The 288,358-nt window shown below is 42.2% G+C and overlaps 2 protein-coding genes across 9 annotated transcripts in view; both read right to left on the bottom strand.

The window, feature by feature from the left end:
- Positions 1-48,444, bottom strand: part of RGS6 (regulator of G protein signaling 6) — a 277,140-nt gene extending 228,696 nt beyond the window's left edge. Inside the window, exons 1-3 of one of the 3 annotated variants that reach the window (XM_075614224.1) lie at positions 48,175-48,436; positions 33,524-33,648; positions 20,800-20,902 (exon numbers count right to left, since the gene is read on the bottom strand). In XM_075614224.1, the coding sequence (XP_075470339.1) occupies positions 20,800-20,883 (84 nt within the window). In that variant the 5' untranslated portion in view covers positions 20,884-20,902; positions 33,524-33,648; positions 48,175-48,436. Of the gene's footprint in view, positions 1-20,799; positions 20,903-33,523; positions 33,649-48,174 lie in introns of all 3 variants that reach the window. The other 2 variants (XM_075614222.1, XM_075614223.1) reach the window with 2 other exon arrangements.
- A 37,975-nt stretch (positions 48,445-86,419) lies between these two features.
- On the bottom strand, positions 86,420-274,645 carry SIPA1L1 (signal induced proliferation associated 1 like 1). Of its 6 annotated transcripts, none has more exons than XM_075614215.1 (22): positions 274,468-274,645; positions 212,946-213,038; positions 159,205-161,014; positions 154,304-154,434; positions 147,010-147,198; positions 137,654-137,828; positions 132,603-132,706; positions 121,672-121,829; positions 116,105-116,681; positions 114,930-115,204; positions 112,983-113,261; positions 112,055-112,207; positions 107,371-107,495; positions 103,202-103,320; positions 101,387-101,832; positions 100,427-100,666; positions 99,769-99,928; positions 96,540-96,765; positions 91,348-91,494; positions 89,996-90,110; positions 89,200-89,281; positions 86,420-88,775 (listed from the first exon to the last, which is right to left on the bottom strand). In XM_075614215.1, the coding sequence occupies exons 3-22, from the start codon at positions 160,691-160,693 to the stop codon at positions 88,632-88,634; spliced, it is 5,334 nt and encodes a 1,777-aa protein (XP_075470330.1). In that variant the 5' UTR covers positions 160,694-161,014; positions 212,946-213,038; positions 274,468-274,645; the 3' UTR covers positions 86,420-88,631. The 6 variants fall into 6 exon arrangements, with proteins under 6 accessions (XP_075470330.1, XP_075470331.1, XP_075470332.1 ...); XM_075614216.1 differs by lacking the exon at positions 274,468-274,645 and adding an exon at positions 270,007-270,340; XM_075614217.1 differs by lacking the exon at positions 274,468-274,645 and adding an exon at positions 269,095-269,270.
- Positions 274,646-288,358: the final 13,713 nt, after the last annotated feature.

Genomic DNA, 288,358 nt, shown 5'->3' with positions numbered 1-288,358 from the left:
AAGCTGTCAGAAAAGCTTGTGTTAAAACAAACCTTAAGTGTAACTAGGTGTCAGGATGAACCAGTGCCATAGCATCTAATAGTCATTAATGGGCATTTGTATTGTTACAAGTTTACATGAATGACAAACTGATTTTAGCCCCACTGCCAAGGTGATTCTGCAATGCACTGCGAGTCCTTCCAGCAGCGAAGAGATATTACGACAGGCATGGAAATAATGCATGTAGCTCACAAATGGATTTGTAGTATTATTTTTGCTGAATTAACTGCAGTAAAACGTGCTCCTGTATTAAACAAAGAGCATTATGTAACGCCATGAATCCCCACTTCTTTAAGCAGCACAAAGGTTAAAATGGACGCTGTGATCAGATGCGTCTGATTCCTGAAGTGAAAGCTAAGCTTAGCATCTGCTCTCAGCCCAGGAGGTAACAAAAGCTTCTTCCTGTAAAATAAGCATATTAGGCTGACGGATAAAAGCACAATAGAGCAAATGGAACGGACATTAACAGCTTAGCAATTTTAGCCCTGTTATAAACTCCTTATGTGTCTGGAGTCTGGACATACTGTACAAACATATTGCATGCTCTTCTGCTTATATTTGGGCAAATGATGGTGATACATTGGCAACTGTAATAACCTAGTCACTGTCACTTACAGAAAGCACGTGAGTGTTTCGCTTACAACAAACATTTTATGGCAGCTCCTTCTGTGAAAAGTGACTTGCTTTACTGTAACGCAATGCTGGACAGGACTGAACACTTTAAACGGACCCTTCGATCCAAGAGTACTTCTACATAGAGAGAGAAGTCAAAATTGGCTTCATTAATTGTACATTTTGACACCTACTGCTGTAGTTCCACTTACTGTGACACAATGGCATAGCCATGGTACTGCTTTCCTACATCTGAACCATAGTAACAAGAACCCTGGTACCGCTCTTCTGCATGTCAAAATCCCAAATCTTCTGTGTATGCAGTGGCTCATTGGCTCATTGGTTCATGCTGCGTGACATTCAGATTTCTGGAACAGGTTGTATTCTGCATATAAATAAGCTTGTAAGCGACATCCTGCACTGTGCAAAGAAACAAAGCACATTTTCTGTTTTGCACTATGACTATGTAATGTCAATTTGCAATGCAAATCCTACAGAGATTTTGGGGCACGTCTTTATTCCCTCCCACTAGTGATTGCATCTATCTTGGTGCTTGGCTTATGCAGCTGACCTACAGTAGTTAAAACGTTACCCACCGCTTGAGAGCTATGTGAATATGACCTGACCTTGGAGCCTGCGAGGAAGCTGCCCTTCCCTCCCCCAACCCACATATAAATAAATAAACACACAACAAGGGTCTGGAGGTACAATGGCCACGGCTTTATTTACACAAAAACCCTGGTAAGTGCCAACCCTGCCAGCATGATCTCCCCCCGGGTAAAGGCCGATGGCACACCAACCAAGGCCCGCACAGCCACCAAGCCGGGGCGTCCGATGGCCCAGCCGTTAAGCGATACTGGGCCCAGGGAATCACGCACAAATGAGCCCTGCCGAATCGCTAACCCCAGCCAACACAACGACTTAGGGGTTATCTGTACCATAGAATCCCCGCTGGCAAGGTTAACGCACACCTACCCCCCCCCCAACAGCCGGCATGACGAAGGCAACACGTCATGGAATGCCCACCTCAAAGATGGCAGACATAGTTACATAGTAGATGAGGCTGAAAAGACAGACGTCCATCATGTTCAACCTATGCTACATTTAGACAGATACTTTATCTGTATCCTCACCTACGGTATTTTGATCCAGAGGAAGGCAAACAAAAAACCCAGTGATATAAGCTACAATGATATCTCATAAGGGGAAATAAATTCCTTCCTGACTCAGAGAATTGGCAAATCAGATTACTCCCTGGGTCCACATCCTTCCCATGTTTACTTATTTGTGAAACGGAAGAAAATACAACAATGTACAATATATTATACCATTGTCATGGTATTGCACAAACAAAAGGGACGGGCGGGCGGGAACTACTTTTCAGGGAGCAGACGGCCTTCCTTCCCCTGCGCTCCTTTGAATCCCCTTAGGTCCGCCCCGCCCCCCTCCTCCCCCCCCCCCTGTGACACTGGGGAGGGGGAGGGGAAACAGCATGCAATCCAGCCAAGCTGGAGGGGAGAGGGGAAGCAGCACATGGACTGGCACCAAAGGTGAGGAGAAGGGGAGGGGAGGTAAGAGAGGGCAGCCTAGCCCCTGCGGTCAGGTGCCCCTATTGCTGAGAGGCTGCAGGCTGCTATTTTGGCACAAGCTGCTTCGGGAAATAAGATTTGCATTATAAAAGACAGACAGTGATATGTCTCTAGATGATAGGCAGGAAATCAATATTTTACTTTTGTGCACCTTATAGTTTTAATTTTCTATTAATTATGAACTTTACAAAACATATCTGTACAACTACAAGAGGAGAGTTTTGAAAGCAGACTTTTTTTTCTTTTCTCGGCTAATTTCTCTTCTCTCTTTGAGTGGTTTGTATGCAATAAGTTTGTATCTGAGGGGGTATGTATTTAAGGTCACAAAATGCTCTTTTGCAGCCGGGAGACTTTGATCCATAATCCCCCATGGGCCCAGGTCCATAAATTGGTGCTACAGTTTAACATGCCTCAGTACCCTATTGTTGATCTAGGCCATAGTGGGATGAATCAAAGAGTGGGGGCCACATTTAGTAAGCGGTGCTATTCTATAAGACCTTCCAGCATCAGAAGACTCCTTATGGCGCATTCACTTCAATGGTCCGTCTTATGGAATGCTACTGCTTAGTAACAATGTGCCTATGACTGTTATGGAATACTACTGCTTAGTAACAATGTGCCGATGTCTGTGATGGAATACTACTGCTTAGTAACAATGTGCCGATGTCTGTGATGGAATACTACTGCTTAGTAACAATGTGCCGATGTCTGTTATGGAATACTACTGCTTAGTAACAATGTGCCGATGTCTGTGATGGAATACTACTGCTTAGTACCAATGTGCCGATGTCTGTTATGGAATACTACTGCTTAGTAACACTGTGCCTATGTCTGATATGGAATACTACTGCTTAGTAACAATGTGCCGATGTCTGTGATGGAATACTACTGCTTAGTAACAATGTGCCAATGTCTGTGATGGAATACTACTGCTTAGTAACAATGTGCCAATGTCTGTGATGGAATACTGCTGCTTAGTAACAATGTGCCGATGTCTGTGATGGAATACTGCTGCTTAGTACCAATGTGCCAATGTCTGTGATGGAATACTACTGCTTAGTACCAATGTGCCGATGTCTGTGATGGAATACTACTGCTTAGTAACAATGTGCCGATGTCTGTTATGGAATACTGCTGCTTAGTAACAATGTGCCGATGTCTGTGATGGAATACTGCTGCTTAGTAACAATGTGCCGATGTCTGTGATGGAATACTGCTGCTTAGTAACAATGTGCCGATGTCTGTGATGGAATACTACTGCTTAGTAACAATGTGCCGATGTCTGTTATGGTTTTCTTTTATCTTTGTGTCCATTAATATCCAAGATCTGAGTTGTGTCATCAGGGATCTCATGAACCAGATCCTCACCCTACACAGAATACAGTGAATAACGGCCTATAGGGTATGTACAAGCTCAGACACGCCACCGAGCCCTAGAGAAAATGCCTGGTGGGTCGCAACATCAGGAGGGCCAGCCAAGCGTTCCAAAATGAATCTCCCATGGCAATCTATCTGTGGGTGACTGTGGGAGTCGGTGGTCGTTTATCTATGCATAAATATATATATGTGTGTGTGTATTAATTAATGTATATCTGTAGGAGTGCATGAATGTATGCACGAGTGAATGCCTACATGAGCATGTGAATGTATGAATGAGTGCATGTTGTAGCCTGTTGTACTTTATAGTCCTATAGTGGATCCTTACAATAGGTTCCTTCTGTGGGCCTCTGATAACCCAACACAACACACCATTTCTATAAAGGTGTTCTGGATCACCATCTCCAACATATTTTTCCAGGACATTAATCTCTAGTGTAGGTTCATTACACTTCCCCCCACTTCCCTCCCGCCATTATGGATATTTTTGTTGTAATATGTCTGTTTGTTTGTGTGTTTTCTTTTCTATTTCTGTGTTGTTCTTTTAACTAATTCAATGCTGGAAAAACAAGAATTGTAGGTATGTCCTGAATAAACATAGTTAATGGCTATAGCTAAAGTAATTGTCATATCAATAAAATAGTTTTCCCTAATGTTGGGCCAATCCAAACATTATAAATGGATAATATTCGACATCAGCTTTCAATCAAATTGGTGCATTCTCCTTTTTTTCCTTTCAGAAGCTGCCGTAAAGACAAGAACTGCAAGAAATGAGCCATAGGCCATGTGGCTTTTTGAATACTCAGAAGTAACACTGAGACATTTTGGAATTAAAAGTTGAAGCTTCTCAGGCCCATATTTTGTTACAGATGTAGCAGTCATTTCTGCACATTTTAACGCAGAATAGCAAAACATTGATCGCACGATATTTAATGAAAGATGTAACAACGCTCCTTTACAAAAAACTTAATGCGCGTAAAAATTCGATTATTTGCAAATGCATTAATGGGTGCAATAATCGTTACTACATCTATAATTTACAATGTTTCTTTAGTTTCTGAATTTCCATTTTTAATGGGGAAAAAATCGAATTTAGTTCTTTTTTTTAAAAACGTTTTTATGATCCTGGAGTGGAATCAAAGCCTTCGCAGAACTTGGAGAGGCCACGTCTGCCACGCTCAGAACTCTTCCAATACATACAAGTCAAACACTTCCTCTTGACCACTCACATTCCCCTGCTACATCCACATATTTCAAATTACTATATAGAACGAGATATCTAGAAAGAGAACAGATCTCTAAAATATATCAGATGCTTCTTTCAGGATGTGGTCAAAATTGCACAATCTCACATATCTGGTGGACATGCCCTTTAATTTTTGGCACAATACGATGCGTAACGATTGCCCAAGACCCTTGGTTCGCTCTGCTCAGTAGACCACCACCCCGGCTAGCTGGGAAAGCGATCAGATTCACATCCCAAATCCTCCTAGCATGCAGATGCAGCATAGCAGCCCTATGGAATAAACAATCAGAGCCCGATATTAGAGTAATTAAATGCAGGACATAGCACAATCATGCCATGGAAAAGACCGTAGCCTTCCTAAAGGGTAAAACAATTCAATGTTCAATGACATGGAAGCTTTGGTTAGACCTGATATGTGGGAAGAGCCTGACCTTGATGTGAACTCTTGTTGCCGGAAGTGGAAAACCCACCCTAACTTCCCTACCCTCCCCCCTCCACCTGGTGTTGTGTTCCCCCCCACCCCTCATATCGTCTGTATGCAAACGTACAGCACCTGAAGGTATATGGTATTGTTTCTATATGTCCCCGATCCTCTCTTTTCTGTACCCCATAAAACAGTTGGGAAAAAAGTTTAAGTTTAAGATGGTTAACAAAAAAAAAAAGTAGTAATTCTGTATTCCCAAATGTCATACTACTACTAATAATAATAGCATGTTCTTGTATAGCGCTGCTAGTTTTATGTAGCGCTTTACAGAGACATTTTGCAGGCATAGATCCCTGCCCCGTGGAGCTTACAATCTATGTTTTTGGTGCCTGAGGCACAGGGAGATAAGGTGACTTGCCCAAGGTCACAAGGTGTCGACACCAGGAATTGAACCAGGCTCCCCTGCTTCAAACTCAGTGCCAGTCAGTGTCTTTATTCACTGAGCCACTCCATACTGATATCATGTTCTCTTTTTTCTTTTCTGTACCCCATCAAAATCTGAAACAGTTGAAAAAAATGTTTTAATGAATTATCAGTAAGAAAAGTGGTATGTACAGCATATTCTATTGTATTCCGTTTCTCACAGTATACTTTTTGACCTAATTTGCAAAGCTGTTAAATTATGAAACAACTGGTAAAATGGTAAATAATACATGATACGTGGCTGAGAGTTTTCCCTATATTGCAAATTCAAAATATGTTTTTTAAGTGAGACTTTAAAGGGGTAATTCATTAAACTGTCATTGACCTTGAAAAGATGATCTAAAATATCACAGAGTAATTTCCAATGCGCCGCAATACTGGATGTATTGGTTGCTTTACAAGAAACAAATGCACTGTCGCCTGTTTAAGGGATGGAAAATCAAAGTGTCACACTTCGTGTGCTTGTTTTCATACACAGTACTCCCAAAAACGATTATGTCTGCAGTGTGGAGGTTTCTGCAGGTTGTATGGGTAATGAACATTTAGAACAAAGGATATGCAGCCTGAGTACTTTGCATGAATACAGTAAAAAAAAACATTTCGAATGATTCTATACTAAGGATGGGATTTAGGCAGGCAATGTATTTTTATCCCACTCATTGCTGTGAATAGATTTCTACCAACATGCTCTCTTTTTATCCCAGCCCCTCGACATTTATATTCTCCTCTGCTCTCCTCTGTCTGTGTTGTTAAAACACTGCCATCTGTGCAAGGGCATATCTAGAGCCCATTACAAGCAACCAGTGGGAAAGAGATCTAAATCCCTGCTTTGCTAACTATTCCTGGCTCTGCCTTCTTTGATTTTTCGCAGCCGAGACCAACATATGCCCTTGGTAAAATACAGATAACTATTGCAGATACTGTTCTTTTGTTCCTGCTTTTTCATTTTGTAACTTATTACAAATATCTTTGGCTTTTTGCATTGCAAGCTGTGCTAAGTTAACTTTGCTGAATACAGGCATACCCCGCATTAACGTACGCAATGGGACCGGAGCATGTATGTAAAGCGAAAATGTACTTAAAGTGAAGCACTACCTTTTCCCCACTTATTGATGCATGTACTGTACTGCAATCGTCATATACGGGCATAACTGATGTAAATAACGCATTTGTAACAGGCTCTATAGTCTCCCCGCTTGCGCACAGCTTCGGTACAGGTAGGGAGCTGGTATTGCTGTTCAGGACGTGCTGACAGGCGCATGCGTGAGCTGCCGTTTGCCTATTGGGCGATATGTCCTTACTCGCGAGTGTACTTAAAGTGAGTGTCCATAAACCGGTGTATGCCTGTAGTGGACAACCAGTTTATGACTATACCAGACCCTTTGTCAGTCCCTCACCTGACGCCAAATATTATATTCAAAGTCTTAAGCAGCCTACAAATAAGTCCATTTAAAGTGACTGGCCATAAGATCAACAAAAAGCCTTAACCCCCCCTGAAGAAGTCACTTGTGATGAAACGCATTGGGACGGAAGGTGTCGAGGTGACGTCACCACGTTGAGGAGTTACGGGAGGGGGTCTGGCCTTTTCTGCAAGCTGATCGCGAGTACCCAGCTGTTTTGTACACGCCGCATGATGCAGGACTAGGGGGAGCCACTTCGTACAGCTACAATTTCACCTCGCAAGGTGTAGGAGTTGACTGTCGACATGATCCGGTCCCCAAGTGCCCAGCTGCACAGTTCTGGACTCCCATTCCCGAGATTTTCTCTGACATGCTCATGGATTTGGTTTTCCAGGTTTTGATATCCTGACCAGGGAATAACTAGCATTAAACGCTCCCACTCCTGATTATATTTGTCCGTTTACAGACTCCAAGTTGGTCTCTGATGTCCAGCCCCACCCCAACCCAAGTTAGCACTGGTCAATATTCCTGACAGAGGGGGAACAGAGGATGAGGAGTTGTCAGAGACAGGGCTTGTTGACACTGATGAGTCTGAGTTACCCGTAGATTTAACCACTCTACCTCTAAAAAGGAGGGTTTTTAAAGTCTAGAAATTCCCTCAACTAATTTTGGAAGGGAACTGGCCAATGATCCCCAGTATGGGGTCCAGGTAGAAGGGACAACCAAGAACTCCTACCCCTATTGTCTTGTTTAAAAAAAATTGTTGTACCATGTGAGCCAAGAGGAGTGCCAAGAAATGGAAAAATTGTTAGTTCTCAGTTCATTAGTAAGGAAGGTGCTAGACTTAGCACACTCACTATTTAGACAATTGTTTTGTGTTTTTATAGGTTTTTATTCTTAGTAATAAATAGCACCAGTTTTTTTCCAGTCATTCTGTCATGTGAGTGTGTGGCTGTAAGTTGTTGTGGTCCTTTTTAGTTTGATTGTTTATACCAGTGTTGCACTATGATTGACACTAAGGACTGGTCTAATACTTGACCTGTGATCACCTTAGGTGTTGTATGATAAATCTAGGCGCCAGTCATATTGTGTTTTCTATGTGTTTATGTTGACCTGTATTGGTCATAGTTTCTAGGCAGCCTAGACCTTTAATATAGAGGTTTGTTTTTGTAATCACTTTAGTAATAATAATTGTTACTATATTGTTTTAAGCATTAGCGCTGTAAGCACGTATTTTCTTTATTTTTACACTGTCAACAGAGATTTTAATCTTGTACTATAAAAACGGACAAAGGCCATTTCTTTAACTGTAGGTCCAGACATATACCGCCTAAATTTGACATCCCTGGCATTCCAAAATAGGAATTTGTTATTCCTGAAGTGTAATTAGCACAATTTATTTCCATTCCCCCTGCGGTCACAGAACTTCACATTCATTAGATGTTAATTAAACTGTATTGATCAAATTAAATGCCCTTGCAATAGCGTATGCTCATATTTTTATGTATTTGGGATACATTTTAATGGACCAACAAATGTGTCCTTCACGTAATACAACCTGTTATATTATTATGTACAGAGTCTGCCTTACATAGAACCAATAAATACAATGTATTATGGTTCAAACAGCTTACAATCTAAGTATAAAGTAAACTGATTTGCCCAAACTCAGCTGACACTCCGTTTAGATTCAGGTTTTGCAGCTTTACAGCACAGCAATTTAAATAATCCTATTGGCACAAAACAACATAAGATATCAAACGGCAGCAAATCAGAGATTTTCTTTAGCCTTGAAGCCGAGGCTGGAATCTAACAAGAGGCTGTGTATTAAAGACCAACACACCTCCACCACTACTGAATCTAGTTTTTGTCACGTACAACTGTAGTTCACTCATTTGGGTCATCGACTCCCTTTACAACAGAGTGCTATGGAGTAATAAGGTAATTTCCCTGCAGCAGAAATTATAAAGAGCATTAAAAAAATAGATCATCCATAGAACAGAACACAGGAAGCGTTGATTATAATTATAGCCGCCTGAAAATAAAATAGGAATGCAAAGATTGCAAGACTGAGCTGAATATCTTGGAAAAATGGGAAAGATAAAACTTGCATGTTGATGTTGGTATGCACGCAAGAAACAATAGTAAATAGTAAAATATACGGTATCACACTCGAAAGCTAGAAAAAAGTCAGTAAATTAACAGGTTCAGTGGAACCTCCTCTTTTTTCGATAATCATTGACATGAATGGCACACCTGTGAGCACGCGACTTGCATATGTGACAAGAGTTAATACACACAGCTACCTAGCTCACCCCCGCAGGGTCCCTCAAATGAGTAATAATTTCCATCAATCCGTCACAAATATACCTTAAAATGCTGCCACCACCAAGGATACAGAAAAATATTATCGCTAGGGGTCCTTGGTCACCGTTCAGTAATTATATTTTAGATTTAATATACAAAAGTAGTACAGCGTTTATGTTACAGAAACATAAAGTACAATATATGCTGTTTAATCCAAATAATGGGATAAACAAACAGAAATCCTGTATGTTACTACATAACAATATCTGATTCCTTCCAATGACAGAACAACTGAAACAATGGTTAACTAATTTTAATGTTACGTTAAGGTTGGAAGGGCTTTTGCAAAATCGAACCAATGTCACCAAAATCAAAGTTATGCATGACAGAGAGAAAATAATTGATATGATCTCCAAATTATATAAGATACAAATTTATGCAAAGTCATCCTGTTTTGAAAGCCTTTTTGGATGTAGTCCAACAGCCACTAGTGTGTTAAATTTGATGATACATCCAATCATAGCTTTATTAGTCAGTACAATAGTAATGTTTGCTATTCAATTATATTTGTATTGTCATTTTGAAGTCGTTTGTCTGAAACACTAGAAGTCTCATCGCTGAGGCCTACAAAATCTTCTATTGAATCTCCGATAGCGACAATGCACTGAGAGGGGATTTGTAGGTAGATTTTTGGGGTTCAAAGGTCAGCTTCACTGAAGAAGCCATTTAAAGGGTTAATTTTCCATGCTCTATGAAAATGCTGCAAGGATTCCATAGAATTTTTTTTCACAATAAGTTTGAACACAAAGTGTCTGGTTATGAGATTAGAAAGACTAAATGTAACACATTTTGCACATACTGTATACCAGAGACTTTGAGGCTGAATATTCAATTTTATTTGTAATTTGAGGTTATTACCTTGTATTATATTGTAAATGTTATTACCTTGTATTACATTGTACTGTATATGTTTTTGTGGTACTGTTTAAGAATGAATACCTTTAGGAGTTTACTCTACATATTATTGCACATCCAAACAAATGTTCCCACCTAGTAAGGGTCATTACCCCTTCTTCTCTCACTGCGTCCCCTTTATTTGTCTCGTCCCTGTCCCCTTTCCCACCTGAAAATTAGCACCACAAGACCACCCTCTTATTTTTCTTGATATCACAAATCTAATACATTTGATCACATGCATGTGTGTCATGTGATATGTTGGTAAGACAACAGGACAGCTGAGGAGGCAAATACTCCAACATATGAACGCTATAAAAAAAAACAAATGGAGACATGCGTGGCCAGAAAGGTAAATCACATGCACAATGCTGATAGCAACTACCTACAAGGTATAGGCATTTGTCATATGAAAGGCACGATGCGAGTAGCCGACACTGACAGGCAGCTGCTTAGAATGGATTTACACATTAAGCGCCTGCAGTCCAAATGGCCAAAATTAGGGGTTTACTTTCACTCCCTTCATTGATTAAGAAATGTCAAATTACAATCTTGGCGTATTAATATCCGATTCCTTCAGGTATTATTTCTGCTTATCTATATGACTGTGGATATATATATATATATATATATCTATAGTCCCGTCGATGGCGACGGTGACACGACGGGTGACCAGCGAAAGTTATATTTTGCCGGGCGGCTATGGCGCGGGTTTCCGGCCATTTGATTGGTTCAAGGGCCGTCATTAAGCGCCTGCAGTCCAAATGGCCAAAATTAGGGGTTTATTTTCACTCCCTTCATTGATTAAGAAATGTCAAATTACAATCTTGGCGTATTGCTGACTAATTATTTCTGCTTATCTATATGACTGTGGATATATATATATATATATATATATATATATATATATATATATATATTGTGACAGAAACCAGGGGATGGTAATAAATTCCGTATATAGGGCTCCCAGGATACTAGACAGTTTCTATCCTGTTTGGCCTGGGAGTGCAGCCTTATAATACATACACTCCATCCCACAGTTTGGCAAGCGCTGGAACTGAGGGATGAGAGATCCAGACCAGAGTTTGTCTGCTGCCTGATTTCTGTCACCTGTCATGCTAATTAGGAATCAGGTATGAAAGACTGATTTCCTGTTTGCTCTGGTCTCCCCACAAGAGCCAGGAAGCTGGAAGGCTGCTGAACTACAGAGGGGAGAAGCCTCTTCCCCAAACAGGTTCAATCTTTCTGTTCATTTGTGTAAGACTGCAAAAGTACCGTGTTTTGATGTTGGAAGTGGAAAAGCCACGTCCAACCCTGAGTCAGGGATATCTAAGTTAAGTTATCGCTCAGGTGAGCAGCTTTTGTTTTGATCTGTTTTCTGTTGTATGCACTGTGGCAGTCTCAGTGCCTGGGACTGAATAAACCAGGCATAGCCTGTTTAAAGGAACAGTACGTGACGCCTCATCATTTAACCTACCCTAAAAGACCATGTTCTAAACAGTCCCGGACAAACGACGGAGTCCCGGAGTAAGCCGTTTGTCACATATGGTGGAGAATGCGGGCAGAGCACTAGGGGGTCTGCGGGTTGAAGAACTTTGAAAGAAAAAAAAAAAAAAAAGTTTTTTTCATCCTCTGCAAACAAGATGGAAGACGTGGTGGGTGCGCTGGTATGCAATGTCGCTGCCCAGAAAGACGCGAATGAAACCCAGCAACAGCTGTTAATAGCCCAGCAAGAAACTAATGCAAACCAGCAGCAGACGAATGCAGCCCAGCAACAGCTGCTAATAGCCCAGCAAGAGATTAATGCAAACCAGCAACAGGCGAATGCAAACCAGCAACAGGCGAATGCAAACCAGCAACAGACGAATGAAGCCCTGCAAAACGCGATTGCAAACCAGCAAGAGACAAACCGCTTGCTGAGAGAGGAGCAACAGCGGATCGCTCAGGGCTTACAGCAGGAACTCGAGATCCTGAGGGGGACTATCAGTAACCTTCCACTGGCAGCGGCAGCCCCAGTTCCGAAAATGACCAGGGCAAGCCACTACCTTCAGAAGATGGGACCCTCGGATGATGTGGAAGCCTATCTTCTCACGTTTGAACGCACGGCACAGAGAGAGGGATGGCCAGAAGCTGAGTGGGCTGGTCTAATCACACCCTTCCTAAGCGGCGAACCCCAGAAGGCTTACTTTGATCTAGAGCCAGCCGAAGCTAACGTCTATGCAAAATTGAAGTTCGAGATCCTCGCCCGCCTCGGCGTAACCACGGCTGTTCGCGCCCAAAGGTTTCACGCATGGTCCTTCACGATGGATAAAGCCACCCGAAGCCAGATGTATGACCTCATCCACCTCGCCCGGAAGTGGCTACAACCCGAGATCAACTCAGCCAGCCACATCGTGGAACGGTTGGTCATGGACCAGTTCTTGAGGAAACTTCCCTCTGCCTTACGCAGTTGGGTCAGTCGGAGTGACCCCCACAATGCGGATGAGCTTGTGGCCCTCGTAGAAAGGTACAATGCAGCAGAAGAGCACCCGCAACCCACAGTCGTGGAGCAACCCCACTACCCGAGGTTCCAGGACTCTTCCAGAGACGGTAAAGGGGTACCGGGGTTAAGGGGCGCTGAAGAGCGGCGACCACCTTCACGCTGCACCAGCAACAGTGGTTCGCACACTAAGGGCAATAGCCAACATGGGGAGCCGGGAAAAGGCTCTAAGTGGGACACAGACTATGTACCTAAATGTGTAAATTGTCATGAGAGGGGCCACACAGCAAAAATCTGCCCACTAAATGATGAGCCCATGCAATGCAACAGCGTGGAACCTTATTCGCTGTTGCCCCAATGTATGGGCCCTAGCCCAGAGGACCCCTTGAATAACCATCTGTGGGCATTTGTAAAGGTTAATGGTAAGAGGGTTCGGGCACTTCTTGACTCTGGGAGCATGGTCACACTAGTGTCCGAATACCTCTTGCCCATTAAGAAGAAACAGGGAAACAGTTCACAAAGAGTGGCAATTTGTTGTATACATGGGGATAATCATGAATATTCCACTGTTGATGTTTTTTTTGAAACAGAGTTTGGTTCTTTAGATTTCAAGGTGGGTATTGTACCCAAACTGGCACATGATGTGTTAATAGGGACCGACTTTCCCCATTTTCTAAAAATGTGGTCCCCCGCTCAGAATAGCGCCCAGAGTTCAATAGCGGACCATAACGAAGTATTAGAAGAAACAAATCCTTTCCCTTTTTCAGAAATGGAGGTTGACGAGGGCCCAAATAAGAAGGGGGAAAAGGAGGAGTGCTGTAAAATTCCCTTCCCCACCACTACTTTGGTAGGGAATACCCCAAATCAAGATGTTGAGCAGACACTTACCACCCCAGAACCGGATAAGACCCTCGCTGACCTAGAGGTCAGTCCTGGGAGTTTTAAGAAGGCCCAGTGGGAAGACCCCACATTAGCGGTAGCAAGGGGAAATATACGGGACCAGAATAGTACTCCTGGCCAACCAGATAGGTCACTTGCTTACCCCTACTTCGAGGTAGAGAACGACCTAGTATATCGGGTTGATAAAAGGAAATCAGTTACAACTAAACAATTGTTGGTACCACGGACATTCCGTAACGTAGTATTACACCTCGCACATAGTCATCCATTGGGGGGACACCTAGGGGTGGAAAAGACAAAAGAAAAGGTTCTCCGAAGCTTCTATTGGCCTGGGGTTCTGGCAGAAATTACGAATTATTGTTCCTCATGCCCAGAATGTCAGATCACCGCCCCGTTCAAGGCGTACCGCAGCCCATTGGTACCCCTTCCCATAATAGAGGTACCATTTGACCGGATTGCTATGGATCTAGTAGGACCCCTAATAAAGTCTGCTAGGGGACATCAGCATATATTGGTAATATTAGATTATGCCACCCGATATCCGGAGGCAGTTCCCCTACGTAGCACCTCAGCTAAAAACATAGCAAAAGAGTTAGTAGTTCTGTTTTCCCGGGTCGGGATTCCTAAAGAGATTCTATCTGACCAGGGAACACCATTTATGTCCCAAGTAACAAAAGAGCTATGTAAACTCCTAAAAATCAAGCATCTCAGAACCTCAGTCTATCATCCACAAACAGATGGTTTAGTGGAAAGGTTCAATAAAACCTTAAAGAGCATGTTACGGCGGGCGGTTGATAAAGATGGGAAAAACTGGGATTGTTTGTTACCGTACCTGTTATTTGCCATTAGGGAAGTTCCCCAATCATCCACAGGCTTCTCCCCGTTTGAACTATTGTATGGCCGACACCCAAGGGGCTTACTGGATATAGCCAAAGAGACTTGGGAACACGAGGTTACCCCTTACAGAAGTGTAATAGAGCATGTTGCCCAGATGCAGGACCGCATTGCTGCAGTCCTACCCATAGTGAGGGAACACATGGAGAAAGCTCAAGAAGCACAGAGGAATACGTATAATAAGGGTGCTAGGGTCAGAATTTTTTTTCCAGGTGATAGGGTACTAGTTCTGGTTCCCACCGTGGAGAGTAAATTCCTTGCTAAATGGCATGGGCCATATGAGGTCTTGGAAAGAGTGGGAGAAGTAAATTATAAGGTAAGACAGCCAGGTAGGAGGAAACCTGAGCAAATTTACCATATAAACCTACTCAAGCCCTGGAAAGATGGAGAAGTCTTGTTAACCCTAGTACCCCCAGGTCCGTCAGAGAATCAAGAAACTGACCCAGAGGTTAGCATAGCTGAAACCCTGTCTGTTCATCAGAAACGAGAGGTTCAGAATTTAGTGAGAAGAAACAAAGAAATCTTCTCTATACGGCCAGGTAGAACTAGCGTAATTGAACATGACCTAGTCTCTGAACCAGGGGTCCGAGTTAACCTTAAACCGTACCGAATCCCAGAGGCCAAAAGAAAGGCTATAAGTTTAGAGGTTAAAAAAATGCTAAAACTAGGTGTAATTGAGGAATCCCAAAGTGGGTGGAACAGCCCTATAGTCTTAGTCCCAAAGCCAGATGGTACAACAAGGTTTTGTAATGACTACCGGAAACTAAACGCGGTGTCAAAATTTGATACTTATCCTATGCCCAGGGTAGATGAACTTGTAGAGAGACTGGGCAAAGCCCGATATCTCACAACCCTAGACCTAACAAAAGGGTACTGGCAGGTTCCCCTCACAGAAAGGGCAAAAGAAAAGACAGCCTTCTCAACCCCAGACGGCCTCTTTCAGTATAAGGTGTTGCCTTTTGGCTTACATGGAGCTCCCGCCACATTCCAAAGAATGATGGATAAAATTTTAAAACCACATGCTCGGTATGCTGCCGCCTACCTGGATGATGTGGTAATCCATAGTGAAGATTGGCAATCCTACCTTCCAAAGGTCCAAGCTGTGCTTGACGCAGTCCGGTCTGCTGGACTAACTGCTAACCCCGCTAAATGCACTATTGGTCTGGAGGAGGCCAAGTATCTGGGATATTCTATTGGCAGAGGTTTACTCAAACCCCAAACACTCAAAGTGGAGGCGATACAAAATTGGCCAAGACCAGTTACAAAAAAACAAGTAAGGACTTTTTTGGGGTTAATTGGGTACTATAGAAGGTTTATTCCCAATTTTGCAACTAAGGCAACCCCACTAACTGACCTCACAAAAGCAAGAGGACCGCTAATGGTAAAGTGGTCCCCCGAAACCGAACAGGCCTTTAGAAGCCTGAAAGAAGCTCTCTGTGCCCAACCAGTGTTGGTCACATCTGACTTCTCCAAAGAGTTCGTAGTCCAAACCGACGCATCTGAGGTTGGGCTGGGGGCGGTACTCTCCCAGGAGTCTCAAGGTGAGGAGCACCCCATCCTTTATTTAAGTAGGAAACTAAATCCCCAGGAGAAAAATTACTCCATAGTAGAGAAAGAGTGTCTCACAATAAAGTGGGCTGTAGAGACGCTCAAATACTACCTGTTGGGGAGAAAATTCCGGTTGGTCACAGATCATGCACCCCTTACCTGGATGTGTCAAAACAGGGAAAAGAATGCTAGAGTGACCAGGTGGTTCCTAAGCCTACAACCCTTTAAATTTTCTGTGGAACACAGGTCAGGGCACAAACATGGCAATGCTGACGGGTTGTCAAGGATGCACTCCCTAATATCCATGGTCGCTCATCCCTCGAGGTCTGAGCTGGGGGGGAGGATATGTGACAGAAACCAGGGGATGGTAATAAATTCCGTATATAGGGCTCCCAGGATACTAGACAGTTTCTATCCTGTTTGGCCTGGGAGTGCAGCCTTATAATACATACACTCCATCCCACAGTTTGGCAAGCGCTGGAACTGAGGGATGAGAGATCCAGACCAGAGTTTGTCTGCTGCCTGATTTCTGTCACCTGTCATGCTAATTAGGAATCAGGTATGAAAGACTGATTTCCTGTTTGCTCTGGTCTCCCCACAAGAGCCAGGAGGCTGGAAGGCTGCTGAACTACAGAGGGGAGAAGCCTCTTCCCCAAACAGGTTCAATCTTTCTGTTCATTTGTGTAAGACTGCAAAAGTACCGTGTTTTGATGTTGGAAGTGGAAAAGCCACGTCCAACCCTGAGTCAGGGATATCTAAGTTAAGTTATCGCTCAGGTGAGCAGCTTTTGTTTTGATCTGTTTTCTGTTGTATGCACTGTGGCAGTCTCAGTGCCTGGGACTGAATAAACCAGGCATAGCCTGTTTAAAGGAACAGTACGTGACGCCTCATCATTTAACCTACCCTAAAAGACCGTGTTCTAAACAGTCCCGGACAAACGACGGAGTCCCGGAGTAAGCCGTTTGTCACAATATATATATATATATATATATATATATATATATATATATGTGTGTTTGACAAACCTATACATTTGCTCGCCCCGGGCGAGTGGATTTAACCCCCGGGCGAGTAAATATTGGCCCAAGCAGCACACGTTTGATACTAGGTGGCGAGTAGATTTTTTTGTGTGGCGAGTAGATTTTTTGGTGATTTGTCAACCACTATATATATATATATATATATATATATATATATATATATATATATATATATATATATATATATATATATATATATATATATATATATATATATATATAACTTTGCTTGGGCCAATATTTACTCGCCCGGGGGTTAAATGTATAGGTTTGTTGTTAATGTATATTTTGGTAGGGGTCCTAAGTTTATATGTTTAAGAATATATGCTCCATTTTTGTCAGCTCAGGTACAATGTATATAACTGTAGGGAAAAGTATAGGAACTCTGTTTTAACACAGAGAGCAAAAGTCACTTCTAATACAGTTGCTCCTTGCTGAGATCAAGCCCCATATATCCTGTTTGACCAGAATCCTGATATATTCAAACTGTCTTGTCAGCAATGTACGATAGCCACGGCAACTGGGGGTTAGCTGACAGAAAATAGCTTTGTTAAGGATAACTATAGCAACGACAGCTCGGCTGGGGGGTAACTGAAAGGAATATGGCATTGTTAAGGACAACTGGCTTCTGTTACGTGTACATGGCAACTTGGCAACCTGAATGAATTGTAACTATGTGACAACAACCCGAAAGGGCTATAAGAACTGATGCATGTGCCCATTAAAGCAGACCAGTGAGTGAGAACGATACCTTGTGTCCGAATTATTCACTTGTCTCCAGGCGCCTGTCCAGCTATCCTGTCCAGCACATTGAACCTGAAAGGGACCTCCTGGGAGGCAGTCTAGTCCACAGGGTAGACCTGCTACCGTAGGCGGAAAGCAGACCATATTTTCATTTGTCGAACACATATATATATATATATATTACATATATATATCCACAGTCATATAGATAAGCAGAAATAATTAGTCAGCAATACGCCAAGATTGTAATTTGACATTTCTTAATCAATGAAGGGAGTGAAAATAAACCCCTAATTTTGCCCATTTGGACTGCAGGCGCTTAATGACGGCCCTTGAACCAATCAAATGGCCGGAAACCCGCGCCATAACCGCCCGGCAAAATATAACTTTCGCTGGTCACCCGTCGTGTCACCGTCGCCATCGACGGGACTATAGATATATATACATATCCACAGTCATATAGATAAGCAGAAATAATACCTGAAGGAATCGGATATTAATACGCCAAGATTGTAATTTGACATTTCTTAATCAATGAAGGGAGTGAAAGTAAACCCCTAATTTTGGCCATTTGGACTGCAGGCGCTTAATGTGTAAATCCATTCTAAGCAGCTGCCTGTCAGTGTCGGCTACTCGCATCGTGCCTTTCATATGACAAATGCCTATACCTTGTAGGTAGTTGCTATCAGCATTGTGCATGTGATTTACCTTTCTGGCCACGCATGTCTCCATTTGTTTTTTTTTTATAGTGTTCATATGTTGGAGTATTTGCCTCCTCAGCAGTCCTGTTGTCTTACCAACATATCACATGACACACATGCATGTGATCAAATGTATTAGATTTGTGATATCAAAAATATATATATCTATAGTGCCGTCGATGTCGACGGTGACACAACGGGTGACCAGCGAAAGTTATATTTTGCCGGGCGGCTATGGCGCGGGTTTCCGGCCATTTGATTGGTTCAAGGGCCGCCACGAGGCGACAGCCCTTGAAAAATCAAATTTTGCTGGCTACCAGTTTTCGCGACGGTGACGTTGCATTGTCGCCGTCACGCTTACTATAAGCGCACGCGTGGCGGCAATGCATTTGTTTTCGGGCAACCTTGCGTCGCCGGCACTAGAAGCGCGGCCTTAGTTCTCTTTTTAGGACACACTGTGTGTATAAATATTTCGGCCAGCATTAAATAAATAATTTCATGGTGAGACCCAGCATAGAAAATGAACAACTTGAAAGTTGGATAGGCTGTATGAACTCATATTCTCATGCATTATACTCACTCTTTATTTGTTGTCATAGTGTGCCCTTAACTTTCAGTAAAGGAATCATTAAAGAAACTGCATCCCTTTTGCCACATAATAATCCTATGTGGCTCTGTTCAGTTGTGATCTAGAAAGCGGGTTACCATGGCAACACAAGGCTACTGTATATAGGACGCCTCTTGGGGAATGCGTGCGATATTCCACTGACGAAGCTCCGTAGTTGGAGTGAAACGTAGTCGGACACTGCGTAATGACGTAGTAAGCAGGCGACTCTATACAGGGTCTATAGTGGAATCGGTGGAAACGGCAGTTACTAGTGCAGGTTTCAGTAAAATTACTTAAAATGGAAATTTGATTAGACAAATTAGGACCTCCAATAGAGGTGACAGAAATGTGTCTCTGTGACAGCGTTTTGAATAAACGTTTGACCACAAATCACACTAGAATGCTTCAGCCGTTCAAGATTGCATGCCTTTTTGCATCCTTTAATAAATGGACTACTTCATAAATTTATGTGTGCTCATAGCAACAAGTTTATTCAATTCTCAGCATCCCAAAACAGCAATATTCTGACCAAGCACTACCTGCAAATTTTGAGCATGCGGTTATTCTATGAGCTGAGCTATTACATCCATTTAATTACTGAATGGTAAGTTTTAAATATTGTAGTGGAAAGAACTTCCTTCTTTTTCACTCCTTGTTTTGTTCATTAAACCATAAGTTCTTAGTACTGCCCCTACACATCAGTCACGTTAGAGTTCATTGTTCATTCACAAAGGGGTCAATTATGTTTAGGATAAGTAGGTTGATCGATTTCACCTTTATTTGTGCACTCTGGTCTTGATGGACACAGATGGCACACAATTCCCATCTTAAATAGTTTTTGTATTCTTCTATAAGTTCAACAGCCAAAACAGCTGATGTTTCTATTCCATCTGGGCCCTTCATTAGAGAATCCGAGGGTCTCCAGGACTAAGGCAACTATAGCCATACTCACCTCTTGTTCCTAGTTAAAGACTTATTTCCGGTTTATTTGTCTTTACTTTTCTTTGTCCCATTCACTGCCACAAACTCTGAAACGGTCACCCCTTCAGTCTTTACCAAGGTTCCACAGTTCCCATCTCCAAACCCAGAAAGCAACATCTTAGCATGGAAACAGTGACTGAAATCTCATTCTCTCACCAACACCACTGAACTTATCAATGAATGTACACAACTTCCTGAATTCACATGTATCCCACCACAGTACTAAGAATGTAAGTTCTTCGGTGCAGCTATTGCCACTGTATAATTTCACTTCATATGAAATGGTGTTTGTGCTACCTGTAAACGCAAAGGCAAAAGAAAGAAGAAAAAAAAGCTAAAAGATCACGAAAGTCATTCCCACAAACAGGACACCAATAAAAAAGTTAGAAAGACGTTGTTATTCTCACCATATTAATAGGCTAAATGATCATCTATTAGCTTTAAAGTACAAGAATTACAATGAGAAGGTCTTACTTTTCTGTAGACAATCATGTTCGGAGTGTTGTCCTCAGGGTCAGGAGCTCCCACAACACTTGGATCAGAGGATGCTTGGGCCATGATTGGGTTGTCACCGAAACTGGAATGGCAAACAGAGGACGGTAAATGGAACAAACTATGAAAAAGAAAAGTTTACTGTAATTTACAAAGATGTGTGAAGGACAAAGGAGGCATATTCTCAAACTTTCCATACCAAGGTCATTGTGAGCTGTGCTATATCTACTAGAACAATACAGTTACACTGCCCTCAGTTGAAGAGCTTGCTATCTGGTTATTATGTAGGATTAGAGCTAATTGAGCACAGAAATAAGTGACTGTTCAAAAACGGTCATACACATGCTATAAACATTGTGCACATTATATGAAATATAATCCATTTACTGTAGATTGTCGCCAACACTCAAGGGGAAAAGACTCATACTAGAGTCAATGGTATTTGTCTTAGAAGAAAATATTTTAATATCACATACATATAATACTTATCAGATACAGGTGAAGGATAATGATAGAGGTTTGTAACAAATCGTTGCACGTGCATATCTAAAAGCGTAAGTCACAAAGATACTTATCCACCAGAACCAAAGATCACTTGATGAGACAGAGGATGTGCGCAAAACACAGGGGGAATCAACTTGCGTCACTAATGAAGCCGAAAAGGGCCACTGGTCTGAAGGTTTACGTAACATCGTTTAGAACAGCTACGTGCACTATTGCCAATATTCTTTGCAAGCTGCTATGAATATAAAAAAATAAAACCTGTCTGCGCAATTGTGCATGTTCCATAAAACACGATTGTTGCATTTCTAATGTTGCGCTGCAAGTTGCACAGGGGGTGGTCTCCATATGCATAGATTCAACGCTTCATTGTACAATGAGCCAGAGAGAAAATCAGGGAACAGAAAACCTGCATTTTAATCATTCAAAGCAAATACTGTACCTAAATCTACTTGAACTTTTGTGGACGGTCAACCTTATATTTGTATATAATGTACATATATATGGGAGAGAGGGGGATTTTTTTTATTATTATTACTTTCTCTGAGATTTGTAAGCTGTGTCATCAATTTCAGTGTAGTAAGAAATGTAGAAACTATCCCATTAACATTTAGCAAAAAGACATGCTGTATGGTGCCACATAGAAGCATGCCTGACCACGCATGCGTTTGTACAACTGGGAAGCAGTCAGGTACATCATTCAGACTGGAGTGTGATGGACTATTTTGCATTAGGGAGTGTCCACGTTGAAGTTCCCATCTGGAAATAACTTGAAAAGGGAATGGAAAACCCCACTAGTGTCCTTAGGTATATGTCACTCTTTGATTTGAATAGAGAGCCTAATGTTCAAATTACATTTTCCAATTCCACCTACTCACAAAAACAAAAATAAAACACAAATTACATTTTCCCTGCAATGATACATAAATAAGGGGAATATAAGGCAATATGTGTGTAAAAATGCTACACAAAAAGAATACCTTAAAGATACCTACGGACAAGAAAGTATTTGCTTTTGAGGACCATACGCTGGTACTTTAACCCCTTAACTGAAACACAGTTGACTGGGAATGGCCACTCATATTGTACCCTGAGAAGTATGCAAGTGGTCCAGTGAGGTCAAGTTACTGCTTAAAGCCACCGGGATGATGCTGATCTTAAAAGGCAATCTCCCATTTCACAGGTCAATGTCACAATCACAAGGCTATTGTAGGAAAGAGCAGTGTGACATTCAGCTTTCTTAATATAATTATAGTTAAGGATACTGCATTGATTTTATTTTTATTTTTAGCCATTTATGTCTGTTATTTTTGGCAAGGCTATGAGTAATTCCATGTCATTATATTTTCACAAGGTTACTCTTTTATTCTTAAAGCTAATACTGTGTGGAGTGGTTTCCCAAACCATTTAAACATAGTTAATGCACTGAACATTACTGCATTAGGGCGGAAATTGAAAACCCACCATTTTTATGTCAGCAAAAAATGAATTAATGGAGAATTTGTATGCAAAGCCAAATGACATGTGGCTGAGAGGAGATTGCTTTGATATTGGTCAAAGAAAATTGCAGTTACAAGGACACATTATCACAAACAAACTTTCACATGCCCATACACAGTAGTATTAGGATCTTATACCAAATGCAATTTATCAAGATAAAACAACAACCTGTTTGTGGAATGGGAAACCTGTAATTTCTGTAGTAAATGATGTTTTCAGATATAAGCTTACAAAGCCTTAGATCCTATTCTTATGCCCCCAAAGTATCTTAAGCACCGCCATAGTTAAGCAATAACAGTATCTCTAATATAATGTATATCTATATATATAAAAATATGTATGTACGCGCACAAACACAATATATATATATATATATCAAAAGGATAGGTGCACCATAAAAAAACATATGCAAACAAAGTTTATTTTATTGGCCCAATGTTTCAGCTCCCCTCTGGAGCATATATACATATATATATTTATAAAGAGGTCACAGGACAGAGTCCTAAGGTACCCCCACAGAGAGATCAAGAGAGGAGGAGTATGTGTTGGCAAATGAGACACTGAAAGTACGATGGGAGAGGTAAAATGAATAATCCAAAAGATTGGAGTGGTGCTACTGCCAAAATACTAAACTACTATGTAAAAAGTTTAAAAAATTAAAAAAGCAGGCACACTAAATAGTAACAAAAATATATACGTCTGTGTAATATGTAATATAACACACACACACGCGGTGGCTCATGTAATGGTTGCCATAGATAAGAACAATATCAACACTTAATTACATACTACGTGAAATCTAAAGCTGCATTAAATTATGTTTTTTTATCTAGACAAATCCAAAGTAAAATCCCATATTTAGTAAGCAGTGCTCTGCCATAACACAGGGGTGCACAAACTGGGGGGCGTAATACTGGGGGAGAGCAGGCAGGGGGGCGCAGCACAGAAAGTTTGCGCACCCCTGTCATAATACACCTTTTGTCCCATCCCCTTAAATGAGCCATAAGATGCCTGTTGGCACCGGAGTCTTAGAGCAGAGCACTGCTTACTAAATGTGGACCAATATATTTTCAGAGATGCATGGATGTGTTTTCTAAGGCCGCGCTTATAGTGCCGGTGACGGCGATGCGACTGATGACATCGCCGTCGCCACTGGCGAAAGTTGTAATTCAATTTGCAGCGACGTTGCGAGCGACAGGGTCATTGATTGGTTTACAGACAGTCACATGTGGCGACAGTCTGTAAAAAATCAAATTTAACCCGCTTCCAAATTTTTGGTTGCTCCGTCGCCCTTACTATAAGCGCTGGCGACGGAGTAAATTGTTTTGGAGCGACGTCGCGTTGCCGGCACTATAAGCGCAGCCTAAGGCCGCGTGCGCACGATTGCCTGATTACTGGTAGTTACAGAGGTAGCACTTTTGTGGGATATGGTGGGATATACAGTATTGTGATATTCTGCACCAACACTGCTAGTGAAAACTATGGAAACGCTGTGGTTCCGAGTTATAAGGCGATACGTTGTGTTTCGGGTGGAACAATGAAGGCTGATACATCTGCAAAGGTAAATAATGTTCAGTCTTTTTTTCTTTTCTTTTTTTTTTAGCGATTTTATAAAGTTGACACTTGGGAACTATATTACACCACATTGTCTTCAACCCTTCAAAGTTTATTATTATCGGAGTAAAGAGGTGGCACAGGGGGGTGGGGAGTACAAAGCTTTGACTATATAATCAAGAAATACAATAAAACTGTGGACCTACTGTATAATCATGTTTATCTGTTGCAATAGAAGCAACAAAGTATCAAGCTCAACCATCAACCATTAGCAGGTTTGCCATCAGGCCGACACATGCACTTAAGATTCAATTAGAAAAAAGTTATTTTCTCCACTTTTGTTCTCTACTGGTATGGGTAGTGGGTACAAAAAGAAATAGCAGTAAGGAGTGTGAGGTGAAGCCTTTTTTAATGTGTGGGAGACTCGTCAGTTTATTAATAGCTAGCAGAAACTTTCTTTTTTTTTACTTTTTAAGAGATTCTCTTTAATTATCCATTGTTGGGCTTTCTTCTTGTAGAAACTTTGAAGTAGACTTTCAATTTCAGGTCAGTCGTGATCAAAGCCCTTCTGAAATCAAAGATATGTGGAAGCCTATCTGGGATGGGTTTTTATAACAGTTCGCTGTCTCAGAGAGAAAAGGATTATCTGGTTGGCAGCTCCTCAAGTAGTCTTGAAAACTGTCCAGGAGCACTGGAATTGGCACACGAAGAACGATGAGAATAAGAATTGAGCTGACTCTATTAACGCTGTCACTGAAAACATATTCAGTCCTAAAATAGGCCCCTGTGGGCAGTCACTCTCAGGATCTTATTGCCGGGATAAACTAAACACAATAAAAACTAACACTTCTCTAAATTTGTATAAAGATAATCATTTTAAAATTCATTGTGTTAGAGTCTGACAATGTCTTTGTTTTCAGTGGGCTCTCTGACTGGGGAGTGACTGTGGATTTTTGTTTTTGCTCCGCCCCAGTGATTTAGGGGAAACTCACTCCTTGGATAGGGGGTAGTTAGGAAGGGCTGCAACAGAAGCACTGTCATGATAAACTTTTAAAAAGATTTAGAAATGCTTCCACATGTCTAATTTTAAAAGGCACCAATTACCTAGTTTACCCTATACATATACCATTTCCATCAGTTCAAATTGGTAATACAGGCAAATGTAATGCCATATAGAGTGCCACTGGGCTGTGGCACATGAATATAGCAAACGACACGGGGTGCCCAGTGCTACATCCAAATGACAAAACATACATGGTAATAATTACAAGATTTAGTACTGAAGCATCATTTCTTGTAATTATTACCATGTATGTTTTGTCATTTGGATGTAGCACTGGGCACCCCCTGTCGTTAGCTATATTCATGTGCCACAGCCCTCTGGCACTCTATGTGACATTACATATAGTCAAGATTAGGTGGGTGTGGGCATTTGAGCTTGCTGGTTTTGTGTGTGTTAATTAATTTCTGACTGGTATCAGTTGTATGGAGGTTGTGGCACCTCCCCCAGAGCTCACGTCACCTCCCCCTTTTAATGGTGGATCTTCTCATCTTGCTGCAGGTAATGAATCTATTATGGTTCTTCCCCCTCACACAGAGGCATAGGGAACAATTGCAGTGTAGTGTAGGACTTGCACTTAGTATGGTTTACCTTGACGATTTGGTGTGCAAGCTTATGATGTTTTGGCCAAAATTTCTAACTAAAAAAACATATTTTATTATTATTAGTATTAGCATTGTTATTAGTACTGAAGCATCATTTCTTGTAATTATTACCATGTATGTTTTGTCATTTGGATGTAGCACTGGGCACCCCCTGTCGTTTGCTAATACAGGCAAATGTAAGACAGTCCTGCAATAGAACAGAAAAATGGAGCACGGCAATTGCACGGTACGCAGAAATGAATACACTCCTACATCACAAGTACATCACATTTTTTTTTTCTACCTCCATTTATTAAGTAATATAACCCATATCACAGGCGAACACAAGCTGGGCACCATCAGAGCAAAGAGGACACGAGGCCATATTTCCTTAGCAATCTCCTGCCATGACACCATCTTATTGACTCAATGGTCTGTTGGCGTCTTCCAGCACTATACAGTGTCGTGGCAAAAGACTGCATGGCACATATGGGGCTATGAAGATTTGGAACATTATCCAAATGAGTCCTTTGCGTCTCTGCATCAATTTTTTACTTATTATTCTTCATCTTAATTCCTCAACTCAAATGTGCATTTGCCTGCAATACGGACTCTTCATGCACAGTGACATGCAGCGCTCACAACTGAAAAGAAAAAATTAGATCAATCCCATTAGTATAATAGATTTGGCAATTATTAGCTTTATTTCCAAACCCTGCCTTATTTTTTTTTTTTTTTATTATTATTTTTTTTTAGAAATGTCTGCTTTGATAAATCCCAGATAATACTGTACACAGGATTCCAGATTCTTACATTTACAGACAGATATACTGAAGCAGTTTGTCATTGATCTACTTCTCTGGTTGTTACACTGGCTGTCACTTAGTGTCCTGGCTGCTAAACTGGGTCAAAACTGGGGCAAACACGTCTGCATACGATTTACCAAAGGAAAAGGTTCCTTTGCTTTCAACTGAATTCCTTTTTGTATTTTATTTTTTCTTAAATGGTGCAGTTTTTTTTTCAGATGGAAGACTTTGAAAAAAAAAAGACCCTAGTGTGTTTTCTTATCCCAAAAAGCCCTAATGCTGTATAAAAGGCAGGTAAATGTCGCCTTCCACACGTCTATTATCAGCTGTGGTGGGAGACGACTGTTTATCAAGGAGCTCAGCCATGGAAAAGTAATGAGCCAATTCTGGTCTCTGCCCTGAAAGAGCCTCTATATACAAGTGCACACATGGCGTATCTTCTCATTCCTTTTGGTGAGTTCCAAGAAAGTGATTACATGCGGGTCCATTTATGTTCCTATCAGAATCTGGGCTGCTGCCAGCAGATAATTTGCTGTAATTGTTACATGAATCATGTTCTGTGTATGCAGATGCTAAATGTGTTAGGACTTTGTAGAGCCCCCTCACTGCCAGTGGCACAACACATTGTTTTAAAATCTGTTGCAGGCTCTTCTGGCAAAGGGGATAATATAATTTATCATTTAATGCCCCTCACCCGTCGGCACATGTGTGTGTCAATGTATATCTGTGACACACACACACACACACTTCTTCCATGGGTTACAACTGACCTTGTAGCCCTCTACCAGCTCAGGGATACATTGTGGAAAAGCTACAAAGTAACTGGCACTACCAAGGATCTCAATCACTGCAGATGCCTGCGGAACATGTGCACAAGGCAAACAAGGTATGCAAAAGCACAATATTACTCTGACAATCTCCACCAAAATACATCCAACCCAGCTAACTTCTGGAAGGTTATCAACAATATATTCCAGCCTCCTAACCATCAACAACCAAGTAATATTACTAAGGGGGATATTACTCTGACAAACCCCACTGACATTGCAAATGCATTCAATGATTACTTTGTGGGGTGTGCCACTAACTTATTAGAGAAACGCAGCCCAAACCACAAACTTGAATCTCATCTTGGGAGTGCCCACATAGCCCCACCCCATCCCAACACTGCCCACAATTTTCAATTTGGCCCAGTATCTGAAGAGGAGATTACACAAGCGCTCCTCAAACTAAAACTAAGCAGCCTGACTTACTACAATCTGACCTGACTTACTACAATCCAGGTTCCTACGACTTGGTGCCCCAGCCATTGCCAAACCAATTGCTTCCATAGTCAACTCTATCCTGTCTGCAGACCATATCCCTAAGACCTGGAAAACTGCCAGAGTTGTCCCAATCTTCAAAAGTGGGGACAAAAACACTGTCTCAAACTACAGACTAATCTCACTTCTCCCAAGTCTATCCAAAGTCATGGAAAAATGTGTCCACTACCAATTAAGCGATTACTATACCAAGACAATTTTCCCTAGCCAATTCCAATCTGGCTTTCGTCCCAAACACTCCACCGTAACTACCCTGCTAAAAGTTTGCAATGAAATCCAGTGTGGAATGGAACGGGGACAACTCACGGGTGCAGTATTCCTAGATTTTGCAAAGGCTTTTGATACAGTTGATCATGCTATCCTGCTTAAACTCCAGAGCTCTGGAATAAGGAAACATGCTTTAAACTGGTTGCAGTCCTACCTATCAGGAAGATCCCAACATGTGTCCATCTCAGGCTCTAACTCCAACCCCCTGGATATCACCTGTGGTGTCCCGCAAGGCTCTGTTCTGGGGCCCCTACTCTTCTCAGTGTTCATTAATGATCTTCCCACAGCTTGTAAGGAAGCCTCAATACACATGTATGCAGATGACACAATCCTATATGCACACAGCCATAGCCTCTCTGACCTTGAACACATACTTCAGTCTGACTTTTTGAGACTTGAACACTGGATTTCCCAAAACAAACTGTTTTTAAACACTGACAAGACTGTAACAATGGTATTTGGGACCAAGACTACATTTTTAAAGCTTCCAGCGACTGAGCTCCACATTAGAACCAACGCTAACACCACGCTAACCCCTGTTACTAGTTTTAAATACCTGGGCTAATGGTTTGACTCCCACTTAACATTCGGGATGCACATTGATACCCTGACAACCAAGACCTATGCCAAACTAGGGGTACTTTACAGGAACAAATCCTCCCTAAGTCTCCCGGTCAGAAAGCGTATTGCACAGCTGATGCTAATGCCAATTATTGACTATGGAGACATAGTATATGGCACGGCACCTCAAACCCACCTTAGCAAACTTGACACTCTCTACAATTCAATTTGTGGTTTTGTTCTCCAATGCAACTACAACACACATCACTGCGAAATGCTCAAAGAACTAGATTGGTCATCACTAGAGTCTAGGCGCAAAGTTCACCTTTCCTGTCTTGCCTTTAAATTCTTTATGGGCAAGCTACCCAGCTACCTGAACAAGCTTCTCACCCCTACCACTTGCAGCACTTATCACCTGAGATCAGACTCCAAAAGACTGTTCATGGTCCCAAGGCTCAACAAACTATCCGGCCGTTGCTCCTTCTCTTACCGTGCACCCCAAAACTGGAACAACCTACCAGAGACTCTCACATCCACCACCAGTTCTTTCAAATCTTTAGGTTCTTTCAAATCTAAGGCTGTCTCACTTTTAATCTGGTCTGTAACTGTTACCTACGCCCATAATATATATTATCTCTAACTGTGCATGCAATGTCTTGTATATAATGAATACCCTGTTCATTTATGTAACTGTATTTGTAACCTTGTATTATTTGTCTTAACTCTATGCCCAGGACATACTTGAAAACGAGAGGTAACTCTCAATGTATTACTTCCTGGTAAAAATATTTTATAAATAAATAATAATAATAAACACACTGACTGACTGATCACACAGACAGACACACACACAGTCTGAATTGAGAGCAGGGGTGGGCATAGTACTAGAGCTCTGTGTCTCTCGTCCACCCCCAGCCCTCGTGCGTCTCTACCAGCAACTATACAATCTCTGTGGACTGGTCACAACTGTGGGCCGGTCACAGCTCGCCCGATGCGGCTTTATGGTGTTGGTGAGCGCTGTTACCGGTCTCGGGGTGACTGGTCAGTCAGCATTGCACAGTGGTACCAGGGGTTACATTCTAGGTGCCCAGATGACCAGGGACCTGGGATTTTTCCATCCCTGCTTTAGCCTGTGTACTGTACCTGCTTCAGCGTACTGTACCTGCTTCAGCGTACTGAACCTGCTTCAGCAACTGCAGAGCATTGCAACAAAATGTAAACCATTGTGCAAACGCCAAGCGAATCATTCGGAAAGGGGGCTCCTAAAACTCAAATTACTTCCCAAATCCTTACTATATCATCCTCTTACAGTATGCAAAGGTAACAGCAATAGTAACAGGTCATATACACTGTACTGATACACATCATATACACTGTACTGATACACATCATATACACTGTACTGATACACATCATATACACTGTACTGATACACATCATATACACTGTACTGATACACATCATATACACTGTACATTGGATTCTTAGGCAAAGAGTGGGGAAAAAACTCTTTGATGCGGCAATGTGACTGCCACAAAAACCTTCACCAAAAGGATGCTGAAAGCCCCAAAAATATAATAATCTCATTATTTGGTATCATGCTGCTCCACCTCTAAAACGACGTGTTGTGACTGCAGAACCGCAGCAATTTATCCTCTGCAAGTAAAAATACTATTTCTGTTATAAGGATTATAATTATTTCAACGAAACTAACTAATCTTTTTATACAATCAGTCACTTAGACTGCAAGCTCTCTGGGACAGGAACTCCTATCCCCCAAATGTTTACTTTTAGCTCTTATGCACATATACAAATAAGAGATGTCTGTCTGTCATATATATATATATATATATAATTTTTTTATAATACTAAGGGCATTTTGATGTTTTGCCAGTTTTAATTGCACTGAGTTGCAGATTGCACATGCTTCATTTGTTTAACCCTTCAGGCACCGTCACATATTTCACTATGTTTAATCCACAGGACAATAAGAAATATTATAGTGTAGCACCTGTGAAATGGAGTTTCCCTTAACGGAGTTAGCAGGCTCTAATCATTTGTTTTGACCAAAAGATGCAACCAAATTACTCTTTTTGTTATGAGATCAAAATTTAGAATTTCACTAATAAATTGCAAGCCAATTTGGGAGACGCACAGGATTTGTGTATTTTTTTCCATTATGCACTTATTTGTATTATTTTTCATAGTATTAGGTCTTGTATAACATTTATGTACAGCACCGTGTACATGCTTGGTGTCATAAATACTATATACCCATATTTCCTCCATTCTAAAGACGCACCTACTTTCCCATTTTCACGTCTGACATTGGGATGTGTCTCAGGACTCGGATATAGTGGCCGCTCGCGATGGAGCACATGGTGTCATGCGCGCCTGTCGGCCGAGCGGACTGTGGCCTGTGATCCACAGCGACACGGAAGTGTGGCCGAGGCTAGGCGTCACGTGAGCGGCTTGCCCTCATTGGCTGAACCGCCCATGTGACCTGGCTGTCACATGACAAAAACAACATTTGTTGTCTCGCAAAAGAATCTGCCGCATCATCGCGCTCTATAGCCTAGTAAAAAAAAATATTCTGTATTGGTTTTTTCCCCCCCAGAATTTTCTATTAAAATCAAGGGTGCTTAGAATCGAGGAAATACGGTATATTATTACAGTACAGTATACAATGTAATACCGTTTCTGAATTATTCAGTGCCTTAAAGAATATTAGCCATTAACAATTTTTTTTCAGGGAGCCCCTAATAACCTCCTGGAGAACTCCAGGGTTCAATGGAACACGCGTTGAAAACCACTGCTGTATGTATGTATGTATGTATGTATGTATGTATGTATGTATGTATGTATGTCTTTAATTATGTAGCCCCATCCAGGTACATAGCGCTTTACAATACACGCAACACAATATTATAACATAATGGGAAAAAGCACTTCATATAAAATATTAGGAAAAGGTGTCCTTGGCCTGAAGAGCTTACAATCTAAGTGATAAGTGGGCAGAACTTACAGAGACTGTGTTCTGGTAAGTGCGTCTGCAAGGGGTCCAGGTCAGTGCATCTGAGATGTATAAAATCAGCCATTGAGCTACCCATATGCTTCGTTACAGAGGTGCTTTTTAAGAAAGGTCCTAAACGGTGGGAAAAGAGGGTGCCAGTCGTATACCGTATACCGTATACTGGTGTGGGCCAGTCCGTGAGAAAGGTTTTAGGCGGGAGAGGGCTTTAGATACAAAGGGGGTAGACTGTAGACATCCTTGAGCAGAACGCAAGAGTCGAGAAGGTGTATAGCGAGAAATTGGGGCTGACATCTAAGAAGGGACAGAAGAGTGTATAGCCTTTAAAAAAAAAAAAAAAAGGAGAAATCTGTAAGTAATATGGGATTTAAAAAGGAAAGAGTAAAGTGATTCTAGCACTGTTTAGGATAGATTATATGGGAGACCGGTGAGAGGCAGGAAGTCCGGACAATAGAAGGTTACAATAGTCGAGATGGGAAAGAATGAGGGCAGTGTTAAAGTTTTAACAGTAAAGCGATAGAGGAAAGGGCGTATCTTTGTAACATTGCAGAGGAAAAAATTACAGGTCTTAGCTACATTGTGAAAGTGAGGGAGGAGTCAAATGTGACACCTAGGCAGCATGCTCCTGATACTGGGTGTATGATCGTGCTACCAACAGTGATGTAGAAGGGGCCAGGCTTGGGAGGAAGTATGAGGAGCTCCATCTTTGACATGTTAAGTTTGAGTCGGTGGAGGGCCATCAAGGATGATATAGCAGAAAGCCATTCAAAGACTTTGGCCTGTATAGCAGGTGTAAGGTCAAGGGTTGAAAGGTAAATTTGTGTGTCATCAGTAGAATTATATTTGAACCCTAGACATGTGATAATGTCACCTAGAGAGAGTGAGTAAAGAGAAAAGAGAAGCAGTCCCAGGACAGACCACTGGGATACCCCCACAGAGATATTGATAGAGGAGGATGTGTTAGCAAAAGAGGCACTGAAAGTATGATGGGAGGGGTAAGAGGAAATCCAGGATAGAGCTCTGTTACGGATACCAAGGGTATTGAGAATATCGAGAGGAGTGTGGTCTACAGTATTAAAGGCTGCAGAGCGTTCGAGTAGTATGACAAGAATGTAATGGCCTTTGTCTTTGGCAGCATGGAGGTCACTAGTTATTTTAGTGAGGGCTGTTTCAGTGGAGTGAGCAGTGTGGAAGCCAGATTGTAGAGGGTCTAGGAAAGAGTAGGTGTTGAGAAAATGGAGCAAGCGAGATAATACAAGACGTTCAAGGAGTTTAGAGGCAATAAGCAGGAGGGACACAGGGTGAAAGACAGGTAGGGTCAAGCTTGCTGTTTTTGAGTAAAGGTATAACTGTAGCATGCTTGAAGGAGGTGGGAAAAGTAGCAGAGTAGAGGGAGGAATTGAAAATGTGTGTGAGTGTAGGGATTAGAGTTGAAGCGAAAGTTGAGCAGATGGGAGGGAATGGGGTCAAGGGGCAAGTGGTATAGGGGGAAGAGGAGAGCAGCAGTGACATATCCTCACCTATTAGAGGGAAAAGAGCCTAGGAAGGCAGGAGGAGCGTTAGGAACAGGTGTAGAATGTGAGGATACAGAGGAGATGCCTTGCCGAATGAAATCCAGCTTTGTCTTGAAATAGTCAGCAAAGTCCTGAGGTGAAATGGAAGAAGAATAACAGGTAACAGATGGTGGTCTGAGTAAAGAGTGAATGACAGAAGTGCCGGCGTGTGTTACACGTACACAGTTTGAAAACCAACGAAAAGTAGGTTTGTTTAGCCTGAGAGAGGGCAGAGTTGACACAGGTTAGGATACCTTTGTAGAAGGAAATCAGGGAGAGTGTGAGAATTTCTCCAGAGGCGCTCAGAGGAGCGAGTGCATAACCACTCCCCATACTCCTTTTAAACGCAGTGCAAATACTCTACCTTGATACATTATCATTGCAGAATGCACTTTTGTATTAAAGCTTTTGCTTTTTATCTTTACTGGCTGTCTGTGTTGGCCACGGGATAAGAAAACACTTCCACATTCAGAGGCACTGGAAATGGGATTTGAGATTAATTTCCAAAGAACAAAAAGTTTCAAGAAACGTTGCTTTTAGCAACATTTCATTTGGAAAAGTCAGTAATTCGAATGTTAAATTCTTTACAAAAGTTTATTTTTTGGGGGGTCTACCACATTGGATTACCCCTTTGAATAATAGTTACGACACTGATTTCTCCCAATATAACAAATCCACTGCAGCCGTAGTAGACACTTTTAAATAAAGTCTACAAGATTTTTTCCCTCTCTTAATTCTATTTCCTAAAGGATGTCTGAGTGGCGATTAGCCTGCCACTTTGTGTTTTAAAACACCGGCCTTCGGACATTCAACATCAATGTGCACTTTGTATGCTTTATTACTTAAGTATGGCAGTTTCATTAATCATGGGCAATTACAATAGTGTGTGCACAGCAATTTAACATCTGCCTGCACAGAAATGCAATGCTATTCATAGTCACACAGTGCAGACACACTTTTCTTCTGCTTAGGAAGCACATTATCGAAAACACAACCCAACATATCGGAGACTGCTGCAATCCTGCTTCCCCGAGTGCTTTTATAGTGAACGTACACAGCCATGTAACAGTCTCTACTATTTTAATATCTATTTTATATATAGTTAAAAGTTATGTATGAAAGACAAAGGTTTGAATTTCACAATAAGACTCACGGGGACACACAATATACGGTGCTTATGGATATCAAACACACAAAAAAGTATGTTGCTCACACTATATGTAAGTGGTTGAACCAGTCCCCAAATAACACTGACTAATTAAGTATAAAAAATAAACCCAAACAGTCAGTAATGAAATAATTAGGGTAGACTGCTGGTGCTGGGGGATAAGTACATTTATAAAACACACAAAAGAGACAAAGACAATCCCCTTAGATAGCACTCTATAATATACCACCAAAATAATAACATAGAATACAGCAAAAAGACCTGGATGCTCTGTCAAAGCAGAAAATGAACAAGATTTAATTAATAGAGCAGCAAGAAACACTAACTTAAAAACATGAACGTACTAATGGCAGCTGAAAATACATAGGTAGTGACTCTCTCAAGATAGATGCTAATAAATGAACCAATAACTAAATTGTGTCTAAAAAATGTTGCAGATAAATTATCAGTCTATGTGGAATTTACACCCATGTGTGTCTGGATTTTCCTCCAGTACTGACACTCTGCAACTATGCAAAACCATGTTTCTGTTTGCTTGTGAACTATGACCATAGCTACTCCATGCATCTTGCTGTTCTGACTACTCATTATTTTTGGTATTTGCTGATCAGGGTATGAGTTTGGGTATTACTTTTTTTACTTTTTTCTCCCCTGTATACAGTATATAAAAAAAAAAATTTCCCTTGGTTTAAGTTATTTTTTTGATTATATACACTTGTGTGTATATAGGATTATTGATGTCTTACTTTTCCTTGTGCCTTTAGTTACACATTATATTTTGTAGCGAGGTTTTTTTCTCCAAGGGGTTTTTTTCTTTGTTCCATCTAGCTTTTTTGTGTTAATTTATATTATTTATCTGCAACATTTTTTAGACACAATTTAGTTATTGGTTCATTTATTAGCATCTATCTTGAGAGAGTCACTACCTATGTATTTTCAGCTGCCATTAGTATGTTCATGTTTTTAAGTTAGTATTTCTTGCTGCTCTATTAATAAAATCTTGTTCATTTTCTGCTTTGACAGAGCATCCGGGTCTTTTTGCTGTATTCTATATTATTATTTTGGTGGTATATTATAGAGTGCTATCTAAGGGGATTGTCTTTGTCTCTTTTGTGTGTTTTATATATATATATTCATAGAGTTCAACCCATGTTAAATTTAGACAACATATACTCATCCTATATTTGTATTTACAGTATATTGATCCAGGGGAAGGCAAATTGAAAAGAAAGAAAAAAACACAGTGAAACTGTAGGAAAATAGTATACGTGATGGAGATAAATGAATACCAAGCACAGATTGGACCCAGGTATGGAACAGTCTGGTGCCATTTTCAGAGCAGTTTAATAAGAAATATAATGTGCTGAGAAGGCAAACTCCCCCATCTCCCTCAGAAAGATAACGTTCCCAAAGATGCAAATGAGATAACTTATTCAAAGTTCTAGAAGCAAGGACTGATATGTTGAAAGCAAAGAAACATAAAGATGGGTGGGATGATGTGAATGATCTATGTTTGATTGACAGAGACATAATAGATGTATATATTGGCTTGTTATTAAATGCATACACCTGGACTAACCAGACTTGTATACTCCAAGCTGGGCAAATCTGACTGAACAGCTGTACTCACTTACAATCCAATAAAGTAAGATCATTGATTGAGTATAACCAGTCTGAATCTTTATTCAGAAACAAACTACTAAGATTGGATAATGTTTCTGTTGGAACAAAGACAATGAGGTCTTACAAGGGGAAAGATACATTCCTTCCTGACTCCAGTAATGGCAATCAGATTTCACCCATGATGAACATCCTTCCTATGTTGACTTATTTTGACTTATTTGGTATTTACCTTTATACTTTTCCTTTCTAAAAAGATGTCTAACCTTTTCTTAGAGATAGTTTATCTGATATGCGGCTTCGGAGGGAATGGCATCATTAGCTTATAGCTCCCAGGGGCCCGCAGTCGCATAACCTGATAAACACTGACTATAACCCACCGAAACACCAATCTAGGCATCAGAAGGTCCCTAGAGTTGAGAGAGATGCCTCCCAAACATCAAAAAAAAAAAAATGAATCGGGTGCCCAAGAGGTAGCCTGATTTTTTTTCTAAGAAGTGAGTGACCCACTTCTGACAGGGTAATAATCGTCTCATTCCGCTCGCATGTCCTTAGACTCCGAGCAGGACCAAGAGGAGAACAAATGGTTCACTGAGAAAGATCTGGAGGTACTTTTAAAAAAATATAACAATTACCTTCCAACAAGGATTGCAGAACCCCATCCAGGACTTAAATGCCTTTGGTGAAAGGACACACAGACAATACGATGGATGAATCCTTGCAGTAGCATGTGGCCACCGATGACAAGATCCTAAAGCTATATGAGGAAATGTCTTCCCTAAAAAACACTATTGAAGATTTTGAGACTTGTGAGAGGAGGCAAAATCTCTGTATCAGGAATATCCCTGAAAATTTCTCCAACAAGGAATTACACCCCTATTTGGAAAGGCTGTTCCTCTCTCTGGTCCCAGATGTAATGGGAGAAATGCTCTGCTTGGACAGAGCACATAGGGTCTGAGTCCAAAGCTTAAGGACCTGACCAGGGTAAGGACTTGGCCACTAAAATTCTCCTCGAAGGAGCATGTAATTGGAGCCTGCAGAAACAGAGTTGACCTGATGTTTGAAGAGGCCCAAATTCAGATATTTAATGATCTAGAAACCTCAATGATTAATAAACTGTGGGAAGTGAAACCAGTGATGACAATCCTGAAGGAGAGAGGTATTAAATACCGCTGGTGTTTTCCCTTTAAACTGACCATGGTAAGAGAGGGAAAAGCACATTCGCTCTGCTCATTAAGGGAGGGTCTGGCTCTAAGCCCGCGGAGTATCCTGCTCTAGATCCTGTGCCTATGTCCTATTGCGGAGGAAAAAGCGACAGGTTTTAGATACGTTTTGAATGTGAGGGGAGAATGTGAGAGAGGAGTCGAGTGTGACCCCTAGGCAGCGTGCTTGGGCTACTGGGTGAATGATAGTACTTCCAACAGTAATGTGGAAGGAGGTAGTAGGGCCAGGTTTGGGAGGAAGTATAAGGAGCTCTGTTTTTGCCATGTTAAGTTTAAGTCGGCGGAGGGCCATCCAGGATGATATAGCCCAGACACATTCAGAAACGTTGGTCTGTACAGCAGGTGTAAGGTCAGGGGTTGAAAAGTAAATTTGTGTGTCGTCAGCATAGAGGTGATATTTGAACCCAAGAGATGTGATTAGGTCACCTAGAGAAAGTGTGTACAGAGAAAAGAGAAGAGGTCCCAGAACAGAGCCCTGGGGTACTCCCACAGAGATATCAATAGAGGAGGAGGAGGAAGTGTTAGCAAAAGAGACACTGAAAGCACGATGGGAGAGGTAGGAGGAGATCCAGGATAGATGGATCTTTTGTGTATTTATGGGAATCCTAATTACTATAGATCTATGAATTATATATACTGTTCAACAGTTATGAACATGAATTCTATGTATATTCATATACTAGATCAGGGGGGCGCAAACTTTTTTCCCTGCGCCCCCCTGCCGGCTGTCCCCTCACTCCCGCGCCCCCCACCCAACCCCAACTTACCCGCGCTCCGGCGTAATGACGTCATGTTGCCATAGCAACGTGACGTCACATGACCTCGCAGCGTCATTTTGACGCCGCGTTGCCATGGCGACACAGGGAGGAAGCCGCCGGAGCCACGGTAAGTTAGGTTTACAGAGGCCCTGCAGCTCCCCCGGCACTTAATTTAAGTGCCTTCGGGAAGCGCGCGGGGCCTCTGTAAACCCCGCGCCCCCCGTCGGCAGTGTCGCGCCCCACAGTTTGCGCACCGCTGTACTAGATAATGTACAGTATGAACTAATGTAGTTATGGATATTTCAAATATCGACTAGAGTCAATGTGGAGTCATCTATTTAGATTAATAGTTTTCGTACATGCACTTTTTATAAATTATATTACATAATTATGTGGATTTATTATTTTATGATTTATGAAATATATTTATTGTAGATCTTTAGTTATAATGATTAATTGATTATGTTTTGTGTTTTACTATTAGGAGGTTTACTTGTTGTGTTTGTTTCTGTTTAGCAATATTATATATGTTTTATATAAAGTTTTGTCTACAGGCAGTCCTCGTTTTACAACGCTTCGCTTTACAACGAATGGCTTATCCAACGCTATGCAATGCATACCTATGTTCATTTTTACAACACCAAAACGGCTTATCCAACACTTTGCAACGTTGTTTATGTGTATTTAATATATATATTATATAATATTATATTATACTATATATTATAATATATATATATATATATACATATATATATACCATATGTATGGTATACAGGATAGTTTGATAATCTAGGCAAATGCAAACACTCTAAATGATTTCAACTAAACAAAAACCAGACCCAATCTGTTAGAGATACACAAATCCTGTAACACAATATACATGAGGAAATGTATATACAGGCAGTCCTCGGTTATCCGACACAATGCGTTACTCAAAATGGCGTTGGATAGCGAAACGTCTTACAGCGAAACACGTTTTCCCATAGGAACACTGTTTAAGTGAAAGGTTCCGTTCCTGAAGGCATTTTTAACACTAAAATACACCAAATATTTTATGCAGGCAATAAGATATGCAGCACACACATAAATTATATAGTATATATACGGTATTATAATTATATATATATATATAATTATAATACCGTATATATACTATATAATTTATGTGTGTGCTGCATATCTTATTGCCTGCATAAAATATTTGGTGTATTTTAGTGTTAAAAATGCCTTCAGGAACGGAACCTTTCACTTAAACAGTGTTCCTATGGGAAAACGTGTTTCGCTGTAAGACGTTTCGCTATCCAACGCCATTTTGAGTAACGCATTGTGTCGGATAACCGAGGACTGCCTGTATATACATTTCCTCATGTATATTGTGTTACAGGATTTGTGTATCTCTAACAGATTGGGTCTGGTTTTTGTTTAGTTGAAATCATTTAGAGTGTTTGCATTTGCCTAGATTATCAAACTATCCTGTGCTGGCTGCTTTGCACTATACATCTGACATCACGCGTCCTCACGTTGTTAGGTGCGTCTGATGTCATGACAATAGCAGGAGACACCCGGATTACGGGAAGGTATTTAAGAGATTGATTATTGACTGACACATACTCATTGATTAAGTGCCAGTGGATGACCTCCAAACACAACTATATGCTGCAGTGGGAAGCAGACCTCCAAACTGAAATACCATCGGAAGCTTGGAAATACACCTGGGATAGAGCTTCTAGAACCTCAATATGCACAACAAATAGAACATAGATCAAATGATTTTCAGGTGGTACAGGAATCCAGATAGACTGAGCACCTGTTACGCGGGGTCCTCTGATCTATGGCCTGTAACATGGTGCGATCTCTACCACATATTCTCTGGTCTTGTCTGATTATTGTAAACTGGGCAGAAGCCCCCGCTACAGCATGAAATTCTATATGTTATCAGCGGTGCACTGCTAGGTAAGTGGATATCAGAACAATAGCAAGAAAAAGAAACCTAGTGTGGGCACTCTGCTGATAATGTAAAGATGGGTTAATTAAAATAATCTTTAATGTCAACCAAGAAACGAAAATAATGGGTGTTAAAAGAACAACTCTAATGCAGCTCAGATCCTGGTACGAGTGCTACAAATGGACTCTGGATCAAATGCTGGAAGTGTATGGTGACCTAAGTATATCGGTCACTCATTATTATATGAGACAATTAAATGAATGAGATCAGTTAGTACTGATCAGGTGTTACCAAGGTAGGTGAACACAACTATTAAAACATACGGGTTTGTCAAGAGACCGTTACCTCAGACACATACAGGAGCTACTAAACACTTAGGATATGAGTGATATCCACAGTGTCCAGTGGTGTACCAGAGTCTCAAGGTGATATAATGATAGGTAATTATAGACCCATAGAGTTAGAGACAGTGGGACAATTTGAAAGACATGTACAATCACAGACATGTTTCAACCTTAATATGTATCAGCAGTGTGAGGTTGGTTTATACTTGCTTTGCAATTTTTCTAGGCTGGGTAGGTTTACCATATACATTTTAGGTTATGGTGGGTGAAAAAGGAAACACAAAACCTCCACCATTAGCATATAGCCAATAAAGAATATCACTTGTGAGCACATTCATATGTCTTAGACAGGTCTGCAACCCTGCCTTTCAACCATGATCACCAAGCATACAGTGCTCCCACTACAGCAAGAGATTCTGGGAAATTACATGCAAATTATATATATATATATATATATATATATATATATATATATATATATATATTATTTGCTACCACCACAGTCTCCATGGGTAATGCATTCCACATTTTAACTGCCCTTACTGTAAAGAACCCTTTCCATTTGTTGCAGGCCAAATCTGCTTTTCTCCGTCATTTGTACTGTCCTTGGAATCAATAGTTGCTGCTGCTAGAATCACTCTACTCTGCCCTAAATCTGTCTCCGCGTCTCCCCTGCTGAAATCCCTCTCCTGGCTTCCGATCAAATCCCGTATCTCACACTCAATTCTCCTCTTCACTTTTAAAGCTATACACTCTTCTGCCCCTCCTTACATCTAATTTCTCGCTATGCACCATCCCAACTCCTGCGTTCTGCTCAAGGATATCTTCTCTCTACCCCTATTGTATCTAAAGCCCTCTCCCGCCTTAAACCCTCACTGACTGCCCCACACCTCTGGAATGTCCTTCCCCTCAATATCCAACTAGCATCCTCTCTATCCACTTTAAGATCCACCTTAAAACACACCTGCTTAACGAAGCATACGAGTAGCTCCGTGGCTGATACTTTACACCTCATACATAAACCTTGGCCCCTTGCAGACACACTTACCAGAACGCCCTCCTACTGTCTCTGTACGTTTTTCCTAGCTACCAATTCGATTGTAAGCTTTTTGGAGCAGGGACTCCTCTTCTTAAATGTTACTTTTATGTCTGAAGCACTTCTCCCCTTTGTGTGATTTGTATTATTTGTTATTTATATGATTGTCATGTGTATTACTGCTGTGAAGCAGTATGTACATTAATGGCGCTATAAAACTAGACATACATACAATAGTTATCTTGAAAGTTCCTTGTATTGACTGTGAATGTATTTGTAAGATGCTTCTTTTCTAATGCAAAGAAATCTAATTTAGCAAGCCTTCCTCATAAGTTGACCTTCCATCCCATTTATTAAGTTGGTTTGTCTTCCATGTACTTCTTTTAGTTTTATAAAGTCTTTTTTATTTAGTGCACAAAACTGTACTACATATTCAAAGTGTTGTCTTACTAAGGATTTATTCAGTGGCAAAATTATGCTTTCTTCTCTTCCAACCATACCCTATTTTATGCAAGATATCTTATTTGCCTTTGCAGCTACTGTCTGACATTGAGCACGATTGCTAAGCGTGCTGTCTACAAGCACTCTTAAATCCTTCTCCATCAACAATTTAAATAATGTATTTCCCTTTAGTTTTTAAGAAGTCTATATATTCTTCCTTCTCAAATGTATAACCTAATGTTTATCTGTATTAAACCTCATCTGCCAAGCCCCTGCCCAAGTTTCCAGTTTTTCCAAGTCCTTCCGTGGAGAAATAACTTCCTGCTCCGATTTTACTACATTCATTAGCAAAGATGGAGACTTTGCTCTCTATGCCAACCTCAAGGTCATTAATAAACAAGTTAAAAAGCAGGGGTCCCAGCACCGATCTTTGGGGTACTTCAGTCACAACTTTAGCCCAACCTGAAAAGGTTCCATTTTCGACAACCCTCTGTTGTCTATCCTTAAACTAGGTTTCAATCCAGATGCATATATTTTTACGCAGACCAATTTCATTTATTTAGTACACTAACCTCGTGTGGCACCGCATCAAAAAGCCTTTACAAAATCTCAGTGGACCACATCCACTGCATTGTTCTTGTCTAAATTCCTACTTAAAGCCTCAAATAAGCTAATAAAGTTAGTTTGGTATGACTCATCCCTCATAAATTCATGCTGACTAAATAAATATATATATATATATGTAAAAATAAATATATATACAAACACACACACATTATATATATATATATATATATTATATATATATATATATATATATACATATATATATATACATATATATATATATAATCAAAAAATAAATAGATGATACCGTTCTGTGGCTAACGAAATACTTTTATTTGTGCGAGCTTTCGAGTATATATATATATATATATAGTTTTCGACAAACCTATACATTTGCTCGCCCCGGGCGAGTGGATTTAACCCCCGGGCGAGTAAATATTGGCCCAAGCAGCACACGTTTGGTACTAGGTGGCGAGTAGATTTTTTTTGTGTGGCGAGTAGATTTTTTGGTGATTTGTCAACCACTATATATATATATATATATATATATATATATATATATATATATATATATATATATATATATATATATATATATATATATATAAGCAAGATACATACAGCGCAACTACAAACAATAATCAAAAACAGTAATTAATACAAAAACTGTACCTGGCCAATTCAAAATAAAACGAGAGGTATTAACCCTTAGTATACTGACTGACCCTGATAGATCTGCTGCCACTCAGGTCCACGGCTCCACAATTGCCGATAGTAAATGTACGAAGACGTTCCTGATCCCAGAGTGGACATTGATCAAACTCGCTGTAAGTGCATATCTCACCAATACTATGATTCTGACTATTGGACATACTACCCTATGGTGGTTCTTTTTTTCTTTCTTTACCTGGTTTATATATATATATATATATATATATATATATATATATATATATATATATATAGAGGTATCAGTACCGTGTTAGCCGAGCTTCAATAATCAAAAAATAAATAGATGATACCGTTCTGTGGCTAACGAAATGCTTTTATTTGTGCGAGCTTTCGAGATACACTGATCTCTTCTTCCGGCGATGTTACAATGAATGAAGCAAGCAAAAGCTATACTATAAACAGTGTCTATTGGAATGTTATCTGTGCTGGTCCTTCCCCCGGTGTGGATGTGTTTTATGGCTGGAGGTGTCAAAAGGTTCCTGAAAGCAAGTGATGAAAGAGTGTGTATGTGTATCAGTGTGAATAAAAATGAATCGAGAACCCACAGTGTATACAGTGCTTTACAAAAGGGGTGTGTGGAGTGGGAGTTAATATAAATGGTGTGGGTGGGTGTGGAAATGTGAGAGATAGTGCATAACTAAAAGTGTGTGTGGATACTATGTCGTCCCTATTGGTGTATAGGGATGGAAAAACAAGGAGTATTGGTATGTGTAAGAGACAACTGTGTGTGCATACATATAGCACAGTATGTACAGACATGGTCTTAAGCGCTCATGGGAAGAGAGTTTACTTGTGTCAGTAATGACTCATAAAATTTCGATCTCTGTTTAGGCCACAGTTAAGTGTCCCGAACAGTTGCATAAATTTGTATTCATGCAACTGTCTCTCTTTCGGTGTTTTAAGATTACCTTTGAGTATGGCAACCCTCAGATCGTTCATCTTATGGCCAGAGTCAGAGAAATGTTCGCCGACAGGACTGTCTCTTGTTCCGCGTGTGATGCTGTGGCAATGCAGGTTCATTCTCTTGTTTAGCCCCTGCCCCGTCTCACCTATGTAGTAGCACCCCCTGGGCATTTCATGCACATGATGAGGTACACGACATTGCTGGAGGAACAGGTGAACCTTCCTCTGATTTTGTATTCCCGATTCCTGTGTGGTATTTGTATTGTGTCCGCTGTGTAGAGCATTGCGCAGGTTTTGCATCTTGGGTCCTGGCATGGTTTCGTCCCGCATTCAGTTGTACTGCTGAATACTTTACTCCTCACCATAATATTCTTGAGATTATGAGGTTCAGCAGTACAACTGAATGCGGGACGAAACCATGCCGGGACCCAAGATGCAAAACCTGCGCAATTTCCACAACCACGCACACCATTTATATTAACTCCCACTCCACAGACCCCTTTTGTAAAGCACTGTATACACTGTGGGCTCTCCATTCATTTATATTCACACAGATATACACACACACACTCTTACATCACTTACTTTCAGGAACAATTTAACACCTCTAGCCATAAATCTCATCCACACCGGGGGAAGGACAAGCACAGATAACATTCCAAGAGACACTGTTTATAGTATAGCTTTTGCTTGCTTCATTCATTGTAACATCGCCGGAAGAAGAGATCAGTGTATCTCGAAAGCTCGCACAAATAAAAGCATTTCGTTAGCCACAGAACGGTATCATCTATTTATTTTTTGATTATATATATACACATATATATATACACACACACACATATATATATTTACAAGCCAGAGCCTAGCCCATTCTAGACCATCTTTTCATACGCTTCCCAGTAAAGTCTCAAATTTAATTTCAGTTCAGTGCCTGAATTTGATAAAGAATGCTGATTAATTTTATGGCTTGATTTTTCCTACACCACTGAGCTTTGCTCACATTTTACAGAGCAGCAAATGGAGCAACTGCCCAAGGCCTCACAAACATAGGGAGACTGCATTTAGCTCAGTGCACTGATAAACCATCATGTATTTCCAATCTCAGATGGATGGTGGCACAGAAATATAATGATATCTTCTCCTTGACAGATAATGTGACAAAGAGCAGAAGCGTGGTGCAAAGAACAACAGATACCCTAGGTCCCTGTGAAACTGCATAACACTGAAGAATTCATACCTCTTTTTTGTTCCCCAAATAAAGCAATACATGACTAGAATGAACATTGTTTTATTTGTTTACATTAATTAGGCGCTGGGATACTGATAACTGTAATGTGGACAAAATCGCAAAATTCCAGGCTGGAGATAAGAGACTGGCCTAAAATATTCTGGATCAGCACCTACAGCAGTGACTGTGAAATAGATACAACCTTCTTGGTAAATTAAGGTAGATTTTGTTCATACATTATGTATTTTTAACACAAATCTGTAGCACAGACACAATTAATGGAGGCCAAGGAGAATGGGAGAGTAGTATCTTTCAAATTGGGCCTTTTTACACCGCTTCCTTTATTCTAATATAATATTAACGAATATTACACCTCATATTCATTTAGTATATATCTTATTGTCTGTTTGCATTGTTAATATGTAGATCGTATACTATATATTTTTTCTCTGATATTGTATTTTGCATTAAACCTATTATGTTGCTATTACTTTATTAAATCTGGGAATATACCTTTTTTTTGCAACTTGCTTAATATAAACAAAATGAATATTCATGTAAATGTTGCTAAAATAAAACACTGGAAATGTAAAGCTTAACTTAATAAGAGTGTCTGAAATCAAAAGCTATTGTCCCTTATTTTCTAAGCTAATCTACTTTGTAGTGTCTGTACTTCTGATTCCTGTCTTTAGTTAGGATGTATTAAGTCACTATTACCTTTATCCAGTGTAATTACTTGTATTCCTCCTACACTGACACCATCTCTGCAGTTCTACCATGAAATACTGCATACACAAACAGCACTAAATGTAAAATATATCAAAGCAATACTAGTAATTGGTATAGGATTTCCCTGATCTTTGTGTTTCCTGTTATTGCAAAGTATTTGGGATAGGAAATACATTCCCCAATATTTATTTGGACATTTTCTGCTGTCTTTTTTTTTTTTTTTTTTACAGTATACTATATTCCCTTCCGTGGTATTTTGTGTGTATGCCTATACTGATAAATGCTGGAGTATGAAATAATAAATCAATAGTAAAGGCAATTTCAAATATGAGGAGTCTGGCATATAGCAATCACAGCTAATGTTTTAAATCTGATACATCATTTATACAGCCGCCTGGTTTGTTTTGCTTATGGTATGTAGAGCCCCACGTTATGATTGACATAGGATAATAGCATTGAAATATCATCAAGATATTTTTGAAATTCCAGACGCAGGGAAAATATATATTTCCAGAGATGCTGTGTGTGCTGGAAAACACCCACTATTAAATCCATATTACAAAACAATTTAAATGCTAAAAACTGAGTTTGAGGTCTTGTTTTATCAAGCAATTCAGACACAATGAGACTACAAAAGAATAGAGAAACACAGACACACATGCATGAAATGACTCCAGGAAATTCACACATACTTTTGCATTGTTAATGGGATCTGAAAATGACAGATGTGAATGGGAAAGACATTCATTGCAAAGCTAAAAAAAAATATCTAAATCTCAACAAAACAATTTCCATAAGAGGCTAAATAAAGCCCAATTTTAATACAATTCAACCTAAAAAAAAATATCACTTCAGCAAAATCACACACACATTCATACAGGCAAAAATACCAGATTTTATACAATGCCAATATGAAATCACACCAACACAAATGTTAGAAAAAATGTAAACATTTCAACACAAACAACACCCAACACAAACTCCAATCTCTAAATAAACTAACTTGAAACACCCCCCCCCCCTCAGATCCCATACCAATCTAAACACAACACAACTGAAATAATATAACAATCTAAGAACATCAACCCAACATCTCACAGCAGTTCAAACACAAGCCAACACAGTCCCAAAGCAATTCAAACAATCATCAACGCAACTCAACACAAATACCATGGCAAATCAAAAGATCCTCAACACAATTCCCATACGAGCGAATATAAAAGAAAAACAACACAACATACCCAAAACCATACACACCAAGAAGAATCAACCAAAACCAATAATATTTTCATAAACACAAATAGACAAACAACCCAACTCCATTAAAATTCAGAAAAAGCCTTAAATCCAAACACACTGTAAAGGTCCAGAATATGTACACCCATCAACACAATCCAGCACCAAGCCCTGCACAGCCTCACATCCCAACATCACACACACATTCCAACACAACCAGCCATTCTCCTCTTGGTATTGGTGTTAGAGGTGTGTGTTGATGTTGGGGTTTTCTTTTGGGAGGGAGATACAGACAACCCAAAGGAGGGGGGGGGGGGGGTATGCAAGATCAATGATTAAAACAAACATGCATTTACCAAGACACAAATGCAACAGAAATAGCTGGATCCCAGCGAGCAGCCCTGAGTGTGAGATCCCCGTGTAACCCCGGAGAGCAGCTGGATCCCAGGGTGTGAAATCCCCGTGTAACCCAGGGGAGCCGCTGGATCCCAGGGTGTGAGATCCCCGTGTAACCCAGGAGAGCAGCTGGATCCCAGGGTGTGAAATCCCCGTGTAACCCATGGGAGCAGTTGGATCCCAGGGTGTTGGATCCCAGGGTTTGAGATCCCCGTGTAACCCAGGGGAGCCGCTGGATCCCAGGGTGTGAGATCCCCGTGTAACCCAGGAGAGGACCAGCTGGGATTACCTTAGCAACCAGAGGATCCGCTTCTCCTCCTCCTCCTTCTCCCGTCACAGGCTGCGGGGAGCCCGGGGCATGGTCCCACTGACACCTGCGGGGGCTGCACTCACTCCCAGGCAGGAGGTGGGGAGACAGCCGGAGGGTCCCCCGGAGACTGGTCCATCCCCTGCGTGCAATGAGGCGGCCGAGGATGGATGGGAATAAACAGGACAAGCTGCTTCTTCCCCCCTCTCCCTCCTCTTTCTCCCTCCCTCTCCTGTCTCTCTGTCTGTCTCTCTATCTCCCTCCTTCTCCCTTCTCTCCTCTCCCTCCCTGCGCTGGGATGATGCAGCAGCAGCAGGAGCGCCCTCTGCCGGAACTCAGAGGTGGCTGGGAGCTCGTGCCCGCACAGGGGGAGCGCGTGCCCTGTGCGCGCATTGGACGCGGGAGCGGCAGGTGCAGCAGCATGGTCACGTGACGTGCTGGGGGTGTAATGATAGAGCCCTGCAATGTAATGATAGCCGTATAATAATACCCGGGTTACACGCAGTATAATAGTACCCGGGTTACAAGCTGTATAATAATACCCGGGTTACACGCAGTATAATAGTACCCGGGTTACACGCATTATAATAATACTCGGGTTACACGCATTATAATAATACTCGGGTTACACGCAGTATAATAATACCCGGGTTACACGCAGTATAATAATACTCGGGCTACATGCAGAATAATAATACTCAGGCTACACGCAGTATAATAATACCCGGGTTACGCGCAGTATATATTCCATGGCATCTGCTGGCTCCCTGGCATCTTGTCATGGTTGTGTTGCCGCCTGTTTTCTATGGCACAGAGATTAGGTGTTACCCCCATGGCACAGAGATTAGGTGTTAGTCCCATGGCACAGAGATTAGGTGTTACCCCATGGCACAGAGATTAGGTGTTAGTCCCATGGCACAGAGATTAGGTGTTACCCCATGGCACAGAGATTAGGTGTTAGTCCCATGGCACAGAGATTAGGTGTTACCCCATGGCACAGAGATTAGGTGTTACCCCATGGCACAGAGATTAGGTGTTAGTCCCATGGCACAGAGATTAGGTGTTAGCCCCATGGCACAGAGATTAGGTGTTACCCCATGGCACAGAGATTAGGTGTTACCCCATGGCAAAGAGATTAGGCGTTACCCCATGGCACAGAGATTAGGTGTTAGCCCCATGGCACAGAGATTAGGTGTTACACCCATGGCACATAGATTAGGTGTTACCCCCATGGCACAGAGATTAGGTGTTACCCCCATGGCACAGAGATTAGGTGTTAGTCCCATGGCACAGAGATTAGGTGTTACCCCATGGCACAGTGATTAGGTATTAGTCCCATGGCACAGAGATTAGGTATTAGTCCCATGGCACAGAGATTAGGTGTTAGTCCCATGGCACAGAGATTAGGTGTTACCCCATGGCACATAGATTAGGTGTTACCCCATGGCACAGAGATTAGGTGTTACCACATGGCACAGAGATTAGGTGTTAGTCCCATGGCACAGAGATTAGGTGTTACCCCATGGCACAGAGATTAGGTATTAGTCCCATGGCACAGAGATTAGGTGTTAGTCCCATGGCACAGAGATTAGATGTTAGTCCCATGGCACAGAGATTAGATGTTAGTCCCATGGCACCAGGGCCGCCAACAGGGGGGGACAAAGGATTCCTTTGGCAGCACCAAAGGGTTAAGAGATATCTACTTGCCTTTCCCCAAAGTGTTAGGAAATAGGAAGTGTCCGGGAGGTTAAAATGAAGCTCCCCCTGACCCTAGTGAAGTGTAACCCTTTGAGTGCCGAAGGGGCAGCGGCACAATAGGGACTCAGCCCCTCTGGCTCCTGCGATCATGTGACCGCCTCCGTCATTGCAGACCGCGTCCTGCTCTCCTCTAGATCTCCCTTAAGTCAGCTCAGGGTGCTATAAGTCCTGATGTAGTAGCTACGTTGTGGTGCACTGAAAGCGTTAAAGGATATCGGAGTATCCTCAGAAGCTAGAGATTAAGAAAATCTTGCTTTTTTTAACACTGAAAAAAAAACATATTATTGTCCGGGGTGGTTGCTGTTTTAATCTTTAATCCAATGTGATTCTATTAAAATATTACTCTGTGCCACTGAAGTTGGTACATTTTGGAGTGAAAAATGTCTGATGTCATACAAGCTTTTTTTTTAATCTTTAATACCTGACCTTGTTGGTGGCCCTTGGGGACTGGAGTTGGCTACTCCTTGGTTATTTATTATATGTTGAATGTAGGCTGTAACTTCTCAAAATCCAGGGGGAGCATGTAGGGAGAAAGACAACAAAACACAACAGACTAAGTGTAGACAATAATATTGTGTATTCACATTATTGAAAAATAGATATAAATAAATCTCTACTCCAAGGTTAATCCAATGTATTGATAAAGGGATAATGGCACTTATAGTGCTATAGTAATTCTAATTAGCCAACTGGCTTAAAAAGATGCCTTTGGTATCAGCAAAAAGAAGCCAATACTGTCATGGAAAAATGGGGAATAAATTAACTCAGCGGTGTCTCAATATTAGTGAAAAAACCTCAATATTAATGCAAACAATTTCAACTGGGATATATTAGTATCATTAGTACATTAGGAATGTAGGCTGTAATGCAGCATTAATTCAAAGAGAGGGGGCTGTGCACAGTAAATTACTTTTTCTTTTTACTAATAAAGCATATAAAGGACGTATCCACTAAAAAAAAAATGTGGGTCAAACATTCTACATAACATGTACTCCTAGCAAGGTTACGATACAATTGGTCTCAATACCCATTTTGTAAGTTGCTCTTTTAGTCATACAGGTGCAAAATGTTTGTTATAGTGAGCAGGTGCTGATCTCTCACCTGTGCTTTCTCTATGTAAGTGCTTGGGTGGGAGCCAGAGACTATTGCCGCTCTTTGAAATGCTTGTTCATTTGCAGAAGTTTTGTTAATAGTATTTGGTCCTCATAAACCTGAGATGTGAAAAGTCACGTGAAAATCTTACACGCATTTTAATACTAATTTTCTTGTTGTAAAAACAGTATCTTTAAACAGATACCTTAAGTGTTAATTTCCTTGCTACAGCAGTTTATTTGCTGCAGTTATGTAAAGTAACTACAGGCATACCACGCATTAAAGTACGCAATGGGACCGGAGCATGTATGTAAAGCGAAAATGTACTTAAAGTGAAGCACTACCTTTTCCCACTTATCGATGCATGTACTGTACGGCAATCGTTATATACGTGCATAACTGATGTAAATAAAGCATGTGTAACAGGCTCTATAGTCTCTCCACTTGCGCACAGCTTCGGTACAGGTAGGGAGCTGGTATTGCTGTTCAGGACGTGATGACAGGCGCATGCGTGAGCTGCCGTTTGCCTATTGGGCGATATGTACTTACTCGCGAGTGTACTTAAAGTGAGTGTCCTTAAAGCGGGCTATGCCTGTAGTGTATAAAAAACTAAGGCCTAAATTCATTTGAATGGGGGTAAAGGCGGGTTAAAATCTTAGCACCCTTTTGTGGATCTGGGCTAAATTGCATAATTCTTCCTACTTTTGAAATGCACCGATTATGAATCCGGAGCTTTACAATACAAGTAAACAAACCATTTAAAATACAATGACGGTATGTAAGGATAAGATAGAGTAATAAACAAAATGGGAAAAACGTTTCTGTTATGAAAACCCTACAATCTTGTAGATTTATTACCATTAGGTCCCAAACTAAAATTGCTACTCTTGTGTTATTTCCATTCCATTTGACTTTAACATAAACATTGTTTCATTGCTTCATGTTTAAGATAAACACTATCGAAGCACAAGATGAGATACAAAGTTGATGTAAGTGATGAGACTAAGAAGTACTACTTTTTGTTTTCTTTTTTTATTTTTATATGTAAAGCATGTGTCGATGTATAATTTTACATTCTTACCTAAGCTGGCAATAGTTTGATGCTCCTTTTATAAATCTGTCCAAATCCTGATCGTGTGCCTAACATAATGGCTGCTTCAGTCAGTGTAACTCAGCAGCTACAATATATCCTTCTATTACTAAGGTAACATTATCTATTGTTAGGCTGTGTCCATGGTCGGCGAGACCGCACAGAGGAGTGCGTGCGCAGCACGATCACAGTGCCTTAAGGCAATGATCGCAGCCATAGACCACACGTGCGCCAGCGCGATGGGGCGCACGGTGCACGAAGAATCAGAAAAATTTGATTCTGCGGCGCAAGGGCCGGTCACGTGAGCGGTTCGACTAATGAGGGCGAACCAGCTCCATGACGTCATGGCGACGCTCCCCGACACGCCTCCCCGTCGTGTCTACCCAGGCCACAAATTGCTGCAGCTAAAATGCGGGTGACATCACACGCACGCGCACAGACGGGGGCGCGCGCTCACCATGGACCCAGCCTTACAGTTTGCAGCTCAAACTGCTGGGAACATTTGCAAAAAATTATCCCAAACAGGAAAGTGTTACAAAGATCTTGCACTGCTGGGGAGGTGGGTTAAAACCTGCTCTAGAAATCAAAGGATGCTTTAAACGCATTAAAATAACATACAACATTATCACTGATTGTGATTAGCGTATTATAACTTACCAGTATGTGAGTACAACTTTTGGAGGTTACTTCTGAGTCTCCACTTGCAAGAGTCCATATGTTATTACCAAATGGTGTTTCCCTTCTTTGTCCTCTCTTTCCTTATGTATGATGCTGTCCCCCACTCCCTTTTTTCCTTGGAAAGACAATATTTAGGTCAAGCACAAGATAATTAGATTGTAAGCTCCTCGGAGCAGGGACTCCTCTTCCTTAATGTTACTCTTATGTCTGAAGCACTTATTCCCATGACCTGTTATTTATATTATTTGTTCTTTATATGATTACAACATGTATTACTACTGTGAAGCGCTATGTACATTAATGGCGCTATATAAATAAAGACATACAATACTATAAATGTAAACTACATTGATGAATGAAAGTAATTGCCTGCCATTGTTTTATTTGATAGTTTAACTCCTTTTTTGTCTGCAGTAGCCGCCACTTGAATGACCACTAGAGTTCAGAGGTTCCTAACTCCAGTCCTCATGTTGCACTAACAGTCAGGTTTTAAGTAGACCCCTGCTTGAGAACAGGGGGTTCAGTTAAAGTGATTGAACCACCTGTGCTAATGAGAGGATAGCATTAAAAGTTGCACTGTTAGTGGTCCTTGAGGACTGGCATTGGCAAGCTCTGGGACTGGACCATACACACGCTGAGCATTATTGTAGTAACAAACTTTCAACGTAATATTGCCTTATGATGACACCTCATCTGTGCTTTATTTTCCTATTAAAGATATTGCGAAGCGCTGTGTACATTAATGGCGCTATATAAATAAAGACATTCATTCATATTGCAGTCCACATTTAACAAAGGGGGTCCCAGAAGTTATATTGCTGTTAAATATAACAAAGTAAATTAAATCACATTGAGGATAATTTTGTTCTTATTAGTGTATGTGGCAGCGGGTCAACTGGGTGAGGGATGTACAAACCCAGAGCATCTTTACTTTTTTATTCACAATCCCAGGGTACCACTTCTTCTTTATTTATTTCTTCACTTGACTTTAAGGAATTGTCATGTCATAAAACAAAGGGTGCAGAAAGTAAAAAGGCAAACAAATTATAATGACAGTACAATATATTTATTGACATCTTGAGTAAGCCATAGTAAACCATATGCCGAAGTTGGACAAAAATCTGTGTATAAATATTTATTGATTAATACAAAACGGTCCACATCACTCCAAAAATAGCTCTAACGCATTAGAGCTACTTTTGGAGTGATGTGGGCCTTTTTGTATTAATCAATAAATAATTTTACACTCATTTTTGTCTAGCTACTTTATACCGGACAGCAGTGCGCGCCTTAAACTTTTTCTTCTCTGCACTTACTTACGGGCTTGGAGCACGCCACCACCAGGACAGGTTTTCTTTAATCTGCAGAAGGAGACGGAACTCCGGAGCCGTGGGTTATTCTTTTTATCCAAATGTGTGCCGGGTGTGACAGCAGGGAATTTGTGGGTTTTGGGGCTGGGAGGAGTGGCTCCATGCTACTCATGTTGTGTGTTTCTCGTGGCTGATTCTCTCCCTCCCCCGCCTTCCCCACTACCTGTATTACCAGTCCACGGATTTACAAACGGCTTACATACAGTGTTATCATTTATATATTGGATTGCTGCAACCTCCTGGATTGATATATTATATTCATGTTCATGGACTGTTATATTAAAACTGTTTTTCAAGTGACACCAAATTAATAAAGGCCCATCTCCAAGTGGCCCATTATAAGTGGCAGGACTACTGAACAACTGAAGTTTAAAAGGAAGGAACTCTTGCCCTAACGGATCATGTCCTTCTTCTCTCCAAGTTAAAACCATCTCTAAATCCTCACATTGAAGCCTTTGCTGTGTGTATTATAGTATATGCAAGTGACCCAATGCTAGGTAAAAACCATATTTGAATGCTGTTTTCTTTCTACCCCTAATCAAATTAAGCGTTGACACCTAGGCAGGGAACACCCTGTGCAGAAAACCATCTGTTTGAATGTGCCTTAGATGTGCTAATTAAGCAGACAGAACCAAACTGTCAGGTGACTTTTTAGGCCCATATAAACCCAGTCAGCTAGTCTGCCTGCAGCCCATGTCCAACTGGCCTATTATAAGTGGCAGGACTACTGAACAACTAAAGTTTAAAAGGAAGGACAAAAGAAGCGAAGAAGTGGACACCCCCAACTGGCCCTGATTCCTGCATTTGTACTACGCTGGAAAGGAGGATATCATCAATACCAGACTGCATCATTACTGCTGTGATGCTACCTTTACCATTTATATTTGCTGTGACTTCACTTCTCAAATTATGCACTTCTTTTTACCAGCCTCAGTATGTCTCTAACTCTATTCATATATCTCCATCTCTCCTTCCTTCACCACTTCTCTGTTCACATGAACTTTCTTACCTGCGTCCTCTGACACCACACAGCTATATACCCTGCACTAAAAAACACCCCTACAAATCATCCTCACACATCCTCTTTCTATCCATACTTCTCCTCCTAGCTTCTGGGGATATATCTCTCCCAATCCTGGTCCCTGCCTTATTCCTACATGCGCTCATCCTCGCCTGCCAATTGCAACCTCCTCTACTTCTGGTGTCAACTCCTCCAACCTCATACCCATCCCCTGCCACCCTCCCTCCTCTCTCCCTTTCTCCTGTGCCATTTTGGAATGCTCGCTCCCTTTCTAACAAGTGCCTCTCTGTACATGACTTTTTTCTCTCTCACTCTCTGCTCTTATTTGCTATAACTGAGACCTGGCTCACTCAGTCTGACTGCTCTGGAAGCTGCCCTCTCTTATGGTGGCCTTTCTTTCTCTCACACTCCGCGCCCTGATGGTAGGGGTGGAGGTGTGGGGCTCCTGCTCTCCTCTCTCTGCCGTTACTGAACCCTTCCTATTCCTCCATCTCTTGCTTTTCCCTCCTTTGAGGCTCACACTGTCCAGATCCTCTCTCCTCTCCCTGTGGTGGTCATCTATCGCCCACCTACCTCTACTCATCCCCCTTCTGCCTTTCTCTCTCACTTTGAATCCTGGCTCTCTTTCTTTCTCTCCTCAGACTCCCCTGTTCTTCTCCTTGGGGACTTCAATTGCCACATTGATGACCCCTCTCTCTCTTGGGTTTCCGCTTTCTCTAACCTCTTCTTTTGGCCTTCAACAGTGGACTGCAGCCAGCACCCACAAGGATTGCCACTACTTAGACCTGGTTTTCACTAAAAACTTCTCTCCGATTTCTCCATTTCCCCCTTTCCTCTCTCTGACCATCACCTCATCTCATTCTCTCTATCTCGCTTCTCCCCTTCTCCACCTCCATCTACCCCCCGGTTCTGCAGAAACCTGCGCTCTATTCACTTACCTGACTTTGAGTCCACTTTACACTCCTCCCTCTCCTCTCTCAGCTCTGCTACAGACCCTGACAACCTGGTCAGGAACTACAACTCTGCCTTATCCTCTTCTCTTCATCTACATGCCCCGCTTTCTCTCTGCCGCCCTCCTAACCCTAGACCCTGGCTAAATTCCCACACACCCATCCTGCGTTCCTCTGGAGGAAATCTCATACTCTCGCAGACTTCCTTCACTACAAATTTATGCTATCCTGTTTCAACCTGCCCTCTCGGAAGCTAAACAAGCCTACTTTTCTTCACTAATCAACATGCACAAGTCTAACCCACGCCGACTGTTCTCTATCTTTGATAGTCTACTGAAACCACCCTCAGCTGCCTCTCCTTCCTCCATCTCCGCTCATGACTTTGTTGACTATTTTAAGGAAAAATGTGGAATCCATACGTCAGAACATCCCCTCTGTTTCTTCCTCCCATCCTACACCTCTTCCTAACTCTCCTCCTGCCTTCCTTGACTCTTTTTCCACTGTCTCAGAGGAGGACGTGTCGCTGTTGATCGCCTCTTCTCCCTCTACCACTTGCTCTCTTGACCCCATTCCCTCCCATCTCCTAAAACCTCTTGGTCCTACTATAATCCCTACGCTCACACACATTTTTAACTCCTCCCTCCCATGACAAATAATACATGGTTACAAATACAGTTACATAAATGAACAGGGTATACATTATATACAATACATTGCATGCACAGTTCGAGAAGATGTATATTATAGGCTTATGTAACAGTTACAGACCAGATTAAAATGTGAGACAGCTTTAGTTTTGAAAGAACTTAAACTGGTGGTGGATGTGAGAGTCTCCGGTAGGTTGTTCCAGTTTTGGGGTGCACGGTAAGAGAAGGAGGAGCGGCCGGACACTTTGTTGAGCCTTGGGACCATAAACAGTCTTTTGGAGTCAGATCTCAGATGATAAGTGCTGCATGTGGTAGGGGTGAGGAGCTTGTTCAGATAGGTGGGTAGCTTGCCCAGAAAGTATTTGAAGGCAAGACAGGAAAGGTGAACTTTGCGCCTAGACTCGAGTGATGACCAATCTAGTTCTTTGAGCATTTCGCAGTGATGTGTGTTGTAGTAGCATTGGAGAACGAAACGATAAATTGAATTGTAGAGGGTGTCAAGTTTGCCAAGGTGGGTTTGGGGTGCCGAGCCATTTACTATGTCTCCATAGTCGATAATTGGCATTAGCATCTGCTGTTCAATACGCTTTCTGACCAGCAGGTTTAGGGAGGATTTGTTCTTGTAAAGTACACCTAGTTTGGCATAGCTTTTGGATGTCAGGGTATCAATGTGCATTCCGAATGTTAAGTGGGAGGCAAACCATATGCCCAGTTATTTAAAACTAGTAGCAGGAGTTAGGGTGGTGTTAGCGTTGGTTCTGCTCTGGAGCTCAGTCACTGGAAACTTTAAAAATGTAGTCTTGGTCCCAAATACCATTGTTACAGGCTTGTCAGTGTTTAAAAACAGTTTGTTTTGGGAAATCCAGTTTTCGAGTCTCAAAAAGTCAGACTGAAGTATGTGTTGAAGGTCAGAGAGGCTATGGCTGTGTGCATATAGGATTGTGTCATCTGCATACATGTGTATTGAGGCTTCCTTATAAGCTCTGGGAAGATCATTGATGAACACTGAGAAGAGTATGGGCCCCAGAACAGAGCCTTGCGGGACACCACAGGTGATATCCAGGGGGTTGGATTTAGAGCCTGAGATGGACACATGTTGGGATCTACCTGATAGGTAGGACTGAAACCAGTTTAAAGCATGCTTCCCTATTCCAGAGCTCTGGAGTTTGTTAAGCAGGATAACATGATCAACAGTATCAAAAGCCTTTGCAAAATCTAGGAATATTGCACCAGTGAGTTGACCTCGTTCCATTCCACACTGGATTTCATTGCAAACTTTTAGCAGGGTAGTTACGGTAGAGTGTTTGGGTCGAAAGCCAGATTGGAATTGGCTAGGGAAATTTGTCTTGTTATAGTAATCGCTTAATTGGGAGTGGACACATTTTTCCATGACTTTGGATAGAATTGGGAGAAGTGAGATTGGTCTGTAGTTTGAGACAGTGTTTTTGTCCCCACTTTTGAAGATTGGGACAACTCTGGCAGTTTTCCAGGTCTTAGGGATATGGCCAGCAGACAGGATAGAGTTGACTATGGAAGCAATTGGTTTGGCAATTGCGGCGGCACCAAGTCTTAGTAACCTAGATTGTAGTAGGTCAGGTCCACATTGGCTGCTTAGTTTTAATTTGAAGAGCACTTGTGTAATCTCCTCTTCGGATACTGGGCCAAATTGAAAATTGTGGGCAGTGTTGGAGGGGGTGGGGCTATATGGGTACTCCCAGGATGAGATTCAGGTTTGTGGTTTGGGTTGCGTTTCGCTAATAAGTTAGTAGCACACCCCACAAAGTAGACATTTAATAGACATTGCTTTGGTTCAAAGTATTTTAAATTGTTTTTATTATGTGTCATTTTTAAATCAATTATAGTTTATTATTTTAAGTTGTCGTTATGTATTTGTGTGTGTATTATTTCGTAAGTGTCATGTATTTATATAATTTTTCTAAATTATTGTTAGCATTTAGTTATATTGATTTGTTAATTAGTATGTGAGCAGTTGATTGGATGGTCTGATAGCCTGAAATAAGACATGGTTCCCTATTGGTTAATATAGGAACCAGGGGAGGTATATTAGTGCCTCTCTGAGTGTCTATGGCCAAGCCCTGATGAAGTGTCATGTGACACGAAACATGTTGGTGATGTCATAACGCAGCGACGCACGTCCGTGACGACGGTCAGTTTGTGTAGCTGGTGGAGCCGTACCTGCCACGAGGAGCACAAAGGGGAATTCTAGTGCCTAAGGTCTGTTTTTTCTGTAACATCCTTCATTCCTAGCACTTCTCCTTCCCTGTCACTATCTAGGGTTGTGCATTTGGGTGTTTACATCCATTAACCCTGTGTGGCTAGGGCGCATGCATAATTTATTTGTGTCAATTTTGACAAGGTTATTATTATATTACTGTATTATGTGTATTTTTTGTATGATGAATGATTTTTCATGATAAAAATATATGTATTAATTTTGGTTTCTTCTGGTTTCATTTTCATGCGCTCCTATTTTTGTTTTTTGCACCCCACAAAGTAATCATTGAGTGCATTGTATCATGTCTTGTAGCCCGATAAATAAATGCAGAGTCAGACGCAAATGCACTGATTTTATCACTGCTTTGTGAATCGGCCCCATAGCCTCTACTCCACCTTCAGCTAATTACAGCTGGGACGTTGATGGAACACACGTTATGTATAAATGTTAATCAGATGTGTACTGTATATTTACCGTACAGTTTTTACTCACGGTAGGCCTGATAATATTTGTAGGCAACATATGAAAAAAGTGTGGTTCACTCAGTGCTGATGTATAAAATCACCTTTATTAGTGCATCATTGCAGTACTTCTTACAAATATTTATATTGTTTTATGGGGGGACATTTTTGACCACCTCTGAAAATAATAATGAGGAATACTATAATGTTACACAGAATCTATATCATTTCAATTTATAACATTGTCAATTCTGCAAAAAAAACATATTCCCCCAAAAATGGTATTTTACTTACAATAGCTTTCATAGTTCTAAAAGCGGAACAGACCATCCCCCAAATTGGCAAGGCTATTTGTATTTGTCCATTGTGTACTGTAGCACCCCAGGCAACACGAGCCACACTAGCTTTTACTTATGTTTTGCACATATACAGTGGAGCCTCAGTTTTGTAGAGTTTGACATTGGCGACTGCACCGTGGCATTTAGGAGAGGAGAAAAAACATCAATTGAGTGTTTGCATTATATTTTTTTTTTGTTTCAATTTTTTTTTTATTGTTTTAGAGAGACATAACAAATATATAGTCTTGGAATACATGTGATGTTTTAACAGTGTCACTTGTCCATACAACAAAAGGCATTAACAGTTCGTCATCATTACTGAAATAAAATAGTTGCTATAACACTGTTTTTGAATAAGTGTGGTCTGTCTTCCTATTTCCGGTTGTGTTAGGGAAGCAGCCGCTTCCGTAGGCGTCTCTCATGAGCTTAACAAAGGAAAGAGAAGAACTAATACAGGAGCCTTGGTAGGATATTCATTTTGATCGTGGCTATTCTTCCTAACCAAGATATCTGGTATTCGTTCCAGCTCTGAAGGTCCTTTTTTAGCCTCTCAAATAAGGATGGATAGTTATGACAGGATTAGGCGGGACTTCCTAGACCAAACACTACTTAAATATGGATTTCAGGGCCCATATCTAGAAGGGGTCAGAGCCCTATACAGATCTCCCACGGCTATAGTGAAACTCCCAGGAGGAGACTCAAACCCTATAAGCATAAAGAATGGTACTCGACGGGGATGTCCCTTGTCTCCGCTTCTGTTTGCTCTCTCTATCGAACCCTTGGCAGCAACAATTAGAGACGAAAAAAACATAAACGGAATTGTAATAGGAGAGACAAACTACAAAATATCCCTATTTGCCGACGACATTATCCTAACTCTCGCCAACCCCTTGATTTCACTCCCGAACTTACATTCACAACTAGATAAATTTAGCAAAATATCGGGATATAAAATCAACATGGATAAGTCGGAAGCATTGAACCTAACCCTATCGGATTCTGAAGTTAAATTACTACAAGCAAATTTTAAATATAGGTTTTTGCATTATATTTAATGGTTAAAGTCCCTGCACATATACAAGGTGCAATTTCATGGGCTAGGGACAAGTCTTCGGACTTTCACTATAGAATATAACGGCATCATCAAAATTGATTGACTAGTTGGCAAGGTTAGTGCATTTGGGAACAACCCACAAGCAATACATATAAATTAGATTTGAAATAGGAGGAGACCATGTAACATCTTCCATATTATTGACTTGGTTTCATAGATTTAGAACATTTTAGGATAATACTGAGCAATGCAGCAAAACACCCGGCAGAATCTAAAATCCAAGTACTCCTGCTTTGTAACAGAAGATCTTAGCTAATTGAAGAAACGATGCTGCATTGATTCCAAAGTTGCTGTGATCATTGATAAGTTATAAAGCAGTTCTTAGAAAATGTCACAATGTTTGCCATTCGTAAGAAACCACAAATGTATCTGACATCGATATTTCATTGAAATAGACAGTTCACATTCGACATAAAACACAATGGCAATTAAAACATTCACAGTGCATGTCTTTGGGCATGGAGCGTTGCATATTAAGAGGACATGCAGGTTTCTATCCCACTTTTAAGAGGTCCCAGAGGGAATCTGATTAAATCCAATTAATCCAGGCATCCCATTACTTGGATGAGATGTCAGCAACTCTGCAATTACAACACACACAAAAGCCAATGTGACAGGAGATGAATAACACAGTTAATTTGTAGGTCAGTGTCTTTTCTTGCTAAGCTTTGGCTTATATATTTGGTTTGAATTTTTGGATGGGTTAACAAGTGTGGACGTTCTGTCTCCCTCGCATTTACTGCACAGACCTGTATGCAGGAATATACACTTGTTAACAGCATCTGCAGCAGACATAGAACCCACCGTTGTTTTTATTTTTAGATGTAATGCTTTTATAAGGACTACAATGTTGGATTTGTTTTATTTGAGTTGAGCGCACTTGTTTTGTATTTATGTATCGCTTGTTCCTTTCGCACTAGCACTGTTTGTTCGTTTATTGACAAGTACCACCGTTTTAGTTATTCTTTGCTATTACTAGATATGTTACGGCCATCTTTGATCCTGGCAAACTTCTTCCTGAACTTGGTAATTGGCTGCACCTGTTCCAGGGCTTTAAATAGCAGTCAGAGACTCCCAGCCCCTGCCTGAGCATGGTATGCTCTCCCATGTGTTCCTGGCCCCTTGAATTCTTGTTCCTGTGCATTCCCTGTTCCTGTCGATTCCCTGTTCCTAGGCATTCCCTGTTCCTGTATATTAGCCCTGTTTCTGTGGATTCCCTGTTGCTGACCCCAGCCTGTGACATCGACCACCGCTCCTGTGCTGCCTGCCTTGACCCCAGCTGGTTATCCTGACTTTGCATCTTTGCCGCCTGCCTTGACCTCTGCCTGCATCCCGACTATGACTACTCTCTCCCCCCGCAATTGCAGTTTGGATTTTGACTATATTATTACTGATGTTGTGTTACTGTTTATAGTTCGGAACTCTAGACACCTAGGTTTCCCTCCCCCTACCCCCACAATACACAAACACACAAGGGATACCCCGGGAGTCAGACGCGGAAGTTGGGGCAGCTGCCTGGCCCAGGTCAGTTCTCCCAGCTCCCCCCCACTGTTGGCGGCCCTGCCCCTTGTTCAGGTTCTTTAAACAAGAAGGAATCATGGAGTTTGGTGCTTTAATATATTCGCATAAATAGAAAGCATGGAGGAGTCTCGTTCGTTATCAGAATTACCCAGAAAAATCGCTCAACCAACTAAGAACGGCCATGCACAACCATGGCCAGAATCAAGAAAGAGCTATGAATCTGTCAATCCTTACCATATCTGGGTCGGTGACTAGTTATGCGACCCCCAGCTGTTTTAATCACTATAGACAGCATTACTGCAGTTGCTGTCATTTATCTTTAGTTCACTTTTAAGGGTTCTAAATGATGTGTATTGTTCCATTTACACTTTTGTAAGATAACGGCATTATATCATTCCAAGTGCCTGTTACCAACTAGTTTAGAGGTTAATGTGATCTCCACACAATTAACACCAAGGTTGTAACTTGTAACCACCCATTAAGTGGTACAACAGTGATCCATTACACGCAGGCCTGCACAACTCCAGTCCTCGAGGGCCGCAAACAGGCCAGGTTTTCAGGATATCCCAACTTCAGCACAGCTGGCTCAATTAGTGGCTCAGTCATACTGAGCTACTGATTGAGCCAGCTGTGCTTAAGTAGGGATATCCTGAAAACCTGGCCTGTTTGCGGCCCTCGAGGACTGGAGTTGTGCAGGATTACAGCAACTGCCTTAACTAGCTTTTAACGTCATCAAACTGACTTTATTTTAGATTTTTGTAATAAAAGATTTGTTTTACCGTTTCTCTGTGATAATCATCAATTTCACTATATCAAAGCAACGAGACATCATTACTTTGTCCATGATCATTTGTATTAGTATGAATTTTATCAGGATGTGCTCTAACTAAAGAGGCATTGCTTTTCTCCCAGCTTCCCCCCTTTTGTTATGTTATGGAGGATACTGATTTTGGTTCTGTACATACAGGAGAGGCATATACTGGTATGAAGTGTTTAGCTGTACTGCGCACAGACTGCACTGTATCTGTATCATAGGATGAGCAAGCAATGTTGCATGTATCTGTATTCTGCACCAGGGCAGTGGCTGTTCTGTATGCAGTCACGGAGAAAAAGAGAAACTTTCCTGGGTGTTGTGTCCTGTAAATCGCTGTATGTAAATGTGATACTATGGAGAGAGCAGGCACTGCAGTGTATAAAAAATACATTTCTTACATCATTGTTTGTCATAGCAGGGGATAAAAAAGCTGATGAATTGACTAGCCCTTTTTCTTCTTCCGGCAAGAGTGTGCCATCTCTCCGTTTAATTGTCATGTTACCATGTGCAGTGCAGGGGGCTGGTCGTACCCTGTGCATGGGTACAGGTAGATCAGTGCGGGGGCTGGTCGTACACTGTGCATTGGTACAGGTAGATCAGTGCGGGGGCTGGTCGTACACTGTGCATGGGTACAGGTAGATCAGTGCGGGGGTTGGTCGTACACTGTGCATGGGTACAGGTAGATCAGTGCAGGGGGTGGTCGTACACTGTGCATGGGTACAGGTAGATCAGTGCGGGGCCTGGTTGTACACTATACATGAGTACAGGTACAGTGCAGGGGCTGGTCGTACACTGTGCATGGGTACAGGTAGATCAGTGCAGGGGCTGGTTGCACACTGTGCATGGGTACAGGTAGATCAGTGCAGGGGCTGGTTGCACATTGTGCATGGGTACAGGTAGATTAGTGCAGGGGATGTTTGTACACTGTGCATGGGTACAGGTAGATCAGTGCGGGGGGCTGGTCGTACACTGTGCATGGGTACAGGTAGATCAGTGCGGGAGCTGGTCGTACACTGTGCATGGGTACAGGTAGATCAGTCCGGGGGCTGGTCGTACACTGTGCATGGGTACAGGTAGATCAGTGCTGGGGCTGGTCATACACTGTACATGGGTACAGGTAGATCAGGGCGGGAGCTGGTCATACACTGTGCATGGGTACAGGTAGATCAGGGCGGGAGCTGGTCATACACTGTGCATGGGTACAGGTAGGTCAGTACAGGGGGCTGGTCGTACACTGTGCATGGGTACAGGTAGATCAGTGCGGGGGCTGGTCATACACTGTGCATGGGTACAGGTAGGTCAGTACAGGGGGCTGGTCGTACACTGTGCATGGGTACAGGTAGATCAGTGCGGGGGCTGGTCGTACACTGTGCATGGGTACAGGTAGATCAGTGCGGGGGCTGGTCGTACACTGTGCATGGGTACAGGTAGATCAGTGCGGGGGCTGGTCGTACACTGTGCATGGGTACAGGTAGATCAGTGCAGGGGGCTGGTCGTACACTGTGCATGGGTACAGGTAGATCAGTGCAGGGGGCTGGTCGTACACTGTGCATGGGTACAGGTAGATCAGTGCGGGGGCTGGTCGTACACTGTGCATGGGTACAGGTAGATCAGTCCGGGGGCTGGTCGTACACTGTGCATGGGTACAGGTAGATCAGTGCGGGGGCTGGTCGTACACTGTGCATGGGTACAGGTAGATCAGGGCGGGGCCGGCTGTACACAGTGCAAGGATAAAGATAGGTAGGTAGAGTTTATCGCACACGCAATTCATGACTACATTTTACAGCACGGCAACGTGTATCATATGCAGTTCAGCTTTTGGGGCTGAATTATATGAGAGGAACATGTAATCTATTCTATAAGTATAGCTTTGATTCCTATTATCTGCAGATTAACATATCTGCATTACTGCCCGCTCAGTCTGCATTAAACAATGGATTGTGTATGTTTGTATAGTATGCAGAAAAGCACTTTTGTGTCTGGATTGTATGCAGAGTGGAATAATGACAGGGTAGCTCTATGTAATTCCATATTGGACTACTCTATTATTTACCATCCTGCTAAATATTTTTCTATGAAGATCTCCCATCCTAAAACAAAAAAGTTAACCATGCAGTGATGTTACAGTACAGCAGAACATATAATGCATGAGATTTAGATGAAGCATAAATCTATGTATTATTGAATAGTTTTGTACCACTATCGTGCACCTAATTGGGCATGAAAGGTCAGCATCATTAGGGGATCTTCAGAAATAGAATAATTAAGTAAAATTAAACATGTTTGTTCTCTAGACTCAAAACCTGCATGCTTATGAATTTGCACAGTCAGACGCACAGTTTAATAATTACTCTAAACGGGGGACGGGCCGGGCATCTTGTCTTCATTTGAAATATCAGACGGGCGTCAGTTTCATTTTCTTTCAGCCGGCGAATCTTGGGGATTGATTTGCTATTAAATTACTCGCACGTGCGTAGAGAGGAAAGAAAAATTCACCGCTCCAACATTTCTATTGCCACAAAATGCAACATTCTGTACATTATGCACAGAGAGAGCTTACAAAATTACCCCCAGTACTGCAAGGGAAAAAAAAACCCCAGAAGTATATTTATGCTGCCTTGCAGTATATGGTCATTAGATTATCATTTGACAATCAATTAATCCCTGCTATTAACCCCTGCAATTAACCCTCTCTCTGCCATAGAGGTTTGCAAAGCATTTACTGCGTCGTGAGATAACAATCGAACGCGACGACTTCCAGTAGGCGTGCCTTCAAGATGGCTGCTTAATCTTACAGCTCGAAACCCAGCCGTTCACCAATCCTTGGCATACTCCTCTCTGGGCCATGAGAAGGCTGCATTTTATATACCATGGTGCAGGTTGGATGAAGTTGTGATCTTCTAAGATGTGTATTACTTAGGATAGATCTTCCCTGGCTTTCAATTTCCTGTGCATCTCGTGCAAGAAAGACTCAAACCTAGCCTTCCCTCGGGTGACTGTGCCATTAAACCTAGCCTTCCCTCGGGTGACTGTGCCATTAAACCTAGCCTCCCCTCGGGTGATTGCACCATCAAACCTAACCTTCCCTCGGGTGACTGTGCCATTAAACCTAGCCTTCCCTCAGGTGACTGCGCCATCAAACCTAGCCTTCCCTCAGGTGACTGCGCCATCAAACCTAGCCTTCCCTCAGGTGACTGTGCCATCAAACCTAGCCTTCCCTCGGGTGACTGCGCTATCAAACCTAGCCTTCCCTCGGGTGACTGCGCTATCAAACCTAGCCTTCCCTCGGGTGACTGCGCCATCAAACCTAGCCTTCCCTCGGGTGACTGCACCATCAAACCTAGCCTTCCCTCGGGTGACTGCGCCATCAAACATAGCCTTCCCTCAGGTGACTGCGCCATCAAACCTAGCCTTCCCTCGGGTGACTGCGCCATCAAACCTAGCCTTCCCTAGGGTGACTGCACCATCAAACCTAGCCTTCCCTCGGGTGACTGCGCCATCAAACCTAGCCTTCCCTAGGGTGACTGCACCATCAAACCTAGCCTTCCTTCGGGTGATTGCCCCATCAAACCTAGCCTTCCCTCGGGTGACTGCACCATCAAACCTAGCCTTCCCTCGGGTGACTGCACCATCAAACCTAGCCTTCCTTCGGGTGATTGCCCCATCAAACCTAGCCTTCCCTCGGGTGACTGCGCCATCAAACCTAGCCTTCCCTCAGGTGACTGCACCATCAAACCTAGCCTTCCCTCGGGTGACTGCACCATCAAACCTAGCCTTCCCTCAGGTGACTGCACCATCAAACCTAGCCTTCCCTCGGGTGATTGCACCATCAAACCTAGCCTTCCTTCGGGTGATTGCCCCATCAAACCTAGCCTTCCTTCGGGTGATTGCCCCATCAAACCTAGCCTTCCTTCGGGTGATTGCCCCATCAAACCTAGCCTTCCCTCAGGTGACTGCACCATCAAACCTAGCCTTCCCTCGGGTGATTGCACCATCAAACCTAGCCTTCCTTCGGGTGATTGCCCCATCAAACCTAGCCTTCCCTCTGGTGATTGCGCATTTCAAGCGACTCAAAAGTTGAATCTTCCTGGCAACCCGGTGATTTTATCGACTGGAAAATGCCCCGAACAGTAAAGGTGTCGGTTCTATTGACCTGGCACATCTCAGGACAGCTTATACATTACCTACACTCGCTGACAGCCAGTGGCAGGTTTAAAATTTTGCTGCCCATAGGCACTTACCCGGGTCACCTCCTCTTGCAGCGCCACCCTCCTCATTCTGCAGTATCGCAGCGTCAAATTACACCACATTTCACGTGGCGACGCGTTTCCATGACAATGTGATGCCATGTGGCGTCACATTGTCATGGCAACACATCGCCATGTGACGTTACAGCTTTATTTAACACCGCGATGCTGCAAAAGGGACATTTACAGAGGCCCCACGCTCTCCGCCGGCAATCAGTGGGGAAGAGAGCGTGGCCTCTGTATGCCACCCCAATTTTGCCGCCCGGGCCTCTCGAGGGCCCGTCTGTAAGGGAGTCCATGGGTTAAACTCCCTTTACAGGGCTGGAAACTGCACTGGTGTCGGGTTTCCTACCTGAACTGGGTGGTGGAGGTAATTAAACTCTTGATTGAACAGGTAATAAAGGGAGGAAATGAGAACCTGTCACTCTCCCTGTTTGGAGTCTGTGAGAGGATCACAGATCGCCCACCCGCAGGGATCCAGGCTGGTTGACCAGAAGATTTTGCCTGGCAACCGTGAGGAACCAACAGCCTCACCCACCAGAGAAGCCTATACCAGAAGGGCAAAAAGACTTAATGGGAGCAGCAGGACCTCAAAGCCTGCGCTGGAGAAATCGGAGATGCCGGACCAGCATCATTGTCAGATAAGACTTTCTATATTGTTCCCTGTCTTGCTAATATTGTGGTTATAAGTTTTGGACTGGTAACTGGCTTACCCAGCCAGTCAGATAGAAAGGGCCACTGTAATGTTTAGTTAGTCTCCTGAAAGGAGTAGGTGTTGGTTTTATGATTTTCTGTTTTGCCTTAAAGGGGCAGTACCCCTACTGTTTGGTTGCTGTTTTGTGGCATAAAATCAGTGCATGTGTGGAATCTGATCTGACCTCGCCTACAGGCTGCTCCATCACACAGGCCTAATGGGAAATACACCACTGCTGACAGCTATGGCCCATAAATGCGAGGCGATACGGTATATACTTACAGTTTCCATGCACATTTCAGAAGGAAGGCCTGGAAGTCATTTCTCTTGTCCCACTAATAGTGGATCCGATCCTGAAAATGCTCTTGCCTAGATAGAGCTCAAAAACCTCCTTTCATGGAAAAGGAGCTTGCTAAAAAAAAAAAAAATTTAAATCCCAAAGCATTCAAGTACCAAATTTCACATTCTGTGAAAGAGGTTCAGCTTAAAACATCCAGTCTTGAAACCCCCAATTACCAGTTTGGATGCATGGATCTTTGCATTTCCTATCTGCCGGAGTTCGTGGATATTAATACATGCCTGTGTTTGGGGGTTGACAATTTTCCTTATCTCCTACTTCAGGATAACAATTCAATTACAGCATCAGCTGATACAACCTACTGGTCTGGAACGCAGGACCCACTTCCAATCTTGCAGAACAAGCTGAAATGAAATACAAACATAAGTTCTCTAAATCTTCACTGCAAAATCAGTATTTTAAAAGCTTTTGAAGAAGAAAAGAAAGCTACTCTAGGTATACCATTTATTAGTCTTTTATGATGCTACTTTTCCATTCCCGGTTGATGGCTGATATTGATGGATACCTTGTGTGTGTGTATGTATATATGTGTATATATATATATATATATATATATATATATATATATATATATATATATTGTTTTTAATTATTAGCGTATAGATTTTATATTTAGGTTGTGTTTGTTTAGTTAATTTTTAACTAGTGTTTAATATTGTGTATAATTATTTGTAATTAACAGGTATAATTACTTCATTTATCTTTTAGATATAATGGCGCAGCTTGTATTTTATTTTATTTTATATATATATATATATATATTTATATTATTTATTTTCAGGCATTACTGCATTTATAATGTCGGGATCTGCAAAATCCAAGCGGCTTTGTTCTTATACAGAATGGAACAGGAAAGTTCTTATTGCATTTTTCTTTTTTTCCGGGTTTTATCTGTTGATTAGTGTACAGGAAATAATCAGCGCGCCTCAAAAAAATCAAGAGAGACGGAAAAAAAACACTAGTGAAGCAAGTTCACAACAAGGCTCTTGATGAAGCAAAGGTGAGATATGCACTTACATACTTACTACACTCAGGATGGGTTTTCAAGGAATAAATATGACCTCCTTGGAAAGGTAAAAAAAAAAAAGGCTTCTTTATATATAAAAATCGGTTTGGGATTAATCTGCACGGTTCTGTCTGCGGATTTTACCGCGCAGAACACATTCTGAATGGCAAATTTGGAAAAATCCGGGAAACGTTTTGACTGGTTCGGCTATTCTCTGTTGATAGGGTACTAAAAATATTGTGGCAAAAATAACACATCAAAAGTGTTTCAAAACTGTTGCATTGTGTTTCTAAATATAAAAGGATACGGTGGGTGCTGGTACTGGTCTTGCTGCATGCAGATCCATTGTCTCACCTACCAGTTAAACTGAAACAAAAATGAAAGGTAGGGGAGGCAGATTTGTTATACTTGGTAATTACATGTAATGTTCTCTGCAAGTGCCTAGAAATAGATACTTCATCGTTTGTCCTCATTTGGCTGCTACAATACTTCCATTTCTGGCTATCCCTGACCACCTAGATACATTGACATTTCATTCTGACACCCCACCTCACATTTTAGGAGCTGAAGCACAAGAAAACCAGTGGACACTTTCTGCCACCAACAACCCTCCCTGGCAAAAATGGGGTGCAGCTGTATCGATGCTTAGCCGCTGACCCCTGCTGGCAGTGAAAGCATAAAAGCAGCGTGCAATGCTTCGCACGACTAGTCCGGCAATGACGAAGTTAACAAGTGCTCTGCATGGACCCTCTTGGAGAAGTGTGATAGCTGCATGTTGGCATCAGTGGAGGCCTGGCTTCTGCGTCTACAAACTAAATTAGAGCAACACATTGCAGTTCAGTCAATATAGCAGCTTTTTTCAAGAGTTGGTTTTCCAAAAAGAAGTAGTGCGCCTTGAAATGAATGAGTTAAAAGGTGAGGGAGACTGTAATGGGCTGTCAGACTGTTTAATGTGATCAGGGGAACTGGGACATTGAGACACATCAATTCAAGGTGAACGCTATTTATGGGAAGGCAAAATAAGTAGAAAAACTCATCTAAAAACTTTCCAAGGAGCTCCTATAAATTTCACATCCTCAAGGTGACAGGCTTTTAGCGAGGAGACACACACCGAAGCAAACGGTTGTGATCCATTGTGTAGATGTATCATCATATCAAATCCTGCAGGAGGTGTAATAATGCAGGGGTTTGAACTACGGTCCTCACACACCCCCCCAACAGATCAGGTTCTCAGGATATCCCTGCTTCAGCACAGGTGACTCAATCAATTCCTGCTTCAGTACAGGTGGCTGAGCTGTGATTACTTCCACAGCTTCAGCACAGGAGGCGCAAACAAGGTAACGGAGCACAGCAAAAATAGAAAAGAGAACTGGAAGCAGGATCACGAGTGAAAATGTTTTACATTTATTGTGCTGAAGCTGGGATATCCATAACATCTCACCTGTTGGGGAAGGGGGGGGCTTGAGGACTGGATTTGAGCCCCCTGTCTTAAGGTCATCTGAGGGCAAGAGGTCAAAGGTCACAGGGATCTAACTTTGAATGCCTGGATTGTAAACAGAGGTCTCCCAGTTTTATGGATTGTGCTATTGCTGCTGGGCTGCTCCAATATAATACAAAGCCCTCTGCTTAATGCTTTCACTGGATCCAACACAATCAATATCTTTCATTTCACGGTGCTGCTTTGTCTTTAAAACAGTATCTTTAAATGTGGCAGCTAAGTCAAGTTGGCTTTGCTTCAGTGTCTTTAACTGCCAAGGAAACCCAGGAGAACAGATTCTGGCTCATGTTGCTTAACTTCTGCCCAGTCCATTAACAGATTAGCAGGTGGCTGGCTGTATAATACCTTATCATTAATAATATTTTGTCAGTTCTAACTGAAGTAAAAAGTTTACTTGCAAATGGCAGGCGGGGGAACAGGAGCTCAGGTCCGCCGACGAGGGCAAAGCTGAGACAACTGTCCCGGGCACGATGGCTGCAGGAGACCCGGACAGCGCTGGATGTTGGGCCTGGCCAGGGGTCAAGTCAAACTTCGGCATCCGGCTTCCGGGCATCTGATTGCCGACGGGCCCAAGTTTTCCCTGCAGGTCTCCCTCTCCCCACCAGGCCTCACTCTCCCCTGCTGGGCCACCCTCTCCCCTGCCGGGCCACCCTCTCCCCTGCGTCAGGCCTCCCTCTCCCCGTCAGGCCTCCCTCTCCCCCGTCAGGCCTCCCTCTCCCCCGTCAGGCCTCCCTCTCCCCATCGTGCCCCCCTCTCCCCCGCCGGGCCTCCCTCTCTCACGCCGGGCCTCCCTCTCCCATGTCTGGCCTCCCTCTCCCCCGCCGGGACTCCCTCTCCCATGTCTGGCCTCCCTCTCCCATTCAGGGCCTCCCTCTCCCCCAACAGGCCTCCCTCTCCCCCGCCCCCGCCAGGCTTCCCTGTCCCCTGCCGGACCTCCCTCTTCCCCGCCGAGCCTCCCTCTCCCCCATCGGGCCTCCCTATCCGTCGCCGGGCCTCCCTCTCCCCCGCCGGGCCTCCTTCTCCTCAGCCGGGCCTCCCTCTCCCCCGCCGGGCCTCCCTCTCCCCCACCGGGCCTCCCTCTCCCCCACCGGGCCTCCCTCTCCCACAGGTGCTTGGTGGAGGTGGGGCATCCACATCCAAGCATGGACTGGAGCAGCACCAGAGGTCTGAGGCCACCCCCAAGGTATGTGTGTTGGGGGAGGATATTATTGTGTGTATTGTGGGGGGGGGGGGAATTATTGAAAGTGTATTGTTAGGGGGGGGTTGTGTGTGTGTGGGGGGGAATTGAGTAAGAGGGGTCATTGAGTGATAGCAGAGGGGGGGAGTGTGAGAGGAGGGGGAGTGAGAGGGGAGGTGAGAGAGCGTGAGAGTCAGGGGAGGAGATAAATACATGGGGAGAAGGGGGGAATAGAGTGAGGGGAGAGGGAGACGGTGTGAAGGGAACAGGGGGGGAGCAAGGCCACCGACATGGGAGGAGCACAATGGAAACTTTACTCCTGGGCCACGGTAAAACTGCCCCCGGAGGGGCAATCTGTATATTACATTATTATGTGATGAACCATGCTGGCTCAGAATTTTGCATAGTTGGTGTGTACTATAAAAACCCTGATTAGAACATCTTCTCACCAGGGTTTCTCAGACCTGTTCTAATCTGTGGAACGTCTAACAGTGTTAAAACTGAAGAAAATCCGATTATGGACATAGTTATATTTCTAATGATTCTGTCTGCAAACCTGCTTATTCATGCATCCTTTTTTGTCACAGTTTTGCAGGTTGGAGACTTTGTTGCAAACCCTTCTCAGTGTGTCACTTACAGGCTATGGTGCTTTTTCAATTTCTAACTGGCAACAGTTGTTTGGAGGTAGGTGGCCCGTCCTCCCAGAGCTCACCCCTCCCCACCCTTTTAAAGCTACGGCCCCAGTGTCGGCGCTGCTCTCGTGCCTGCCAGGCTGGCGGCGTGTGCAGCTGAGTTTCCCGGTCTGCAGGGGGAAAGAGAAGGGGGGGAGCGCGGCCATGACATCACCCGGCAGGTTCGTCTTCATTGGCTGAACCGCCGGGGGGCATGGCCTAGCGCTTCATCGCTAGTATTGAGCACATTTTTCGTGTCTGCAGGAAAAACTGGCCGCGCAACGTGGTGACCCCACTTTTGCAGTGGCCCGGTCATTGAGGGGTGGCTCTTGTCCCATAGTGGGAGCTGCAGCAGGCAGCGGGGACCTGGCCTAACTTGGGAGGTTCTCTCATTTTGCTGTATGGACAGGACTCACTGTGGTTGTTTCCTCTCGTAAAGGTAAAAGGAAGAGTTCACAGTGTAGTGCTAGGACCTGCAAATTTGGTTATGCCTTGACGTTGGTATGCAGGCTTATGACGCTTTGGCCTAAGGGTTTAACTAAATAATGTACAACCAGGGAAAATAAGGGGAGGGGGAGGGGGAAAAGGGAGGGGACCCTCGCTACTGCCTAGACTAAGGTGCTACAATCAGGGGAAATAGATGAACTAATAAACTAAAGAAAAGAACCCCTATGCTGAGAGCTCTCTAAACGGCTGGTGAACTGATATTACTAAACCAGGGGCATGGTAAAAAAAGGTAAGTATGTTAAACTAATTGTAATGATGAATACATTAAAATAAACTTTAATAGGAGGAATCCTCAATTAAAATATAGATATCTGGATCGACCTCTATGTGAGGTGTACCTGAACAATAGGGCGAAATGATAAAAAGAAGGGGGGGGGGAGTTTATTGGAAAAAAGGGACGATTGACCCTATTGAAAGCAATAGGTTCTCTCAGTAACACCACCTACCAATAAATGGTAAATAGGTGACACAACTCACTGGTGAATATATGTGAGCCACAAATAAACTGAAATCTGTTATATTAGTGTGGCTGGCCAAAGGCTCAGCTATGACAGATTAGTATGATTAGTATGCCCACAATATATCAAACCCAGCTCATGGAAATATCTCTAGATGGACACAAACTGTATGTCCATTGGTGTGGAGAAATAGTAAACGGAAGCTGGGATGCTTCTATAAGGACGTCATAACCCACATAGGCCGATAAATTACATCAATATGTATTGTGTCTGTACAAAAGGGCAGACTACACACGTCTGTCAGGATGTCCTAATTTATAATGCTGCATAGGACGTGATACCGCAATATTAGGGCAGGTAAGTATAGTTGACTACGTCCTAATAGGTGTCCCAAAGACGTGTGTCCTGCCTATCATAATGTGCAACATAGCTAGACAGATAGTAAGCACTATATATTCTGGATATAAGGTAATTCCAGAGCTGCGAGTCAGACAGATTGGCAGACTAGTATTGTCTGGCAAGGTGTCTCAAATGACAACGTCTTGTGCCCAGAAAACCATAGTAGGTTCTAATAGTTGAAACGTCTTACTGTATACTTTGTATTAAGTGCACATAATAAAAACAATCTGCTTCAAAGTTGCATATGATTTCTCCAGAAGGCGTAATAAACCCGTTGTGTCAGTTTAAAAGGCAGTGAAGGTAGAGAAAGCATACACACTGCGTGACTGGACAAAGTAGCAGACTAGGAGCGTCTGGTACTATGTCACAAATGTAAAAGGACACACTCTCCCAAACACAGAGGGAGGTACTGAGAGGGTTCATGGCCCATCTGATCGCTGCTGTGGCCATTTACAGTGGTCACATAGTACAGCCCCCACCCCTACTTTGCCTCCCTTGGTTTTCCAAAGCACAAAGTAGGGGGGGGGGAGAAATGGGACAACTGACCACTGTGATTGACTCACCAGGGGTCAGCTCGCTCAATATCCCTCTCATTGCCTCACTTGATCTCTCACAAAGTAGGAGGGACATGTACTACCAGACTAGTGTCATCCAACCGTGATCAGAAGCTTCTGATTGCCTTCATTGATTTGTCATGCCAAAATCTGATGGCTCCTGTCACATGGGTCAGATGGCACAGGTCACTCATACTACATGTTACCACATGGCAATATACAGGGTCTCCCTGCCAAACATGCAGGGATCCAACCGGACGGCTCCTGTGCCAATTGATGACTTGTGTGGTCAATAACTGATCAGATGGCACAGGGCTGTCCTAAAGGTTATAATTAGGCATGTTATGTGCTGTTTATCTTTGCAGGTTATTTGTAGAGGAGAAAGACTATCACTTGTGAATAACTTTTTGTTGCAGTATTGCTACATTACTTTAGTTATCCTATATTGTTATATTTTAGTGTAGATTGTTACTATAGTTCACTTTATAGCTGGCATAGTGTGACACTACACAGATCTAATAGATTTCTGTTGGATATATTTTGATTTCCTTTGACATTTGATTTATTTTATAATCTTTTATCTATTATATTTTGGTTTTATATATACTTTCATTTAGATACTTAGATGATTTTATTAGGTTTTCATTTATTATATATAGTGTGTGTGTGTGTATGTGTGTGTATATATATATATATATATATATACATACATATATACATACATACACCCATAGTATAAATCTGTCTAACATTTATTGCCAATATAAAAAGAATCGGAGTTAGCACACTCACAAAGGGAGCTAGAAAATGCGCATTTAGAGATAGATTTTCTCTGATGGTTAGGAACTCATCTGCAGGGAGTCCACATCCAGTATTGAGACCTCCAGAATGTCCATAGGAGGATAGAATCCAGCAAACAACTGTTGTCCGTAATCCAAAGCTTAGCTCAGCTGTAGTAGAGCAGTGTAGGAGTGGCAGTCACACGGTATACAACTGTTCCTCGGTTTGCAGGCACTCACGAGCGTGGTGACAGACGTCTTTACCACCCGGGTCCCATCAATAGCTAGATTTCTCAGTCTCCTGCCGTTTTCCTTCTCCTGGATTACTCTTCCTCCTCTGGTTCCTCATCTTCCCTTTTTCGTCAGTTTGGCGTGGTTAGAAGTGACTTCTGATTCCACCACGGGTAGATTTCCCCCCCCCCCCGTCCTGAGGATAAAAATTCTCCTGAGGCTTCCTTTGTATTCAAAGCATCAGAGCAGGTATATGCAAAAACTTGGCGTTTCAGAAGACACGACCTGGCCTCAGACCATACACCTCGTGTATGGTCTGAGGAGAGGACGTGTCTACTGAAACGCCATGTTTTTGCATATACCTGCTCTGATGCTTTGAATGCAAAGGAAGCCTCAGGAGGATTTTATTTACAAAATTAGCAGGGAGGTCAAGACGTTACCATCAGCTGGTGTCCGGTGTCATTCTGGACAGCCCAAGTCTCTGAACTAAACAAATCTGATCTCATGCTGGGCATAGTAAGAAAAACGAAAACAGCATTAGTTCCTGCTGGGCTTACCACCCTGTTTATGCTACCGCACGTTTCCTGCTGTGAGAACTAGAAACAAGTATGACGTGTTGCTGAGTTTTGAACACTTCAGGGATATGCATTGGGACCATCCTGAGCATTGTAGACTTCATATAATAAGGCTATTGAATTAAAAAGAAATAGCAGTGTTAGTTCAGTTGTGATAGCGCAAAATAAATGAGTACTTCAGTATGAGGTGATACCTTTTTTTACTTGGACCAATTGATAGTTTAGGACAAGCTTTCAAGCGTTCTCTCTCTTTTTCAGGTCAAGTAATCCTGATTTACAAAATATTTCATGAGTTTAACACAGGTGGCAAGGAGAAAGATCACAAAACATTCTCTTAGTGTGTAAGAAACCTCTGATCAGTATTGTGTGTGTGTGTGTGTGCGTCAAAGAGCATTATGATTTTGAGTTCAAATGTTTTCTGTTGAGTGGTATTAAACATACCTTTAAAGATTTGGATTTTAAATAATTAATGGAATAATTTGGCTGTGAGAAGTGGTGTCCCACTGCAGTGCAGTATCTTCCTTCTTCATGGTGTGTTATTGTGTGTCTGTGCAGTATCTTCCGTCTTCACGGTGTGCTAATGTGTGTCTGTGCAGTATCTTCCTTCTTCATGGTGTGTTATTGTGTGTCTATGCAGTATCTTCCTTCTTCATGGTGTGTTATTGTGTCTGTGCAGTATCTTCCTTCTTCATGGTGTGTTATTGTGTCTGTGCAGTATCTTCCTTCTTCACGGTGTGCTAATGTGTGTCTGTGCAGTATCTTCCTTCTTCATGGTGTGTTATTGTGTCTGTGCAGTATCTTCCTTCTTCACGGTGTGCTAATGTGTGTCTGTGCAGTATCTTCCTTCTTCACGGTGTGTTATTGTGTATCTGTGCAGTATCTTCCTTCTTCACGGTGTGTTATTGTGCGTCTGTGCAGTATCTTCCTTCTTCACGGTGTGTTATTGTGCGTCTGTGCAGTATCTTCCTTCTTCACGGTGTGTTATTGTGTGTCTGTGCAGTATCTTCCTTCTTCACGGTGTGTTGTGTGTCTGTGCAGTATCTTCCTTCTTCACGGTGTGTTATTGTGTGTCTGTGCAGTATCTTCCTTCTTCACGGTGTGTTATTGTGCGTCTGTGCAGTATCTTCCTTCTTCACGGTGTGTTATTGTGCGTCTGTGCAGTATCTTCCTTCTTCACGGTGTGTTATTGTGCGTCTGTGCAGTATCTTCCTTCTTCACGGTGTGTTATTGTGCGTCTGTGCAGTATCTTCCTTCTTCACGGTGTGTTATTATGCGTCTGTGCAGTATCTTCCTTCTTCACGGTGTGTTATTGTGTGTCTGTGCAGTATCTTCCTTCTTCACGGTGTGTTGTGTGTCTGTGCAGTATCTTCCTTCTTCACGGTGTGTTATTGTGTGTCTGTGCAGTATCTTCCTTCTTCACGGTGTGTTATTGTGCGTCTGTGCAGTATCTTCCTTCTTCACGGTGTGTTATTGTGCGTCTGTGCAGTATCTTCCTTCTTCACGGTGTGTTATTGTGCGTCTGTGCAGTATCTTCCTTCTTCACGGTGTGTTATTGTGCGTCTGTGCAGTATCTTCCTTCTTCACGGTGTGTTATTGTGTGTCTGTGCAGTATCTTCCTTCTTCACGGTGTGTTATTGTGCGTCTGTGCAGTATCTTCCTTCTTCACGGTGTGTTATTGTGCGTCTGTGCAGTATCTTCCTTCTTCATGGTGTGTTATTGTGTGTCTGTGCAGTATCTTCCTTCTTCACGGTGTGTTATTGTGTGTCTGTGCAGTATCTTCCTTCTTCATGGTGTGTTATTGTGTGTCTGTGCAGTATCTTCCTTCTTCACGGTGTGTTATTGTGTGTCTGTGCAGTATCTTCCTTCTTCACGGTGTGTTATTGTGTGTCTGTGTATTTTCATTCTGGTTTGAAATTTTGGCTGGTTTCACCAGCGTTGCATCATTGGCCACATTTCCTGCATTGAATCATATATATCAACGGTGCGCAAACTGGGGGACGGGAGAATTTCCGCGATTGAGTAGCAGGGGGTCCATGTTTCCGAATGGGACCGATACAGCGTTAATCCTTTGGTGCCTTGACCGCTCATGGCAACGGCACAGAAGACTTTAGTCTTTATTACATCTGTTCATTTATGGGGGAAATTTGAAGGACCACGGTTTCCAGCAAATATTCTCTGCTAGACGTTGCTAGAAGTGCATGGGAGCCGGGTTCGCTCTGTGTATGCGCTATACAAGATATTGAGATAGAGATCTTTCTCCTCCCCAGCCACCCTCCCCTGCTAGTCTCTCTCAACACCCCCTTCCCCCAAGTCCCTGCTTGTGGAGCAGTGTGTAGGGGTCCACCCTAGCGGCAGACACCGGACGTTCTGGGTGATATCTGGGTCGCTTTACATTTATGGGGAAAATATAAAGGTCACAAGTATTCCTTGCTAGAGATTTAGGCTGCGGCCACGCTGCCGCTGAGCGCCTCATGCTTGAGCGGTGATGTCACCACCTCTCCAAGCATGTCCTTCACAACTTCGAGAGCAGGCGGTGGGGCGTGACATTTAAAGGAGGGGGCGTGTCTCTCTCCCCCACTTCCCTCCTCTCTCTCCCCCACTTTCCCCTTCCCACCTCTCTCCCCCGCTTCCCTCCTCTCTCTCCCCCACTTCCCCCTTCCCACCTCTCTCCCCCACTTCCTTCCTCTCCCCCCGTGCACACTTCTCCCTCCTCCTCCTCTCTCCCCCCGTGCCCACCTCTCTCCCCCCGTGCCCACCTCTCTCCCCCCGTGCCCACCTCTCTCCCTCCTCCCCTTCCCACCTTTCTCCCTCCTCCCCTTCCCACCTCTCTCCCTTCTCCCCTTCCCACCTCTCTCCCCCGTGCCCACCTCTCCCTCCTCCCCTTCCCACCTCTCTCCCTCCTCCCCTTCCCACCTCTCCTCCCCCTTCTCTCTCCGCTCATCCAATACTGTCTCTCTCTACCCATTCTGTGTCTGCCTCTCTCTCTCTCCCCATTGGTTATTGAAGGGTCATGTGACCCTGTGGAGCGCTTGGAAATCAAGGACAAAGAAAGTGTCTGACACTTTAAAAATTTTTAGCCCCAAAGATTTTTTGGGGGGAATAGCTGGTTTAGGGCTTATCACAGTTTAGTAAATGTGTGTGCATCTGTATTATATCTGTAGAAGTGTGAAGATATCAGACAATTACTGAGTGGTCGCTACCACTATTCTACATGTAGCCTAAATATCCACTTTGCATCCATTTTTTTTACTGAAGAGATTGTAGAATTTAAATACAATACAAAACATCATTTCAAACATCATCACATTTCAAATCTAGAACATGGTATCATTATATTTTACAATTGAACAAACTATTTTGCAACAAATGAATCGTCACATAATTAAATGAGTTTATCAAAATGTGTTATTATGGTAATAGTGATTAGATTATCAAAACATTATTGTTTGTATAATGATAAATTGATTTATTTAGCTTTTCGTTCTTGCAGAATTAATGGTGCATATACTCAATGATAATTGGATCTATATATTTGTAGAGTATTTGCCTTATTTGTTGAATTTAGGTAATTTCTACTTTTAAATGAGATAATTTCTACATTTAAACAGTGCCAAACGTGTGTGTGTGTGGGGTGTGTGGGTATATATATATATATATATATATATATATATATATATATATATATATATATATATATATATATAGCAAATGGAAATATTACTGTATGCTCATTTGCATGTCTTAGACAGATCTGCAACCCCGCCTTTCACCATGATCACCCAGCTCACAGCACTTCCACTGCTGCAAGGGATTCTGGGGAATGACATGCAAATGAGCACACAGTGCCACCTTTTGTCTCAAGCTCACATTACATGCACAACCCTTAAGCCAATGCATGCTGCTTTAAACACAGCTTTTAAACATGACCTGGGATGAGATACAAAGCCAGTAAACACACTCACAGACAGACTGTTTCGACCTTGTGGGTCTCTTCAGTGTGAGGTTGGTTGTACTGTCTCTGCTTATTTGAGACTAAGAGTAGGTCTTCACAATATATATATATATATATATATATATATATATATATATATATATATATATATATATATATATATATATATATATATATATATATTATATCTCATACCAGGGTGCTCCAGGTGATGGTTCTGCAAAGCTCAATACTCTTATCTGCTTATTCTGCCATCTACTGACTAAACACATACAGTGCAAATACCAATTTCACATTGCAGGAATAGCTTCACTATAGCAAACTAAAAACCTGAGCATGCTGAGCGCGCGGCGCTTGCCGAGTTTAGATTCGGCAATTCAAATTGTCCCATCTCCGCTCACACGGTGCGCACGTTCGTGCGTGGGCGCACACGCTCACCCAAGCTTGGCACTTGAGTAAACAAAAAACATTTACTTTCATGCGCGCACAACTTGCCCGCAACGGCCCCCCGCGCGTTTGCGAAATAGCCAGGACACCCGGTGCTCATGCTTGGAGAGCTGGTAATGTCCCCGCTCTCAAGCATGAGCAGTGTCACAGCCTAAGACTTGTGCAATAGCTGCAATGCTTTTTATGAGCAACAAATAAAACATAGGTAAAGACAAAGAAAAGAGATCCTTTATGCTGCACACAGATACCCCCCAGGAAAAGGTCAGGTGAAATTAGCTTAATAAAAATGATTTTAATGATATTGCTAGTATAATGTCAGCAGAGGCAGCTATGGGGTTCTTTAATCACTATAATATACTTACATACTTAATATTATCCAATAGCTAGATTTTACTCTGTGGGTAATCAGTATAACATATCATCAGGTCTTTTTGGCCATTAGGTCTGTATTGTATATTTTAACTCAATTGTTCTAGACTGAGCTTTCTATACCTGTTTGTATCATTAGCAGGTGTACTTCTGGGTGACACCCTAATACCCTACACCCTAGTACCATACCATTAGGAGATTACTTATCTTAGATTGCAGTCTCTGGATACATTACAATACAATATACATGAACACGGTGTTCCTGTGCCCACGATCACTGGCTCTCTCTCCCCCTCCTCACTTTTATATGATTTTATTGCTACGATATTGTCAATGCACTAATTTTTAGATCAATATCATTAAAATGATTTGTATTAAGTTAACTTCACTTAACCTTTTCCCCAGGGCCTGCAAGTGTGCAGCATAAAGGATCTCTTTACCTATGTTATATACCTAGATCGTAGCTAGCACCACTCGTCTTTTCACTAGTAGAAGACATCATTACACTTGTGTAGCAGGATTACCCACCCTTTACACGAAATAAACCCATATTCTGTACGATACTGTTGATATACAGTAGTAGGCCACTGCCTTTGTTTTTGATGTTCCTAGTTGATCGTGATTTGGGTTTCATACCTAATTGGAGAGAATTCTGAACCAATTCCACTGCAGCGATCAGGGGTGAAATAAATAAATACGTTTTAGAAAGATGACCATTTAGGATTTGTGTTTTTTGGCTCCTTAATTGTTTATGTTCCTTCTATTTCGGTCATATGCAACAAGCATCTTTATCAAGTTGGCCTATTGAATGCAGAAATGTTTGCACAATCTCAGACCTGCAGTGTATTTAATATGGAGACAGTATAGCAAGCCACTGTGCAGACTGTCTTAATTGTCACTTAGCATGTCACCTATCTATTAATAAACAGGCACTAACCCAAACACTTGTCTTTAATAGTCAAAAGCTCGCTCAAGTACCAGGCTTGTCTTGCACTAATCAGTTTACAGCCACAGGGCAGTATAACATATTGCAATAGAAGAATGAATAATTGGTCAGTAATAACCCAGGAATAGGCCATGTTTTCTAGCTATTATCAATGATATATTTGAGCTGTAATTCATTAGATGAATATAGATGTGACTGGGTAAGATCTGTAAAAGAGGTGCATCAGAGAGCCAATGTTGTGTATTCACTCCGATATCTCTTCCCAAACTATTCTGCATGTTGACGCTGCAATTTTCTTTTGGTCTCCTGTAATAAAGACAATTATTTATAGTTTCCATTACTCTGTCCCATGGTCATTGTACTTTTGATGTGTTAATGGTAAGATGACAGTACTGTGGCTAGGACAAGTAACACCAGTCTATCAATCAAAAAAAATACTGTGAAAAAGCGCTAAAGTGTCTACAATTAATTATGTGTTTAAACAGTGATAAACTCTTATATAAGAATAGGCTGCCTGGTACCTACTGCCCTGTACAGACAGAAATCAAACAAACAACAAAATAACCTGGCGACAAATAAAGTCCAATGATGACAGGTCCCGGGATCTTCAGTGGATAAGCACAATGGCTTAAAGATCATGAAACGAGAAAAACAGAGAAGGGACAAAACATAGCGTGAAACTGCTGGGTAACGTCAGCCTACACTAAAGACAAACATACACTTAGTGACTGACTATAAAATGAATTTCATAAAAATAATGAACCATGTCATAAAAACAAGGACCACAGAACTGACAATGGAGGGCAGCTAATCATCCAGAGATGGTAAAATCAGAACCCTACTTACAAGAAGCAGGGTGACAACGAGCGAAGGTGAATAGATGCAAGTGTCCAATCGACATCAGGATGAATCCCAACAGAGCTCTACTCTGTGACGCTGGTACTGTCACCGGAACAGCCTGATGTCACTCACGGGAAGGCGCCGGTGTGGGAAGCAGGCTCTCCGGTGTACTCACGCCGACACCACGTGGAGCTACTCCTCCACCCTCACTGCTCGTCCTCTCCTCCTCTGTGAGGGAAAGCGTCGGTGGGGGAAGCAGGCTCACTGGTGTACTCACGCCGACACCGCGTGGAGCTCCTCCTCCCTCACACTGCTCCCCCTCTCCGCCCGGCAGCTGATGCGCGCCCGTGCGCGTGTGCCCGTGAAGTAAACGGACACGAACCTCGCCGCTCGATCACACGGATGATAGTAAAGTCCTGCAAAGTACTGTAGGCAGTCCAGAGGGTGACAAATAACACCAGCCCTACGCGTTTCGTAGAACTAACTCTACTTCCTCAGGGGCTGTCATCAATGCCAGCCTATCAATGACATGTTCAAGTAATGCAAATGTGTCCAGCAGCTGGCAGGTGGTTCCGCCTGATCGTCCAGTTCTTAGGACTACAAAGTCAAACATGAAGCAAAACGATGTTAAATACTAAATATTATTTACACTGTAGATTTTTCTTGGATCACATTGTATTACTACTACTGCTAATCAGTCCCAGAACCCAAAATATGCAATAGATGCAGTTATGTTTGTTTATGAACGATTTTTGTAACTAACAAATACTAATGTATGCTAAATATATTATTCTATAGGTCTAAATATTAAAATGACATGTTTAGTTCCAGCATTGCAGGTGTTGCGATACCATTATTTATAGAAGAAATAAACTGTTAGGTGCTTCCCCAAATGTAAAAACAGTGCAACAGCACCACCTCGTGGTAACAAGTGCTAGTAGCACAAACAGAGCAAGCAATATGCACTGGTAGAATGAGCCCTATAACAGTGTGCCTACGCAGAAAAAGATATTTAAAAACATAATAAAACAGAAAATCTAAGCAACTACTCAACCTCTAAAAGAAAAAGCCGGATTCTTCAGAAGACACGGGCACAGAATGAGGGAGTGGTTGCTTGACAGATTCAGTGGATAGACATCAGCCCATCCGTGCTGTAGCAGTTGTGGGTAAATAAAGCTGTAGGTGCAGGTGAACTTGGATCTTGAGTGAGGATAAGAGAAACAGGGACAATATGTAAAAGAACCTTTAATACAATATAAACAGAATAAAACACTCCCTTTGGATGCACACTCACATTTGGTAATGTATTTCAGGGCATCAAAAGGTATCTTTGCACAAGTCTCTTGCTCCTCCAGACTCCGGTGGACGTCTCAGCTCCTTTGGTTGTGGCTTGTGCTCTCTCCTCATGCGGCCGCTGGAAATTGCACTCTGTTTCCCTTCAGCTCTGACGTCACGATTCTGCGATTGTCTGGGTTTGTTTCTCTGTCTCTCGCCTCTCTCCAGCTCTGACGTCACGATTCTCCGATTGTCTGTGGTTGTTTCTCCTCCTTTCTCTCTCTCGCCCGACGCGTTTCGTTGGCTTACTGCCAACTTTGTCAGGAGTGATTGATGATCCGGCTCCCTGCACTAAATGCTACCCGCCTTCACTTCTTATTGGTCAAGTGGAAAACTGATATAGTACACATTCAGCTGATTCGCTACACTGCTGACTGCAACTACTAGATAAACTATCTTTAATACGACCAGATAACACTGATTAAAATCATATTGATCTTAAATCTTCCAATTAGTAATGATAATACAAATGAAGCTTATCAAAGGGTCATACACACAATCTACTGGTTGTATGTATGTGTGTGTGTGTGTATATGTGTATATATAGCGGTTGTATTGATGTTTAACAGGTTTGGTGGTGATGGGAAAAGAGAATGGATGAGAGAAGTCATGGTGCCAATAAAAGAGCAGTTGGACGTAGCAGGCACAAAATTAAATCACCAGCTTCTCTACGTACAAATATTCAATCAAAATTTAAGTGCAACTTTCTTTTTATTTGTGTCCTGTGTAAAATGGATGTTATTTTCACCAGGTCCTGAATGTTATAGACACTTCAGGCCCGTGTACTAAGCAGCGCAAACTTTTTTGTGTGTGCGCGCAAAGTTGGCACACAGACATCTCATGTTTAACTGCGCTTGTGTGCGACTATGTAGTGAGCAGCTAGAGAGAAAGCTCTTGCTAAAGCCTACAAAGTGAAGCTTAAATCACTAATACCACACAGAGAAACCAGGGCCCTTTCTTCATATGTACTCCTATGAAGAGTTGTGCCGGGGCGTGTGCCGGGGCGTGTGCCGGGGCTGGCCACCCCTGCTCTATTGCAAATAACGGTTTATTTTTCTATTAGATGTATGATACATAGGATAGCGAGCAATGTATCTCAAAGTTTGTTTTCTGTGATCACAGCTTATTTGACACCGAAGATTGTCTGAGCAGACGACAAGTATAGCCAGAGGAACGGAACTGTGGTATGGTAAGTGCTGAGACTGAAAACAAGTGCTCACCAGGTGATCCCCCCACGTCAGATCTGCACTAAACCCGAATTGAAATGGTCTCACTAGTATAATTCTATTGTAAGGGTGAGCTGCTGAGTAGGGGTTCTATGGGGAGACAGGCACTATGAAGCCCACAGCATTGTGGGAGTAGCGTGACCCTCTATCCACCTCGTGGATACGGCAAAACGGAAGTAACATCAACAGGCTCACTGACGCGCGTCTCTTGTAAAGACGCTTCTAGTGTGCGCTTGCCTCCTCTCCTCCACTTTCTATAGCTGAGTGGGCCCCCCCCCCTTTGTTTACCAGAGAAATAACAGAATAAAAAGTTAAGCGTGTATTCAATTGTATCCAAACAGACAAAAACCTGCCCCTTGATCTCAGAAACCATAATACAAAATGTGGTAATGATATCTTAGACTGCGTCCCCGCAGGACACCCGGCGCTCATGCTTGGAGCGCTCTCCAAGCATGAGCGCACTCATCGCCAGCGGGGACTCAGACTTAAGAGGCGCCCACATGCTCAGCGCACAGACAACTTTCTAAAATATATAGAAGAGATACTAATTAACATTGTTAGCTGAACATTGTAGTAAGTAATTATGGTGCCATCATTAGTGAAACAGAAACATCAGTAGCGGGTAAGCTGCATCCAGCTGCATCCAGCATTCCCAACAAGAAGCGATTTACATCCATTTTCCACAAGATGGAAAAATGAGATAACTTTATGGGAGATTGAATCTTTCTACTGAAGTCAATTACACTGTTCCGGCATTTTTTTTAAATTTAACCCGGTTATCATATAAACTTGTGAGCATCATGGTTACAAACGACCTATATATAAACTAAACAAGATAAATATGAAATAAATAAAACTTAACACTTAATCTTTGAAAAACGATTTTATTGTCATGATTTTACACGTTTTTTTTCTGGTGCCTTTAATACAAGAACTGTTGCAAAACTCTAATAAATAGCCTGCTTCAAGTACCTTCCCCTCCAAAAAAAAATATTAAAAATTAAAAGCAAGACTTCAGAATACTCGAGAGATGCTCGCAAAAGATTCAATTTACAAATAATATCAGGCATTATAATATAAATCTCCTTCATACAGTAATTAAAAAAAAAAAAAAAACACAAACTATTTTGATCTCCATGATAACAATTCTACAAATGATTCTTGTAGGGGGATAACCATCACACAGCAAACTTTCCAAATTGTCAAACATGGGGAGTAGAATATATCTGTACATGCCTTTTAACCATAAAAAAAATCTCAAACATTGCAAAGAAAATAACCCCCTTCCCCCCCAATGTTTCAAACAGTATTATCGATGCACAGTATATTGTATATAACAATGCACAGTATACTGTATATAACGATCCACAGTATACTGTATTTTCTTCAGAGGACAAATTACATTTTCTTACAAAATATAAATCTCTCTCTGCCTAGATAGAATCTGGTAGCAAATATAGGGTTTGGTTTACAAATTTAGATATAGGCAAGTTTCAAACTGTTCATTTTGATAATATTTATACTTAATCTTGTGTACCTGGAACAAAAAAAAAATGCTTGTGAGTAACTCAAAGTGTTATATGAGCACGTTCTTTGCCATTTGAAACAATTTAAGCATGTCTGTGTTTATAAATATCGCCGCTTTACCTAATTCAAACTATTATCTCCTTTTTTGCAAGGATAATACCAACCGTGGGTTTTGCAGTAATATCTGAGATTTGTTTCAAACTAATTTTAACCTACTCAATATAAGATTTATATATAAAAGAATTTTATATCAAACTGCTGTACCCAAACCCACAAACAACTGCGTTCTTTCCAAAGCTTTATGGAAAAATGCATTGCTGCCACGAAATGAGAAGCTCGTCTAAATATGCAAACAAATTAGTGCTCTGTGTAATGCAGACTGGTACATATACATTAGTAACCGTCTAAAGTGTCTGAAAATAAGACAGGGCAACATGAATTAAGGGTCCCCCAGGGACCGACGTGATATTTTACAGCACAGATTGTGTCTCAGTGCACTGTACACACTGATCTCCTAGACACGCTGCCTAACTACACAATGCCAGTAACCTAAAGGCCACGAGGCTCGCTAAAATCACAGCACCCTGAGCTGCTGTCCCAGACTAATTGGAACAAAACCTTTTTAATGCAAGCCCTATGGGTCATCTTATTCCACAACCAGCAGGTTGTATGTTCTGTAAACTCCAACAGAAGTAAACCGATTCTATGGCAGCATGACGATTTCTGTATATTATTCTCTACGTAAAATCCCCAAATCTCTGCTATATCCGTAGTGAGGATTATTGCCGTTTTACAAAAATGAAATGGAAAAAAGTATCTGCATTAAAGGGGGTAAATAAAAATGAGAAAAGAAGCACTGAAATTAAACAACCAAGAGATGGTGTTTTGATGTACAATTAAACGGAATGTCACAATACAGCTGAATGCTAATAGACAGACCAGAAAAATGCACACGGCTCAGAGGAAAAGTATGAAAACACACATACAATATAGATGATGCACAGTGGCTTCCAGCAGGGGGAGCTCAACCCCAGATCTCATGCTGCCCACCCCCCACCCATACAGGTCAGGTTTTCAGGATATTCCAGCTTCAACATAGTTGGCTCAATCAGCAGCTCAGTCGAAGCACCCCTGGCTCCCATCCTAGATAACATTTTGCGCTGGCTTTATTGTGTTGTTACGTCTCGTCTGATTTTGTCAGTAAAATGTTTAAAAGTGAGAGAACCAAGAAAAAGCAACTAAACAGAAATGTAAATAAAATAGCAATAACCTTTTCACATGCATTGATTATTGTCTGAAACGCGTAACCAGATTTGGCAAACTGTCTGCTTTCTAAACTCTGTACATCATTTTCACATTTTAGCAGTGACTCCTGTTTTTGTTTTGCACGATAGGCTGTGATTATATTGATCATTTGCCCATACCATGCGGACAGATGAAAGGTGGATTTTTGCATCTGTACATTTTGATCCAGATGCAGTTAAAGCTAAAGTACTAAGCGTTACTGATAGATGTGAGGTCTTGTTTCCTGTGGCAATTAGACTTGTCCATTATTAGCTCATGTCTATGGTGTTGAAAACCCATTCTGTGAATTTCTTCAGCTTGGCTGTGGCACTCTGGGATTCCTCCTGCAAGCGCAGGTTGTCTTCTCGTAAGCGTTGCACTTCCGTCTGAAGATTGGCTTTATCCTCCTTTTCCTAAAACAACAGGTACAGGTGTCAAGTGTAGTGGGCATGATGAGCATTTCTAAACCGGATACACTGACTAAAAGCGGAGGTAACCCCTATTACTCGATAAGGCACTAAATAGGTAGGTTGATGGATGCTAGTAATGCTAGCCTGTGGCACTCAAATGCAAGTGTCCTGTGACTAACTGACTAACTAACAATAGAAAAACTTCCCATACTGCTCGAAGGTAAAAATCAGGCACAAGGTTTCAATAGGAATACTTTAAGTGGTTCTCATTGGTGTTACTGGAGCTACTTTATCTATGCGGGGTGCTTTACTACAGCTTATCTGATTTAGCAGATAAGGTCAAATATTCAAATATTGGCAACACTGCAGTCAGATTTTTGTGTTAGTTTTACTTGTCTATAGAGAAGACATTCTTGTAATAAGTTACCTTTTTCAGGTCGTATTGGAGCATTTTCAGCATGTTCTCCAGTTGCTCTACCTTTGTAGTGAGTGTGGTTGGAGACTCCATCCTGCAGGGAAATAAAGTCAGACAATTTGCCACGAATAACATTTATAATTGCTAAAAAAATATATATAACTAAATCACTAAAAAGCTACAAATATCACTGGGGCTGATAGACCACAGATGAGCTCCAGGGAACACCAGAAAAAATGATATATATATATATCACACACACACACAATATATATATATAGTCAAAGCAGGACATGCTCATGGGGTAAGATACTACATAGAACACTATATGAGTTAAACTGATACAGGCTTCTGTGGGGAAAGGGGGGAGGGGTATGGGGGACAAAGGGGTGGGTGGGGTGAGAAAAGGGTGGGTGGGGTGAGAAAAGGGTGGGGGGCGAGAAAAGGGTTGGGGGTGAGAAAAGGGTTGGGGGTGAGAAAAGGGTGGGAAGGAGAGAAGGGGAGAGAAGAAAGGTTGCTGCTGTAAGAATGGGGACTGTGTTCTCTGTAATAGGCTTTCATTCACCTGTGATACTGTAGTAGTGCAGTTTCTTGAACTTGGTTCTGCAATCCAGGTGTTAAGTCAAAACCAGGCATGTCAATCGGGTATCTGAAGCACTATATTGTACCCCAGAGGATACATTATTGGATGGCTTATTATATCAAACCAACAATATATGGAGGCATTCATTCGTACATGACATTACTGATCCCATTATAAGCATAGTACTACATGTGCAAATAGTAACAGCATTCCAGAGTGTCATACCCAAAGTAAGGGATGGTTTGAGGTGTTGTCTGTCCCTCAGACTGATCACCCCCAGAAGCAGCGCTCACAGGTCTGTGCTCATCATCCGTAGGAGCAAAGATTGTGGCTCTTTGGACTAAATGATAAAAAGAAACACTAATGAACTCTCACCTACACAATTAACATGCTAATTCCTCTCCTTTCACACTTATTCACTATAGTGAGAAGTGAACTTGCACAGTTAGCAGTGCATTAAACCCCAGCTCTCTACACTGAATAGAAGCGTCTGATTCATTCATACTTTGGAGTTGCTCACACTTCGAGTACTGCCCCTAAAAAGGCAGACCATGACAACATGTTAAGCCTCAACATCACCACACTTTTTATTCTGCCGATATTGATATTGTCACTGTCCTTTCTTCTCTCTTGGACTTCGCGGTTTTATTACTTCATCACTCACCTTTTCTATTTTTGTCATATATTCCTGATCGTGTTAATTATCCTCCCTCCTAGTAAACTTGTAATGTAATCCCTCCCAAATCGCAGCAAAGCGTTCAATTAAAGTCATGCAGCAAAGTCAATATTTCCAATAACAAGAGACAAGGTCAAATTTATACACTTCCCAGAAATCTATAATCTGATATTCCACAGTTCCAAAACATTAAAAAAACATATATAAGACGCTCCTGTGGGTGTTGTGACCTAAAACGTAGTGGTGGTGTTCTATTTTATGGCGGTGAATGCAATTATTTTAATCTACTTGTTATAAAACAAAATTTAAATGCTAGGGTCTCTATTCTGAAAAGGGACAAAAAATGGGGAAACCTTTATAAAACGCTATATTTCATGCTAGAGGTACAGCAGAAACAAATGTTAGAATGTATACTTTTAATTTATTTTTAAATTGTTATTCCCCAACACAACCTAAAAGCATATTTAGAAGATGCAACTAAGCTCATATGCATTTGTATTGTGTGGGTGGGGAGCTTATTTCTTGACAACAATTAAAAAAAAAAAAAGAAAAGAATTGCTTGATTCCCAGTGAGAGTAACGATAACAGACGATGAATTAAATTGGATGCGCAAAACTTGTTCTAATTAGATGGCACAGTAATGTCAGTAGCAAAAAAGGCGACAGTGTGAAAATGTTTCTTCTCTCTCACTTGGTATATACTTATACGATATACTTCTACAGCATATAGTCCTCTGCCCACAAAGTATAAGATTATGAAAGGGAGATAGAGTTCTCAATAAACAACTTGCTATACCTCTGCACAGTAACAGTACTGTATGTACTCGAATTAACAGAAGTGCATAAACAAACAGAAGGGACGGTTTGCTAACCAGTGCTGCTAAGTGGATGTAAATTCCTACCCTCAAAGGCTTTGGCAGCATCTACCAGGTTTGACCACTCCAGGTCAGAAGCACCATCTGGTAGGGGCATGAGGCCAGGGTCGGCCATGGTTTGCCTCCTTTGATCGTGGATGTCTGTTAGGGAAGTATCAGAGGCAGAAAACTCACCTAAGCAAAGCAAGAGACGTGTTAGGTATAAAATAAGTGCGCTTGTACGACTGGTAACTGCATTCAAAGCCATTTCGTTTCAGAAGCAAAATTTGTGCATAGAAGCTTTCACCAGTTCACAACGTTTTATTTGGGAGTCACTATTTATTGAATAGACCCTTTCCCATGTCATGTATAGAACAACCTGTTCCAGTTCCAGCCTCATTATTACTCAGCGAACGTTCTCTCACCGACAGTCGTTCCACTTCATGTTCTATCACTCACTGGTTCCTATTATTCATACCGCGATAACATAACCAAAACAAGGTTATGACAAAAAATGGATTAATTCAAGTGGCTTTTTTTCTTCTTTTAATATAAAGGACTGAAGCAGGGGGTCTTCGGAGCTGAACTCCATTAATTCCAGCTCTGGGGACCCCCTGCTTCTGGAGATGCATACGCTCATAGGGGGTGCCTGTTGCCGTTCATGTAATGGCGACTTTGCAAAGCTCCCGCCTCCTACTTGCCAATAGGAAACTGTGACGTCATCCGATGCTTCCTATTTGCCCGCGTGATTGGGGGCTTTAAACTCCACTGAGATACCGGCACCCCCTACGGAGGTAATTACCTTGGGAAGCAGGGGGTTCCCGGAGCTGAAATTAATGGGGTTCAGCAACGGAGAGCCCCTGCTTCAATGTGGTTAAAATAATTTAAAAAAAAAACATTATTAGACATTATTCTAGAATCCCCGTGGTTCTGTCCCCGGTGGGACATTCTTCCGGGATAGGAACAGAACCAAGTACCCCAGTAGCAAAGATAAAAGTCACTGCCGTATCCCAGGCAAAGGAAGGGATACAAAATGAATATCTGAAGGAAACAAAAAGCTGGGAAATGAAAGAGCAGATTGAAACACACAGCTAGTAAGCCCAAAAGAGTTATTACGATTTCTTAAAGAGGCAGGGGTTATTAGATCAAACATTATCAATATAATCCCAAGCAAGGAGAAAAAGATTCCATCATTATGCACAAGCATACCGTCAGGAACAAAAATGAGCCTCTTGCTGGGCCACTTTAGGCTTATGCACTTTGGGCAGCGTGTACGCTGGCTACCACCCCACAGGGAAGGGTTCCTTTTAGGCTTATGCACTTTGGGCAGCATGTACGCTGGCTACCACCCCACAGGGAAGGGTTCCTTTTAGGCTTATGCACTTTGGGCAGCGTGTACGCTGGCTACCACCCCACAGGGAAGGGTTCCTTTTAGGCTTATGCACTTTGGGCAGCGTGTACGCTGGCTACCACCCCACAGGGAAGGGTTCCTTTTAGGCTTATGCACTTTGGGCAGTGTATGCTGGCTACCACCCCACAGGGAAGGGTTCCTTTTAGGCTTATGCACTTTGGGCAGTGTATGCTGGCTACCACCCCACAGGGAAGGGTTCCTTTTAGGCTTATGCACTTTGGGCAGTGTATGCTGGCTACCACCCCACAGGGAATGGTTCCTTTTAGGCGTATGCACTTTGGCCAGCGTGTACGCTGGCTAGCACCCCACAGCATTTTGTTGCAAGCTGTGTGTCCCACTCTCAGCACACTAACTGTTGCCGCTTTTTTTTACCTTTATTCACAGGTGACCGATATTTTGGGATTCTAGCATAATATCTGTTAGGCATTAATTCATAGATTTAATTTTTATGTTCAGCGCTGGTTCTGCCATTCTTTTGTTAGTTACAGTATGTTATCGCTTCAATGTATTATCCCCTGAATCAAACATGGACTGTTTTTCATTTGGAGTGTGCTTCCAATAACACTATATTACCCTTGGTTTCTTTTCAACCTCACATTACTTATTATTGGGTAACAGATGAGCAGGAACAGCAGCAACATCTAGAGTATCAGTGTGTCTATATAGTATCATTGCCTCTGTTTCGGACAGTCGCAGCGCTGTTAATTCTACCATCAATCACATGCAAAGTTGGACGGGACAAAGGATAGTAGGCACATTCGGCCTGATCTCAGACAGACTGTTCAGACGAAGGCAGAAGAGAACAGTGAGGTAAGATCCGGTAACATTATTATTGGAGCTGAACTCGGGATTCCTTTTGGTGTTGGCTTAGCTCTGTTGAAGAATGGAAAGTACTTCCAAGAGTCTGATACTCAGACTGGGAGTGATGACAAGTATGGTTTACATTGCTACCGCTCTCTCTCAACACCAAATACAATAATACAGGGTCGGCCTGTGCAACATCATTCTAAAAAGAGCATATTATTACTTGTGGATTATGTTTGTCCTTAAGAGGCTAGATGTGTATAGCAATAGTTTACAGGCGTATCCCGGTTTAAGGACACTCACTTTAAGTACACTCGCGAGTAAGGACATGTCGCCCAATAGGCAAACGGCAGCTCGCGCATGCGCCTGTCAGCACGTCCTGAACAGCAATACCGGCTCCTTACCTGTACCGAAGCTGTGCGCAAGCGGGGAGACTATAGAGCCTGTTACAAATGCGTTATTTATATCAGTTATGCACGTATATGATGATTGCAGTACAGTACATACATCGATAAGTGGGAAAAAGGTTGTGCTTCACTTTAAGTACATTTTAGCTTTACATACATGCTCCGGTCCAATTGCGTACTTTAATGCGGGGTATGCCTGTATAGTACTTTATACAAGTGATTTTCAACTGGGGTTCCGCGGCCGCCAGGAGAGGGGAGAGCCGGGTCCACTCTTCCAGCTGTCCCAGAACCAGCGGTGCGGCGGCACCGCCACATAGCAGAGATCTGGCGGCTCCCGAGCTAAGCAGCAGCAGCCGGCAGCTCACTGCTATCCTTCTCTCTGCCTGCTCCGAGTGTGTTTGGGGGCGAGTGTGTGTGTGTGTGGGGGCGAGTGTGTGTGTGTGGGGGGGAGAGTGTGTGTGTGTGGGGGGGAGAGTGTGTGTGTGTGTGTGGGGGGGAGAGTGTGTGTGTGTGGGAGAGTGTGTGTGTGGGGGAGTGTGTGTGTGTGGGGGGGAGAGTGTGTGTGGGGGGGGGGAGAGTGTGTGTGGGGGGGAGAGTGTGTGTGTGTGGGGGAGAGTGTGTGTGTGTGGGGGAGAGTGTGTGTGTGTGGGGGAGTGTGTGTGTGTGGGGGGGAGAGTGTGTGTGTGTGGGGGAGAGTGTGTGTGTGTGGGGGAGAGTGTGTGTGTGTGTGGGGGAGAGTGTGTGTGTGTGTGGGGGAGAGTGTGTGTGTGTGTGTGGGAGTGTGTGTGTGTGTGTGTGGGAGTGTGTGTGTGTGTGGGGGAGAGTGTGTGTGTGTGGGGGGGAGTGTGTGTGTGTGGGGGAGAGTGTGTGTGTGGTGGAGTGTGTGTGTGTGGGGGAGAGTGTGTAAAAGGTGTGTGCATGCGCGGAAGGGGGTGAGAGAAACATGGTGATGGGACGGGGAGAGACAGGAGACAGTGGCAAGGGTTGGGGTTTCCAAGAATTGCAAAATCGAATTCTGGGGTTCCCCAACCAAAAAAAGGTTGAAAACCCCTGCTTGATACTGTGACATGTTTCAGGAGAGACGGGTTTATTATCAGAGAAAATAATGACCAGGCAGAGTTTGCAGCATAGAGAGAAAATACTTGTTCTTCAGACATATAATCCCTCCAGAAACATTTTTTGGAAACAAATCATAAATGTAAAGTGCAAAATGAAAAGCTGATAACAACAGATTTTAATGACTACGTATTGTATGTGGTGTGGCATACCTATTTTTTTTTTTTTACACCTTTCTAGCAATAGTTGTATACCCTCTTAATCTTTTTTAAATTTTATCTATTTATTTAATAGTCTAGTAGGTAACACCTTTTAAGAGAATGCCGTAAAAGCATTTACCTCCTTTCTGCTTGCGTTATATAAAATGTCAACGTTAGACACGGTTGTGAACATTTTGTTGTAGTACTCAAATGATGCATAATGTTAACAAACATAAGTTACAGTGAGTTAATTATGTGCTGTTTGCAAACAGCTCTCTATTGTAGTAAAGATAATTATAATTACATTATTACAAATAATCAAACTGAATAATGTGAATACGCATCTTCATATTCTGTATTGTGCTAATGCAAGACTGGACTTACTCACTAACTGCTACTGCCCTGCTGCACTGATGGTAATAACCTCCTCCCCCATAAGGAGGATTAGATTTGGTGCAGATCTCAATTTGGGGATTGTGCGCCATGTCTAAGTGCCCTTCATTAAGTCTCCAGCGTCTTTTGTCTTAGGCTGATGGGTACATTTGAATGTACTGTAAGCGCTTTGGGGTAGGGATTCATAGTACTGAGAGATGTCAAAGCTATGCATACAGCCTACACATGATGCTATAAGAAAATTCTTTAGATTCATTTTCTTTTCTATATCATTGTTTCTCCAGTGTCAAACTTTGGTGTGTAAGATCAACATAGAAAGTGATTGCAGATAAGAACTACTTCGTCCACCTAGTTTTCCCATCTTTTCTATTCATGAATCAAACCTCACACACTGTCAGATCCTTTGGTTTCTTTCATATTTAGGATGCTGTAGTTTAATATCTATTCCAAGCAGGAAATCATGGGCCATATTTACTACGCGGTCACCTGTCAGAAGACAACTCCTGGCGCTGGGAGACACCTTCCAGCTCATTCACATCATTAGGCTGCAGTATGGGAAGGTGTTTATGGCAGAGAACTGCTAGGTAAATGTGGCCCGTTGCCATCTATAAAACTCTGCCAGCTAAACTGGTTTCACTCTGCCAACAACCTGCACTACGGATTGCACCGGTGAGCGAGTCCTTAGGTTTAAAAAGGAACTCCCCCCAAAACTAAGAAAGCACTCATACTAGTTAAAGCATTGCAAATCTAAATAAAAGGAGCCCCAAAACATGATATGATCTTATAACAATTACATTTGCATCAAGAAAAGACGATGCATATGTTTAAAAATAGAGAGTAAGACCTTGGTGCTTTAACAAATTTACTGCCTGAAACTCTTTGCACTTTGAAGGGATTAATACAGTCTCCTTGGCAAGCAGTACATTGTTTCACATGGAGATGAAACATTATTGATGAGGAAATTCTTACCATGTACGGACTTCATACCCAAGGTGTACGATGGTCTACGCAAGGGAAGAGACTTATTCAGAGATGGGTAGGTGCTACTGAAGAGGACATCATTAGGCAGGGCCTGGTCCAAGAGTGACACCCGTGAATTAATATACACCATGTCCCGCTGCCCGCTGTAAATACTTTCGTCCGACAGTGTCCTGTGTAAGGATCGCCTGGTAGTTGGAGTTGTAGGGAAAGATGACTTGAGGGAAGAGGAGAACAAAAACATTTTTAGTCTCAATTTCTTGACAAGTTTACAGTGAGAAGTAAAGATGAAAGCAGCTATCATACTGGGACTTTTAATGGCTACTGAGTGTACATGTAGTGTGACAATAATTTTTAAGAGGTGTTCAATTCTCCATCTCTTTACAAAAGTCAATATAGAAAGTAATAATAAATGCAATGCCTTTATATCAGCCAGTATAATCCTTTTTGTTAAGGATTTTTGATAAGAAATATCTATTGTATGCCCTACTTCCAAATAAAATGAAAATATGAAAGATGACAACAAAGGGCCCAAAAGGCACCTGCGTGAGAGCAACGCCATGGAAAGGAGACAGGGAGGCATAAAAAAGATAGAGAGACTAGTGAGAAAAGCTTAAGTGGTGCTCCATTATAACAAACAAAACCTTGTGAGATGTTGCGACAGTTTTATTGCAAAGAATAAAACATCTCGGCTCAATACGGAAAAAGAATCTTGACATAACCTGTTATTTTCAACACTTTTGTGGGCTTCATAAACACAGAGGGGACTGCCTAGTGCATAGTTGTTATGGAAACAGTGTGTGCCCTGGATGAACCATTTAAGGATCTCAGAGGTCAATGTTGTTTTTACAGTATGTAACGGACTTAATAATGTCCGGGCAGGAGCACTGAGTGTCTGTGCAGCCTGTCCCTGATTGGAGGAGCGGAGAGCCAATCAGAGGACAGCGGGGGCGGAGCCCACACCCCAGCGGCCCAGAGAAGTCTGTGTCCTTCCTGGCAATAAGGCAAGGACACAATTTGGGGGGTGATGGGGGAGCCAGGTGAGGTGATGGGGGGCCAGGATGAGGTGAGGTGATGGAGGAGCCAGGATGAGGTGAGGTGATGGGGGAGCCAGGATGAGGTGAGGTGATGGGGGAGCCAGGATGAGGTGAGGAGATGATGGGGGAGCCAAGGAGATGATGGGGGGCCAGGATGAGGTGAGGTGATGGGGGAGCCGAGGAGATGATGGGGGGCCAGGATGAGATGAGGAGATGATTGGGAGCCAGGATGAGCCGAGATGATGAGGGGCCAGGATGAGCTGAGGAGATGATGATGGGGGACCAGGATGAGCTGTGGTGATGATGGGAGGGAGGTGGGGGTATATTTTATATGAATTGGGAAGGTGGGGGTAATTATTTAAATGTATTGGGGAGGTGGGGGTATTTTCTTAAATGTATTGGGGAGGTGGGGGTATTTTTAAAATGTATTGGGGAGGTGGGGGTATATTGTATAATGTATTGGGGAGGTGGGGCTATATTTTATAATGTTTTGGGGAGGTAGGGCTATATTTTATGTTTTGGGGAGGTGGGGGTATATTTTATAATGTATTGGGGAGGTGGGGTTATTTTTAAAATGTATTGGGGAGGTGGGGGTATATTTTATAATGTATTGGGAAGGTGGGGCTATATTTTATAATGTTTTGGGGAGGTGGGAGTATATTTTATAATGTATTGGGGAGGTGGGGGTATATTTTATAATGTATTGGGGAGGTGGGGGTATATTTTATAATGTATTCGGGAGGCGTGGGGGTATTTTTTATATGTATTCGGGGGCGTGGGGTATTTTTTATATGTATTCGGGGGGCATGGGGGTATTTTTTTTATATGTATTCGAGGGGCGTGGGGGTCCAGTATTGTGTTCAGTATTTTTGGACAAGCCACCTGGCAACCCTACCTGGGACAGTCATTGCTACTTATGTTATGTTTGGGTGAAATTAGACTATAGGTTGACCTCTTGACATGGACAATATTCATGTTGGAAAGATTTATGCCAAGGATGACATTGCAGTTTACATGCAGCACTAATATAGTTGAGGAATACAAAGTGTTGCATATAACCTCTATATATGGGTAAGGTTCAATAAATACATGAAGTACAGAGAGACTTTAAATAAAAATTGTCACTTCTTACACCATGTTGTCTTGTGCTATAGTATATTTTCTTTAACATGTAAACTTAATATCGAATCCTTGACCAGCATTATGGAAAGTAGATTTAAAGGTGCATTCAATTCTTACTATCAATTTTATAACTGAATCTTTTTCATGTTTAAAGCTGCAATGCTGCCCTCTTCCCCCTTATTTTTCTCCTTTCATTCTTACAGAATAGGAACAAGGGGTTCCCTAGAGGTGAACCGTTTTCATTTCAGCTCTGAGGATCCCCCGGTTCCCAAGATACATATCACCGATGTTACGGGCATCACTTCCTGGGTTCTGAAGGGGTTTTAAATGGTCGTCCAATAAGAAGCTGCAGCAGATGACGTTGCGGCTGCCTATTGGCCCGTGTGATGCAGGAGATTTGAACGGCCAGTTTGTTTCTCTTGCAGAGGTAGAGACTCCAGAAAGTATCCTGGAAACCAGAACTGAAAATAGCATGGTTCAGCTCCGCAGGTAGGTAGATTTCATTATATTTTATTTAAAGCAGCAAACTGCAGTGGCTCGGTTCCCGAGCGATGAGACGTTTTGTCCACTGGGCAAGAATACTTATCCAGTGGACACAAAATATTTGTGCAGCTTTGGTGACCCTAAGGAATGTCTTTATAGGAAATGTTGAGCTTTTCAATATTGTCTTTTGTGGAGGTATAAAGGATAAAGTGATCAAAAAAACAATTAAAAAAAAACCAGTATGTTTATTTACAAATAATTGAGGTGTATTTAATCTCCAGAATGAACTGATGCTTAAACATACTGCACATACCCAGAGAAAGGACACATCCAAAAGCAGCAAATCAGAAACGAAATCTACAGGAGGTTGGGATATCATCCTCCCTTTCCCCATCTTTTGTCAGGTGCTTTTATTCTTATATTATTTTCCCTTGTAAGTGAACCATTACATACATGGCTGGCTCTACATGAAAATAATCTGCATTTTAAACAGTATAATGAAATGTGAGAGAATACATTTTTGCTTTGTAAGGATTTACAGGTCACACAAACCGGTCAGCATATTGTTTCCATTATACCTTCAAAGCCTTCTCTGATCCAGGTGGTGGGCTGTCCAGGTCAATGAGTTTCTTAAGCTCCTCCTGAACTGTAGACACCCGCTTTGGAGATGCCTGCAGGTCTCGGATCGAGGCACGCAGCCTTGTAGGTGGCATCTCATTACAATCACTCTGGTGATGTCTTTAAATGAAAAGGGCAGAGGTCAGGGTCTCTAAGCTGTGACCTTTTTAAGAAACACACCAATTCAAAGAACGTGCAGAACTGACCACAAAGGATGTACGTGAAAAGGGATGAAGTGTTAGAAAAGGATGAAAGTTTCTCAATATAAATAACACAGAACCCATGCATGCCCTGAATACCTGTTAAAGGAAGAAACCTGGTTGAAGTTTCATCTTTCTGTGACATCAAACTAGTAAAATTAGTTCTCCAAATAAGGAGCATTTTGACAAATAACTTAAATTTTTTAGCCATGTCTTGTATATTCATTAGATTCCACTGTTAGGCAAGATACATGCAAAATAATGGTGAAAATGCTGAAGTCATATGCATGGTAAGATTCGTGTTGGGCTGTTCTTTTGCTAGGAGAACATGGCTGCACTATACAGTATGTATATGCAAATATAAAATCTGAGGACTTTTCCATCTATGACCTGATAACAGAAGCAAAAGTGCTCTTACTTTCTGGAATCCATAAAGCCCACAGAGTTTATTGTCCCTTCAGGTTTTTTCCATCCAATCAGGTACTTGCTGGTAGCACCCTGGCGAGGGTAGAAAGTCCTAGGACCAGAGGAGGAGGAGGAAGGAGAGGAGAAAGAGGGTGCGAGCTGTGGGGAAGTAGCAGAATGAGAGTCCTCTCTGGGTGAACTTCTGGCACTAGTGAAAACAACAGGACTCGCTGAGTGCCGAGAGCTCATGGTGCTGAGGGAGAAGGACACAAAGAAATCTAAACTTAATTGGTGGTGTATGAATCTTCTGTAATTAATCTCTTTTTAAAACAAAGACCAAAAGAATGATGAACCTTATGCATATTGAGCAGTGATACTCAGCTGGTGAACTGCAGCCCTGATCCATATCATTAAGCTATTGAATGCATGTCTGTTTTGTAGTACAGAAGTTATAAAAGACAAGCACCTGTAAGTGTAGCATCAGAGAACTCAAACTGGCAGGTTTGAAAAGCCTTACGCGATAATTTAGAAATGTAAAATTGTATTTGCTCTGGAATTTGCAACAGTAGTTCAAAAACCATATTTGAAATTATTTATGGGGTTGAACAACAGGAAGACATCCAAGCAATAATCTAATACCCTTTTCCAACTATTGGAGTTTCCCTGTTCATTTTAAAGCATACTACTGAACTAGGGAAATATGTTTTATAATTGTGGACCTCCTTCTGTACACCGAGTATGAGGATTCAAAAAGAAGTTGAATCAAAAGATGACAGTAACCCGAGTGTAACCAAACCCCATTATTTTGAAGATAGTGTGTTAGACATAGGATTGAAAGGGTTCCATATGGTAAGAAAAGCTTTACTGTGTTTAGATTGATCCCACCACCATTTCTACCACACACAAGAGTGACAAAAGACAGTTAAAACAATGCAAATGGAAATCTACAACACAAATTAACTTGAACACTTGCCTGGTATGAGAAGCGGCATCACTGAGACTGTATGCACTGTTCTCTCTTGTTAATGGCTTGGAGCCTAGCTGGCTTTTTGTGTGACTCTCCATAGTTACAGGGGACTCCCTCTTCCCATCCAATGCATGAGAGTCTCTGTCACAAGTCCTATCAGATATTAAACCCACATCACTGATACTATGCCACAGAGGTGCTACTTTCTCTTTTGGGGGACCAGATCGTGGAGATGTCGAAGAGGCTCCAAGAGGGGCAGAGTTGACATGGTTAGTGCCGTAGGAGGTGGTATCTATACCGCTGTCAGCCGATGTTCCTTGAATGTAGGTATAGCTGTTTATCTCAGAATCCAGGCGTTCTCCACTTTCGTACCACTTTTCTTCACTGTGCACACTTGAGGCATTGCTAGAGAGGGTATTGGTGCTGGAATGACTGGAGTAGTGGCTGTCGGTCTATGGGAAGTAATGTATTTATTTTATTGTACACAAACTATAATATAAGCACTTTATGGATTCAAATGACAAGAATGTCTGTTTTACAAGCATAACTCGCTTATGTTTCTGTTACAGATGCAAATAAGAGTGACCTTTTTTAAACACCTTTGTCAATACCATCTCTGCCCCCCCCTTATCTTTTTGATATGTGCAGACAACAGAGAACTGAAGTCTGTTATAATTTCAAAATATTTTCATTAGATTTGTAGCATTGTCATGTTTATTCCAGAAAGATTAGCATTTAACCTTTCCGATATTCCAACTTCACCCTTGTAAATGAGGATGTGTGTTCCATTGCCCATTTTACAAGTGATAAATATGCAGTCTTACAACTTCAGGTTCAATTCCTTCCATCAGTACATACCTTATAAATTGTGATACTTGCTATTGGAACATGAAAGTTCTTCACAAAGGAACAGAGATGTGAGGTCTTGAGAACTCATTCATGTATGAGGAGCTCTAGTGTTGGTGACCTAAAAGGACCTACAAGCTGAAACGTAGCTACAGTACTCTAATTCCAATTCAGCTGCCATAACTCTACACTAGAACTTCCAATGCTGAAAATCCAACACTAACGCTATGACAAGAAACACTGATAATGCTCTTATACATTCAATAAGTGAAGCACTATTTTTAAAGGGAAAAGCCCCAACCTTCAATTTCATGACAACTTGAGGCATTTTGTCATCATATTGACAAAGGCCAATATGTTGCCTTTTTAACGGAAGGAAATTATATAGTTTGATCATGTATGGTTAAACGTTTAAGACAAAGACAAATTGATACCCTAACTTACACTGTAATGTATTGTTTTATTCTTGTGAATCAACAAATTAAACACATCCAAAAAGAAGGTGATAGAACAAAATGTAAAACAAATAATGGTTCATTTTCCTGGAAATCGATGTGAATGTGTTTCTAGTCATCAAAATAAAATTGTATACAGTATGTTATTTTGTCTACAATTTATAACCTGGCATTTACTCCAAGCACGTGCCAAAATATTTACTTTATGGTAAACTTCATTGTAAATGAGCTACAGTAGCAGTATGGGGTAGGTTTATACCGCATCCGTCACTGAAGCATCATTGGAATTGCTCAATCAATGCATACATTGTCTTCACATTTAGCAAAGAGGATTCCAAAAGGTCGCTATAAAATATTTTTCCTCAAGCTTGTAATATTTTGTAGCTGGAATAACAGGATACAACAACCCAGCTCTTAGGGGAATATGTGTAAAGTTGATTCCCAGTAAAAAGCAATAATAATTTACAGTTGTGGCTGTCTCAAGGGATGTTGACGGCATGAAGACAAAAAGATACCGCACCTGTGCCTGCTTGTGGGGAGAGAGGTGAAGCACAGGGTCCTGTCGAATGAGTCTTCCAGTGGGGCTCTCTCGATAGGATGGATGTACTTTAGATACAGCAGGCAGATGGCATGTTGGTTCTGCAACACATACACAAACATACATATGACCGTTTCAAGAATCATGCATTCTAAAAACCTGCTATAGTATAATAGCCCGCAGTTAAGCTCTTCTTCACAGTAGAAGTCTCTGTTTGTGTTTGGAACAGACTAAATGGCATACATGGAATGCACTAGGTGTCAGGAACAAAAGTCTTCTACTTAAAAGTGAAATCCTATGCAGCCGGTCAAAAACCCCAACCCTTTGTTAAGAAATGTGCAATCTAATAGGCAACTTTAAAAAAATTTTAACTTTGCTGAAAGCGAAGATTTTAGTGCATTTGTTTCTTTGAAAATGAGTTGCAAACAGAATTTCTTTGGAGCCTCTGAATGGGGGAGTGGCAAACACAGAGAAATGAAACCTCGTAACTACTTAAAGGCAAGCTAATATTCGTACACTTAAAATGTACAACCTACGTGCTACAGCAAATAGCCTGTACAGTAACATTTACCAAAACATCTATTTTATTCTCAGGAATCAGAAGGCCGTCGTCTTTGATTTGTTAAACAGCATATGAAACTGGAAAGCTAAAGTTAAAAGAAACTCAGGACTAATCCCTTGGGCACAACTGTTCGTTGCTGCCAGCCTTCCGTTCCAGGTGAGGCAGAAACCAGAGTAACAATTTATGCAGTTGAGCATTCCAGTACAGTATTAAACAATGCTTTACCAGTCAGAGGACTGCCTCCTGACGGGACAAAGGTATAGAGGTTAGATTTCATTTCAAAGTACTTATAGCTAATTTAACAAAATGTTCAAGCAGTATTTTAATAAGGATATAGACTTACAAGAAAGCATTTTAGAATGGTCTTGTAAATCTCCAACTCTAACACACTTAATCTGCTTTATGTGATGCGCTTTGCAGCCTTCTGCTGGACTACCTGTTAATCACATACATACTGTATATGTAATCCAATGGTGACAGAATGTGTAAAAAAATAAAATAATGCTTCATGTTAATGGTTGATGTATACATATTTATATATATATGTATATAGCGCTAGTGTCAATAACTAAAGCTACAAAGAAATTGGCCAATAAAAAGTCATGCTGCATAAATGAAGTACAACTGGATACGTATTCTTCCCTAATGGCACCATAATATTTTATAAATAAACCAATATTTTTATTGTTGAAATCTCAGGATCTTTTGCTAACACCTATAGCACATTGGTATTAAAACTTCAGGCTAAAAAGGCAAGCCGCACAGTAAATTAATTTTGCATTTGCTGTTACCATATCAATAGAAACAAAACATCTGCGTTGGAAAAAACACACATTCTGTCCCTGTGAGAGACTGCCGAGCAGTTTAATTGCAGGGTTGCCATGTGGGAATGTGCATGTGAGAGAGCAGATGGCTTCAGTAGCAAGAAATGGCCAAGGCAGACCTCGTGTTACTAAGCAACTCATGGTACTTGAAGGTAAGAACATATTCTAGCTAAGGATATATTCTTTTCTTGACATCTCTAGAGTAACACTTAAGCAACAACAAAAAGTAGGTGCATGTTTTTCACTTAAAGCAGTAACACCCGCCCGCCCCGAACCCACCCCCAACCACCCCACCCTCCCCCAACCCCTGCACCCTTTTTATTTTTTAAATAAGATCTGCTATTTTCAGCTCCAGGTGAAGTTACTGTTATTACTTCCTGGCTTTTAAAGGCAGACAAATTGGAAGCTGCTACTGATGACTTTGCACATACTTATTGGCCCAAGATCTCGTGCCCATTTTGTTTTCCCTAGAAAAAGATTTAAATATGGTAACTTCATTGTTAAGTAACTCAGGTACCAGTGGGTTCTTGGCACTGAAAATAGCGAGGATCTGCTCCAGGGGATCTCTAAAAATAGTAAGGATTGCTGCTTTTAAAGTGTGCTTTCTTGTACAAGGTGTACATTTATTAATGCACCCCAACATATACAATATTGGTCCGATATTAATAGAGTAACCTCACCTCTAAACGCTGGAGGGAATACAGCTGTGATAAGGTCATACAAAATACTATTAGTATGTCCTTGTATTGATAGTTGAAGATTATAGCATAATTGTCGCGGAATAAATACTCTGCAGTTCCTTGTACAAAGCATTGCAAGAGAAGAAACACAGCAGCAAAAGGTAAAGATTGTGGGAGTTATCAAAATGTGAGATATTTATGCTTTCATTGTTTAGTAATAGGATTTCCAATTACCGAACCAATCACTGCCTAGTGACATTTATAAAATAAATGTAAAAAAAAAATCTAAGTGATCAGAGTTTCTGTATGAAGTGTAACGTTAATTTCACTGAACTTTACTTTTAGACTCAAGTACGGAAAATATGAATCTATGTTTAAAAAAAAAAAAAAAAAAAAAAAAAAAGATTTTATTAGCGACTGCATGAAAATTATTCAGATTGTAAACCTGTTCTTAGCAAGTTTTATATAGATGACGTGTCTTCGCCGAGTAGGGTTACGAGAGCTCAAATCTAATCTACGATATATTTTGGAAAGCTGTTTTTCTGTTCGCTGCATTTAGAAACCACTTAAGATATCGAAACCAAATTTTGCATGATGGTTCCGGAGATGGAGCAGAATTTTTTCTATGTTTGGATACAATTCACCAATGACATCAGCAATGACATAATCCCATCACACAACTTTCATGCTACCACTTCCTCTTGGTCATTCTGAAAATCCAATTTGCAACATTAGCAAAAATACCGGAGCAGCCAAAATTCTTCATGAGCGTGAGATCACTGTTTGGGACGAGTGTGTAATGTCCCACACACGCGCAGTATTAGAGGCGCTCGACATTTCAGGACCTCCGAGGCAATGAAACTATTATGGATGGAGGAGTTGTTTTAGCAGGGGGATTTCACATTAAGAAACTAAAAAAAATAATTATCCATTTATAAATCTCAGTACTTTTGTGTTTCTTAGAGTTCCCGAATTCCCGAGCATTGCCGGGTACTTTAGCTAGTGAGCTATAAAGAAGAAAAACCCAGCAATGGAAGCAGGAGATACTGAATACTCCTATTATATGTGCACAATTTGCACCCTAACTTTGTATAACTATTCAAACTGTTGTCTTGGATAAATGAAGAAAATTGGGAGCAAAAAAGATCAACACATTGATAAAAATCATTCGGCTCTCAGGGCAAGATTTAGTAAATGATGGTAAGCCTTAAGGCACCTTGTGACCCATTGAGGAGAATACAACATAAGGGGCCTTGTGGCTTACTATTATTTAATAAATATGGCGATCAACTTTAATAATCTCTAAAAGGGGTGTTTCTTCATTATCATTTAATGTTTAAATGTGTCCCTTTTCCCTAGGAAGGAAAATGGAAGAATATTTTAAAAATCCATTAAAAGGAGTTTATAGCATCCCAAGCTGATCTATTCCTCTAAGACTGATAAGTTATACAGCATAAAATCCTGGACTAATGCTTTATGTAGCACAAATAAACACAATATGTATACATAAAGCGTCAATGCACATAATGCAGCCAGAGCGTCCACAACGCGTCAGAGCGTCTGCAACGCGCCAGAGCGGCTGCAACGCGCCAGAGCGGCTGCAACGAGCCAGAGCGTCTGCAACGCGCCAGAGCGGCTGTAACGTGCTGCTCTGTTTGGAAAGTACAAACCTAAACTCAGTGCTGCCAAACAAAATGCTAGGTAGAGAATAAAGTGCTGGAAAGGATAGTTTTGTGCTCTTCTTTAAATGACAGAGCCCATCAGAGCAATTAGTGGGATTCCAATGCCACAGATTGTATTAAAGCCCCTCATACTTGCACCGTCACAAATCTCTTTGGAGGAGGAAGTGAGGAGACAGTTTATGATGCATTAAATGTTAAGTGCATTTATACACGGTTAACTCTTTAAGCCTAGATTTTAAAAGCGTCTTTACAGAAACAGGGCACATTTCAGAATACTAAAACCAACCCACAAAATACATCAGGAAGAGATTTTAATAATGTAGTATTTGTCATAAATGGAGCAGCAAAGTAACTTCCAAGTGTTCTCAACTTTGGTAAGGGTCTGGGTAGAGAGGCTACACACCTATTTGATCAGTGATGCTGTCCTCACTTCTCTGCCAGCTGGGTGTCGACTTGCCGCTGCTCACAGCATCGTTGTGGGCGCCCTGTCGTTCGAGAGAAGCAGGGGATCTACGGCTTACTCCAAACCTGGTCAATGATCCCAAAGACAGAGGTAGAAAATGTGGTTTAAAATGATACACTTCTACCCGTCTCAAATAAATACAATGGCTTAGATCCTTACTTCACAAAAAAGCCATACAAAATGCGTTCCACCTATAAAATCACTTGCTATCAAGTCTTAATCTGTAGATAAACTCAAACACTGGGTTCGGTACACACACACACACACACACACACACACACACACACACACACACACACACACACACACACACACACACACACACACACACACACACACACACACACACACACACACAAAATTTCAGCAGAGGCGAACAGCAGCAAACATTTCTCAAGTAAAACCGCAGGTAGTTGAAGCAGGTAAACAAGTGATTATAAAGTGGTAGAAACACATTCACTGTCACACCTGTTGGTGGCCTGAGGCCCGACACGTTGGTCACAGATTGGAGCATGCACTGACTGCCATGTGAATGATTGCTTTAATCAGATTCTCGCATGCTTTTAGAACACAGCAACACAATGCTACTGGCTGTAATATTTCCTTCCCTCCCGGCAGTGTACACCAGCAGCCCCATCTAATTCACACAAACTAAAGTGATGCTCAAGAGGTCAAGAGTGGGAAGATACATAAACATCTTAGAAGCACAAAGGGTATTTGCTATGTTCAAATCTAGTAATCCCAGCCAACGAAATGCTGTTTTAATCCCTCTGTGCTACAATTGTGTTTACAACAGCTACTTCGTGTTTTAGAGATGTTAAAAAACAAGTATATAAGGCTATTCAGGAGCAGTACACAGCACAGAATACTCATTTTCAGCAGGGATGTTTGATGGTTGTTATAGAAAACGTGGACTTTGTTTTTCATGGTGTAGCTCATGTTCATTATGTGCGGAAGTCCATTACACCCCATCCTGGAGACGGTCAGCTGATTTAGGTAGCAATCCAGCTGTTTGTCACCATCTTCTGGAGTCAGATGTTGCAAGCAACACACTGTTTCCTCTAGCTTTTGTCACACATCCTGGCACTTATGCTTCTGATGGTTGCCACTAAGAGGCAGTAGAACACTCGTACAACAAATTACATACCTCTAGTTGGGTTCATTCTATTAAAACCTCACCAACAATGGGTCCTTTCAAATGAACTAAACATGTCATTTGGCAGAATTATGTTAACTCTGGGAAAGCTTCAATATCTTGATTAAAAATAAATAAATGAAACGCCACCAGATACATTGTACAGTATCACAGAAGCGACTTTCACATTCCTTCATCCGTCTGTACCAAATCCAGTACTGAACGAGAATCCCCTCATCGCTTTTTGTTGCTCTGGGTTAGCGATATTGCCACTATCAGATTTTTGTGATAAAAGATTCAAATGATATGCATTTCCTCTCTCTAAATGTCCGTGCTTTTTTCTAATGCTCCGATTCATAGGAATAAGAGGTTTTATTTCTGTTCCTAAAGACCAAGCGTGATATATAAAAGTATTTTGCTCCAATTTCTGCCCCGTGTGTGAGCATGCGATTTGGGGAGTGCCAATGGTAGGAGATAGGGTAGTGCGAAACTTTAGTCCTCAAGGGCCACCAACAGGTCAGGTTTTTTTCAGGATATCCCTGCTTCAGCACAGCTCAAGTAGTGGCTCAGTTGTTGATTGAGCCACCTGTGCGGAAGCAGGGATATCCTGAAAACCTGACCTGTTGGTGCGCTTCAGGACTGGAGTTGGCTGCGCCTGGGGTAGAGCTACATGACGTTTTATAATGGACTAAGGAATTCTGCGTCACTGTACATCACATTTTTATGTAAAAAATAAATAATCTGTCGGGTGGTGTAAACGTTCCTGGCATACAAGGTGCGTCAAATACAAGAATCTCTCTTAAATCTGTGAATCGAATTATAATTATTATTTTTTTTTAAGATTCTAATTCTGAACATATAAACTATCTTTCAGAGACATTAAAATAAGTCATGTTTGTGACACAACTGTGTCATTTCAGCAGAAAGCAACTCGCGCCTTTGAATTTATGAAAGCCGGATAACAATGGTGTAGCAATGGTAAACAGAGAGCTAAATATTTCACCTGACCCTAAATATAAATGACCTCATAGGGAGTTATTAAATTGCCATAGTACTGATCGGAGCAGTATTGGCCGGAAACGCTCAGACTTCAATGAGCATTTCCCTGCGATAGTGCCCCGATTTACATTATTGCAGTTTAATAAATAACCCCATAGAAACCATAATCAACATTAGATTTCAGAATGCCTCTTTATCTTAATAAAAGAAAACAGGTTTGTTTTATACATAACCTACAGATTCCTAAGGCCACACATCTCATTAAGGTAGCAATTTAATTTCACCTTAAATTCCATCACAATTTTCCAATTACCACATCCTGTGACGCACACATTTCAATCCAGTTTAATATTATTCAAGTAAAATAGCATTTTTTTTTCTTTAAAGAAGGCGTTTGTTCCCTTATATTTCTTGTATTCTGTCTTCTAGTTCAGTTCGGTATCTTAATTCTTGACTGGCTGTATCTCTTCCTTATAACAGATACATTGGTTATCTATATTGTTCATCTGCATTTCCCTCTTTTTACCCTACTTAAGACACTTTTGCACTTGTTCTCCCTGTGAGAGTCTGTAACATCTTCCTTCTTGGTACTTTGAAGCATGTCAGTGCATTGTCTTATTTTCAAGGGGGATGGAGAAAGCAGGTTGAAATCTGGGAGACCTTCATTCTGTGAAAGAAACTGAAGGTTTCAAGAGGTCCAATAAGTGACTAGGATCCCCATACACCAGAAGCTGCTTAGCCACAAGCCAGAAGTATGCACCTTGTTTTCCTTGCAAGAAAACAACATAACCTGCGAGTGGTAAAATGCCTCAGAAATCAGCACTGATATAGTCCTTTGCCAAATCTTAAACATTTCACCCCCAAGCTAAGAATTCACATGGCATGCGAGGACAGTGTTATTTTTTTATATAAGACGTTACGGTGATGGATGTGTCACGGTTGTACTGACATTCCATGGCGTTTGGTTACAACCAAATAATATACCCATGTACAATAGGTAACATATATGTGCAGTGATAAGTGACTTTATGTAAACCATGCCACAAAACGCTTTCACTTCCTGACGCCTGTAGAGATGAGTGAACTTCTCAAGCATGTTCGCCAACCAAGCACATTTTTCGCAAAGCACATTTCAAGACGGTCGGACAACTGCCATTTTGTAGCATTGCGGTGCAAGTGACCTTTCGCGATTACGCAAAAGTAAGGGGGAAGAAACGGCAAGTAATTTGCAAAGGAAATTTGAAGACATCTTTTTGCTTGTACGATCTAAAGAGGACATTCATTTTCCCCATCTGAATCGAGGTTGTAATTCTATGTTGACATCTACGTAAATAAGGCACTAAGCTTTCGCAGATGCTTCTATCTGTTCTTCGAGTTGCAAAGTCCTTCCATCAACATTGGTTCAGATTCAAAAGGCCTTAACATATCGATCAAGCCAGTAAGTGTCTTTAAATGTTAGAATAAAACATCATCAACATGTCACAGACTGTAGCACCAGGGACTTGGAGGTACTCCGCTTTACAAACGTATTAACTCTAAAGTGCATAGGCCATATGAGTTTCTTCTGTGTTTAGCGGATTTGTCGAGTTGCATTGTCACGCAAAGCAGAGTTGCCGTGCTGAAACAGTTCCAATCCAAGACTGTGATCCTGAAGAAAGTGCTAACTACAGAAAATGGAAGATTTGACATTCCATATTCCAAAAGGTTACTAACTCCGGGAGGTGGAAAAATGAAATCCAAATGAGGATGGACCAGCTCCAGCTGGTGAAAATGAAGCAATTTATAACTCAGAGCAGAAAAACGAAGCACACTTTACAAACCGTCAAAGCCATGCAAAGGAGACCAGCATTATTAAACAGAAACAAATACATTTATAAATAGGATGGTGAGAAAGAGAACAGTGTGTTGCATCAACAGTGTATAGAGCTCACAGAAATATTCACCTCTGAAGCTTTACGCTCACCAATATATAAGAAAGCAAAAACAAGAACCAAAGAGGGGGGCAAAGATGTCGCAAAAACTCCAATGCTTTAAAGCAGCTCTCCATCCAGGTGGCAATTATTGCTTTATTTTTCTGTTTCAGGATTGAAGCAAGGGTCCCCAGAGCTGAACTACATTAATTTCAGCTATGGGAACCCCCTGATTCCCAAGATACTTACCTCCGTAGGGGGTGCCGGTATCGCCGTCATGTTAATACGTCCTTTGTCACGCAGGCCAATAGGAGGCCGCAATGGATGACGTCACGGCTTCCTATTGGCCCGCAAGACATTTAAAGCCGCCATTTAAAGCCGCCATTATGTTAGCCCCAAAAAGCCCTGTTGGGGCTGCTACCTGGGAAGCAGGGGGTCCCCGGAGTTGAAATTAACATAGTTCCGTTCCGAAGACTGCCTACTTCAATCCTATAACTAAAAGAAAACAACAACAAAGCAAGAAATGCAACCCAGACTGCTGCTTTAAGGGTTACAAATGTAAGTGAAAGAAAAGGCCTACCCTTCCGGCATGGACTTCTGTCTGCGATGGGCACCTCCACCTGAGCCGGTGTCACTGGAGGATGACAAGTTGCTGGGGGAGTTACGACACTGCTGAGATCGTCCAATAGCAGCAGATGAAACCGTGACATAGATCTCGGAGCCAGGAGATATCCTGATTTTAAAAAGTATAAAACATGTTGCACACGTGATGTTATATTCCCCTAGTAGAAAAATGTACACACTGCCCATCACTTATTATAGGTATGATTTTAAATAGAGTGACCATTATTCCTCACACTAATACTGCTAGTCGGGCGGTAACGGCAGGCGGTCACTGTTATGCATATCAAATCACTATGACGACCGACATCAGATATTAAACTCTGAAAATGTCAAACTTACTGTACATACACGCGGCCTGGAACCAGTGATCAAACAATTGGATGCGTATAAGTTACTGGCTACATCAAGCAATTATGGTAAATTGTTTCACCAAATTACTTTTTTCACTACTACATTTTACGGAGTAGACTTATTTAAGAAAACAAATTGCTGCATTGCCAGTTACTTGCTATTGAATATATCACAATTACAAAATGTCTGCCATCATTTTTCACCAAGCTCTATACCCTATAATCTTTTCCACCCTATAGAGTTACACTGTCTCCACTGTTCTCTTACCTACATTACCTGCTTCCATTAAAACACCATTCCTATCACCACATCCAAAATTCCTTTGAATGCAACTTTCTCAGCAACATCCAACACAAATATACACACATCACTGCTATCCTTTGTCTTACTATACCACTTAGACTGTAAACTATTTTAAGACGATACTTCCATCTCATGATTTCCAACTGACTGACTTTGTACTTCTGTAATAAATATTGATACATTTATAAATGTTGAAAACATTGCTCACAAAATGTCACGTTAGATGTTACCTCTTATTCTCCAGTGGACGGCCATCACTAGAAATGCTCCGTGGAATGTTTGATACACGTTCTGGAGTTTGTGTTTTTGCTTCTCCTTTTACAGACGAAACCCTGGAGGACACTGGACTCTGTAGCTGGGAAGGAACCTGTCGCAACTGAGCAGACTCCCCCTTGGCTGCGTTCCTCTGCCATTTGTTGTTGTTTCTGAATGGGAATTTCAGCTCATATGGAATCCCCTCATTCATTTTATACTCCACTGTTGGCATACGGTAGGTTTCTGTGCAACCCCTAAAAGGAAGAGGTTAACCTTTATTCAGAAAATGACATATTTCCCAGGACATACTGAAAAAGAGAGGTAACTCAATGTATTACTTCCTGGTAAAACATTTTCATAAATAAATTAAAAAAACACATTTACACCTAATGGCAAGTTATATTGAGACTGCTACTGGTTTCTTTCCATGTGAAATGTGATGTCTCGGGTTCACGTCACCGTATTAGAACATCAGTATCTCCAATATTTATAAATGCCTGTATACTTCTATTAAATCGTTTTGGGCAAATGGTTTGTGCTACATGAAGGAAAATAAAATGCTACATAGACATGCACATTATTGACCCTTCTTCGTGCAAGTATTGGAATGGTGAAACTAGGACCAGGGCTCCATCAGTCTGCAAACAAGAATAGCCAGTTCACGTATTTCAAGCAGGATGGGAGATGTAAAATCTTTAACCAGTTAACACTGTTCTGTATGATCTCGTGCCAATTTAATAAACTGAGCCGGTTTGGAAAATGTTGAGTCTGTTAGTAAAATGAACTAGCTTTATGATTACCACCAACACGCAAATTGTTAAAGAACAAGTGAACGATACCATCTTTGTAGAGGTAAAACTGCTCATTAAGTGCATTTTTGGCAAAAACTCACTAGACGCATTTCCTGACTTGGAATGTCTTGATATTTCAGTTACCAAAACATCAAACTCATCAAGTATGATTTTTAAATAATGTCAAAAAGAACATTTAAGCGCCTTTTCCTCAGTACTCAAAGAATGTAGTTAATGACTTACCTCTACAACGACAATATATGACCCTATGCTCAAGGGTCGGGGAACACCACACACTTTATTCTACCAGCACAAAAAAAACAACCACTCTAGAATATTTGGGTCTAAAACAGGACTCCCGGGTTCAGTTCATGAAAGCAACCAACATACCAGGTTTTCAAGATTTCTTTAATTAACAATGGTCTAAAGTATAAATTCATAACTTATGTGATTCTTAGAGCACAGCTCCTCTAGATAAAAATGAGTTAAACGCCTACATAAAGACAATGCCTCCCTCCCTCCTTTGTACAAGATTGAAATAGTTTTCAGGTTGGTGTTTCTTTCTGCATGACTATCCCTTTAGAGACTAATTGCAAAGCTCTCTACATGTTCATAAATAACCTCCCCCTCGCCTATACATTTCGCTGGGCGTGTAAGATTCTTCCTGTAACATGCAAACCAGCAAACAAAAAAAAAACCCCATATAAAATACAAAGTGTAAAATAACCCTTGTAACATTCCACATATTAAAACAGAAAACCGCTTGCAAAAAGCCCCGCTTGCAGAGTGACCTGCTACACACACTGTAAAACACTGCATTGCAGGCTGCTCCACGCAGCAACATGGTCATGTACTTTTAATGGGAAGGAAGATCTTTTGTGTATTCATTTTATATAGCATGGTTTGTGTTGTATTAGAAAATGGCACAATGTGCACTTTGCACAAAACCCAGTAAATAGGAATCCTGCCACAAATGCACAAATATTACATATGAGAATTATCTTTATATAGCCACATTTGTGGGTGGCCATAGTTAATGAAATGTAGCATTAGCTGTGTTGTCCTTTTCTTACACTGAGTCCCATGAAACATGAATAATTTAACCCTGTAAACAGCTATTTCAATCAGTACCTGCGTGGAATACCCTCCTCGTGTGGCAGGATAATGACCACCTTTACAGTTACAGATGTTCTTAGAAGGTCAATCATCTGCTCATGGCTCAGCGTGGCCACTGCAACTTTGCAGATCTCCACCAGTCGGCTTCCTTGTCTTAAGCCCGCCTGCCAGGCATAGCCGTAGGGCTCGACCTCTGCAACAATGCCCTCATAATTCACATGAAAGCCTAGCTGTCCCAGACCATTTCTTCTCAGAGTCATCTCCACAGTCTCGCACCCCTTCGTAATGTTCTGAAATGCATGGTAAATGGTTAGAAACTAGGCTACCTTAAAGTAGCAGGTTACAACAATACTTTGTCACCTTTGTATTTGGGAAGAGTGTGGTCGACTTACCTAGTTGTACTACAGACTGTAATAGTACAAATATAAAGCTTAGACGTTTCAATTAGAACTACTTTGTATTTGAAGAAAGAAACATGGCATTATGAACACCTGCTCCTTTTCCCTCACCTATTGAAACCAAAACTAAAATCTTCTCGTTAGATTGTAAGCTCATTGGCTAGTGAGCTCTTTCCCTTTTACATCATTATGTGTTTTTTTAAGTAAGATCTGCATTTTTTTCTTCCACTGTGCTGGGCTCTGGAATAGGTTAGTGCTTTATAAAAACAGCAATATTTGTAATAACAAAAAAAATGTAATGCTACTTGTGGCTGTGCCTTTCAGAGACAGGGATGGGGGCAGGGATTTCCCAAGATACAATTAGCAGGGTTGAGCAACTCAATTTAAATTTGTAAGGACAATACTTCACCGTTGTAAAACTATGGAAATCTGTTTGGTAAAGTATGGAGCGTTTTCAAGATGTGTCCTTAAGATGTGAAATGTGTGGTGCGTGGATCCCAATATTAAAAAAAGTACAGTGGTTTGAATCACTGGTGCCCCAACATCTACCAACAATATGAAGAGTGGCTATACAGAAGTGTAAGGGAGCCGTTACTTGTATTCATGCATATACAGTACACGCCAATGGGTTATATTCAATTTTAGCATGTCTTTCAAAGATTTGATTTAATTTCAACTAAATAGGCAGCTCAATTTCATTCCTACTAAATGAGCTGTTTTCACCTTGTCTACTTCACAAGTTTGCATCACCTTTGAGTGATAAGTAAGTATATATATATATAAATATCTTACTTCCAATCTCTTGACAATCTCCTTGATGTCTTCAGTGTTGTTGCTGAAACTCCTCATGAAAACACACTCTCCTCGCTCATAAAAAAGTTTAATTGCCATGTTATTGGAGGTCCAACCTATAACATCCCGGCTTGGACAGTTAAATATCACGCTTTTTGATTCATGCTCAACCAGGGCCAATATTTCGTTAGAGATGCACAGCAAGCATTCTATCTCCAAAGCATTGCTGAAGTCTTCCACTTGTACGTTCCACACAATGGCACCAGAGCTAAGCAGCTCAGCCCAAGGATATGGTTTCACCTTTTCTTTCTTTTTTGATGCTAATGAGATGAAGGGAAACTTTCCAGATGAATCAATAGAGGTATTGGTGACATTTTTTTCAGCAAGGTCTTTCAGGTACTCCTGGTGTGTCCGGGTAGCCATAGCCCGGAACTTTTCAGACTTATGGGCAGCATTCTCTGCATTAATAACTTTTGCTAAAAGGAAGTCCCTGAACACTGTGGATTTTGGAAAGGTAAAGCTTTTAGGGAGTGGGGGTCCAAAGGCTGGTACATCTCTGGATCTTGTAACAGCCACACTATAAATAGAGTAAAAAAACAAAAAAAAGGAGTACAGGTGCAGTTCCACTTAGCAACATGCATTAAAACCATAATGTAACAGCTGCCATCTGTTACAAGACATGTGTTACAAAACCTTTTCATACTTGGCCTTGAAATTCTAACACCAATCCGTACAAACAATTTACAGAATGTACAGATACAATCCTGAAGGAGTGATCAGCCATGAGCAGTTGAATTGCATCACTAAATGTATTTCGCGCCTGTTCAATAAGCTGAGAAGCGGTTAACGCCCAGTAAATGATGCAGAAATGTCCGTTCATTTATATGGGAGAAACAGTGTCCTCAACGGTCCATACCGGGTAAGAGCCTATGTGCTTAAATAAATAGTTTATTTTTAGTGAGGCCGATCAAACCACATCCAATGGCCACTACACCTACATTTTATCATGGGATTCCCGAGTTTGCTTTCATATTTAGTAGGCCTGAGACTTTCCAACTCCAGATGTCATACCGACCATTAACTGAGGACTCACTATTGGCTCCTTTACTGGAGTTAATCCCATTCAAGCAGTAACATGTACTGCAGTGCAATCCTATTATCTATTGCTGTAGGAGTGTGCAGTGTCACCAAACAAAATCCATATTACATACTAAATACAAACAATGAACATATAAAAGGAAATGTAGATACCGAATTCCACCACCACCCATCACCGTCCCAACCCCAATGAGCATAGATTCTAATGCAGGGGCAGCCAACTCCAGTCCTTCGAAGGCCACCTGTGCAGAAGCAGGGATATCCTGAAAACCTGACCATTTGGTAGCTCGAGGACTGCATTGGCTACCCCTGATCTAATGTTTGGTACACAGTGTACAGGAAGAGAAAGAGACACACTGAACAGAAATTGGGGTTCAAATAAGTTCTCCAGACTGGCAATTGCATAAGGCCATAAAGACTTGTTAAGCAGTAAGACACCTTCAGTTCATTCATATAAATATAATCTGTATATAAAACAGGGAAAGTTCCCGCTTCAATGATTGAACTCACAACATCACCAATTTTTTCAGGCAGAGAACTGGAGAAATCCTGGATCCTAACGGCAGGACTGCTGCCATTTTTTTCTCCTCTATGGATCTCGATCTCTCATCCAATTAGAGGTCCATATAGAAAGGAAATTTTCAAAAAGGCAAACAGATTATAATGCCACTTTAATAAAAAAAACAGTAGAAAACATATGCACAGTGTACTCACGTATTTCCAAATGTAAAAGCGTGCTAAGAGCTGCGGCGTAGCCACAGATCCGAAATCACTTCCGCGTGATCCCATCTCGCGTTGCATAGAGGGATTTCCATAATGTAGAGCGATCAGCTGGGCGCTCTGTGTCGCTCTCGAGTTCTTCACCTAACGCGTTTCGCTAAAGCTTCATCAGGGGTGTGGATTGCAATGCTGCGGACTATAGTCCCTTTTGTACCCTCATGATAAATTGATTTAAAGTGACAGTGTCCATTTAACAAGATGTACAGGGCAAGTTCAACATTGCATTCCAACAACATATTCCAACAATAAAAGCTGTATAGATCAATATGACAGGCAAATATAAATTGAGTACATGCTTGCTTATAATGCAAACAAAAAGCAATTGATTTTCTAAATTGAAATTTTAAATAGGCCAAGTAATATTATAAGGATCATAAATAATACTGATCAATACTTTCCAATTGGATCTCCCAAAAGATGCAAGAATACAATTGGATAAAGATCTCAATATTAGATCTATGGTGATCATTTCTAAATTGACATATCTAAATACAAAAGAACCTATATTTACTAAAGGATATCATGTATTCTTGGTAAGACAACTATATGTAAACTGTGAATATTAAAATACATTAAAAAATGATAAAATCATTAAAAAAAGACTTTAGTGGATATTATATTAAATGTGTTGAAATTAAAAAATACTTAAAAAAAATACACAAGAAACATTTTTAAACTGGGAAGAAATATAATATAATGGAGTTGTCTATTGACTCTGTGGTCTGCTCTAATTAGAATGTTATATAGTATCATTTATATACTCTATTGTAAACTAGGGGCTAGTAGAATGCCAAATGTCCACCAGTGTTGTCCACATTGGAACTAGATCCTGATTAATTGGAAAATGATACATAAGATGATCTCATTGAAAACCTACTTATAGGTCTGGTGATCGAATGGGATCCATTTTGAAGAGGAGAGAAGAATTTTATATATACATTTACTATAACTATTTCGTACTATATAATAGTAATAAAAACTAAAATTAAATTAACAAAAAATGACAGCAATTAAACCAAATCAATTTCAACGTTTAACTCAAAGTGCGCTATACTTTTTAATTTAAATATCCACAATGTGTGTAGTTGAGAAATGGACTGCATTCGATTACTTCCTCAGTGATTATCTTTTACTTTATCTATGCCAAAGAAACGTATTTCCATCGGATTTTGATTGTGGAAAGTTTTTAAATGGTTCGAAAAGCTGTTTCCACACCTTCACAGAATGCTTCTAATGTGTTCTCCCACTCTCGTGTTAAATGTCCAGGTTGTGCTGCCTACGTAAAATTTATTGCAAGGACAAAAACAAATATATCACAAATTCAGAATCGCAAGAAATAAAATCCTCCATTTCATATCTTCTCCCATCTTTGTTTGAAATGAATTATTTTGTACACTGGGGGATTCGTTTAAAACACAAACTGATTATTGCACAAATATCCATGTATGAAAATATCATATAATGGTGCAAGCGAGTATTTTGTTTCATTCTTCATTACTGGGAAGGTTTTCCAGCAAAGTAGGTTAATCCGTTTATTTTCAGTGTAATGTTTTACCCATACAATTTAAAACAGAAACATTAACTTAAATTTGATGGACAAAACCCTTTGTAATTGGTGTTACATTGTATTAGAAAATGTAACAGATTGCTTCGTAATACTTTTTAAATTGTGGCTTTGAATATATTTCTTTTTATAATTAAATACATTTCAAAAACACATTCATATTAATATTTTCTTCAAAATATACATGGTGTCAAAAGTTGGCGGCAAAAAATTCTGATCCAATTTTCCTTATAGTCCCATATGAAAATGTGACAATGGTCCTGTCAAATATGTAAAAAAAAAAAAAAAAAAACATTTGCAGAAATACATGAAATTATTATTTTTTCTATATGACCTATTTATAGGAAAATGATTTTCAGATTTGCGCAAAAGGAAAAATTGAATAAACCTAACTTCTTGCAAAGTAATTTCTTGTTGTAGCATTACATGTTTTGTTACACAGGTTGACCAAAAAGTTATGAATGGGCAGTAACCAGGCAATAAAGTGTTGATTCGTGACGCGGGCGTCACGCGAGAACACACTTCTTGCCTGCTAGAAATGCTGCTGCGCCGTCACGCTTCATCGTGCGGTCGCTCGCACGCAAGCACTATGGGCGGCCTCAGAGGAGCGTCTCTTCTCCGCGCCGAGCATGCCGTCGCCCGTAGATGTTTAAAATGTAAAAGTTGTACATTTAATTCATTAACATTTGTGAAAACCTTTAGGTCTTTTACATGACCAATTTTGATCTTTATTTTCTTTGCAATTTGACTAGGGGTAATCTGATTTGTTTAATTGTTCGCTTTGGTAAAGTTCATTTCAGGTTTATTTGGTAAACTGGTTCAAAGTGACTGATCTTTTTTCAATATCTCCCAGTGTTTAGTGTCACATTTTGTTACTTCATTGGCCTGGCTGCCATATTGCGTTATAAACGTCACCCCATTTTCCAATAGATATTCATTTTCGAATTGTTTGTCTTTATATTTGATGAATTCCTTTCCATTTGATTTTCTAGATTTTTTTATGTGACTCTTGAATGACTATCTGAGGGTAGTTTTTTCTTTACATTTCTTTTTTTAGCACGTTTGTTCTTCGAATTTTATCAATTGCATCTTTTGGAAGATCCTATTGGAAAGTATTGATCAGTATTATTTATGATCCTTAATATTACTTGGCCTATATAAAATTTCAATTTTGAAAATCAATTACTTTTAGTTTGTGTTATAATCAAGCCTGTACTCAATTTATATTTGCCTGTCATATTGATGGACACTGTCACTTTAAATCAATTTACAATGAGGGTACAAAAGGGACTATAGTCCGCAGCATTGCAATCCACACCCCTGATGAAGCTTTAGTGAAACGTGTTAAGTGAAGAACGCGAGAGCGACACAGAGAGCCCAGCTGATCGTTCTACATTACGCAAATCCCTCTATGCAACGTGAAATGGGATCTTTACACCAGACGACGCGGAAGGAATTTCGGATCTGGGGTTACACACGCCAGAGCTAGCGAGAGGAACGGAACTCGTATGCCACTCTGAGTCGGGTGTACTCTTAGCGCGCTTTTACATTTGGAAATACGTGAGTACACTGTGCATATTTTTTCTACTGTTTTTTATTAAAGTGGCATTATACTATGTTTGCCTTTTGAATATATCCTTTCTATATGGAGCTCTATTTGGATGAGAGATCGAGATCCATAGAGGGAAACGTGTCAGTAGTCCTGCCGTTGGGATCCAGGATTTCTCCAGTTCTCTGCTCGAAAATATTGATGATCTTGTGAGTTCAATCATTGAAGCAGGAACTTTCTCTGTATATATACAGATTACACTATGTTGTTTTTTTCGTCTTTGCGCAATAGGTCCCCCCACGCTTCTCCATTTCTCTGAATTTTATGTTCTTGCTCTTTGGGTGAGAGTATAACTCAGCTGTAGGGCCAATTAGAATAAGCACTTTAAATTTCACTTAATTACATTGGTATTATTTGTTCCACTGTTTTATATATTTGTTTTCATTCATATTATTGGACTAACGTAACTTACCGCTTAGAAGCTTAGTAAATATGGTCCTTAATTCACTACTTTGAGCAAATCTGCTGCAAAGTACTAGTATAAACAGGATACAGAGCAGTGCAGTAAAACCATACCTGTAGCTGACTGAGTCAGTGCAAGAGTTATGCGCTCTCACGATAACAAAGACATGCTGGAAGTGGGAACGGATGTTCTTGGGACTGAAAGGCTGAGCTCCAGGCTCCTGGAATACTATTGTCACAATATCGTTGCCGATGTGACGCTTCCTCAACAGCTGCAAAAAAAGGAAAATCACTACATAAGTTATTCAAGCAACACAAAGCATGCCTTCCTCAATTAATTTGATTAATAATGTCAGTACAATAATAAAGATGTAATCAGTAATATTTCATTTACAAAAGCAAACACTTATATTTTCCAACAACCCTTATTGCGTTTTCTGCAGTGATTCTTTTCTTTAGTCAGTTTTTAAATATTTAAGTTTATGTATCGGGGCCCCATTGTTATATATACAGCTGGACCCCGTTATAACGCGGTGTTTGGGGTCAACATAATGCAACCGCGCTATAACGGGGATCGCGGGGGGGAAAAATGACTGCGATCAGGGGTTCTGTGTCCGCCGCTCTCCTTTGCCTTATGTGTCACTCTGCTCCTCTCCTCTGCCCTGTGTCTCTCTATGGCCCTCTCTTTTGTTATGTGTTCTGTCTCTCTGCCCCACTGGTCGGTCTCTCTCCGCCCCTCTTAACTGCTTGGCGTCTCTCTCTCTCTGCATGGGAGAGGGAGAGAATGGAGGGATGAGAGAGGGAGAGAATGGAGGGATGGGAGAGGGAGAGAATGGAGGGATGGGGAGAGAGAATGGAGGGATGGGGGAGAGAGAATGGAGGGATGGGGGAAAGAATGGAGGGATGGGGGAGAGAGAATTGAGGGATGGGGGACAGAGAATGGATGGATGGGGAGAGAATGGAGGGAAGGGTGAGAGAATGGAGGGAAGGGTGAGAGAATGGAGGGATGGGTGAGAGAATGGAGGGATGGGGAGAGAATGGAGGGATGGGGAGAGAATGGAGGGATGGGGAGAGAATGGAGGGATGGGGGAGAGAGAATGAAGGGATGGGGGAGAGGAAATGGAGGGATGGGGAGAGAGAATGGAGGGATGGGGAGAGAGAATGGAGGGATGGGGAGAGAGAATGGAGGGATGGGGAGAGAGAATGGAGGGATGGGGAGAGAGAATGGAGGGATGGGGAGAGAGAGAATGGAGGGATGGGGGAGAGAGAATGAAGGGATGGGGGAGAGAGAATGGAGGGATGGGGGAGAGAGAATGGAGGGATGGGGAGAGAGAATGGAGGGATGGGGAGAGAGAGAATGGAGGGATGGGGGAGAGAGAATGGAGGGATGGTGGGGAGAGAATGGAGGGATGGTGGGGAGAGAATGGAGGGATGGGAGAGGGAGAGAATAGAGGGATGGGGAGAGAGAATTGAGGGATGGGGGGGAGAGAATGGAGGGATGGGGAGAGAGAATGGAGGGATGGGTGAGAGAGAGAATGGAGGGATGGGTGAGAGAATGGAGGCATGGCTGAGAGAATGGAGGGATGGCTGAGAGAATGGAGGGATGGCTGAGAGAATGGAGGGATGGCTGAGAGAATGGAGGGATGGGGAGAGAGAGAATGGAGGGATGGGGAGAGAGAGAATGGAGGGATGGGGAGAGAGAGAATGGAGGGATGGGGAGAGAGAGAATGGAGGTATGGGGGAGAGAGAGAATGAAGGGATGGGGGAGAGAAAGAATGAAGGGATAAGGAGAGAGAATGGAGGGATGGGGAAGGTGAGAATGGAGGGATGGGGAGAGAGAGAATAAAGGGATGGGGGGAGAGAGAGAATGAAGGGATGGGGAGAGAGAATGGAGGGATGGGGGAGAGAGAATGAAGGGATGGGGGAGAGAGAATGAAGGGATGGGGGAGAGAGAATGGAGGGATGGGGGAGAGAGAATGGAGGGATGGGGGAGAGAGAGAATGGAGGGATGGGGAGAGAGAATGGAGGGATGGTGGGGAGAGAATGGAGGGATGGGAGAGGGAGAGAATAGAGGGATGGAGAGAGAGAATTGAGGGATGGGGAGAGAGAATTGAGGGATGGGGGGAGAGAATGGAGGGATGGGTGAGAGAGAGAATGGAGGGATGGGTGAGGGAATGGAGGCATGGCTGAGAGAATGGAGGGATGGGTGAGAGAATGGAGGGATGGCTGAGAGAATGGAGGGATGGGGAGAGAGAGAATGGAGGGATGGGGAGAGAGAGAATCGAGGGTTGGGGAGAGAGAGAATGGAGGGATGGGGAGAGAGAGAATGGAGGGATGGGGAGAGAGAATGGAGGGATGGTGGGGAGAGAATGGAGGGATGGGAGAGGGAGAGAATAGAGGGATGGGGAGAGAGAATTGAGGGATGGGGGGAGAGAATGGAGGGATGGGGGAGAGAGAATGGAGGGATGGGTGAGAGAGAGAATGGAGGGATGGGTGAGGGAATGGAGGCATGGCTGAGAGAATGGAGGGATGGGGGAGAGAGAATGAAGGGATGGGGGAGAGAGAATGGAGGGATGGGGAGAGAGAGAATGGAGGGATGGGGAGAGAGAGAATGGAGGGATGGGGAGAGAGAGAATGGAGGGATGGGGGAGAGAGAATGGAGGGATGGGGAGAGAGAATGGAGGGATGGGGAGAGAGAGAATGGAGGGATGGGGAGAGAGAGAATGGAGGGATGGGGAGAGAGAGAATGGAGGGATGGGGAGAGAGAGAATGGAGGGATGGGGAGAGAGAATTGAGGGATGGGGGGAGAGAAAGAATGAAGGGATGGGGAGAGAGAATGGAGGGATGGGGAGAGAGAGAATGAAGGGATTGGGGGAGAGAGAGAATGAAGGGATGGGGAGAGAGAATGGAGGGATGGGGGAGAGAGAATGAAGGGATGGGGGAGAGAGAATGAAGGGATGGGGGAGAGAGAATGGAGGGATGGGGGAGAGAGAATGGAGGGCTGGGGGAGAGAGAGAATGGAGGGATGGGGAGAGAGAATGGAGGGATGGTGGGGAGAGAATGGAGGGATGGGAGAGGGAGAGAATAGAGGGATGGGGAGAGAGAATTGAGGGATGGGGGGAGAGAATGGAGGGATGGGGGAGAGAGAATGGAGGGATGGGTGAGAGAGAGAATAGAGAGAGAATGGAGGGATGGGTGAGGGAATGGAGGCATGGCTGAGAGAATGGAGGGATGGCTGAGAGAATGGAGGGATGGGGGAGAGAGAATGAAGGGATGGGGGAGAGAGAATGGAGGGATGGGGAGAGAGAGAATGGAGGGATGGGGAGAGAGAGAATGGAGGGATGGGGAGAGAGAGAATGGAGGGATGGGGGAGAGAGAATGAAGGGATGGGGGAGAGAGAATGGAGGGATGGGGAGAGAGAGAATGGAGGGATGGGGAGAGAGAGAATGGAGGGATGGGGAGAGAGAGAATGGAGGGATGGGGAGAGAGAGAATGGAGGGATGGGGAGAGAGAGAATGGAGGGATGGGGGAGAGAGAATGAAGGGATGGGGAGAGAGAATGGAGGAATGGGGGAGAGAGAATGGAGGGATGGGGAGAGAGAGAATGGAGGGATGGGGGAGAGAGAATGAAGGGATGGGGGAGAGAGAATGGAGGGATGGGGGATAGAGAATGGAGGGATGGGGGATAGAGAATGGAGGGATGGGGGATAGAGAATGGAGGGATGGGGGGGATAGAGAATGGAGGGATGAGAGAGGGAGAGAATGGAGGGATGGGAGAGGGAGAGAATGGAGGGATGGGAGAGAATGGAGGGATGGGGAGAGAGTATGGAGGGATGGGGGAGAGAGAATGGAGGGATGGGGAGAGAGTATGGAGGGATGGGGGAGAGAGAATGGAGGGATGGGGGAAAGAATGGAGGGATGAGAGAGGGAGAGAATGGAGGGATGGGAGAGGGAGAGAATGGAGGGATGGGAGAGGGAGAGAATGGAGGGATGAGAGAGGGAGAGAATGGAGGGATGGGAGAGGGAGAGAATGGAGGGATGGGAGAGGGAGAGAATGGAGGGATGGGGAGAGAGTATGGAGGGATGGGGGAGAGAGAATGGAGGGATGGGGGAAAGAATGGAGGGATGGGGGAGAGAGAATGGAGGGATGGGGGACAGAGAATGGATGGATGGGGAGAGAATGGAGGGAAGGGTGAGAGAATGGAGGGAAGGGTGAGAGAATGGAGGGAAGGGTGAGTGAATGGAGGGACGGTGAGAGAATGGAGGGATGGGCAGAGAGAGAATGGAGGGATGGGGAGAGAGAGAATGGAGGGATGGGGAAGAGAATGGAGGGATGGGGAGAGAGAATGGAGGGATGGGGAGAGAGAATGGAGGGATGGGGAGAGAGAATGGAGGGATGGGGAGAGAGAATGGAGGGATGGGGAGAGAGAGAATGGAGGGATGGGGGAGAGAGAATGAAGGGATGGGGGGAGAGAGAATGGAGGGATGGGGGAGAGAGAATGGAGGGATGGGGAGAGAATGGAGGCATGGCTGAGAGAATGGAGGGATTGGTGAGAGAATGGAGGGATGGGTGAGAGAATGGAGGGATGGGTGAGAGAATGGAGGGATGGGGAGGGAGAGAATGGAGGGATGGGGAGGGAGAGAATGGAGGGATGGGGATAGAGAGAATGGAGGGATGGGGGAGAGAGAGAATGAAGGGATGGGGGAGAGAAAGAATGAAGGGATGGGGAGAGAGAATGGAGGGATGGGGAAGGTGAGAATGAAGTGATGGGGAGAGAGAGAATGAAGGGATGGGGAGAGAGAATGGAGGGATGGGGAAGGTGAGAATGGAGGGATGGGGAGAGAGAGAATGAAGGGATGGGGAGAGAGAGAATGAAGGGATGGGGAGAGAGAGAATGAAGGGATGGGGAGAGAGAATGGAGGGATGGGGGAGAGAGAATGGAGGGATGGGGAGAGAGAATGGAGGGATGGGGAGAGAGAGAATGGAGGGATGGGGGAGAGAGAATGAAGGGATGGGGGGAGAGAGAATGGAGGGATGGGGGAGAGAGAATGGAGGGATGGGGAGAGAGAATGGAGGGATGGGGAGAGAGAGAATGGAGGGATGGGGGAGAGAGAATGAAGGGATGGGGGGTGAGAGAATATAGGGACGGGGAGGGAGAGAATGGAGGGATGTGGGGGAGAGAGAGAGAATGAAGGGATGTGGGGGAGAGAATGGGGTTTGTGTGTGAGAGAAGGGGGGACAGAGAGGGGCAGAGAGACATAAAAGAGAAGGGGCGCAGTTGGTGATGTCATTTGTTTTATAAAAAATGTTTTAATGTGTCCCGGCTTTTACTTTTGTAAATCTGGTCACCCTATTTATACGCAGACGTTATAGTAATCTCAGGGTTTCACATGAGATTACAACAGGAACACATTTACAGTTACAAAGGAAAAACTCTCATTTCTTGTTTAATAGACTTGACCCCACCGCAGTGTATCTGGTACTTACTGACATCATAGTGACATCAATTTAGTTAACATCAGTTTACATTGTGTTTCTTACATGGTGTGAATCTACAGAACAGGCATACAATTGTGCACATTTTCATGGGGTTTGAGAGAGAGAGAGAGAGAGAGAGAGAGAGAGAGAGAGAGAGAGAGAGAGAGAGAGAGAGAGAGAGATATAAAATATGATGAAAAATTGAAAGGAAGCCTACCCCCCCCCCCCTGAACAGTGTGTGTGTGTAAATATATATATATACAGTGTTCGACAAACCTATACATTTGCTCGCCCCGGGCGAGTGGATTTAACCCCCGGGCGAGTAAATATTGGCCCAAGCAGCACACGTTTGGTACTAGGTGGCGAGTAGATATTTTTGTGTGGCGAGTAGATTTTTTGGTGATTTGTCAACCACTGTGTGTATATATATATATATATATATATATATATATATATATATATATATATATATATATATATATATATATATATATATATATATATATATATATATATATATATATATATATATATATATATATATATATATATATATCTAACTTGAAAATGTGCTCATTAGTGATTGATTCTGACCGTTGTCTCTTTTGGTTAAGGACAACACATGGCATTTGCCCATAAATATTTATATTCTGAAAACATCATATTAAATGAATGATGCACTTCCAATTCAACACAAGAGTTAAAACAATTTCCTCAATACCAGTAACATCTATTTGTGAATACAAAGCAAGCTGCAGGAATTAGAACTTCCGTTCCTATGGCAACATGTGCCGGCAGACAGCCCCTTACTGCAACACAGGTGTAATTATTTTTGTATGAAACTGGTTGTTTTAAGGACTGTGGGACCTGCATAATTACCTATAATGTAACATTTATTTATTGTCTATTGTATTATTATGTTAAGGATTGGCAGTGTAAACTGTAGTATCATGTTTACAATTACACTACATAAAAACCTCCTTTATTTTAACGTTCGGGCCCACACAAGCGTATTTCATGTCTATGCAATTGCCGACCAGAATAACCAGCGGTTACAGTGGCTCAAAAAAGAACTTTAAAAAAATTCTGTATCGGGTATTTATCGTTCCTAAAATATAAATAAATATATATTTTTCATCAGAATCTGTAGCCATTAGTTTATCAATAAAAAAAAAAAAGAAGGAGTGGTACTCTGGGGTTGTAAATGAAAATGAAGTGGTACTTCCCCCTAGTAGCACCACACCGTGACCACCGCCGAGTATACCCGGAAAGTAGAGGTGGCACCTCCTTGTCTGCTTTCAAACTAGGGCGGATCCTGGGAAGACGACGGCACTCCAATGATCTTCCCAGGATCTGCTATACCCCAACTCCCCGGGGCTTTCTGAGCACCCGTGCCAGCTCTTCACCATAACTGTGCGTGCCCCCACCTTCTCTCTGAAACAAGGGTAGGCAGAAATGTGATGCTAACCGGTGGCACAAACCAATGTGTTGATTGAAGCCCCTATGCAAAGGAATTACACATCGCAAGCCCCTTGCTGCCGTTGTGTTCTAGGCACCTCTGGTAGCAAAGGGATTAATAACGTGTCACGTTCTTATAAGCATCAACTGTTCATAACAAGTAGCTTTTAAAAAACATCCACTCGTGTTTATTAGCATTATATACCATGCTGTACTCTAGCACCGTTACCACTACCATTTTACAATAATGTTCTAATTTGTGGGTGTTTAAAATGATAATGTACGCTCAGTGGTAAGGAGGCAGTTTTCTTGTGGAGTGTTACGCCTGCTTAGTCCTCATCTATTTATATTTTTATTTGGGCAAATTGTGTTAACTTTTTCCTCACATAATGATCGAGATCGTTTTCCAATTAGCAGAAACTCGGCTCTAACACTATTTTTAAAACACTTAATTAGCGGTCTGCAGATATACTTTCAGACAATCTTACTGTACAAGAAAGAATACTACACTGCCACATTATTAACAGGAGGTTTTGTGCTTCCTTTATATACAATGTGCGCACACACACATCACGGAGCAGCACAACGATGCGTGTACAGTGGATCTTGTGGGATAAAGACCTCATAATGCAGAGATTACCTCATCTCAAAGCAAACCCCAACTGTAACTAAATGGGGAGGAAATGCAGTGCAAATTGTTGCTTAGAAAGGGGCATTTAATGCCATACATTCTTTGACTTTTTGTTATTCAAAAAAGGCAAGTTAATTAGCCTGGATCTTGTCATAAAAGTTTGAGGCTTTAGCATTAATAATTTATTTGGCAAGTAAAAAGTGTTTTGGCTTTGAGATTCAAATAGACTTTTCTCCAACACTAATCACTGCTAACTAAGAGAGACAACGGCTTCCTCATAATTGTCTCCTTTGTGAGCAATGCCAAGCATTGATACTAAATATACGATTTGTAATAAAAAAGCTTGTAGAACGATTCCTACTGAGAGATTGTACGCTCCAGCAGGATGAGGGGCTCTTTCTGGATCATCTAGATCCTAACACAAAAAAATAACAATTCTATTTTTACATTCCCTTTCAGATAGCATGTAACATAGCCATCATTATCTATGTGGAATTACTTCTTTAACAAAAATTCAGTAGCTACTATGACTAATGGCTCATAACGCCAACCCTAAATGACTCATCGGCACTGCAGGAAGAAATAAAATGTTTGTGTCGCCTACAAAGAAGGAAAAAATACTTGTATTAAAGAGCATACACGCGCACATACTGTATATACTACACACCCACACTTCCACACTCGTACATACAGTGGCGAGAAAAAGTTTGTGAACCCCAATGATAAATACGGAAATTCCACAGTTTTTCCATGATCACCTTCATGGGTCAAAATCAATCTTTTCTTAAATATCCAATAGGGTTTATATTAACCAATTCCATGTATTTTTAAACAAAATGTTTGAATTAGACAAGGAGTAATTACAGTAAGAGTCAGGGTATGTGCAAACGTAAGTGAAACCCTGGTTTTAGCAGCTAAACTAAAGGCGATAATTAGAATCAGGTGTTTAAATGGTTGGGTAGATCTTCAGGGGTGAGTTTGGGAGTCCCCATCCTATATAAAGATCAGAAACGTTGTGAATTTGGTCTTCACCGTATAGGTGTGTATACATGTCATGCCACGATCAAAAGAAACCTCTGAGGACCTCAGAAAAGCAGTTATTGATGCTCAGTCTAGAAACCATTTCCAGGGATTTGGAGCTCCACCAATCCACTGTCACACAAATGGAAAAAGTTAAAGACCAAAGTCAGTCACTGTACCCAGGAGCAGTCGTCCTACCAAAATGTGAGTGTTCATGACCATCAGAAAAAGACTGAATAAGAATGGTGTTCATGGAAAGATAGCCAGGGCGAAACCACTGCTCTCTAAAAAGAACATGACTCGTCTGTCCAGAGAAAGACAAGCAGCACAGGTAGAACTTTTTGGACCTCAATGAGAAACGTTATGTTTGGCGAAAACCAAACACTGCGTTCGAACAGAAGAACCTCATCTCAACCGTCAAGCATGGTGGTGGTAGTGTGATGGTTTGGGGCTGGTTTGCTGCCTCAGGACATGGACGGTTTGCCATTACTGATACAACCATGAATTCTGCATTGTATCAGAAGATTCTAGAGGAGAATGTCAGGCCATCTGTCCGTGAGCTGAAGTGAAAGTGGGTCATGCAGCAAGACAATGATCCTAAACATACAAGCAGATCTACAAAAGAATGGCTGCAGAAGAAGACATTTCGTGTTCTAGATGGCCTAGTCAAAGTCTGGACCTAAACCCCATCGAAATGGTGTGGCAGGACATGAAGTGAGCTGTCCATGCAAGGAAGCCCTCAAATGTCACTGCTTTGAAGCAGTTCTGTAAGGAGGAATGGGCCAAAAATCCTCAAAACTGATGCGAGACTGACCGGCAGTTACAGGAAATGCTTAGTTGAAGTCATTGCTGCTCAAGGGGGCGCCACCAGGTACTGAATCTAAAGGGTCACATACTTTTTCACATATGGATATTGAATGTTGAATCATTTGTGGATAAATAAATGTTGAAAAAATATCAACTGTGTGTGTCATTTGTTTCATCAGGTTATCTTTATCTATAGGACTTAGACTATGATCTAATAACAGTTTAGGTTTGAAATATGTGAAAATCCTAAGGGATTCGCAATTATTTTCTCTACATATACACGCACGCACACCTTTTTCATCTGCATCTTACCAGATTCACTTTGTTAAGAAACACTGATTTTATGATGACAAATACAAATCACTAGTGGTTTTTCTGCAATGCGACTCAAATTTTTTTGCAGCATTCAAGTCTCAATTCGTATACAGTATAAGGCCTGGGACATAGTACAGTTAGCCTTGCTGAGCCGATGCACTTACCCCCTGCATCTGTCATCAGCGCGGCTTTAGCAGCCGCTTCCGCATGCGTGCGGAGGCTCAGATATTTTGGAGACAGGCAAATTTAAAATTTTCCGCTCAGGGAAGCGGAGGAGCGGTCACGTGACCGCTCACATCCAATGGGAGCGAGGGACTAGCCCCGCCTCCCGCCACGCCTCCGAAGCGCACTCACTGCCTCGCCTGCCAGGACACAAAAAAGCTCCAGTTTGAGCAGACGAGGCAGAGCAGGAGCGCTGATCAGCGCGGCCCGAGGCACCATGCCCGAGGCCTAAGACTAACTAGACCATAACACAAGCAGTAATGCATTATAGATTTCATGACATTTGGGCTTTTTCTCCCATTAGGCATTGGGGCGTAAATTTGCCCAACTATTAAACAGATCCAATTCTGAAGCAAAATATGTATGGTTGATAATGTGTTACGTAGCTGAATGCTTTAATTTAATTTTAAAGCTGCAGTTCAGTCAATATCCTGCATGTGTGTTTTTTTAAATAAATCAGTTCTGTAGTAAGAAAAAATACTTTTAGCATTTTCTGTTTTAAAAAAAATAACTTTGAAAGACCAATTTTCTTGTATTCTATTTTAACAAGCATTTACTAAGGCACTGCTCCTTCATGACCTGTCACAAGCCCTGGCACACCCCTTTGTGAGCCCTGCCCTCCCTCTTGCACATGTCGGTGCAGGAGTGCTCATGAATATTCATGAGCTTTCACTGACTGACAGAAGCAGATGAAAAACATATCCCATATCTAAAGATGTCGCCAAATTTCGCCGATCAATACATGGAGAACGAATTGACTGGCAGCTATACAGTTCTTTAGGTAATTAGAGATTGCACACATAAAACTATTGAATTAAAAAAAAAAAAAAAAGACTGAACTGCAGCTTTAAGTCCAATATATGTTATTGAGTGGTATGTTCAGTGCACAGTAACTTTTTTGGGTGGTGGGGGGTGGGGTGGGAAGCTGGCAACAACCAACTTGGTGAGGTAACATTAGAAAAAAACATTACCATGTAATGGAGGCTATCAATGACAACACCATCAATAATAGCTGCGAATGAAGCTGCGACTGCATATGTGAAGGGCGACATTGCTTCAGATCGAGAGTTTGCATTTGTTATAGAGGTTTAGCATTAAGTTAGATTTGTCTTACCTGTTGCTTGTTGTTTGGTGTATATGGCAACATGGTAGAAACATGGAACATTATCTCATAATCCTTGTAGGTAGTATATAGAGAATGGGTGCCAGTTGAATCGGCTGTAAAACAAAATAAGAAATACATCTTTACTGTATGGTTTTGTCAATGAAAGTAATTCGCAAACTTATTGTGACTAGAGTTTCACAGAGCCGTGACTTCCTCACATGGATATTACATATGATTTTACCTGTCTCCCAAAAAGCCATGAATCCCTCCTTTACCATTAACTTCCCATTATGTGATACAGTTTCCTTTCTGTCTTTCTTATTACCCTAAAACTAGTACATTACAGGCATACCCCGGTTTAAGGACACTCACTTTAAGTACACTCGCGAGTAAGTACATATCGCTCAATAGGAAAACGGCAGCTCACGCATGCGCCTGTCAGCACATCCTGAACAGCAATACTGGCTCCCTACCTGTACCGGAGCTGTGCACAAGCGGGGAGACTATAGAGCCTGTTACAAATGCGTTATTTACATCAGTTATGCACGTATATGACGATTGCAGTACAGTACATGCATCGATAAGTGGGAAAAAGGTAGTGCTTCACTTTAAGTACATTTTCACTTTACATACATGCTTCGGTCCCATTGCGTACGTTAATGCGGGGTATGCCTGTACTTGGAATTTTGATTACTCTGCTTTTTCCACTATGCTTACTTGGAAATGTTAGTTCGCTGGGAAATGTAAAGATGGCAGCCATTTCCTATCTTACATCAAAAAATGGGCATTTCAAATTTTTTGCATATATTGAGTGAATGTACAGAACCGATGCTTCACTCCCATTTCACACCCATACTGAAATGTGTTTGGTACAATTATATCAATCAACTCAGTGGCTGAAGGAATGTTATTTTTGGTCTATGTCATTTAAGGTCAGTTTGAAAGGCAAAAAAGTGGAGTATTTTAAAGAGGCAAATAAAGCAATATTCTACATGGGTGTTTTTTTAACTAAAAATAAATAGGTTCAATATTATCAGATACTACTTACACCATTAAAAAAAAATAATAATAAATATATATATATATATTTCAACTCTTGATGCAATTTTTCGTTTTAATATATATACTGAGCATCCTTTGATTTCTATAGCAGGTGTAGCCCACCTCCCCAACATTGCAAGATCTTTGTAACACTTTCCTGTTTGTGATCATTTGTTTCCAATACTCCCAGCACCAGCAGTTTGAACTGTAAACTGTATTAATAGATAATATTGCCATAGTAATATAATACATTGTAGCTTCTGAGTTACACTGACAGAAGGATTGATGTAAAACTGAAAGGCAGCCATTTAATGAACCCTGGGAAGCAGGATCTTTGCTGAACAATCACAGGAGAACCAAATCAATGCTTATATTAAAAATATATATATATATTTGTTTTAAGTGCCGCTTGGATTGTCTCTTTAAGAATAAATGTGCTTCTTCTCCAAAAAAGTTATAAAGAGATCTCCACCTTAAAATAACCTTGACTTCATGCATGACCAAAAACAATAAAACAATTTTATCTAGCATCTCCTGTCACAGAGCAGGAAATTATTTCTCATCAAACGACCTTCCGGATATGAGCTTATTTGTTATTTTTTTTACCAGGAATAAAAACACTTGTTCTCATGCATGTCCTGGACCTAGCACAGCGCCATCAGGATGGGAAAGTTACTTTGAGTTGCCCCTGTAAATATTTGTGTGTGATATTACCTAAGGGATACTGCAGGATGTGGGGATTCCTCGGACCTCATTAGGTGCTTATTGCTCCCTAGCATATCTCAAACGGACCTAAAATGTTGGATAGCCCCCGGCAATCCGGACACATGACATATTTTGAAACTGTTTCCATAAGGTGTCCATGGGAAAGTTACTAGTTTGTGAGCAACGGCCATTTTCATTTCCCTATATAGCAGGAAACCAGACCCCCAATCAGTTTCCATCTGAGCAGGGGTGTTTTCACTAACAAGAGTTCAGTGTGTGTGGGGGGGGGGAGCAAGGTAGGGGAGCAAGGGGAGGGGGAGCGGGACTGCTGCTTTATTATCACAAGAAAAAGACAAATATAGGTACTGTACTGTCAAAAAGCTGTAGACTAATGACTTTTACATTGTAAGATTGTCAAGCCAGGAATAATTTAATTTATAAAGCATATATTGCACTATAGCTCCCCGTTTGTAAATGTTCTGTTCAGTGAAGTGTTGTGAACATAGCTGGCTCTGCATAAATAATAGAAAATATACACAAACACAAAAACACCTGAAATTGGTCAGTTTGAGTTCTCAGTTATGCACACAGTAAAGCTTTGGTTCAGAATGAAAGCGGTGCATCTACTTCTGCACAATAGATTTTACAGCTGCTGTACGTTTGCCAGGAAAGACAAATGAAAAAACATGACGGCTCCACGTTTAACAGCTCCAAATGTGAGCTGAACCATGGTTAAAGCTCTCTGCAGATCCAGTCCCACAATCAACTTCACTTTCAATATGCTGAATCAACACCGCTCCATGCCAGGAAATAGTTTCTGGAACAATGAATCAAAAGCATTTCTTTGTGATGGTGGTCTCGAGTTAGTAGACAGATGGGAGGGGAGGGGGAGGAGGGGGGAGACTTTTTTGCTAGGCATTCATTTATTAACTGCTAGAACTAGGGAAAGCACAACTGTTTTCCTACTTATTTCTTTGTTAAAAGACACAGACTCATGAAAATGGCCTTTTATGATCATGGGGTTTACGGTCCTCTGACTTGGGAATAATGTTTGGCTAGGGAAGCAACTGATAAACACATATTAGATTACTTATGGATAAACAGAACAGGCAGTGCAGGAGTCTACTGATGGAACAAAATCTATGCTGGGCCAAAAGAACCGATAAATCATATTGAGGATTGCATTCATCCCCATTTCTTTCCATTGTATCTTGTGGCACATTCCCCACAACACTTTGAAAGAGATAAGGTGAAATCAAGAGAAATCTGCCAAAATACCTACACCATTAAAAGGTGCCACATGGTATAGGACTTTCTTGGAATCAGTTTTAAAATCTATTTTAGGAGCTCGATACACAGCCTGCTTTCTATGCTACAAAGATCTTCGCCTTAGCCCGCTCGAATCTAGAACATTTGACCCATATACTTGCAGCGGTCTTCCCACATGAGCCGTTAAGTATGTGCAAACATCTTACCACTTTGCTGCCAGTGGGCTGCGCTTATAGTGCCTGGCAACGGCGCGACAAAACAAATACATTGAATCCGTCGCATGCACTTATAGTAGGCGTGACGGTGCGCCAAAAAATTTGGAAGCCAGTGAAATTTGATTTTGGGAGAGACAGTCGCCACATGTGACTGTCGCTAAACCAATCACAGAGCGCCTATTACACTCTGCCCTCCCCCTTCATGACGTCACTTACCTTGTCGCCAGCGACGTTGCTCAAACGTAAAGCTCAACTTTCGCCAGTGGTGACGGCGACAAGTGACATCATCGGTCGCGTTCCTGTCGCTATAAACGTGGCCTTAGAATACATGGTGTTGCATTCAATCTGTTGTGAGATGTAGAACCCTGTGCCTATGAAGAGCTGCAGCCCATATTAAAGCAACACTTCTGTGGTGCATTTCACAAACGTCTTCCTAAAATATCTCTGTTCATTTAGAAAATTGAGATACCGAATGTTTTTCTTTATGCGTGGTTCTATGAATTTAAACTGTGTGTAAATACAGTAAAATACTCTTACTAAAATAATAACCTTCATGGAAGGGAGGTAGCACAAACATGATGAATGGGCCAGAGCTCATTCCTGCTGCTTTCTGTTCAGGTAATTATGTGCTGGGAAAATGGTTTAATGATTGCTTGCATCCTTGTGTCGGTCACGGTCAGTCTGCTTTTAGGAACATATTGATGGGGTATAAGCGCTAAAGGAGGGGACTCTCATGGCAGAAGTGAATCTACCATTAGGCAACCCCATAGTGTCCGACAGATGAAAGAGCCCCACACACAGGCTCTTATGTCTTTTGCTGGATCTACATGCTTTATTAAACATTTTTCTAATGCAGCTGCGGGTAGAACCTGGTATGCAGTGGATCTCAGGCAGTGCTTCTCTCACCAGCTCTTTCCCAGTCATACGCTTAGAAAAATATTGCCACAGAAAAGGTGCAGAACATTGTGGGTTAGGGCTCCTTTCAAACTACTGCCTAGGGCAGAGTGCTCAACTCCAATCGTTAAGCTCCCCCAACAGGTCAGGTTTTCAGGATATCCCAGCTTCTGAAGCAGAGACTAATTGAGCCACCTGTGCTGAAGCAGGGGCTTAAGGACTGGAGCCAAGCACCCTTGGCTCAGGGGACCTAGAGCCGCCATGGTGTCACATGGTTACATCCCAAGAGAGGAACAAACAACTGAATAAATCACATCTGTATTTTCTAAAACTCCGGTGTCCTTTGTTGTGAACAACCAACTTCCTGAAAACTACAGTAATATGATACTGGTCAGTTAAAACATCATACATTGTGAATTAATAAGGTTATATAATATCCTATTCCCCTTAAAGTTCCTCTTTCCTCATAACCCCACAGCTATACCTATTTAAACTATATTTATTGTTTATCAACAGAAACTACAGAACAATGTCAAAACTGGACAGTGGAGAAGTGGTAATGGTGGATTGGATGCATTGGTTTAATTTATAGTGCCGGGAATCAGGCAGCACCAACCTGCGAGTCATGGGATCGCTTCTGGGTGATGACGCCTGCAACTGGTGCCTGGATTCCATTCTGATCGGGCTGGCCGCTCGATTTAAGAGGTCAGCCCGATCACCCCCTAGAAAATAGCAAGTATATAGGATGTGCCTATCCTGGTATGTCAAAGGCCTCTGACGTGACAGGGTCCATGTTGTACCAGGTACGTCATTAGGGCATTGTAAGGGTTAAACCATTTAAAATGTTAATTTCCCATTAATGCTACATTTTCTATTGAACATAGCATTGTTCTTTAGCATTATTTAGCATTATACACCGGAATAATTTATTCTTACTTTTGGTATCCAGTTGAGCTTTGTACTTCTCAAATCCTTTAAGTCGTACCCTTTCTCCCAAGAGCTGGAGAAATTCTTCGAAGGCTGGTCCTGCTGCCTCGTTATTATACATTTCCTCCTCGGTGCTCTGACCTGCTTTGCAGTACATGATTCCGACCTTTAGCTGGTAGCTTAGCTGTGAGAAGACATAGCTGTTAGCAGTCAATATTATTTTCATCTCTACACAATGAGAATTATCCAATGCAATGTCTTCCAAGAATAATCATAATTGTGTCTGATTTGCAATCATTAGCTGCTTCACAATGCAGAATCAGTGGCCAGTGACCATTCTCAAACGGTCTAAAAGGATCTGAGTACTGTAGATCCACTGATTCTGGACTTCCTTATCTTAAACTTTAGTTGCAGAAGCTGTGTAAAGCTCTAGGGAAAAAAACACATGAAAATAAACAGCAAGCTAAAAATCGAGTGAGCTCATCCAGAATCCTTGTCTTTGGCTTTAATATTGTGTGTATATATAAAAAAAAAAAAATTGGGCGCATGTAGCAGGTTTGGGGAAGCGGTGAAAAAATGCTATGAGCTATATCACTATACACACACCTCTAGCACACAAAGTTGTTTCTCTGTCAACAGAAGTGAAAGTAGTCCCAATCTGCATATTATTGTCACGCAAAAAATTATGTTCAGACCATCCCCAGTGCCCGCTCAGCAACAATACCCAACAGGAACATCCATTCCTACAGCAACAATACCCAACAGGAACATCCATTCCAACAGCAACAATACCCAACAGGAACATCCATTCCTACAGCAACAATACCCAACAGAAACATCCATTCCTACAGGAACAATACCCAACAGGAACATCCATTCCTACAGCAACAATACCCAACAGGAACATCCATTCCTACAGCAACAATACCCAACAGGAACATCCATTCCTACAGCAACAATACCCAACAGGAACATCCATTCCTACAGCAACAATACCCAACAGGAACATCCATTCCTACAGCAACAATACCCAACAGGAACATCCATTCCTACAGGAACAATACCCAACAGAAACATCCATTCCTAAAGGAACAATACCCAACAGGAACATCCATTCCTACAGCAACAGTTTCTATTGGAATTTGTAGAGGCTCAAAATTAATTAATTACTGTAAGAGACGGCAAATATGGTAATTGTCAGTTTTGGACAGTTTGGACCCAACATCGGTGTTTCCCTACGAAATGACTGTCTAAGATCACCTAATGTTTGTCCACACCGACAGGACATCTCCATAAGAAAATATAAAACCAATACTAAAAATGATAGCAAATTACTTGCATATATATTGAGAAAAAAAGCCCTCAAGCATCAGAATACATTTATCTGTTCATGCTGACGTATTAAAAGATAACAGAACGAAAAATACGCCATTTGAGGCTAAAACATGAAATCTTCACTAGAACCTAAAGTGCTTTACTATTACACTTGAGAAACATTGTTACATCTACACCATTCTGACGGAGCCACCTGTGCTGTATTAGGATATTCCTAAAACCTGGCCTGTTGGAGGCCCTTTAAGACTGGAATTGGCCACCCCTAATCTACACCTTAATTGGAATCCATTTAGTAGTCCTTCTAATTTTATAATGTATTTACATTTCTATTAAATAACTACTTTGCCCACATCCATCCCTTCTTTCAATACCAATAAAAGGGTTAAATATCTACACTACATGCAATGAATCACCGTAATAAGCAGCCATTTAGAGAACTGCTGAGAATTGCATATTTGTTTAAATTGACCTGTAATGTGTCATTTATTCTGCACAGTAAACTAGGTGGCAATCTCCAGTTTGGTTCAGATAATTGTAGGACAATCAGGCCATTTCTCTGCTAAAAGGAGGATGAACGGAAAATAATTTGTGCAGGATGTAAGAGGTTGGGAGGGTGCGTACAGCTTCAACAGAAATGAAAGGATGATGTCAGAGGACAGCACAATAATGAGTTACGGCCTCCAGCCAGTGACTTCAATATTAGCATCTACAGTACTGTATGGGTTTACGGTTTCAATGGAGTTTCACTCAATGTCAGACGTTATCCACTGAAGTATCACTGGTGCCAGGGTCCCCATATCTTACTCCTCTGGATCTTTGGGCCTTGGCAGCTACACTAGCAAATGTTTTGGTGCAACACCACCAATATTCCACTCATATGTAAAGCAACTGGAATCCATTGAAGTCTGTTTGATGATTGATATGTTGGAGTTTAGATCTGATGTGTCGGAGTTACCCATATGATATGGCTTGGGAAACTATTTAACTAAAATGTTTTATGAGAAGCGGCAACATAAAATAATAAAACATACATAATAGCTGTTTTTATTAAGTATCGTTTTAAAACGAAATGTCCCCTTTGCCAAAAAGATATGCATCAGTACAATAATAAAATGATGCAGTATATGGGTTTGAAAAATAGCAGTTCATGTTCAAAAGTCAGAATCATTCAGCAGTGTATAGCAATATAGAGTACCTTTAGGACCTTGTGTCACCCATACAGAGATACAGCTATGATGCTGAGGAGTAATGCTGTGGTAATAATCACAGTGATCTGTGTAGCGAGAGATCTAGGTTCATGTTCTGAGATCCGCTCCTTTTTAAATTAAACTTCTCATTTAAACTTTAGCAACCTGTGCCTCAGTATGAAACAATAAAAGTGTTAAGTCTGCTGGGCAGATATTCACTGTGCTGGTAAATGCCACTATAAACTGGGCTCTGCACCATGCCACAGATCCATGCCAGGATTAATGCCCACCCCTAGTCAACAGGAAAGTCTGCTCCCACTGAAGCAAGTTCTCTATTGGTTATAAGCAGGTTTTTATGGGTAAATATTGGAAACTCTTCAAATACATTTAAGAAAAGTCTCAATGCATGAATCTAATATACAATGGTGAACAATGGTGAACCATTGTATAAACTGCTTCATTATAATTACTAGGCCACAGACATGTGGTAAACCACTCCTGATGTCATTCAGCTGGTAAAGACATGAAGAAAACAGCTGTATACAATTATACACTCCAAATAACTCTCAGAACCCTATTCCCTTTCCAAGATATTGGCATGAATCCCTATATGAGTGGTCTGAGCGGATCCCATTTCTTTACGGGTGTGTAACTCGAAGTTAACGCTCTGCTACTACTTATGGCTTTGGGATCCAAAGCACTAGGGAGAGAGATTCACTGGGTTCAATCAGAGGTGACGTGAATAGCAGTTTCCGCCAGATCGATCTGCGATGCGCCTTATTGGATCTTCGTGAATGCAGTCCCAAATGGGAATGTTTGTGAGCTCTTTTTGTCCCTATTTAATATGGCTGTGAAGCTGCTTCCCTATAGTGGACAAGACTTCACTCTATCCAAATGAACGGGTCGAAAATCTTCTTGAACATATGGAATACACATTACATAATATAGAACAGGGGCTTTTGTCTGTGATAAGTTTTTAGAATTCAAAAAACAATATCAAGTTCAGTTCATCAAAGGTGAACTCTGAAGAACAAATATCATGACATATATAATACATGTTGCCTTTGCTCCAAAAATTGCAGTTCACTGCTGGTTTTGCTAGAGCAACAATGAAGAACTGTGGGGCCTTCCAGTCTATGATCACATTTGGCAAAATTTCAAGAGCTGCCAAGTCCGGGGACACAAGAGACACAGATGTCAATGTTCTTAGGAATGGAAAAGTGACAGCCACATCACTGCTGCGCGGGTGTAACACATATACATGCCAAATAAGTGCATTGAAGGTTTGATGAACAGGCAGATATGGCTTATGGATTTAAGGTGCTTGGCTTCAATACCAAAGCCTGTGTGTTCAATTCCAGATTTAGACACCATCACTCCTTTAAGTGTGTATCCTGGTGTCCCTAGTACTATCTTTCCTTTCTTACCTACGTCATGCAGGTCCAAACAATAACGTGTGCTGCCAGCATTTCAGCCTGCAAATGGCTAGGTATTTAACATATTTTAGATGTATTTTTATAGTACTTTCCATTTTCCAAAGCCAATATTCTATTATTAGTAGAAGTCTGGTCGTCTTTTAATGCGTGGTTATTATGTTTGGTATATGGAAGTGATGGTGCTTTGAACATGATCTCACTTCTTTGTAACATGGCAGAAGAATGCTTCTCAGCAATGCTTGGCACATATGTTGAGGCTTTGCTAATAGAGAAAAGGAGAAGGGGGGTATTTGCAATATGTCCCTGAACCACAACCAAATCTATGCACACAATGTAAAACTACAAATAAACCTGCTCTGGAAGATTAGTCATGAGTATATTAACTGTGCAATGTTATAATTTGATGTTTGTAGCCCATTCATTGCAGGACAAAACAACCGTGTTTCAATGGGTTCACCGATTCAGTACTTCCTTGTCCCACGCTTAGCTGTACAATTTGTACACAGAACAAAAGTAAGGCAGAAGTTGTACATTTAATGGCTAACTAAAGGTTAAATATAGAGTGCAAGCTCTCAGGAACACTTCTGTACCTTATGGTTTAAAAAATGCCTAAAGGGACCTTTCTATCCTTCAGTTAAGTATTTACCTTACTTCTGTTCTGTCTATGAAATAACTAATAGTACACCGCTCACCAAATAGCAAATAGTATAGCCGGTGCAAAGGGATGGTACTGGCGTAGCAAGTAAAAAGGAAGACAATAGGTTGATCTTCCACAGATCCCTTATAACACTGCACAGACAGGCTAGTAGAATAGATAGCAAGAATATAGTGCTTGTATTTCTAAAGGGAGTGGATTAAGGGGAGAACCCTGGTAATTGCACCCAATACTAGGATAGAACAATTACCTAAAATGCCCTATGGGCAAAACAATAAACTTTTATTAAACGTATATATAGACGCACATTAATACGACGCAATAGATCAGAAGGTGGTAAAAACCACTAAAACACAGGCACGGGTATATAAGGAGGTAGTGATTAGATAGATATCAATAATACCACTACATAAATGAAGTCCTCCTGTGATAGCTCCGGTAGGGGTGGTATGTGGTGGGAGTAATTATGCCTAAATGCAGATAGCAGTAGGTGCTAATAGATATGTGGCAGGGAAAACCACCTAAAACCTGGGAGGGTGTAGTGGGTGTGTACAGTACTATTGATATAGTGATACCGGAAGAAATTGCCTCGCTTAATGATAGTCGTGAGAGGTGCAGCCTGTATTAGGGTCGATATAGCTGTGCAGCGCAGTGTTCTAATAGTTACACTGTCACCTAATACATCCAATGCAGTCCTCACTCTCCAGACCCTCAGGCAGCGGCAGAGGCCGATATGATGCACATAAGATGGCAAAGCAGCTACAAATAGTGACCTCCAGTACACAAACTGACACCCTCCCTCCCCAGAAAAGGAGCGATCTCACCCGTGACCTCCGACGTCAACGCGATGACGTCATCCCGACGTATGTTTCGCGCTCGGGGGCTGGCGCTTTCTCAAGGTAGGAGGTCCCTACTGAGTCATGGTGAAGCGTATTTGTACACGTATTAGAAGGCGGTGCTTGGGAACTCCCCAATCACGCTCCACTATAGTGATAGACAGTGTGGAAAGCGAATAGTAGCGCTCGAGGGGTATTGAGGGACTGATTGTGCTTTAACCCCAGACATGCTGTGAATCATATGGCGGCTAGGCGCAAACCAAATAAAAATAAGTACAACACCTGTATGGGTATTTTAGTTGTTTTTACCACCTTCTGATCTATTGCGTCGTATTAATGTGCGTCTATATATACATTTAATAAAAGTTTATTGTTTTGCCTATAGGGCATTTTAGGTAATTGTTCTATCCTAGTATTGGGTGCAATTACCAGGGTTCTCCCCTTAATCCACTCCCTTTAGAAATACAAGCACTATATTCTTGCTATCTATTCTACTAGCCTGTCTGTGCAGTGTTATAAGGGATCTGTGGAAGATCAACCTATTGTCTTCTGTTCTGTCTACTCTACTGGATAGAGAACAAAACGAAGAGAAGTACCCCAACTTGTAGCACTCAAACCCCTCTGCTGATTGGTACATGAATGAATTAAAATTAATCTTTAATGATCATAATATCTAAAATAATGGTTATTAAAATAGACAAGACTTTGGACACACGCTGATCCTATGTCGAGTGCTGGAGGCACCCTGGATCACTTATTAAAACAAATAGTTGAGCTTGATTGAATCAACTATCTGACTGACGCCTTGAGAAAGTGTTTTAATACGCGAAACGCGCGCATCGGCTACTTCCATTCACGTGCAGGAATCAAACACACGAGGCAGCACTCTGTTCGCACGGCGATAAGCTGCTGGATTCTTGCTCCTGCCAGAAGGAGACCATAACCACAGTATACGGGTAGTGGTTGTCTCCCGTTTTTAGGTCTACTAGGTATGAGTGTTCTTTTCACTTGTATAAACGACAAAATATAGTGTATTGGCTATACAGATTCTGGTGTAGTACATAGGACTGGGTTATAGCGGTATGAGCGCATTCATTAATATGGGCATTTGGTATACAGTACCAACTACCACACCGCACAATAACTGTCAGTTCCTAATACTTTCACAATACTTGGCTATAGCGGTTAGTGCTCATTCATTAATATGGGCAATTGGTACACAAACTACCACACCGCTGACTAACTACTTTTATCTACTACTGCAGAAGTACTGATTACATATCCTTAACATTAGACCAATTTAGTCAGCAGTTCTAGTGTGTGATCAGAGCTGGAGTGCAAAGAGCTCAAATAGCACATTCACTCTGCCGCACAGTACCACGTTTGTACTGGTGGCCATATTTGTTATTGGAGAAACACACCAATAACACTATTGTTGAGTGCCGATACTCTGTAGCTCACTATTACATGTATCTACGGATAGGAACGCTCTAATAGTTATACAGGCTGTTAAGTACAACTAATTATAAGCTTAGTACTTGCTATAGGAGTTAGGTTATCACTTAAAATTCTGAGATATGAGACATTTGCACACATCGCTATTGCCATAACTCCTCCTATATACCTAGTCAGTAAGGGATATCTGTATACCAGACCCCTTTCAGATAGTTGATTCAATCATGCTCAACTATTTCTTTTAATAAGTGATCCAGAGAGCATCCAGCACTCGACATAGGATCAGCGTGTATCCAAAGTCTATCTATTTTAAATCACCATAATTTTAGATATTATGATCATTAAAGATTAATTTTAATTCATTCATATACCAATCAGCAGAGGGGTTTGAGTGCTACAAGTTGGGTTACTTCTCTTTGTTTTGTTCTCTCTCACTAACTTACCCAATTGCACCTCTCCCGTACATAAGTACTCATATCCATATATTAAGCTGCAGCGGGGTTTCCTTACTGTTATACTACTCTACTGGATAACATGATACAGCCTCTATCTGTAAAAACTGTGTAATGCTGCAAGTAAAAGTTTTAAGGACTCCATGTAAAAAATGGATAGAGCACTAAAAGTCCATTTGTAAAGTAAACCACTGTATGACGGGACAATGGGGTGAATGTGGCAGGTGTGAGGACCCGTAGAAGACATACAGACACACACGTTCATTGTAGGGCTGCAAACCTTTGAAAACACTACAACATATGCACTTAGACAACAACACAAAGCTGTATTAGGTATACTAAATGTTTTCAGGAAAAAAGAAAGTGCTTCATAGAAATCTAATAGTACTAAATACTCCCAAGCCCCTCAAAGTGATTTAAAGAGCTAATTCATACCATTTACTAGAAATTCCTATACCCATCAAACGTAAAAGTAGAAAGTGGCATATAAAATTACCAGTGCTCATATAATTACTAACAGCTTAGTATTTATTGACACCGGCAGTTTTGATGAAGGTACGACTTCTCCCTCTGCTGAATCACATTAGAAATGTTTGACCTGGGCACACCTCCCTGGATCTAGTTTGCAAATGGTACACATTATATGAACTGTGAATGGAGCTTTTAGTGCACTTTTGTTTATTTTTAAATAGTAGCCACGGTTATCCAAGCCCTTCCTTTTATCCAACGTCATCCATTGTATTACCCCAGGATGGGAGAACATAGGCACCTATTATGGTAAGTTAATAAAGCAATGTGATTTTAAAAAATAACTTAAGGAGGGCTGTGAAATGCTCATGTCTCCTGCGTTAAAGTGCCAAACAGCATAAAGTTTCATGTCACAGATAAGGGCCTTATTCTATATATGCCAACGCGGCCGCTCATGTCCAAATTTCCCCACAGACTTCAACATGGATTTTCAGGTGAAAAAGTCTTCAACTAACATTTCTGGTTATATAGAATTACTCTCTAAGGGTTTCCAGAGGTTTGACGTAAAACCATTGTCAGCAGGACTAAATTTGTTCTCCTATAAACTCAATAGGATCAATAATAACAACAAATAGCTCCCCCTTAAAGAATTCAATCTTGGAGTCACCATTGTGTAGCTTTGTCTGGATGTTTACACATTTTTAAATATTGAAATCCTAAAAATATGTAGTTTAAAAGATCTAAAACCGTATGTAAATTCTTGTCAAGACGTTTCACTTTTTTTTTTTAATCAACAAAAAGCTACCGACGTCATCGTCAGTCATATTGATCATCAATATACTGACCAATAGTAATTTAAAGAAGCAATCCGTACTACTCGAAACATATTTCTTTGGTTGGTACTTTTTGAATCTTTCATCTCCCCCTGAAACTAGTTTTCAATATCTTGGGGTTATTTTACATTCCTGAGAACCAAAACATTGAAAATCAGGGTCGAGAGATGCAGGTGATACAATGAACTAGCAGAAACTTAAGTTCACAATATCTCCTTAATCTTTAGGAGCTATTGAAAAAGAAATAAGGGTTACACTTGGGGAACAAGGCCGTTTTGTAATGTGATCTCAGCTTATATGTATTTTGGAGAGGATTGTTACTTCAGTGTCAATATGCAGGGGGAGCGGCATGAACTGTGCTTACAGTGTAGGCGTGGGCACAGCTGTACATGTACTGAAGAAAAGCATTGTTCTGCATATTTAGGAAAACAATTGCTTTGTGTAGAACATTGCATGTTGGCCTATAGTCAGCAGAAAATTAGATAATATACAGTAGGAGTTGGCATGAACAACCTGGAGATAAACTAATACATTTCCTGTGTGTCCCTGTGCCAAGCAGTGCTCTTTGCAGAACATTAAGAACCAAGTTATTGTAATGCAGGTATACATTACCAACGGTTAGACCCTTTTGTATCTTGGCTGAATGGGTTGATACTGCAACAAATTTCCAAAGTGCCATATGCGGTGGAAGTAAAATGCAAAGCATACCCCTTGTTCGTCCAGTTTCATGAGTTGTTCAGTAACTTTCGGAGTGTTGAAGGCAAGTCGGAGGCACTGTACATTCAGCTCAGGAACAATATGCTCAAGTACTTCTTTCAGTGGCAGGCCTCTGGCTGTGCCATGTTTGGCAGTTGACGGAATAGCATCTTCCAGTACAGAACCTCGTAATGTCATAAGCTAAAAACAAAGAAACACATGTTATATCACAACCCATGACCAGGCCACTGATGTGACCATTTGTTGCAGGGGCATTCAGTATTGTTGCATTCACTATTACCAGCTTAAATTTATTGAATCATTGTTACTACATAAAGTAGAAACAAAGGAGAGAGTAGGTGGTATGATACATTTTATTGGGCCACCTACTCCTCTCCGTCCTTTGTTACTACATGGAAGAAAGGACCAACCCGGCTACCCACCGTTCTTTGCTTTTTTCCCCTTTATAAATGCAATGTCTATAGCTTCATTAATCATTCTGGTAGGTCAACTCTAAATGCTGCTACTGGTATCTTCTCTGTTAACTATCTCAAGGATCTATTGTTTAGGCATTAATCACCATGATTTATTATTGTAAACATACTCTGTCATTAGTTCAATTTGGTCCTATATAAAACTGCTACTTTAAAATGGATCTCATCGAAGGACACATTTTAATGTTCTTGCAAACACTAAGGATTAAACCACCCTGTCACCGAGTGCAGTGTGTGCATCAAGACCACTAATGAATCTACACCTAAGTGGTATGAAGCCAGGAATACGGCAAAAGCCGTATTTCTGTATGTTTACTTTTGATGCCCTTGTATTGTTTTCCTGTATTTAAAATTGATTGGAAGTTTTCCTGTAAAGAAATGTAAACAGTCAGTGCCAACTAAAAATGGGTTACAATATTTAACAATTAAAAAGTAGACCAGAAAGTACTAACGAAGACTTCTTTATTGTTCGTTCAGATGCTGTCCTAATAGTCAAATCTACTCTCTAATACACCTGTCCATGGTAAGGGTCACCGTACAATAATACTTTGCAACTAACTCTGCCAGTGACACAAAAATAAGGGCAATTAATAATGTGGTGGTAAATCTTGAACGTGGCCGTCAGAAAATGCATAATGCTTTTTTTCTTCCCATGGGTTTCACTAGAATATTGAATGCGTAGATATCTTATACTGTATGATTTGTTTGAAAATCTAATATGACACCACAAGAGAGAATGCACCTTTAGTATGACCTCAGCAAGATGAATTAGTACTTGTAATGTATTCTAGGAGTTTATAGCGCTGTTGTAATCACAAAGGAAGGTCACAGATGTCTTGTGCCACTGGACAATTATACCACACTGAACGGCAATCTATTCCAACATATCAAAATATCAGGCAACAATACTCTTTGCCTAGAATATAATACATCACAAAAAAATGCATATGTACTATAAAATGTGTTTCCTCTCTTTAGTTTCCTTTTTTTTTTTTAAAAAAGGCTATAGAAAATAGAAATACCACTTGCAGAAACATATGCATTTCTTAGACTGGTCTGCATCCCTGTCTTTGTCCATTATCGATCAGCATACAATGCTTCCACTGCAGCCAGGGATTCTGGGTAATGACATGCAAATGTTACTCTTTATGTCTAATCCATTTTAACATGGACCCCTACAAGGCTAAAAAACTTTTTGTCCATATAGATATCCCTTTGTTTGTCCAACCCCTTGACCTCCAATCCCCATTGTACTTCTATGGTTATCAGAGCAGGCAGGCAGTCTGTCCTGTGCTTTAACTCCTAAGCATTTCAGGAACGTGATGTGGAGATCTGAAACAGATACTTCAGTCCAACAGCAATGAAAATGGCTTCAATATCAAGCACATTGTTTTCTTACTACTATTCCAAGAAATCTAAGTAATGCCAAAGCACAAATATACACTTCAAATTATATCAAAAGAAACAAAAAGGGCACAGAAAAAGTTGGTTTCTATGATAAAAGGCAAAATAAATGAACGTACAGTAGGAATCAAGTATGCACATTATTATAACAATGGAAACAGTCTTGGCCAATAATAACTGTACAGTAATAGATCTAATACATTGGCTTTTTTACATTTACCAAAGTAGTAAATGAATTTTGCACCCCAAAGTACTCAGTCAAATGATTTTAATCCAAAGTGTGTAACATTTTTACCAAATGCTGTCTCACGTTTTAATCTGGTCTGTAACTGTTACAAACGCCTATAACATATATTATCTCTTACTGTGCATGAAATGTCTTGTAAATAATGTATAACCCTGCTCACTTAATGTAACAATGTATTTGTAACCATGTATTTGTCATCATAACTCTATGCACAGGACATACTTGAAAACGAGAGGCAACTCTCAAATGTATTACTTCCTGATAAAACATTTTATAAATAAATAAATGTAGAAGACACCCAGCCCGATGATTAAGGTGACAAGCAAAGATCGTGTCTCTAGTTCTTCGCTTTGCAATGTGTTAGAAGCCCCTCTGATAGCAAAGGGTGAAATGGCACACAGTTGTTCATTTCCTAAGCTTGGAAGAACAGTCTTAGTCAGTGTGGATATCTTCATCAGCAAATATTTAAAATAAAAGGAAACAAGGCAGCTGGACTACATCTAGTCATTGGAATGCATATAGAAGTTGCCTTCCAAATTGGCTTGCCCATATGTAGTAAAGTTGATGGCAGCCGTGTTGTTCTATCCTTGCTTGCTAATACCTTCGACGTAATAAAAGGTTTTTTTTTTAAATTGTACAGGAGGCGATGCACCCTTAAGTTGAAAACAGTCAGCACTGCAGATGTCCACAGTTAACGATATTTTACTTTTCTAATATACTGCACACGCTGGTCATGGTGAGCATTGTGAGCATTTTGATGCGTCACATAGTGGCAGCACCTCCTTTCTGCAGCCTTCCCATCACAGTGAAGCTCTCTGTGGCTATGCACTTCCCAAAAGGAAACATGGAGATTGTCATTTTACATGAAATAATTAATGTTTTCAAAGCAACATTAGATTTTATCTTTTGAATGATGTTAAGACTGCTCCCCATTAACCCCATGTGCCAGTAAGGTGTTGTTGTTTTATGTACTGGTTGAGTTACTGTTGGCTCCAGCTAAATAAACTCCGCTTTATTAAACTATTGGGTTATGTCAGGTGATTCTACGATCCCTGGTAGTCTAGTCAACCCTGATCGTCACAGTATTTAATGTTGTTTAGTGATAACATGGAAGTAATACACTGGTGAACGCCGGTCAGTCTTTCATTCAGCGTGACGCTCGCCAGCACTACAGGACCCAGAGTGGTCAAATCGCCAGTTTTACTTTTTGTAATAAATTGTGTTGCACTATATTTGCCTTTTTCTCTCCCTTATATACTACAGTGAGAGTACCTGCTGCATCTTACCAGATTCCTGTTTTGATCATCACTTTATCATCCGAGGGGAGTTTTTTTGCGCTGTTTACCTTTTATGAAGACTATATACAAACACATCGTGCCGTTTTGTCTCGTGACTACAACACCCGTCATTGCGATATGTTAATAGGACTGGGATTGGTAATCCCTTGAATCTAGACGCAAAGTCCATTTTTCATGTCTAACTTTCAAATACTTTGTGGACAAGCTCTTATCACCCAAGTTCAGCCTACTGTGGTCTGCTTACAGTTCCATGGTTCAATAAAGTAAGCGGTCGCTCTTCCTTCTCTTACTGGGCACCAGACTTCTGGAACAATTTACCAGAGTCTCCCAATACCACCACCTGTTTCTACCGCTTATGTCATACTTTAAATGTTTGCAATTGTATTAATGTATTAATCACAATATTCTTCACCCATGACACACTTGAAGACAAGAGGTAATGATGTGTACAATGCTTGTTCTCATGGTAAAATATTTCTTAAGTAAATACATGAGACAATTTGTAAGTTCTCAAAACGAAAGAATTGTTGTCTTTGTAGTCCATCGTTTGTATATAATTATAAAGCCATCAGTAGCCAAACAAACATGGGTAGTGGTTATGCTTGAATTCTGCATCCTGGAGAAAAGAGATATTCATTTAGATGCAAATAAATAAAACAGCTAGTTTATGGGTGATTGGCTTCCTTAGATTCAAATCAGTTATTCCTATTTAAACTGATTTGTGGGACTGCCCCTTTATTGCTGCTCTAAAAAACCTTAAAGCAACTTTTCCTTTAAAGAAAAAAGGATTTCCCCCTAAGTGGGAAGCAGGGGTCTCTGGAGCTAGACCGAATTTCATTTTAGCTTTGGGGACCCCTGCTTCCCGAAATACTTACCTGCAAAATGCTGCCAATATCTAAATTTGATTTAAAATTAAAATCACAAAAGATTGGGTCACGGCTTCCTATATTGTGTGCCCATAGCAGCCCCTTTAGAGATATATATCTCAGGGTTCAGGGATCCCTGAAGCTGACATTAACGCGGCTCAATTCCATATATCCCCCGCTACATAGGGGAACTTTTATTCTTTTTTTTTTCTCCCCCCCAAGCAGAAATTATACTTTAATAATCATTGCTGGTTTCACCAACGTTTCGCTTTTGGTGAAACCAGCCAAAAGCTTCAAGGCAAAATGAATATGCACAGACACTCTATACTACACCACGAAGAAGGAAGATACTGCTCACCTGTGGGACATCATTTCTCACTACTAGATCATTCCATAAATGATTTAAAAACCAAAACCCTCAATGGAATGTTTAAACGCACCCAAGAACGGAAAACATTTGTACTCAAAATGATAAGACTCTTTGACACCAAAACAAGAGGACTTAATGCGGATATGGTGTTTCTCACACACTATCACAATTGTTTGTAATTGTCCTGCCTGCCTCTGACGATATTCTTATCCACACATTCCCTCCCCCCCCCACATCCCCTTCCCCCTCCATGTTGTTTCCTTGTCACCATTGTATTACCTTTCCATGTCTTCAAACACTTTCTCACCCTACTTTATCTACATTTTTTTTTTAAATATGGGGGGGGGGGGTTCTGCTTGTTTTACCCATAGATTCCTTTGTTAATCTGTATTGCTGACCTGAGGAAGAGAGGAGAACTCTTGAAAGCTTGTCCTATGTCATAAATTGTTTGTCCAAATAAAAAAGTACTGAAGTACTTTATTTTGCACTATCGCAACTGGACTAACATGGCTATTATATATATATATATAAAAAATATATGTATATGTATGTATATATATGTATATATATGTAAGTTTATTTTTTGATTATATATATATAAATATATATATATATATATATATATATATATATATATTATAGCGCTGCTAGTGTTACGTAGCGCTTTACAGAGACATTTTGCAGACACAGTCCCTGCTCTGTGGAGCTTACAATCTATGTTTTTGGTGCCTGAGGCACAGCAAGATAAAGTGACTTGCCAAGGTCACTCCTCACCTATACAAATAGACGATACCGCTCTGTGCCCAACGAAATGCTTTTATTTGTGTGAGCTTTCGAGATACACTGATCTCTTCTTCCGGCGGTGTTAGGCTACACTTATAGTGCCGGTGACGACGACAGTCAGGCGACAGTCGCTGCAAAATCAAATAGAGATGACTTCCAGCGATCGCGACCAATCCGTTGCGTCGCGCTTACTATAAGCACACAAGACGGCGGCAATGCATTTGTTTTGCCGCGACGTCGCGGCACTACAATGGATAAAGCAAGAAAGGTTTAACTTAAAAACAGTGCATCCTGGAATGTTATCTGTGACTGAAACCTATCCCAACCCCCTGTGCAGCAGTGTGTGTGTGTGTGTGTGTGTGTATAAATATATATATATATATATATATATATATATATATATATATATATATATATATATATATATATATATATATATATATATATACACACATACTTCAGACAAAAGGTGACACTGTGTGCTCATTTGCATGTCATTTCCCAGAATCCCTTGCTGCAGTGGAAGCACTGTATGCTAGGTGATAATGGTGAAAAGCAGGGTTGCAGACCTGTCTAAGACATCTGAATGTGCCAACAAGTGATATTTTTATATATACACACACACACGCACAGATTAACTTTTTCTCAGCACTTTAAACTACCAAAATTAGTATTGAATGTCTATCCCTCCATACTTGCAAAGAACATGCAGTAATATAAGGTGCATCTTATATCCATACAAGCCAAACTGTGAATCTACCTGTCTTACAAAGACTAATATTACCACTCCCACTCACAGGCTGCTCCTGATATATTTTTAGCCTGTTTGCTTTATGTCAGCTATTTTTACTAGCTAATAACCTGTCGGTCCACATCACACAGGGTCATCTACGTTCCCTGTTATTGATTCTATCACTAGAATCACGTGAGTACAGTTGTAAGTCTCCCATCTTTTTAAGGTACATTACCATTCAAAATTATTTTTGAATCTTCACCCTCCATTGTGTGCGCTACACAGGATCTCTTCATCCGGTGGCTCTCCCCACTGATTCCTCCCCTCTACATAGTGTAGGTATACCAAAACCATTTGGGCGCCCACAACAATTACAGCTGCTGCTGCCCAATGCAATCAAAAGATCAACAAACACTTACAGTGAAAACCTTACAAATAAGTGCTCTCCAGTGGTTGTTAGTGTAGAATAAAATGCAGTGTGTCATTACCATGTCAAACCTGTAGATTTTGGTTAATTTTAATATTATTGCCTTTAAGGAGGTGATGAGGGTGGCTGGGGAATAGAGAAACTTTGCATGAATATAAAGGGCACTATCATCATTCCTGTAATTTATTTATAACATGTTTTACCAGGAAGTAATACATTGAGAGTTACCTCTCGTTTTCAGTATGTACTGGGCACAGAGTTATTATGACAATACATGGTTGCATTAAAGCCTTAAGCAGCCAAACCTTTGAAGCTAATATATCAACATACATCAGCCTCACACCCAAGGCCAGCAGAAGTGTTTACAGTAGTAGAAGAAATACGTATTTACCGGAAATAGTAACAGAACCGGTGTGAACTTTCAGTGTGGAAATAGTTCATACACAGAGTAATTCTATATGCGATGAAGCATTTGTTCGGGACATTTTCGTCTGGAAATCCCATGGAACATCAATGGTGATTTTCATCTGACAATGGCCCGAATTGCAGCTTTAGCGTTTATAGATTTTATCTATAACCCTGAATTTCCAATAATATACATGAAATACGTCACAGACTCCACCACCTCCAAGCTGTGTATACCGCTCTAGGGCTCATGGAGTATCTCTTCCACACATGATTTACCTCACTGGTCCTGAAGATGACTCTGTAGTTGTACTGAGGTCCATTTTCCTTTGAGTCTTCCAGCTTTTCTCTTCGAATACTCACAGCCACGGGCCCCAGATTATCATCTGCCCCGAAATAGTTCCAATGCTCTGCAAACACATAGATAATGTCACGAAACAAACACATTCAAAAGGAAAGGAAGGTTGAAATATCAGCCAACGTTCACATAAAAAAACAACAAGTAGATAAATGGTTAAACAGAAATGACATTTTATGGATGTTGGGAAGTAGGAGACAGTTTAAAGGAACAGTTCCTCCTACCCATTTACTTTTTAGCACCATGTTTGTTTGGTGGGAACCACGGGTCCTTCTGAGCCAAACACCAGTCTTTTTAAGCTCCAGGTAATCCGGTTCCCGAGATACTTACTGGGTTAAAATCTACCTCAGGGGAAACAAAATGGCTTCACAATCTCAGCCCACTAGGACACTGCAACTTAATCAGTTGAGGTTTCCTTTTAGATGGTCATTTAAAATCTCCTTTAAAAACAACAACAAAACAGAAAGTAATATGGGTGGGAACTTCACCCGTGTCTTGGGAACTAGTGGGTCCCCAGAGTTGAAAATAGTATGGTACAAAGCTCTACAGCAGGAGTTGCCAACTCCAACCCTCAAGGGCCACCAGCCAGTCAAATTTTAAGGATATCTCTGCTTCAGCACAAGTGGCTCAATGATTGACTGAGCCACTTGTACTGAAGCAGGGATGTCCTTAAAACCTGAACTGTTAGTGGCCCTTGAGGGTTGGAGTTGGCCATTCCTGCACTAGAGGACCCTGCGGTTCTAATCCTGTGTATATTAAAAAAAAACAAATTCGTTCGGGTGGATTGCGCCTTTACGGTATTAGTCCCAATACACAGGCTCCAAGATTACATTCCACTTTCACAATGCAAAAGACAATTCCTTTCTCCCTTTAACTCTATGGAGGCTGTGCCAGTTATAGCACTAATAGAGTAAACCCCAGAGGTAGCTGTATCATTGCGAATACAGTATAAACGTTAGAATGAAATATATTAATTACAATATATTAATATAAAATGTAAACTTGCAACCCATGCTACTCTATTTGACATTTTTATTTTAACATTATCTAAACCAGGTGTTCCCACGGAGATGAAGTACACACTACTTGTATATCTTTGTTCCCGATATATAGATATATATATATAAATATATATATATATATATATATTTAGGTCGGAAGCCGGTGGTCTGCAGAGCTGGAGCATGTCAGCTCCGGTGACTCCCTACTTCCCGAGTCACTTACATCTGAAGGTGCCTCCAGTACCATTACGGCTGGAAAAGGGAGCCAATAGGAAGCTGCAAACGACCTCCGTTGCGTCTTCCTATTGGCCCGCGTGCCGCAGAAGAGTTAGGTAAGTATCTCGGGTAGCAGGGGGGCCCCGGTGCGGAAATTAACAAGGTTCCGCTCTGGAAAAACCAGCTTCATAAATATTTAAAGGAGAAATACATACAATATCCTACGTGTGTGTTTTTAAATGAAGTCCTATAGTATTAGATAATACTCACTACCGGTTTTTATTCACAATAATAAGCAGCCTTTCATTTCTATAACAGGCTTTAGCCACCTCCCCAGCAGGGCAACATATTTGTAACACTTTGCCATTTGTAATAATTTGTTGCCACTATTCCCAGCAGTTTGAGCTGTAAACTGTAATAGATAATGTTACCGTAGCAATATAAGAAGACATTGTAGCTGCCTAGTTACACTGACTGAAGGATTGGTTGAAATTGAAAAGCAGCCATTTAGTTATTTACATTTTAATTTGTTAAATGCAAATGTTTATGTTTTAATTTATCTATGAAGGAGAACGTGCATCAAGATACTCTACATTACTATTCTGTATCTCATATTCATTGATAGAGGTGGGGGGGGGGGGTGTTATCATTTTTCCTTCTTAAATATTTAACATTGGCCTTAGAATAAAAGGGGCTTTGGACCACTCATGCCATCCTTATACATGAACCTAAAAAAATGTGCAATCTAATATCAAATGTCACAGACTATTATTAATGCTTCAAAGGTCACCTTAACGGCATTAATTATTAAATGTATAGCTTCCCACTACAAACACTTATATACATGCTTTTCTATTGCATCATACATACCCGGTCCCACTGTACCCAACAATAATATATGTCAAAGTATTAGCCGGCATTGTTGTCTTGAAGAATAACTTTTTTTGTTGTAGGTTTTGATATTTATGGGACCATCATTATTATTCACACTATAGATGAGATTGTGTGTAGAACATTAAAAACATTGCAGGTTTCTTCCTCGTGTGAGCACATTAGTATTCTCAGGTATGCACAAATTAAAACTGATAGAGGATACCTGTAAGGGTGCAAAAGCACTGTGCGTTATTCCAACCATGGACAACTGTTGTGATTGTTCATGAAAATGTATCACAACCTACAACAAATCTACAATCAAGTGTTTTACTGTTGTGGCCTCATTGAATTAATTTTTTGGGGCCCTTTTTCCTAATTTTTTAATGGTTAATTTCTAGGTGGGTGAATCTAATATTAGGATAGCATTCTGCTTCAGCCAAGTTTATGATTGCTTTTGTTGCAAGCAAAGTGCTTTATTAACAGCTGTGCCTTTCGGGCTCCCATAGAGTCAGATAAATAATACACTGTTGACAGCCTGAATCCCCATTGGTTCATTCAATGTACAAACTAATAATAGTTAAAAATTGCAGCTCTTTCATCACTGGGGATAACAGTTAGTGGTACTTGGGAAGGAGGGTTACATGTATAACAGGTTACAGTGTTATTAGTTGAAGATTGACTGTTTATGTATTCAGATATACCGAATTCTAGTAGTCACACTGGGCACAGATATATACGTACGTACATTCTTTAGACATTGTTTTTCTGTGCCCAGTGTGACCGCTAGAATTCGGTATATCTAAATATACAAACCGTACGCGCGCGAGGGCACACATTTTTTTTTTAAAGAGTCAAATAAACGAGAGAAAAAAATTATGAAACAGGTGAGTGCTTAAAGGATTATACAGTACTAGGTACAAATTGAATGTTATTGGTCTTTCATGTAGTCAGACTTTTGAATAAAATTGAACCAAAAAATTATCTGAAGTTATAGAGCTTGTAAAAAAAATAGCTTCTATAAAATTCAAAATATTAAACTACATTGTCAAAAAAAATAAAAAATAAAAACCATTTAAACAGATACTGCCCCGTTCCCCAAAGCCTATACAAGTAAACGCATGTTAATAACTCTCTCTCTCCAAGCAGGTGCATCTCCTTTTCTTTTATGTTTTTTTTCTGTTAAGAATCATGATTTTGGGCTCCAATGTCATTTTTGGTTCTCAATGTAAAAGATGATGTTGAATATATGATGCATGTATATTATTATAAACTCATGTGTGGCAGTCTGCTTTTCCTCACTTTAGGTCTCAATCAAGGGCTTTTATTTATGATGTTAATTATTATGAAGAGTGTGGGGTTGGACAATAGCTATTTTGAGCTGTTCATTCGATTGCAAATTGAATACATTTATAACGTCCGATGAAGCTGCCACTTTAGAAGGAACCTATGGAGAGAGTCGCCCTGTAATGCCATCCTGTAGTCTACTTTACAATATGCCACATTAGTTGGGCAGCAGTCAGTCTTTTTTTGATAGCTAATGTGCAGCTTGTGTTAGGATATGGAAGTTGCTGTTGTGAAAGGTGAATGTGGGAGGAACAGGTAGAAAATAGCTACAAGTAAATGGAAATACTCCAATCTTTGCAGAATACTCTAGGTTCTTTAAAGGTTCATGCTCATTTAAAGAAGAATGCCATCAACCTTTCCAATACTGTACATGTTTCCCCGTCTTCCACCTGTCTCATCATTTGGCATAGACCAATGGCTATAGAGCAGGGGTGGCCAACTCCAGGTCCCAAGAGCTACCAACAGGTCAGGTTTTCAGGATATCCCTGATTCAGCACAGGTGGCTCAATCAGTGTCACAGTCTTCTACCGAGCCACCTGTGCTGAAGCAGGGATACACTGAAAACCTGCTCTGTTGGTAGTTCTTGAGGACTGGAGTTGGCATAAAGACTCCCTTATCCCATTCAATAAATGGGCTCCTGAAACATATTGCTTGGCAGCATCATCTGATAGTCAAGGGGTTAACTAAAAGCCCCGATTGCCAATTTCACCAAACTTAATCTTCTTTCCTTTATTGGTTCTGTCAGACAAGAAAGAAAAAGAAAAAGTTGAAGAGGAACAAGCTTAAGGACAGAAAGTCGCCAGGTACTGCAGGAATAAATTCATTTTCGTGCAAAAATGCTGACGTCTGCAACAATTAAAGAGTGAATTCAATATCAATCGGGGTTCATCTTAATTATGAAGAGTGAATGTATTTATAAATAACTCAACAGATTACAGCATGTTCAAGAGAAATACAAATGGCAAATTAAACTAACAAGAGGTTCTTTTAGGGCATCTGACAATTACCCTGCTGATTTCATACTTGCTCACGATCTAGCACTATTTTAGCAATAAACCTAACAACCTTGGAAACAAGGTGGCAAGTCTTAGTAAATGTCCACTTCCTTTTGCTGACATATGTTAGAGTTGCAAAGGAAATAAAGCACTTGGCAATGCAAAATCTACTCCTCCACCATTTGTAATGATTTTCCTCTAAATTCATCACTTCCAGTGTTTAGTATCTTTTCAACGTTTTTAAATCCATATTTCTCCAAATGTATTGATTAATTCGACAAAGAAATGTGTGAGCAGGAAAATAATTGATGGCATTTTAAAGAATTAAACTAAAATTGGAACAGCGGCAGCTTCGAGCATAAAATAACTACATAGAGGATGTGCACAACGTACCTTTTTGATGAAAATATTTCCGGAAGTAGTAGGCACCAAGGTCTACATGTTCAACGATGTATCTTTTCGCTCTGTCAATGTGCAGAACAAGGTTTTCCTTAGGGACTTCAAGGACTGCCAGGCCGGCATTTGCGCAACTCATTGTAGATTCAAAGGAAGAATTTTCACATCCAGAGAAGGAACCAGAATTTGACTTTGACAGACTGACTTTCTTTTCTCCTTCTCCACCCATTTCATTCCGAAAGTAAGGGCAGCTCATTACTAAATCATTGCTTTTGTCATCCCCTTGGTCCATGTTCAAGTTCTCCTTGGAGTTTAAATCCTCTGTGCTGCCCGTAGGAGAGTTGAAACTTGAGGAGTGAGACAAAGGTCCGGCAACCAGAGAAGCGGCAGCGGCAGCAGAAGCGCCTGTGGTTGTGTTTCTCCTTTTTATAACATTATTTCTATTGATTACAACTTCATTCAAATCAAAAGAAACACTCTGCACATCATAATGAGCAAAACATTTTGGGCAGGTCCATGGTTTGATGCTATCGTCTGAACGGCTGTCCTCCATGTCGGAAGCCTTTCCTGGTTCTACTTCACCTTTGGCGTTACGCAGCTTCCGAAAAATGGACGAGTCTCCAGTCTCTGATTTGGAACGTCTTTTTAGCGGCTTCTCCCTGTCCTTAAATGGCCTATGCCCATCTCTCTGGCCGTCTATAACATCCAGTGAGAACCCAGATCCCCTGTTCCCAGTGCTCAATAAAAGTTCACTCAACTTAGAAGGGGCATGGCTTCGGTGACCATATTTCTCATTTTTGTATCCCTTTAGTAGGTCAAAGAAACTTTCCCCTGAAGTCCCCTGTTTATCAATGGAGGATGTGCTGCCATATTCCCTGTGAAGTGAAGCTCCCGTTTTAAAAGTTGGTGACAAACACTCTTCAAAATTGTCCATGTCAAACTCGCTAATTGTAATATCGCTGTTACTCCGCTGCCTTATCCTGCGAAGCACTTTTCTTGGAGAGCTGGCACTGGAATACCCTTCAGGGGAGAGAAACCTGGAGTCCAAACTTTCGGCCTGCCTTGTTTTGCTTTTAAGTGTGTTTTGGATACTCTTAAGCATAGCAGAATCACTTGAATTCAGACTGCAGGTACTAACTTGACTACTGGGACTACTTTTTACGGACATAGTGTCAATACTTGTGGTCTCGGTATCCTGACTGGGCCTGCCCATCTCTTTCACATTTTCTTTTCTAGGCGGCCAGTCAGCAATTCTTGCCCTTACTCCCATTTTAGGAACACCTGGGGTAGAGGTTATGTGATGGGAGCTTTCGCTGCGTGGCGGCCCTACAGGAGACATGGCAGAAGAACCTAGGCTGCCATTCTGCGACCTGAAGCGCCTCATGTAAAAATCATCTGACCGAGACTTTGATGATCCATCTAGTCCACCAGATTGAGCCCCACTTGCAACAGACCTCTCAGTCTGGGACCTTTTCAAGCTGGTCATGATCTGAAAAAACACTTGGCCCTAAAACATTCCAGAATAAAACACGTCCATCTTTGTTTTGTGAAAGGATAATTTTCTCCTGGAGAAAACCCTCCAGAAAATACACTGGTTTCATGAGATCTGTCGAGTTAAAGAAAAAAAAAAAGAAAAAAATACTAATAATTGTTTGTATGTAGTTTAAACGGAATGTAAAATTGGGAATTGCATTTTTTTCTCTCCTTTTTCACCAAGGCCGATTCCCCGGTGCAAAAATGGCCTTGCAATAACCTGGGTTCCTAAGATATTAAAGCATCAATCCCATGATTTTCTGCGACATTCAGCCTGGAAAATACAAATAAACAGTTCCTTAATAAATGCATATTGTGTGTTATATTAGCAACGTCATACATTTTCTACAACTTAAACAATAAAATATATAAACGTGAAATTAATGTTGCATACAAACAATGTAAGCGGTGCTGAAGGATGCAAGAGACTTGCAAGGTCACAAAAGATCATTTGAACAAAAAAAAAATGTATGTTGCTCCAAAAGATCGTAATCTACAATTTACAGTATCCATCCGTGCAACCTGTTAATCTTTTAGACCAATACAACTCCAACTCTGCACTATAGCTTTCACCAATAGATCCTTATGAAGCCGCTTATTAAATGTGGGAAAAGACTTGTACATCCCCTATGCTTTACAAACAAGCAGTAAATGCATGACTTTGGCAGAGCTGTATCCAATCTGAACAAATATATTTCAAAGCAGCCAGAACAATAATTTGCCCAAATACTTGGGTTAAAAGCAGCAGAATTATCTAAATCAACAAAGGTAGAGTGAGGTCTGTAGCAAAGCTCCTCAGTTACATTGATAATGTGGATCAGTGGTTCCCAACCTTTTTTTGGTTACGGCAGCAGTGCGCAAACTGGGGGGGGGGGGGGGCGCGGGAGATTTGTCTGGGGGGGGGCACAGGCGGTTGCAGAGGTCCTGCGCTCCTCCCCAAGGCAATTAAATTAAATGCCGGGGATCGCGTGAGGCCTCTGCAACAGTAACACTTACCGGGATTCAGCCGCGTCTCCATGGCAACGCGGCATCAAATGATGCCGCCGGTAAGGTGACGTCACGCTACCCCAGAGCTTCATTTGACGCAGCTGGCAGGTAGAAGAGGGGGCGTGAAACAGGGGGAGGCCAGGCAGAGGGGCGCAGCTTCAAAAGTTTGCGCTCCCCTGGGTTAAGGAACCCCAAGTGAAATTCTGAGGAACCCCAACCCTCTCTAATAGCAACTCTGAGATCAGATGCATTGTAAATTCTTCTGTATTTGATACAATTTTCAAATTGCCAGAGAATTGCAGGGAACCCTTTAGGGATGGCCGGGAACCGGCAGGTTCCTAGGAACACAGGTTCAAAAACACTGATGTGAATAGTACTAGCATATAAAAAAAGTTTAATTCTATGAGCAGAGAGTTTTTAAGATACACAGACCACAATTACACTCAATCAATTTTGGTCTCATGTTGGTCCTCTTATAAGTACATTTTCCCGGGTTCTCTTCATTCATTTTCTTCTGTTCTTTCCTTATTTTGCGTTACCGTCCCCCCACATCATGAGAACAATATACATAGCGCCATTTAAGGCTCTGACGTACAAAAAAAGGTGGTGTTTACAAGGGAGAAGTTCTGTCACAATTGAGCTCACATACAATACTTTCATTTAATGCTTGATGTATTACATTGAAATCTAAATTGCTCGTATACCTCATATTCCCCCAGGCTATACATTTAATTCCCCAAAAATAATTTCCAACCATGTTAAACCTTGACTCCATTGCTGCTGGAGGAACCGACAAACCATTTCCTGCGTCAAAGTGAATGCCTGGCTTTGTAAGAGAAAGGTGAGAGAAAATGGCACTTTAAAGTTGGCTACTGTAAGTTTTAACTTCGCCAATTTCACAGGCATGACAACCCATCACATAAGGGAAGCAAAGTTTCAGCTTTTATCTGAAGGACGAATAAAATATTTAAAAAAAAGGAGATCTCTGCAATAAGTTGCAGTAAGTGTGTTTGTTGTTCTCGACCTCAACATAAATAGATTTTCCTTTGCAATGCTGCCTTTGGGGAAAAAAGCTTTGACAGTACATTACTGGCAAGAAAATGAAGGCTTCTGGCTCTACCAGGAACCGTCTTAAACGCTTCTCAAGTAACAAGTGCTTAGCACTGTAATAAAATAGCTGCCCAGCATATCCTACACACCCCAACCAGCATAACATCCATGAGACTGTTTTACTGACCAATACTTTAAAAGATAGCTTAATACAGTATTTAAAGGGTGTTTGAACAGAAATGCAACGCATGGCAGTATAGAACAATGTAATAGTGCTGTATTTGTGCAGTCATTCAAACGAAGACATAATGGTTTCCCAGTAACGACTCTATATTAGCCATTGTCAACGGCATCAAAGTTAAGAATACCAGAGACAATATGAGATGAATTGTATACAGACAACAGGCCTGTTCTGTCCCTTTTCACTTCAAGGTTCTATTTTAATCTTGCACTCCTCAGCTCTGGGAAAACATCTCAAAGCCACCAGTGATAAGAATAAGAACAATATAATGTCACATTTAGAACTTGCAAAACTAAAAGTTGTCAAGGTTCATTCACTCTAAAAAGAGCTCAACTTCACCATCGTATTTTTTCTAAATCGGTCATTCCCCGCGGTCTATAGTTTGTATAAAATAAAAACTGTAATGTTAAAAAAGAAAAATAGTGATATTCAGTATTGTGAATTATTGTGGGCAATTCCATAGCATGTTCACTTCTGTGGCTCATACCTTTTCCCCAGAAGCAACTTTCTTTATTGATCTTTTGGCACTCTGTGATCAAATAAGAAACTGGAGTGTAGGGGTCTTTGAAGGGGACCAGGAAACAAGGGAGGGAAAGAAAAAATACAGAAGAGAATGACTGACAATAAAAAGACCATATTGACTAAGGACACGTACATAGCTCTCGCCACAAACAAACGTGTGTATTCCAAAGCGCATGGCCATAGTGAGCGCACGCTTGCACGTGAGATACAAGGATACCAAAAGCAGAGGAGACAAACTTGTTTGCTATTGCAGCGAGACAGCCTGGTCATGTGAGCGGCTAACAGCCAATGAAAATGTAGTAAGCTATTCTGCCTGGACTGTTCAGATGACTTTTTGCAGTTGAGTTGTCCGTATTGTCACAGCAAACAACTCAACTATGGAAAATGTCATTTCTGAGATTTACAAACGTGAACCTTTAATTCATACCATGACAGAAATATCAATGATAATTTGTGGAGAGAAATTTCAGATATATTGTCCATTACGTGAATATAATTGTTAATTTTTTAGTGTACAATGCTTATTTCAATGAATTACCATTTATTTAAAAAAAAAAATTAACAAGGGGTGTGTGTGTATATAAAAGACTTGGTGTTTAAAATGTACCACCTGGCGCCTGTGTCATTTACCGCCACGGCCAGCAATAGCGCATCTAATCCTGCTTCACTAGCGGAACATCGAAGCAGTATCGGGTGCACTGTGACTGGCTGCGGCGGTGACCGACAGGTCAAGTCACTTAATGAGGCATGTGGGGGAGGAAGATCGGAAAACAGGAGACAGAGGCGAGAGTGCTGGGGGAGAAAGAGATAAGAGAGCTCCATGGCTCTGCCCAACCCTGTTCTTAATGAGCGGCAGTGCGCCATGCGCTGAGTGGCAGTGCGCCATGCGCTGGGCGGCAGTGTGCCGTGCGCTGAGCGGTAGTGTGCCGTGCGCTGGGAGGTAGTGTGCCATGCGCCTGTGTGTGTGTCAAAGTGAGTCACAGATTCACACTGGCATACAGAGCCACCAATTAAGGAGGACAGGGGGAGGGAAGCAGGTTGCCATAACAGCTAGGTCCCCTCCCTGCAGCTTAACAAATCTAGCGGACTCCTACGTTTTTACAATTCTGGTCCAACCCTGTTTAAAGTACTAGATACATAAAGTAAAGCTTATTGCAAATTTATTAAAATTAAAATACAGGTATATAGCCAATAGTTTGAATAATCCAACTGCAAATGACTAAAACATTTTTTCTATTTTAATCAACATTCTACTTTGTCCACAACTGATGAAAGACCGATTCCAGGAAGCCAGCAAAGAGTGCAGTATCGGGACTACAAGAACATTACCAATGAAATCTATCTGCAAGGAGCTCTACATATAGCTTTTGTTGCTAAAGTAATCATCTAATGTAACCAATTTTAAATATTCGGTGATCAGGGTACACTTATACAGCAGCTTTCCAACAAGTTTAAATGGTTGCCATTATGAGTACCTCGACATCTCTACCGGAAAAGAAAACTACTGGATAATGTGACATGTAGCCATAGCACCAAAGGCAAAATAACGTTATTGAAAAAATATATTAAATACAAAAGTTGCGGGAATATTACTTTCAATCATGACTTCCTTCAAGTAGGCATTTCTATAGAGAAAAGCCTTTATGTCTCTCTGTTAGTTACAGTACTTTTCACACTGGGCTACCAGTTTCTCGCTGATCTTATGTCCCACTTCCTCTCAACTTCTATTGCAACCAGATATCGCTGTTACAATATATGTCATATTTTTGTTTCTGTATTTCTGCCATACCCGATGAAGGACTCCCGAGAGGTTCAAAAGCTTGTAACTATTTGTTGGTCCAATAAAAGATATACCACCTACTGTACTGCTTACTCCCTCTCCCCGCTTTGTTACTTTCTTAAAGCTGCAGACCAAGCAATAACCTACATGTTTTTTTTTTTTTTAATAATCAGTTCTGTACTATGAGAAAAGACTTGTAGTGTTTAATAAAAAACAACAACAACTCTGAATGACATTTTTGATGTATTATAATGTAACAAACCTTTTTTGTTTCTATAGCAACCATTTACAAAGTCACAGATTCATTTAGTGAACCCCCGAGCCGAATCTTCGCTGAACGATCGGCAACTTAGCTAATTACTTAATGTGTGGATTGTATTAATGCACATATTAAAAGGGGTGGGGGGGGGAGAAACAAAAATAAATGGCAGCTTGGACTGCTGCTTTAAAATAGAAAACTGCAGATATCTAGTGAAGTGAGACTACACCTTTAAACAAAAAGATTTAAGGGAGTATGGTTTGCTTTTCTGCTTAGATTATCCATTAAACAGATTTACTACAAAGTGGTGGATTTTGGAACATTAGCTTATCTAAATCTAGAGGTCTGTTGGCAGAGATACAAATTCCACATGATTAAAAGATATTGGTACAGCAAGAAAGTTAATTTCCATCAATTATGCAACCCAGTCAAATGAAACAGTTCTTAAGCCTTTGACCACAAATCCAAGTTCCTATCAGGGCAGCTACACATAAAGTAACTGCTACAGTTAATAAGATCTATTAAAAGGAGCAAGTTATTTGACCACTACCATTGATGATAGGGTAGCTTACATGGTTATAAACGTGCCATCACTGGCTGACATGTTCTAAAATGTTTATCGTACTAATTAAGTCAATACAAGCCCAAACCATATTCGCTCTCAGTTGGCTGTTATATTTGGGCCAAATTAATTGTTTGTGACTATAAACTCCCCGACATTTGTATACTTGTGTTCAAGCGGTGGAAAATTGAATAATTGTACAAATATACAACAGAATTAGTTTATAACAAAGTAATTTTTTCAAACATGTTCTTAATTTATTATCCACTTACAATCAATATAGAGTGGAGAAAAAGATCAAATAAATATAGTTAGCGATTTACATTAATGTTGCATTTTTAGGCCCTTTTTCTGTAAGGTGTGACAGGCGCAGTATCGCATGTGATCATGCGACCGCACGTCATCTGCGCGCATTACACCTTACAGAATAAGAGCCTTCGTATATCCAACCTACACTCTTAACATAATCATGTAGTTGTAAGCAATTGCCAATATGTATACGCTTATTCCCTCACCGTTGCATAAAATCTCTTCTCTATAGAGTATTATGACCGAATCACATTAATGGGGCACTCTAATGACCTCTAACCCATCCAAAATACTGAGAGATATTCCTCATTTCCCAAGCGTCTTCCAACAAAATCACTTTGCAAATGTGCAACGCTTTAATCACGAGTTATGTCATTAACCCTGTCAGACCTGGTGTACATGATCATGTACGTTACTTTGCATTTGGATATATAATACCACCACGTGTGGTGCATTTGCATGTCTATGCACTTCTTTAACCCCGGCTGTGCTGAAAAGCTGTGTAATACGGCAGGCAGAAGCTTACAGGGGTCCATGTTAAAATGGATAAGAAGTAAAGAGTGACACACTGTACTCATGTGCATATTATTACCCAGAATCCCTGGCTGCAGTGCTGTTTGCCAAGCTATAAAAGGAAAATAAAGGGTTGCACCCTGTGTCTGAGACATGCAAATGTGCCCACAAGTGGGATTCTCATCTACTGCATGGAGGAGGGTTTAGTCACATTTTTACACACCATAACTTTTTCAATGTCCGGTTATTTGGATATATATAGTTTTCAATATATAAACCAGGTGTTAAAGACCGTAGACTAGCGAGAGTACATAACTGCTTTCACTCTCGCAATGTGCCCCTCCTTTTAAATGAATTCCCAAAAGCATAGATTCCAAAGACATAACAATGCATGCATCTCCCAGCCCCACATCTTTGAAGGCATTTAGGTACAGGAAACACACCTTTATTCACATGGTCTACGGCAGAGGTGTGCAAAGTTTCCCTCCTCCCTCCCCCGGCTTCACGTGACGCCGGGTTACCGTGGCGACATCACCGTAGACATGGTAGGAGAAGTTACAGAGACCTCGTGTGGTGTCGTCGTCCCTCCTCCCCCGGCATTTAATTTAAATGCCTTGGGGTAGAGCACGGGACCTCTGTAACTGTTCCCCCCCTCTGGAAAATCTCTTGCGCACCCCCGGTCCACGGATTATGACTCTGTATAGCACGTGGAATACCAGATATGTTTTCTGAAGTGTCGCCCAAACGTCATTGTGCTTTCCTGGATTCTACACCATCTCTGCACAATCATTGAAAGGGACCCACCGCTTTGTTCCACTGGCTGTGAGATTCAGATCAATTACAATTTCGGTGTGTTTACGTTAACTTCAGATCACAGAGCAAGCATAAAGTAACTTCAGGACAATATGTCAAAGCAAGGTGGGGGTTTTTTAAACCAAGAAGCAGAAGCAATAACAGAGGGCAACTCAAAATATAACATTCTCTGAAGTCTATCCATTTGGGAATTTGAGATGTAAAAAACTAGCCCATTAAGATCCTTTAACCAAAAAAATAAAAGAAGCCATTTCCCTCCTAAAAAGGCGGCGACATGATGCTATGATCATGTTCAGTGTTCTCCAATCCTCGCTGATTGCAATAATATAAACTCAGATATGTGAGCCTCCCTGACTGCAGACTATGGACATGGCAAATACGGCTAGTGTTGCCCATATGTTTCTGTTTTCTTTCACCCACAAAGTAATGTTGGATAAACACCATATGACCAGTGTATACAAATGTTCAAATGCCACCCACAGTCAATAAAAACATAGCAGAAATGTATATTTTTCAAAGCCATGAAATTTAATGAGTGCATGAAAACAAATTCTAATTAATGTCTCCCCTTGTCAGCCATTGAAATTAACAGAAAGAATCTAATGAATTTACCAATTGAACTTCAACTTCTTTTGAAGAGGAGATCAGACTTGTATGGACATTGGTGTTAAGCATACATTACCCTGCAATATAATCCTAAAACAGCAATGATAGATAAACTCAAAAAGTAGGAGTGTATTTTTTTTTTTAACGAATCAGAGAATTAATATTTGTATCACATAGCAGGTGACATTTTTTTCTACATACTATACATTCTCCTTGGTGCAAACCCATGGCTGCAGCACCTTACTACTGTATTCTAATCCTTCCACCGCATACATTTGCTTAGCTCAACAATACAAACACTTGTTCGCTTGTGTATTTTACAAGGTACGCAGACTCAAGATCTCTCGATCTCTCAATGTCTAGCATGTGTAACCCTCCCTGTCCGGCTTCTATGGAGATTAAATCGGTGTGTATTATGTATGGCTACTCCGCATCTGTTAACGTGACTCAGGGGCTGGATTCAGGCGGCTGGGCGATGAGGTAGCAAGGTTGTAAAATAATTGGCGGCAGGAACTTTTGTAGTACAACAGTCATTTATTTGTGTTCCCACGGACAGGGATCGCTCATACACATGGCAAAAACGCTGTACTGGATTTTATAACAGACATATGAATATATTTCTTCCATCAGCGCCCACTCAACACTCAAATGAAGGTACTTAAACTTAGTTGCTCTGAATAAGTCTGAGACCTGGCCCCTCTTTGCTTCTTCTAAACCATCATTGGAATTAATCCGATTACTCTGGGCCCCTACGGGAATCTTGGTGGGTCTTTCTTATTTGACCCAATACATTTTGCCTGTTTGGGAACTGCCACTTCCATACAGACTCATGAGGAATAATAGCACCAATCCGCGGTTAGACCTGATCCGCTGACACCCGGGAGCCCTCGTTCCTGGGGCCCTCTGTGACGTATTCCTTTTTATTACTTATTCACGATTCCATTCCTTTAAGGGTCCTAACTTAATGAGTATTGTCCCGATCTACAACATAATAAACAGGGGGGGCCTGGTCTGTACTATTGCTTTAGAAACATTACTGCTCTACTCTCCCCGATGCTCCTCTCCTCTTATCCTCCTGGAAACTAACCTTCAAGAAGAGTCTTTCCTCCTTAAATACCCTTGCGTGATGTCTGGATCCTTATAGCAACCCATGGTGGGGCCCAGCATACAACAGCAATGTTAGTAACCCTTTACTTTGAAGTGTTGTTACACATGGGATAAAGATCATGCCCATGGAAACACATTCTGTTTCATAGGCTAAGGATTTGGTTGAACTTACATTCCATGCCATTACATGATCATCTAGTTTATTGAAGTATTTTGTTCTCTGGCATCTAATCATCTGAATCACTAGTTATCTCCTCATCATTGGAGGAGGTGTATGGTCTAAAAATCAGAATAAGCCATAAAAAGATTGTGACGTCTTCTGCACAGCTTATCTTTAGCATATGTCCTCCCTCCCCCACAACCCTGAATTTTAAGCATAAAAAGAGAAAATTGGCATATGCTGTATGTATTTACATGAGTTACACAAAATTAACCACTTGTATAAAACACATTGAGATCAAATACACAAAAGGAAAATTACGTGGATGCATTAAAAAAATAGTTAGATCGATAAAGTATATAACTAAAATAATTACAGATGGACTCTAAAGCACGGGTTCTCATCTCGAGTCCTCAAGATCTCCCCTTCCCCCCCCCCCCCCCCCCCCCCCCCCCCATCTCAATGGGTCAGGTTTTCAGGATATTCCAGCTTTAGCACAGGTGGTCCAATCAGTGGCCACCTGTGCTGAAGCAGTGATATCCTGAAATTCTAACCTGTTGGTAGCCTTTGAGGACTGGAGTTGGCCACCCCTGTCCAAAAGGCTACTTGAATTCTTCCCTAAAGATTACGGATTACTATAGTTTACAATGGGTTGCTGGTTCAAATACTAGCATCTGTTTAGAAAATGCACTTGATTTGCACATAGTTTTCTTCATTTCTTCTATGTTTTTTAACTTGTGTCATCTGAACCATTCATTGAGGCCTACAGGATCAGCAGCTTTGGTCTTATGATTACAACGGAATAGTCTAAGAAAAAGAGTGACCAGGGAAATTAAATCACAGAATGCAATTAGAATTCAAGTTGGGAAGCCTGTATTTTATGAGACACTTCCGTGTATTAATGGACAATTTATCATTAAACTTGAAGCTGGTGACAAATACTTGAAGAGCATTGCCAAGTTTAACCTTGGGGTGACAAGTAGCAGGAAGCTTTTTACTTTTTGCCTTAAAGATGCAAGTTGTACAGGCTTGAACTCAGCATTGCACGTCAGAATGTGCATTGCTGTGGGGCTATTATTGTGTATATTCCTTGGATACACAGTTTTCATTGCACACACAAATGTTTCAAAGCAACGTGGAGAAAGGCTTGTAACTTAGTCACTGAAAATCACTGGGAAAGCTTTCATCCAGCAGTGGACTGGCAAGGGCTGATGATTAGACTATACATATACACATACAATTATTTATATATATATATATATATATTATACCCGGCGTTGCCCGGGCGTGGAAGGGCAGGGGGCATGGAGTGGAAGGGCGAGGGGGGGAGTGGAACGGCGGGGGGGAAGAGTGGAAGGGCGGGGGGGGGGAGAGTGGAAGGGCGGGGGGGGAGAGTGGAAGGGCGGGGGGAGTGGAAGGGCGGGGGGGAGTGGAAGGGCGGGGGGGGAGTGGAAGGGTGGGGGGGAGTGGAAGGGCCGGGGGGAGTGGAAAGGTGGGGGGGTAGTGGAAGAGCGGGGGGGGAGTGGAAGGGCGGGGGGGAGTGGAAGGGCGGGGGGGAGTGGAAGGGCGGGGGGGAGTGGAAGGGCGGGGGGAGTGGAAGGGTGGGGGGGAGTGGAAGGGCGGGGGGGGAGCGGAAGGTCGGGGGGGAGTGGAAGGGCGGGGGGGGAGTGGAAGGGCGGGCGGGGGGGGGGGGAGTGGAAGGGCGGGCAGGGGAGTGGAAGGGCGAGGGGCGAGTGGAAGGGCGAGGGGCGAGTGGAAGGGCGAGGGGGGAGTGGAAGGGCGAGGGGGGAGTGGAAGGGCGAGGGGGGAGTGGAAGGGCGAGGGGGGAGTGGAAGGGCGGGGGGGAGTGGAAGGGCGGGGGGAGTGGAAGGGCGGGGGGGGAGTGGAAGGGCGGGGGGAAGTGGAAGGGCGGGGGGAAGTGGAAGGGCGGGGAGGGGTGGAAGGGCGGGGGGGAGTGGAAGGGCGGGGGGGAGTGGAAGGGCGGGGGGGAGTGGAAGGGCGGGGGGGAGTGGAAGGGCGGGGGGGAGTGGAAGGGCAGGGGGGAGTGGAAGGGCAGGGGGGAGTGGAAGGGCAGGGGGGAGTGGAAGGGCGGGGGGGGAGTGGAAGGGCGGGGGGGGAGTGGAAGGGCGGGGGGGAGTGGAAGGGCGGGGGGGGAGTGGAAGGGCGGGGGGGGAGTGGCAGGGCGTGGGGGAGTGGAAGTGCGGGGGGGAGTGGAAGGGCGGGGGGGAGTGGAAGGGCGGGCGGGTGGAAGGGGGGGGTGGAAGAGCGGGGGGGTGTGGAAGAGCGGGGGGGAGTGGAAGGGCAGGGGGGGAGTGGAAGGGCAGGGGGGGGAGTGCAAGGGCAGGGGGGGAGTGGAAGGGCAGGGGGGGGGAGTGGAAGGGCAGGGGGGGGGAGTGGAAAGGCAGGGGGGGGAGTGGAAAGGCAGGGGGTGGGGAAGGGGCGTGGAAGGGCGGGGGGGGCAAAGCGGCGTAGAAGGGCGGGGGGCCAAGGGGCGTAGAAGGGTGGGGGGGCAAGGGGTGGGGGGGAGCAAGGGGCGGGGGGAGCAAGGGGCGGGGGGAGCAAGGGGCGGGGGGAGCAAGGGGCGGGGGGAGCAAGGGGCGGGGGGAGCAAGGGGCGGGGGGAGCAAGGGGCGGGGGGAGCAAGGGGCGGGCAGGCAAAGGGCAGGGAGGGCAGGCAAAGAGCAGGGAGGGCAAAGGGCAGGGAGGGCAAAGGGAAGGGGGGCAAAGGGAAGGGAGGCAAAGGGCAGGGGGGCAAAGGGCAGGGGGGGCAAAAGGCAGGGGGGCAAAGGGAAGGCGGGGCAAAGGAAAGGTGGGTGGGAGTGGAAGGGCGGGGGGAGTGGAAGGGCGGGGGTGGGGAAGGGGCGTGGAAGGGCGGGGGGAGGGAGGTCAGGGGGCAAAGGGCGGGGGGAGGGAGGTCAGGGGGCAAAGGGCGTGGGGAGGGAGGTCAGGGGGCAAAGGGCGGGGGGAGGGAGGTCAGGGGGCAAAGGGCAGGGGGAGGGAGGTCAGGGGGCAAAGGGCAGGGGGAGGGAGGGAGGTCAGGGGGCAAAGGGCAGGGGGAGGGAGGGCAGGGGGAAAGGGCAGGGGGAGGGAGGGCAGAGGGCAGGGGGCAAAGGGCAGGGGGCAAAGGGCAGGGGGAGGGCAGGGGCGAGGCTGAGACGCTCCGGTGAGGAGGTGCTGTACGTTTCACGGGAGAGGCGGAGAGCCGGAGGAGCGCTCGCGGAAATGGGGAGCTGGGGGAGCGGCCTGTGTGAGGTGAGAGCCGCAGAGAGCGTGCTCTGTGGGGTGGGGGAGCACCGGGTGAGGGAGGAGAGCGCCGGGTGAGGAGGGAGAGTGCCGGGTGAGGGAGAGCGGTGTGTGAGGGAGGAGATCGCCGTGTGAGGGAGGAGATCGCCGTGTGAGGGAGGAGATCGCCGTGTGAGGGAGGAGATCGCCGTGTGAGGGAGGAGAGCGCCGTGTGAGGGAGGAGAGCGCCGTGTGAGGGAGGAGAGCGCCGTGTGAGGGAGGAGAGTGCCGTGTGAGGGAGGAGAGCGCCGTGTGAGGGAGGAGAGCTCCGTGTGAGGGAGGAGAGCTCCGTGTGAGGGAGGAGAGCGCCGTGTGAGGGAGGAGAGCGCCGTGTGAGGGAGGAGAGCGCCGTGTGAGGGAGGAGAGCGCCGTGTGAGGGAGGAGAGCGCCGTGTGAGGGAGGAGAGCGCCGTGTGAGGGGGGAGAGCGCCGTGTGAGGAGGGAGAGCGGTGTGTGAGGAGGGAGAGCGGTGTGTGAGGAGGGAGAGCGGTGTGTGAGGAGGGAGAGCGGTGTGTGAGGAGGGAGAGCGGTGTGTGAGGAGGGAGAGCGGTGTGTGAGGAGGGAGAGCGGTGTGTGAGGAGGGAGAGCGGTGTGTGAGGAGGGAGAGCGGTGTGTGAGGAGGGAGAGCGGTGTGTGAGGAGGGAGAGCGGTGTGTGAGGAGGGAGAGCGGTGTGTGAGGAGGGAGAGCGGTGTGTGAGGAGGGAGAGCGGTGTGTGAGGAGGGAGAGCGGTGTGTGAGGAGGGAGAGCGGTGTGTGAGGAGGGAGAGCGGTGTGTGAGGAGGGAGAGCGGTGTGTGAGGAGGGAGAGCGGTGTGTGAGGAGGGAGAGCGGTGTGTGAGGAGGGAGAGCGGTGTGTGAGGAGGGAGAGCGGTGTGTGAGGAGGGAGAGCGGTGTGTGAGGAGGGAGAGCGGTGTGTGAGGAGGGAGAGCACCGGGTGAGGAGGGAGAGCGTCGGGGAAGGGAGCGGTGTGTGAGGGAGGAGAGCGGTGTGTGAAGGAGGAGAGCGGTGTGTGAAGGAGGAGAGCGGTGTGTGAGGGAGGAGAGCGGTGTGTGAGGGAGGAGAGCGGTGTGTGTGGGAGGAGAGCGCTGTGTGAGGGAGGAGAGCGGTGTGTGAGGGAGGAGAGCGGTGTGTGAGGGAGGAGAGCGGTGGGTGAGGGAGGAGAGCGGTGGGTGAGGGAGGAGAGCGGTGGGTGAGGGAGGAGAGCGGTGGGTGAGGGAGGAGAGCGGTGTGTGAGGGAGGAGAGCGGTGTGTGAGGGAGGAGAGCGGTGTGTGAGGGAGGAGAGCGGTGTGTGAGGGAGGAGAGCGGTGTGTGAGGGAGGAGAGCGGTGTGTGAGGGAGGAGAGCGGTGTGTGAGGGAGGAGAGCGGTGTGTGAGGGAGGAGAGCGGTGTGTGAGGGAGGAGAGCGGTGTGTGAGGGAGGAGAGCGGTGTGTGAGGGAAGAGAGCGGTGTGTGAGGGAGGAGAGCGGTGTTTGAGGGAGGAGAGCGCCGGGTAAGGGAGGAGAGCGCCGGGTGAGGGAGGAGAGCGCCGGGTGAGGGAGGAGAGTGCCGGGTGAGGGAGAGCAGCGCCGGGTGAGGGAGGAGAGCGCCGGGTGAGGGAGGAGAGCGCCGGGTGAGGGAGGAGAGCGCCGGGTGAGGGAGGAGAGCGCCGGGTGAGGGAGGAGAGCGCCGGGTGAGGGAGGAGAGCGCCGGGTGAGGAGGGAGAGCGCCGGGTGAGGAGGGAGAGCGCCGGGTGAGGAGGGAGAGCGCCGGGTGAGGAGGGAGAGCGCCGGGGAAGGGCGCGGTGTGTGAGGGAGGAGAGCGGTGTGTGAGGGAGGAGAGCGGTGTGTGAGGGAGGAGAGCGGTGTGTGAGGGAGGAGAGCGCCGTGTGAGGGAGGAGAGCGCCGTGTGAGGGAGGAGAGCGCCGTGTGAGGGAGGAAAGCGGTGTGTGAGGGAGGAGAGCGCCGGGTGAGGGAGGAGAGCGCCGGGTGAGGGAGGAGAGCGGTGTGTGAGGGAGGAGAGCGGTGTTTGAGGGAGGAGAGCGGTGTGTGAGGGAGGAGAGCGGTGTGTGAGGGAGGAGAGCGGTGTGTGAGGGAGGAAAGCGGTGTGTGAGGGAGGAGAGCGGTGTGTGAGGGAGGAGAGCGCCGGGTGAGGGAGGAGAGCGCCGGGTGATGGAGGAGAGCGCCGGGTGAGGGAGGAGAGCGCCGGGTGAGGGAGGAGAGCGCTGGGTGAGGGAGGAGAGCGCCGGGTGAAGGAGGAGGGCGCCGGGTGAGGGAGCGGTGTGTGAGGGAGGAGAGCGCCGGGTGAGGGAGGAGAGCGCCGGGTGAGGGAGCGGTGTGTGAGGGAGGAGAGCGCCGTGTGAGGGAGGAGAGCGCCGTGTGAGGGAGGAGAGCGCCGTGTGAGGGAGGAGAGCGCCGGGGAAGGCAGCGGTGTGTGAGGGAGGAGAGCGCCGGGGAAGAGAGCGGTGTGTGAGGGAGGAGAGCGGTGTGTGTGAGGGAGGAGAGCGCCGTGTGAGGGAGGAGAGCGCCGGGGAAGGGAGCGGTGTGTGAGGGAGGAGAGCGCCGGGGAAGAGAGCGGTGTATGAGGGAGGAGAGCGGTGTGTGAGGGAGGAGGGCGGTGTGTGAGGGAGGAGAGCGGTGTGTGAGGGAGGAGAGCGGCGTGTGAGGGAGGAGAGCGGCGTGTGAGGGAGGAGAGCGGCGTGTGAGGGAGGAGAGCGGTGTGTGAGGGAGGAGAGCGGTGTGTGAGGGAGGAGAGCGGTGTGTGAGGGAGGAGAGCGGTGTGTGAGGGAGGAGAGCGCCAGGTGAGGGAGGAGAGCGCCGGGTGAGGGAGGAGAGCGCCGGGTGAGGGAGGAGAGCGCCAGGTGAGGGAGGAGAGCGCCGGGTGAGGGAGGAGGGCGCCGGGTGAGGGAGGAGGGCGCCGGGTGAGGGAGCGGTGTGTGAGGGAGGAGAGCGCCGGGTGAGGGAGGAGAGCGCCGGGGAAGGGAGCGGTGTGTGAGGGAGGAGAGCGGTGTGTGAGGGAGGAGAGCGGTGTGTGAGGGAGGAGAGCGCCGGGTGAGGGAGGAGAGCGCCAGGTGAGGGAGGAGCGACGGGTGAGGGAGGAGGGCGCCGGGTGAGGGAGCGGTGTGTGAGGGAGGAGAGCGCCGGGTGAGGGAGGAGAGCGCCGGGGAAGGGAGCGGTGTGTGAGGGAGGAAAGCGGTGTGTGAGGGAGGAGAGCGGTGGATGAGGGTGGAGAGCGGTGTGTGAGGGAGGAGAGCGGTGTGTGAGGGAGGAGAACGCCGTGTGAGGGAGGAGAGCGCTGTGTGAGGGAGGAGAGCGCTGTGTGAGGGAGGAGAGCGCCGTGTGAGGGAGGAGAGCGCCGGGGAAGGGAGCGGTGTTTGAGGGAGGAGAGCGCCGGGGAACCGAGCGGTGTGTGAGGGAGGAGAGCGGTGTGTGAGGGAGGAGAGCGGTGTGTGAGGGAGGAGTGCGGTGTGTGAGAGAGGAGAGCGGTGTGTGAGATAGGAGAGCGGTGTGTGAGATAGGAGAGCGGTGTGTGAGGGAGGAGAGCAGTGTGTGAGGGAGGAGAGCAGTGTGTGAGGGAGGAGAGCGCCGGGTGAGGGAGGAGAGCGCCGGGTGAGGGAGGAGAGCGCCGGGGCCGGGTGAGGGAGGAGAGCGCCGGGTGAGGGAGGAGAGCGCCGGGTGAGGGAGGAGAGCGCCGGGTGAGGGAGGAGAGCGCCGGGAAAGGTTGAGAGCCGGGGGGAGGGAGTGGCCTATGGGAGTTGAAAACCGTGGGGAGGGTGAGAGCTGTGGGGAGGGTGGGAGCCGTGGGGAGGGTGGGAGCCGTGGGGAGGGTGGGAGCCGTGGGGAGGGTGGGAGCCGTGGGGAGGGTGGGAGCCGTGGGGAGGGTGGGAGCCGTGGGGAGTGTGAGAGTCGGGGGGATGTGAGAGCCGTGGGGAGGGTGAGAGGTGTGGGGAGGGTGAGAGGTGTGGGGAGGGTGTGAGGCCGTGGGGATGTGAGAGCCGGGGAAGGGAGTGGCCTGTGGGAGGAGAGAGCAGGAGAGAGCGTGCTCTGGGGGGCCAATGAGAGCCGTGGGGGGGTGGGACACAGAGGGGGGGGGCAGACACCGGCCAATGAGAGCCGTGGGAGGGCGGGCGTACCGCCGGACCAATCAAATGGTATCCAGACACTCTCAAACAAGATTTTCGATTATATAGATATATATAGATATAGACAGTGTTCGACAAACCTATACATTTGCTCGCCCCGGGCGAGTGGATTTAACCCCCGGCCGAGTAAATATTGGCCCAAGCAGCACACGTTTGGTACTAGGTGGCGAGTAGATTTTTTTTGTGTGGCGAGTAGATTTTTTGGTGATTTGTCAACCACTGGATATAGATATATATAGATATATATAGAGATATATATATATAGAGATATATATATATAGATATATATATAGATATATATATATATAGATATATATATATAGATATATATATATATATATATATATATATATATACACACACACCATTCCAACTGTGCTTATGTACAGTACTACCTTATAATGAATTGGTGTACAGTATCTGTACCACCTTGAAAAGGTCATTACAGAGGTCATTTCCAAGGTCATATTACAGTCATTCTGAACTATGAATCCAAAGTCCAGACTCCACCTGACCTTCTGGTTCTCACTGAATAGTTCACTAAACATGCAGTTTACTAATGGAGTGCACTAAACGTGCAGTTCGTAACATTCTACACATTGGGAGTGTTAACATGATTGTGTTTGTGTCCCCTAGTTTTCTATTCAAAACAGCATTTGCTTGTAACTCTTCTGAAGGCAATTTTGTAACTGATGGGTATACTCTGGTGCTTTAAGTAGCTCATGGTGCTCACCACTGATTTATTTTCAATGACAAAAATAGAGAAAAACAACTACTGATATCCTTGCTGAGCACACAAACACAACAGCTAATAAAGCATAGGTCCTATGGGTGATATCACAATACTGCTGGCTAAGCAGAGAGAGACATTTCAAACCTATTAAGCTCACAGAGGCTACTGAAATGCACATCCAATCTTTGGCAGAGGACAAAAAGAACAAAGAAAGGGACATTTCAGAAATGAACATATAGGATGTCCTTGTTTACATATTTCTATATCTATTTAGCCATCTCTCCGCATACACCTACTGTACAGTTAGATATAATAACCATTAATGCTGTGTGCCTTTGTGCCATATTTGTCACTGCGCTGTTTAGCTTTAAGTAATTAGACCTACGTTTGAAAAGCTATTAAATATAACTTGTTTAATTTAACTTTTTTTTTTTAAATGGTAAAATGTTCACATAGATTAATGCTTTCACTTTAACACAAGTCACATGTGCATCGTTACGTCACCAGTGCGCCTACTGTATATTAAATAGCCTACTTAAAAACAAGATACACATCCCATAATAATCAAAATAGATATAGGCAACTTTCCATTTAAATAACAGCAAATCAATTGGATCATGTTCATGGGATATTGATCTGGAATGGTCTTAAACAACCTGTGACAACTGAGCAGATGAGCTTCAGGGTTTCCTATTTCCCAACGGTGAAAACTCAACTTATAAACTACAATTCTAGATGGAGCAGACTGTATTGCTCCCGTTAAGAAAACGAACCATGCGATCATTTTTGTTTCAATGGAGCTGCATTAACGTTACCATCAAATATTGCGCCAGTGTTGGCGCGATGCGTCGCACTACCAGGACCAATAAGGTCTTCCACATCTGTATAATTCAAGATGAGGTTTTGTTCAAAGGATTTTCTACCCCTTTCAAAAGCTTGCCAAATTCAGCAGGGTTTCACATCTAAGGTTCAGTGTAACAGGCAACATGATTTAAAGCAGCTTTAATGCATAGATCCTTATCCGTTTTCTTGCCTAATTAGATCTCTTGCATTCCAATACTCAAAGTGAATACAATGCTGAGCACAAGCACAATAAGGCTATGATTATACAGGAGCAGCCGGGCGGCAGCGCGATGCGGTGACATCACCGCTGTGATCCGGCAAAGCGGCAAGGTGAACTGCAGACAGGAGGCGGCAGGAGGAGACAGAGGCGTGGCCGTGAGCGGTTCGCCCTCATTGGCTGAACCGCTCATGTGACGCGGTTGCCGCACGCCGAGAACAAATTCCTCTCTGTCTCCTCTCCAGTCTGCCGCCCTGCATTTCAGCGCTGCGCAGCCGTTGCGATAGTATGTTTGGATACATTGGATTTATGCGCATTGTTTTTCAGGCGCGGGGCGATTTTAGGTATAATCACGGCCTGAGGCTACGGCCCCAGTCAGTGTGCGCGCGCGTTGGAGCGCCTTGTGGCGCATCCACCCGTTTCTGAAGCAATCGGTGGACTTCTGATTGCTCGTGACCGAGGGGGAGGGTAAGGAAAAGGAGTACCATTTTGTATGATACTCAACCAGGAAATTCCAATGACTTCTGCTGCAAATAAGTATTTTGTGCGTCTTAAACATTCCAGGCACCCAGCAGTTCATTCATTTTCATAGTACTGGTGTGGTCACCAGACGCCGCATTAAGCATGTTGTGAAATATAAACCAGTTTGGCAAGTGTTAATAAATCTTTGCCTGAGAAAATGACTTTTTGTCGACCTCTTATAAATGTAAAAGCCACAAGCAATGAATTGGCAGGACTGAAGGGAACCCACCCTACACCTGCTTTAGGACTGGCAATTACTCCCACATTCCCAGCAAGAGACTAATGGCTTGCTAAAAATAAAAAGGAGATTAGTATTTACACTGAGCTGCCTGTGGCATGCTGGTGTGCCAGAAGGTGAAGTGAATAGAGTGCAGTCCATCAAAAATGAAAGGGCAAGATTTGAACTAAAAGGCAGGGCTACAAAAGATGAATGTTAAATAAATTCCATAATGCTGAAATTGAACATCCTGCACTAGATAATCATAATACTGTCTTTAGAAACTCTCAGACTCTGTAGGCTACAGATAAAATACATCAAAGTTGGACAGTGTCAGGTTTCTTCTGCTGATTTTCAGTGATTTTCTTTTAACGCTGATAATCGCACAGACAGTCCCCATAATACTGGCGGTTCTATAAAAATGAGAGCATTTGAAAGCATTCAAACGATAATGTAGCAATCAATAGATTTTGAAGCTAGAAGTTAACTATTCAATGATTTCACTGCTTTTCTCAAATTACACTTTCAGGAAAGAGGCTAGTGAGGAAACCCCAAAGACATGTAATAAAGCTTGGGATAGGCACAAGTAGCACCACACGTGCACATTTGTGAAACAAGGAAAGGAAACTTAATGTTTTACATTAAGTATGAAAAGTGGACAGACAATGTGCCCACCATCCGCCCAATTCAATCTCCAGGTCATTATGGTACGAGACTTAATACTTGTGGGTTTCTCCAACAGATAACATTTTGTTCCGCCTAAAGTATGTATTTATCCTCTGCACAGCATGTGTTCAGGGGATTAGGAAAGGAGGATCTACATCAATAACTGTAGCACTCCATTGCTGCAATGGCAGAAGATTTTGTTCAATATGCAGTGGCTTCCAATCTTTTAACACTGGGCCCTCCCCAAAAACAATTGTGAGACCCCCATTCTGTACCTGGTGAACAAAGAAGGATTCCACATAGAATAAGGATTCCATATTAATTGGATTATTGATGCAAGGAAACTGCCCTCTTTCCCCGTCACTGTCTTATCACTCAGTCTTTGTATCGCTCTCTGCCACTTTTTCCAGCTCCCAGTGTATATCGGTCTTTCCTAACACTTTGGGTCCCTTTTTAAATCTCATATCCCTCCACCTCCCCTTAAGGTGTCTAGAAACTTGAAAGGAATGTGAAAGTTGAAGATTATGGCGGTCCCAAAATTATTACACACACATTCGGAAACCAATCTACTTTGGTTGAATGCACCATAAATAGAAAAGGGTACCATAAATCGAAAAGGGTACAGTGTTCCCAAACGCCACTGAACACAGATTAATGAGGAGCCCTGAGCTATATGCAGTTACTTAGATTTATGGATGCCAAAATCAGACCTTTTTTCCCCTGAATCAAAGCACTGTCAATAATCCAAATAACTGTAAGTTTGTTTAAATTTCACCATACTGAAAAGGCCTGGGCAACAGCAAACGCACTTGGACAGGAATTTCAGTCTGCAAAAAATTAAGCTCACTTCAAAAAGTTTCTATCCATCAGCTTTTTTTTGTGGAAGTTCAGTCACGTCAATATATTTATGAGGCACAGGATATAAGTTAACTCAAGACTTTCACGGGCTTGTAACGTCGGCTACAAATGTTGGAAAGAAATTAGACTTGGCAGGTTTCTGGATTTGATCTCATTCTTAAGTGTTTCACAAAATGGACATGTATAATGCAAAAAAGATAAATAAATAAATGTATGTATAGGGGTTTAAATGATTTTGCAACGTTTAGGTGGCGTATAGGCCTGTTTGGCTTTTTTGTGATGTCTAGGTCTTGTTGGCCTACGTGTTGGTGCTTTCAAAGTTGCACACAAAGTTCACATAGGCTTCCAGATATTAAATGTATATACATGGGATGTAAAATAAACAGGGTAAATCTGAACAGTGAAAAACAGACAGTGAATCCCTGCGCTTCTCCCTTTGGGATTGCAATAAATGGGGAATAAATATATATATGGTGTACAAATCTATATGATAAACAAGACTTTTGGTTTACATCCTTTGATCAAATAATGCCAAATCTGCTAACCACATCAAGGTAAGTCTCTATAGCAGGTCCCTAGGCTAAGTGCTAAAAATATACGCTAAAAAAAAATTCACATAACATTAGTATGCATTTAGCGTAGAGACCTGCTATAGAGACTTACCTTGACGTGGTTAGCAGGCTTGGCATTATTTGATCAAAGGATGTAAACCAAAAGTCTCCCTTATCATATAGATTTTTACAGCATATATATATTTATTCCCCATTTATTGCTATCCCAAAGGGAGAAGCGCAGGGATTCACTTTCTGTTTTTCACATTTGTATGGCCAATCCCCTCGCCAGCTGCATGCTCCTTACATGGAGAAGTGCAGCAATTATATATTTGTTTTAAATATGAACAGTGTATGTATGCGGAGAGCGAGATTTGCAGTAATATCATGCAAGCACATAAGTGATAAATTATTTATTGGGCACTGTTTACCTCTTATACACTAGGACAGAAGCAGCTAACTCCAGTCCTCATTGTCACTAACAGGTAAGGTATTTGGGATATCCCTGCTTCAGCACAGGTGGCTCAATCAGTGGCACATTGACTGAGCCACCTGTGCTGAAGCAGGAATATCATTAAAACCTGACCTGTTGCGGCTTGAGGACCGGAGTTGGCCGCCCCTGCTGGGCTTATTCTGTTCTAATAGGAGATTGTCTCTTTGGCTGGTTTCATTCTGATTCTTAATTGGGTGGAGAGGACGGTGAACCCTACCCGTTTAAGTTGCAGGGAGTTGCTTTCTTTAGGTCAAAGATATTTAATATATTAATAATAGCCACAGTTCTTTAGAGGTAATGCCATGATTACATTTCTTGGACCAAGTTTAAACTGGGATAGTGGGTAGTGTTACAGTGTGGAACCTGCAATGATCCCCTCCCCAGAATCCTACTTGAGTTTAACTCATAATACCAGGATCTTGCCCCTTAAGCATTTATTGCTCTTTAACAACAAAAACTAATTGTAATACTAATCTCTAGCATCGGAGGTTACCATCATGGTAACCCAAGACTCCATTGGATTTACTCTTATTTCGGATTAATAAATCAGATTTAAAAAAAATATATATAAAATAATAATATATATATATATATATATATATATATATATATATATATATATATATATATATATATATATATATATATATATGTGTGTGTGTATATATATTCCTGAAAGGTTAAGAGGAGATCTTTATAGTGCCTTTATGACATACAGTCCCTAGTAAGGTCACGTCAGAGGTCCTACTGATGTACCAGGAAAAAATGCTCATTCTCTAAAGGATAATTGAGCAGACCGCAACAAGGGAGCAGTCTGCCTGATCGAAACAGAAATGGAGTCCCTTCCACTTCTGTTTCCATAAGCTGCGGGAGGCAGGGGGGGTGGGGGAGGGGAGGGGGGGAGGGAGAGGAGGTGATGTGATCGCAAATGCCTGAGGGTTAGGTGGCATTCTGCTCCCGCCAGACCTCCAACAGCGAAAAGATTAAGGCTACACTTCTACATTTTATGTCCAAAACATTTTGGATAGAAGATTTAATATCCTAAATTTCAGACAATATACCCAGCTCATAAAATAAATAGAGGTACAGTTCTGTAATGATATATATATAATTTTCTGGAGCAGGGGGGAAGAAAAAAGCTTAAAACTTCTGTTTTTAAGTTAGCTTGGAGAGAAAAGTCCCTATTGTCCTTGAGATTCAGCTTACCCAAAAGTAATTAGATAAAAATGCTTTCCATTCCTCTCTTTGGGAAACGGTCATGCAGAAAATGCATCCAAGAAAACAAAGGTCTTCCAGACACTGCAGCTCAGCACATTAGCATTTCTCTGGTGTTGCTAAAGTTGGCTGGAAAGGCCCTGGAATTAACTTTGGTACGCAATACATTCCATGTGGTTTTGTTATTCACTTCATGTCTGCTGCAGATGTAGATAGTCACATTTCCAGAGCTTGTACCCACAGAAGAGAAAAAAAGTGTACCGAAAAACTTCTGAGACACCATTGAAGTTTATGTAGTAAATATAGTAGTTATGTTACTTACCCCCTAAAAAGCAGCATCCACCGTTGATCTGGGTAAGTGACACCCATACAGAAGGACCCAGGAAGTGGAGGGACAATTGTTGTCCATAGGGATTGGGTCAGCTGGACTCCTTCCTCATCAAGGTCCACAATACCAACCCTGTCTCCCTCCACCCAAAACAGGCTGCCCTGAAAGTACCCTTAACATGCAGAATCTTGCCAGGTTTGACATGATGATTTTGTGCTGGTGGCTGCCGCCATCTTGTCAGAGTTGATACAAAGCAGCATTTTCTGCCTAGAATCCTTGCTTGTTGCTTAACCCCTGGACTGTAGGTCATGTGACAATGGGGCAAATCAAGCACCTCTGGAGAACTGTGGAAAACATGCAGACACTCATGGTTTTTTTTTTATACAAGAACTACATTACAACTGGGCTATCCTTATTATTACTAATTTTGCATCTTTTTCAGTAGATCGTTATGAATCACTAACAAAGCCAGCGTGCATTGTGTATTATATTTTGTGTTAATGTGCAAAAGTCATGTGACAATTAGAACAGCAAAAAAATGACGGTGGAGGTTTTTGGGGGCGTTTAATGTGTACGTTTTAAGAGTATGGTAACAGAGCCTGGGAAACCAGATTAAAAAAGGGCGTGAAGACAAAAATCAGAGGAGAACAAATGGCAGGGGTGGAAAGAACTGTATACAGATATAGGTACAAGACCGTTCAGATCCACTGCCAAAGTAATAGTTGCGTCTTAGTTGCGTCTGCCCAGAAGGCAAAAGAAACTACAATAGTTTAATGCTTTAAGTATATGCATTACAAATTAATTAAATGAGTCGTAACAGGATATTCTTGCTCAACATAACTCAAGACTACACCAAGCTATTTTACACATTTTAGCAAATTAGACTCTGATACAAACATGCCACAGAGCCAATTATGTACGTAATAGTAGGCAATCTATACTTGGGGGCTTCTCAACAAGTATTTGAAAGGTAGTGACATATTGTTGGGAGTTTCAATGAAGTAAATGCACTAAATCAAGTTACACCATCTCTAAAATTCTTGTTTTAATGCCCAATAAATATTTAATAGCTTTAAGTTCCGGCGTCGCGTGGAAAATACAAACTTGTTTGTATTGCGACGTGCCGCTCTCCCTGTAGCACAGTTGCACGCACTATACGCATTTGCATTGTAGCTCGCGCCGTATCCTGCACTATGGATGCAGCCTTAGGTGCTCATATCGTGCTATAGACAGAAAGTAGCAGTAACTCCACCGCTGTGGTGGTAATTTGTGGGCAATTATTGAGCCTAGCAAAGATTTTATGGGCATCTCTCCAAAAACAGACCGAGGTGTGACAATTTCACAATGAATAATGCAGTCTGGGAGAAAAACAGAAAAGCGAGGATAGAAATAATTATTGGCTTTGTGGGAGTGAGTGATGCTTTCATTCCAGTTCAACTCCTTCACTTTCCTGCGTTATACATAGTGGGGTCTAAGCCAGGGGTTCACAACGCCAGTGCTAACGGAGCCCCAAGAGGTCCGGTTTTACAGACATCCCAGCTTCAGCACAGTTGGCTCAATCAGTGGCTCAGCCTTTGTTTGAGCCACCTGTGCTGAAGCAGGCACTGATTTAGCCTCGTGTTGAAAAGGGATATCCTTCAAACCTGACCTGTTGGAGGGGTGGGGAGAGAGGCTTGAGGATCCCTGATCTATAGAGTTTCAATACACGGAAAAGCATTTGAAGTGAAACGAAGATCAGAATTTCTAGTACCAAGAAATCGCAAAAGCGGACAGATTTCTGCGAAATATGGTAATGTACCTGATCTGTATTTTATCTTCAATGATACTGAAGAGATATTTTTTAGTAATCTGATTTTTCATTCTTATGAATGAGAAATCACCCCTTGAAAAGATATGAACACAAAGAAGAGACCCTTTTTAATGCGTACAGAGATAATCTATGTATAATCAATATAAATTGGAGTGCCTCATGTAGAGATTACTTATTAAAAGCTAGATTTTAATTAAATTAATCACTTTTACAGTGTTTCTCAACCAGGGTTCCTAGGAACCCTTGGGTTCCCCTGGCATCCGTAAAAGGGTTACCTGTCGTTTTAAAATTGCACAAAATACAGAAGAATTTACAATGCATCGGATCGCTGACGCGCTATTAGAGAGGGTTGGGGTTCCTTACAATGCACCATATCGCAGACGTGTTATTAGAGAGGGTTGGGGTTCCTTACAATACATCTGGTCTCAGACGCGCTATTAGAGAGGGTTGGGGTTCCACAGAATTTCACATAGGATTCCTTAACAAAAAAATAGTTGGAAAGCACTGTACTACAATATACTATACTGTCAGAATTATATACTTTAATCAGTAATCTAGCTAAAAATTAAGATTGAGGTAGGAGAGTGGTAATTTTGGCTCTACTGTAGCTCTAGAATTTACCTATATTGTCCAATATCCATTTGCTATTAGTACAGCATTTAGGAACTCCCTAGTTAGTACTTCAAAATGTCATAACTTGATCTGAAAGACTTTCTATTTTCTTTCGTTTAAATAGTAACAAAACATTTTCTCTCCTAGGAATGCTGCAGTTCCTCTCTGGTAAATCGGTCTTTCCTAACTCCTACTGCCGTTTTTTTTTTTTTTTGAAAGGTAAAAATATACGATACAACACACCTGTGAGCACTTGAGCTGCATACGGGGACATGGGTTAATACACAGCTCGCAAACTGTGACACTTTCCACCTTCACAAAGGTCCCTCAAATGGACACTCTCGCCTCAATCTGTCCCCATATATCATCAGTCACCAAAAGCACACAAGTGGGCACGTGACTTAGATATGTAACAAGGATGCAATGAAGGCATGCAAAGCTGCAGAAGGAGAAGGTGTCGCCGGATCGAACATCAACCCAGGCAGCTTTTAAGGCCACACACACAGATGTAGCAGATGTTATTGTACCATTAACACAAGGCGTTGTGTTAACACTGACAAGTTATTTAACAGTAGTACGATAAAAAAAATGGTTACGGTGATAACGTGTTATTTATTTTGTGCGTCAACTCACGTTAATGTGGATAATAACGTTTGCTACATCTGTAACTGGGAGGCAGCAAGTCAGATTGGACTGCAACGGACCATAATTGGCTTGCCATTGGCAGATGGTACACTGCTACTTTGCGACCTGCAATTTAATTGGCTTCCTTAACCCCTATAGTGTCCTTGTGCCATACTGAGAACAGCAATAGAACTGCAAACCTCCAGGCCCCAGTGCTGTGCTCAGAATGGTATGCATTCTTCAGTTCTTGATGATCGCATCCAGAGCTCTGGAAGGCCCATATGCACTAAAATTGAATGGGCGTTGAGACGTGCTAAAGTTTAGCTTCCTTTAGTGCATATGGGCCCGAGAGACACAGCCGCAGCCTAAACAGAAGATGGGGGTAAGGGATGTAGGGCCTTATGAATGCGGTAACCGTACTTGTGCCATTATGGCAATAGAGAGGGAAAGCAGCAATTCAGACTGCCAAGTACATTTCTGCGATCTCTTTCTTACCTGAAGCGAGAGCTGACCCATGGTCCCCACAACCTCTGTTGACTCTGGATCCCGTGGTACTGACACTGGGCAATGACATTTGCCAGGCCACAAGGTCAAACTCACTGCAGCGGCTAATTAAAAGCTCTGATATTAACGGGAGATGAATGCGGCTTTCTGTGTGACACCTTGTGGCATAATTGGATTCAAGAATATGTTTATTTATATAGCACCAAAAATGTACGCATAAATTAATGGGGAGGAGGGGAGATCCGGGATACACAAAAACACACATGTACAGTATAAATAAATTGGGAACCTTGGGGAAACCAAGGATCAGCTGCAGCCAGGCCCCTGGGGGGACGGGGGTGGGACAATTGCTGCTTTAAACACATAGGTTAAAAAAAAAATTACACTTCAAATTTGTTGCCCCTGCCCTGTGATGATATCCTTTTTTATGCATTTACTATGGGGAGCAAAGCGCAGGAGACAAGGAATGAGGGGGCACTTTGCCGCTGGAATGTTAAATCCTGAGAGGTTCAGGTTACCATGTTTACACACCAACGCTGAAAAATGATTTAAATCTACTTAGAGACACAGATTCTAGAATGGCCACTTTGATTTGAGTTAGAAGGAAAAAACAGGATGGCTGTTGAATTCCACAATACACAGTAGAAGTTAAAAAGCCCAAGGCTGTAACTGGTCAAACATTAAGATTTCTGCCAGATGCTGCTTTTTTTAAACACAAAGAGTAAGTGACTGAAAATAGCAGAAAGTCTAAATGTGTAGCACAAACTAAATACAAAAACATTACTGGGGTGTTTACAAGCCTTGGGGGGAGGTTAATGTGACCACAATCTGAAAAATGTTAAAGCTAAACACGAGGTGGCCAACTGTACAGAATATTGTTTTTAACCCTTAAGGGTAGCTGTAGTCACACGTTAAATATAGTGTGTTTAATGAATGTACAGGGTTACAGCTGTAGCATATTACAGAATACATAAGAACTGTTAAAAAAATAAAAACACAACACCCCAACACCCACCCTAAACTTTAATTCTGTTTATTTTCCTCTAACATTATTGTAGTTTTACACTTTTAACCTCTCGGTTACCACAGGGCCCAGCAACGCAATGCTTTGTGAAAGATGTTTCGATACCCTTTACCAGGCAAAGTACCCCATTAATAATACTAATCCATTCTTAATATCATTTATTTTACACTACTTGCATACATCTATAGCTTTTCCAAAACAATATTCTATAAATAAACATGTTGGCCTACACACAATTCTTAATGAGTTGGCTGTTATATCCAGAACGCAAGTTATGATAAATGCCACCATCTGGACATTTTATGGGCCATTCGTTTGGAAATGACTAGCAATCAATTCACGCAAATTGATCTCTAGGGACCAACCATTTACTTGCAGCTCCATACAAAGCATCACAACAAAATGACACTACTACAGAGAATACAACTGATCACCTATGGAATATGCTCCTTAAAGGATCAGGGCCTCACAGGACGGAAACTAACCACGGCCAGTAGCACGTTCAATAGGTTGAAACTACAATCCCGACTATATTTAAAAAAAAAAAAAATGTTTTTAATTTTTTGCAAGATTGAAGCGGAGGGAGAGGGGGGGGTGGGGGAACCTGTGCTTAAGCTGGGATATCCTGAAAACCTGACCTGTTGGGAGGGCTTGAGGACTGGCATTGAGCGCCCCTGGTGTAATGTATTGCAAAGCAAATACTGTCAGGGAGATGTCAAGGAAAAAATGGCTGGAATGTGTAGAGCTGATTTCTGATGGAGAGGATACACTTATCCCACATAGGAAGCGTAAAAAATGAGAAGCGACAGTTACTGGTCATCAAATAAGCTCATTAATGCAAGGGAAATGACATTGTTGCGATAAACACATGGCACAAGGAACAAAAAGGTAAACAAGTCTAATGTTCACCTGGCTGTTTTAGTGTCCATGAAATGTGAACACGCACGCGCGCTTCCTGTTCATTTAAAATTCCGTGCGTCACAAGTGCCAATTGGAAGACACGACGCTGCAGATTCCGAATAGCCCACGTGGTGCAGGAAATTTAAACCTTCATTTCGTGTGTCCCCTGGAAGGGACGGTACCGATGCTACATTTACAGGTGTATCTCTCAGAAACCAGGGGGTCACCGCAGCTGAAATTATATTTTCCGACTCCTGAAACCCCCCTACCCCCCTTTCATGTAAAAAAAAAAAAAATACACAAGTAGGTGGAACTGCACCATTAAATATACATATATAGACACAACCTAAACCAAACCGTTTTTTGGAGCAATTCGCCAATAGCACCTGTATTAACACGTGTAAATCCACTGGTTATTCTTAAAACCTGGAGTGGCTCGAGGAAAGGATTGCGAGTCTGTCGTACACTGCTTTAATTATCTGAAGTTTCCATACATCAGTTAAAACAAACATGAAGAACAATGCAGCTTAAGTCTGAATATTAAAACATACAGAACACCTACAAGCTCAAATTGAACCCCCAAAATACCCACAACATATATATAAGCATATAAGTTTCACAGAGGAGTGCTACTGAGCATGGCAATTTATATTTAAAACCAGAGACATAACATAAAACACAGACAAAGCTCAGTGCACATCCAGAAAAACTTATATACGGTACAGTGCCTAAATATACATGTATAAATAACTAATAAATAAAATGGTCTTTTAGTTTAACATTTTGGCCAAATTGTTGTAAGCCCTTGAGCCAAACTTCACGGCAGACCACGTTCAAGGGTCCCTACACTAATATAAATTCTTAATAACCTGTGCATTGCCAGGAAGAATGATTTATAATAAATCTGTCAATATAAGTTGCAAAAGTTCTAAGTCTGATTGAAGCTTTTATTAACCTGTACATTACCAGGAAAAGCACTCTGTAATAGATTTGTCACAATCACACTGCATGCAGGCAAGTTCCCCTGATAGTGGGAGATGCCATGGAGTGAGCTTTTAACCATTTAAATGTGGGAGGGAGTGAGCTTCAATTGGATAGGAGGTTGCCACCCTCCAAAACAGCCAAGACTAGCTGCACAAGAATTATAAAACATACAGAACACCTACAAGCTCAAATTGAACCCCCAAAATACCCACAACATATATATAAGCATATAAGTTTCACAGAGGAGTGCTACTGAGCATGGCAATTTATATTTAAAACCAGAGACATAACATAAAACACAGACAAAGCTCAGTGCACATCCAGAAAAACTTATATACGGTACAGTGCCTAAATATACATGTATAAATAACTAATAAATAAAATGGTCTTTTAGTTTAACATTTTGGCCAAATTGTTGTAAGCCCTTGAGCCAAACTTCACGGCAGACCACGTTCAAGGGTCCCTACACTAATATAAATTCTTAATAACCTGTGCATTGCCAGGAAGAATGATTTATAATAAATCTGTCAATATAAGTTGCAAAAGTTCTAAGTCTGATTGAAGCTTTTATTAACCTGTACATTACCAGGAAAAGCACTCTGTAATAGATTTGTCACAATCACATTGTGCAGCTAGTCTTGGCTGTTTTGGAGGGTGGCAACCTCCTATCAAATTGAAGCTCACTCCCTCCCACATTTAAATGGTTAAAAGCTCACTCCATGGCATCTCCCACTATCAGGGGAACTTGCCTGCATGCAGTGTGATTGTGACAAATCTATTACAGAGTGCTTTTCCTGGTAATGTACAGGTTAATAAAAGCTTCAATCAGACTTAGAACTTTTGCAACTTATATTGACAGATTTATTATAAATCATTCTTCCTGGCAATGCACAGGTTATTAAGAATTTATATTAGTGTAGGGACCCTTGAACGTGGTCTGCCGTGAAGTTTGGCTCAAGGGCTTACAACAATTTGGCCAAAATGTTAAACTAAAAGACCATTTTATTTATTAGTTATTTATACATGTATATTTAGGCACTGTACCGTATATAAGTTTTTCTGGATGTGCACTGAGCTTTGTCTGTGTTTTATGTTATGTCTCTGGTTTTAAATATAAATTGCCATGCTCAGTAGCACTCCTCTGTGAAACTTATATGCTTATATATATGTTGTGGGTATTTTGGGGGTTCAATTTGAGCTTGTAGGTGTTCTGTATGTTTTATAATTCTTGTGCAGCTAGTCTTGGCTGTTTTGGAGGGTGGCAACCTCCTATCCAATTGAAGCTCACTCCCTCCCACATTTAAATGGTTAAAAGCTCACTCCATGGCATCTCCCACTATCAGGGGAACTTGCCTGCATGCAGTGTGATTGTGACAAATCTATTACAGAGTGCTTTTCCTGGTAATGTACAGGTTAATAAAAGCTTCAATCAGACTTAGAACTTTTGCAACTTATATTGACAGATTTATTATAAATCATTCTTCCTGGCAATGCACAGGTTATTAAGAATTTATATTAGTGTAGGGACCCTTGAACGTGGTCTGCCGTGAAGTTTGGCTCAAGGGCTTACAACAATTTGGCCAAAATGTTAAACTAAAAGACCATTTTATTTATTAGTTATTTATACATGTATATTTAGGCACTGTACCGTATATAAGTTTTTCTGGATGTGCACTGAGCTTTGTCTGTGTTTTATGTTATGTCTCTGGTTTTAAGTCTGAATATTCCATGAGAAAAAAGGAAAAACGCAAAGTAATCAAAAGTTCAATGGAATTGATCAGACACATTCACTCGCCCCCAATAACCGCTGTATTGTTCCGATTCACCTCGCGTGAGAGGTATCTGAGGTCAGTAGCACTGACATAAGAAGCTTGTCCTGAATGAATGACTATGCCGATAGCCACAAGCACCCCAATGAGAGATGGTCCAGGAGTGATTGATGGTGATAGGAAATGCTGCTTGCTACGCACCCCCTGAAATAACACTACTTTCTTTTTTACTGACAAGCGTCTGGATCTTCTTTCTATTTAAAGAAAATGATATGTAAGGAAGCTTCTCTCACTTTCCCAGTATAAATAATGTATACATCTTTATAAACTATGGCAACAAATCTTCAATGTTAAATACATGTAGAGTTTGTTTACACTATTTTTGAAGACATTTTGGCCACAGGTTATGAAAGGCTAATAGGAGAGGCAAGGATATAAGATAAACAGGGCCTTTATGAGGGGCTTACAGTGTCAGGTTGCAGAGTGTAACACTAACCAGTTAAGACCTTATTTTCCCATTAATAGCATTGTCAGCTTATGATAAGGGTTTTCCTTTTCTCTTTTCAATTTATAACATTACCAAGTGGGAGCGCATTTGTTTTCATTTTTGTTGTAAATGTCCTGTGGCTGCAAAACAAAGACTTTTTATAGAAGAAAAGAAAAAAAAAGGAGTGATGGCATTCCACAAGATCACGAACACACGAACACACACACGCGAGATAGAGGACGTGTGTTTGTAAACTAACATACATATACACACACACATGTCCAGTAGTCTATTTTGTATTTTTGTTTTTTTTATCTAGCCGTCTCCAAACACTAAGCATTAAGGAAGCATACATATTACTTATGCCGGGCACAGCTAAGCTACATGTTATTTGAGGTTGGTCTTTTCAAATCACAGAACAATTAACAACGTAGACAAAGGCATTCTATGCACTGGGGGAATTTAATCCGTTTTTTTTTTTGCTCCGAGTTGGTTTGTTTTCTAGGTCACAAAATAAGGAACGGTGCCTTATAAACATTCAGTTTTTCTTCGCCTAAAGAAAAACATCTCATCCTAACTTGAGCATCACGACACAAAAATATTTAACTTCACGTGCATGTGTTATTTTCGAGGAAATATATTCTATTTCATATCAATTTTAAGCAACAAACGTGGCTCCTTAAAAAGGTGATCGGGTCAGTTATATCCCTGGGCATCCCAGGTTTCCGAAGACATTTGCAAGCAAAGTTTTCCCACTCCAGCATGTTCTAGATAAGAGGTGGGAAACCTATTTTTCAATGTAGCCACAGGTGTGGCGAATGAGAAGTGAAAATCGGCACACCATGCTTTCCGCTTAGTTGCGTCACTACAAATTTTAGCTCCCATAAAAAAATAACAGTTCATGCTCGGGTCTAGACTCCAACTGAAGGCAGAGGGGATTATTTGGATGGCTGTGTTACATCAATGACTCATTCAGAAAGCGGAATCCAGCACACGCCGTCAGGAAAAAGTTTATTTTACTGTGGGATCAGGCAAACTCAAATTTGCCACACTTCTATGGCCATTTTGCCACTTGTGGCGATTGGCGACAAGGTTGCCCACCGCGGTTATAGACGGTTCAACTGTCGGCCATGTTGGATTTCAGTTCTCACCATTGTTCCTCTTCTCCTTTATCTCTGCAGAACCAGATATTGCGGCTTTCAAAATCCCATGCAGCTCTGCACCCTGTACACCTTGTGCATTAATAATATTTGCTAAAGATAAGCATTAGAAGCGTACGCCTTTCTGTTGAAAAAAATGTGAATACACAAGGCACCTATTTAAAGCCTATGCCCTTACTGTGGGAAAAATGGAAGGAACAAAACTGTAATGGTACAAAGCACGAGAGACTGTACAATGCACGTCACTTTCATTAAAGATGTCGTCAAAGAATGCTGAACACAGCAGTCTGCACTGAGCAGCGGTTTCTTTTCATTTAATTTTAGCATTTCTGCATTTTTTTTTAAACTTCCTTAAGAGATCATACCTTTTCCTCACTGTTTTTATTTTATTCGCTCTGTTCAGGAGATGTGTTTGAAATATTAAGTGCACCGGGGGTCAAAATGCAGTTCTCCCCAGAGCCTAGTGCAGGCGGAGGCTACAATGGTAAATTAAGAAGTTGTCACTTATTTTACACTAGAAAACATTTATAAAAAAAAAGATCAAGACCTGCTCAGGACACACGCTACAAGCATCACATGAGAAACTCATATAGGAGAGTCTGGGGGGCGATTGCCACTTGGAGGCAATTGCAAAGGCCATACAATTTTAATTTTACATAATAAAAGTCCTCTTTATAGAAACCAGTTTGCATATGGTCAGTATTCAATTAGCAATGCATATGGTCAGTATTAAAGCAGCGATGCATATGGTCAGTATTAAATTAGCGATTCATATGGTATTAAATTAGCGATGCATATGGTCAGTATTAAATTAGCGATGCATATGGTATTAAATTAGCGATGCATATGGTCAGTATTAAACCAGTGGTGCATATGTTCAGTATTAAAGCAGTGATGCATATGGTCAGTATTAAAGCAGCTGTGCTTGTGGTCAGTATTAAAGCAGTGATGTATATGGTCAATATTAAAGCAGTGATGCATATGGTCAGTATTAAAGCAGTGATGCATATGGTCAGTATTAAAGCAGTGATGCATATGGTCAGTATTAAAGCAGTGATGCATATGGTCAGTATTAAAGCAGTGATGCATATGGTCAGTATTAAAGCAGTGATGCATATGGTCAGTATTAAAGCAGTGATGCATATGGTCAGTATTAAAGCAGTGATGCATATGGTTAGTATTAAAGCAGTGATGCATATGGTCAGTATTAAAGCAGTGATGCCTATGGTCAGTATTAAAGCAGCTGTGCTTGTGGTCAGTATTAAACCAGGGATGCATATACTGTAGTCAGTATTAAACCAGCTGTGCTTGTGGTCAATATTAAAGCAGCTGTGCTTGTAGTCAGTATTAAAGCAGCTGTGCATGTTTATTTATTGAATTATATATATTTCCTCCACCTCCGTTCATCTGAACCCCATTTACATCTGGTCAGTGGGATAACCAATCCAACCAATATGCAGATAACCAGATATGTTTTTTCCTCCAAAGCACTTACGTTGGGGTACATTTGCTAAGCTCACAAACACAAAAAAACAAATTGGAAAGCATTTACATGGCCTGGTTAACTAAAATATGATTTCATTTGGTTTCTTTGTAAATTAGACACATTTTGCTATTGAGGTCACCTGCTTAATATTAAAAAAAAAAAAAAAAAATACAAAATACAGTGCGCCCACTGCAGCTACAGATTCTGGGAAATGATATGTAAATGAGAACGTGTATGCAAACTAATTTTCTTAGAAAGTACTACAGCTATGTACAACACTACAAATGTGATTAAGGTGAAGACCAACACACACTTTATATTAGGTTGCGCCTATATCTCCACCAGAGAAACTAGAAAATGTTGTTCTTACGTGTAAACCAATATTGGTTTAGTCTTGCCTTGAGATATATTACTAACTGAATATGAACAAGCTTCTTTGTTTGCAAAATGAGTATTGGCTTGCGATAACCACCATCATCACCACTGACATTATCTATCTGAATAATGGGTATGTCTACTGTCTTATTTAACAAAGCTGCCAACAAATTAAAATAGGTCAATCAAATCGTATTTGTCACCTACAAATTTTTCCCAGCACAGTCATCCAACATCCACATTTTGCAGGTAATGTTTTATTTTGAGTCATGAATGCACTTCCAACCTCAACATATTTGGGCAGGGCTGGAAATGTTCCCCCTGTCTGGCGTAAATACTAGAGTCTTGAGCACACTAATAACTCTCCTATCTGCAGCCCATGGGTCCTCCCTAACTACATGCACCAGAATGAAGGTATAATGCATCCAAATTTACCACAAAAAAACCGCGGATGAAATTTAGTGGTTCTTTCATTCTCCGCACTGCTACCTGCAGCACAGAGACAGAAGACGACTGGTAGACTGATTACGGAGTCAGCCATGACTGACCTCTACTAGCTGCCCCATGTCCCCCTCACAACAGGTATGACAAACAAGGAGGGAGAAGTTATGGAAGGGGGGGGGTGTTTTTAGTCATCAGGAGAGGATTTCTTTTTAAACTATACACAAAAATAAAACCACACCAAACATAAGGAAAGCAAGATAATAACTGGTAATAAACATACCGACCCAAATATTGCCCCAAAGTATGGTCAGTGATCTAAACCAGCTAATAGAATCATTGTTTGAAGAATCAAATATTTTATTATGACACATGGATTTTCGAAGATAGAGTATGCAAACATTTTGGAAACAAACACATGGAGATATTTAATGTATAAATATAAGAGCCACAATAACCTAAATACAAAGGGTTTCTGCATCATAGCTTCTGGCCAAACTGAAAGATGCAAGTCACACTTTTGCCTTTTAAAAATATTGGCAGTCAAGTTCTCAAAAAGGAACAGAAGGCAGTTGAGGTGTTTCGGACTCTGTCACCTGAAATGAAAAGGAAAGAACATAGGGGTGACACCCTCTTCAGAGAACCGACCGCCCACCTCCCAGCAAGATATGTTTCACTGTGAGACAGATCTCCGCCAGGCTTATTTTGAAGGCCTGATGCAGCCAATTACTCTTCAGCACGCGTTTCCTATGTAACGGCTGCAACCGGTTTATGGCTGTAGGGGAGGGCAGACTTGTATCGCTTCCGTCATGCTTGCTTGCAGGATTCTCAAGTCAGCTCCAAAGAAATTCTTTGGTAGAGCACAAGTCATTTATTCTCACAGAAGAGAAGATGGGCTTAACCCGGTTATTCAGCCGATGCTGACCTGGTGCATGTTGGGCCAATCGTTTTTTCTGGAGTAGACGTGTTTGCCCCGACAGCCAAGCTCTGTTGTGCAAGGTAGCACTGAATCCCTCAGTATTTCTTCAACAATATACTGAATTAGGCTTTCACCATTCAGAGACTCTTCCGCAGGTATGTTGGCAGGCTGAACCTGGGAGTCCTTATACACCAGGTATTGAAGTTACAGGGGACATAACCACAATGTAAATGTTTTTCCCTCCATGGTACTGTATATTACCGGTGTTTGATAGAGCACGAGTGGCAAGGAGGGGCATTAAATCAAACTCCACAGGCAACTAGATCTGCCCAAATTAGATCGAACATAGTAGTACATTAGTTACTTATTACTTATAGGCTAAAGCTGTAAAATTCCAGCATTATTGAAATCCCTGCTCTCAGATTGGTTAAAATTTCGGGCATTATTGAAATCCCTGTTCTCTGATTGGATAATGCCCGTAATTTTAACCATTCAGTAATGCGGAATTTTTAGCAGCATTAAAAGTGTTTATTTCTAGCCAATCAGCTTTTCCTTTTGTCAGAACAGCTCTGAGACAGGGGAAGGGATTGGTCAGGAGGCAGCAGCCAGGCAGTGACTCCTCTCCCTCCCTCCGTGCACAGAGCTCAGCGCCGGACACAGTGAGAGGAGGGAGAGTGTGTTTGTAGCTGCAAAGTATGTCTGTCTGCAGAGTTTGTTTGTAACTGCAGTGTGTGTGTGTCTGGCTGCTGCAGTGTGTGTGTGTGTGTGTGTGTGTGTGTGTGTGTGTGTCTGCTGCAGTGTATGTGTGTGGCTGCTGCAGGGTGTGTGTGTGTGTGTGGCTGCTGCAGGGTGTGTGTGTGTGTGGCTGCTGCAGGGTGTGTGTGTGTGTGGCTGCTGCAGGGTGTGTGTGTGTGTGTGGCTGCTGCAAGGTGTGTGTGTGTGTGTGAGTGGCTGCTGCAGGGTGTGTGTGTGTCTGAGTGGCTGCTGCAGGGTATGTGTGTGTGGCTGCTGCAGGGTATGTGTGTGTGGCTGCTGCAGGGTGTGTGTGTGTGTGTGGCTGCTGCAGGGTGTGTGTGTGGCTGCAGAGTTTGTGTGTGTGTGTGTAGCTGCAGAGTTTGTGTGTAGCAGCAGCTTGTGTGTGTGGTGCTGTTGTGTTGTATGTGTGTGTAGCAGCAGCGTTTGGATGTAGCTACAGAGTTTGTGTGTAGCAGCAGTTTCTGTGGAGCGTGTGTGTGTGTAGAGCTGGTGTTTGTGTGTGTACACCGAGGGGGCGGCAGAGTGTGGAAATAGATAGCTGCAGTGTAAGTGTTTATAGAGGTGCTTTAATGTATTTACCATTTTATTTTAATTAAAAAAAATCTATACAAATGTACAAAAGTGTCTTATTTATGAAAAAGCCCACATTTAGCCTATAATAGTAATAATCCCCTCAGAACAGGGCATGACTGGCCAATAATGCCCTGGCTGGGTTGAAGTCCCTCGGCTTTGCCTCGGGCCTTCAACTTGGCCAGTAATGCCCTGTTCTTCAGGGATTATTACTTAAGTAATGATATTATGTGGCTAGTCCGGTTCAGGTAGCAGAAACAGCTACATTACTTCTGTAAGGCTGCGCTTATAGTGACGGCGATGCGACGTCGCCTGAAAACAAAAGCATTGTCGCCGTCGAAAGTGCTTATTGTAAGCAGACGCGACGGCGGTGACCAAAAATGTGGAAGCCGATAAAATTTGGTTTTTCAGAGGCTGTCGCCACATGTGACAGCCTCTGAACCAATCAATGGCCAGGTCGCCAGCGACGTCACTGAAAGTAAAATTATAACTTTCGCGGGTGTCGACGGGTGAAGTCATCCGTTGCGTCGCCGTCGTGCGCACTATAAGTGCGGCCTGCAGTGGTGCTGTTACATAGTTGCTAATATTCTTCACCTTATTTAATAAAGTTATTCTCATGCTTCCTATATTTGTGAATAGATTATCTCCTGCAAATTGGTTCTGCTGAACTACAATGTCTTGCGGACCCAGTAATCCCCCCCAGGATTCCTGCTAATTCTGTGAGTACACAGTAGAAGGTGTTCATTAGAGTATACAAACCTGTAAATGCTAATTACGGTATAACCCTGCTGTTCACCTATTTCTGTGTCACACTTTCTCTAGTTTGTCTCACACTTGGATTGCAATATGGAATGATTACCAACTCATGGAAACCCAGCCTCTGTATATGGAATATTACTACTGTGCAGTCTTGAAATAGTATTAATAGTATTCATGCAGACCTGTGACATCGTTACTCTAATACTGTTTAACAATGTGGACCATCTTTGAGAAAAATATTGTGGATACTAGTTTATGGGACCGTTTTCAGCTCAAGAACTATTGTGACTTGTCTTTTATCTTGTGCGGTTATCTTCTATGGCAGGCGCCATAGGTGCAGGGGGGTGATTGGAGGTGCAGGGAGGGGGGTGATTGGAGGTGCAGGGGGGGGGGGTGATTGGAGGTGCAGGGGGGGGTGATTCGAGGTGCAGGGGGGGGGTGATTGGAGGTGCAGGGGGGGGGTGATTGGAGGTGCAGGGGGGGGTGATTGGAGGTGCAGGGGGGGGTGATTGGAGGTGCAGGGGGGGGTGATTGGAGGTGCAGGGGGGGGTGATTGGAGGTGCAGGGGTGGTGATTGGAGGTGCAGGGGGGTGATTGGAGGTGCAGGGGGGTGATTGGAGGTGCAGGGGGGGTGATTGGAGGTGCAGGGGGGGAGAGTGATGTGAGGTGCGGGGGGGGAGAGTGATGTGAGGTGCAGGGGGGAGAGTGATGTGAGGTGCAGGGGGGGAGAGTTATGTGAGGTGCAGGGGGGAGAGTGATGTGAGGTGCAGGGTGGGAGAGTGATGTGAGGTGCAGTGGGGGAGAGTGATGTGAGGTGCAGGGGTGGGAGAGTGATGTGAGGTGCAGGGGTGGGAGAGTGATGTGAGGTGCAGGGGTGGGAGAGTGATGTGAGGTGCAGGGAGGGAGAGTGATGTGAGGTGCAGGGGGGGAGAGTGATGTGAGGTGCAGGGGGGGAGAGTGATGTGAGGTGCAGGGGGGGAGATTGATGTGAGGTGCAGGGGGGGAGATTGATGTGAGGTGCAGGGGGGGAGAGTGATGTGAGGTGCAGGGGGGGAGAAGGATGTGAGGTGGAGTGGGGTGGGATGTGTGTGGTGTGCAGTGGGGTATTGTGTGTTTGTGGAGAGGGAGTATTATGTGTGGGTGAGGGGGAGAGATGGGGGTATGAGAGATAGATGGGGAGTATCGCAAAGGTTGATAGTGAGGGGTTCTGGGGGAGATATGAGGATGATGATGAGAGGTGCTGGAGGAGAGATGATGATGGTGATGATGATGATGGTGATGATGATGATGATGGTGATGATGATGATGGTGATGATGATGATGGTGATGATGATGATGGTGATGGTGATGGTGATGGTGATGATGATGATTTTACCCGTGCGGCCCAAATTTTTTTTCCTTGGAGCATTTTGGCCCTTCTCGCTTTACGAGTTGTGCAGGCCTGCTCTATGGCGTCGGCATGTTACAACTAAAGGTTCAGAATGGTCTGCAAATACCTTTATTGAATAACACAAAGAACATTAGCAACCATTGAACAGCATCACTGCAACTGTGGAGACGTATCGGTTTCTTCTTCTTGACTAGCCACATAGTATCGTTACTAATAATTAACTATTATTCTACTATGTCTGATCTAATTTAGGCAGATATATTTCAAGATGGTTATGCAACTTATGTACTTGTTTCTCTTGTAATGATGTATACCTAGTTTGCATGGTACTTATGGGTTTCGTATGATCCCTTGTCTGGTATATGTCCGTGTTTATATATTTTCACTGTCGCATTTATCTCATGCAATGGTTTCAGTGTTTGCTGTATATATCTATATGTAGACGTCAGATTTTCACCGGTTGTTGACATGCCGTAGCTTAGCAACCATATTTGGCGCCAGTTACTGCACTTGCTATTTATTTCTCCCGGCATCCTGCGGCCCACGCCGGGTAAAGAAAGGTATTTTGCGTTGTCATTCATTTTATTTGTTACCTTGAAAAAGGTCGACAATTACTGTAGGATCGAAACTTAGACCACTTGAAAATAAACTCCTAATTTCTTGAAGACAATGAGAGTGCTGTCCTTGTAACTTGCATCTACAGAGATGTTCACACAATGAAAATTCATTTACCAAAATGAATTTGGGGCTTGAAGCACTAAAATAAGCAGTTTTGCATATTCCGGATGAATAAACATTAAGAAAACTTATTTCAATAAATTAGCCCAGTTACTATGTAATATGTTTACACTAAACTGTATCAGAATATGAATGACTGATAGAATATAGGTACAATTTTTTAATCAGGGAGGTCCAACTTCGCCATAAAAACCATGTGTTTCCTGGGTATGCATTGGTTTCATTTAAAGGCTCTACCCCATATAGCATGGCCCAAAAATGGTTTTGTACAACTGCAGTCGCTTTCCCGTACATCTGAATTACATCACAATAAAAAAAGTGAAAAAAAACTGCATTTGAAAACTCCTTAAAAGAAAAATGTATTAGTTGTAGCTTTTTGAAGTCTCTCGTAATATCTAAAACCATCATAAACATGTAACACCAATTAAGAGAGCTACATTCATGGGGTCATTCATATGCCTTAGGACAGTGGGTTTTATCATTTTTTGACCAGGGGTAACACAGGGGGATTTTTAAAATATCTGGGGAACCCCTGCCAATCATCAGGTCTTCTTCATCCACCCCTCTTTCACACACAACCCACTTGCCCTCTTTCTCGTATGCACACCTTACACACTCGCCCACCTCCTCCTTACACACCGACACTTTTTCCTCCACACACACTCCACATTCATCCCCATCTCAACACACACACACACCATCCTGGATGGCCCTCAGCCGACAAACTTAACATGTCAAAAACAGACCTCTTCATATTTCATCCCAAACCTGGCCCTACTACCTCCTTTCCCATTACTGTTGGAAGTTATGTCATTCGCCCAGTGGCGCAAGCACGCTGCCTAGGGGTCACACTCTACTCCTCTCACACATTCTCTCCTCTCATATTCAAAACGTATCTAAAACCTGTCGCTTTTTCCTGCACAATATTACAAAGATACGCCTTTTCCTCTGTTGCTCGACTGCTAAAACTCTGACTCAGGCCCTCATTCTCTCCCGTCTCGATTACTGTAACCTCCTGCTGTCCGGCCTTCCTGCCTCTCACCTGTCTCCCCTACAATCTATCCTAAATGCTGCTGGCAGAATCACTCTACTCTTTCCTAAATCTGTCTCAGTGCCTCCCCTGCTGAAATCACTCTCCTGGCTTCCTATCAAATCCCACATCACACATTCAATTCTCCTCCTCACTTTTAAAGCTTTACACTCTTCTGCTCCTCCTTACATCTCAGCCCTAATTTCTCGCTATGCACCATCCCGACTCTTGCGTTCCGCTCAAGGATGTCTTCTTTCTACCCCCTTTGTATCTAAAGCCCTCTCCCGCCTGAAACCTTTCTCACTGTCTGACTAACACATCTGGAATGCCCGTCCCCTCAATACTAAACTAGCACCCTCTCTATCCACCTTTAATACCCACCTTAAAACACACCTGCTTAACGAAGCATATGAGTAGCTATGTGGCTAATACTATAGACCTGATATATAAAGCTTGGCCCTCTGCAGACACACTTACTAGAATGCCCTTCTATTATCTCTGTACGTTCTTCCTACCTACCAGTTCGATTGTAAGATCTTCGGAACAGGGACTCCTCTTCCGAAATGTTACTTTTTATGTCTGAAGCACTTATTCCCATGTTCTGTCATTTGTATTTGTTATTTATATGATTACCTTGTGTATTACTACTGTGAAGCGCTATGTACATTAATGGCACTATATAAATAAAGATATGCATACAAAGTCCTCGCCTATCCTCCTCACTCCAACCAAAGTTCTCACCTCTCTCATCTCTCATCTCTCCCCACACAAATACCTCAACACTGCCCTAAGAAGGTAGCATGGCGAGGTGGTCGAAATTTTAAGAACAAAAAACATGACAGCAAATAATTATGATGAAACGTTTATGATAATTAGTAAAGCTATACTACCTGCTAATTACCCATAAACAAAACTTTTATACTAGAACTACATGCACTGTGACAAACCGGTTTCATACTGTAGATGAAATTGTTCAGTTTGCAAATTGCAGTGTTACACTTACTGCTGTAAATGAATTTGCAAGCACTCACGACAAAGAAAACTTCCCAATCCCTGCTCAGGCTAGAAAGAAATGCCACAAGTCTATAAAGATGATATTAATCTGTCCTCAATACCAATCAATGCCTGCTTCTATCCAGGACGTCTCAGGATAACTGTAAAATGGCTATTAAAATGCCATAACCCACCTCAGAAATGTGTTAAAACAACTTAATTCCATCAAGCAAGGGAAACGAATATGGAAAGTTCAATATTATTCCCTGTGGGAATTAGGAATGCTGCATGGAGGAATGACTAACAGAACTAACAGGAGAGACAAATGTTTTATTAAGGAAGGCAGCAGGAGACAGGGGCTTCACATTGCCAAAACCAACACACATTTATAATTCATATTCCCTCTTCACGCAGAAATGCCATATACTTGCCCACTTACCTCAAAGAAGCATTTTAAAGACCCACATTACCAGTCAGCCACAATAATGCAACTTTCCTTTCAAATGCACTTGGGGGGGGGGGGGGGGAAGGGAGAGGGGGGACTTGATAACTCAGTCTTTGGAGGTTAACATCTAACATACAGTTTGCAAGATTCATGAATACATTTATTTTACCATGTAATCACCAGCAATTCCGATGTCCAATGCAAAGGAAGTTGAATGAAGATGAAAGATTAGATGGTTTGAGGAACAGATCAAAAAAGACCAGAGTAAAGGATCTGTGAGCATTGTGAGACATGATTGCATGGAAGCAAAAGAATATTTATAACCCACTCGCTGGAATCAGTACTGAAAAAACAATAGTCTCCCCTTGGAATAATATGGTACTGGAAAAGTCTTCAGGGACCACCTAAGGTCTTAGACAAGGGTGGCAAAATCCCAGGCGCCCAACATATCCTCTGGCGGCACCTATGCTGGGCGCAGTGCTGACTGACAGGTCAAGTCACCGCCGTGCAGCTCAGTGAGGAAGAGATAAGAGGGCAGGAGGTATCGGCTCAGTGACAATAGGGGGTGGGGCTAAATGGTGGCGGGGCTGGTCAGAACATTCCCTGCACACTGTGGGGTGGGGGAGGAGTGTCTGTATATGAGAGAGAGAGAGAGAGAGAGAGAGAGAGAGAGAGAGAGAGAGAGAGAGAGTATAAGTGAGAGTTTCTATATGAGAGAGAGACTGTATGAGAGAGAGAGTGTTTCTGTATTAGAGAGGGAGACTGTATGAGTGTGTCTATGTGAGAGAGACTATGAGAGAGAGACAGAGAGAGACTTAGTGACAGAGAAAGAGAGTCACAGGTACACACACAGTGACAGTTCCACCGTCATGTGGCTCCTAAATATTTTATATTTTCTTCACCCCTGGTCCTTGATGAGATATCTATACAATGAGAAAAACTCAGAACACCATAGATCTAAAAAAACAAAAAGTTATTAAAATATACTTTACAATTAGAACATGATGGCTCACCATTGCAAAAAAGGGTGCATTAGATAGACAGACAGGCAATAGGTGTTAACAAAGAACATCACTGTTGGGCAATCCTATCACCTTCAATGTTCAGCATTAACCTTAATTTCAATGCCAGAGGCCCAGTGCACATCCAGTATTTGTACTCATGTGATCTCTTCAGCAGCAAATCACAACTACCAATAGCTGATGCACACAAGTGGAATTGGCCCCACTTCCGATTTCGATTGGAGTGGTCTGGCCCCTGGAAATGAGCGTTTCCCCAACAACGTAGATTTTTTTTTTTTTCAAAAGAAAAAAACGCGCACAAAGCCAAAACGTAGATAATAAACATGTATAAATCTCCAAAGTGAGAAAGACCCACATGGGCCCCCCAAAAAGTTTCATGTTCACAACCAGCGCTTCATCAGAGGAAGTAAAATGTTGATAGGGCCACTGATGGATCGGGTCCCATTATGTACTAGCACCAAAATGTTTAAAGATACACAAGGTGAGACGAGCAAGATTCATATTATATTTTATTTGTATGGCGCATATGTGGGAGGGAGGACAAGACTGTTCTCAAAAGCTTGTGTACAAAGAACTCTCTCACTCAGACTTTCACTACACCAGGCCCTGCAATGTAAAGATTACAAAGAGAAGACCGGAAGGGCGAACTAAAATAAAGAGTATGACAGAGATTATAGCAAGGTGAGCATCTTGCTCCACCAGTCAGGAGATAAGAGGATTCCAATTCACCAACCAAGACAATCCAGACTAGGTCCATCAAAGAAGCAAGATATTTGTCTGCTAAATCAGAAGCTCAAATTACATTTCATTCAGCAAGACTCCAGGAGCAATAGTGATTATACACTGGAACCCATAAACGACCCCAAGGCTGCAATCCCCATCTACATGACAGCAAGACAATCAACTTCAGCTGTTGCATACAGGTGTGAAGATATCCGAATGTCATATCAGATTAGCAAAATTGGAGCAGTTCATGGCTGTAATGATACCCAAATACCCATCCAGCTGCACAACTGATATAGCATTTACACTGGAGAGCGTACATGGAGTTAATCATTATGATCTACTGTTGCACCACAATCACTGTAAGCAGAAAATGTGCTTTTGCGTTCGTTTTCTGTTTTATAATTGCATTCACATTCTTTATGATTACTTTTGAGACAAAATGTAGTACCTAAAAGTACTTAATATATTAAATGTTTTCAAACAAGGTACAGCTTGTTGGCTTTAGTTTGCAAGGAGTGGAAGATTTAAGAGGATTGCAACGCAAGGTCATTAGGCAATTAGACTGAAATGTTTCATCCATCTCAATTCATTCTTTTGCCCTGACTTTTGACATGCTGTTTTACAATTTCAAGATCATTTAGCTATTAAAATGATACTTTCATTTCGTGATTAGTGCACTAGAAAGAAAGCCATTGGCTGCAAATTTGAGTACATATATAGTTACATAGTAGATGAGGTTGAAAAAAGACGTACGTCCATCAAGTTCAACCTATGCTAAATTTAGACAACAGATACTTTATTCTATATCTATACTTACTTATTGATCCAGAGGAAGGCAAACAAAAAACCCCATTAAGGGGAAAAATTAATTCCTTCCTGACTCCAAGAATTGGCAATCGGATTAATCCCTGGATCAACATCCTTCCCATGTATACTTATTTGGTATATCCCTGTATACCCTTCCCATCTAAAAAGATGTCCAACCTTTTTTTGAACAAATCTTTTGTATCTGCCATCACAGTCTCCATGGGTAATGAATTCCACATTTTAACTGCCCTTACTGTAAAGAACCCTTTCCTTTGTTGCTGGTGAAATTTCCTTTCCTCCAACCTAAAGGGATGGCCCCGAGTCCTTTGTACTGCCCGTGGGATGAATAGTTCTTTTGAAAGCTCCTTGTATTGTCCCTGAATATATTTGTATATAGTTATCATATCCCCTCTTAGATGCCTCTTTTCTAATGTAAATAAATCTAATTTAGCTAGCCTCTCCTCATAAGTTAGAATGTCCACCCCCTTTATTAATTTGATGGCTCTTCTCTGCACACTCTCTAGTTCCTTAATGTCTTTTCTTAGGATTGGTGCCCAAAATTGTACTCCACATTCAAGGTGTGGTCTTACTAATGCTTTGTAAAGGGGCATAATTATGTTTATTTCCCTTCCATCCATTGCCCGTTTGATGCAAGATAAGATCTTGTTTGCCTTTGCAGCTACTGCATGACATTGGGCACTATTGCTAAGCCTGCTGTCTACAAGCCCTCCTAAATCCTTCTCCATCAAGGATTCCCCCAATATATCTTCATTTAATTTGTAAGTCACCTTTTTATTCTTGCATCCCAAATGCATAACCTTACATTTATCTGTATTAAACCTCATTTGCCATTTACCTGCCCACGTGTCCAGTCTCTCCAAGTCCTTCTGAAGAGAAATTACATCCTGCTCTGATTCTACTACCTTACACAATTTAGTATCATCAGCAAAGATGGAGACTTTGCTCTCGATCCCAACCTCAAGGTATTATAAACAAGTTAAAAAGCAGGGGTCCCAGTACCGATCCTTGAGGTACTCCACTCACGACTTTAGCCCAACCTGAAAAAGTTCCATTTATGACAACCCTCTGTTGTCTGTCCTTTAACCAGTTTTCAATCCAGTTGCATATATTGTTACTGAGTTCAATTTTCTTTATTTTGTACACCAACCTCTTGTGTGAAACCGTATCAAAAGCCTTTGCAAAATCTAAGTAGACCACATCAACTGCTTTACCCTGGTCTAAATTCCTACTTACCTCCTCAAAGAAACAAATAAGGTTAGTTTGGCAAGATCTATCTTTCATAAATCCATGCTGACTATTACTAATAATTTTGTTTTCCATTAGGTATTCCTGAATATTATCCCGTATTAAACCTTCAAGTAGTTTCCCTACTATTGAAGTCAGGCTTACAGGTCTGTAATTCCCCGGTTGTGATCTAGCTCCCTTTTTAAATATAGGCACCACATCTGCTTTACGCCAATCTTGTGGTACTGAGCCTGTGGAAATGGAGTCCTTGAATATTAAATATAATGGTTTTGCTATTACTGAGCTTAACTCCTTGAGAACTCTTGGATGTATGCCATCGGGGCCAGGTGCCTTATTTACTTTAATTATTTCAAGTCGCTTATGAACTTCTTCCTCAGTTAACCAATTGGTCATTAATATGGAGGTTGTGGCTTCCTCCTGTGGCGCTACTATTGAACTTGATTCTTCCCTGGTAAACACAGAGGCAAAGAATTTGTTTAATACCTCTGCTTTTTCCTTATCTCCAATAATCTGCCTACCCATCTCACACTGAAAGGGTCCTATATTTTCTTTTCTCATTTTTTTGTTATTAAGGTACTTAAAGAACTTTTTAGGGTTGACCTTACTTTCTATTGCAATTCTTTTTTCATTATCCATTTTTGCTAATTTAATTGCCCTTTTGCAATTTTTGTTACATTCCTTATAATTCTGATACGATGTCTCTGTCCCTTCTGACTTAAAGAATCTAAACGCCTTCCTCTTCTTGTCCATTTCCTCCCCTACCTGTTTATTTAGCCACATTGGTTTTGACTTATTTCTTTTATACTTATTACCCAAGGGTATACACTGATAAGTGTGCTTTTCTAACAATGTTTTAAAGACTGCCCATTTATCTTCTACATTTTTCCCTGCAAAAACATCATCCCATTGTATTACTACTAGATTAGACCTCAGTTTATTAAAATCTGCCTTTCTAAAGTTTAAAGTCTTTGTTGAACCCAAGTAATCTGTTTATTGATAATTTATTTCAAATGAGACCATGTTATGATCACTGTTACCCAAATGTTCCAGGACTTGAATATTTGTTATTACTTCTACATTGTTTTATATGACCAAATCCAGAACTGCCCCTCTCCTGGTTGGTTCCTCAATAATTTGGGTCATATAATTATCTTTAACTTTAAGCACCCCCAAAAACCTGTTTCCTTTTGTTGCAACGCTAATCTCATTGCCCCAGTCTATGTCTGGATAATTAAAATCCCCCATTATGCAAACATGACCCAGTTTTGATGCCTTCTCCATTTGCAAATGTATTTTAGCTTCCTCAATCTCACAGATAATTGGTGGTTTATAGCATATTCCCACAAACATTTTCTTTATACTTTTACCTCCACTGCTAATTTCTATCCACAAGGTCTCTACATTTTCATCATTCCCTTCATAGACATCATCCCTTATAATAGGTTTTAGATCTGGTTTAACATATAGACATACTCCACCTCCCCTTCTATTTGTTCGATCCTTCCGAAAAAGAGAATACCCCTTTAAATTAACTGTCCAGTCATGAGTTTCATCCCACCATGTTTCAGTAATGCCTATGATATCATACTGCTCCCTTGTAGCTATTAATTCAAGCTCCCCCATTTTATCTGTCAGGCTTCTTGCATTAGCAAGCATGCATTTAAGTTTTTTTTCAGCCTGTACTATTATCTTATCTGCTCCTTCCTTTCTGCTCCCACTTGGTTTAGTCTTTAGAAGTTTTCTAGTATTATCTCTATTTACTATGGGTATCTCACTGCTTGTCAAACTTGCACTTGCCCCCCCTACATGAGGTTGTGAAGCAAAGCAATAATAGTGCTCTCTCTATAAGCAGCATGTACTATATAATATTCATCTGTATTAGCATTTCAGGTGTTTCAGACATTAATCCAAGAAATATCAATAACAAAAATGAAGTTTGAAAAAAGTTTATAGCAGTAACTCTTTCATGTCATTATTATGTTTCATTGTTAGAATAGTGTGTTATTGTAATTATTGTTATCTGTTCTATGTGGCCCACTATATATATTTTTAGTGGACTTTTATAAGCAAATTATTATATTTCATTATAAATTACTGACCTGCAGTGCGCTGTTTGCATTTTGTTCTTGTCCTTGGTTCTGTGAGACCTCCTTTGGGAGGGTTGGGGTTCCTTACAATGCATCTGATCTCAGGCACGTTATTAGAGAAAGTCAGGGTTCCTCAGAATTTCCCAAAATAATTAAAAAAAAAAAAAATGTTCCCAAAAAGTTGAAAACCTTATGCTCTGAGCGATGCTGGTCTGAGTGACTTATCAGTCATAGCTGCCGTCCAATCCTGCTTTGATGTTGCACTAATAAGGCCGTAGCCATAGCAGGCAAGCGCACCACAAACAAATTCATTTACTAGAACCTGAACGGCCATATTGCGCGCGATGCGACGTGCGTGACAGAATTTGGTGGAGACATCCATTAGATTAGACAACCGCATCATGTGAGCGGTTTGAACCAATGAAGGCGAACCTCAATTGTTCAGCCTGGTGATGTCACGGCCAAGCCTATCGGTCCCGCTCGTCAAGAAAGGTCACGTCGCTCAGACGACAGCACGCAAACCTATTTCCAGGTCTATCACGCCTACTATGGCCACGGCCTAAAGCAGGATCGGGGGCGCTGTGAGCGGCTACGGCCATGACCGACACGTTACAGCACCACAAAACACAGGTGCCAGGGATGACATTTTAGACGCCCGGGTGACCAGGCTTCAGGGAATTTTCCATCCACTCATGTCTACTTTCAAAAGTTGGCACATGACTGCGCTTTGCTGGAGGGGCTGTCATTACGCTGTGTAGTATTGGTAAACATTAAATCTGATTATACTCCTGAGCCCCATGAAATGCGTAGGGTGATACAAACTGAGTAAGGCTTGGTTGAGAGGTCGTCGAGAAGGCCGACACGTCCGTACCGGTGCCAGCCCCACCAGAGACCGGACGTACGGGATCTCTGAATCGGGAAGGACAGCCCCTGCGGTAAATGGAAGCGACCTGCTCACCAGACAAGGACTCAACTAGGTTTAAGGACTTTTACTCCTTCCATGCTATTTTAAATCATTGAAATTGTGAGTGTGCAATTTTTACCTTACTTTGTATTAATGGGTTCAATGGTATTACACCTCTAGAAGTGTTTCTTGTGCTCATCTTTCACAAATGTTTACATGCTTAATGAATAGCAAAGTTAATTTCCAATCAGGTATGTATTCACCCCAAAATTACATATATAATTGACAATATCCAAATCAGTGCTACAGAAAACTGAATTCTTTGCAGACTTTAATAGCTTCTAGCAGATAACTTCAATTAAAACCCCACATACATAATCTTATGTTAATGTGTGAAACACATTGTGGTGCCAGTTTTACAGTGGAGGTGGATAGTACTGACAGCATATTAAGTGATGTGAATGTGTTATAAAATATGAGGAAATTCAGACAGAATGCGCTGGGTTTGTTTTTGCATTTAAATATACTGTGTGGTCATATTGCTAAATGTTGAATTACAAAACCCAGACAATACATACAATTTTTTTTAAAAATAATACTTTTTGTTTGTAGTCTTCGATAGCAAGAACAACGGCTGCTAAATTCCGCACAGTTATATACAATTTCTGCAAAGTGCTGTGTACCTGGTTAGTATTCACTCAATAAAAACTCTGCTTCACTCTACAAGACCTAAAGCAGCACCCCCCCCCCCAACCACCCAGAAGCCTACGAGTTCAAATCTATAATGTTCGTATCCTGACCCCTGAGCATGTCCTACTAATTTTTCTATTTTTTTTTAAACCCTTTTTGGTTAGTGTTCAAATCATGATTTACCTAATCGCCAACTTCTGAGGATACCTTGGTAACCTTTAGGCCGCGCTTATAGTCCCAGCTACAGCGCGTGAAAACAAGTCTATGTAATCCATCGCGTACGCCTATAGTGGGTGCGATTTCTTCGGCGACCACAGCATGACATCAGCGGCACGTGAGCTGTTCAGTTAATCAGGGTGAACCACTCATGGCCACGCCCCCGGTCACCTTTTCGTCTCCTGCTCTATAAGCAGGAATCGCTATAACGGCGACGGATGACGTCACGCGGTCGCGTCACTGTACCCTGCACTATAAGCTCAGCCATAGACTGCACTGGGCTCTGGGTAGAGCTCCATTTTAACTTCTAACACTTAATATTTAAAACGCTTATATATCTGCTGAACAGAACATTAGACTTTCAAAATAAAAACAGCATCGAAAAATGGGGGGCGGGGGTAGAAGCTTTCTTAAAAGTAAGACACGCAACAACAACAAAATTGATCAGCATGCATTGCTACTTTAACTTTTATAGTGCTGAGGATCTGGTGGCACCGGACCACCGCGCCATGTTACCACTCAAGAGGAGTGGTCAGCCTGATCACCCCATTAAAACAAGTGCTCATGATGTGCCAGGTGGGTCATACATGCACTCTTAACGGTTACAAGACTTTGAAGTCTTTGGGAAATGTTGCTCTCTACAAAATTAAAAAACTAAATTTTTTAAATAAAATTACAATTAAGCATTGAATATGTGGTCGTCATCGAAACTTCAAATTGTAAGTACGTCTTTCCTAATAGTTCTTTTGAGCACTAGATACATGTGTATGCATGCATATTTTCATGTACTGTATGTTTGGTACTCACGGAATGTTTGCTCTGAATTCACTTATTCGCGTTCATACCGTAGATCTTATATAAGAGCTCAACATACTCCAATGCTTGGCTTAAAGAGCCGTTTTAGAACTTCAACAATAAAATATGTGTACAATACCCATCAATGTATATGTTGGCCAGTTCTCTAAAATGAAACTCATTTACAGCGATTCAAATACACATCCTAAGCTACAAATGCAAAGGGTGGATGGATCTTAGTGCAGGATGTGAAAATGTCCCAGAAACGTACTCTCATGGCTCGCTAGCGCAGCAACGCTAAGGAAGGACACAGGTAAAGCCATGCCGACAGCCACGGTGATCAGCCGTAAAGTAACCTAGCAGTCATGAGTCAGTATAACATTACACCAAAGGAGTGGCCAATCGGTGACACTAAAAATTAAACTAAATCTATTTTAAGAAAGTTTATTTTATATACACCTACCAAATTTCTGGAAGGCTCAACCGGAGAAGGTTTACATGAGCACGATATGGGACACAGAGTTGGGGGCTGGTTGGAAAAGCTTAAATGAAGAGAGTTTTACTGGTTTAAGCAGACTTTCAATATTGTCTGCATTTATTCCTGACCTTTTTGTGCTTTTCTAAAGATCTGTGCAAAGCAGGACAACTTGGGGTAAAGCAGGACATTAGGGAGATTTAATGCTGTAACAATAAAACACCTAGATTTAGCCAAGTTTAGCTATCTATGACTTGCAGATTCACTGTAGGCTTTAATACCTTTCAGCAGACCAACATTAGAGTTCTTCATAGATGAAATGATAGCGTGTAGAGCTCTCAAAACATCGTAGGTTTTTTCTTCAAGTGTACAGACACACACAGATCCGCTAGAAGGGATCCCAACCAGCAACAAACACACATTTCTCCATGACCAGTATGGCTCCTAGAACGCTGAACTACATTCTTTCAGGACTTAAATGAAGTTGGTTTACCTGCCATTAGATCAGGTCTCTGGATGTTCACTTTGATAAGTACTGCTTCTGATTTGCATCTCAAACTTCTGAGTAAAAGACCATTACCAGACCCTAGAGAAAGAACACAAAGAAACGGTTATACCTAGGCCGTCTGCTATATCATTCTATGGCACTTTTTCCATTAACATCAGTATCAAAAACAAATAAAGGCAAAACGCCCACCTACCCATGCAACTAGCTCTACATAGGTGGTAGAGCCCAGTTGAAAGCTTTACAAAACGCATTGTGGTCTTAAGCAAGTCACCCAAGATCCCAGTACCTCTGGCACCAATAAGGTATAAAATCTTCCCAGAGGGACGCCTCACATTTTCACATCACTTATGTCACCAAAATATACATTGTACTGTGGTGTGTTTACAATAAACCATTTTTTTACAACATCGTATTACATTTTCTTCCATCTTTCTTTTCAACATTATTATGAAACCTTTACAACAAATAGTCATCTATTGTTCCACGATTTATAAATAATACTACCTATTACGCATTTACATCCCGGGCAACGCCGGTCTCTCAGCTAGTAAGGTATAAAATCTTCCCAGAGGGACTGTTTGTGCCTACAAATACTGCAATTTATTGTGCTGAACATACTGTAAGAACGATTAAAGAATGAAATACTATAATTTTGCATTTCCAGGGACATTACATGGACACAACCTATGTACTGTGTAGAGGGAGAGGGGGGTTGGCCCGGTATTAAAGGGGTTGCACCCCATATGGCCACCACCTGACCTCACCAGGGAGGCAAGGGGTTAACTGGACTGCGGTCCAGGAATGTGGTTTACACCTTGTCATGTCATGAAAAATGTATGTTCCCCTGTTCCCATGTTTCATTATAATCCTGTATTTTAATGTTTTAAAGGGCATTTCTGTATCTCCAGTTCTGGAGGTCGCAGAGAGTTGATATTTGGCCAATGTGTGGAGTCACTATATGCATTAAGAACTGGCAAATTTCGACCCAATGAGCCCACCAGAATGGAACTTATTAATTTGTGTAGATATTAAAGTATATATGTATGGTATTTTGGATCTGCTCTGAAAATGCAGACCATCTGCTATGCTAATAGGTCATGAAGGGCAGCCGGCTGATTGAGCCTAAGCACTGTGATCAAAAGTTAACTGCCTGGATTGTTTACACTAAGTACTAATCAACAGACCAAGTATTAATCAACAGACTCTGCCACTCTAATTGTTACCGGAGGGGGGAGAATCATCAAACTGGAGTGGTTTGTAAGTGTTATGTCTACACCTACAAACAATGCAGATACTTCATTTGGTAAACTGGGCGTCGCCCCTGATTTAATTATGGGGCTACCCATAGAGTCCCAGTACACATGGGCTAATTAGCTGGGGGGCATGGGTTAATCTGTGTCTCCACGTTAGGGATTGGATATAGATAATTGTTCACCAATAGTCTGTATTCAATGTTAAGAATAGGGTTACACAGGAATATAAACTGTGTCAACCCTACAGTTTTTAGTTGTGCTTCTGATTCCACCTGGAATGTCACCGGATTGCTGGAGAATTGCTAGCTGATACTTCTGCATCCCCCAACCCTAAGTAAGTGTTACCTTCTTGTCTGTTAATTGTACTATATTGCTGTGTTCACCTTTTTTAAGGAATAAATATATTTTATTATATCTAAGCCTCGTTCAGTTCAACCCAGATATTTGGTGTTCATTATATCTTGTCATAAGCTACCGTGACAAACTGTAGCAGCTCTAGCCTGTCATGTTATTTGCTCAATCAAATTGATAAACGTGGGGGGGTGGGGGAAATTTTGAGCAAACAGTGACCCAAACATGTACTCTCTTGTTTCCACAATCCACTATTGTATATCTTAACCCTTTTGTTTTTGTTTTATTATTGACTGCTATTCCCAGTTACATCTATGAATTTAGGACCATAGCCAGTCGGATAGCTATCCCAGATAAAATGCATCAAATTTAGCTTCGTGCTCCCTGGCTCTTGCTCAAGTTTATAACCTGTATACTGTTGATTAACTAAATAAATAACATTCTCAACCCGTAACAAATGTATTATTGTTGCCTTTGAATATGGTTAAGAGACTACACTAAACTTTATTAGACATATGATTTCTAGAAATATGTTAAGGCAACAATTCACTCCGGAATACAGATGAAAGTTATTATAATTAGAGGCTCCCGTTTTGTAAACATGACCACGTGGGTGCAGGAAAGCGACTGGTCACGTGAGAGGAGGCAGCAGACCGTTTAAGGATGAAGGAGAAGGAATCAGGAGCGAGACAACCAGTTAGTGCAACCTCAAATCCCAGAACGCCAACCCCCCAGTACTGGAACTCCTTGTCCCAGCACACAGACCCCCAGTGCTTGAATCCCTCGTCCCAGCACACCGATCCCCCAGTACTTGAATCCCTCGTCCCAGCACACCGATCCCCCAGTACTTGAATCCCTCATCCCAGCACACCGATCCCCCAGTACTTGAATCCCTCGTCCCCGCACACCGATCCCCCAGTACTTGAATCCCTCGTCCCAGCACACCGATCCCCCAGTACTTGAATCCCTCATCCCAGCACACTAATCCCCCAGTACTTGAATCCCCCGTCCTAGCACACCGATCCCCCAGTACTTGAATCCCTCATCCCAGAACACCGATCCCCCAGTACTTGAATCCCTCATCCCAGCACACCGATCCCCCAGTACTTGAATCCCTTGTCCCAGCACACTGATCCCCCAGTACTTTAATCCCTCGTCCCAGCACACCGATCCCCCAGTACTTGAATCCCTTGTCCCAGCACACCGATCCCCCAGTACTTGAATCCCTTGTCCCAGCACACTGATCCCCCAGTACTTTAATCCCTCGTCCCAGCACACCGATCCCCCAGTACTTGAATCCCTTGTCCCAGCACACCGATCCCCCAGTACTTTAATCCCTCGTCCCAGCACACCGATCCCCCAGTACTTGAATCCCTTGTCCCAGCACACTGATCCCCCAGTACTTGAATCCCTTGTCCCAGCACACTGATCCCCCAGTACTTGAATCCCTTGTCCCAGCACACTGATCCCCCAGTACTTTAATCCCTCGTCCCAGCACACCGATCCCCCAGTACTTGAATCCCTTGTCCCAGCACACCGATCCCCCCAAACACTTGAATCCCTTGTTCCAAGCACATCGATCTACCCCCCCCCAGCACACCAATCCCCCCAGCACACCGATCTCCCACCAGTACTTGAATCTCTTGTCCCAAGCACACCGATCCCCTTCATACTTGAATCCATTGTCCCTAGCACACTTATGCCCCAGCACTTGCAATCCCTTGTCCCAAGCACACCGATCCCCCAGAAGTTAAATCCCTTGTCCCGGCACACACACTCTCTTCTCCTCCCGTTTAAAAAATAAAATTATTATTAGTTTGTTAAATACTGAAAAACACAGATTTGCATATTGTAAAATATCAAAAAATGATTAGATTAAACAAAGATTTTACAAAATATAAACACAGAAAACCTCGATCCCCCAGTACTTGAATCCCTTGTCCCAGCACACTGATCCCCCAGTACTTTAATCCCTCGTCCCAGCACACCGATCCCCCAGTACTTGAATCCCTTGTCCCAGCACACCGATCCCCCAGTACTTTAATCCCTCGTCCCAGCACACCGATCCCCCAGTACTTGAATCCCTTGTCCCAGCACACTGATCCCCCAGTACTTGAATCCCTTGTCCCAGCACACTGATCCCCCAGTACTTGAATCCCTTGTCCCAGCACACTGATCCCCCAGTACTTTAATCCCTCGTCCCAGCACACCGATCCCCCAGTACTTGAATCCCTTGTCCCAGCACACTGATCCCCCAGTACTTTAATCCCTCGTCCCAGCACACCGATCCCCCAGTACTTGAATCCCTTGTCCCAGCACACCGATCCCCCCAAACACTTGAATCCCTTGTTCCAAGCACATCGATCTACCCCCCCCCAGCACACCAATCCCCCCAGCACACCGATCTCCCACCAGTACTTGAATCTCTTGTCCCAAGCACACCGATCCCCTTCATACTTGAATCCATTGTCCCTAGCACACTTATGCCCCAGCACTTGCAATCCCTTGTCCCAAGCACACCGATCCCCCAGAAGTTAAATCCCTTGTCCCGGCACACACACTCTCTTCTCCTCCCGTTTAAAAAATAAAATTATTATTAGTTTGTTAAATACTGAAAAACACAGATTTGCATATTGTAAAATATCAAAAAATGATTAGATTAAACAAAGATTTTACAAAATATAAACACAGAAAACCTCAATTATAACACAGCCTTGTTCCCAAGACATAATCCTTTATACTTTTTCCCCCTCTTTAGTGTCCATGCTTTTTTAGACTTCCTTTATATGCAGAGCCACACAGATATCACAAATGTTTTTTTATTTTTTTTAAACAGGACCCAAGGCAATTTAAAAAACATTTTGAGACAAGCAAATTGCTGGTTTCATGTTTATATAAAAATAAACATAATTATGTAAACAAAGAGTGTGTTTATTTAAAAAGAGAATTATTTGAACATACTGTATACGGTTTCTGTTGCCTAGAGCGTACAATGTTTTACCTCATGCCTGAGGCACAGGGCGATGAAGTGTCTTGCACAAGGTCACAAGGAGCTGGCACTTGGATGTGAACCAGACATCAAAGACAATTGTATACACGTGTGTGATAACGAGTCATTTTTAGACGTTTTCACTTTACAATTGATTCCTATCTTTGCACTGCATCCCCACTTCTGGACTCTACTCCACATGTATAACAAGAAAGAACTTCCCCTACTACCATGATTGCTAGGAGACCACATTCTTTAGGATTACACTCTACAAACCAATTAGAAGATTGGAAAAATACAGATATAAATCAATGTGATATACTGCAGCACGTACCCATTGTGAAGGAAGATGTTTACGAAGGGAATGATGAAAATGTAGAGACGTTGTGGATAGAAATTAGCAGCGGAGGTAAAAGTACAAAGAAAATGTTTGTTGGGATAGGCTATAAACCACCAAATATCTGCGAGATTGAGGAAGCCAAAATACGTTTGCAAATGGAGAAGGCATCAAAACTAGGTTTTGCATAATGGGTGATTTTAATTATCCAGACAAACTGAGGGAATAGAGATTAGCATTACAATAAAAGGAACCAGGACAATTATGGAACTAGAAAAAGTTCAGAGAAGAACCACCAAATTAATAAAGGGAGTGGAAAACCTGACTTCTGAGGAGAGGCTAGCTAATTTAGATTTGTTTACAGTAGAAAAGAGAAGCTTAATAGGGGATATGATAACTATATATAAATATATCCGGGGACAATACAAGGAGTTTTCAAAAGAGCTATTCATCCCAAGGGCAGTACAAAGGACTCAGTGGCATCCCTTAAGGTTGGAGGAAAGGAAACGTCCCCAGCAACAAAAAGGGTTCTTTACAGTAAGGGCAGTTAAAATGTGGAATTCATTACCCATGGAGACTGTGATGGCAGGTACAATAGATCTCTTTAATAAAAAAAAATTAAAAATATACAGGGATATATTAAATATGGGAAGGATGTTGGTCCAGGGTGGAATCTGATTGCCATTATTTGGTGTCAGGAAGGAATGTATTTCTCTCCTTATTCTCGAGATATAATTCGATATTTTACTGGGGGGTTTTGTTTGCCTTCCTCTGGATCAATATACTGTAAGTACAATTATAAGAAAGTATCGCGCATCTAAATTTAGTATAGGTTGAACTTGATGGACATATGTCTTCTTTCAACCTCCTCTACTGTGTAACCATGTGACTGTGTGACGGGAGCTTTGTGACAGGCTATAATAATACACACCAAATATAACTGGGTTGAACTGGACGAGACTTAGATATGGTAAAATATAATTTATTCCTTGAAAAAGGTGAACACACGAGATATACAAATAACAGACAAAATATGGACACTCACTTAAGATGGAAATGATGAAACAGTCATATCTGGACTGGCAGTTCATACAGCAATCTTCAAAAATCACCAAGACACGAAAAGACATGAAGGACAATAGCCATAGGCTGAGCCTGGTTCTTATACAATTATTTTCTATCGAACACAACCTAAACCCAGCCCCTCTCATAAATCAGTGGTGAGGTTGACAGTTTTCCTCAGAGTAAAACTCCTCCCACCCAAGGACGTTTAAAAACAGCTTTTCCTATCTAAATAACTTCATAACTTCAGTTCAGTAGTACTTACTGGCACGTGAGCCATATTAATACATTCCGGTACGCATGACGCTCCCAATAAGACTAAATATTACCGTGTAATATTAAAATTAAGAGAGATATTAATATCTGTCTCTTAGAACCGGCGAGACCTCATGTGTCTGTAATCATTATTTGCGGCTCCGTCCCCCGGTTACACATATGTAACTCTTAGCATGTTCAGCCGAGGACATCTCATAATATTCTTATATTTAAAAAGGTCACTCATTCTGATATCTCCTTGCGTAACCGCACCCCTGGCCCCCATCAAGAAATCCTTTGAAGCAGGGCTTTGGGTAGTGACCATTTGTCACCGGTGCTATTTTTCACACCCAATGCCCCAGCCTGGGTCTAGCTGTCTACACCAGCAATATGTGTTAACATACACCAAACCCCCTCTGTACCTTTTCACACCCAACTTCAATCAAGCCTTTTGAAGCCCAGATATTTCTGAAAAGACACCACGCATACTAATGTATTTTCTTAAACTGCAGCTCATTAACCCCTTAAGCCCCAGTGTGTGTGTGGTTCAGACACTGGCCCCGAAACAATACATTTATACAGGGGAATAAACAGTTGGATGGCTGAAGCAAGGCAAAAACACATTACTGGACCCCAGTCCAGTTAACCCCTTGCTTCCCTGAGAGTAGAGGGTGGCCAAATGGGGGTGTAACCCCTATAATCCCGGGCCAAATCCTCTCTATCATGACACTATGTTCATTTTCATGTGTGGACGCCAAATATGATCAGTTTCTGTCGAGCACATTTCAGTCTACACGACGCAGGTAAAAAAAACTGCCACAGATTTGAGAAAGCGGATGAAGGCTGTAATAAAAATGGCGGGGAATATTAAGTATTTTAAGCAATCTGGTACTTCAGGGGTTAATGTGGCTACAGTTTTATTTGAAAAATACAAAGAGATTTTATGGCCTGTAAAAATCTTGGCCAGGTCTAGTTTTAGGACTGATAGAATCTAGTGATAAGATCATCTGTTTTGCCAGAGATGGGGTTACATTATGACCCCAGTAAACAGGACATGGTTAAAAGTACTTTCAAAGCATTCTTGGAAGGGTTCTACAGAGTACCACGGGGTGTGACTGACCCTATCGTTCACAAGATATGAAATAAGAAATGGGCAAGACAGCCATTCATAAGAGTAACAAATGGATATCTGTCACAGTTGCGATTAGACAAATCATACCCCACACTGCATGAATAAGAGGCACCAAAGACAGGTAACTGGTTCTCCTGCGAAAATAGACATTAGGCTGTCAGATTTATATGCAGCAAAGTATGTAAAGTACATAGACATAACGGTGAAGATGGCGTCTAAGTATTATAGAAATAAAGTTATGAAGCCTTTTATATATTGAGTCAGATTTAAAAATGTTGTCTTAGAGGTTTTTGTCCCCCTTAAGTCATAAAAATGTCACGAGAGCTGATTTACGACAGGGGCGAGTCTTGTGTGTTTCAATGCGAGAAGGTCTGGGTATAAACGTTGGCATGTTTGAATAGAAAATCAGAATTCAACAGAGGTGTGTTTTGGGCTCAAAACACATGAATTCTCTTCTACTCCAGTGACCTCTCAGGGACAGGACTTATGACGTATGGTAGCGTACTGTATAGGGATTTTTGTTTGTTTTATCCTTTTATTTTAAGAAACTGTTCTGCATTTATTGTAACTATGTTCTTGTAAGAATCTTTTTATGTTATCTAAGCACTGTATTTTTGTATATTAAAGCCAAACTTTAATAAGTGATGCATTGGGCTCTGATTGAACTGGTTGCACACTTTGTAGAGAATAACTTACATTTTTAGACACATTTTGCTACAACAGATTTTTGTTGTAAGTGCATAGTTTTTCTTCAATAAACAGGGAGCTGAGACCCTGGAAGATATACAGGCATACCCCGGTTTAAGGACACTCACTTTAAGTACACTCGCGAGTAAGTACATAGCACTCAATAGGCAAACAGCAGCTCACGCATGCGCCGGTCATGTCCTGAACAGCAATACCGGCTCCCTACCTGTACCGAAGCTGTGCACAAGCGTGGAGACTATAGAGCCTGTTACAAATGCGTTATTTACATCAGTTATGCACGTATATGACGATTGCAGTACAGTACATGCATCGATAAGTGGGAAAAAGGTAGTGCTTCACTTTAAGTACATTTTCGCTTTACATACATGCTCCGGTCCCATTGCGTATGTTAATGCGGGGTATGCCTATATATATATATATATATATATATATATATATATATATATATATATATATATATATATATATATATATATAAAATTATTTTTGCATATTTCTTGGGTGGTGGACCGGGTAGATATAATGGCAATCTAGTAAGGGGTAAATATGAACTCCCTGAAAGTACCTTACACAGAAGAAAGGTGCGTTTGCTAGAGTAGCAGTGTGCTGTTCGTGACAGATGGTATACAAGGACGGATTGAGGGGAGATATTCTTAATTTGAGGGACCTTTGCGGAAGGTGAACAGTGGGCCAGCTAGAGCGTGTATTACCACTTGTCCCGTATGCAGGTCACGGGCTCACAGTTGTGCCGTACATGACAGGCATTCGAGGGATATTATCTGAGATATTTTAACTGTTCTAGTGCTGAAGTTGCATGAAGTGCATTAGAGTTCAAGGTCTGTATTTCTCCGATACTGCATAATGCATACAAAACCCCAAAAACTGTCTCAATGTCTAAAATACAATATACAGTACATTAATAATAGGATGTTCTTTTATAGCTTCTGCTAGTTTTACGTAGCACTTTAGAGAGACATTTTGCAGGCACAGGTCCCTGCCTGAGGCACAGGGAGATAAATTGACTTGCCCAAGGTCAAAAGGAGCTGACACCGGGAATTGAACCAGATTCCCCTACTTCAAACTCAGTGCCAGTCAGCGTCTTTACTCACTGAGCCACTCCTTCTCCATCACTACATCGGAAATGAAGTTGTGTTTTTGTTAATGAGTGAGAGTGAACAGATCTGAAAAATGTATAAAGAAGATAGAATTACCCACTTCTACTACATGAGCAGAATAATAACATTCCCTTCAAACAATCTGGAGGAAGATGGTTTGGTGGGGGGGGGGGGAACCTCAAATTTAGACCACTGGGGGAAAAAAAAATGACACTGCTTTCTCTCTATACCACCGAACCTGAAGGTAGAGTTCCAGTAGTAAGAGCACAGCTATCAAACCTTTTCTCCAGGAACTCCACAACAGACTTTAAAAATATCTAATTAAATCGCAAACACATGTGAATGTACAGTTTATACAAGGATAACATATTGGACGCCAAAAAAGTTTGGCTGTGGTCTTTAACAAGAACGTTCAGAAACGCACAATTTTGGACCAATTTAGAGGGGGCGTTTTGTATCAATTGGTTACTTCATCTGGTGTCCTTCAAGATCCTCATTTTATAGCACTCTGTTTAACAGAACTGTAAATGTAATTTTTATTTTGTAATTGTATTATTTGTCGCAAGGTATCCGATATTGTGTTGTGATAAATAGCTTTGTTATTTTAGCCCTGCTCAGTGAGGCTTTAGATGTTGCTTCCGCCTCTTTCTTTAGGTACAAGTACCTAGCAACAAAGGCACATCGTGGACATTTAAGGCTCAGATTTTAAAAGATACTAAAGAGACAAGAAGTCCTTAATCCAAAGAGTATAAATAAGGGTGACATGTTTAAGGGTTTACAAATGGGTGATTGATGCATTTGTACCATAATCTGAAACCTACAAATTTGGTGTTTGATTTCCTCTGGCTAAGCCTCTTTGCCAGGTGTCAGTGTGTGTTGAGCTAGGGTTTGCACAGGCAAAGCCCCTGTTGTTCTTCCTCCTCTTATCTGTATTAGTCCTTGTCACGGGAGACTAGGTTTATCAACACATTTATACTGGGATTATATGATTGAGCAAAACAAGGAGGTAAAATAAATTGTAATTTATTTCAGGAAGAAGACAAACACACAATGTAACACAATTTACACTAAAAATACACTTACTTTGGAAATCTGGGGTAACACAAACTAACTTTCCTAGTTGTAGGGGCTTATGACCAAGGTTACGCTAGTAACCGTTGCAAAACAAACAGCAAAATAATCCAGGCAGCTTTTCCTTTAAGTAGTCTCTTTCTGCTGGAGACTTGTAACTGGACACTTAGGCTTAGACCCGGCTCCCTCAGTCAGCGCGCCCGCACTGCATGCAGGCAGCGCACTGACAGGCAAATGACCGCTACCTGCGGTCTGTAGGGGGGGCGTGGTTTGAGGTGGGGCGTGGTTCGAGCAGAGGGCTCTCCGTGCTGTCCCCCCCTTCCCCGTCGGTCCATCCATCCCCCCATGGGTACTGAGCACTGGGGTGTGTGGGGGGGGGGACAGCAGCCCAGCACTGGGTGAGCCGGTTTTCGCGGGGGGGAAGGAGGGGTGCGGGGAAGGTTTAATGGACTGGAGCAACGTTTAATACAGGTCTGTGGCAGGGGAAGAGTTAGTGGAGCAACCCCCCCCCCCCCCCCCATATCCCATCCATCTGCTGCTGGCCGCAACCTCCCCCAGCACTCGCAGCCTGAAACGGGCACCGGAGCTTCCCTCCTCCCCCTTGCCCCCTCATTGGCTCCCTGCCGCACCACGTGACGCGTCGCCGCTTGGGATCACAATCGTGTATCCCCTGCTGACTGACACGTTGCAGTGCGCAGTGAGCCTTGCAGGAAGGTGGGACTGGAGCCGGCTCTGGAGGAACTGATGTCCGGTGAGTGACGCGCACGCGCGGCGTCGGAAGCAGTGGGACCTTGGCCTTAGCCTCTGAGAATCTTAGATGACTTACTCAGAGCTTGGAATTCTTGGAACAACCATTGAAACACACCTCTGGGATGGTGACTAGCTGTCTTATACACTTTGGGACAGGCAGTTCCACAGCTTGTCCACCAACCCCCGGCGTGTGAATTTCATCCCTGATCAATTACACACTTTGCCAGGTTTGTGAAAGCTGGCAACTACAGTATGGCTTCAGAAAAGAGGGCATGTGCGCAGATCGCCATCTTGCTCACTTACTATTCTAAGCCCCCCGCAGGCTCAATGCTCAAAAGTCTGGGCCAGGTGACAACTGGCCAGGATAGCTTGCCTTCATCCCAGGATGCTAGCACTTAACTTAGCTATCCTGCCCACCTGGCTGCTCACACCTATAGCACAAGTGTTACTTTGATCGATGGGACTTCCAGGAGATGACCTGGCACCAAAACCTGGGGTGGCCAGGAGTTCTCCTTTGATCCCGAGATGAAAATACCCTGCCTTATGTTACATGTATAAAGTAAAACATTTCCTTCAAACACTGCTACTTAATAAAATATACTTTTATACACGCTTCTGTTAAAATATGTTACAGCCTTTTGGTGTATTGAGATAGAGTGTAAGCTAACCTGCTTCCTTTACACACTGCAAGGCAACACATGCGCAATACACAGGTCCAGGGGCTAAAACTCCAAGACCCCAAAACACAGTTCAGGGACAACTAAGTGGGCTTAACCTTTATTAGTGAGCCTGGTTACCCCCTCACCGTCACAGTCCTCTGATAAGGGTATGGCGTAAGGGTATAGAAAACACTTTCAGAGGTCCCCAAAAAGTGCCATTTGTAATTAATTTCCTAAGAAACTAAAAAAGTCACATCTTTGCTTTTAGCATGGTTAAATAAGCATTAAGCAAGCCAACTAGATTGTTACATTATTTACGAAAGGTTTTTTGGGGGGGTTGTATATGTGGTATTACACCTTTAACAATACATTGACATTATGAGATTGCCAACCTGTACAGAACGTGCGAGATGGCTGGATGCTATCACTTATTGCAACGGTATCTGCCTGTGCCACGTTACAAAACATCAATAGCGAGTCCCCATTGTAAAATGTAGTTTCTATGCCCTACCAATAAATATACCTAGAATATAAAAAAAAAACGCTTTAAAAAAAACAAGAGCAAGTTTGTCCTACTTCTGTTACTAGGTTGCCTGTCCTCAGTCCCAAAGCTTCACCTGCAGTGATGGTTGATGTGGGAGTACGTCCAACAACACAAGAGCGAAAGTTGGATAACCTCACTAACAAGATGCATTCCTGTATAACCTCACTTAGGCTAGGTCCCCGCTGCAGCCGGCGGCGCGCGCGGCCGTGTGCACGCCTCTCACCCGCCCCTTACCACCTCTGTAGCTGGCCCCGGTGTCACCTCCCTTCCTGGCGCACTTGATACTGTGACTGGATTGTGTTCCCGTGTGACAACGCGTCACGTGGTGCACCAGGGAGCCAATCAGAGACTGGATGTAATGTAAATACACTTTCGCTCCATGCAATTTCATTTCTCCTCTGAGAAATGTAACTCGTTCTCCCCAAATAAATGTAAATGGGAGATGAGCCTCTAACAAGATCAGTTTTGGAATGCTCAGTCTTTGCTTCTATATGGTCTGCTCTTTCGAGTTATTTATTCGGTTTGAGTACTTAAAAAGCCATGAAACCTCAAGTCAGAATGGTTTGGCTACTGAAACATTATTTAATTGGAGTAAAGGCTTTACTCTTCAAGCTTAAATATTGAACATGAGTGTATAGTGTGCAAAAATAACTTTTCATAGCCCCCAATTATTTATTTATTTTTAATTCCCTTGAACCGCTGCTTCCTTTTCATTGGGAGACCCCGTCATGGCCACACTCCCCGGCCCGTTTTGGCCACACACCCCCTGCCTTCAGATCGCAGTGAAGCGCTGTGCAGGACGCAAGGCAGGCGCGTGCAGAGGGGCCTTAGCCTAACAAGATGCATTCCTGTATAACCTCACTAACAAGATGCGCTTCTGTATAGAATGAGACGGTATAGAGCTTTAACATTTAACAAATAAATGCTTTGTATAGAGCAAGATATTTTGAGTGCCTTCCGATCTTTGCTATAATGTTGGAAAAACATTTAATCTTTAGGGTCCCTTAGAAGAAATGTAATTACGATGACTCCACTTATTTGTTATATTTGGGACTCATTCATTAAGAGGAACCTCTCTTATGTCACATTTCATATTGCAAGTTCCTGCACTAATCACCCTTCAAATGTGAAATAAATATTAAGATGCAACATTTCAGTCAATTTAAAAGTAGAAAAGCCAGCTGATCCTCTTCCCAATGTTTGTCTGGTTCTAAATTCAGCAAACTGGTGACATCACCTACCCACGGTTGCTAGGATACCCGATTGCGATGGAGAGATTAAATGCTCAACTTCTGGGAAGCAAAGTAAAAATGGCATTTTACACAAATTACGTTCTAGTATTTGCAAGTATCAGTTTGAACTTGAAATAGCAGAGAAAGACCTCGAGAAACATGTAGATTCAAGAAGATTTCAGTAACTGTTACAGGCCTGGAACCCACAGTCAAGTAATGAATAAGTCAATATTACATCCCTGACATGTGGCAGTCATTGCACAGCCCAAAATGTGGCTAATCAGTAGGGTGAAGGCATTCGGAATGTATATCAAAGGCGACCTTCAACAGCAAGATAGATACAGCCCAACCCCATTATAGAGCGATCCGCTAAAACACGGATTCGCTTATAACGCGGTTTGAGTGTAGGGCCCGTTTTTTTAAAAGTTAAATTTAAAAAAAATGTTTTAAAGCTTTATTGATAACGGACGGATGGACACACAATACTCCCCTGCACATCCCATCCCATCCCCCCTGCACATCACATCCCCCCTTCCTGCACATCGCGCTCCCCCCCCCCGCACATCACATCCCCCGTTCCCATCACATCCCATTCCCCCCTGCCCATCACATCCCCCCTTCCTGCACATCGCCCCCCCCTGCACATCACATCCCCCCGTTCCCATCACATCCCATCCCATTCCCCCCTGCCCATCACATCCCCACTTCCTGCACTTCACATCCCCCCCATATCACATCCCATCCCCCCTTCCTGCACATCAAAACACACACACACACACCTCCCCCCCTGTACCACTGCTGGGAGGGAGGAGAAAAGGGAGCTGGTTCCTGCCCGGCTTCTCCTGACTCCATGAGATCCTCCCCCCGCAGACTAACAGCTTCTCTGCACAGCACACAGATCAGCTGCTTCTGCGGGTAAGTGCTGCATGGAGGGGGGGGGGGGGCTGTTGCTACATCGCTGGGCTCAGGGAGAGCTGGGAGAGTTATCCCAGCTCTCCCCCTCCGGCGGACATGGAGCCCCTGATCGCGGCGGCCATTTTTTAAAATCGCGATCCTGGTTATAACGCGGTCGTATCGGGTGGACCCGAGGACCGCATTATAACGGGGTTCAGCTGTAGATAGATAGAAAGATAGGCATGTGGGCAGAGCAAAATTATTAACATGGAAAGATTTTAATTTTAAATGACAGAGCAGATGGCAGTACAGTTAGATAGCAGAACTTGAAGTGAAAGCTTGGTCAATATTCAATGGTTAAAAGTGTAAAGTACACATGTGGCATAACAAACAGTATGCCCATCTCTCCTACTCTCACTAGACGCAGAAAAAGCGTTCGATAGACTAGATCGGCAGTTTATGACGGCCACGCTCTCACAGATTGGATTCACACCAAAAATTTTAAATAGCATAAATACGCTATATTGTGCCCCAATGGCCACAGTGAGAATCAATAATTCTTTGTCTGACCCTTTTCCAATATTAAATGGAACCAGGCAGGGGTGCCCATTGTCACCTTTGTTGTTTGCCCTGGCCATAGAACCAATAGCCTGCCAGATAAGAATGAATCCCAATATCTCTGGTATTTCTGTTAAAAAAAGAGGAGTTAAAGATAGCTCTCTTTGCTGATATACTACTGATGCTTTCAAAACCTCTTATTTCACTACTTAACCTTTTCCAAGTCTTATCGGAATTTGGCTCCCTTTCAGGATACAAAATTAACCATACTAAATCCTTGGCCCTTAGTTTAAATCTCCCTGAAGAAATGATAACATTACTCCAACTTAACTTTGATTTTAAATGGAATCTGAACCATATTAAATATTTAGGTGTCCAAATATCCAAAGACTACTCTACACTTTACAACACAAATTTTAAACCCCTTTTCGATCAAATAGCAAAAGATCTAGCCACTTGGAACCCATTTATAATATATTGGTTTGGGAGGATAGCAACGCTTAAAATGAACATTTTACCTAGACACCTCTACAGTACCTTTTTCAAACTCTTCCAGTCAAAATTTGCCAGAAAGATCTAAACAATTTACAAAAGAAAATATTGAAATTTGTATGGCAAAACAGACGCCCCAGAGTCAGCAAAGATATCCTTTATAAATCTAAACTAGGAGGCTTAGCCCTCCCGAATCTGCAAAAATATTATAGAGAAGCTCAATTGGGGCAACTGATTAGTTGGCACACAAACCCAACTGACAAAATTTGGGTTGAATTAGAAAAATGTATCTGCACCCCATTTGAAATTAAGAACCTCCTCTGGCTTAGCAAAAAATCCAGACCAGTCGAGATCTACAAGAACCCGGTGATATCCTTTGCCTGTAATCTCTGGGACTCCCTCAAATCTAAGCTCCAATTAACCGGCCTCGCTTATGCAACCACTCTTCACGGACCCCTCTCTGCCTTTTTACACGGGTAACCAACAATCCAACCCTTGGATCCAAAAAGGTTTTTTAAGAGTCAACGATATTCTTATCCATGGAAGGTCCCTTCATTTATGTCATTACAATCAAGTCATGATATTCCCTGCTCTGAATTTTTCAGATTTCTTCAGGTCAGACACTACATCCAAGCTACAAACCATATCAATCCCTCGATCTAACTTTATACGAAGATTGGTGTTTGCACCAATTCTTTACAAAAGGGTACTATTTCCACGATTTACCATAACCTGACCCCTATTAAAAGTAACTAAACCCCTGATAAATACATGATTTCTTGGGGAAAAAAATCTAAATACCAATTTGGATCTCGATATATGGAAAAAATATATGAGAGGCTGCCTCCAAGAACTCATCATGTGTTGTGATCAAGGAGAATATATACAAATTAATATTCAGATGGTATATGACCCCTACTAGGTTACATTCTCTTCTCCCAGGTGTCTCCCCACTGTGTTGGCGTGGTTGAAGTGAAATGGGGAATATACTGCATATGTTTTGGTCATGCCCCAGAATCCAGACCACACGGAGGGAAGTGTTTGCCCTTATAAATAAGATCCTGGGATCACTCTTCCATATGATCCTCTATATATAGTGCTGGGAAAACTAATGATCAACCAAACCAAAAAGGAAGCCAAAGTTCTCTCTCAAATTTTAAATGCCGCTAGGTGCACAATCACCAAGAACTGGAAACAATCTACCCCCCCCCCCCCACATCTTTAAAATCAAATAAACAATTACATCTGACAGTTTATATGGGAAAACTTCCAGCTTATCTGGATGGCTCCACCTCCCAATTCTCAGAGACATGTGCCCCTTGGTTCCGACATGCAGGCATATCCCCATATCTAGACTAAAATATTACGAACGGTGTGATTTATGTTGTATCTAAATTGATGCTCACTATATTATATATGCACAAATGCTGGCATTACATGTACGTACCAATGTTCTCCCCTCCTATTTCTTTTATGTACCCCCTCCCTTTATTCTCAAGAAATTATCAATAAAAACGTAAATTTAAAAAAAAAAAAAAAAAAGTGTAAAGTACAAAAGGTATCAGAAGTTGTTCAATATACTCAACGTCAGTCACGGAGCAAGATGTTCCCAATGAATTAAACTATTTTATTAAAAATAGCCCAGTTATTGAAAGTTAGAAATTGCCCAATGCTCTAATGCAGTGTTTCTAAACCAAGATGGAGTGATAGTCAGAGGTGCCAGAAACTCCTGCAGCCGGCTGCTCAGCTGGAGCGTCCCACACGGTTGGAGACTGAGAGGCTGTGATTCGCTCTCTACTCACTCTCCTTTCAGTCCAGCACAAAGGAGAGAGATTAAAGGTGAATCGTGTGTGTGTGATAGAGAATGTTATGTGAGGAGAGTGCGGGGGCCAGTTTGAGAAATAGGATACGTGTCCTCTTTGAAAAGGGGTGAGGTGTTAATGTAGAGTGTGTTGAGAATTAGGGCGAGTATTAAATGTGAGTGTGTTAGAAGGGGAGGAGTGTGGCACATATATGAGTGCGAAGGGTTGCATGTGGTCTGATGAGCAGAGATGCTCAGATTTAAAAAACGCTACAGGGGTGAACGTGCTCAATAAACATTGCGAACCACTGCGCTCACGGGATCGTACATAGATAGCATGACAATAGATTTGAATATAGCACGATGTAGTGATTAGGCTTTTGGCATATACAGGGGGGCATATAAAATGCAACCAAAGTCCAGTTTGAGGTGCTGTACCATATACCGTGTCCACATAGTCTATAATTGGCATTAGCATCTGCTGTTTGATGCGCTTTCTGACCAGCGGGCGTAGGGAGGATTTGTTCTTATAAAAGTGCACCTAGTTTGGCATAGGTTTTGTGTGTGCGGGTATCAATATGCAACCAAAATATTACATGGGAGTCAATCCATATGCCATATATTTAAAACTAGTGACAGGGACTAGAATGGTGTTAGCGTTGGTTCTGATGTGAAGCTCGGTTGTTGGTAGCTTCAGAAATTTAGCCCTGGTCCCGAATACCATTGTTACAGTCTTGTCAGTGTTCAAAAACAGTTGGGAAAAATCCAGTATTCAAGTCTTGAAACATCAGATTGAAGTACGTGTCCAAGGTCAGAGAAGCTAGGGCTCTGTGCATAGAAGAGAGTGTCATCCGCATACATGTACATTAAAGTGGCCTTACAAGCTGTAGGTAAATCATTAATGAAGACTGAAAAGAGTAGGGCCCCAGAAAAGAGTCTTGCAGGACCCCACAAGTGACATCCAAGGGGTTAGAGTTCGAGCTCGACAGACACATATTGGTATCTACCTGATAGGTAGGAATGAAACCAGTTTATAAAGCGTGTTCAGAGCACTGAAGCTTAAGAGCACAATATAACATGATTACCAGTATCAAAAGCTTTTGCAAAATCTAGGAATATTGCACCAGTAAGCTGTCCCAGTTCCATTCCACACTGGATCTCATTGCAAACTTTTAAGAGGGTAGTTACCGTGGAGTGTTTGGGGTGAAAGTCATATTGGAGTTGGCTACGGAAATATGTTTTGTTACAGTAATCGCTTAATTGGGAGTGGACATATTTTTCCATGCCTCTGGATAGTATTGGGAGGAGAGAGAATGGGCTGTAGTGGGAGACTGTCTTTTTGTCCCCACATTTGAAGATTGGAACAACATTGGCAGTTTTCCAGGTCTGTGGGATATGGCCTGAAGACAAAATAGAGTTGATTAGGGAAGCAATAGGTATGGCAATGAGTGGGACACAGAGTCGTACAAACTTTGATTGCAGCTGGTCAGATCCACATTGGCTGTTTAGTTTTAATGTTAGGAGCACCTGTGTGATCTCTTCAGATACTGGGACAAATTGAAAATTATAAGCACTGTTTGGAGGAGATGAGGCTATAATGGTGCTCCCAGGTTGACCCTCATGATTGTAGCTAGGGTTGCGCCTTGATAGTAGGGTAGTAGCACACCCCACAAATAATTCATTGAATGCTTTTGCAAAGTCCGCGTGACACGCATTGTTACTAAAGCCTGGAGTAGTCTCAACACGAGATATGCCAGAGGTTCACAAAGAAAAAGCTGCAGAACATTGATCTAATTGTAAGTAATGAAATGTCAAACTGTCACATTTATTGTACTTTTCTGCTATCTCAGAGTCCTAAGAGACTGGTAAGAAAATCCAGCCCAGGATCAAAAATCACAACACAACTGTCATTTTTTGAATGAACCACTGATGGAAACAAGTATATTTTATAGTACAGATAATTGGTTACAAAGCTACATAGTATATGAGGTTGAATAAAGACAAACGCCCATCAAGTCCATCTCTTGTGTCTCTATGACTATGCACCACCATAGGGATGTTCCAATGCTACTCCAAGACAAAAAAACGGGGGCCATGGGTAATTACGGATTGGCTACCCGAGGAGCTTTTCTGAACTGGCATTTGCGTAGGCCATTAAGTCCAATTTTTGTTTTTACATTTTGTTCAGGAATCAGGAGCTGTGCTCAACACACAGGCAATCAGTACGGTTCATTTAAATCAATAAATGGAGACCAAACTTTCCCCAAAACTGCTGATAATATATATTTTCATAGCCTCCAAAGGGCCAAGAGGAGATAAAGATTTACTAAAGATCTAAAGCAATAGCGTACATATCTACAGTGGCGAGAAAAAGATTTGTGAACCCCAATAATAATTACGGAAATTCTATCGTTTTACCATGATAATTTTCTTGAATCAAAACCAGTCTTTTCTTCAATATCCAATAGGGTTTATATTAACCAATTCCATGTATTTTGAAACAAAATTATGTATAAATTAGACATACCCTGACTCTTAATTACTCATTGTATGTGCAAAAGTAAGTGAAACACTAGTTTTATCAGCTAAATTAAAGGGGATAATTAGAAGCAGGTGTTTAAGTAATTAGATGTTCAGGTATGAGTTAGGGAGGCTCCACCCTGTATCAAGATCAGAATTTTGTCTTCAGCATACAGGCGTGTAGTAACACGTGATCAAAAAAAATCTCTGGGGACCTCAGAAGAGCAATTATTGATGCTCAGTCTAGAAAGGGTTACAAAACCCTTTAAAAATGTTGGGCTCCACCAATCTACTGTCAGATAGAGAAAGTTCAAGACCACATGCACTCTACCCAGGAGTGGTTGTCTTACCAAAATATCTCCAAGAACCAGCAAATCATCCAGGAAGTCACAAAGAATCCCAGATTAACATCCAAGGATCTGGAGGCCACTCTTTTGAGAGTTCATGACTTAACTATCAGAAAACAACTGAACAAGAATGGTGTTCATGGAAGGATAGCCAAGAGGAAACCACTACGCACTAAAAAGAACATTGCTGCCCGTCTGAAGTTCTCCAAAGAGCACATAGATGATCCACAAGACTTTTGGAATAATGTTCTCTGAACAGACAAGTCAAAGGTAGAACTTTTTGGCCTCAAACGTTATATTTGTTGAAAATCAAACACTTCTTTCGAACATAAGAAATTCATCCCTACTGTCAAGCATGGTGATGGGAGTGTGAAGCTGTCTCAGGACCTGGACGGCTTGCCATCATTGACACAACCATGAATTCTGCATTGTATCTGAAGATTCTAGAGGATAATGTTAGACCATACGTCCGTGAGCTGAAGCGAAAGTGGGTCATGCAGCAAGACAATGATCCTAAACATACAAGCAGATCTACAAAAGAATGGCTGCAGAAGAACAAATTCCGGGTTTTAGAATGGCGTAGTCAAAGTTCGGAACTAAATACCATTGATCTGTTGTGGCGTGACCTGAAATGAGCTGTCCATGCAAGGAAGTCCTCAAATGTCACAGAGTTTAAACAGTTGTGTAAGGAGGAGTGGGCCAAAATTCCTCAAAACCGATGTGAGTGACTGACCAGCAGTTACAGGAAACACTTAGTTGAAGTCATTGCTGCTTCAAGGGGGCGCCACCAGGTACTGAAGGATCACATACTTTGTCACACATGGATATTGAATGTTGAATCATTTGTGGATAAATAAATGTTGAAAAAGGATCATGTTTTGTGTCATTTGTTTGATCAGGTTATCTTTATATAATATTAGGACTTAGAGTAAGATCTAATAACATTTTAGGTTTGAAATATGTGACATGTAAAAATCATAAGGGGTTCACATACATTTTCTCGCCACTGTACAATCTCCCAACCGTCTAAACCAGATATTCTAGTTAGAGACCCTACAAAATACATTTTTGAACGTGCATCAATAACTGCTTTCAACCTCCAAAGACAATGCCAATTAACTCCGTCTAAACAACTATAAAAAGGCAACACTTCTGAGGGGTTTGCACCACATATTAATTAACACTGCTACAGGTGTCAGACAGCACACAATGACCTTGACAGACTTGTTAAGGTGCCATTTGTAGGGCCACTGAAGCTTTAAGTACCAAGTCTTTCTACCAGAACTCATTAACACTAAATTCAGCTTTAAATTACCATTAATGGTGCAAAAATGGTAGAACCTTGCATGCTTTGTTTTCTTAAAAGCACGGAAATAGGACACAAAGAAAGCCATAAAACAAGAAAGAGAAGTCCAGAAAAACATCCAATGTGACAAAAATACACAGTGAAATACCTATATATGTACATCTTGAAAAAAGGGTAATTTAGTTAACCCTTTGGCCAAAGCGTATAAGCCTGCGAGCCACTTTCAAGGCATGACCATAATATCGCAGGTCCTAACACTAACTAGTTAAAATCCTTATTCACCTCTATAATTAGGGGGAAGGATGGTCCTGTCGCAACCAGGTGCATGAAAAGAAAACCTGCTTATCTGGACAGTGGGGAGGAGCGAGCTTTAAACCCTGGGTGGGAGGAGCCACTAACTTCCAAAACAGCTGAGGGTTTCTGAGAGCTTGCTGGGTATCTGCGTGTTTCACAAAGAAAGCCATACATCTTTTCTGACTCACAGGTAATTAATTCATCATGTCTACTTGACATTACAGGTAAGGTCTCATGCTTACAACACTAACAAAAATATTTATGCCACAGGCTACATATTTAAATCAGATAATTCCATTCCAGAGGTAACTAAATTCCATTTAAGTAAACCACTTCTGAAATACACCTCATCAACCCCAGAGGTCAAGGCACCACAGATCAGCCCCCATCCGAAAAGACGACTGCTTTACTGGAATGGGAACTTCTTCATAGGATGTCGTAACCTAGTCTTCAAGACCATGTCTGATTACTTCTGACGAAAAGAATGTTGTGGTTTTAAAAGTGGATTGCAACATCTTTCAGGAACTTTTGCACCGGGCAAAGAATCATACACCTGAAGCAGAGACGTTTGATGTTGACATTTAAGTAACGCATGACTTCAAAACCACAAGACCATGTCTGGAGACATCTCAAGAATAAAGTATGTGGTTTTGAAAAGTGCATGCATTACAACAACTATGAAGAGGTTCATGTCGTCACAAGAGGATTCTGAAAGCTCCCATATTTCTACACGCACAAAGTATTTTTTTCAACGTGGTCCTATAAAAGATAGTAGCCGTGGTCCGAAAGCACGGCTGAAAGGTTGCTTATCTTGTTGACACTGTGGTGCTCCAGTAGAAAATCGGGCAATGTTAAAGCGCAATAGATAAAGACTCCTGCACAAAATTTGTAAAGAAAAATTACTAGCAAACATGATTGGAGTTAATTCCCTAATCTCCAGTATAGGCAACCACGCCGCTACCCCACATTAACTGCTATTCAAGTCAATGGCAGTGAACACAGGATCCCTGCGCAGTAACCCGCACCATAGCTTTAGTGAATCTCCCCCATTGAAGTTTCAGGGAATCAATGATTTTATCTGATAGAAAATCTCACATCAGAACTAATGCAAAGCCATTTCAAAGGAATGACATGTATTATGGTTAAACAGATTACCAAACACACGGGTAAAAATCATACAGATCAATAAGCACTGTAGAAATTATTACAATACATTGGAACATTTGCCCTGCTGAACTCCAGCTGCACTTAAACATAAAAATAATATTTAAAAAAACCAAAGCAGTTCAGGAAAGAAAAGGTTAATCCGGTAAACCTTTGATATTTGGAAAGTTGCGTTTTTTGTTTTTTTTTAAGTTACTTGCACTGTAACAGAAATGCAACCCCTAATGACTCGTGCAATGACATTACAATGACATATTGAAATTAAAATGATAGATTTGTCTCTTTGAAGCACTGTACGAAAAAAAAATTTCCTTAAGGAGATTGCAATATGTTCCATAATGACTACCCAGGAAACTTCTATTTAAAGATAAGAAATAGGGAGAGTGTTTTTTAAAAGTCCCCAACATTTTATGTATTTCTATATGTTTACGCCAACTTGCTGCCCTCTATTCCACTGCAAACCAGCTGCCCTCTATTCCACTGCAAACCAGCTGCCCTCTATTCCACTGCAAACCAGCTGCCCTCTATTCCACTGCAAACCAGCTGCCCTCTATTCCACTGCAAACCAGCTGCAGAATATGTATTGTAACATGGGGGAGGGGGGAGGGAAATGTCTTCACTGTGCATTTAAATAAAAATGGATCTATAGTTGTAACATGCAACTCATCTACGAATGCCTTTTTTCCCCCCAAAATACTATAAATTTCTTTAAAAGGTTATTTATTCATCGTGTTCCAGAAGCGAGGCGACTGCTGACGCTGGATACAGAGTTTTTATATACGAGTATTTAACATTACGATTTGGAGGCGATATCTTCCTTTTTAGAAACATGGGGTGTATCCATTATCAGAATCACAATGCTTTTGTTTTACAGCTTTTTAATTTAACACAAATATTTTACTTTGTAAATAGAAACGTATCAAATTAAAACGTCAATCTAAGCGGTCGTTTTCCCCCCCTTTATTTTCGTTTATTTTTTCCATTGGATTGAAGGGGGTCTCCGGAGCTGAACCCCATTAACTTCAGCTTCCAAGATACTTGCATCCATAGCGGGTGCTGGTAGCCACTTCGGCTGCCTAGCTGGGTTCATGTAATTGCAGCGTTTCAAAGCTCCCGTGCCAAAATGTGTTTCTGTATTAAAAAACCATGATTTCTGATATAGATCTAGATCTATAGATATAATAATCAGGGGTGGACAAAAGCATAAAATACTTAGTAGCCAGCGTTTTGATAGGCACAGGTTGGGGGTGGTGGTGTTCCAGCAAGCCCCACCTGTCTGCAGCTCTGTGCACAAGCATCTGTGACACACTGACACACTGACACACTGACACACTGACACACTGACACACTGACACACTGACACACTGACACACTGACACGAGCAGGTGGTCTCAGACTAGCTCTGCCCAGCTCACGCAGCCTCTGCCTCCTGCACTCCGATTCTCTCCCATTCTCCTACACGAGTGACACAGCCGTTACTTTGCCTGTCCATCGCCGCTGCCAGCCCCATGGCGCCAGATCCGGTTTTGATGTCGCAAATCGCAGCGGTGATCGACAGGGCATTCATCACTGCACACAGCACAAGGGCCAGGGGAGACAATTTAGGCTACCATGCGCCCGGGAGTTTTCCATCTCATACATATCATCAGTACCTTTATTACTTTTTACTGTTAACACTCTTTCACAACTTTGAGCATTATCTTTCGTATTTTAATTTCTGAAAGCAACATTCTGCCGAGCCGACATTCCTAAACCATGAGATCATGCATGTGGTGCATTATTTTTAACAGGTATTTGAGCTAATATATATATATATATATATATCTCTATCTCATTAAAACTGGCACAAATAGTTAAATATTTAATCACCAACTGCTATGATTAGGATCCTAACTTCAAAACAACAAAAGCCGGGAAACAAAATTTACTTTTCACCGCTATATTTGTATGCTGAAAGCCAACTGCATAATACAATTAGCCAATACACAATTCCATATAACCACAAGTAAACCGCGGGTGGCTCCACTTCGCCAGCAATGAGAGATCTGTGAAGATATACACTACATATAATGTAACAGGAAAATGCTGGTGCCTTAAAAATAACAAATGATAATAGCAAAAAATTAATCAATTCCTTGTTTTTTAGAAGTCTTATATAAATGAACTTGAGTTCACCATTTATAGATGAAGGCCGAACCCGTGTTAAACTATGGGTGGTGTTAAATACTTAATTTTGCTGGTAGACTATCTACCCTTAGCTTTGCTAGACCTGCAACTCTTCCTTGGCTAGTGTGTACAGCTTGTTATATAGTAGGCGCTGGTACGCACGCGTCGTTGTGCGTGCGCATTTAGTTGATAGGGTGCAAGCGGTGATGCGCGGTTAGGGGGCCTGACTGATGTCACAGCGCGGCCTAACGCTGTGACTAGTTTGCGGCGCGGCAGCAGCGCGAAAATACAATGTTATTGTAATTTCCCTGGTCTGCCGTGCCACTGCTAACGGCCGTGCGCGCGTTCCCTAGTATAGAAACGTCTGGCTAACACAGCCAATTCTAATTGACACGCGCGCACTATATTACAGGCCTAACACAGAACCACCTCAAACACACACAAACCACCCCCAGCTTCACCAGTGCAGGAGCAGTTCTAAACACAGGCCCCTTCATCATTTTTATCTGCATGCATAAGTGCAGACATAAGCAGTGAGGAGCAGTAAGGCGGGATGGCTTGCAAATCGGGGAGACAGAGTTAATGCAGAATGTAATCAGTGAAGTGATAAGTGAGGTACCTGGCTGACTCAAGCTTCTAGTAATGAGTTACAACTGTCTAACATGAACCGAGTTATAAACTAAATAGTAGAAAGTGCTCCTCTCAAAAGCAATTCCTAGTGCCGATTTAATTTTAAATATGTAAAGATATAGAAGCAGATTCTATGTAGGTTGTGATACTTGTTAGCGGACCAACAGAGTTCTTCGCAGCTGGAATTATAGGGCCTTTAATGTGACCCCCACTCGTGTGTGAGGACAAAGGTACTGTATGGAATGCATTATTTTATTTTTTTTAAGCATTGAACACTTGTTTTTCCTCCTTTACCTTATTAAACACAGTACTGCCATTAGTTATGTTTGGTCGTATGTGGCCCTGGACCTTTAGCATTCAATTTCTCCCCTCCCCCTCCACCCCTCCCCCCTAAAATAACTAAAGAAAACTTATTTTAAACTAGAAAATGTGTAGGAATGACGGCTATTAATTTGAAGGCTTTATACAGCATGTTACATATAATTTAGACATAATTTCTTATCACGTATTCCAGGACTTTATGCAGCATTAAATACAAATATTTGGGCAAAGGATGAGCATTGGTAATGTTTACGTTTATTACTACAGAGGCCAAAACTCCTGTCCGTGGCACCTGATGCAGCAGCAGAAAATGTAATCACTACATTACAGGCGTCTATGCAGACAAGAGCGTTACTGCCATTTTACGATGTAAACAGCTTTTTGTGTGTTCTCTCCACCCCTGTAATCAGAGCTGGGGCTTTCCCAATACATCACTGCACCAATTTATTACATTTTAAAAGCATATTGACCCTGACAAAGCCAGCCAAAGATGATAACCATTAAATGTGTCATTAACGAACAAGCGCATCTTAAGCAGGAAGAGAGTTTGGGAACGTGCATGAGATATGTAGATATATTCTTGAGTGTTTTCTTTCCGAGGCTGCGCTTATAGTGCCGGCGACAGCGATGCAGCGTCAAAACAAAGGCATTGCCGCCGTCGGCTTGGTTGCGATCGCTGGAAGTCATCTCAATTTGATTTTTCCAGCAACCGTAGCCTGCTGTCGCCGTCACTACAAGCGCAGCCTAAGAGACATCTTCTACCTTACCTGGTATAGTAAAGATGCAAATATAGCAGGCTTCATTGTTCTCTCTGGTGTGATTATACAGATGTAGCCAAGCTTACATTCCCAAACCTAACCGTGACAATCTCCCATGGGGAAGCGGTCACTGCGGGTCACAAATATGCAGCTACCCGGGCTGCCAACTTCCCCAAAACCATGCCCGCAGCTTCAGAGAAAGTACGTCTAACTGCATCAGTATAGTGATAATCTGCACTAACACTGTCATTAAATCCTATTGAAAAACTGTTACATTCTGTGTTAGGTTATCTGGCAGGTACACTGTCACACACTGCATCTTTATGTATATCTTTATGTACATAGTGCGAACCATGCACGATGCACCATATACCCTTGAGGAAAAGGGTAGGAAAAGATAGGAAAGTAAACCTTGCAAAACATTTTTAGGTCGTTTTCTGTAGACTAGACTGGAGGACGTAAAAATCTATGCACATTTTTGGAACAAGTAAATAACAGTGTTTTGAATCAATCCCCTGCATTAAAAAAAAACCCCAAAAACTATTTTTACTATGACCTGTCCACCATCGCGTGGGTGTAAAATTTACCAACCACTCTATATTATTGTCATTTTTACATCCCAGATTCATAACTAGAACTACAGAGTGCAGAGAAGAGCCACCAAATTAATAAAGGGGATGGACAATCTAACTTATCAGGAGAGGCTAGCTAAATTAGATTTATTTACATTAGAAAATAGGTGTCTAAGAGGGGATGTGATAACTATATACAAATATATTCGGGGACAATACAAGGAGCTTTCAAAAGAACTATTCATCCCACGGGCAGTACAAAGGACTCGGGGTCATCCATTAAGGTTGGAGGAAAGGAGATTTCACCAGCAACAAGGGAAAGGGTTCTTTACAGTAAGGGCAGTTAAAATGTGGAATTCATTACCCATGGAGACTGTGACGGCAAATACAATAGATTTGTTCAAAAACAGGTTGGACATCTTTTTAGGTAGGAAAGGTATACATGGTAAGGATGTTGATCCACGGATTAATCAGAGTGCCAATTCTTGGAGTCAGGAAGGAATTTATTTTTCCCCTTGAGATATCATTGGATGATATGACTCGTTTTTTTTGTTTGCCTCAATAAGTATAGATACTTTATCCTATATCTGTTGTCCAAATTTAGCATAGGTTGAACTTGATGGACGTACGTCTTTTTTCAACCTCATCTACTATGTAACTATGTAACTATAAGGAATCTTGCCTTAAGCGACAATGAAAAGTTGAGAATAATAGCCTTTACTGGCAGCTCCTGTAATTTGCTCTTGTGGCTCCACAGTATCTTCATTAGAGGTGAGGATGCGGACAGATGCTTTCAACTACAAAGTGCTTGCTATGGTTTACACATTGTTCATTTTGTTCTGTGGCATGTCCATTAGTGCTCATAGAGACAAGTCTCTTCTGTTCGACACATTACAAGCCTCCTGCACATTGTCCTAGCGCGCCACTTTTTAATATTTGGCTTCTATTCGATAGTTGGCCGGCTTTCAAAAGGGAAACGACCAAACTGTTTACCGGCTGTGGCATAATTGCTGCATGTTCAGAGTGGGCTGCTGAATTGGAGTGAACAAGCACAATAGTGATTACAAGTATCTACCTCTCCCATTCTTCCTATACCCAATGTCCTTATTGCACAAATCTGAGACCTAACTTCACTTCATCACCATACTCTACTGTAGTGTGTGCAAAATGGTATCATGGTTCAATTAGTTGTTGTAATAGCTTGTACTGTATCAACATCATATGCGCAGGAACCAATAAAACTTTTCCAAAGAAAATCTGGTTATAGGATAAAATCTGGTTATAGGATTCTGAAGTCTATTGGGTGTATTTGATGGCAAACACACAGGTTTAGCCAGCAAATGAGGAATCAGTGTTATCCAATAATTTATTGTCTTCAGTACTGACTAAATAAATTATCAATTCCCCTTACAAAAAAAATGTTCCACCACCCTTCCCAAGGGAAACAAAATGGAGGTCTGAATCTCCCACATCACACGGGCAATATGAAGCAGTGACATCATTTATGACAGCTTCCTACTGGCCCGTGTGATGTGGGGGATGTAATCCTGCATGAAATACTGGTGGCACCGTACCCGGTAAGTATCTTGGGAAATGGGGGCTGAGCTGAACAAAACACGGCTCAGCTCTGGAAACCCCTTGCTTCCCATCCATGCTATATATTTAAAAAGGTAAAAATTAAATAAATAAATAAAGGGAGCCATTTCCCTTGCAATGCTCCTTTTAATGTGCCAACATAAAAAGTTTGACAAAAACGTTAACCTGGATTCTTTAGAACAGGAGTGGTCAACTCCAGTCCCCAATGGCTACAAAGATTAGGATATAAGGATAGCCCTGCTTCAGCATAGGTGGCTCAGTTGACCACCTATGCTGAAGCAGACATATCCATAAAACCTGACCTGTTGATGGCCATTGAGGACTGGCACTGGCCACTTCTGCTTTGGAGCAGCAAAACAAAAACATACAATATTCAGACCCAAAAACCGCATGTGATTGTGAAGAAAAGAACATTTGTGTTTAGTCAGCCCTATACCAGGTTTAATCAAACTTTAGTTATGACTACATTCAGACAGAATTGAATGTACAAACGTACACTGCTTTCTGCCAGACACTGCATAGTTGCATTTGGCTGTTAAATGGAGTTTACACCACTTACTGTGACTATGCCTCCCACAGAGGAGGGTTTGCAGGCATTAACTTTAGGAATAAGTAGCCAGGAATTATTGGAGCACACCCACCAATTGTCTTCACCTCAAATTACAAAAACATTATTTTTATTGGTAGTGAAATGGCAAATGTTAAGAACCCCACAGCCTTTAGAACTTTCAGTGTAGTTTTCAAAATGCATAAATATCCATATTTGTCAAGTTCAGTGTTGTCACGAACGACACCTGTGAGCATGTGACAAGAGCCAATACACAGCTACCTAGCTCACCCACGTTTCACCCACGCAGTGCCGAATATCTCCCCTGAATACGTCACAATATATATCTTAAATCGCTGCCACCACCAAAAATGTATGTCAAGTTGGACTTAACAAGAAAAATATATAATAAAAATAACGGTTAAACGAACAGACGTCCCTAACATTCACTCATTCAAGTTTTTCAGTTAAAATAAGATTCTGTGTCTCAGCACGAACCCTACCTTGGTGCAAATCTAAATTCATATTCTAAATGCATGGTTTTTAGCCTAAACTTTCTGCATTGGAAACTGGATAAACCCACCTTCTGGGCATGTCCTTAAACCCCTCCCCTCATCAATCTGCAATTACACCTTTATTGCTTGAGGAGAAAAAATGCTTTCTTTTTTTAATCAAAAGGTGCCCGAATATAGGAAATGCCCCATAACTTAATTTATATCATGTGAACAGAAAATTAAAGCGTAAACCCTAAAAAATAACTTAATTTCTATCATACCTGGACGGATGCCATTTTCCCGGTCGCATTGGTATAATTAAACTACTAATGTGGATATCAAACTTGATGTGGTTAATGCTACATGTGAGAGACAAACATATCTGACTTTTGCACTCTAACAATGATGGACTGTTTAGAATCATTTAGTCAGAGCACACGTTACAAAGATATATTTATTATTCTTGCAAATCGCCATCGGTGACTGATCGTTCATGGTGCTCTGTTCTCACTGCCCCTCCAGCACTCCAAGGGTTAAAACAGCAATCCCCACCAAAACCAAGTATATATTGGTTGTCATTCTTATGCACCAGGGAGTCCTCCGGAGTTCCAGGGACCGCGTGATTGCAGAGATATCACATTTCTCACAGTTGTACAAGTACTTGCCTACAGGGTCATCCAATGGAAAGCTGCCATGTCATCTCACAATGATGTCACTGTTTTCTAGTGACTATCAGAGTGGGGCTGATCACCGTGCTCATATTGTTTCTCCCAAACAATAATCCTTGTTAAGAAAATTTCAAAACTAAATATATATCTCGCGAGCCAGGGTCCCCTTAGGTTGAAGTGCTATAGTTCAGCTCCAGGGAACCCCTGGGTTCAAATAAGGTTAAAAAAATAGGTGTATACAAAAAAAAAGGGGGGGGGGGAGCACAGATTGAAGTGTTAACACAAAATGGGCTTAGTATGTACTGCAGAGCTACACATGTATTGTTCACAGTACATTGTTATTGCCTTTGTTGTTTGCAAGGAACTTGTCATCAAATTAGAACTATAGTATTAATAGAATAAGGACTGATGGAATTAATTGCTTCTGCAGTAAGACGGCTCCGCCACACTCTTTAGTCCGTGATTAGACAGGTTGGTATTATTCTCATAATTACACAAGTGCAACAAGGGTGTGGGAAAATTCTTTATTTATGCTGCAGAAAGGCAAGGAGGAAGCAGGAAGGGAAATTAGTAAACTATGAATAAACAAAAATAACACTTCCTACACAAAATGAAACAGCGCAAAGTGACACACAAGCTGTAAAACGCACTTCCTGGAATGTAAGATCCCAACCACTATTCAAAAATAAAGGATTCCATTGAGGTAGGCTTGGGATATAAACTACACATCAAACGTAGCTATTCTGCAGCTGGAGAAGCAGGGAAACAATCAAATAGTCCGAAAGAAAGGGCTTGATGGGGAATTCAGTAGCCAAAAAAATTGACAGTATTGTTGATCTATGAAAGATTCAATAACAAAGTATTTTTTCCTATTTGTTGAAAATGAATGTTTTCCTTTTTTTAGGTCCACTGAAGTAACGCTCATCAGATACTTAGGTTACATGTGAGTAATGACGGCTTCATAAGTGCAGAAAATTGAGGTGGGGGGTGGAGGGAGAGGTGGCAGGGAGAATGTAATCTGTAGATTTGGGGATTGCAAAGCAGCCTCATCACTAAAAACAAATGTAAAAGTCCTTTAAAGCAGGGGTTCTCAACTCCCCCAAAAGGTCAGGTTTTCAGGATCTCAGGCCATGCTTATAGTGCCGGCGACGCCGCCTGAAAATAAAAGCATTGCCGCCGCCGCTTGCGCTTATAGTGCACGTGACGGCGACAAAGCGACGTCGCCAAAACTGGTAGCCGGCAAAATTAGATTTTTCAAGGGCTGGTCGTGTCACGTGACGGCCCTTGAACCAATCAAATTGCCGGAATTCCGCGACAACAACGCCCGGCGAAATATAACTTTCCCGTTGTGTCGCCATCGACGGCACTATAGGCACGGCCTCAGCTTCCGCACAGGTAGCCATTGATTGAGCCACAAGTACTGAAGCAGGGATATACAAAAACCCTGACCTGTTGAGGGGTCTTGAGGACTGGAGTTGAGAACCCCTGCTTTAAAGCATTTGCTTACCACATACATTTATCCCTTTAAAACATGCCACGGCCATTATTTCACTTAAAGGAAAGGGTTCTTTACAGTAAGGGCAGTTACAATGTGGGATTCATTACCCATGGAGACTGTGATGGCAGATAATAGATTTGTTCAAAAAAAGGTTGGACATCTTTTTAGAAAGGAAAGGTATACAGGGATATACCAAATAAGTAAACATTGGAAGGATATTGATCCAGGGATTAATCCGATTGTCAATTCTTGGCGTCAGGAAGGAATTTCATTTTTCCACTTAAGAGATATCAATAGATGATATGACACTATTTTTTTTTGTTTGCCCTCCTCTGAATCAATATATTGTAAGTATAGATATAGGATAAAGTGTCTGTCGTCTAAATTTAGCATAGGTTGACCTTGATGGATGTCTGTCTTTTTTTTCAACCTTATCAACTATGTAACTAGAGACAAGACAGGGGAGCAAATTATATACACACACTTTTTAAAGCAGCAGTTCCCAATATGTTTTTTTAACCCCTCTCCCCATCCCCTTTTACTAGGATGGGAATGAGGGGGTCCCCAGAGCCGACGTGCGCTATAACGTGTTTCAGCAGCAGTGACCCACAGGTTCCCATTCTGGGGGGAGGATAGGCTGGTTTAAATACATACCATCTTTTTATCTATGTTATAACTCTATTTCATCAAAATGACATCTACATTGTATTTGGACAATAGCAATGTAGTTTAACAACTGATTAAATATTTAAATTACAGTACACTGCGATTCATGTATATGGAAACAATGAATTGCAGATGGGAGATTCACAACTATGTATTATTTTTCCTAAATGGTACTCTTATTCAATGAACCTCACAATTACCACGATACACGTTATTATTATAACCCACTAGTCATTTCAGCTATCATTTTTATTCTGCTAAATAAACGTCAACCTGATTCCAGAAGTGAACTTGTGAACTGCAATTACTTGGCTGATGTTGGCACCGTTATCACAAACAATACAAAGAACAAAAGCATTAGTCACATTTGTTAGAGACCTTCATCTGCACGGGTTTGAAGGATCCATTTGCTACAATAATGGGCGGTCCGTGCTTTGCTGGGCAGTATGTTTCAGGCACTTCAACAGTAAAGGCCTGAATATATGATCATACCCATCACTTTAAGTGCAGGGAGGAATCAACGTCCTGCGGGGCCTTCTCACCATCACAGATACATTGCACATTTCATAAAAGTATTGGAACTCTTCCAGACAGTAATTAAATTGCAGCAACATGTAGCAGAACCATTTCTTCACAAAAAAAACGTCATTAGCATAATAGTTCTGGTTTCGGATGCCCGATCAAAAGCGAGGAAATCACCATTTACGGTCTGACATCCAACTTTGGGTCAATGTCATCCGGGAATAAATATTCTGACCTATGTGTAACATTTTCTATTTATGTTTAATATAACTTTATAATGTGTGTGCACAGTAAACAGACTTTACAAGCCTGTGCTTTGTTCTAAATAGTGCAATTGTCAATAAAAATCCATCCCAGTTCAAAGTACAGAACTTTACAGATGGTTACGGGTGCAAGATGAAGAGTGAGGAAATCACTATTTATGATCTGATATCCGACTTTGTGTCAATCTCAACCGTGAATAAATCACAATCTGCATCACTAGGCTTCTTCCCACTTTTCATCCATCACAGTCTAGTTATGCACCTTATTGGTTAGATCAGGGGTACGCAAACTTTTCAGTGCCCCTCTGTCTGCTCTTCAACCCCCCCCCCCCCCGCCCCCGCATGCTCTTCTCCCTGCTTACTTTGTCTCCGTAGTCATTTGATGCTGCATTGCGAAGACAAGGTAAAATCCCTAAAATAGTGTGTGCTGTGAGCGACACAGTGAGGTTCTGTGTGTGTGTGTGGATTGTGTGTGGATTGTGTGCTATAAATACGTTTATAATAAATACGTTGGTAAGAATAAATTATTTATTAACATTGTACACACACACTTCAGCGGCGTTATCGGCACAAAATCTTTATTTTCCCCATCTTCTCCCCTGTCGGTGGGCTCCACGCTCACTGCCGTGTGCGCAGTCCTATTATAGGAAGGCTGACTAACCACAGCCCACTATAACTGCCGCGCGCCCTCTATAGAACAGCCCTAAGGGACGCTGCAGAGGCCTCACGCGATCCCCCGGCATTTAATTTAAATTCCATTGGGAAGTGCGGGGCCTCTATAACCACCGTGCTCCCCCCGGGAAAATCTTGTACCCCCCCCAGTTTGCGCACCCCTGGGTTGGATAAGCGACTGAACCTGTGTGTGTTGTAATGACAAAGCAGAAGGAAGAGGTTTTTGAAGCCTCCAACAACTCAAAAGTCAGCATATGGTAATTCATGTGACAATAAAGTTAGCCACAGGCTGAGAGGACCTGATACTTCACCACAGACTTTCAGAGTTTGTATGGTACAATGTGTACAGATCACAACACCGAGATAAACCCCAGATAACGGGGTTTTACATCACATTGCCTGTCTCTTGTTTTTAATGATTGACCCATAAATCATTGGGATTTACCAAATAAGCCAATATCCATTCGTTCAACTTTTGCTAGTGAAGACATTAAACATTTCTTAATATTTTAATACATATTGCAGAACCCAACATAGATAAAGCAAATAAAAGGAGTGAGTGTCCCATTACTCCTTGTGTTATCGGTCTTGCTTTGGCTTCGTTTTAAACCTGTATTCCCAGACTTAACTTTGATCTCCAAATAGGAACAAGCTTAAGGGACCATCCCTTCCAGGACCAAAGTGAACTAATGGCAGCGACATGTTAGAGGGGCAACATCTGAGTGATTAATGCTTTTTTTTTTTTGTTTTGGGTGTTTTTTAACTCAAATCTGACACCAATAAGAATTTGGCGCGCTGAGCTTGGGCGAAGTTTAATTTCATCTGGCTGCTCCCTTTTGTCTGATGTTCGTGTTTAGCAAGTTCTTGCACAACCCAGTCTACCACCTCCCCCTTATCTTTTTTTTTTTTTTGCTCTCTGATAAGACAGGGTGGGTCAATAGTAAAGAAACCACTTGTTTGACAAACACTACCTCATTGAAAGGACCTAAGAAATTCAGCTTGTAATTAATTTCCGTCCCAAAATATGAAAGCAGCAAAAACCTTTGCTTTTAGCAAACATTTGTGTAGGGAACTCAACCGTTAAAAACCACAGCAAATGTAAGAGGTCTGCAGCAGACAGGACAGAGTGCTGAAATATGGTGTGATGGATTGTTTCTTTAAACCGCTGCCTGCCATCACCTGGGGCTACTCGGTGAGGAATACTTCATACAAGAGTAAGAAGAAGAGGTGAAGGAGAGTAATGAGCGGAAAGTGCTCCTTGCTGTAAACGTGAAATGTACATTAAGACGGAATAGTGAGAGCTTACACTGGATGTACATTAAGACTGGGGTGGGCAACTCCAGTCCTCAAGAACCGGTCAGGTTTTCAGGATCACTCTGATTGAGCCAATTGGCTCTGGGAGCTTACATTGTAACCTCCTAGACACTTCTTATTTGATTGGGTGTGGGTGTGTGTGTGTGGGGGGGGGGGGGGTGTTGGTGAAGAGATCTCTTAAGGTTAAAAATGTGAAAGCAAAAAAAACAGAAACATGGCCATCGCTGCAGCCCACACCTGTAAGAGATCTAGTCTCGCCATTTTACAGCAAGGTTTACATATAAATCTAATGCTCTGTTCGGGAGATTTGTTTGAAATAAGTGTCTGGGAAGTTTAAATGGGGCTCTCGTTAGAGCCCAGTGCCGTCTAACGGTTACCATGGCAACGTACTACGCTAGAGGTAATGAAAATCCTGATTGTTGACATGCACATGCGCAGGGGGAATGATACGAATATTATAGCAGTTAAACTCATAGGCTTCTGGTGAGGATTGGCGCTTTAAGAATGAATAGCGAGGCTCTCTGTTGGACCGATCGTTACATTATTCATTTTTCTACAAATACAATTTTAGTCAAGAAAATGGATTTAGAAATCAGGGAATGTAACGTATAGCACAATTTCATTTTGAGCTCCTATGCAAATTGATTGTGAAAATGCATTGTAAAAATACATACATATACATACTATATAAATGTAGTATCCTTTTTATTATTCTAGAGCAGGGGTGATTAACTCCAGTCAAGAACCCCTCGACAGGTCAGGTTTTAAGGCTATCCCAGCTTCCCAGTTATTAAACACATGCTATACTGACCTATGTGCAACATTTTCTATTTATGTTTAATATAACTGTATAATGTGTGTGCACAGTAAACAGACTTTACAAGCCTCTGCTTTGTTCTAAATAATGCAGTTGTCAATTAAAGTCCACCCCAGTCCAAAGTACAGATCTTTACAGATTCAATGCCCAGGTTTTGTACTAGCCAAGGCCTTTGTAAACGTGGGGAAAAGCTATTCAAGATCGCTTAAGTATTGATTTTGTTCACCAGTCTTTTAACCTCCCCCTGAGTAATACAAAAGCCGCTAATAGCTTTTTTATTTTATTTTTCAAACTACCTAAACCTCCTCTTGTACTATTCTTAAGGGCCAGCTTAACCCCATATCTGCTGACTGAGTATGCATGCATTACATTACCCTAAACACAAGTGTGGAACGAGATTCACACAAAGGCGTATTTATTCAGAGGTAAAATCCTGTCTCATTAGCGATTTGCTTTGTTGCAGCAAAAATATTTCCCAGCTCTTATCAACCCAACACTGACCCAGACAGATCTTCTGCATCTTCAGAGCAGCAGAACATGACATTAACAGTTCAGCTCTGGGGACCCCCTGCTTCAGTCCCACAACTAACAGCTAAAGGATTAAAAAAAAAAAAAAAAAAAAAGAAGGAAAGCAGGATTGCTGGTTTAATGCTTTGCTTGTTCTGTCCATTAATAAAGATGGACTTTGATCCTGTCCCAATCTTACATACTCGGACTTCTCAAAGCCTTTTTTATAATTAAGAAAAAACCATGCAGTGAATTACAAGATGGGACGAAGTATTGGGGTTAGGATGTGCATTTGTGGTATGTTGTTGCCTTTAACAGAAATTAGAGGGAGAGGGTAGACCTGAGAAATAAGATCGAGGTTGTGAAACTTGCTTTCTACAGGAAATGGAAGAGTTTCACTACTCGATTCAGGTTGCAAAGACAGATGGAAATAGATGAGGGAGACAAGGGTGCTTGAAATGTGTGTGCGCTGACCACAGTATTGCACATTTTGAATTATCCAGACTCCTCCTCTATGTTTTGCCACTTATATAACGATAGCAAGCATGCTTCTGTGAGCTGGTGGTGCCTCTGGAAAATCAGCAATATTGCAGGACTCAGGGTTATAGATCGAATCCACTTATTTTCCTACCAAGTGTCAGTAGTTTGCTGTACAATCTAACTCTGCCTGACGAATTGCAAGGGAGAAGCTGAAACCCTCAAAAATACCATGCTGCCATACCTCTGATTAATGTATGTATAATGTTATTTATATAGAGCCAATAATGTACGCAGAGCTTTATAAAATGAAAATACATGAAGAATAAAGTACAATGGGGATAAGAGCAGCAAGCACATAACAACCTGCAGCATGAGTTCAAGGGAGCAATCCACCCGCTGAACTGCAATATTTTCAGCTCAGGGGGACGGGTGGTTTTTAAAAGGGATTCAACTGTCCATTTAATAGGAAGCCACAACTGATGACATTGTAGCTTGCAATTGGCATGAGGTTTGGCAGTGACTATGTTTGGTTTTCCATGAGGGAGATTAAAACCAGGTCACTTCACCAGTAAGTATCTGGGCAAAGCAAACCCTCTCTAATAGCGCGTCTGTGATCAGATGCATTGTAAGGAACCCCAACCCTCTCTAATAGCGCGTCTGTGATCAGATGCATTGTAAGGAACCCCAACCCTCTCTAATAGCGCGTCTGAGATCGGATGCATTGTAAACTTATATATTTGGTACAATTTTAAAATAACCTGAAAATTGCAGGAAACCCTTTATGTCTCTCTGCTATATCATCCTGGATAGCCCTCCGCCGCCTTAAACTCAACATGGCTAAAACAGAGCTCCTCATACTTCCTCCCAAACCTGGCCCTACTACCTCCTTCCACATTACTGTTGGAACTACGATCATTCACCCAGTAGCCCAAGCACGCTGCCTAGGGGTCACACTCTACTCCTCTCTCACATTCGCCCCTCACATTCAAAACATTTCTAAAACTTGTCGCTTTTTCCTCCGCAATATAACAAAGATACACCCTTTCCTCTGTTGCTCAACTGCTAAAACTCTGACTCAGGCCCTCATTCTCTCCCGTCTTGATTACTGTAACCTCCTGCTGTCCGGCCTTCCTGCCTCTCACCTGTCTCCCCTACAATCTATCCTAAATGCTGCTGGCAGAATCACTCTACTCTTTCCTAGATCTGTCTCAGCATCTCCCCTCATGAAATCCCTCTCCTGGCTTCCGATCAAATCCCGCATCTCACACTCCATTCTTCTCCTCACTTTTAAAGCTTTACACTCTTCTGCCCCTCCTTACATCTCAGCCCTAATTTCTCGCTATGCACCATCCCGACTCTTGCGTTCTGCTCAAGGATGTCTTCTTTCTACCCCCTTTGTATCTAAAGCCCTCTCCCGCCTTAAACCTTTTTCACTGACTGCCCCACACCTCTGGAATACCCTTTCCCTCAGTACCTGACTAGCACCCTCTCTATCCCCCTTTAAGACCCACCTTAAGACCCACCTTAAGACCCACCTTAAGACCCACCTTAAGACCCACCTTAAGACCCACCTTAAGACCCACCTTAAGACCCACCTTAAGACCCACCTTAAGACCCACCTTAAGACCCACCTTAAGACCCACCTTAAGACCCACCTGCTTAAAGAAGCATATGAATAGCAATGTGAATATTCTGAACACATGATACATAAAGCTTGGCCCCCTGCAGACGCACTTACCAGAACTCCCTCCTACTGTCTCTGTACGTTCTCCCTACCTACCAATTAGACTGTAAGCTCCTCGGGGCAGGGACTCCTCTTCCTTAATGTTACTTTTATGTCTAAAGCACTTATTCCCATGATCTGTTATTTATATTATCTGTAATTTATTTGATTACCACATGTATTACTACTGTGAAGCGCTATGTACATTAATGGCGCTATTAAATAAAGACATACAATACAATACAATACAAGGAATGCCCAGGGAACCCAAGTGTTCCCAGGAACCCCGGTTGAAAAACACTGAACTAGACATTTTGCGTTATGCACACATATGCCCCAATAGCCCTGAATTTCGACTCTTTATACAAGTATGCAAAGGAATTAATCTTTGTAATGTTTACAGATAAACTTGCCCACCATGAAGAATACTGATAAATGTACCTAAAATAGAGACTTCTCTGCAACAGGGACCATACCTTGCATTTTTATGTAATGGGGAAAAACTGTGATTGCCAACTTAGCACAACACCACAAATGTGGAATGCATTGTAAACACACAACAATGTAAATATACAATATTGTAATGCATTTGCAGGCCCTTCTGGCAGCGAAAAAGTTAATGTTGTATTTTGTGAACATTTCCCAGTTTTTAAAATAAACGCCAGGGCACGTCCAAGGGAACAAATATTTCCTGTTGCATGTTCTTATTTTCTGTGAGGATGTGTGTATGTCTGGGCAATGACAGCTACAGATTACAGCCATGTCGCAAGTTACATAGTTACCTAGTAGAAAAAGACATACGTCCATCAAATTCAACCTATGCTTGAGACCAAATTTAGCTTTATGAAGATTGCCAATAAGACCCACAATTATTTTGCATTAAAATATGATTACAGTAAAACAAAACAAAAAAGGCAAAGCCTTTAAACAGAATTTTTGTGGTGAATCCCTTGCAGTAATGACGTTAATTTTGCAGTTAGCCGATCACCTAAGGATGATAAACAATTCCATACAGATCCTTCGACAAAACAGTGGAACAATAAACAGTGCTCAGCAAAGAAATCCAAGGACTGTACATTCAACTGAACTGTCAGCTATAATGACCAGCTTATGTTATTTGCAGCCAGCAAAAGGAAAGCTATGTGTTACTGCCTCAAAAGAAAGCTATCTGCATTACCATCTGTCCAAATGCATTTACAGCAAAGCAGTGTGAATATATAACAAAGATAAAATAATGATCCCTTTCTTTTTTCCTTTTTGATTGTAACTAGTTTATACAAGTGCTGCAATTTAAAATATTTCAGGAAGGTTTTTACCTCTGTGACTGAGGGAATTAATGAATGCGCTTAGCCGTCCGTATTCCAGACATATTAAGAAAATGGACAAAATAGTCACGTTTTGGACCTTTCCGGACCCTTCTTGTGCCACAGGGGTGAGCAGAGCATTGCAATCTGCCCTCCAGAAGCTTTTATAACAGCGACTCTTCAACTTCAACCCAAAGGGGCCAAATCAGAAAACCTTCAGGCGTTGAAGGCCCGCGAGCTTTATAGAATGGCGTTTTAGATACATTGAAAATTATTATATTGCAACATTTTGCAAGCATTTATAACATCTTTACATTACCGTTAGGCCGAGCTAATAGTGGCGGCGGCGCTATGTGCGCGCACACGTCAGGCACAATGCAGTACTTGGCTATAGTAGTTAGCCAAGTGTCTGCGCACATGCCGGCAAAGTAGCGCGTTGGCGCAGCAGCATTTTGAGAAGACAATAAATGTTGTCTTCTCACGCAGCTGCCGCGTCACGTCAGTGTGACGCGAGCTGGTTCAGCCAATGAGGGCGAACCAGCTTCGTGACGCGACCACCACGCCTGCTAGACTGAGCACAGATCTTTTATTTGTAGAAGAATGAAGATGGCACTTTGATGGCTCGGCAATTAGCAGAGTCTCCAAGGGTCACTTCAGAGCCCTGATCTAGGAATTTAACACGTATAATGTTCTGCTCCTTTTTTGTGTGTATTAAAAAAAAATCATTTTCTAAAGCTCTAACCTGGTAACCTTTAGAACAGGGGTGCTCAACTCCAGTCCTCAAGGGCCATCAACAGGTCAGGTTTTCAGGATATACCTGCTTCAGCAGGTGGCTCAATAAGAGCATTGGTTTGCAATAACATTAGATTATTAGCTCAAACACTGCGTAACCATCCTTATAGTAGCAGTTTTCACTGGAGTAGCCCATGATAAAGGGTTTTACCCTTTCCACAAAAATCCGATGGCAAAAACAAACAGCTATAATGCCAATTTCATTATTCATTGGAATTCAATACGATCCAAGGCCTCAGATTCCCAGAACGGTCTAGGACACATGGCCGCCGGCACTTTGCTGCGCCTCTCTCTGCCGCTAAGGTATGCAAACCCCCTGCTCTAAGCCCTTGCCCTAAAACCCCACACCCTAACTGCTAAAACCCTTAAATTAACCCCGTACCCTAATGCTAAAACCCTTAAATTAACCCCGTACCCTAACCGCTAAAACCCTTAAACTAACCCCGTACCCTAACCGCTAAAACCCTTAAACTAAGCCTGTACCCTAACCGCTAAAACCCTTAAATTAACCCTGTACCCTAACCGCAAAAACCCTTAAATTAAGCCCGTACCCCAACCGCAAAAACCCTTAAATTAAGCCCGTACCCTAACCGCTAAAACCCTTAAATTAACCCTGTACCCTAACCGCTAAAACCCATTAAATTAACCCCATACCCTAACCAGTAATATGACTTATCTTAGAAGCAATCGACGATGGGGATTCCGGTGATCAAGGACCCTTCTGCGGCGAACCGGACATTCAGTCGCAGCGAAGCGTCCGCGACCAAATGTCCCATTGCGTCCCAGAATCCCTGGCTGCAGTGGGAAGCATTGTATGTTAAGAGATAATGATTGCAACCTGCGAATGTGCTCATATGTGGTATTCTTATTTGCTGTACACTAAGGTGGAGGGTTTTTGTAACTTTTTTTTACTCATCATAACTTATATAATGTGTGGTTGAAACCTATTCCAACTTCACATTGCAAAGACCGTATAACCAGCCTCACTGAAAAGGTTGAAACCGCTGTCGGCGAGTAGGTTACTGGCTATGCAAATCTTTAACCAGTGTGCTAAAAGGCTCTGTGTAATGTGGCAGGCTGAGTTTACAGGGTTCCATGTTAAAATGGACATGAAGCAAAAGGTGACACTGTGTGTTCATTTGCATGTCACTTCCCAGAATCCCTTGCTGCAGTGGAAGCACTGTATGCCAAGGCTGCACTTACAGTGCCGGCGATGGCGACCGTCGCGTCAAAACAAATGCATTGTCGCCGTCGTCGGCACTTATAGTGCACGTGACTGAGCGACGGTGCTACCAAAAATCTGGTAGTCACTGATATTTGATTTTTTCGGCGTCTGTCTCCCTTTGCGGCCAATCAGGAGCTTCCCCGTCCCTCTGCCCTCCCCCTTTTTCTGACGTCACTGGCCTTGTAGCCAGCGACGTCGCCTATACTTTAAATGCAACTTTCGCAATGGCGACAGGTGACGTAATCGGTCGCGTCGCCGGCACTATAAGCGCGGCCTAAGAGATAATGGGGAAAAGCAGAGTGGCAGACCTGTCTGGGACATGTGAATGTGCTCACAAGTGATATTTTATTTGCTCTCCAAGGCCTCAGTCATTTAAAATCAGCACCAAAACAATATTGCCCCTGTGTAGCTACTAAAAGTCATATGGACACTTTATTTGGCTTCAATAAAATGATTGCATTTATAAAATCCGTGGAGCCTCTACTCTTCCTTTTTGTGTATCCTGTGCAGCTACTCTCATGAAGTTTTCTGTCCATGCTGGATAAAGACATTGACAGCATGACGGTCAGCAAACAAGTACAATTAGAGAAGACATTGCAGTTAATAAAAGATCATTTCATTCAGTGGCTGATACTGACATATTGAGATATGAACATCCCACTGTTGGAATGAGCTGTGTGCTGTGTTTTCACCAGGGATTAAAGGTGTGATCACAATTAGCAGCTATATATTGGAATGCTGCCTAGCAAGGGAAACTATGCAACACCTTATCGTGACGTTTTGTGTACTTTCATATATAAATCAACCAATCACTGAATAAAGAGTATTTAATATCTTGGCAAATGTAGGCATTAAAGCCCGAGAAAAGCATGACAAATCAAATTCCTGCAAAAGGGCCCAGCAAGGCATTGCATTTAGACCGACATTTTGCCAAAATATAAAACTGAAGTAGGATTTTAAAATGAAATATGTGATACAGATGAATAACGAAACGTAAAACTAATTAAACAAACATTTTCTGGACAGTGAAAGAGGCATGCAGGAAAAAAGAGCAAACTATTAGTAACAGCAAGAAAATTTTATTTTGGAGCAATTAAGCTTTCTTCGCTCTCCATCCCAAATAATTCTGCCTGTTCGAACAATGCTTTAGAAGTAAACAGTTCAGGACAGTACCTTAGAAGGCTGCCAAAACTGAAAAGCAGCAGGGCGCATTAAAAGCTATTAAAGAATTGCGTAAATAAACATCTGAGTGGTTACACTGCCAATCTCTAGTCAGATCTCGTCCCCCAATCAAGCTGTCGCCCCCATTACCTACAATACAAGGGCTACCCAGAGTCAAACACAGCTCTAATCAGTGGGAGACATTTTCGGTTATTGAAGCAGTGTTATCACTTTGAGCCTATGGGACGGTGGACAAATCCATGGAAAACATGGCAAATTATTTTATTTAAAAAAATGATGCAGCAAATATTTATCGTTACTACAAAATAACCACAGTAAACATGAGGAAGCTTAAATATTTAATATAATAGTGTATAGTTTCAACAACTGTACCAAAAGCAGCACCATGTAGGCCCGATACGTTGTCAGTCTGTATTGGTGTTATACATTATCTGTAAAAGACCTTTAACGCTGAAGAATTTGTCTGAGTAAAACACAATAGTGGTCACCTCTTGTTCATTAATGACCCTGAATGAGGTGGCGGTGGTGAACGATTGGACCACGGACCCCTGATAAAGATAGACCATCATCTGTTCTCAACCTAATTGTGAGTGCGGCAAATATATCTACTCTACATTTGTGCCCTGCTTAATGCTCGGAACGGACAGGTGAATCACAAAATAAAACAGGTGTAATGAGGTACATCAATTCAATATTAACCATAACCAGATGCATATTCCACAATCCTCTTTTTTTATCTAACATTAAAAAAAAATGTAATGCATACCAAGACATACAAACCGTGCCCTACAACCACTCCAAGTGGTTTTACAAAGTATAAATGGGGGAGGGAGGAGAATTAGAGAAATCATAAGTGGATGGGGGAGGGGATCCATTTCCACGTTACAATCATTCAGTCTTTTTGAGAGAAGCCAACAAAAAGTGTATAAATGAGATCACAACATACATTTTCAACATGCCAGTGTCAGTCAGTATATGCATCTGCCAGGTATTGGGATAGTTTAGTTCACAGTAGATCACCCATGGTTTCCATATCCTCAGATAACCATTAAGCCTGTACTACAGTAAGCTAGTGACCTTTACCATGATCATTATACAGTTTATTTTGTTTTTGACAAAGTTGATTGTCAGGGGGGTCTATCTGTTTCCACTGACCCGCTATCGTGGATTTAGCAGCTGATAAGATGTGCGTTATCAGTGTTTGTAGGTTTCTATCCAGGTCCTCTGTGGGCATTTGTATTAGCAACAATTCCATATTCCAGGATGGGTTCAGTCCCGTGACCTGTTTAATTCGCCTTTTAGTTTGCCCCCGGAATACAGAGATCTTGGGGCAGGTCTACTAAACTCTATACTGTATGTATAAACGTGCCATTTTGGCCGCATTTAGGATTCTTCATTTTTAAGGCAATAATAGATTTTAAGGGAGCAGGTGTGTGTATGTATATATATACATATATATATATATGTGTGTGAGAGTATAGGGATATATAGCAGTGTGTGTGTTGTGTGTTTTCGTGACCACCACAGTCCCAGCCCTGAAAAGCTCAGTAATAGTCTTCACTTTCTTCAGATAAAAAAAAAATTTTACATTCAAGCCCAACATGTCCTAGATGTATATAGTCCGAAGCAGAAAAGAGAGTAAGTATACAATTACAAGTAAAACTGCATATTTAGCAGCTTGCAAATTTTGATGAAGACTAAAATGCAAAATAAAAAAAAATAATAATAATAATGTCTGAAATACAGGCGACACTTTTACCTATATAGAATAAATTGATTTACTTAATTTTTATAATCTGTATTCTGTTCACTGGTATTTAATTTTCCTATTTAGAGAGGCTTTTAAAAGCATGCTATGAGTCACATCGCCTTGGAAACAAGAAGAATGAGCACACTGTGTTCTTTGCCTCCGTTTCACGTGTTGAGATTGGCCTCATACACTTGCACTGCTGTTTTTAAAAACTCGTGGCGTGCGCAAAAAAAAAAAATTTAAATAATTACAAGTCTTTAAATAAAATATTAAAAAAACATGGGCAGTTTCACAGAAATAACACCCCTAATCAGATGTGGATTCCCTCTCTCTAAGAATGAATGAGTCCGAAACAAAATAAAGGTCTGTGACATCATCCCACAGGTGAGAAAATTAAAATGGCAGTGTGTTGGACACATCGTAAGAAGAAATTACCATTGTTGGACAGAGATGGGATTCAACTGGATTCCAAGAGAGATTAAAAGACCAAGACGACGACCAAAAGTAAGATGGGAGGATGAAATCAGAAACTGAGCTGGAGCAATGTGGAGGAGAGGCTGCAACCACATTACCTGGGAGATCCTTAGAGAGGTCTTCATCCAGCACTGGGGAGACGATGGAGAGATGGAGAGATGGGGACATGGAGAGATGGGGACATGGAGAGATGGGGACATGGAGAGATGGGGACATGGAGAGATGGGGACATGGAGAGATGGGGACATGGAGAGATGGGGACATGGAGAGATGGGGACATGGAGAGATGGGGACATGGAGAGATGGGGGCATGGAGAGATGGGGGCATGGAGAGATGGGGGCATGGAGAGATGGGGGCATGGAGAGATGGGGGCATGGAGAGATGGGGGCATGGAGAGATGGGGGCATGGAGAGATGGGGGCATGGAGAGATGGGGGCATGGAGAGATGGGGGCATGGAGAGATGGGGGCATGGAGAGATGGGGGCATGGAGAGATGGGGGCATGGAGAGATGGGGGCATGGAGAGATGGGGGCATGGAGAGATGGGGGCATGGAGAGATGGGGGCATGGAGAGATGGGGGCATGGAGAGATGGGGGCATGGAGAGATGGGGGCATGGAGAGATGGGGGCATGGAGAGATGGGGGCATGGAGAGATGGGCGCATGGAGAGATGGGCGCATGGAGAGATGGGCGCATGGAGAGATGGGCGCATGGAGAGATGGGCGCATGGAGAGATGGGGGCATGGAGAGATGGGGGCATGGAGAGATGGGGACATGGAGAGATGGGGGCATGGAGAGATGGGCGCATGGAGAGATGGGCGCATGGAGAGATGGGCACATGGAGAGATGAGCACATGGAGAGATGGGCACATGGAGAGATGGGCACATGGAGAGATGGGCACATGGAGAGATGGGCACATGGAGAGATGGGGACATGGAGACATGGGCACATGGAGAGATATACACACAAACACAGAGTAAATTAGTACTTCAGTATAAGGTGATATCAATTGTTAGTCCAAATAAAAAAGGTATTGCCTTATACTGAAGCACTCATTCACTATCACTATCGCAACTGGACTAACACGGCTATTTCTACTTTATATACACAGTGTTCTGAGTGGATTGTGGCTTTAAAATGTAAAGTACTTTTACTTGAATGGCAACAAGAACTAAATTACTGTTGCAAACAATTAATTGTTGGATGAATGTGCAAAACATTTTAAACCAACGGTGGAGGCATGAATTATTTTTTATTGTTCTATAACTTACATTTTGGAGTCAGTGTTGTGCAAAAGGAGAGCTACGGGCATAAATGAACACAGTGTAGGAAAGGAGTCTGTGGCAAAAAGGTTTTACTGTAAATCCGAGCAATGAAGCTTGAAGACCAAATAATGCACAGAATGTAACAGTACATTTATATACAATAGGTGGAGAGGCTGCTGCTGAAATATACTTTAGATTGATCACTTATCCCTTGTTAAACTGTCTTGTATTACCTCTGTCTAAAAGTAATAAAGCAGTGTTACCTCAATCCACTACCCAAGCCAGTCCAGCCCGGCTACCTGTTGGGAGCAACCCAGCAATCTAACAACATGGGCGCTTACATGTGTGCCGGAGAACACATCGACTATTCCTAAACTCCGTCTGGTTGGGGTTACCCGAGAGTGATTATGCAATATCAAATGAAAGACGGGGCTAATTTATCCATGTTTCCCAGCTACAGAAGTGGAGTAAATTAACAGCACAAAGTTTGACAAGGAAAAAATATTCCCAGCAAAACCAATTCTCCTTTGTTATATCTGGTGCTGCAGTTTTGCATTGGTCTTGTAGCCTGGAGACTTTGAAAAGACCCCAGTAGGGTTGAATTATACTTGCAAACACGCAATTCATGCAAGTAAACCTATTCAAATCAGCAGTCCGCACTGAACCATTTTATACCGCATTTTATTCATTTATATGTCCTTATTTTAACAGTTCTCTTCTTGACCTATCCAATGCTGTTTTAATTTAACCCTTTGAGTGCCAGAGGGCCTGTGGCACATGGCGATCATGAGATCGTAGCGTCACTGATGACAGGAATGGAAGAGGCGTCTGCAGTTCAGGCAATATCCTGCATGTGTGTATTTTTTAATAAATCAGTTCTGTAGTAAGAAAAAATACTTTTAGCATTTTCTGTTTTAAAAAAAAAAACAACTTTGAAAGATCAATTTTCTTGTATTCTATTTTAACAAGCATGATTGTTCCTATAGCAACGATTTACATTCCCCATATTTAAAGATGTCGCCAAACTTTGCCGATCAATAGACGGAGAACGAATTAACCGGCAGCTATGCAGTTCTTTAGGTAATTAGAGATTGCCCACATGAAACTATTGAAGTAAAAAAATAAATTAAAAAACAAAAAAAAAACTGCAGCTTTAAGTGTCCGGGAGTTTAAAAGGAGCTCTCCCCAGAGTCCAGTGCAGTCTAAAGGTTACGTCACAAGCCATTATTATTTTTGTTTAAAGAGCAGGACATGCGCAGGTAACATTATATGACAAACTCATACAGGCTTCCAGGGGAACTGCTGCTTTAAGCCGGAGCCCATTGACTGAAGGACCCAGCCAGCCTGCTGACATCCGGTCCCGCCGTCGGACGCGACCACGGGAGCTGTACTGGTGAGAGGAAGATCACCGGACGATCAGGCTGATGCTGGGCTGTTTTAAAGCTGTATCGTGAGTGTTATTTTGACTTTGTTTCTGTACCTAATAAATTCTATTTTGCTTACTCACCGAGTTCGGCCCTTTTATTCTTATTTGGGCTCCCGGGAGAGAAGCAACTCACGTACTGCCTCCACCAGGAGGGTGAGAAAGTTATTGTTTTCAGCAGCATTCCGTAAAGGAAAGACTGCACATTAGACTCTGCTAACCAGCCTCACTATCCCCCTTTTTACCTCTGACCAACAACAGGCTATATAAACACACCCCGTTAGTCATCCACATATAGAAAATATCACACAATTTCATTTAAATTTTATTTAAGGATTTTTTAAGCTATTTTTAAGCTAGTTTAAAATATATTTTTTCATACAATTTTATTTTTATTTTCATTTTTAATTACCAAGGTTTTTTTAATTCCAAAGCTATTTTAGAATATATTTTTTCATACATTTTTATTCCAAAGTTCTTTTGGCTGTATTGTACCGTTCGGTTACAAAATCACTAATACCATGTTCCATATCTTCTTATCCTCTTATCTCTACGTTTGAGCAAAATCCCGTGCGCTGACCAACCCTCCACCTCCACAGTACCTACCAGAAAGATTCACATTGAAGATAACTGAGCTAATAAAATGTCAATTTGAGGCTTTTACGGCATAAGTTTTCGGTTTGCTTGGCGAGCGAGGGCTCATGAACACACCACTAATTATCAGCTTATTCTTGTTCGCTCCCCACCCTCCGAGTAAAATGGCTATACCAGCTATCCTGAGTGTGATTACATGCTTACATCTGTCAAAAGACCAAGAAACATAATTGGAACACTTAGGTAATTACCATAAAACCCTTAAATAAAAAATAAAAAAAAGACAACGCAACCAGTTTTTCTTCTTTAGTTACAAGTGTGAGATAAATCTGTGGCTACCAGTCATCTATCTGGGGACATCATGTAGCAAGCAAGGTGTTTTTCAGGGACAGAACAGCATGTACCCTTTAAATCGCAAGAGCAGCAAATCACAGGACATGATAAAACATGCGCAGGGGCACAAACAATGGCAGCACACCTGAATTTCACAGCATCATTTGTTAACAAGCAAAATTCTTTGCAGATTCCTTGATGAAACAGATTATGAATAGTGCAGATACAGGTGATATATTGCATCACAATTGACCCTTTATTACATGATCCCAGGAACAAATGGGTTCTGAAGTACTAGCCTGTATAGTTAACCAGCCCCCCCCCTCTCTTCCCTTAACTTTATTGCTTCTCTAACCGATTGCCGGATGGGCCGCGGGCCCAGAGTGCCACGACCGCTCTGACCACCTGACCGCTTGCAACGGTCACTGATGACGGAACAGAAGGAGTCCATCGCCCTTCCATTCGGAGCGCAGGACACAATCTGTCCTAGTAGAACAAGCAGGATTTGGAGGCTTAGCTACTACATCACGGGTCCTCCCGAGTGCCAGACCCCATGATGCAGTAGCTACATCCTGGAGCATGCAAAGGGTTAAGAGAAGTGAGAGACAAGGATAAAAACACTTGATTGACAAACTTCCCCATTCAGAGGCCCCTAAGAAATTAAACTGGGCGGCTACATGGGATTGCATCTTTAAAGCACTAGGATGAGGGTGAACGAAGGACATTGGCAAATTCAATAGGTGTCATTTTAACAATTAAAATGGACTAGTACTGGTAAACATCTCTTTGGCAAAGAAATGCTCTGGAAGGTTATAAATCTGTATCTATTGCCTTACTGTTATGATTATCAAAGTTCAAAATTACATGGTAATTGTTGCTTGTTCATAGTTTGTATAGTAATTATGACGCTGCCATTAGTCAGATACAAAGAATTAGCTCGGGTGCATGAATTGAGCAGACCCGGAAAAAAGGAAGATATATTTATTTTCCACGATATAAATAAGTAAAACTGTAATATTAAGTGTGATAAAATCTTCCTAAGGAAGTTCAATAAACGGATACTTCATTTAAAAAACACTTTGGCCCTGCAGTGGGCAGATCCCACACAACATTAACATGGTTGATCTGGTAATTATCTTTTTAGAGAAGCTGTTCTAAAGATGCAGTAGCCCCTGTTCAAATTCCTCCCCACCCCATCGTTTTTGATGGGAGGGAAGGAGGGGGAATGAGGGGGTCCCCAGGACTGAGCCGTGTTAATTTCAGCGACGAGACTGTTTCCCGAGATACTAACCTGTAATGGTATTAGCTGCACTACCATCCTCTCCAGGGGAAGCAATCATTTAAAATGCCTGGTGTTACATGGGCCAATGAAGCATTGACGTCATCCGTTGCAACTTCCTACTAGCCTACGTAACTCGGGAGATATACACGACCAGGAAGTACCGGCACGACCTTCCCTAGCATGAGTGCCGGGAGCTGAAATGAACATGGGCCGGCTGCTGCTAAGTATATTTTATCTCCTGTGAAGAGGTTTTATGGGCCTGAAAGTGGATCGAGATGAAGGCAGTAGGGATAACGGCTGTCTGTAAGCAGCCAGAATGTTGGTTATGGCATAATAAAAGTAATACTTTGCATAAAATCTTCTTTTCTACATATACAGTAACTTTACAGTGCAACATGCACATCTTCTGACTGGCTGATATTTCTCTTTGCATATGAACGCAGGCTGTGCTGGAAAGCTGTGTGATACGGCTGCATACGCTTATACGGCTCCATGTTAAAATGAACATGAAGGTAACACTGTGTGCATTTGCATGTCATTTCCCAGAATCCCTGGCAGCAGTGGAAGCACTGTATGCTAAGGCTGCGGTCCCAGTACAGCCTGTGCGCACGGCGAGGCGTGCACTGTGCGTGTAAGCACCGCCACGCAGAAGGTGCAGCCGCACCGTGCTGCAGGGTTTTTCCCAACTCAATAAAATTGAGTTTAATCCTAGCGACGGAGGCATGGCCACGCCCCCACCGGCGGTTCACCCAATGAGGGCGAACCAGCCGCATGACATAATGGCCACGCCCCGCAAATCCCCGACCACGCCCCCTCCCGTCGCAAGTTTCTCCTCTCCGCACAGACCGCAGATAGTGCTGTGACACGCACCGCCCCCCCTGCAGTGCGCGCGTGTCACAGACATTACTGGGACCGCAGCCGAAACAGGTAATGGGGAAAGGCAGCGTGCAGACCTATCTGAGACTGTGCTCACAAGTGTTTTATTTTCTGTACGGTGGAGAGTTGTCAATTTTTTACCCACCATAACTTATTTAACATAAAATGCTACTTGTAAAACATTCTTTCAAATTATTTTTCTTGTGGTTGCTGAGATTTCTTTTTAAAATGCCGGGGGGGGGGGGTTTATGCGAATCAGCATTTTCACTTTATAGCAGCTCCAATGTATGCAGGTAAATGCGACTGCACTCGCAACCCAAAAAGTGTTAAACTTTTATACCACTTCAAACAGTTTGTGTTATTAAAGGCAGGAAGTAAAAGCTGTATTGCACTACAATTACACCAACTAAACTGCAAGCCATCCATAATGACCCCAATGTAACTAGACACTAGGTACTTGTAAAATAAGACCCCCATGCGGGAAGCTTTTACTAATTGCAGTTTTAGGAACATATTGTCCTCCCATGAGCAGAATTACAAATGTATACTAAACTAGGAAGTTGTCTTCCCTGATAGTGGTTAAAGTAGCTTCTAAAAAGTACAGTTATTGTGACAGTTCAAAAAAAAAAATCACATTTATAAGACTTTGGCAGCAAAGTTTCTTGGATTGTATTGTATTTTAGAAAGATACAAGTAAAATGTATGCTGTACAAATAGAAAGTGGGCAGCTTTCTAAAATAAATCCCTTTCTTTAAAAACCAAAGCGGAACAGTGAGACTGTACATAACAAAAAGTAGGGGCTGCAAAATGTAAAAAAATAGTGGTACTCGGAGTGGCAAAATATATATATTTTTTTTAGTGGTATCACATTTTTACCAATGTTCTTATACATCTAGTGTACTAGATAGGGTGGCCAGGTGTATTGTCCAAAAATACTGGACACAATGGTGAACGGTGCGACGCGTGCGAGAATCGTTGGTGAGGAAGAATGTTATTTATAAATGACCTGCCTGTTACGTAATTTTTTCTAAATTTCACTCCAAGTATTTACCAATTTGCACCAATTTATATTCCGTTTCGTAAAAAGTCTGGGAAGGGGTCTTGGGAGGGAGCGCCCTTCCGAGTATTTTTCTAGGAAATAGAATATGAAATTGTGCAAATTGATGAAAATTGGTGCATGCTTGAAGTGAAATTTAGAACAAATTACATAGTGGTCAGATCATTTATAAATAACTTACCTGCAGTCATACTGTACATGGCGAGCAATACTAATCTTAATGCTCCTCCCACAAATTCCAAGACTGTTGCACCCCTCCTCATCCTCTCTCTCTCCCCTTATCTCACCCCCCTCCCTCTCGTCCTCTCACCCCTCCCTCTCGTCCCCCCTCCTCTCACCCCACCTCCCTCTCATCCTCTCTCGCCCCACCTCCCTCTCATCCTCTCTCGCCCCACCTCCCTCTCATCCTCTCTCGCCCCACCTCCCTCTCATCCTCTCTCTCCCCACCTCCCTCTCATCCTCTCTCGCCCCACCTCCCTCTCATCCTCTCTCGCCCCACCTCCCTCTCATCCTCTCTCGCCCCACCTCCCTTCATCCTCTCTCGCCCCACCTCCCTTCATCCTCTCTCGCCCCACCTCCCTTCATCCTCTCTCGCCCCCCCTCTTCCCTTCATCCTTTCACCCCCCCTCTTCCCTTCATCCTCTCACCACCCCTCTTCCCTTCATCGTCTGACCCCCTGCCTCCCTTCACCCTCTCACCACCCCCCGCCTCCCTTCACCCTCTCACCACCCCCCCCTCCCTTCATCCTCTCACCCCCCCCGCCTCCCTTCATCCTCTCACTCCCCCGCCTCCCATCACCCTCTCACCACCCCCCCCGCCTCCCTTCATCCTCTCACCCCCCCGCCTCCCTTCATCCCCTCTCCCTGTCATTCCCATCCCCTCTCCCTGTCATTCCCATCCCCTCTCCCTGTCATTCCCATCCCCTCTCCCTGTCATTCCCATCCCCTCTCCCTGTCATTATCAGCCCCAAAAGACAGCCAGAGAAAACACACACACACACACACACCAGTACAAATATACACACACACCAAGACAAAACAGAACAAATACAGGCAGGACACACAGAGGCAGGACACACAGAGGCAGGACACACAGAGGCAGGACACACAGAGGCAGGACACACAGAGGCAGGACACACAGAGGCAGGACACACAGAGGCAGGACACACAGAGGCAGGACACACAGAGGCAGGACACACACAGGCAGGACACACACAGGCAGGACACACACAGGCAGGACACACACAGGCAGGACACAGCCTCACCTCTCTCTGCTCCATGCTTCTCCTCCGCTCTTTGGCCCCACTCCCAGGCTCCTGCCACATCCATCCTGATTGGCTGCATTACACAGCAGCAGCCAATCAGGATGGAGGAAGCTGTCCAGCACTTCAATACAGTTACTAATCCAATCTTGCTCCCACTGGTGCTCAATCCTGCTACTGAACCTAGTTTAGCAAATCTGGATCCTCGTAAAGCGAAATGGAACGTTTCGCTGCGCCCATTTAGCCACTCCCAAAACGCTGCCGGCGGACACTTCGCCACAAGACATATAGCCGCGGGACAATTCGGTGCGATGTCCTGTCCGCCCCCAAACTGACTTTGATCTGTCGCTCTGACAACTGCATGTTTAAATGTCCCACGTGGGACCACTACACTGCCTACACAAGCAGCTCTGATGCGCCATCTTTAAATATGTCCGTCTGGATATTTAAAGATGGCGTGTCGGAGCGGACTGTCTAGGCAGTGTAGCAGTCTCGTGCGGGACATTTAGTCATACCGTAGCCAGAGCTGGCGGTCGGCTACAGGAGCGTACATTACGGCGAAACGTTCTAGACCATCATAAGTACATATAGTACATGGATAGAGGAGGCACACAGGTGCGGTTGCAAAAAAAGAGCTTGCTCTGTAGTTATTCTATGACAATAGCTGGAGCAGGTAGTAATAATAAAAATAATAACTTTCATATAGGGCTTTTCTCCCAATGGGACGCAAAGCGCTTTAAAATTACAGTCCCTGCTCGGGTGAGTTTACAATGTATTTGTTTGGTGTGTGAGGCCCAGGGAGACTAAGTCACTGGCCCAAGGAGCTGACACTGGGAATTGAACCAGGCTACCCCGGCCTGTGTTCCCGGCGGCTCCCTCGGGACAAAACCCCTTCCTTAGACATGCCAATGCCCAAATGGAATGTAGGCAATAAAAGGGGGTACGTTTGAGGGAGAGACCCCGAATACGAACCTCACACATTTTGTATAAAAACATTTCTTAGCATGGCTACAATAAAACTGAAAACATCTGAGAAAATCTCTGCACCAAAGCAATCTTCTAAACACAGGCAAGCAGGGGGGCAATATTTTATCCCCATGCTGTGCAAAAATCAGGGTCGTTTTCCAGGCAATACTTAATGTCCTGCAACTAACAGCTTCGTTGGTAAGCAATAAGACAGTATATAAAACAGAAATCTGTAGATAAACTGTAAAAATGAGATTTTACGTTGTCTAATATGTAAAAAATAAAGATAAAATAACAAGTAGAAATAACTGCGCAGACTTGCACGGTAGATGGTCTTTCACCATGATGGGTTTATACAGTGTAGCAGCATATCAGAGAATTTTTATTCATTGCATGAAAATATCAATATCCATAAACAAGTGTAAGCCAGAGCTGTCCCATATAATACCCAAAGTAAAGGGGTAGCTTTCAAAAATAGTACTGTATTTCTTCTCAATTATTTCCCCATACAACAGTGTAACATTGTGCTGTGTGCTTCTTAATTCTATACGAACTATTAAAAAAAAGTGCAGCTTTATAAAGATTTCGAAATACTGCTTGTGTCATAGAAGGGGGGGAAAGTACATAAGTGGGGAATTATTCATTTTAAAATAAAAGTGTGGTGCAGGTTATACGACTCATTTATAGTGCTACACATTGAGGAAAAAAAATATTTTTTATTTTTGTTTAAATAAGTCTTTGGAAACAGACATACATACATACATACATACATACATACATACATACATACATACATACATCTCCAATATGCCACAAACTCTTTATACCAACTGTACTTTTCATTTAGTCTGTAACCTCTAGTGAATAACAAAAAGAGGTGCTCAGCACAATGGGAAAAGTACAATGATTCATTAAATCTACTAGCAATAAAATGACATGTCAGACAAGCTAAGGGATGACCCCAAGAATAGGAAGTCTTCTCAGACAAGCATTTGTATGTATGCATGTCTTTATTTATGTAGCGCCATTAATATACATAGCGCTTCACAGTAGTAATACATGTGACAATCATAAATAAAATACAGTAATACAAATAACAGATCATGGGAAAAAGTGCTTCAGACTTAAAAATTAACATTTAGGAAGAGGAGTCCCTGCTCCAAAGAGCTTACAATCTTACATTTAAAAGGTGTTCTTTATTAAGCTTTACAAATATAAACAATACAGTATGTACCAGCACCTCATAACAAGAATACTTAACCTATTTAATAAAGAACAATTTAACCAATTGACTCCCTTACCTGTATTTTGTCCCCATCACAAAATGAATCGGCAGGGGGGTGTGAAGTGGGAATTTCTGTTTAAATACAGTAAGTGGAAAGCGGATGAAGCCGTTTCCTCTGAATGCAGCAAAAGCTGCGAGGCTTGCGCTGTAGAGAGATGGTGCAGTTCTAATAAAACACCAGCTCTCCATGCTGGCATGTCTGAGCGTGGCTAGAGCCACCAGTTATACTGCTAAAATAAATAAGGGAGACCCTCACCGGCAAACGACGTCACCTTGGGCCCCAGCCATCTATCAAATGCAACATTTACCTGCCTAGATTTCTTTATACTGTTTCTTCTTTTGGAGGGAGAAAAAAAAAGTAAGGATGTCAGATAAACTGAATATTAAATAGTTTAAGTATTTTGACTATCAGTTTTTTCTTTAAAGTCTTGTAGGTACTGATGCTTTGTATGAACATTTTCAGGCAATAACTAAAGTAATAAACACACACTATATATACATAGTAATTTATATAGTGCCAACAATATATGCTGTGCTTTACAAAATAGTAATTATAATACAGTAGTATATATATATATATATATATATATATATATATATATATATATATATATATATATTTCTATATATACATATCTCTCAAGTTCATAAAACATACAATCCAACGAAAGAAATAGGAATACTGTACTTGCCTCAAAATCCTTAAAACGTAACTGTATACATATCCTGTAGTCCATGTATCTAGCTGCCTCGCAGAATACATTGCACAGCAAGTCCTACACTGAGACCGTTTGCAGCCTGTGCAAGGTGCATCATTAAACCAGGGACCAAAAATGACACAGATGTGACTTCAACCTCCCATGCTTATTCTCCCAATAAAAGCACAGCCAATGCGCAAGATATCAATAAATCAATAAGCAAACAATACCTGTTCAGACTGGAAGCATTCAATGGGATAGGTTGTCTGCCCACCTCACCTTCCGGCAGTAATATTAAACACCCATGCACTAGTCAGGAACACATACAGCAAGGCTCATTAACACAATGCCAGCCATAGAGAATGATACGCTCACAGAACACCCAGGCACTGCTGGTCTCAATGCCACAACTGAAGGTTTCAACCCCCTTCCTCCCGGATACTCATTCCTGTTGCTAGATCTTGACTGAATTAGAGGTATAATCAGAGCCCAGGGTTAACCCCTTTGATGCCAGAAGAGCTAGAAACACATTGCTCGACTGCATTACAAGCCCTCCTGTCAACAAAGGCTTTCAAAGTGCAACCCCCACACTTAACACACAGTATACTGCAGTTGCAATAAAAGGAGAGCACGTGACCATGCAATATAGCTTCTCTACTACTGTAGTGGTGGTTTCCTTATCTAAACTGCATTTAATAATGTTGCCCTCTAGAAAGCGCAACTGCAAAGTAAAATAAATAAATAATAGCAGATAGAATTAAATACTGTTTCTATAGCTCAAACCAAGCCAAGCATGTGTGCGCGCATAAGTGTGTGTGAGTATACTTATGTGTACGTGTGTGTCTGTATATAAATGTGTGTGTGTGTCAGTATACTTACGTGTACACGTGTGTCTGTATATAAACGTGTGTGTAAACATGTGTGTGTGTGTGTACACATGTACGTACACGTGTGTCTGTATATAAACGTGTGTGTAAACGTGTGTGTGTGTGTGTACACATGTACGTACACGTGTGTGTATGTGTACGTATGTGTACACGTGTGTGAACAGTCAGGAGGGAATTGTTAGGTCGGTCTTTTTTTAGGAATAAGTACTGTCATAACCTCTGTAGGAATACACCAAGAGTACCACTATTTTATTTACAGTTTCATTTTTTGTTAAAGAAAATTGGATGTATTACAGTGTTTTCTGAAATCCCTCGGTCACCGAGGGGTGGATCAGACATGTGGGGGTGTAAGTGTAAATGTTTCAGTTCTGATAGAACTGGCCAGTTTTAGGACCAGTAAAAGGGATAGAGCTGGATTAACTGTACATGATGGGGCCCTCAGCTCCTACATTCTACACCTTACAGCAGGGGGCTCAACTCCAGCCCTAAAATCCCCCAAAACAGGTCAGGTTTTAAGGATATCCAAGCTTCAGCACAGGTGGCTCAATCTTCAACTGAGCCACTGATTTGAGCCACCTGAGCTGAAGCAGGGATATCCTTAAAACCTGACTTGTTGAGGGGGGCTTGAGGACCGACGTTGAGCACCCCTGCCTTACAGCGTATGTTAGCCAGGGCAAAATGTTGTGTGCAAAGAGAGAAGAGCTGTAAATCTAAAAGCTGCTTATGAGAAAAGTGTTTTATGTTAGAGTGCTATTAGAAAGGAGTGTGCAATAAATCAGTGTTTGTGACAATTTAGTGCAACATAACAGAGCTGTGAATGAGACTGGAGTGCTGTATGTCAGAGTGCATTATACCTGTGCTATTTAAAACATAAGGGCTGTGAATACTGGATTGCCGTTTCTCAGACTGCAGTATGTCAGGGCACAGAATAAAGCAGCGTCCATATTATGCGTGTGCCAACATAAGACAGTACCTCTATGAGGCAGGACATAGAACGCGCGGACAAAAGACCGTACCTCTATGAGGCAGGGCATAGAGCGCACGATTCTCGGCACACATACAAATTTGTGTTTGTCGTGCGACGGCCGGGTCACGTGCGCGGTTCAGCCAATGAGGGCGAAGCGCTCATGTGATGTCACGGCCACGCCTCTGTCACTGCTGATCACAGATCGCCTGACCGACATGCGTGCGCGTGCCTTAATGAGGACGGCCATAGAGCGCGTGTACGACCGTGCAGCCGATTTTTCCATGCGACGGCCGTGTCACGTGAGCGGTTCAGCCAATGAAGGCGAACCACTCACGTGACGTCGCGGCCACGCCTCTGTATCGAATCTCCTCCAGATCCCTAAGAGTGCAGTGACATCACATTGCTGCAGGTCTGAGTGCAGTAAAAGGGTTACGAGACACATCCAAACGGAAGAGAATACAAAAAAAAAGGACATATAGATACATATATTTGAGATATTTAAGGGTGCTAGTGTCCATACTGATGCAGCGGCCGTTATTCGAACACTTCACGTGTCATGTACATCGGAATCCCGATTTGAACCCGCGGGATGAATTCCAGCCTTCCCGCACTAAGATGCAAGCGCGGCGAATGCAGAAAAACGAATTTTAGTGTTCTGGCTATTAAAAACATGAAATTGACACAGTAGCACAGTACTGTACACATTACAATTCATCCATTTTATTGCAAACGAATAAACAGAATCCATGAAATTCAAACAAAACATCCGCGATAAGTGCGGGTGCCTGGGGCGATTGGCCGCGTTCTTGCTGCGTGGGGAACAGCAGAGAACTCAAAATCGGCGCCGAAATGTGTTCGAATAACGGCCGCTGCATCAGTAGATGGGCCACACCAAATGAATCCAGAAAAACAGAACACCCCCGCAGGATGCGAGGGTCTCTGCACACCACTCGAGGACTCACGGTTCCTTCACACAGGATAAACAAAAAGTCAAAAAAATTCTACAAAAGTTTGCGTGTTCCCATGAAGTAAAAATGGGGATTTGAACAAAGAATTTACTCTTCATTTATCCTGTGTTAAGAAACCTACAGACCGTGAGTTCGAGTAGTGTGCCAAGTCCCCTGCAGCCTGCTCCTTTTTTCTGCAGTACTGTAAAAGGGTGCTGTGTGTGTGGTAAGTGCTGCATGTTTGAGTGTATAGGGAAAAATGCAGCGCACCAAGTGTATAGTGTGAAAAGCACTTACATACGTGACAAATATAAATAGTAATAATATTAAATAAGCACACAAATGAAATTGTGTCTAACAATGTGATGCAAATAGCACCTAAATATGTGAAACAATAGAGGACTAGCAAGTATAAAACGTATACAATACTGAAAGTGTTAATATAGTTCAAAATCAACCACTCTTTAAAATTGGATCAAGGAAATATGTAGAATGCCATGGGTCTGTTGCTGTTCAGAAATGGATGGCTCATCACAAAGCTAGAAAACAAACTAAAGAAAAGCGCACAATTCACAGTAGTATTTAAGAATAGAATCAACATTAAAAAAATGTATTGCACGTGAAAAACGATGAATAAAAACAAGCTTATCGTAAATAGACCATGCATGCGGTCTCTCCAAAGTTAGTAGAAGAGCTCTCGCGCATCAGCACCTGGTAAGGGCTAGCAATATCAGCCGTTGATTAGATCCGCATAATCAACAGCTGATATTGCTACACTTGACTTTAGGACAAATAAGCTCCGACCGGTTGTGCAGATCGTTACACTCAAATTATGGGGATGTCAAATGATGGGGATGTCAAAGTGTCAACCAAAGTATGAATTCAGCGCATTTCATGGCTAGGATTCCATGATGAAATGGCACCTAGCCATGAAACGCGTGGGATTTAAAGCATGGTTTACACCGACATCCCCATCATTTCATCACAAACGGTCAGAGTTTATTTGTCCTAAAGTAATAGGGCTGGCTTTTAGCCTAATACGGAACGCTCTCTGGACTCTTTCGGTACAGCCGACGGTGACGCCATAACTAATCGCTCTCGAGTGGGATCACGGGGCCAGAGGGAGAGCGAATGATATTCCCGGCTGCAGTCGAGATACATCACAGCATCTTCTATGGCTCTGGACATTGCGGATCAACGGCTGATATTGCTACACCTGAGCAGGTGATGCGCGGGGGCTCGTCTACTAACCTTGGAGAGGCCGCATACCTGGTCTGTGTATGATAAGCTTTTTGTACGTGCAATACTTCAATTTATACTGAATATATTCTTAAATACTACACTGCGAATTGTGTGCTCTCTTTTATGTTTTTACCCTATGTTTGAGGTAGTGTAAGAGTGCAGAGCTGGACGTCAGGGTGCAGTAAATCAGAATGCCGGGCACTGTATAGCGGGGTGCTGTATAGCAGGGTGCCAGAGCACTGTATAGCGGGGCGCTGTATAGCAGAGTGCTGTATGCTGTATAGCGGGGCGCTGGGCGCTGTATAGTAGGGTGCCGGGCGCTGTATAGAGGGGCGCTGTACAGCAGGGTGCCGGGGCGATGTACAGCAGGGTGCCGGGGCGCTGTATAGCAGGGTGCCGGGGCGCTGTATAGCGAGGTGCCGGGGCGCTGTATAGCGAGGTGCCGGGGCGCTGTATAGTAGGATGCCGGGCACTGTATAGCAGGCGCCGTACAGCAGGCTGCCGGGGCGCTGTATAGTGGGGCGGTGTATAGCGAGGTGCCGGGGCGCTGTACAGCAGAGCGCTGTATAAGAGCCTGGCACTATGAGCTACACACTGTACATGTCTCAGCACCTCGGTGGTGCTGCTCCTCCTGCCGACAGCGCTCACCTCACTGTCCGCACATCACTCCAGCCCGGGGAAGGTCGGCATTCCCCGGGGGCTCCTGGGGTTTAGGGCTCCGGTCTCCTCCTCTCCTGCCCGGTCTCCAGTCTCCCACCGCCGGTCTCCGGTCCCCTCCCCTACAACTTGAGAACAAAGTTACTCCCCGCCCGCTGCAGCTGAGCCCCTACAGCCTGGTCTCGCGAGACTTCCCCTGGCAAGATGGCGACAGGAGGGAGACGTGAGTGGGGCGGAGTTACCATAGCAACCGGCCCAGCTCTGCTGGGAGACATTGGGGATATCATTTCTTTTCCAGGTTATGAGCAATTACTGAGTCCAGCACATGCACAGATCCCTGCCAGCAACAACAATACTAGCATGAGAACTCACAGTACGAAAACATGCAGCATAACTCATTTTTACAGGGGGTGTTTGAACTCTAGGCAAATTATTATTTGCATTCACTTGTAAACAGCAAAGGGGGGTACAGGGGTGCCCCAGCTGGGAGCTCAGGGAGGTCTGAGGGTCATTTCTGGGATAAGAAACCATATTTGAATGGAGAGGTGCTGATTTATGTGAGATCACTTATTGTAAAAAATAGGGGAACGTGTAAGATTGGTGGGACAAAAATGTTTGTGCACCGCTGTAGTAAAGCATGCTGAGAAAATAACATAACCATCACATACACTGTGTACAAAATGAAACGGCGGTATATTAAACTGCAATAAGGCACCAATGCATGGATACTGATTTGGTTCTAATGTGGGCTAATAACCAACAGTAGAGTCCTTCTATACTACACAGGTAAATCTGTCAACGTTCAAGGATCCAAATGAGGTATACTAAATAATTATACATTTACAAGGAAGAAAAAATAAGATTTCAAACAAGTGAATGAGACCATTAATGTTAAAATGAATTGAGACAGCCTTTCAATGATTGGCCAATGGTTGATCAATCGCTATGTACGTATTGTTTTATTTATATAGCAACAACACTGTATGCAGGGCTTTATAAAGGTAAACACAGGACATCATTGACTCCTGAGGAAGCGACATACAGTCAAACGCGTTGAGTCCGGTGTTTGGAAGCAGCAGTATCCAGAGCAGAGGACCAGTGCTGGGAGAAAGTGCCATTGACGTTATCCGCCAGTACCGGATTTTGGAACCAGGAAGTGACGATTGCAGAAGCGGCAGAGGCTTGGAGTGGGTGAGAGCGCGACTCACCCAACTGCCGGGAGTCACGGAGGCACCTTTAATATCATTCAATGATTTTATTGACTACAGGGGTCTTGCTTTGTGATAAATCGTTTTCATAGTACCATCTGCACTATCCTGGTCTCTCTTCTTTTTCCTGGGCCCTGTTGAAACAAGCACACAGCCATCCACGTTTGCCACAGTTTTGGAACATGCCCTTATTATTCCTGCCATTTGTGTGTATAACCATTGGAGGTTATATTGCATCTACATAACTACCGTTTTCCGCAATACTGTTCTATGTCCATTTTCTCTTTATCCTTTGGTGATATGTCCCCCGCTCCCCTGCTTTTTTGGATGCAAAGTTGGAAACAATGGGGGGCAACAGGTAAATGACAACATAAGTTAAAGGGAGACCCTGCCCAGTAAAGTCTACAATCTGAGTTGTATGTAGGAAGGCTTACAGACACTGTATTATTAAAAGTGCAGTCGGGGGAGGTCAAGGGCATCTGGAGATCTGTGGTCGAGGTGTAGAAAATGTAACAAGATGCTTTTTTTAAATGGTCGATTTGCAGCTGAGCTTTGAATGTGGAAAGTGAAGGTGCTTGGCGACTGGAGTGGAAGAGCGTTCCATAAGTAGGGAAAGATTAGTGACGAAGGTTTAAGATGGGAGAGGGCTGTAGAGGTAAAAAGTGCAAAGATGAGACAACCTTGGTTGAGCGTAAGACTCGTAGGGGTGTAACAAGAGTTCAGAGTTGTGGTATATGGAAGTTCAGAGGTGTGGAGAGCTTTAAAAGAAAGGAGAATTGTGTAGTTTATATGTAAATTAATAGGAAGTCGGCATGGAGAGTTCATGAAGTCAGAGCAGATACGTGTCTAGAAAAAGAGAAGATGATTCGAGCAGCAACATTTTTTATGGATTGTAAAGGAGAGAGGTATGTGGCAGGAAGACCAGATAAAAGAATGTTGCAGTAATCAATACAGGAGAGAACAAGAGCATGCATTAGTGTTTTAGTGGTAGTGGAACATAGGAAGAGGTGTATCTTAGACATGTTGTGAAGGAAGAAACGGAAAGATGTTGTAATAGTGTTTATATGTGGTGGAAGCCCCTAGGCAGCGTGCTTGCAGGGCTGGGTGCATTGTAGTGTTGTTGACTGTAATGGAGAAGGGAACAATGGGATCTAGTTTGGGAGGGAATATGAGAAGCTCTATTTTAGACATGTTAAGCTAAAGGCGAGGAAGGGCCATCCAGGCCAAGGATTGCTGATATGCACTCTGTAATCTTTAGAGGTATTAGTGGCCATTGCAGATAAGATGGGCAGTGGAAGACAGGTAGTAATTATTGAATGGCCAGAATAATGTTTTGGGGAGGTTTCTGTCCTCAAAGCAGGAGAAAGTTAAGATAATGGGAATTATCCAGTTATACTCATCATTCGTTTACATTGCTTCATAGGAAAGTTCCAAAACAAAAGTTCATTACTTAAGTATAAAAGTGCTTATGATTGATGTGAAACTTTTACATTAGTAATAGAAAATACACTTTTTTACGTTTGAAAACAAAATTATTGTTCTGCACTAAACTGACATATCATGGTGTTGACATTTTAGATTAAATAGAATCTTATTTCCAATAATGTCTACGCCATCTGATCATGTCTTCCCACTCATTAAATGGACACCTATGTCAGCCATCCACCACTTGCAAACCCACCAGCCAGGCTGCGGATCTGGGCACACTTCCCACTTTGAGAGAAACATATCCTTAGAATTGCAAATTGTACTTGAGCTGTTGGAGATGTGCTCAAAGCCGCAGTACACATCAGAAAATGGAATATTTTTTCCCTGTGCATGTAATTTGCAGCTGAACCTCATTAAACATTTGATGGTTCAGGAGTTGATTTGACGTAACTGGCAGATCGATTTGCCAGCCTTGCTTTTCTGATAATGCAGTGCAATGGAATCTAAATACTGTACTTCCTTGCCATCACAAGTCAAAGTGAGATACTGTAGTACTAAGTGATACAAAATGCCATTACTTTCTTATTTGTAATCCCTCTTACCTAAAGAAAAAATACACAAATGAAAACAGATACTATAAACTTTTAGGTGTGTTATTTTAGGAGCTGAGATACTTTAACTAAATTGTGCTCAGGTGCATTCAAACACAGTACCAGTACTTTTTCAAATGCACTTCCACTACAAGTATTTAAAAAACATTGTATCTGTGATACTAGCTTTGCATTGCCTCCTCTTTCAGTATTTCTTTTTAACAGTTTTTGATCAAGCAGCTTGAAACTTGAAAACTCAAGCCTTGTTTGTCTTTAAGAGGCTTTCAAAGTCACCAATAATGACCTGGGATAGAAACAAGATGATCACGAGTATCATCACTGCTCCTGGGTGGGTCAGCCCTCTGACCACATCAGAGTTTTCTCAGCAGGTCAATGGGTTCCAATTTGGCCAGAACCGTAAAGGTAAATATTGCTTTTAGAAAAGAGAACACTCTGGGATTAAGTGTAGTTTCCTTTGTATTGCATGTCTATATTTATATAGCGCCATAAATGTACATAGTGCTTTTTATCAACATATGTTAAAGAAATAAAATATTAGGTAGGGTGATTGCACCTTTAGTAGATCTTTGTATGCAGTAGATCAGTAGGTTGGACTGATAAGAGAACAGTGTAAATTAGGGGAAGTTGTTGTGTGTCATTGTGCACCCTCTGGAAATGGCAATATGTGTTAGAGAGACTAGAATTTGGCTTATGCTGTAAAGTACAGAGTGCAGTGTATTTAAACATATATGCTTCAATATAGTAGTGCTGCACACAATAATTAAAATCACATATGATATCTAAAGAGAAAGCAAAAAGACATAACAATATCTATCCATGATCAATCCTTTTTACCAAAGTACATTGTTATTAATTTCGATTCTAGTATATTTATATATCACCAAGGTGCTTTGAAACAACAGATGCTTTGCATATCGGTGGCCAAGTAAATGACCTTATTGTAGATCAGAATCAGACCACTCAAACTACAGGCAAAATGTAATCCTGCAGGATGCTACCTTCGGACTACTTAGAACCTTAGCTCATTAACCAATGTTTCCTTTTGATAGACCAGGTCTTATGCACCATTGTATTCTGGGGTAAAAGTGGTACCGTTCTGTTATTATTGCTCATTTCTTCTTCACTTACATTAGTGTAACCCTCCCTGCCCGGCTCTTAGGGAGTTACTGCACTTAGGGAGGCACTGCACTTAGAGAGTGTCTCTATTATTTACTGCTCAGGATGCATTACCTTATTCAGGCTGGGTGCTGGTAAGCAATGATGGGCACCAGGATTGTTATTCATTCAAATAGCAGCTTTATTATCTTTTAGACAGTCTCACATTCATTATACACAGTGCATATTGTGTTTCCAACTGAGTGTCCTTTTGGCTCATCCTGTTTGTTTGGCTTCCCTTGCTGCCCCGATCTCGGCCCACTAGGCAGGTGCTGAGGCTTTTTGATTCTTACATTACCTAAAGAGTCCCTCTGCTCTATAGCGCCGGCTGTGCTCCATTTCCACTTGTCCCTCTGGTGGGCCTGCTGCTTCTCTATCTTTCTGAGATCAGCATCCACCGCCTTCTGGATGAGAGCCAGCTATGGACCCTCAGATGGGGCTGGTCTAACTATGCCCAGGGGCTTTGACTTGTGGAGCTGCCTTTGGGCATATCCCTGTGAACCTTTAGAGTAGTATGGGACCATCTCTGAGGGACACTATTGAAACAGGGTACTCTCCTTAACTAGAAAACAATAAAAGGGGATACTTATCCTATCCAAAACATAGGAACTTATATACCCTATTCACAGTGAGATCCCTCCTTTTCAGCTCCTCCTGAGATATGAGTTCCAGAAGCGTCCACTGTCACGGTGAGATTATGGCAGGCTGTATAAGGTCACATAAATATATATAACAGATGATATATATTTATCACTGGGTCTGAACTGAAACGAGTCTTAGATATAATAAAGTATATTTATTCCTTTGGATAGGTGAACACACGAATAATACAGTAACAGACAAGAAGTACACTTACTTTGGGGTTTGGGAATGAGAAGTATATAGCATAGCAATTCTCTCGCAATCAGGTAGCCATCAGATGATAAATTGAAGACAAAGGATACAGGGTGAACATCAGGTTATAAACCTTTTTGTGCCCTATCCTTAACCTTGAGTACCGTGGATTGGTTTTCAATTAACTCCAGCCAGTGGTTAACGTGGGAACACTTTTTGACCCATGCCCCCCCGCCAGTTGGGATATGCGCAGTAGAGCTCGGGGGTCCCATTTCTATAACCCCTCCTCTATCTCAGGAATGCCAGCTAGTCTACCAAATGGAGTACAGGGCAGGAAATCCTTTGTTGTGACGTGTGAAATGGAACACTTGAAGACTACTCTGGTTTGAGGAGTCTCCACCCTCACGCAAACAGTGGAGGTGACAAAATCCTTTGAAACATACTCAGGTCCTAGACATGGGGTCGCCTTTCTGGCCATATGCTACTCTGGTATGCAAAGGAATTTCCTCTGAGTTTTACCCATATCTGGGAATACAGTATGTTGGATAAAACATGAACATATTAAAATATCCGGTTTCTTTGGGTCCAGCAGGTCCAAACTTCCCAGTTCTCAAGGCCGGAACTGGGACACCCTATGGTCCAATTTGCGACCTGCTACGACCTGGGAAACCGGAGATACACAAATACACTTAAAACCGTTTTACATTTTAATACAAAAGTCTCCGCTAAAAGAAATCACGGTTTTTCACTAAATCCCCATTGAAAACAACGGGTTCCGCCGCCATAGACTTTCAATGGCAAACCTCCGCCATTGGCGGCTATGGGAATCCCCACCATAGACTTTCAACGGGGCGATGCCGCCGTTGAAGTCAATGGGAGTTTTCCGCCGTAGCCGGTCAATGGGGTTTGGCCGCCATTGAAGTCTATGGGAGAAATCCCGAACTTTCAAGGGGGTCCATACTCCGTCGGGTTGGTCTCAGAGGGTCAAGGATGGTTCTGCAGCGATGCCGGAGCAGTGGCTACAGATACCCCAAACCCTGACTCTAGACCCTCCGGAACCGGAGCTATGGAATACCAAAATTCAGCTTTTCACACTTAGCCGTTTTCCTGAGCCGGTTCAGCCGCCGCCATTGGAACCTATGACGCGGCAAGCTCTTATGGGTTCGACCCTTATCGGGGGTCCAGGATACGGGGACCCGGTTGTGGTCGAGTGGGGGGAAGTCTAGGAACTAGGGACAGAAAGAATTTTATTCCTAGGGGCCCTAGAACTGTTTATTCCCACGCCACTTGTCGTTGAACTTGACTTGTAAGTGATCAAAGCTCTTCTATTGAAATTGTATCCGCTTTGCGGTTAAGCGGTTTGGACGGCAGCCAACATGTTCCTGGAAGGCTCTCTCGAGGGTTTCTCCATTGAAGTCAATGAGCCCATTGACTTTCAATGGGAAACCGCCGCTCTCCCTCGCGGACGCCATCTGCTGGTCTTCTCAGGAACCGGACTCCCCAGCAAGATTCACCATTAAGAAGCATTGAGCCCTAATGGCGGCCTATGGGAACCTCCAAAATGGTGCCTGAAAAGGCGGGAAAATTACACAAAGGACTATAATCACTATACCACTATTAACCCTTGTGCTCCCGGATGGATCCCAGTGTGTGTGCTGCAGACCAGATGTTACAATAAAACAGGAAAAAACGGGAATACACGTGTACGTGTCATTACAGGGGTTAAATCACCGTTCTGGGTCTTAGCCCAGTTAACCCTTTGACTCCCGGGGGAGGTCAGGGGATGGCCAAATGGGGTGTAACCCCTTTAATCCCGGGCCACCCCCTTTCTCCCTCTACATCCACCACCTTACTATTTATATCCCAGCCTGATGTCAATGTCTCCAAGCAGAAGGAGGCGGGCCTTAACTTTGAGTCACGGAGCACCATGTGATGGTGAAGGGGCATTACTCTGGGTGAGCCCGCACAGTTAACCCCTTAACACCCTAGGAATCCCAAAGGGGGGGGGAGGGGGGACATTCGTTAATACCAAAGGGAACAAGTAAATGCATTTGTTGACAGTCTGTAGTCATTTACATATTAGGGCCACTAAAAAGCTTATTTGCAGTGGTTTATTTTAACACTTTGCAAACAAGACACAACCAGTAAGCTAAAAGTGGCGTACCCAATATTTACATTTCTACCCAAAATCCTTATCTGCAGCCTAACAAATATCTGACTTGATAAAGGGGTGAATGAGGCAGGTTTGGGAACCTATCTGTAATCTGCAAGTTATAAATACTGTATCTTTGCAACACTTAGCAATTTATTCTGGAGTTGGAATAAAGCGAAGGAAGACCTTTAACATCTTGCAATATATTTCCTAACATTTTTCACAGTTGCTATGTTTAATAGTTTTTGCAAATAAGGGCTCAAGTCTTATTCAAACAATAAGAATATCAACAAATAACATAATATGGAATGCTTACAGTACTGTTACAAGGGTTGTTGGTAAAAGTATCCTTACTCTCTTTTATAATTGTACTGTAAAACCATCCAAACTTTATTTATTTTGAAGCAATTTACAGTTGAAATAATTTGTAGGGTCTGTAAAAAGAAGATTAATTGATAACTGTCTATACCTTGCTCTACAACTTAACCCTGACCAGTGCAAAATGATTCCTTACAAATATATGAAGTCCTAGCAAAAGCTTTTTAACGGTCTTTTTTCATATTTCAGTTTGACGCAAAAGTGTCACATGGCTGAGGGTTGTCACTTTACAGCACATGCTGCTGCTATATGTTCAACCTCTCCAACTATGGTCCCCATTCAATATGTTGTCAAGCCAGTTCCTCATGCTGGAGAAGGCTTTAGTCCCATTCATTTGAATCGAGCTGATCTCTTCTTCAGCACTGAGAAGCAGTGTTACTCATTTTATAGTGACTCATGAGAGATGCATATGAGCTTTCAGATATATTGTGTAGCCTGGGGCTGCTTTGATCTGGGGCCGTGCAGTGAATCTTAAATCAGTTCCATTGTTTGAAGAAAATTATTTTCTCCACCCTTTTGCCAAAAAAAGTGTTTACTCAGATCCAAACTATGAGTCGCTGCGAGTGAATCTCCTGTGTTAGTAATGAAAAACATCTGTTGTTGATATCCTTGGAAGTTCTTTGCTGCTCTTCATACATTATTATTAATAATATTTTTACATGCTCACGATCATGAAGCAGCTCTGTACAACAGAAGTCTACATATACATACAGAAAACCAACATACTGCATGGATAAATACCAAATATAACAATAAATATAGGGAGAGGGTCTAAGAACCTTGCATTCTGTTGTATACAGAGGTTTTAGGGTTATATGTAAACATTTCCAGGACCATGCACAGGTGAGCTGAACCAGACTGGTAAAGGGAAACACAAGAAAGAAAACTCAAGCGCAAAAATCACTTTGATCAAAATTAAAGTGTGATAAAATTAGTGAAAAACTTGTGAAAACACTTTAAAATATCTAGATGTATCATGTAGAATACAACCCTTGGGAATAGTTGGCAAAATCTGCCTCCCCTTTTCTGAGCCTATCTTGGTTGCTGCCATATACCGCTCCCCTAAAGCCCCTCTCCAGTCCCTGACTGATATCACCCAGTTTCTTGGCTCCATTTCCTCTCTGAATGAGAAGAGTGAGCTGCTAGTTTTTGGGGATTTCAACTACAATTGGCTTGACACTAAAAACCACAAAACCAGATACAACTCAAGTCACTTAACCTAACGCAACTCATTTCCCAACCCACACGGACAAACCTGAAATCTCACAACCATTCCTCAAATCCAAGGAGAATCCAATCCGCTGGCATCCTTCCTGACATTTTCAGTGATCATGCAATAGTGTACTTTGTAAGGAAAATTAAACCACCCCAATCAAGCCCTAAAGTTCTCCTCACTAGAACATTTAGAAACTTAAACCCACAACAGTTTCTGGCTGATCTTACCAACTGCCCTTGGTACAGAATCGACTTAATTCCCGACCCTGATTCTGCGCTCGACTATTTCCAATCCGAGTTCTTAAAACTCTGTGATACCCATGCTCCACTTCGCAGAATAAGAGTACAGGGGGGGCCACCTGCCGTGGGTTACAACTGGCCTTATAGCACTCTAACAGTTATGGGATGTCTTGCGGGACACGTGCACAAGGCAAATAAGACATGCAAAAGCACAATATTACTCTGACAATCTTCTCCAGAATACATCAAACTCAGCTAACTTCTGCAAGGTTATCAACAATATATTCCAGCCTTCTAACCATCAACAGCCAAGTAATATCGCTAAGGAAGATATTGCATTCAATGATTACTTTGTGGGGTGTGCTACTAATTTATTAGTGAAACGCATCCCAAACCACAAACATGAATCTCATTCCGTGAGTACCCCTATAGCCCCACCCTCTCCCAACACTTCCCACAATTTTCATTTTGTCCCAGTATCCGAAGAGGAGATTACACAAACGCTCCTCAAATTAAAACTAAGCAGCCAATGTGGACCTGACTTACTGCAATCTAAGTTCCTAAGACTTGGTGCCCCAGCCATCGCCAAACCAATTGCTTTCATAGTCAACCCTATTCTGTCTGCAGGCCATATCCCTAAGACCTGGAAAACTGCCAGAGTTGTCCCAATCTTCAAAGTGGGACAAAAACACTGTCTCAAACTACAGGCCAAGGTCTCTTATCTCAATACTATCCAAAGTCATGGAAAAATGTGTTCACTCCCAGTTAAGCGATTACTATACCAAGACAAATTCCCCTAGCCAATTCCAATCTGGCTTTCGCCCCAAACACTCCACCGTAACTACCCTGCTAAAAGTTTGCAATGAGATCCAGTGTGGAATAGAATGGGGACAACTCACTGGTGCAATATTCCTAGATTTTGCAAAGGCTTTTGATACTGTTGATCATGTTATCTTGCTTAACAAACTCCAGTGCTCTGGATAGGGAAGCATGTTTTAAACTGGTTTAATTTCTACCTATCAGGTAGATCCCAACATGTGTCCATTTCAGGCTCTATCTCCAACCCCCTGGATATCACCTGTGGTGTCCCGCAAGGATTTGTTCTGGGGCCCCTACTCTTCTCAGTGTTCATCAATGATCTTCCCACAGCTTGTAAGGGAGCTTCAATACACATGTATGCAGATGACACAATCTTATATGCACACAGCCATAGCCTCTCCAACCTTGAATACATACTTCAATCTGCCTTTTTGAGACATGAAACTTGGGTTTCTCAAAACAAGCTGTTTTTAAACACTGACAAGACTGTAACAATGGTATTTGGGATCAAGGCTAAATTTTTAAAGCTTCCAATGACTGAGCTCCAGATCAGAACCAACGCTAACACCACCCTAACCCCTGTCACTAGTTTTACATACCTGGGCATATGGTTTGATTCCCATTTAACATTCGGGATGCACGTTGAAACCCTAACATCCAAAATCTATGCAAAACTAGGTGTACTTTACAGCAGCGGTGCGCAAACTGGGGGGGCGAGGGCAGTTGCAGAGGTCCTCACTCTTCCCCCAGGCATTTCATTTAATGCCGGGGGATCGCATGAGGCCCCTGAACACTCCACTTACCTTGCTTCAGTCTGCTGTGTGATGCGTCGCCATGGCAACATGGCGTCAAATGACGCCGCGGGGTCATGGTGTGATGTCATATCACCCTCACCTGCCGGAAAGGAAGCTAGGGGGGGGCACGAGCACCAGGGGGAGTATTCAGGGGGGCGCAGCGCAAATAGTTTGCGCCCCCCAGCTTTACAGGAACAAATCCTCCCTATGTCTGTTGGTCAGAAAGCATATCGCACAGCAGATGCTAATGCTAATTATCGACTCTGGGGACATAGTATACGGTTCGGCACCCCAACTACCCTTAGCAAACTGGACACCTTCTACAATTCAATATTCCGTTTTGTTCTCCAATACAACTACAACACCGATCACTGCGAAATGCTCAAAGAACTAGATTGGTCATCACTTGAGTCTAGGCGCAAAGTTCATCTCTCCTGTCTTGCCTTGAAATACTTTCTGGGCAAGCTACCCATCTATCTGAACAAGCTCCTCACCCCTACCCACTTATCATCAGAGATTAGACTCCAAAAGACTGTTCATGGTCCCAAGGTTCAGCAAAGTATCCGGCCGCTCCTCCTCCTCTTACCGTGCACCCCAAAACTGGAACAACCTACCAGAGACTCTCACAGCCGCCACCAGTCTAAGTTCTTTCAAAACTAAAGCTGTCTCACATTTTAATCTGGTCTGTAACTGTTACATACGCCTATAATATATTATCTCTAACTGTGCATGCTATGTCGTGTATATAATGTATACCCTGTCCACTTATGTAACTGTATTTGTAACCATGTACTATTTGTCATCTTAACTCTATGCCCAGGACATACTTTAAAACGAGAGGTAACTCTCAATGTGTTACTTTCTGGTAAAATATTTTATAAATAAATAAAAAATAAATAAATAGTGCAGCTCCGTTAAGACAAGACTTTTTCCAATCGACAAACAAACTTAGAACATAGATGTATACATATTTATTGATGCGCAGTTTTGAGGTGATATGGATAATGCGCATCTTAGGGGTAGACCATCAGAGGTCAGTTAAGTGTTTTATCATGACGTTACACCCATTGAATGTATCCATAAACGTAACGCATATCTGCAAAGGTGATTAGCGTTACAATGCTCTTCCGTTAGAGCAAAGACATATCGGATTGCTAACTGTTAACGGACGTCTGGCTTACTCCTACGCAAATCATATGCTAATGAGACGTTAGCCTAACATCTCATATCCACAAGCCGGAGGAGTGTGAAGGGAAGCGACAGTGGGAACTTTGAAACTGTAGCTCACGGAGAGAGCTGCCCATACTACCAAGGACAGCGGCGCAAGTTTGGGAACGTGTATGGGGGGTAAACATCTGGACAGAGGTCCCAGCACCTAGGACTTTAGGTTGTTACCCCATTTGGGTGAGTTTGTGTGTGTGTTTTATGTACTGGAAGTTTGCAGAAACTTTTTCCAAGAAATCCACTTTTCTTCAACTCTGCAGTTTTGTTTCGTGTACTGATCGCTGGTGTAATTGTCCTGGTCTCCTGTGACAATATCTTAACTTTTTCATTCCAAATATATCTTATGGTTTCAGGTGTATTTTTCCTGCCTGTGCAGTTCATAATCATCGCTATTGGGTTTTCTTCGCTCAAGCAAAAGCGTGCACCCGCCCTAAGCATATTTGAAGTGGCCTTGAGTTTTTCCACGTCTTTGTGTTAGCTTTATCTCTGCTCATTCCGGACGTGTGAGATTCGCAGCCTTTCCTGACAAGGACGGCTTTGTCCATACAGTGACGGTCCTTGGGGCTGTAGCATTTCATTAACATGTCGCGTGTGTGAAGGACTGAGAGAAAAGGCCCTCTTGATTGATAGCACAAATGTCAAAGTCGTCCCATCTCCTACCATGCTAAACTAAATGTACATTACAGCAACAAAATGTATATAATTATACGCACAAGTTAAAGTGCTATTAAAACCACAAAAAGCATATATAACCCTCCCTGCCCGGCTTCCTATGGAGGTTGCATCGGTGTGGTGTTTATATGGCTACTCCGCATGGTTTCCTTTGATTCTAGGTGCTGCCATTCGGGCGGCCGCGTGATGAGATAGCAAGGTTGTGCAATAATGGGCGCCAGGAACTTTTATAGCACAACTGTCATTTATTCGTGTCCCCAACTCAGGGACAACTCAGACATATCTTTGCACGTTGTACAGAGTTTTATACATAGACATACACAAATACTTCTCTTCCATCTGTGGCCACTCTTAGCACTTAGATGGAGGTACTCTGACTTAATTGCTTAGGTAGTTGTGGGACCTGGCCGCCCTTGCCTCTTCGGAATCTTTTAGATAGTGATACAACAATTCGAGGCGCCCATGGCAAATCCTGATAGGTCTCATTGTGCTTAATCCAGTACCTTGCTGTCTGTATTTGGGAACTGTCACTTCCACACAGACTTAATGACGGAACTTTAGCGCTGATCCGCGGATAGAGACGATCAGCAGGCACCCTGGTGCCCTCTTTTCTTCAGACCCTCTATGGGGTGTTGTATTCCTTTTATGGAAACTGTACAGGACTCTGTTTCCATCTTTAGGGGCTCCTTACTTAAGGGGTACTGGCCCTATCTGAAACATAACAAACGGGGGCCTGGCCTATGCTATCACCTTATTAACATACCCATCTACACTCCCCGAGGTCCAGTCCTCTCGACCTCCAGGAACCTAACCTCCAAGAACAGTCCCTCCTCATTAAATACCCCACGTGACGTATGGATCCCCATAGCATCCAGGATGGGGCCTAGAATACACCAGTATTGTTAGTAACTCTTTAGGAGGGTGTTACACACAAATCTGTGTTTTTCCATCTCATTATAAAGTAGTTAATAAGCATTTAACCAGACATACCCTATTTCTATTATTTCAGCAAAGAACAGCATCAATTTTGACAGTGGTAACATACTTCCAAATAAAGAATTACAAATGGCTGTAAAAACACTGTTTGCTGCATGTTGCGTGTCAGATTGATGTTATTTGATGCCCTTTTCTCCCTTTTGTATCCAATTTCCC

The sequence above is a fragment of the Ascaphus truei genome, chromosome 9 (genome assembly GCF_040206685.1).
Source record: "Ascaphus truei isolate aAscTru1 chromosome 9, aAscTru1.hap1, whole genome shotgun sequence".
Classification (NCBI taxonomy): domain Eukaryota; kingdom Metazoa; phylum Chordata; class Amphibia; order Anura; family Ascaphidae; genus Ascaphus; species Ascaphus truei.
The sequence above is the reverse complement of the archived record's forward strand: the minus strand, read 5'-3'. Positions and strand labels throughout refer to the sequence as shown.

Bases quoted from the DNA above. Each gene is read 5' to 3' on its own strand.
- SIPA1L1 (XM_075614215.1), bottom strand. From the start codon at position 160,693: ATGACCAGCTTGAAAAGGTCCCAGACTGAGAGGTCTGTTGCAAGTGGG. The intron at 132,707-137,653 runs GTAAGAATAAAT...TTTGTTTTACAG, and splicing joins AGCTCAACTGGATACCAAAA to CCGATTCAACTGGCACCCAT. The intron at 103,321-107,370 runs GTGTGTAGCCTC...TATGTGTTGCAG, and splicing joins CAGCATCACTGATCAAATAG to AACCAACATGCCATCTGCCT.